The 288358-nt window shown below is 41.6% G+C and overlaps 2 protein-coding genes across 2 annotated transcripts; both read left to right on the top strand.

Annotated features, from left to right (window-relative positions):
• Positions 1 to 51576: 51576 nt before the first annotated feature.
• On the top strand, positions 51577 to 120056 carry LOC126456065 (venom carboxylesterase-6-like). Its single transcript, XM_050091819.1, has 10 exons — positions 51577 to 51657; positions 77055 to 77192; positions 84548 to 84679; positions 84815 to 84965; positions 89751 to 89936; positions 92621 to 92820; positions 98433 to 98598; positions 102032 to 102213; positions 106780 to 106912; positions 119716 to 120056. Exons 1-10 carry the CDS (start codon positions 51577 to 51579, stop codon positions 120054 to 120056), a joined length of 1710 nt encoding a protein of 569 aa, XP_049947776.1.
• Positions 120057 to 120129: 73 nt separating this feature from the next.
• On the top strand, positions 120130 to 198706 carry LOC126456064 (venom carboxylesterase-6-like). Its single transcript, XM_050091818.1, has 6 exons — positions 120130 to 120264; positions 170098 to 170235; positions 172152 to 172283; positions 172425 to 172575; positions 193950 to 194135; positions 198648 to 198706. Exons 1-6 carry the CDS (start codon positions 120130 to 120132, stop codon positions 198704 to 198706), a joined length of 801 nt encoding a protein of 266 aa, XP_049947775.1.
• The last annotated feature ends 89652 nt before the right edge of the window (positions 198707 to 288358 follow it).

Genomic DNA, 288358 nt, shown 5'->3' with positions numbered 1-288358 from the left:
TCGAACTGTCGGGTATACGGCCGTGTGCAGCGACAGTCGGCAATCTAACAGCGCATCGAGCAAGCTTCTCACTCCGTGACACCCGCGACGTTACAACCCGGCCGCACCACATTTAGAAGGCGCAATGCGTTATGCGCGGTGTTTGTGGTATCTGGCCCTGAAACTTTGAAGGGTTGTGGCTCTCAAACTAAAGGTGGTAGGAATGTAATTTAAATTGATGCATACACAGCTGGTGTTACTGATTCTAGTTCATGATAGAAACAACTATTGTTCCATTTAAATAATTGTGTCTTTTTGCTGTAACTTTTGGATAATAACACTATAAACTATGTTCATAGCTCCGCATACAGTAACTTTTCTTATGGTGACCTACCGCAGTAAATATTTCCGTGGCATATAACTTGGTAACTTACAGAGGCAAACACATTTATTGAAACACCATATATATATTGGACTAAATGTGTTTGTCTCTGTATATGTACAGGGTGGTCCATTGATCGTGACCTGGCCAAGTATCTCACGAAATAAGCGTCAAACGAAAAAACTACAAAGAACGAAACTTGTCTAGCTTGACGGGGGAAACCAGATGGGGCTGTGGTTGGCCAGCTAGATGGCGCTGCCATAGGTCAAACGGATATCAACTGCGTCTTTTTTAAAATAGGGACCTCCATTTTTATTACATATTCGTGCACTATGCAAAGAAATATGAATTTTTTACTCGGACCACATTTTTCGCTTTGTGATAGATGCCCCTGTAATAGTCACAAACATCTGGCTCACAATTTTAGACGAACTGTTGGTAACAGGTAGGTTTTTTAAATTAAAATACAGAAAGTAGGTACGTTTGAACATTATACTTCGGTTGTTCCAATGTGATACATGTACTTTTGTGAACTTATAATTTCTGAGAACGCATGCTGTTACAGCGTGATTACCTGTAAATACTACATTAATGCAATAAATGCTCAAAATGATGTCCGTCAGCCTCAATGCATTCGGCAATACGTGCAACAGCGAGTAGTTCGCCTTCCGTAATGTTCGCACATGCATTGACAATGCGCTGAAGCACGTTGTCAAGCGTTGTCGGTGGATCACGATAGCAAATATCCTTCAACTTTCCCCACAGAAAGAAATACGGGGACGTCAGATGCGGTGAACGTGCTGGCCATGGTATGGTTTTTCACCTGTCATGAAATATGCTATTCGATACCGCTTCAACCGCACGCGAGCTATGTGCCGGACATGCATCTTGTTGGAAGGACATCGCCATTCTGTCGTGCAGTGAAACATCTCGTAGTAACATCGGTAGAACATTACGTAGGAAATCAGCATACAGTGCACCATTTAGAATGCCATCGATAAAATGGCGGGCCAATTATCCTTCCTGCCATAATGCCGCATCATACATTAACCCGCCAAGGTCGCTGATGTTCCACTTGTCGCAGCCATCGCGGATTTTCCGTTGCCCAATAGTGCATATTATGCCGGTTTATGTAACCGCTGTTGGTGAATGGCTCTTCGTCCCTAAATAGAACGCGTGCAAAAAATCTGTCATCGTCCCGTAATTTCTCTTGTGCCCAGTGGCAGAACTGTACACGACGTTCAAAGTCGTCGCCATGGAATTCCTGGTGCATAGAAATAAGGTACGGGTGCAATCGATGTTGCTGTAGCATTCTCAACACCGACGTTTTTGAGATTCCCGATACTCGTGAAATTTGTCTGCTACTGATGTGCGGATTAGCCACGACAGCAGCTAAAACACCTACTTGGGCATCTTCATTTGTTGCTGGTCGTTGCTGACGTTTCACGTGTGGCTGAACACTTCCTGTTTCCTCAAATAACATAACTATCCGGCGAACGGTCCGGACACTTGGATGATGTTATTTTCAAATGTCTTCTATTGTTTGTTTCTATGTCTTTCGGCTGAAGAGCAGCGCATATGCTGCTTCCAGCCCGCCCCGATGGGGTATTGAAATACAATAAAGAAAACAAAAATCATGGTTGTCCGTTGGTATGTGATTACTCATTTCCTTGGGGATCTTGTTGTGGTGTCAAAAATTGCTGTGGGATTATTTTGTCTTCTGTTGTGGATTTTCAAAAAAAAAAAAAAAAAATTCTCACTTTCATTGAAAAATTATACAGATGTGATGTCATACGTCTCGATATTGATCTCCCTAGTTATTCTGGCTTCTGGAACATACGAAGCTGAGTACGCCTTGTTTCTGTAGGGAGCATTCTCTTACTGTGTAATGCCAGCAGTGCCACAGCGGTAGTGGTCACGCGTCGTCTTGGTGTGTGCAGAGGAGTCAGTGATGGGCCTCCGCACGGTGGGGCCGCGTGCAGCTGAGAAGCTGTATACGTATTTAACAACTTAATAAACGAATTACATTACCGAGTATGAATAACTGGGGTGACACTGTACTAATTATAGCCACAATGCTGTCATAAAAAGAGCACTAAGTTAATTAATACAATGTTATGAATGTGATATCCAGTTGGTAGAAATCACGTTTCAGTTGCGTGTTCGTGTCAGTTTATTAATTTTGCATTATTTCCCCAACATTATTCATTTAGTTAAGTACACAGCGATCAAAACGTATCACTTCGTGCCTATATATTACAGTGAATGAAGCGTTTATTAGTGTTTCATGTATGTAGTGTGCACTTGCTGCCGTCAGTCTTGGACAAGAAAACATGGTTTCTGTACACTCTTTAGTATTTCATCAGGCCTTTGAAGGGCCATACCTGGATTCCACAGAGTTCCTGGACAGCGCAGCAAAATTATTCGAACAATCCAACGCTGTCGTGAGACCTGAATACTGACGTAATGCTTCGTATTGGTGACCTGAAGCCAATAACTCCTACTGATGACTGCCACTTACAAATTATTGCTCGTCGGTACCCTGATGAGTATGGAACACAATTGCACGTTGCCCTTCTGGCGGCAATCGTTTCTGTATGACCATATTGACCTTCAGGTGGCCATTCTGAAGATTAGTTCCAGCTCTCCAGCCTCGTGGTGCACTAAAGGTGGATAAGGGAGCACCAGGATATAAACTGCCTAAATGGTTCATAGTCTTTTCACCAACTAGTGCAGCATTTCTACGTATGCCAGACGCTATGCACCATTCTCGAACGTATTTCAGAGACTATCCAGTACTGTGGCAGAATCCAGCATTCCAGTGTATATGCCTACAGTCAACATTTCGGCAACAGGTTCGTCTTTCAAGACGAAAATGCACTAGCAGACTGTACCAACTTGTGAAAACCTAAATTCTAAGAGCAGGAATCAACACGTAGAATCTTCTGACATGAAACCTACGGATCTTAAAACTGCCAATGCGACGCCTCAGGGGTCCTTCTCAGACCTCGGATGACATACGCAGAGCCATCGTCGAAGTGGAGGGCAGGCTGGTGCAGCAGCGTCTCGACCAGCTCATGGACACCGTGTTATGAGCCTCAACATGGATAACATGAGTCAACCACCAACAGATTCTGATGAGCATTTCCGAACAGAATGATTTTATATTGTTATTTTCCTTTCTTTTATAAAGTACAATAAACATTTTATAATTCATCAGTCTTTCTCTTTCATTTCCCACTTCCAGTCTAAGCCACTACTCATTCGCGGGTGTTCAGGTGGTGTAAGAACATAATTTGTGTGTGTGTGCGTGTGTGTGTGGCCGAGTGGTTCTAGGCGCTACAGTCTGGAACCGCGCGACCGCTACGGTCGCAGGTTCGAATCCTGCCTCGGGCATGGATGTGTGTGATGTCCTTAGTCCTTAGGTTAGTTAGGTTTAAGTAGTTCTAAGTCTAGGGGACTGATGATCTCAGACGTTAAGTCCCATAGTGCTCAGAGCCGTTTGAACCATTTGTGTGTGTGTGTGTGTGTGTGTGTGTGTACGCGCGCGCCTAAAGGCGGGTAATGGAGCACCAGGATATAAAGTGCCTGAATGTTTCATGTTCTTTTCACCAATGAGACAGGTGTTAGATACGGCTTTCAAGAAAAATTTCAGCCAAATTTGTGTGCATATGACAATTATTCTGAAAACTATACTCATGCATAAATCATCTGTAACATCCTTAATGAAATAGTGTGGATGTAAAGGATCTGACGTATAAAAATAATGGTAAATAAATTCTATTTACAATAAATAAGTAAATATTGTTGCTAGGTTGAATGGTGAAAGTTCTGGTGACATTTAACATGTGTATATGGAAGTCAGGATGTGGGAAGTTCATACAGCTAAACATGTGCCTGGAATATTTTATATGATTTGCATCACACAGCAAGTAGATTTTGATTATTAGAGAAAAGGTGGTTTGGGTTTCACACACCCCTAGTGATTGTAAGGATACTGTGAGGTTGGGAGGACAGAAGGAGTGACATGTAAGTATAAAAAAGGGATATATGGAGAAATCACAAAAAAACGTTGTACATGAAAACAATAAATATGAGAATAAGCAGTAGCTATTAACATATAGGAGAAGAGGTGAGAATAGATAGGGGGGGGGGGTTGTGTAAGGAAATGATGTGAGTAAGTTCCACTAACGCTACGAGTTTACTGTCTGGAACAAAATATTGTATACTATAGATTTAAGTGTCAGGAAAAGTATTTGTATAGAGTGTAGCCATGAATGGAAGTGAAACTTGGTCGATAAATAGTTTGGACAAGAAGAGAATAGAAGCTTTCGAAATGTGGTGCTACAGAAGAATGCTGAAGATTAGATGGGCAGATCACATAACTAATGAGGAGGTATTGAATAGAATTGGAGAGAAGAGAAATTTGTGGCATAACTTGACTAGAAGAAGGGATCGGTTGGTGGGGCATATTCTGAGGCATCTGGCTATCGCCAATTTAGTATTGGAGGGCAGCGTGGAGGGTAAAAATCGTAGAGGAAGACCAAGAGATGAATTCACTAAACAGATTCAGAAGGATGTAGGTTGCAATTGTTACTGGGAGATGAAGAAGCTTGCACAGGATAGAGTAGCATGGAGAGCTGCATCAAACCTGTCTCTGGACTGAAGACCACAACAACAACAACAACACTTAGAATACATACATATATATATATATATATATATATATATATATATATATATATATATATATATAGCACACAGAGACGCACCATCATGGGTGATGATAATGTGAAGCAAGAAATAAATTTAAACTTTCGATATTAATACACTCCTGAACACATTGACGTCGGTGTGTCAGACCCACCATACTTGCTCCGGACACTGCGAGAGGGCTGTACAAGCAATGATCACACGCACGGCACAGCGGACACACCAGGAACCGCGGTGTTGGCCGTCGAATGGCGCTAGCTGCGCAGCATTTGTGCACCGCCGCCGTCAGTGTCAGCCAGTTTGCCGTGGCATACGGAGCTCCATCGCAGTCTTTAACACTGGTAGCATGCCGCGACAGCGTGGACGTGAACCGTATGTGCAGTTGACGGACTTTGAGCGAGGGCGTATAGTGGGCATGCGGGAGGCCGGGTGGACGTACCGCCGAATTGCTCAACACGTGGGGCGTGAGGTCTCCACAGTACATCGATGTTGTCGCCAGTGGTCGGCGGAAGGTGCACGTGCCCGTCGACCTGGGACCGGACCGCAGCGACGCACGGATGCACGCCAAGACCGTAGGATCCTACGCAGTGCCGTAAGGGACCGCACCGCCACGTCCCAGCAAATTAGGGACACTGATGCTCCTGGGGTATCGGCGAGGACCATTCGCAACCGTCTCCATGGAGCTGGGCTACGGTCCCGCACACCGTTAGGCCGTCTTCCGCTCACGCTCCAACATCGTGCAGCCCGCCTCCAGTGGTGTTGCGACAGGCGTGAATGGAGGGACGAATGGAGACGTGTCGCCTTCAGCGATGAGAGTCGCTTCTGCCTTGGTGCCAATGATGGTCGTATGCGTGTTTGGCGCCGTGCAGGTGAGCGCCACAATCAGGACTGCATACTACCGAGGCACACAGGGCCAACACCCGGCATCATGGTGTGGGGAGCGATCTCCTACACTGGCCGTACACCACTGGTGATCGTCGAGGGGACACTGAATAGTGCACGGTACATCCAAACCGTCATCGAACCCATCGTTCTACCATTCCTAGACCGGCAAGGGAACTTGCTGTTCCAACAGGACAATGCACGTCCGCATGTATCCCGTGCCACCCAACGTGCTCTAGAAGGTGTAAGTCAACTACCCTGGCCAGCAAGATCTCCGGATCTGTCCCCCATTGAGCATGTTTGGGACTGGATGAAGCGTCGCCTCACGCGGTCTGCACGTCCAGCACGAACGCTGGTCCAACTGAGGCGCCAGGTGGAAATGGCATGGCAAGCCGTTCCACAGGACTACATCCAGCATCTCTACGATCGTCTCCATGGGAGAATAGCAGCCTGCATTGCTGCGAAAGGTGGATATACACTGTACTAGTGCCGACATTGTGCATGCTCTGTTGCCTGTGTCTATGTGCCTGTGGTTCTGTCAGTGTGATCATGTGATGTATCTGACCCCAGGAATGTGACAATAAAGTTTCCCCTTTCTGGGACAATGAATTCACGGTGTTCTTATTTCAATTTCCAGGAGTGTATCTAAACGAAAGTTCTCGTGTTCACTAAGATGATTATTGACTGTCCAGATAAAATTTAGGACCTCGTTTAGTCAAAGAGAGTGAATAAAAATCTTTACGATCCTAATGCAAATGTCTAGAAGTGAACTTAATTCTATAGACAATTTTTAGGAGACGAAAATGTGCAAGAAACCTTTTCTCCAAGGTTTTATGTTCTGAGAAAATAATTTTAATATTTGACTTCATTTCAGATTCCCCACCAATTGCAAGTAATGTTACAGACGCGCGGTCAGACATCCTGCTGCTGTGCTGCTAGTTAGCTGTTTATTACATCCACATTTCCATGGAGTGTGTGTGAAGTAGACATGGGCTCTGAGGCGATGAATACCGTGACCTGCCATTTGTCAGGCACTCTCTCGTTCAGTCCATGTAGCCGTACGATTATTCTAGGCTCTGCCCTCTGGGCAGATTTCTCACGTCTTACGACCACCTCCACTGTATTCTGGACGTTGCTCCTGATCACCCACTCATTACCTGAACTCCTAACAGACCGTACTCAACTGCCTGCTCGTCTTTCCACTCTCTGCATCACCATGTATGCGAGTTTGTTTCGGTCTTTCGAGTAGGAGAGAAAAATAGCGCCAAGTACGTTTATACCTGTGCAGCTGCTCACTGCTTAACATGGATTCAGAGTTCCTGAAAGTGTGGCAGCAGCAGGTGAACAGCAACCGTAAATATTATACGACAAACGATTACGACATGAAAGCAGGATATATTGCAGCAGCAGCAGCAGCAAAAATGGCAACCAGGAAGAGATGGTTCAGTTCCTGTAGCAGCACTAGCATCACTGACGACGACAACTTAGAAGAGTAGCAGTCTCGCCTCTTCATCAAGCAAGAGCTTGCTTCAAGCCAGTTAAAGTTATTTCGATTTTTTTCTCGCTTTATCAAGTGAAAAAAGCTTACAAGCTGTCTTCATACACTGGTTGTAACAACTGCTCTGTAACTTCGTGTCAGTTATGACATACCAGATTCAATAGCGTAGCAATTCAACTCTCGTTGTTACAAGAATTATAGACAAAAGGAAAAGACACCTTGGTTCGTAGTCAGCTGGAATATTCGATTTCCTGCTGCTGGTACCAATATTGCAGCTGTAGCGCACGAGACAAAACTCTCAGTGCCTGTAGGATAATCCTTGTAGGATAGAAAACTAGTCACGGATTTAATTACATTATTTAAGCTGCTACACATATGTACCTGCTAGCGATGGAGTAGACCACTTCTACTGTAGATCAAAACTACTCACTGTTTATTACAAGTCTTACTCTATTACTTTATTTCAGAGGAATGACATTTCTAGCTAATTTCTTAATGAATATTATAACATTACTTTTGCGTCCTCGGTCGCTGTACTGTAGCAGGTAGCGAAGGTATTCACGAGGTATAACACTTAGTATTCCCAGCGCCTTTCACCATACCAGACGCAGTTTTTGACGTGTCTTCATCCTAATCTTCTGTGAGGCCTGTGTTCATTAATACAGTTAGTTTTTAATGGTGTCTTCATACTGTAACGCTCATATACGGGTTAAGCAATTGTGTCTTACGTCTAAAGTGTTGGATCTAAATTTCATGCCATTCTCTCATTAAACACAAAGCTATTTCTTCCTTTTATCTTGTTTCCTTTGATCCAATACCCTCAACACTTCCTCATAAAATCATATTACTCGTCCTTAGTCTTGATTAGTTAATTTAATATGGTCATTCCAAATATTATGATAAGATATTCCGCAGTAATGGTCTTCCATGGACCGTTAAATCTCTGTAGAATGAACCTCTGCACTTTCGGTAGGGCTGGTTTAGGTTTACCTTGTTGTGTCCATTGCGCCCTCTCACTTGGAGCGTAGCCTGCGAATGCCTGCAAATGAGGCAAGTACAGCATAGTGATACAGCCTGAGAGTTTCTAGCTTTAGACGGAACTAATTTGGACACTCTTGCAATTTTTGTTTATGAACACTCTGAATATGAGAACTATGCTTTTTGTCGACGTGGAATCCAAAGAAACTGGTTACTGGACATCTATATTGCAGGAAGCCGGTGTTTTACAACTAATCATCCGCTATACGAGTGCTTCCCGGTAACGTTTTCTTTCTCCTGGCATGCCAGATCAAGTGCTGCAGCAAACTGTCAGGTTTCTTACTGTCAGGTTTCTTCTCCATGACAGTTTACATATAAAGACCACGTAGACTGTTTTATTTACAGCTGTTCTCAGTTTGTCGTCTGACCATAAGTGTCAACCAGTGTCATATCATATCGACTTTCTCTTGTATCTCTGAGCTAGTTTTCATTGTAACTACTATTCTCAAGTCCTCAGCATCTTCAATGTATCCCTACGCTTAATGTCAATGTCGTCGTTATTGTAGTCTTCAGTCCAAAGACTGATGTGTTGCAGTTCTCCATGCTACTCTATCCCATGCAAGCCACTTCACCTCCGAATAACTACTGGAACCTACATCCTTGTGAATCTGATGACTGTATCACATCCTGGTCTCCCTCTACGATTTTTACTCCCCATACGTTTCTCAAGTACAATATAAGTCCTCTCTTGATGTCTCAGAAAGTGTCTTATCAACCGATCCTTTCTTTTAGTCAGGTTGTGGACAAATTTCTTGTCTCCTCAATTCTCTTCAGTATCTCCTGATTTTGTTACGTGATCTACCCACACAAACTTCAGCATTCTTCTGTAGCACCGCATTTCAAAAGCTTCAGTTCACTTCTTGCGCAACCTGTTTCACTACCATACATTGCCACACTTCAGGCAAATACCTTAAGAAAAGACTTCCTAAAATTAAGTCTATATTCGATGATAACAAATTTCTCTTCTTCAAAAAGGCTTTTCCTGCGATTGTTAATCTATATTTTATACCCTCTTTATTTCGGCTATCATGAATTACATTTATATTCAAATAGCAAAATTCATCTACTTCTTCAGTGTCCAGTTTCCCCATGTAATTCCCTCAGAATTACTTGATGTAATTCTACTTCATTCCATTATCCTTGTTTGCTTTGGTTGATGTGCATCTTATATCTCCTTTCAGGACACTGACCATTTCGTTCAAATGCTCTGGCAAGTCTTTTGCCTTCTCTGACAGAAGTACAATGTCGTCGGCGAATCTCAAGGTTTATATTTCTTCTCCCTGAACTTTAATTTCCAGTCCCAATTTTTCTTTCCGTTTCCTTTGCAGCTTGATCAGGGTACAAACTGAATAGCATCGGGGATAGGCTATACCCCTGACTCACACCCTGCTCATCACAGCGTCCATTTCATGCCTCTCAATACTTTTTACTCCTCTCTGGTTTCTATCCAAGCTGTAAATACACTCTTGCGCCTTCTGCTACCTTCAGAATTTCAAAGAGGGTATTCCAGTCAACATTATCAAGACCGTTCTCTAAGTTTACAAATGGTCTAAGACTTCTAAGGTAAGTTATAGGGTACTGCCTCGCGTGTTTCTACTGTTCTTCAGACTTCAAGCTCATCTTCTCCGAGATTGGTTTCTCCCAGTTTTTCTATTCTTCTGTATTCTATGTTAGTATTTTGCACCTGAGTACTCGGTAATTTCCTCACGAGTCACACCTGTTTCTTTGGAAATGAAGTTCTTACGTTCTTGTTGAAATCAGAGTATTTCACCTGTTTCACATATTTTGCACACCAGATGGAAGAATTTTGTCATGGCTGACTCTGCCAACGCTATCAGCGGTTGCCGGCTGGAGTGACCGTGTGGTTCTATGCGCTACAGTCTGGAACCGAACGATCTTTAAGGTCGCAGGATCGAATCCTGCCTCGCGCGTGGATGTGTGTGGTGTCTTTAGGTTAATTAGGTTTAATTAGTTCTAAGCGACTGATGACCTCAGACGTTAAGTCGCATAGTGCTCAGAGCCATTTTTTATCAGTAGTTCTGGCGGAATGTCGTCTATTTATATTTCCCATCTCATCTTCACCTTGATTTAGTTCTGCAGTTTTCCGGAATAGAGTCTCTAAACTAATATCCGAGATCTCTGGTCCAAATAAAAAACTCTGAGCGCATCGTAAAGTAACGTAATTTTATCTCCTGGGACAAGTCAATTTGGATTTCCTATCTTTGCCTCAATAATAATAATGAAACAGATAAATTTTATTCCTTCACGTCTGTGGTTACCAATTTTTATGTCATCAGACTACAGGTTTCTGTCTATAATGACCAACTTTAGATCTGTTTTATAAAAATTTGTCCTAACATAAAACAGAAATGAGGATGGTCATTATAGACCGAAGCCGATAGTCTGATGACATAAAAATTTGTGACCATAGAAGTGAAATATTCTATTTCGGGTGACTGCACAATTCGCGACCATGTCGTAGCTTGTGAAAAAACAGAAAAAAAACAGATGTGTTACCATAAGTTATTGAAAGCTCTGTCTATGTAAAAAAGTGGTTCAAATGGTTCTGAGCACTATTTGACTTAACATCTGAGGACATCAGTCCCCTAGAGCTTAGAACTACTTAAACCTAACTAACCTAAGGACATCATACACATCAATTCCCGAAGCAGGATTCGAACCTGCGACCGTTGCGGTAGCTTGCTTCCAGACTGAAGCGCCTAGAACCGCTCGGTCACACCGGCCGGCCTCTCTATGTATATAACTAAGCTAGTAAACAGCGCAAACGGATACTGTACCTATTTTTGTGTCATCTGGCCGATAATGATGAGGTAGGAGACGGCAGTGGCGATAGCAGAGGTGAGCAGCCCCCTGTCGATGGTGAGGAAGCCGGCGGCGGTGAAGGGCTGTGCGGGCAGCGCGGTCACCTGCTGCTGGAAGGTGCGCAGCTCCGGCGGGGCCGCGGCTGGGGCCAGGAGGGCAGCGGCGCGGGCCAACACCACCTGCGTGCGTCGCGCCTCCCCAGCTGCCAGCCCGCACGACAGCGACAGCACAGCCAGCCGCATTGTGTGCAGCACCAGCCACACGGCCGCCAGCGTGCTCGACCTGGGGCACAACACCCAGCATACCTAGCAACACTCCACACATACAAACAAATGAACCTTCCAAACAACTAGGTTATTAATAACAACAGCAGCTAAAACGAATCCATTAACATTCATTACCACACCATCCGACTGATATATATGTGCGTGTGGTGACGACCTTTGCATAATAGCGTGTTAGTCCACCTGTATAGTGAAATATAGCAGTGATCCTGCATGGCATGGATGCGACAGGTCCTTGGCACTTTTTTGGAGGTTTATCGCAAACATGCGATGTGATTCCCATATAATACAGACCATTTAACGTGGGTGCAGACATATTGCTCGAAAACGTGAGTAAACTCTTAGTCTCCTTAAACCACTGGAGCACGATTCTTACCATGTGACATTGACAGTTATCATGCTGAAGGATTCCATCTATGTCTGTGAAGCATGAACAGATGAACGTAACCTCAATAATATTCACACAGTCTCTAGCTGTAATGGTGCCTTCTACACACATCGGTTCCGAGAGTTCCGGAACCTGTACAGAAAATTGGAATAGAAATCAACATAAATATCTTTTCCGCCCTTTTTATTGCTCGTGTAAACCACACATTGCATGTTGTACCACTATACAGCGAGACCTTCAGAGATGGTGGCCCAGACTGCTGTACACACCGGTACCTCTAATACCCAATAGCACTTGTGGATACATGCCTGCATTCGTTGTGGCATACTGTCCACAAGTCCATCAAGGCACTGTTGGTCCAGATTGTCCCACTCCTCAACGGCGATTCGAGCTAGATCCCTCACAGTGGTTGGTGGATCACGTCGCCCATAAACAGCCCTTTTCACACTATCCCAGGCTAGTTCGATAGGGTTCATGTCTGGAGAACGTGCTGGGTTGACTAGTCGAGCAATGTCGTTATCCTGAAGGAAGTCATTCACAAGACGTGCACGATGGGGGCGCGAATTGTCGTGCATGAAGACGAAAGCCTCCCCAATATGCTGTCGATATGGTTGCACTACCGGTCGGAGGACGGCATTCCCGTATCGTACAGCCGTTACAGCGTCTTCCATGACTACCAGCGGCGTACGTCGGCCCCACATGATGCCACTACAAAACAGCAGGGAACCTCCACCTTGCTGCCCTCACTAGACAGTGTGTCTAAGGCGTTCAGCCTAACCGGGTTGCCCCCAAACACGTCTCCGACGACTGTTTGGTTCAAGGCATATGTGACACTCATCGGTGAAGAGAACGTGATGGCAATTCTGAGCGGTCCATTGGGCATGTTGGTGGGCCTATCTGTACCGCGCTGCATGGTGTCGTGGTTGCAAAGATAGACCTCACCATTGACGTCGGGAGTGAAGTTTCGCATCATGCAGCCTGTTGCGCACAGTTTGAGTCTTAGCATGACGTATTGCGGATGCACGAAAAGCATTATTCAACATTGTAGCGTTCCTGTCAGGTTTCCTCCGAGCCAGGTTTCCTCCGTAGGTAGCGGCAATCCACTGCAGTAGTAGCCCTTGGACAGCCTGAGCAGGGCATATAATCGACAGTTACGGTCTCTCTCTATCTCCTCCATGTCCGAACAAAGTTGCTTGGGTTCACTCCAAGACGCCTGGACACTTCCCTTGTCGAGAGCCCTTCCTGGCACGAAGTAACAATACGGACGCGGTAAAACCGCGGTATTGACCGTACAGGCATGGCTGAACAACAGACAACACGAGCTGTGTACCTCCTTCATGGTGGAATGACTGTAACTGATCGGCTGTCGGACCGCCTCCGTCCAATACGCGGTGCTCATGCATGGTTGTTTACATCTTTGGGCGGGTTTAGTCACATCTCTGAACAGTCAAACGGACTGTGTCTGTGATACAATATCCACAGTCAACGTCCATGTTAAGCAGCTCTATAACAGGGGTGCTGCAAAACATTTTTTTGATATGTGTATTACTACTACTGGTCACATTGCAGTCCAAGTGAATGTCCTACCTGTCATAATACTGACCTGATTTGCTTGGCTATCTGGTACAGAGCATGTTTGGGGCAGAAGTTCACTTTGGTGACGGCATAAATCACGAAGTGCCGTGATGGATTTGATCAGCTGACATGCTTGCATTGATGAATCGTTTGATCTTAATGATCCAATGCCATTCTCGTTAGGTAAGCGTGGGGACTTATAATGCGGCTCAGTGCTTTGCGCCCTGGATTCGCATTTGAGAGGATGACGGTTCAAACCTGTATTCGGCCCTCCTGATTTAGGTTTTTCGTGATTTCCATAACCTGCTTCATGCAAATTCTGGGTTGATTCGTGTGAAAAGGAACGGCCGACTTCTCTTTTCCCCATCCTTCCCTAATCCGATGGGACCGAGGACGCCACTGTTTTATCTCCTCCTCTGAATCATCCAGTCAACCAACCATACTGGATAAGGACATAAAAGGAGCGTCATCGATTGGAAGAGATGTAACTATGGTCTCCGGTAGTCCATCAAGAACAGTGGGACAGCCACTGGACATGAAGTATCTTAATAATGACAATTGAAACCAACAGCTGTATTGCTATCCAACGTCGTTTATGCAAAAGATGCTACCAGTTTCGACACCAAGAAGCATCATCTTAAGGTTCCAAGCGTAATCTGCCACTAATGAACGAATATCAATGACAGAGACCAATGGAGTCTTCAAATGGAAGCACTACAACTTAAGCATGATACGTCAGCATGTCCAGCCAACAAAGTCGAGTGCAGAGGCGCCAATGTCAGCTGGATACCCTTGTGATTATTGGTGAGGTTGCTACTGGAATTTACGGAAACCAGTTCATTTGGACCCCGCTGCAATCGACGTTATTGGTTGCACATGCTGACATAACATGCTTAAGAAGTTGTATTGCTTCCATTTGAAAATCCATTGGTCACTGTTATTGTAGTTCGTACGTTAATGGCACATTACGGTTGGGACCTTAGATGATACGTTTTGGTGTCGAAGCAGGCAGCGTGTTTTGAATAAACGACGTTGGACAGCAATACAGCAGTTGGTTTCAATTATCATTATTCAAATAATAAACATTGGTGATCAACTGTTAGTATTTGCCGATGGTATTATAGTTACAGCGGAGGAGGAAGACGAACTATTAAAACAACTTAAGTAGTACTAGAGGAGGCACAGTAGTTGGTTCTGAGGATGAGTCAAGATTAAATAAGGTGTATGGTATGTAGTAAGAAACAATGAAGAGTAAACGGAGTTAACACTGCCAATAGAAAGAAATCTGGGGAAGACTAGGTCTTTTAGAGGTCAAAGAAGTCTTTTAGTGCGAACAACATTGGATTTGTGTGGGGGGGGGGTATGGGGGGGGGGGAGACAGAGAGAAAGAGAGAGAGAGAGAGAGAGAGAGAGAAAGAGAGAGAGAGAGAGAAAGTTAACAGGATAAAATCTGCAGAAAGGTGTCTACTCTTAATGGGCAAACTACTCAGTACCAAAATACAAACGAGAACAACAAATATCAGCATATATGAGACAACTTTGCGTCTGGTGTTAATGCATGGGGATAGACATGGACTCTGAGCAAGGAGCTAGAGAGAAACCAAGGTGACAAGAATTAAGTTTTTAGAAGAGACAACACAGAAATCTACACTGATTAATGAATCAATAAATAACAAAAGAATTGAATGACAGGGACAAGTATTGAGTAGAGAAGAAAGGATAATGAAGGTAGTGCTAGAAACCACAAGACACGAGACCCCTTGGGAGGAGGAACCTGAAGTGAATGGATGGAGTCTTATAAGCTAGCCTGTGCAGCGACAAAGAAAAATGGAAGACAGTGAATACTGAACCAATGAACCGAATTATGATCTTGTGGCCGACTAAGGACGTAGAGGTTTCAGTTCTGAACAGTGTTTTGCACCTGATTCTCATATTCAGAGATTTCTGTCAGCAGTTAAAGCCCTGTTTATATCCTTACAGGGAGAGCAATTAACTCTTTGAATGTGCTAAACTGCTCCCTATGTACTCCCTGCTTCAGGTGTCACACACTATTTTGCTCAAAAAGAAGCAGAAATGATTCATTTCGAAAGTTATGTTGTCCTGAGATTCGGTATTAAGTTTATCTCTAATCTCATTTGATTTGCTTTTGAACATTTTCGTCTTCCTTTGGCGTACATCCACATTACTCCAGTACACTTGTCACTTCAAATGCAACACCGAACCATGATATCACTGACATCAAACGGAAGTACGAGTGTGGGTTATTTACCCGCGGGGGGGGGGGGTAACAATAATGTTACAATTCCAGACGGCAGTAAGCAAGTCCCCTTTTTATCAATGATGCCATAATTCCGTGGGTAGACAGATGCTCATCCTCCATTCCCCTCTCCTAACACTCCAATCCTCTCTCCCCAATCAAAGTGTCATGTGGTCAGGTCGAGGATATTCTGCGCATGGAGGCAGGGCGTTTGGGTTGTCCTCAACAATTCATCATTGGTCAGGAAAATAGCGAGACTGGGCTATGATAAGATTGGGAATTAGTATGGGCACTGATTACCGCGTCGTTGGGTGCTCCACAAACCAATCATCATCATCATCGTCGTCGTCGTCATTAGCCTCAAAGTGTAGTATTTCACCTGCCCATAGTTTTTGTAACCATCAAAATGCAACAGTGAATCCAGTTATCTGGGCCACCCTCAGAAGTATCGAACGATCTGAATCTTTTATCATCATGTTCATTAGTATTTATCCAAGAAACTTGCGTAAAGAGTGTATCTTGGAGCATTTTTGAACATCAAAATTTAGATTATTGTACCACACTTAGTTTAAGGCACAACATACACAGATATTAAATATTTTTCATATCTAAATTGATCTGTGATGTTTTACAAGGGCCACAATGTTCTTTCCATATCTAAAATGTCTGAAAAAATACATAATCAGTAGAAGAAAGTACAATGTTTACATCAAGTGTCCAAATGTGTTTAGCACACAAACACACACACACACACACACACACACACACACACACACACACACACACATACACATACACATATCCTCCACACTACTGTCTACAACATGACTTTGAGCTCTCAACCTAACTACCTCAAAGCTGTGTTCATGCTTAAATAGTTACAAAACGCATGTGGCTAAGAGAAATGGTAACGGACAGTTAGCATTTCATTAGCATTTCATATTAGGCCTAACTGAGGCACTGTAACAGCACTTAACTGACTAGTCTTATAACTGCAGGAAAAAATTTTGGCTAACGTACTGCATAAGTGGGCAAACAAACAAGCAACCACACAAATAAACTGCCAGATGCTGTAAGAACATTGTTAGTTCCCCTTTAGGCCTTCACTTACTGTAAGGCACCATGGACACTAAAGTTAAATATTTCCACATCTAAATTGTTCTATGATGCTTTTCAAGTTTTATCGTCGTATCTTCAATTCTAAAGTATTTAAAGGGTGTCGGAGTTTAAATCTGATGCTATGCTATTGGTGGTTTACAGAACGGACTCTCATGACCTGACGATTTTTGAGAAATGTTTCAGTGATATCGATTGTCAGTTACAGGTTTCCTAGTACAAATGATTCAGGCTTACTCAAGATTCAGCACGAAGACAATTTTTGAACTTTTGAGAAAGGCTGTAGTATTTATCTATTGGAGCTGTGGTGCCTCATCTCTCTAAGACTTTTAAAGACTGTATTTCCCACAATAAGGTACTTAATATACCAAAATCCAATGAGAATTCGCAATGTAAAAACAAATAAGACAACCAAAAGACAAACAAAGTTACCAAAAACCTTTTTACGAAGGAAAGCAGAAGGAGTTCCTTACAGGAATGTGACACTTAAGAATTGTGTAGTAGAATAACATGCAAGAATAATTTCATGATACAAAATATTTTTATTCTACACAACACAACTAAAACATAGATGAAAGAAGACAGAGATGAGATATGGACAAAGATAATGGTGGAACAAGACAGACATGAAAGGTCTATCTATGTCTGTAAAACGCTATAGTTGCTACCAAAATAAAATTATTTATCGTGATAAGTAACGATGTGGGTACAAAATACACACACACACACACAAACACACACACACACACACACACACACAGACACACAGCCTGTTTACTGTAATACACAAGCATAATTAAAAATCTTTTATTAAGCACAAATATTCGAAGATTTTCCCAAAATAAAATTGTGTTGTTTTTCACTGTATGTATGATTTCGAGCACGAAACAAATGTGACGCTGTTGTTACAATTTAATTGTTTCATAGGAAAAAGCAGTACATGTATGGCTTCAATATTTGCATTGTCAATAAAATTGTAGGTGAAAAACCACTCATTGTTGACCAAAGCTAGATTGTTCCATCACATTTTTCAAGATTAATGGACGTTACAATTAAGTATCTCCATTTCTAAATTGTCTGTATTTCTTCTTAAAATACACTTGGCTTGCTTATTTTCACTGTGGAATTAATAGATGAGTGTAGTTTGATCTTGTACCACATGTTATTTTCATGTAAATACATATGAATGACTCTGAGCAGTATGGGACTTAACTTCTGAGGTCATCAGTCCCATAGAACTTAGAACTAGTTAAACCTAACTAACCTAAGGACATCACACACACCCATGCCCGAGGCAGGATTCGAACCTGCGCCTGCAGCAGTCGTGCGGTTCCAGACTGTATCGCCCCGAACCGCTCGGCCATCCCGGCCGGCGTAAATACACAAAGATTTGTTTTATGACATTGCAAACCTCCAGTGTATGATCCAAAATGATTGTAAACCAAAATGATTATGATCCAAGTCATACACGTATACCACTTGATATGCTCTCACAAAAGGTGTTTAGCGTTTTGTGAGGGTACAATGTGCGACATTGGGGTAACCCTCGCTACTCACCACACGAGTAAGAAGGCTCTCACAATCAATGTATACAGCAAAGTGTACTCACTCTTTGCAGTGAGAATTCTTAAACTTCAAGAATTTATTCGCCTCATTGGGCAACTGTACGTGTACTGGATTCTGTGCAGAGCTATGCTCCAGATGTTCTGTTAATCAGTCAATCATAATAAACGAGTTCAGACACCTAGAACAAAAATGCTTTTACAATAACATTCACATGACTCAGAGAAAAGAAAGAGGGGCCGGTTTCTGATCAAGCATTAGTGTTGTTTCTCTTCCTGAGAGATTAACAACAAATGTGAATGTTAATGACGTTTCATGTATTTGGTGAAGTGAAGGGGCCAGACGACTTTATGTGTTGTATCACTATTATCTGACTTGATTTCTTTCAAGTCATATGTGTGAATAGATATATGGGGACTCTGCTTCTCAAACTGTTGATACCTGAAGGCTCATAGGGAATTCAGTACCATGAGGTTTATGGTACTTATGAACATCAACACAGTATTTACGTGAACGCTGCACATGGTGCTCATAATTTCTGCATCCGGAGGTGTACCCTGGAAAACCCTGTGTGGCAGTTTGTGGCAGCATTCCTGATTATTTATATCTTCACTATCATATAGAACAGAGAGGCTGCAGGAGGCTGGTAGACGATTGTTACTAGAACTACGAAGATCAAATGCAGATGATACAAATATGAGTGGAGGTGCCATGGTTCTATTGTCAGTGAGGGTGCTGCTGCTCGTGATGATCCAGTATAGGTGATGCTGTCGGTGCTGGCCACTGTAGTCACTGCTGTGCTGTGTTGTTGCCACTGATGCTGCACGCATGGATGCTGTTGTTGTGGACTCATGTCATTTTACAAATCTGGTACTGCAGTTGTTGGTGACACAGTCAGAGCTACTTTCTGCCAAGGTTCAGGTGCAGGTTCAGGTGATAGGTATGACACCAAATTCGTCCATCATTTCTGAAACAGCACAAGGATCTATATGTATCAGTAAAAAAAATATGTATGCATCCACTTATATTCTAGTAGACACTAGTAGTTAGTTATATAAAAACGCTGCCTTGGCCAAATCACTCTATTTTGTCTGTGATGCGTAGCCCTCAATTGCTTTCAGAGCTATGTTCAGAAGTTCACCATGGATGGTAAGGCTCTGGGTTGATATATACCAATCATCATCAGGCTGATGAGTTGGCATGAATTTGGAAATTAGTCGTAATGTTAGCAGTTTGAGCTGCCATCGTAAAATGGTTTAAATATGATACTTCACCTTTAATTCATACAAGGCTCTTGTATGTGAGGACTAGTTAATGATGTGGTGATGTAATATTAATGCAAATACTCATGTGTTCGCTGAGAAGTTTTGACAGGCTTTCAATACAATACAGATGTGTATTAGACAAGACTTCAGACTTTTATTCTGTTTCGAGCTATCTGAAACGACAATTGTAAAAATCTATTATCTATCACATATCTTCTGTCTGGTTCACTAGCAATAGATGAACATCTCTTATTAAATTTAGACGAAATGAAGACAGGACTCAAAATGTGCATACATATGGAGGTAGAAGTTTATGTATTATATACCACCATCTCACCATTGGTGTGGCCAACATTTCTGTGCTGGGACTGATATTAGGACACAAGCCTTCTAACCCTGCTTAAGCTGGGAATGAAGTGGGTGGCACAACAGTAACATTAATTGATCCTAAAACAGTAATGACACTGTATACATAAACTGAGAAATATACAGACACTCACATTCACATTCATACATGTTGCTCAACCTGGGATGGCATGGCCAATATCTCTTTAGAACCATTAATAATTGGACGCCATTCGTCTGACAAAGCTGAGAATGGAGTGAGTGGCATAACATCAATCCTTAAACAATAGTGTCACTGTACAAGTAAAATGCGAAAATACACACACTACCACATAAATGCATTTATGTCACTCATCTTGAGGTGGTGTGGCCGACATTTCTATGCATGGATTGATGTTAGGATGCAAGCCCTTTGGTGCTGCTGAATCTGAATGTAGTGGATGGCATAACATTCACATGAATCAATCCTAGAAAAAAATCAAGCATTACATATACACATATACCAACATATATATAAAGAGAGATATGTACTGTTGTCATCATCAACAGGGTACTGAGATGATGTAGTGAAATAAACTATGGCTACAGTGATTGCTCTCAAATCGTCATCATTCAGAAATTTTGAAACGTCAACAGACTGCAAGTATCGAAAATTTATAGACATACACATACTTATAGAAAATAATTGGTACTTACATGTAACATCGTCATCCATAACATGAAGGCATGCAATTATCCCCAGCAACCGTGAAAGGAGTGTACTTGCTCTCATTGTTGCTCCCACTGCTGGTGCTGCCAGATCACTTCACAAAGCTGCTGCTGACGATGCAAATGACGCGAATGTTACTATTACTGTTATTATAGACAATAATTAAGGGCTGGCAGCAAAGTCTTATATATCCATCCAGTGATGTGGGTACAATTCAGCCAAAAGCTGTGCAACTTTCACCAGGGATGAGCATATAACAATGTAGCACCTGGATCAGTGAGACTACTCAGGGCATGTTTCTGTAATTATAAGATGTGTGGGATTTTTTTAAACGGAACGTAGTAAATGATAAATATTTAAAATAAAATTCATTTATTTGTCAACCAATTTAATAGTTGTTTTACATTATCTAATACACACACAAAACAATTTTTCGTGTTCTATTTTGGTCTAATAAGGTGTAAGATAAGACACTCATATGTTTGCAGATTTCTAACAGTGGCGTTCTTGTAAATACCGCATATCCATAACAATTGTCATTACCTTTTACATAAATGGTCGAGTTTGTCAAAATTTAGTCCCTCATCAACCTAGTTACCTATATGATAATTTAGATCTATCAGTTTAACATACTTTAAAGAGTTTCTCAAAGGGACTGTTGTAGAGGATGTCATGCTAACTTGTCCATCATTCTGGAAAGTGATGAGGGTAACATCGTTAAATATGAAGTGTCCATAGTAATAGTGGATGGTGGGAAATCAATCATAACATTAGAAGTTTGAGCTGCCATCGTAAAATTGTTTGGATATGATACTTCACCTATTAATTTATACAAGTCTCTGATAAGTGGAGACTAGTTGATGCTGTGATGATGTAGTTGTAATGCAAATGCTGATGTGTTTGCTGGGAAGTTTTAACATTCTTTGAATTCGACGTAGACATCTATGAGACCAGCCTTCACACTTTCATTCTGTTTTGAGCTATCTGTAACGATAATTGGAGTAAATCTCTTAAATTCCTCTGGAGCGAGCAGACAAGCCTCATTCTCTCCACTCTCATACTTTATTAGACCAATTTTGGTTTAAGCGAATCTCTGAATTAAGTAAAATTTTGCATTTGTTTAATTAAAATTGTTGAATTTACTCGAATCGCATTGCAGATTGATTTTATGTTGTTTTAAAATGCAAGTATGGTAAATGGTGGTGTTTCAAGCTTAAACGATGTTTTAATAGTTCATATTTGTTGGGATGAGCTTAGAATAAGAGGACATTGAAGCAGCTCTTACGATCTGAAATTTAAAGGCAACTGAATGCCAGAGATAAATATTTTTAAAAATTTTAAGAGCTTGTCTTCAATTGCAGAGATATGAGGTGTTTTCCAAATTAATTTCTCTACTTTGATCTCCTCAGAATTTTTACCACCTCTTTGGATATATGCATATCTGTCCTTCCCACTTCCTACTAAAATAATTTCCTTCTTAACATTAATTACAATGTGCTTCATATTTTCATCTTGAGGTCTATGTGTACACTAAATATATTTTTTTCCTACATTGGGCTTGGTTCCTCGTAAAACTATGCAGAATTTTATAAACCACTGTAGTCTGATTTTTACACAGAAATTCATCTTTTTATATTTGACAGAATTCCTCCATTATGGGTGTGGTCAATTTAAACTCTGTTCAGCTTGTATCTTATTTCCTCAAACTTAAAAATGAATACATTAGGCTTAAGATGGGTTGCTGCAGGAGAAACTCTATCCATTTACACAGATTTCCATTCCAAATACAGGAAACAAATGGTTCATATGGGCTCTGAGCACTACGGGACTTAACATCTGAGGTCATCAGTCCCCTAGAACTCAGAACTACTTAAACCTAACTAACCTAAGAAAATCACAGACATCCATGCCCGAGGCAGAATAAGAACCTGCGACCGTAGCGGTTCCAGACTGAAGCGCCTACAACCGCTCGGCCACACCAGCCGGTATAAACGAAACTGTTGCTTGGAATGATTGAAGTATCTAGGTGCTAGACAACTATGTGCATACCTTCGCTGTTCTCATATGTCACTGTAGCAAAAGGTTTGTGTGAGAAATATTCCCGTCTACTGATTTGTTCATTATATCCAAGTAGAGCTGTTACGTTGAGCGACGGCATTTTTCTTGCATTGTTTCCGGCCTAACAGTTTCATAAATTGATGGTTCTTTGGTGGTAAGACGTCATCTTTCAGTTGCAAAGTTACATGTTGTTGACTGCGTGTGCTGGTATTATTCGTTACACCAATTCTGCTCGAAATGTAAGCAAATTACGATTTACTCACCGCGAAATATAATCGTCAACTCGAGATGATCTAATGTCTGAACAGTCATTGGTAGCTAAACGGCATTGGTTGACATCTTTAGGATTTTATATCCTATGCCGATTGTAGCGAAGAATCTGTAAATCTATGAGTCAATTTGTCATTGAGAAATGCATTTTTCGCAATGTCGCATTCGCCTCAAATTGTGTCAACTAGTAGTTTATCCACAGAATGAGTTGACTCGTATACTTTATCCTGAGCCTCCTGCAGAATTTTGTCCTTTATCAAACCTAGTAGAGATGCTACCGACTTTTTTTTTGCAATGTGTTTTATCTCTCAGGTCATTCTTATTTCCGTTTCAAGCAGGTTAATGTTCACGTGTAGCTTAATACCTGGTGCTGTTTCGTTTAAATGTAAGTTTCAGTCATCAGTGTTGTATAACCGTGGAGTATCTGCACAGCTTTACCAATTTCTACGTCTTACACTTTGATGCTGTGGAATTAAGAATAGCGTTGTACAGTGCTAGCCCTGTTGATGCAGTACTCAAAACCTTCTTTGCTTAATTCTATTGGTGGAACGTTATCCACACGTAATACTGAATATCGATCTTACACGTCAAATTGTATGACATCGCTCCTGAAGCCCAACTGAACATCTGGTGTGTTTGATTATTTCTTTTTATGTTTAATTCTTCTTTATAGCTTTCCGGATGAACAAGAGACACGGGTGTCTTAAATTTTGATGGCGTTGGTAATTGTAGAATACGTAATTATCGGTAAAGTGGTGGCGTAATTCTTCTGGCAACACTACAGTGCCGAAAGAATCAAAGTAGTAGGGGCGCCATTTAAGGATTCTTCTTGTGACATGTGCCACTCAGGGAGTTAGACATGCTCCCTTAATGTTTAAATTTACAATTTAACTTTCATTATTGGTGTATTTCGCTTCAGCACTATATGACGTCTTGGAATAGACAAAGTGTTGATGAATTTAAAAAGATCGATATTTATAAACGAATTATTGGCCGTTGTAACTTGCTTCTTTAACGAACAATTCAATCCTTTTACTGTGAGTTTTTAAATCTAATCCTTTCCCAATAGCCACAAATTCTATGAACGTACTATGTCTTGTCAGTTATTTAAAATGCTGTCCTGCGTTGCCACATTTTATAAATGTTCTGGCGATAGCTGCAGGAGCAATCGCTGAAAGTCCCACCAGGGCTGAAATCGTGAAGAGAAGGATTCCACATGATGTGATAAGCAGTGGTAGCATCCTAGGTAATTAGTTCTCATTTTCAGCCTGTTTTAGCTGCCGCCAATTTTTAAACACCCTGATGTGGCCATCTTCTTCGTCTTCTTATTGTTTGTGTTCAGTGGCTGATGAGCTGAATTCATAGCTCGACTGAAATTTAATCCCATACCAACTCTATGTTTTGAGTCCATTCCTGGATCTACAGCAGGTTAGGCAAAAAACCTGCCAGAAGTACCTGTATCCCTTCTTCCGTATGTTTCCTTAGCTCTGTGAGCTAAAATTCTATCTGTCATATGATATCATGGTCCTGTATCACAGTCTTTATGGCTAGGTATAAGAATTGTTTATTGATAGGCATGCTGAAAAAAGTGTGGGTGTGTGATATACCATCTGCCGAACACTTCATTGCCAATTGCACAGTAATCATTTGGATGATGGTCGAAGTAGAGAAGATATAAAATGTAGACTGGCAATGGCAAGGAAAGCGTTTATGAAGAAGAGGAATTTGTTAACATCGAGTATAGATTTAAGTGTCAGGATGTCGTTTCTGTAAGTATTTGTAAGGAGTGTACCCATGTATGGAAGTGAAACATGGACGATAAATAGCTTGGACAAGAAGAGAATAGAAGCTTTCGAAATGTGGTGCTACAGAAGAATCTGAAGATTAGATGGGCAGATCATATAACTAATGATGAAGTATTGAATAGAATTGGGGAGAAGAGGAGTTTGTGGCACAACTTGACAAAAAGAAGGGACCGGTTAGTAGGACATGTTCTGAGGCATCAAGGGATCACAAATTTAGTATTGGAGGGCAGCGTGGAGGGTAAAAATCGTAGAGGGAGACCAAGAGATGAATACACTAAGCAGATTCAGAAGGATGTAGGTTGCAGTGAGTACTGGGAGATGAAGAAGCTTGCACAGGATAGGATAGCATGGAGAGCTGCATCAAACCAGTCTCAGGTCCGAAGACCACAACAACAACATTTGGATATAGATCTTTACCATCACTGCCATATGTTCTCTTATGATTGATGTTGTATGATTATGTTTACCTCGTTTAACCCAGTAACGCGTCCAGTGCTGGAGAACTTGAAAGAACAAGTACATTAAGACTCATACACTCAATCTACAACAGGAATACTGGCCATTTTTACCCTAGTGATATTGGTATTTGGCAAATTAAAAGCCATTTCAACTTTTATTCATGTAAGTTGATGTAATTTCTGTTTAGTAAAGCATACTGACAGTTGAAAATGCTTTTCTGTTTTATTTACGTAATTTGGGGTGTGTTCAGTGCACGAAGTTCCTCTGGTCAACTGATTGTGTTATTTAGTATTATCAATATGGTAACTGATTTTCAAGCTGGGTGTATAAATGAATTTACTATACTGACATATTAAGAGCCATTTCTACTATCATTTTATGTGTAAAGTTCAATATGTCTTCTCAGTTGTGAAACACCTTTTTATCACTTTGATATTGTTGTATTCACATAAAGTCACGAAATTAAGATGTATTTCATACGTCATCTAGATTTCTATTGCTTCTTTTATGGTTACCTTCTATTATAACTAGGAATTATTAATTAACCTATGATATGGACGTTGGATTCCATTTATGTGTGAAGAAATAAGTTGAACTTTAAGAAAAGTTTGAGGCAGCGCTATTACTAGTAGCACAACTTCTGTACTTTTCTTCCCCACGGGCACAGAATGATGGAAGGCGACAATATATCCCACTTTCATAGCTTTTGGTGTGCAATTTGTGATACAGCCGGTTGACAGCAGCTAAATGCTTTTAAGTTTTTCTTATCACTGCTATTTGATCGCCACAAGAAAAGGTAAAGGAAAATGCTCGTGTTTTCCTTCATTTCTTTACCCAATGCATTTCGTCTTCCTCCCTTCCCTTCTTTCCTGTATGAGAGCGAACGGAATAATCAAGTTTGGTACTATGCATGAAATATGTTTCACCTGAGTCTGAGAGAAGCTTAGTGCTGCAGGCTTGGGGTGACAAATTAATTTCTTTCAAAGAGGTTCAGAGAAGTTGCTTTGAGACAGAGGATGGTTACCTAACTTCTTGTAAAGCGCAGTTAATGTCAAACACTGATTCCCCTCACACTCCCCTTCGCTCATTGGCTCTGGGCTCCTTAGGACACAAAGTGAAGGGAGGCTCTGGTTTCAGGGACTTGGTGAGTAATGCATAGTTTTGGCATGCTCTGCTATGTACTGTTGAGCAAAGCGTTTGTAAATCGGAATCAGGTTCATTATATTACTAATTAGAATTAGTTGTGGTAAAATGAAGTGTGCATGTGTCACATTAATATATTTAATCAATGTTATTGTAAATTTCAAGTGAGACTGCGATTTTCCTCTTGGATTTGTTCATGCCGGGCTTTACACTAGTTCAGGTGGTCCTATGATTAACATTTCTGCTGTTAATTCAGCTCTGTTTAATAGCCGTGTTGCAACCAATTTCTCCACGTATTTAATCCAGACTGTAATGTTATTTTTTTTTTTTTGTGGACCAGTGGTAGTTTGCCCCCGTCCACCACACGGTTTTATAATCTGGGTTAAGTAATTTTTAGCCAAAGTGTAAACTAAGTTCCTTATTCACTAAGTATACTGATAGACCGCAAACTTGTAAATACTGTGAAATTAATGTCCATTCGTTATTTTGTTCAAGACTAGCATTCTAGCACTATGTGTTTTTAGATTTAAGGCATATTCATTTTATCCTAGATAATTACGTGTCTATTTTTGCTCTAATTCCAATGATACCACATGGGGCTGTGCAGATAAAATACTGAGGGTCTTGTAAGCTTTCGAATGATAAAATGTTTGGCACACATCCACCAGGTTCTCCACTGCATGCACATGCCGTTCGACAGCGTGATCGGCGTTTACATAAGCATCGGTGGTAACCGGGGTGATGGTGAATAGATGATATATTTTCGCGTAATAAATCAATCCGCTATTAATACATAATATATATGTATATCTCCTCCTTTATATGTATAATGATGAACACATGTTACAGCCACATGGAAACCCTCTTTCGTACTGGCTAATCTCTCAGGACCTCCTCAATGTACAATTTGTATTAGTAAACCAGAAATAACTGAGTAGGTGCAGGTTTCTTTGCAGCACTTGCGTGAAGGGGACTGAATGTATGCCCTTTTCAGCCCTCTCCCCCCCCCCTCCGCCCCACTCCAGGTGCGAAAGACTGCCTTACATAAATTTACAAATCAATTTTCCCTCGAAGGTGTACAGAACAATATTAATAAAACATCTTTTGACATGGAAATTTTTTATGGTAAGAAGCTTATAATGAATCTCCAGGAATTATAATACATCAGCTATAGAGATGAAAGTTTTTGTTATAATTCATACACCCACTAATCCATCGCCTACTCCCAACTCCATCTTGAATACCAAACCAGGAGAAGTTTTAATTATGAAGATCTTGAGATCTCATAGTTACAGGAAAAGTCTAGTCCCTTTGTCAGCTATTACTGACATTTTTGCACAGCTCCTTATACTAATTTGGAGGTTAGCTTGTGTGCCAAGCACAAGAAACGAGCATTGTAAAAGCGTTATTATTTTGATTGATTAATTCTTGGACCGTAACTGATGTATTGGTATTTGAGTAGCCAAACGGCATATGGACAGCCATATAGAGTATTCACGAGCTGGCCATTCTGTCAGAGGTGGTCACTACTACAAACGATGGTCATTGAGATTAATCGCACATTAATTCAAAAGTTTAATGACAATTAATAAATACCATCACGGTGATAGACAGATGAGGAGTAGCTTTTCAGCAGTAGAGGGGAAAACGTTTTTATCTTAACCACTAGTAGCAGCAAGGCTTAAATGCATTGAAGATATGAATATTGTGAGAGAATGCTTGTTGGATGAGGCACTTGGACCAGCTCGCGCAGTGCAGTATTGATGTGCTCGAAAGATACGGGGATGGGCGGTCATTATACGTCACTTGCAGCCATCACGATATAGGGCTGTTCAGTCAGACGGTGACAGATAACCACAGACTCCATGCAGCATGACTAGAGTGATGTCATGCACCAGTGGTGCTGTAGCAGTGCGTTTTATAACTCCATTCAATTGCAAACGGCGTGCTGCCTGATAAGGGAGTCCATGGTGGGAGCATGGCCGTGGTACTCTGGTAGTTTGACCACAAATCTCTCTACAAGCACATAGTCCCAATGCTGGGCCGGCTCAGTATGGACCGGCAAGGGTCCTCTTAGGGTGGATTTACTTCCATTTACACATAGGATAAGATTCCAGACTAAGAGGACATGAAATCTGACAAATATGCAGGCAGGACCACAATCTACCAGATTCCCAATCTTAGATTATGACATCACATTCTTGGGGAAATCCGACATCCTTGCAAAGTGGGATTGTATCCAGCAGGTCCACCATCTTTGATTCTATACTTAACACAAGTAACCTACCTGGATCTAAGCCAATATGACTAGTGTCCGCTTTTGAATTTTTGCCTACTTACAATTAGGATTACTGTGCTAGGGCCATCTTCTTGGACTACACCATTTTACGCTTATTACAATTGAGGAATTTGACATTTTCCACCACTTTTTAATTTCCCACCACTTTACACAAAGGACAACTGGCCTGTCTCTGATGTTTGGGGAAAGGGGAGGTTGGAGAAATCTGGCAACAATGTATGGTGAAATCACTGATGACATTATCAGAATTCTAGTAGCAATGCAAAGCGGGATAAATCTGGGACAGGTATATGAACTGAGGTTTCCTTTCATGTTGCAATACACCTGTAAAACGTTTCCCCATGTCACAGTGAAAATGTAATAATTTGTCCACCGTGTTGCATTAAAAATGTAACAAATTGCCCCATATTCAACAAAACTGCAATACCTTGCCTTCCATGTTACTTTAAAACTGTAAAAAGTTGTATCGTGTTACAGAGAAACTAACATGATGCCCTACCTGTCACAGCAAAACTGTAACATGTTGATCCATGTTACAGTCAAACTGTAATAATTTGCTCCATGTTACAGCCAGACAGAAACAACTTGCTTTCTACAAAATAGCAAAAATGTAACAAGTTGTCGGATCTGACAGTGAAACTGTGGCCTCCCAAGTTTGAGCAAACTGGTAACAACTTGTCCCATGTTATAGTATTATCTGTTGTAACTATTTCCTATTGTAGCCATTGTTCGTGTTTTGCTGATGTGTATTAGATCTGGAGACACTACAAGATAAACCCTTTAGCAATCCTTTAGAGAAATACTTTTATAGATGACAGAAAACATTTCACATCATTGGGATACTTTTGAGCATAGCCATGATCGATATTCCTGGGCTACATTCCATTCCATTTCAGTGATGGCTAAAATACTAGGTGGTTAAAATACTACACCATGCTTGGAGGAGAGGAGAGTATAGAAGGAGGGAAGGGAGAGGGAGGGCGTGGCTTACCAAGTGATAATGATGATGTTATTGATAAGGGATTGATGCTCACCACTATCTGGGATTATGACATATTTACAGTTGCTTGTAGGCAACCGTCACTATTACCTGCATTTGATGTGAGTGATATCGCAAGATTCAATAACGCATTTAAGTCCAAAGTATCCTATAGCTGGCATAGATATAGTACATGGATGTAGACTGTGATAGTTTCACAGAGATGAAGTGGCTTGCACTGGATACACTATCGTTAAGAGCTGCACGAAAATAATCTTGAAACTGAAGATCAAAACAGCAAAGTTGAGTTAAGCATTAATTATTTGATCTCTACTCTAGATTAATGTGGCGCATGATGTGAGCTGCCAAGAGAGCCAAGTACCTATTGACTTAACCTATATGTCTACATCTGTGTTCCAAAAGATACCTTATGGTGTATGGCGAAGGGTATTTCTTGTCTTGCTCAGCATGCCTGACGTGGGAGAAGCTAGATTTGCCCAATGTGTTACATAGCTTTAGCGGTACATACTGCTATGTTATAGAGAAGTAAATTTGTATTGTTGTGCTGTTATGAAGGCGCATAAACAAAATCCTTCCACGCCCCAAAAGGGCACATTCTGAGTCTTACTTCACGTGTTTCCATTGCCCCTGGAAATGGCTTCTGTGTCCAAGGGACTGAAAAGCTAGGATATGATGGCGTGTGAGTGAGGCTCCACAACCAAATCAACCATATGAGGCTGCCACTACATGTTGTATCCTTTGGGACGAAGTTTGTGCGTTAACACTCTGGAATTCGGGATTTTGTGATCCATCGTGATCAACGAGGGTACTTTCTCAGTACAGAAAGTCTTAGGACATTCGAATGGTGTTTCTGTGTAGGGACGTGCTATGTTACTAAGGCGTTTTCCAGTTTTATTACTGCGCACCTAATCCCTAGACAGAGCCATTTACCAGATCCTGGAGCCAGTAGCTAATTGGGATGTGGTGTTGGATCAAGTAAAGGGCTTGGTGAGGTTGAAAAGGAACAAGTAAACTTCATTTGCTAGGGGTGCACTTAAAGCTACTTTTCCGTGTGAATATCTCTCTCCATTAAGACTGATATGACAGCTTGACGTGATTAGTGGCCGTAAATTTAATGAAAATTATGTTGGAAAAACTGCTGACCATTAAAACGGTAGTACTATGAACAAACTGTAAATGGTCAATTGTATGGCAGGATGGCGGCCTATCAGGACTGAGGTTAAACACTTATTATAGTGCTGGTCGCGTTGATCGGGATGCCATGATTGCCATGCGAATATGGAATCTGTGAGTTCACGAAGGCCGTACTCAACGTCACGGGGGATCTTTGCAGCCCCCAATGCTAGCGCCTCTGAGGAGATACATAATGTTCACTCGGATATGCATTATCGTATGAACACTTAACATATTTCAAGTCAGAAAATGAAACTAGATGAGCATCCAGAAGGTCAGAGTGACAGTTTCTGGAGCTCAAAGGGCTGTCAGCATAGCAAAATTATTTGTGGCTTCTCTCCAAATAGCAGCAGAGAAAAATGCGCCGATAGCCTGTACACGACGACAATACTGAATACATGATCAGAACCCCGTAGTCTTCTCACACCAGTCCCGATGGATGTACGTGCGTTTAGAGTCTCCGAGAGTAATGAACGTTTCCATCGCAGTACGTGCTGTGGAAGCAGTCTCCTGCCAGCCACCTGCATAATTGTGCAATCGACCACTTCAGCACAGCTAGCGTAGCCTTCTGCAACTCCGGCCGAGCGGTTCTAGGCGCTACAATCTGGAACCACGTGACCGCAACGGTCGCAGGTTCGAATCCTGCCTCGGGCATGGATATGTGTGATGTCCTTAGGTTAGTTAGGTTTAAGAAGTTCTAAGTTTTAGGGGACTGATGACCTCAGAAGTCAAGTCCCATAGTGCTCAGAGCCATTTGAACCTTCTGCAACACAAATGGTTCAAATGGCTCTAAGCACTACGGAACTTAACATCTGAGGTCATCAGTCACCTAGACTTAGAACTACTTAAACCTAACTAACCTAAGGACATCACACACAGCCATGCCCGAGGCAGGATTTGAACCTGCAACCGTAGCAGCAACGCGGTTCCGGACTGAAGCGCCTAGAACCGCTCGGCTACAAGGGCCGGCTATGCAACACAGTGATCTATCGTAGCTGTGGGCTGGATTGTTGCAGGCTGTATCATAAAACAACGTTGTATGACAAGGTACATGATGGGAAACGAGCTTCACAAAAAACAACAAACAAATCCTGTGAAAGTACATACGTCTCCAGTCTAGCAGGTGACTTTGTTCCCTTGGCCTCTCATTGCATGTCATCACCTGACACTCCAGCTAAATTTGTCACCTGTTAAGGTTGGTGGCTCTGACCTACCGATTAAACCACTCTGACGGTATTTTTGTACACATCAACACAAGACCACATGTTGCCAATGGTACCATTGCATGCATGGCTAGAGACAGTATTTTGACTGTTGCCGTGGACAGCATATTCTCCAAATTCCTCAGCCATTGAAACATCTATTCATGGATTGCTGAGAAACTGGGAGGCCATCACGTGCCATAAACCAAAGTTGGTGGACCCTGGAGCATTGTTGATGCAGTAGGGAAGGTCGTACCCGTATGTATCATCCACATTCAAGATCAATTCGACTCAATGCCTGGCCGCTTTAGTGCTGTTGATGTGGTACCTCTGTGTATAAATGTCGCACCTTAAAAACTCTCAAGCGATCTACATTGGCGCACTGTCGGCTTGGATACTCGTCTTGCTATGAATAAGCCCATTTCCTGACATAATGATACCGTAGGACACCGCTCGACCAAAATAACATTTCAGTCCTCTCGGGCACTAGTCGTCTGGCCTACAAATCGAATCTAGTAGCCTTCCTGCAAAACTGTATACCTATAGTAAGCTAAATTTAGTTATTTCCTGCCTGTCTGTTGTTGAAATTGCATATTCTAACAAAGAAGTACTCTGGCACTGCCAGGACGCACCTGTTTTGGAGCACCTTCGTGGCGTTGGAGGGCCTCACCAGCAATAGCAGCACCAACTCGTGGCAGCTGTAGACGGCGCCGAAGAAGGCACCAGCCACCTCCAGGAGCGCTGCAGAACCCGTGTGGGCCTGCAGCAGCTCCGTGGCCCTCTGGAGGGACAGGTGCGCCATTCGCAGCCTCCGCGTCGCCAGCTCCGGGTCTTCCCTTGCTCCACCCCACGCGAGTACCAACCGACCACCAGTCTCCAATTGTGCCAGCACTGCGCTCCTTATGCGTTCGTTCAAAATTTTGTGCCTCACCCACAGCTCCAGAATCAGACAGATCAGGAGCGAAGATATGCTCAGGTCTAAGAACGTAAACAACAGATACTCAATTTGTTTCATCATTCTTAGATGGTCAGGGTACAACTCGAAATGACCCATCGCTACCGCTACAAAGAACGCCGCAGCTAGTAGAATCAGCCAGACTGTAGTCAGGATCGCGCTAAGTAGTTTCTTACCATCTGTGTGTGTCGGACATAAGTAATTATCTACATGACTTACAGCTTTCGCAAACGCCCGTAGGTGGATGTACTTCTCAATGAAACCTATCGCATACAGATAGACTATTTCAAACCACGTAATGTACTTCGCTAAAACATCTGCAACATATGTGACGGTGAATTCTGGATAAACTATACTGCGTACATAGACGTTCGTCACAAATATTATGATTGATACGAGCAAACAAAATGATGGCCAAGTTGTCATCAGAAACTTCTTTCTTGTGCTCGTATCTTTCTTAACATTCATCGGAGAGTAGAACGGAACCAGCCCTAAAATCTCCCACAGCTTGTGCAGTGGTGTGATAGTTACATAGAAATTTACATCTTCCATGAATTCTGTTGAAGTTCCACAGCTGAGTAATATTTCCATCAGATCGGACCTCTGCACGGTATCCATCGTGCTGAGTACTCCACGCGCTTGGAGAGAGCTTCAGTTGCGGTTTCAAATTCTGTTTCGTAGCATGTAATCACGCTAAGTACTAAAACTGTTATGAGATTAGGAATTTCAGAGTTAATTATCAAAGCCGCTGGTCGCTACGAAGAGAAGAGGTAAACAGAGTTGTTTAATTTTTCAAGACTGCTTAACACGTTGACTGCCGCAAGGCCACCATCGACCAGAGCACAGCCGTAAGTTATTCTCTCACGGGACGTGGATGAGTGGCTGCAGACACCACAGCGTAGAATTCCATGTCCCACTATGTTGCGAGGCATCAAATGAAGTATCTGGCTTGTCAGATTCTTACCTAGTCGACAGGAACTTGGTCAATGAGATATGGCGTCTGTTTTACACTGTCACAAAAGTCATGGGACAACGGTTGCACGTATAAGTACATAGATGGCGGTAGTATCACGTACAAAAAGTATAAAAGGGCAGTGCATTGGCGGAGATCTCATTTGTACTCAGGTCATTGACGTGGAAAGGTTTCCGACGTCTTTATGGCTGCACAACGGGAACTTACGGACTTTGAACGAGGAATGGTATTTGATCTAGATTCATTGGCCATTCAGTTTAGGAAATCGTTAGGTAATTCAATATTCCGAGATCTATAGCGTCAAGAGTGTGCCGAGAATACCAGATTAGAGATACAGGTAGGTGTTATAGCAGTTATAAGAGTCGAGGGGCATGAATGGGAAGCAGTGGTTGGGAAGAGAGTGAAACAGGGTTGTAGCCTATCCCCGGTGTTATTCTATTTGTGTACTGAGCAAGCAGTAAAGAAAACAAAAGAAAACTTCGGAGTAGGAATTAAAATCCATGGAGAAGGAATAAAAACTTTGAGGTTCGCCGATGACATTGTAATTCTGTCAGAGACAGCAAAGGACCTGGATGAGCAGCTGAACGGAATGGACAGTATCTTGAAAGGAGGATATAAGATGAACATCAACAAAAGCAGAACGAGGATAATGGAATGTAGTCGAATTAAGTCGGGTGATGCTGAGGGTACTGGATTAGGAAATGAGACGCTTAAAGTAGTAAATGAGTTTTGCTATTTGGGGAGCGAAATAACTGATGATGGTTGAAGTAGAGATGATGTAAAATGTGGACTGGCAATGACAAGGAAACCGTTTCTGAAGAAGAGAAATTTGTTAACATCGAGTATAGATTTAAGTGTCAGGAAGTCGTTTCTGAAAGTATTTGTATCGAGAGTGGCCATGTATGGAAGTGAAACATGGACGATAAATAGTTTGGACAAGAAGAGAATTGAAGCTTTCGAAATGTGGTGCTACAGAGGAATGCTGAAGATTAGATGGGTAGATCACATAACTAATGAGGAGGTATTGAACAGAATTAGGGAGAAGAGAAATTTGTGACACACCTTGACTAGAAGAAGGGATCGGTTGGTAGGATATGTTCTGAGGCATGAAGGGTTCACCAATTTAGTACTGGAGGGCAGCGTGGAGGGTAAAATTCGTAGAGGGAGACCAGGAGATGAATACACTAAGCAGATTCAGAAGGATGTAGGTTGCAGTAGGTACTGGGAGATGAAGAAGCTTGCACAGGATAGAGTAGCATGGAGAGCTGCAACAAACCAGTCTCTGGACTGAAGAACGCAACAACAACAACCGCTCACCACGGACAAAGCGGTGGCAGATAACCTCCACTTAGCGACTGAGAGCAGCAGTATTTGCGTAGAGTTTTCAGTGCTAACAGACAAGCAACACTGCGTGAAATAGACGCAGACATAATTATGGGACGTATGAAGAACGTGCCCATTAGGACAGTGCGTCTAAATTTGGCGTTAATGGGCTATGACAGCAAACGACCGTCGGGAGTGCATTTGTTAACAACACGACGTCGCCTGCAGCGCATCCCCTGGGTTCGAGACCATATCGATAGGGCCCTAGACGACTGGAAAACGGTAACCTGGTCAGATGAGTCCCGATTTCAGGTGGTAAGAGCTGATGGAAGGATTCCAGTGTGGCTAAGATCCCAATAAGCCATGGACGCAAGATGTCAACAAGGTACTGTTCAAGGTAGTGGTGGCTTGATAGTAGTGTGGGCTGCGTTTACATGGGATAGACTGGGTCCTCTGCATGTTTGGCTACTTGGAGACCAGTTGTAACCATTCACGGAAGTCATATTCCCAAACAACAATGGAATTTTTATGGATGACAGGGTATCATGTCAGCCAGCCGCGATTGGTTTGAAGAACATTCCAGACAGTTCGAGTTAGTGGTTTGGCCATCCAGATCGCCCGACGTGAATCACACTGAACATTTATGGGAAAGAACTGAGATGTCTGTTCGTGCATAAAATCCTGCAATTATGAACGCTATAGAGGCAGCAATGCCCAACATTTCCGCAGGTGACTTCCAACTACGTTTTGACGCCATGCCACGTCAACTTGATGCACTACGAAGATACGACACGATACTGGAAGGTATCCCATGGCTTTTGTCAATTCAATGTATGCCAGAAGCAGACCTTTTGTGATGTCGTATGGAGTTAAACTGAGTATTTCGTGTTTCTTTTTACTATAGGATATATGGTATAAATATAAACTGTTTCAAAGCACGAGCACATTGAGGGTCACTCGATAATGCGTCTAGTTTAAACACACAAATGTTTTACTAGTTAGTAAGCTGTTGGTCCGCATTGATTGGTAAACAGAACCTGGTATGGTTGAGTCATTGAGTAAGATACTGTATAGAACTGTCATCAGTTTCTGTTCACCATTCTCTGATCTCATGCTGCAAGTATTCGCCTACGTTTTGGATCACATTGCAAGCCGTGTCATTTTTTTTTTTTTTTTTTTTTTTTTGAGTTATCAGTCTTCTGACTAATTTTATGTGTCCTGCCACGAATTCCTCTCCTGTTCCAACCTCTTCACCTTGCCTTGTAAAGTATTTTCAGATCTTTAACGACCTCTTGTGTATGTTCAAACGATACGTTCGTTGTTTGGTTAGCAACACGTTACAGATTCGGGTTTACATTAGTCTATCCAAATACAAGGACATCCTTATCTAAATAAAGCGCTTGTGGTGATATATTCTAGCATTTATTCCCTGCGCCGATGTTGTGTGTATCATGGTGGCCATAATTATGCATCAGATGCCGTTATATTTTCTTAACCAAATATTCCGAGGTTTTTATAGTAAACGTTGCCGCTGCCTTAAACTCTGTACAACTAATACAACTAAGTATCCAGTTTTCTGTCAGCGATCCACGTAATGTCGTAGGTTTCTTATCTTCAGCAGAAACACCAATTTTACTTGAACATAAGTTCCTCAAAACAGTAGTACGTAACACGGTTCGTGTATTTCTTGTATGTTTTACATGCTATAAGGTAAGTCATCAGTTGGAGTAGCAGACAGAAAGGGAGAGAACTGGGAAATCATGATTTTATATGCGGCGTGATTGCTTTGTGTCTTTGAATTTCATATTAGTGAATGGAACAGCTAGACCAACACCACAGTGTGTGTTATTCATACCATGCATAAGCTCATCATAAAATTATACAGTCAAATGGGTGTGGGTATGAATTCGTAATGGACCAAACTGCTTAGGTCATCGGTCCCTAGACTTACACAATACATAAACTAACTTATGCTAAGAACAACACACACACCCATGCCCGAGGGAGGACTCGAACCTCCGGCGGGAGTGGCCGCGCAGTCCGTGACATGATGTTATAGAGTCCTCATTGCAATCTGAGCATTGTCGATGTTCGACGTCGACCACTCACAGACTACAGGTAGCTGCACTAGCAGTGGAGGGTGTACAAAAGGCGTCTGCGGGACACCGAAAACAGTGCAGTCGTTGTCGTTATGGGGAAACGGAGTGATGTGTCTGACGGCCAAAGGGACACAGCCTTTGGCTTGCTGGCCAAGGGTGGAAGCATTTCCCAAACGGCTTTGTTTGGAAATTATTCTCGTGTTTTGGTGGTTAAAGTATACCGTGCACAGGTAAATGGCACTATCAAAAACGGGTACCTTTGCAGCTGTGGTGTACCATCGATCGGCGAAGATGACAATGGTGAACGACAACCGCAGAAATGTGTACGGGCGAATAGACGCACAACTGTTGAACAGCTGCTGCCCGAATGAACCAAGGGGCTACCAGCACTGTCTTCTGAAAGACCGTTCAGCGAACGTTGCCGCCAAAGAGACTCTGCAGAAGGTAGCTGATTCATGAAGCCATGCTGACGGCCTTTTCAGATGAATCACCTTCTATGGTCCATCGGACATATCACTGTTGGCGCAAATATTATACGGCGTGAAACATTTGGAAGTGAACGCCATGCATCCAGGAGGGAACCTTATGGTCTAGGGGACGTTTTAGTGACATTCTCTGGGTGATCTCGTCGATTTAGAGAAATACAATGGATCAATACAAGTATGTATCTCTCCTACGGGACCCTGTACATCTCTACATGCATTTTGTATCTGCTCGACACGATGGCATCTACCAGCAGGACAATGCAACGTATCATACAGCTTGCATTGTGGATGCATAATTCAAGTTGCACCAGGATGAGTTTGGCCATACTCCTCTGACCACCAAACCCTCCTGGTTAAAACCCCAATCGAAAATCTGTAGGGACACTGAGATCGGGCTGTTCGCACCGTGGATCCTCAACCGAGAAACGGCTCCACGTAGCTGTTGGTATCTTCCAGAGCCTCTCTGACTGCACGCTCTCGCTACAAAAGGTGGATATTAGCGCTTTACAGGTGGTCACACTAATGTAATGGGTAGTGTAGTACGTTGGTAGAATTCGGTTGGGTGTTTACTTTTACCCATTATTACTAAGTTGTGCAAATCACGCTATTCCTATTCCTCTCTTATTCTGTTCCTCTGAGAAATTCCAGTCTGGTAGTGTTATTCATTTTGTGAGCCTGATATTTACAAGAAAGATATGATTTTAATCAGGTAATTTTTCAAGTTACGTTTTCACATGTGATATGGATTAAAAAAGAAGTTGGGTAACTTACAACAAGTTGCGACTTTGGTCTCATGCATCCATAACCAACTAAGGGATATGCGGACCAGCCACATTCGTAATTTGGAGCGGGGTACACCAGATATGCTGGCATACCGTTCTGTAACACAGTGATCTACTGTATCTGTGGGCTGGGTTATACGTGCTCTTTCATTTTGGGAAGTTCAGCAGCCGGATATTGATAGTAACCGAGCTCCTGTCACAACACACTCAACCGGAGGAAGTACACATGCCCCCAGTTCAGCCGAGAGCTTCATTACATCCACCTAGGGCAAGGTCCCAGCGACTAAACCTCCGGCCAGACTCCGAAAGTCCTAAGTTCGGCTCGGGGTGCCTGTAAGCTCTTGCCATCGATCTTGGGCTGTGTACGCAGTACGACATTAAAGCTAAATGTTTTCTGTCGCAGTTCAGCAACCCGTCTTGATCTCAGTATAGTTCCCACCAGCCACTGTACGTTGTCTCAGCGTTCTCCTGCCACAGCAAATTCAGTCGCTGCCACTATCCATGGAAAGCACCTACTCTGCGGCCGTCGGCATACTGTATGATAACCTTCGAATAGTAACGAGTGTTTTAATGAGCCTTCATTCCATCCCAGAGACATACACATCCCGCTTTCAACTTGGCCGTGCTTCTCTGTTAGCCCGGCAGGCAAGCTGCAGCACGTTATCAGCAGAATGTGCTGGCTGCTCTACTCCGAACGAAGCCAAGCTGTGCCCAACCAGAGTAGGCTACTTTTCGACGTATTTTACGGCTGTTTATTTACTTCGATATGAACGGTTCTCCCTGCAACTTCACCCTCTATCGACCAGTATTGGCAATTCTCAATTCGAAGCATCATCGGGTCACTACTGATATACACTGAAAAGTAAAATAAACTAGTACATTTGCCTAATATCGTGTAGGGTCCCCGCGAACATGCAGAAGAGTCGCAACACCACGTGGCATGCACTCGACTAATGTCTGAGGTAGTTCTGGGGGGAATTGACACCATGAAGCATGCTGGGTTGTTCACAAATCTGTACAAGTACGAAGGGGTTGAGATCTCTTCTGAACAGCATTTTGCAAGGCATCCCAGATATGCACAATAATGTTCATGTCTTGGTAGTTTGGTGGCCAGCGGATGTGTTTAAATTCAAAAGAATGTTCATGGAGCCACTCAGTAGCAATTCTGGGCGTGTGGGGTGTCGCATTTTTCTGCTGGAAGTGCCCAAGTCCATCGGAATGCACAATTTGCACGTAATCAGACAGGATGCTTTACATATGTCACCTACCAGAGTCGTTTCTAGACGTATCAGGGGTCCCAATTTCACTCCATGTTCACACGCCCCACCAGCCTGGACAGTGCCATGCTGACATGCAGGGTCTATGGATTCATGAGGTTGTCTACATATCCGTACAAGTCCATCCGCTCGATACAATTTGAAACGAGTTTCGTCCGAGCAGGCAACATGTTTCCAATCATCAACAGCACAGGCGCAGACTAAGCATGAAGGTCTTTGTCGTGCAGTCATGAAGGGTACACGAGTGGGCCTTCGATTCCGAAACCGATATCGATGATATTTCGTTGATTTATTGGCCCGATGACCCTCGTTGATGGTCCAGCATTGAAATCTGCAGCAATCTGTTGAAGGGTTGCACTTCTGTCACGCTGAACGATTCTCTTCAGTCGTCGTTGGTCCCATTCTTGCAGGATCTCTTTCCGGCCTCAGCGATGTCGGAGATTTTACGTTTTACCGTATTGCTGATAATTGCGGTACACTCTTGAAATGGTCGTTATTATGGATGAACTAAGACACAAGTTGTCCATGAAAGTCCCATAGAACCAGAGTATGTTTGTCAGTATTCTTAAGACTTTTTCTATAGACTATATGAAGCAGACTTTCGGTGTTGTCCGGAAGTATATTACTCCACACACAAGAAGGATACGAGCAAAACCGCTATGGTCCGCAAACCATGGGGTCACAAAGGAATCGTGGTATGGATAGCAGGATAGGTAGAGGCCGTGGCGAATATATTGGACAGACCCCCTTAAACGGCCGAGTAAACTAAACACTACTGACAAGTGAAATATCAAATCCGACTTGTCGAAAATTGCCCTGAAATTTTCTGTGCATAAATCATACACCGAAAGAAATAAAATATCGAAATATTAGCTGCTAAGACACAATACAAATATTTTAAGAGTTGTACAAATTTGCGGAAGTCGTAACCCGCCAGGCGATTGGAGAAATATATACCCCTACCGTAGGTGTAGCAAATAGCGCATGCACTACACGTTGGGCACATACTCTTTGCCGACGGCTCATTGGTAAACACATAACACGACATAACGCCATCGTAATTTGTAAAGCGTATTTCAGCTTACGCTGATATTTTCCCTGTTAACTGTTTACAGTTACTGTTCGCTCGAATTTGAAACTCATTTCATATCCATAATAATTAGCATTTGCTTGTACGGTGTCGCTGAGTGTTAAAAACCATGTTGTGCTAATTGATGTCTCGAGGAAAAATAGAATACCTTCCAAGCCCAAAGAAATAATGTACATTAATTGATTACAGAGACAAAGAAAAGGATGTAAATGATTTCGTTAAACGAAGAAGGAAGAAATCGCTTAAGAGGAGTTAGAACGGAAAATTTTATTCTCACGTTTTCGGACTTTTATCTCATAAAATTTGGAATTTTCCGAATAAAATTATATACATATCACTTCTAAACTCACATGGAAAGTATTTTATTTTATTTTTTTAAATATAATCTACACCCGTTGAAAATGTTAAAATTTTTACGTGCATTACTTCAAAATCTAATAAAATCGGTAATTTTTTATATAGAAGGCTGTGGAGTGCAGTGTTATAAAGGTTAAATTAGGTGTTTGTGTTGTTCATGTCCAGAAGAGGGTGGGCACCAGGCTGAAGAAGTTGAAACAAAGTGTGAGAGACAAGAAACTTTCTGATGGTAAAACCATAAGAGACAGGCTGACAGACAAAATGACTGACGAACTACAGCAGTATTATGGGCAGTTAGAAATAATACTAAGGATCTGTTGAAAATGAAGCTGGCAGTATGGGCTACCTTCTTCCACAAACTGTCAACTGATGAAAAACCAGCACACCACCATCGCCCTATTGGACCTGATTCATGGTACAATTACCGCAATGAACAGTACTCAAAGAGTTCTTACAGCCATAAACATTTTATCCCTGCAGCATTCATGGATATCAATAAACCTATTTACAGAGACCGGGCAAATCCTGAATTACTGAAGAAGTGTGTGCATGGTCAGATTCCAAATCCCAATGAGTCATTCAGTCATCTTATATGGACTCGCTTACCAAAAAATGTTTTTATTGGAATGAAGGCACTAAAGTGTGGGGGGGTCAGTCATGCTGTTATTGCTTTTAATGATGGCAGCATTGGTAGGGTGAAAGTGCTGCAACATATGGGACTTAATCCTGGAGCAAATTGCATCAGAGAACTTGATCGGATGGGCAAGGTTCGCATTGAGAAAGTAGGGTATGCAGCACAGTCGGCCACTAAGGAGTCCAGAAAGAAGAAAAGATGGAAGAACTTGGAAAAAGGTCAAGAGGATGATATACGGTACGGTGCAGGGAGCTTCTGAGTGACTAAAAATAAAAAATTAAGCAAATATTTAGTGAGTTACAGTCTTTTGAAACCTTAGAAGCCGTTCCTGAAAATTTACTTTTTCTGTTGCATTTTTCCTCAAATCTCAGGAACCACTTCGAGTGCAGTATTCAAATTTTCAGGGAATAATAACGTACATATCCTGAGTCTACTGAACAAAAAGAAGGACATAATGTTATGTATAATTAAAATTATTTAAGATATCGTACAAAAAAGTACACAAAATTTTAACCGTGTAATTAAGAAATTGTATTTCCGAAAGCAGTGGATGAAATGCAATTATTGTAGTTCAGTAGACTCAGAACATGTCAATGGCTACAGTGGTTCCTGAAATACAGGGAAGCCAAGTCACTAAATTTAACATTGTCGGGATAGGGAGTTCCAACTCCCCTTCAGTTAAGCAGTGCGCAAAGCTCGTTTCGTAAGAACTGAACATGAACCGTATAAATAAATGGAAGAAATATTTAAGCAAAGTACGAAATACACGCCAAAACCAACTTCGCTCAAGTGTGAAACAAAAACTATTCGAAACATTTAGAACTGTTCGTTACCGAGAAGGATCTGTGAAACTGGGCTCTCAGAATTTCAAACTAGTTGATCGTTACTGATTTCCAGATTTCTTCAACCTAGTTATCAGTTTCAGAATAGTATACGGGAAAACAAATCGCAAAATTTCGAAGTTAGCTCATCGTACAACAATGTCAGTGATAAGTTTCAGTGGATTCCTGTTTGCACAGCTTTATGTGTGTCTTCAGGAACATCAGGGTGATTTAGTACCAAAAAAAGACAGTTCACTTGCGAATTCTTATAATGGAAGTAGCAAAATCTGGCAAAATTGGAAAGAGTAATTTGTAACGTTACATCGGGAACCTTTAACCAGACGCAGAACATAATTCGTTTGTTTTGTTGGACTCTCTTGGCCTGCAGACACAAAAAAAGCAGTGTAAAGCATTTTTCAGGTAATTGTTGTCGGACAATATAATTTCCGGTAACTCATTCTCATTTCAGGTTTATCACCGAAACAGTATTGTTAAACTTCAGGCATTTCTACATAGTCAGTGTGCAATACCAAATTCTACGAATTTCAGGAAGCATGCGGAAAAACCATTTCCCTCTTCATTTATTGTCTGTCTAAATAGTAATTACTCTGCAGTGCCTCAATGTAGGGATTTTTCTTTTATCAGGTGTAATGAAAATGTTTGGTTTCGTCATCCAGTAAACACTTCGCATTTTTCTGACGACTACACGGAATAAAAACTGTTCCATTGTTAGCAAAATATACATTATTCACAAATCATAACAAGAGCTGTACTACAGGAACTTCTATAACACATTTAATATCAACTAACTGAGTCCTGATTGATGTAATTCGATTGAAGTATAACATCATACACTGCTTGATTTTCTTTCCTCTGGTAATAACTTGTGGAACAATTACAACTACATCAGTTTAGCTGCCGATATGTACTGCAAGTTATTCTAAAAATTAATGACTTGAGACATTCTTGGTACGGTTAAGGGCTTAAAATTCGCGTGTGAGCACTTTTAACTTCGAGTTACGTGACGCTATGTCCTCTTGTCACTGCTATCTCTAGCTATTCGCCGATTCGGCGCCAGACAGAAAGAGCTGTACAAATTGCTGTTATAAGCTGTTCTTCGAGCGACAAAAATGGGTAACCTTAACATAAAATTTAAAAAATGCAAAGGGCATTAGCACCTACAGTTTTGACAGTGCATTTCTTTCGGAGTAGACCTATTCTTCCTGTGTGAAGAATTGCAGAGTAGGTTTCGACATATTGTACGGGACCATTCCCTTGGGAGTCGACCTGAAGCGGGATGGAACAAGTGAATCTAAGGGGAACATCATCCCAGGTTGAATATTTTATACAGGAATAGGTTATCCAGTCAAATAATAGAGGATCGGTAGAAGCTACCACAACCAAAGTCCCATGTGGGAGCAAGTACATTTTAGCAAATTATGTGAATTTTAGGCCGAAAGGATGAAGGTTGGATAGACAGGATTTGGTGGATACAAGAGTTACCAACGATGTGTAAAATTCCGGAAATTATGAATGCAGCAATGACTTGCTAAGGTCTACATTAGATTAAGTGATAGCGATCGAAATTCATACATTATAAAGGACAAGAATGTAGGTAATACTTACGTAAACAGGCACATTAGATTAAGTGATAGCGATCGAAATTCATACATTATAAAGGACAAGAATGTAGGTAACACGTAAACAGGCAAGAACAGGAAATCTTTGACATAGGAGAATGGTTACTAGAGTACGAGGAAGAGAAGGAGAAATATTCAGGAACAGATACGAGAGGGAGAGAGACTGCTCAGAGTACGATTCAGAAGACGAAGAGTATCATAGTGTTATGGAGTGGTGCGTTATCTTCTGTGCAAATGGATGAGAGTCACGACCGAAAGTTGGGGAGGAAACAGTGGAGTGGAAACTGTAGTTGGCTGGGCGTGCTTGTTGCCTGCAGCAGGAAGTTTCTTTAACAGTCTTACAAACCTCGATACAGAGGAAGAGAAGTTCCAGCTCACTATTAAGAGTGCGCATTTTGGATGTCGTGATATTTTACGATGGAGAAATAAATATAATAGTCCTGATACTTAATGAGTACAGAGACAAATACGAATCCTGGTGGCCGTGTTGTAAGGCTTTTACACCCGCGTCGGAGAAGTGGGTTGCCTACAAGCTGCAGCAGTGTCATCAAACGGAAAGTTTGCAACTTGTTGGAAAAATAGGAAAGAAAATTTGATCACTATGGTTTGAGGCAGCAGAGCTTGCAATAAAGCAAAGTCAGGCTACACGGGGCATTAGAGGTTTCCACTTGGCATACTCCTTGGTGATATCTGATTCAAATAGCCTTAAGCTGCAGAACAGCCATTACATGTCTTATAAGTTTGTTGGTTGTGACTTGTCAACTTGAGCTCTGTGACGTTTTCTCCAATATGATAACACAAGACCAGATGTTGCCCAACGCTGTATTTATGAGGTACATTCTCAAAATCTTAAACATCTATTCATTATTTGCTGAGAGTCTGTCACTGCCCACTGTTGATGGTCTCTGAGATAGATCTTAAGCAGTACGTGGCAGTTATAAGAGTCGAGGGACATGAAAGGGACGCAGCGGTTGGGAAGGGAGTGAGACAGGCTTGTAGCCTCTCCCCGATGTTATTCAATATGTGTATTGAGCAAGCAGTAAAAGAAAGAAAACAAAAATTCGGAGTAGGTATTAAAATCCATGGAGAAGAAATAAAAACTTTGAGGTTCACCAATGACATTGTAATACTGTCAGAGACAGCAAAGTACATGGAAGAGCAGTTAAACGGAATGGACAGTGTCTTGAAAGGAGGATGTAAGATGAACATCAACAAAAGCAGAACGAGGGTAATGGAATGTAGTCGAATTAAGTCCGGTGATGCTGAGGGAATTAGATTAGGAAATGAGACACTTAAAGTAGTAAATGAGTTTTGCTATTTGGGGAGCAAAATAACAGATGATGGTCGAAGTAGAGAGGATATAAAATGTAGACTGGCAATAGCACGGAAAGCTTTTGTGAAGAAGAGAAATTTGTTAACATCGAGTGCATATTTAAGTGTCAGGAAGTCGTTTCTGAAAGTATTTGTATGGAGTGTAGCCATGTATGGAAGTGAAACATGGACGATAAATAGTTTGGACAAGAAGAGAATAGAAGCTTTCGAAATGTGGTGCTACAGAAGAATGCTGAAGATTAGATGGGTAGATCACATAACTAATGAGGAGGTATTGAACAGAATTGGGGAGAAGAGGAGTTTGTGGCACAACTTTACTAGAAGAAGGGACCGGTTGGTAGGACATGTTCTGAGGCATCAAGGGATCACAAATTTAGCATTGGAGGGCAGCGTGGAGGGTAAAAATCGTAGAGGGAGACCAAGAGATGAATACACTAAGTAGATTCAGAAGGATGTAGGTTGCAGTAAGTACTGGGAGATGAAGAAGCTTGCACAGGATAGAGTAGCTAGGGGAGCTGCATCAAACCAGTCTCAGGACTGATGACCACAACAACTACAACAAAACGGAATGACATATACATATCTGTCATCGAAATTCAGTTAGACTGAATGCGAGGTTGCTTTACAGCCACTGTTAATTACAGATGTTGCAACTATACGTACTATACGTTGAACACTATACATCCTTTCCTTGACCCAAACCGTCCCGTTGTAGGCCAGGATACTTGTCTTTCCACAAAAAAGCTCATTTCCTGATATTAAGGCGTCGCATGATACTGTATCATCCAAATAATGGTATTTCGGTCGTCTCGGGCGCTAGTCGTGTGACGTACAAGCTGACTCCTGTATTCTTTCTACGGTAGTGTGTACATATATTACGTAAAATTACGTTGTTTACAGCCTACGTGTTACTGCAATTTCATATTCGACCAAAGCAGTATTACGCTGCTATTGGCACTGACCTGTTGAATAGCATCTGCGACCCATTGGAAGGCTGCACCAGCAGCTGTAGCACCAGCTCGTAGCTGCTGTACAAGGCTCCAAAGAAGGCGCCAGCCACCTCCAGCAGTGCTGTGACCCCCGTGTGGGCCTGCAGCAGCTCCGTGGCCCTGTGCAGCGACAGGTGCGCCATCCGCAGTCGCCGCGTCGTCAGCTCCCGGTCCTTGCTCGCCTCACTCCACGCGAGCAAGTGCCTACCCTCCATCTCCTCCAGTTGGGCCAACACGGTGTTCCTTAATCGCACGTTCAGAATTTTGTACCTCACCCACAGCTCGAGGGCTAGACAGGTTAGGAGTGAAGATATGCTCAGCTCTAACAGCACATAAGTGAAATACACAATATGCTTTGCTGTTATTAGGTAGCCAGGGTACAACTGGAAATAACCCATCACTATCGCTGAAATGTACACCCCACTCAACAGGACGAACAAGATTACAGTCAGGATCGCGCTTAACACTTTCCTTCCTTCCGTACGCGCCAGATTTAAGTAATTATCCGCATGTCTTAGTGCTTCCATAAACGCTTGTAGCTGTGTGTACTTATCAAAGAAAACTTTTCCGTACAGACAGAATATTTTGATCTTCGAAACGTATTTCGCTAAAATATCTGTTACAAATGTAACTGTGAATTCTGGATAAACTGCGTGGTGCATAAAGATGTTTAGTGCAAATAAAATGACTGACAGGACCAAACACAGTGGAGGCCAAGTTTCCATTAGAATCTTTTTCCTTGCGCTCGTGTTTTCTGGAATATTGTTGGTAAAGTAGAACGGGACCAAGCCTACAATCTGCCACAGTTTGTACAGTGGTTTAACAGTTACGTAGAATTTTGCATCTGTTACCAGTTTTGTTGGTGTTCCTGACCTAAATAATAAATCTTTCAGTTCGGATCTCTCCATGGTGTCCATCGTGCCGTGTACCGTGCGCACTAGGGAAGAATTCAATGTGCTTTCAGCTTTTCTCTTCTATGCCTAGTAATTCCACTAAGTACACAGTGTTTCTCAAAAAGTTACATCAGAATTGATTATCAAAGCGGGTGGTAACTACGCGCAAGAGAAGTAAACAGAGTTCATTAATTTCGTGACCTCTTGTCCAAACGCGATCGATTCTCTAAGCTATTCTTTTCTTTAGGCTCCCAGTTCCCACTGTATATCTTACACAGATGATACTAAGCGATAGGGCCAAAAGATAGTTTTCGTATCGTTAACTGTTGCCTGTATATTTTATTTCGACAGCTTGAGTGACGTATAAAAATCGGGATCAGAAGTATAAGTAGCGTGCAGTTTAAAAGTTCAGTCGAACCAAATCAAGTAACTAACTGTACTTAATTTTACTTTACTTCATTAAAACACCGATTCAGAAATTCTCAAACGAATCTTTTTCATTAATGCGGCATACTGAATATTGTGTTGCTGAAATAAGATAATATAGTAAAGGAAACAAAACAAAATTTCGGAGTAGGTATTAAAATCCATGGCGAAGAAATAAAAACTTTGAGGTTCGCCGATGACATTGTAATTCTGTCAGAGACAAGGACTTGGAAGAGCTGTTGAACGGAATGGACAGTGTCTTGAAAGGAGGATATAATATGAACATCAACAAAAGCAAAACGAGGATAACGGAATGTAGTCGAATTAAATCGGGCGATGCTGAGGGAATTAGATTAGGAAATGAGACACTTAAAGTAGTAAGGGAGTTTTGCTATATGGGAAGGAAAACAACTGATGATGATTGAAGTAGAGAAGATATAAAATGTAGACTGGCAATGGCAAGGAAAGCGTTTCGCCGGCCAGTGTGGCCGAGCGGTTCTAGGCGCTTCAGTCTGGAACCGCGCGACCACTACGGTCGCAGGTTCGAATCCTGCCTCGGGCATGGATGTGTGTGACGTCCTTAGGTTAGTTAGGTTTAAGTAGTTCTACGTTCTAGGGGACTGATGACCTCAGAAGTTAAGTCCCATAGTGCTCAGAGCCATTTGAACCATTTGAAAGCGTTTCTGAAGATGGGAAATTTGTTAACAACGAGTGTAGATTTAAGTGTCAGGAAGTTGTTTCTGAAGGGTATTTGTATGGAGTGTAGCCATGTATAGAAGTGAAAAATGGACGATATATAGTTTGGACAAGAAGAGAATAGAAGCTTTCGAAATGTGGTGCTACAGAAGAATGCTGAAGATTAGATGGGTAGATCACCTTACTAATAAGGAGGTATTGAACACAATTAGGGAGAAGAGGAGTTTGTGACACAATTTGACTAGAAGAAGGGATCGCTTGCTAGGGCATATTCTGAAGCATCAAGGGATCACCAATTTAGTATTGGAGGGCACCGTGGAGGATAAAAATCGTAGAGGGAGACCAAGAGATGAGTACACTAAGCAGATTCAGTAGGATGTAGGTTGCAGTAGGTACTGGGAGATGAAAAAGCTTGCACAGGTTAGAGTAGTATGGAGTGCTGCATCAAACCAGTCTCTGGACTGAAGAACACAACAACAACAACAACAGTAATTCTACCTCACAATTACGATGGCTTAATGCTGTAGGCAAAGGAATAAAAAATACTGTCGAAAGGTGTATTGCAATTAATTTTACTTTTTCGTATGAAAAGTCATGTCTCTTAATCGAAATGAATGTGTCCCCATAGGGGGAGTTGGAGAGGGGAGAGGTGCGCAAGACCGTAGTAAATACTCCGAAGTGAGAGTAAGTCTTAATTATACTCAGCAAATAACATTAAATATTCAGCAATACTATGTAAAGCAAGCAGCAACTTTACAAACACGACTGACACGGAAAGTTCATCAGACTGGAAACCGAGTGCCTCTTGCTTATAGAACGTATAATAAGACTCCATCGTTGCATGAGACATGGTTTCGGCGCTGGCGTATCGAGCGGTGGACAAGTAGTATATTGCGTTACGGTAGTTGCTCATATGCAACTCTCGTCACTGTTATCGATGGACCGTGCTAACTATTAAGATCTTTGTACGCCAATGTGCGAAGTTAAGGTATTGTGGACCACAACCCGAGTGGAATGTAGTTACGTATACGAAATTCTTGCAACCGTAAATAAACTGTTAACGAGTGTTTAATTTTTACTACTAATTCTATGCGAGGTGTGAGAAGACAAGAGTGATTAAAAGTAGGGATGGGTGGATTTGCATCAATTTTGGTGATTAATCTTCCTTTTCATTAAGATATTAGAACTTTTCACTGATCATGTGTTAAACAATTTATTAAACAATCTATTATACAATAAAAAGGACAGTTTCAACATTGGTTCTTTTATAATATTTTACCAAAACCTGATACACTATACGCTACAAGATACAACAAAATAAAGCACAGCTAAACAAATAATTATTAGCTTTATGCAAGGAAACGATAAACAATCCACTGGTGCAGGTTCTGTATACAGAAATGTTCCGGCCTGGTACCCACTGACTGGGGCACCCATTCACAGTAATTATCCTTCAGTTATTAGTAAACGACGCTCCTCACACGAGCAATTAAATAAGAATAATTTTGAAAATAATATTGTTATTATTATTATTATTATTATTATTATTATTATTATTACTAACTTAGCGCCCACTGCTGTCTTCACGTAGACTGTATACCCTGCATGCAATACATTCTTATTTTTGTTTATCTTTAATCAAATTTTTAAGTTTTCACAAATTGCAGCACCTGCTGAACGTTTCCGCCAAAAAGGTCATAGAAGCTTGGTCATTTACGAATGTTCTTCTCGCCAATATGCGATTCTACTAGATGGGGGCCAAAGTTTCTGTTAATCATTTCTTTTGCGTTCTTATGGGAATATTGCCATAGAAACGTTCCTCCCCTAACACAACAGGAAATTATGAAGGACGTACCCAAAATGATCGGACGCCAGACTTGGAGCAAAACGTGATTAACTATATTATTTCGTAGGTCTTGGACTCGTTTACTTTCTACTTTCGAGCTTCACATACTAGAAAAACAAGCAGAGTCTGCCAAGTAATTTAACAAGTGCCTGAGGAGCCTTCCCACAATGTTAGTGAGATATTCATGATTAAATTGAGCTTCTAGAGAGCTTCGAGTTTCAATATGTTAGACGAATTTGTATTGGAGGTACTTCTCAGTCAACAAGAGTAGTTCATCATGACTAACAATTTATACATTTCCAAACAACGACCCATACCCCTTTCTCACAACATGATAAATTGCCCACACTAACTGGGCGCAAACTAACATGCGCTCTTATAAGCCCACAGAATACTGTCTGAGTTTACTTGATGTAAAATGCGCATAAAAACTGCATTGCACATCATTTAGATAAACAACTCGCTGTTCCAGCTGCCAGTAAAAGGAGGAAAAAAAAAACAGATGGAAATCAATCGACTCACCTTAATATGCTCTTGCTGTTGTAAGTCGCTGCTGTCAATCCTGTCCTCAATCCAGGTGTTGGAGCTGCCTAAACTACTTGTGTCACCTACTGTAGAGGCTGCAGCAGTGTCTGCTTTGCACCTCTTGCTAGCACGCAATCTTCACGACCGGTGACCATTGTCCAGGGCCTCGGTTGTTGACACGTGAAAGTAATAGGCGTGGCAGTAGCGATGCAAGAAGGGCGCTTCTGGCAGAGCAGGTCGTTGACATGCGACGACCAGTACCCAGAATGCGGCCCTCTGGCTACGGCAGTAAGTGATGACTGTGATTTATCCTGTTATAACGTTATTAATAAGGTTTTTCTGTACTTAATTCGAAGCGTCGTCCAGCCCATCTTGATGTGGTTGTTGGAACTGTTTTATTGTAAGGATATAAAATTCCTGCTTTCTAAACTGTTAACATATTGCTGCATTTTTCAAGTATGTCATTTAAAGGAAACGCTGCAGGCTCTGACATTAACTTTCCACACTTTATTATCACGTACAGTATACTTCTTCTCAACAATTAACTGAATGTCGTGAGATGGAATTTACTAGTCCTACACAACCTGTACAACATAATAACTCTTCTTCCCCCCCCCCCCCCCCAAAAAAAAAAAATAGTTTCGAAGGTATTACATTCTAAAGCTATTCCAGTGATTTCAATGTAAACATTTGAAAAACAAGGTTTTCAAACAGAAACTCATTTTCAAATTATTGTCTTAATACTTTTCAATAGACTACATTAATACTATTAATAATTGCCAATGTAACAAAATATGCAAATAAGTGCAAATTATGCAGGGTGTTACAAAACGTACGGCCAAACTTTCAGGAAACATTCCTCACACACAAATAAAGAAAAGATGTTATGTGAACATGTGTCCGGAAACCCTTAATTCCCATGTTAGAGCTAATTTTTTAGTTTTGTCAGTATGTACTGTACTTCCTCGATTCACCGCCATGATTTCATATGGGATACTCTACCTTTGCTTCTAGAACATGTGCCTTTACAAGTATGACACAACATGTGGTTCATGCACGATGGAGCTCCTGCACATTTCAGTCGAAGTGCTCGTACGCTTCTCAACAACAGATTCGGTGACCGATGGATTGATAGAGGCGGACCAATCCCATGGCCTCCACGCTCTCCTGACCTCAACCCACTTGACTTGCATTTATGGGGGCATTTGAAAGCTCTTGTCTACGCAACCCCGGTACCAAATGTAGAGACTCTTCGTGCTCGTATTGTGGACGGCTGTGATACAATACGCCATTCTCCAGGGCTGCATCAGCGCAGCAGGCATTCCATGCGACGGAGGGGGGGATGTATGTATCCTCGCTAACGGAGGGCATTTTGAGCATTTCCTGTAAGAAAGTGTTTGAAGTCACGCTGGTACGTTCTGTTGCTGTGTGTTCCCATTCCATTATTAATGTGATTTGAAGAGACGTAATAAAATGAGCTCTAACATGGAAAGTAAGCATTTCCGGACACATGTCCACATAACATATTTTCTTTCTTTGTGTGTGAGGAATGTTTCCTGAAAGTTTGGCCGTACCTTTTTGTAACACCCTATATATGACACTTTTGAAATAATATTTGAGTGAAAGTATATTTTATATATGCATTTTACCTTCATACATATGTGAAAGTTGCATAAATACTATCAATATTATGCCTATAAACGTAAAAAAGAATTAATTTTTTGGAAATTTTATTGGGTCATGTTGTTTACATCTTGTGTATCATTTTCTACACGGGGGAAGTAGAGTACATAGGTGAAAAGTTTCTTTACAACAAACACCAAATAAGTTTGGATGCATCAAATGAGAGAAAAATTTTGATATAAGTGTGAAGAAACTACACAGTTTTTAATTGGGGAGAAATGATAATAGTTGTTTTCAAACACAAAATATGCTTTCAAATGTGTACGTTTTATGATTCAATAAATCAAATGTGGTAATATCAAATGATACAAGTAGTGAAATGTCTCATCTGTTACATACTATTGAGAATGAAAATTACATATATTTATTGATCTTTTTACGACATTACACTGATTTAACGAAACTTGAACTGGGTTTTATGTAAATGTGAATCTGGCCACTCATTTGTAGTGTACAGACGAAAATTTTGGTAAACTTACTTGTTCCAAGTTACATTTTCCTCCACACTTTAAATGTACATGGCCATATTTCATCACCATCCAGTTTGTTTCATCTCTTGCTACATTAGTGTATATTACCTGTATACATTCCCATATCAGCCATTTCATTCTTCAACCAGTCCTACAAAAGTATAATTAAATTACTTTTCACAGTTGTAATCATTTATAGAAAATATAGGACTCTGCATATGATGTTTGGTTGTAACTGCAACTAAAGCACATTCTTTACCGATTCTGCACTTATATGTTATAACAAGTAATATAACTTAAGATAGCAAAAGCAAAATGTCAACATATCAGATGTTCAAAACACAAACATATATACACCACTTCATCAATTCAACTGCAAAAATTATTCCAACAGAGGCAATGTAGATCACATCAGGTTAAACTCAATACTAAGAATACTCCTTAGTAAATCACTTAAATAAACAATGATGTAATGTAAACATGTATTAACAACCCAACATCACAATGAGAGTTTTCATTGGCACATACAGTTTCAGTGAGCATGTAACTGTGTGCTTTGTAAGTGTGCAATAAGTGTTGTACACATGTAGTAGTTGTACACATGTACTCAGTATGTTTTAGCTTAACTGTTATGTTAGTGATACTACATTAGGTTCTTGTCATAAACTGTAATCTGTATTTGTTCACAAATTTTACATACTTTCATAATACTGTTCTCCTAAAAACCTTCGAAATTAACAACTTCTCAATAAACTTCTAGATTCTTTCCCTTCCATAGTTAATAACGCCCTCACTACTTCACTATCATCATTCTCAGAACAACATCATATCCTAAATCAAAATATCACTCTCATTACAGTGAATACTTCTAAGGTACCACAAAATATTCATGAGTAACTACATAATACACCATCACTACTTGATAGTCCACCACTCATTCACTTTGTGGTAACCACATTGAACGAAGCATTCCCTTGTTAAGAAAAAATCATCTTTTCAAACCATTCACTTTCTCATTTTAATTGACAACTTTTTACAGATAATATTAAATGTGTGCCAAATCTGTTTTTATGTGTACCAACAAGCAAAGTAATGAATATGTTTTCATATATCTGCCTGAAAAACTTTGTGTAGCTTTCCTTTACAACCAAGCTCCTGTTTCCATTGCAAACTGCATTATGAGAGTAGATCTTAAAAGAGGACCTAAATAGACATATGTGTACGAGGAATAATGATCACTTATGCAAGAATGAACAGTCTCCATGTATCCTCATTGTCTAATTCAATAATAATTTCAAAAGAAACCACAGAAGTACTCACATCATGCCTAACTATAACTAATAGTTCATAGATTCCTACAACTACAGTACTTGTATGAATGTACATGAGATTAAAGATCACACCTAAGAAAAACAGGTAGTTCATAGACTCCTAAGACTATGGTCCTTGTAAGAATGAACATGAGATGAAAGATAAATTGTTGAAACACATGTTAAAATGAAATTGGTAAAATATATTCAACTTAAAAATCAACATTCATAATTATCGTAGATAACTGCAACAATAGTATTAAAAATATCTTACAATAACTGTTAATGGTCCCAAATGAAGAAAATGAAGCAAAATCATGTTGTAAAACAATGTCAACAAACTCAAGTTTGACAAAAGTATGAAAGCTATTCATGACAGTAAAAGTTCTCTACATTATTCCAGTAATGCTGACGCACAATACCTTTACTTAATTTCTCTACACGTTTAAATTTTTATCTGTCAAAACTTGTATCTACTGTATCATCAGATGCTACTTCAGTACAGACACTTTCAATATTTCTTCATTAATTACTCATTTAATTGTCATTGCTTCATTGCCTCACAGAGTTATTCTTGTTATTAGATGATTATTTTAAACTTTGCATTACTGCTCGTCTTCATTCACAAAACCAAACAGATCTACAAAGAACACATTACCTTTCATGTTGTCAATCGTCAAATTAATAATTATTCTTATACTTTATTTATATTTCTCCACAAATACATTTCTATTGACCCAATGAATGCCATCTACTACATTTCATAGCTTTTAATTCCCAACCGAAACTTTCATATCTTAGTCCTCACAGTGTTTCAGTAATACTCAAGTTCATTCCTAACAAAACATAATCACATTCATAATCGTCATCACTAATAATACACAAACAGCCCTAACAAACCATTATAATCAAAACTCTAATCCCCTTGATGGTAAGGCTCAGCACTAGAGCGAGCACATTCCTTCATGTTATGGGGGCTGGCATATTGTGTATTACTATACACACACTCTACCTAAGGTGTCAGTGCCATTGATAGTGGGAGCTACTGTAAAGTCATTTCCCTTTTACAGTCGCTTCCATCAGCCACTGCACCAAATGACAAATTATTTTGCATGTATAGTATGTACACATTGATGATAAGTGGCTATGGCTTTTAATCATTTATTGCATTTATTACTTTACACCATACAGCGATAACAAGTTACATTTTAGCTTATGGTAACAATAGTTTCATACATGTTATAAATGCTAATTTGTTACAGTGGAATAATTCGTTTGCAAATTAACTGCCTTCAGCCTCTGTGAAGGTACGCAGTATTTTCCATAGGTAAGTGTTGTTTGAGAATAATTTTTGCAACGAAAACTCTTACAAGCGTTACATCTTATTGTTGTGGAGCCAATATTTTCCCTTACACAAATGCCACATCTAGCTTTTCTTGTATATGAACTCTGTAATGACAAATATACCTGCTAACATCAGCTGGTAAGGTTGGTAAGGCATATTTTTCGATGAGATGTGATTTCATGAGTTGAAGCTAAAGATTATTTAGAAAAATGTGGATTTCTCGTGTTCTTTCCATTTCCTTGGAAAAATACCTGAGCATTGATACCAGCCACGTTGAACAACGTGTATTATGTAGCCATCGTCTACCTCCTTATCATCTGGGTTACTGTATACAGGGTGTTCCAGTTATCTTGTCCACCCAAAATATCTCTAGAACAAGAACAGCTATTGGAAAACGACTTTAACCGGTACCAATGTAGGGCTGGGGCCGATGAATGTACATATTTGAAAATATTCTAAAAAAAAAGCATATGTGTTTTTTAACATAAACTTATGTTTTTTCAAATGGACCTCCTATATTTTTTCTTCAGCAATCCATAGCATGACAAAGCACATACACAATGGCGTTGATTGCATCGCAATATTCCCATTACATCCCGAGATATTGAGACGCGAATTTGACGCTTGAAACACCCGACATGCGCTGCTAGCGCACGTCCTGAGGTTCAGGCGTGAACCCCATGCTGCCGGTAATCGCGATGTGATTGACATGTGTAATCACATCTCCATACTTATCAAGAGGTCCGAAACGAATAATACGGTCTACTGCCATCAACTCTCATAAGCACATAATGGTTTCCCTCTTGCACGTTTTACGTATCTACGTACACAATATGAACCAATACCGATCAGTGTACACTCATCAGGTTGTCTTATTTATCCTGCACACCCAAAATAAGGTTTATCTAATGTGTTACATGACCCATTGTGCCTGTCGCGCAGGGCCTGGCTCTACCTAGTCAAGTGTCCAACGTAGTTCCCACTACTGCCACAGTTACCACTTCGTCTTGTTTATGATTTGCGAGCCATACAAACTGCTGTACTTCACCACCCTCCTAGCATCCCATTGTTGTTGCTTTGGCGTGCAGTACACCGCTTGCCAGTGTAGTCGTGCATCAGAGTAATCTAGTGACGGCACGGAGGTAGTACACATTGGGAATAAACGTTGTGTTGTGGGACTTGTACTGTACAGTATAATGTACACACATGAAAATATGGTAGAAATGCTGTTGATCTATGGAGAATGTACGTTGACGGGAAATACGTTATGAGATTGCTTGTTTGTTGATAGTACTGTTAGCGAACATTATGATTATTAAGTTAATATGTCTGTTTTCTACCCTTCTCTACATACCTGTACTGTACCCTGTTGTAGGTGGACGAAATGCTGTTCAGGCAGAACGACTGTACAGAAGACGATTCCCTGACAAGCCATCGCCTTCGCGCCGGATGTTTGGTCGTCTCACATCTCGTCTACGTGAAACGGGAAGCTTAAATCCAAGACCTCGACATCGTCCTAGAACACGCACAGATGAACGTGCCGAAGTTGCTGTGCTCGCTACCATAGCTGTGAATCCTCAAATCAGCACACGTCAAATTGAACGTGAAGTTGGTGTGTCGAAATCAAGTGCACAGCGTATTCTTAAACGTCATAAATTTCATCCTTACCATGTTCATTTACACCAGGATCTTCATGGAAATGACTTCCGCAATAGGGTAACATGTTGTCGGTGGGCTCAGCAAAAACTTCTGACTAATCCAAATTTTTTTGCAGATGTTCTCTTTACCGACGAGGCATCATTCTCCAACAAAGGAATTGTCAATATGAGGAATATGCATTATTGGTCCGCAGACAATCCAAAATGGCTCCGTCAGGTAGAACATCAACGTCCGTGGAAAGTTAATGTTTGGTGTGGGATTATTGGAGATACCATTATCGGACCTTTCTTTATAAATGGCATCCAAAATGGCAGGAACCTTAAGTTCCCTGGTAGGTGGATTGGACGAGGTGGCCCAGTTAGGTGGCCTGCCCGATCTCCGGACCTTACACCGTTGGATTATTTTCTTTGGGGAGCAGTGAAGGAAGCTGTTTACCAACATGAACCAACAACGCCAGAGGACATGAAGCAACGCATTGTTGATGCTTGTACAGCCATCAAAGAGGAAACAGTAGCACGAAGTAGGGAATCCTTCATCCGCAGAGTGACCCTATGTATGCAAGCCAATGGGCATCACTTTGAGCATGAGATGTGAACGCTATGTTTAGTATGTAGTGCTGGTATCACACTGGAAGTTTCTACAAAGGGCCATTTTACCCAGTGATGATAAGAAACATTTGTTTGCAACAATTTGTCATTTAACACAATAGATAAACATAACATTGATAATTATGTGATAATAAAACTAATTGGTTAAACATGTTTTCATTCATCTTCTATGTTCTACCTGAACTTCCCAAATCAAAACATTTTTACCTAAACAACGGTAAAACCTTTAGTCCACTTGCTTGTTTCACTAAAACCATCAACATGAATTTTACTATTACGAGTGAATGATTAACTGTCACTTGCGCTAGATCTACAGTAAAGTAAAGTATTAACGTTGAACGGCATTACCTTTTTAGGAACGGATTAACGATAAGCGAAGTTGACTTTGTGACTAACGTTGCGGTACACAGATATGTTACAGAACCGCATCACCCCCAGCCTATGGGATAAATACCTGCTGGAATGTGCGACGTTAATGCAGGATGGCAGCAGACCGTATTATTCGTTTCGGACCTCTTGATAAGTATGGAAGTGTGATTACGCATGTCAATCACATTGCGATTACGGGCAGCATGGGGTTCACGCCTGAGCCTCAGGACGTGCGCTAGCAGCGCATGTCGGGTGTTTTAAGCGTCAACTTCGCGTCTTAACATCTCGGGATGTAATGGGAATATTGCGATGCAATCAGCGCCATTGTGTATGTGCTTTTGTCATGCTATGGACTGCTGAAGGAAAAATATAGGAGGTCCATTTAAAAAAACATAAGTTTGTGTTAAAAAACACATATGCTTTCGTTTTAGAATATTTCCAAACATGTACATTCATGGGCCCCAGCCCTACATTGATACCGGTTAAAGTCGTTTTCCAATAGCTGTAATTGTTCCAGAGATATTTTGGGTGGACAAGATAGCTGGGACACCCTGTATATATTGAAAATTGATACAAGGGTATCACCCCCACACTTAATGTAATCCAGTATAGTGTTAGGTTTCTTAGTGTTCTCATCTGCTGTTCCTTCATTCTGTATTGAGGAAAAGAGTACAACCTATTTGTAACTTTTAGGTACATACGAAACCATTGTAACGTCTATCTGATATCCAGAAACGGCCAAACCGATTTCTGTGTTCTCTTAAGGCAAATGCTCAGGTGGGATTTCTTTTCTATGCATTCTTAGGGTTTCTGCAATAATGATATTGTTTTTCAACAGATAGAAAGTATATCTGTTATCCATTCTCACATTTCTGCTTGTGCCTTGTATTGGCTAAGTTAATCTGCACACAAAATTACATGGTTCATTATAATCACAAAGTGGTTTGCTGTTTACCACACCATACTTCCAACAAAGAGGTGTAGATTGACTTACAATCGCACAGAGCGAATATTTTATGACATATTTGGAGTTTATTGTCAGAAACAGCAACGATCACCGAAAGCATCTAATTTCTCATCAGATCTAACAAATTCTCGAGGACATTCCTAATATATGGTAACCTATCGGTTTTACTTCTTATATCCCTAGTTTGTTTATCATCACATCTAATACACTTGAGAAACAATAAAGATTTCTTGTAACTTGTGTGAGATCACAAAACATTCCTGTTCTGTCATTTGACTTAAGTTCCGGTGCATTTGTGTGGTTTTCGTCTCTGAGGTCAATCAAGTAAAGATTGCCTAATACTTCAAAAATTTCATTTTGATCTGCCAACTAAGCACCCCTATCTCTAGAGTGGTATTCTTCTAGCCTTTTTCTGTGAATGTATACATTTTTAAAACCCACAATTTCATTTCTCAGATCAATACTAATGATTTTATGGAACGATTCAGTTTTCTCTTCAACACTTTGTTTTGCCATTTTAGAATCTGGAAAAGGTCTCGATAACACTTTTTGCTGGTACACACTATGTGTTTATGCATATCAGTTTACATCGATTTTGATTTTTTGTCACTCTGAGCAGTGGTTGTCTTCCTGCAGCGTTTTCAAATTGAAATTTGAATTATGGACGTCCTGTGGGTGGCACGACCAGCACCAATTTCCAGTCACTAACACGCTTCGTTAAAGTGGTGGGTGATAGTGAACTAAAGCTAGGAGACGGGACAGTCCATTGCTCATTCTACAGAAAATCTAACGGACGCACTATGAGACCCATATACCTTACACCCATCCAGTGTTTTGTGGTTGATTTCTACCGAGAGGTCAAATTTCGCAACTATTTCGTGCTGGAACTTACGAATTTGCTTTGTGATATTTAGATGTGAAGCTGTCTCAGAAGACAAAGTTTTGTATTTGGCCTTAATTTTATCATATCACGTTTCGGTGTCGTTGTAGACGATGAGCATTTGGAAAAACGACTTTCAACCATTAACTAATTTGACATTGGACCAAGACGAATGCCATTGACAGTTGAGTAGTTAATACCTTGACTTTGTATTTATTGGGTGATTGTCACATCGCTGTTGTTAAATTCGTTTCGAGTTCGTTCAACTTTTAATTTGTAGCGAAGTGTTCGGCATCTTTTGGATCTGCTATGCAGTCCTAATTTTGCAGTTCCTTCTTAATACTGATACTAAACTATGGCTGTTATTTCCCATCGCCCATTATCTTGCTTAGCGCCAGTTTACAGATGGGGAAATAGGAATAAATTTTCGATACCTTACAGACTAGCTGCTAATAGACCCTAGCAAAATTTTACTGTTAGCAAGTGCGTATCATATCGCTTACAAATGTACCCATCACAGTAGCACGTTTGTATAGCAGAAAACTAATTGTCAATTGTGAAACTGCTTCGACTCCACATCCTTCCTCATCAGGAACGTATCTCGCAATAGGGCAGACAGACTAGACTGTGTTTTGCGTGGGTGATTTGCAGTAGGTAAGGAACTTGTATATCAGCTTATTTTATAGTTGCCGCTACAAATCGTTCTGCTACAGCATTTTCATTCCTCCATCCAACATCATGTCACTGGCGTCACAAATTATACACTTCAGGTCTGTGTAATCCAGGGCAGAGATTGTTCTTAACATTTTCAAGAAGGATGATTGTGTCTTATTTAGCTTAAATTACCTGACATACTATCTCTCTCAAGTGAAACTACAACAGACAACAAATATTTCTTGACAGTCAGCTATTCCTATTTTCCTGAACAAATTTTAGTTTTCGTTGTGGTCTAACTTCTTAGCTATTATACTGATTAGAATTTTTGTTATGCTAAAGAGGAACAAGAACGCGAATTACTCTGCGGTGAACACTTTGTTGACCATGGATCTTACCTAATTTGCCAACTGCAGACTGTCACGCTAAACTGACAGTCCTTCTATAAACATAACATACGCTTTTGTCTTATAAGAGAATACAGGTGTCATGGATGAAGCAGAGCAGTGACATGTGACACAAAATCGTTGTCTAAGCCCGCCACAAGCACTTGCATTTGCAAAGGAATCGCCTTGAACGAAATTTCTGAAATTGTTTTCCGTTATCCAGATGGAATACCCCGACACTCCTAAGAGAGTTTTCTTTAATTTGTCGATTAACAGCAGTCGCCTGCTGCTTGAAAAAACTGACTCTTAACAGCAGAATTCTTTTAATCACCTAATGCACCGTCCAGGCGCAATGCTGCATCGATCGACCTCTTCGTGATACTGTTTTACGCAACGAGTAACAGGCAGATCTAAAAAGATAACATTCTAAATACATTCTTTCAAGCGTTACAAGGTGAAGCGAAAAGTTCACCCTACTACACAATGAACTGTTGTTCAAACAATAAAAAAAAGACGCCTGATAGACAGAGTGTCCCAGAAAGAATGACCCGATTTTAAACAGAATTATTTATTGGGAAGAAGGGATTGCACCAACATATTGCATACTAAATTACTCAGAAAATGCAGAAGTTTATAAAAATCGATCATAAATGTTCAATATGTCTTTCACTGGCTGCACATATGACATCAAGCTGATAGCCAAATTCATCCCAAACTGAGTGTAAGGTGTCTTCTGTCACTGAAGCTACAGAAGCTGATATTCTGGTTTTTAGTTCATCAATGTCACGAGGTAAGAGAGGAACGTAAACACATTGTTTAACATATCCCCACAGGAAGAAATCACATGGTGTTACATGAGGGGACCTAGGAGATCAAAAGTGTAAAGCCTCGTCTCGCAGACCTGTACGCCCTATCCAACACTGAGGCATGTTGACATTGAGGAAACTGCGCACATTGTTGTGCCAATGCGGTGATGGTCCATCTTACTGACAGATGAAATTGTCAGAGTCAAGTTGTGGGAATAACCAGTTCGGTAGCATTGCAAGATATGATTGTCCTGTTACGGTTTCTTCCTCAAAAAATAGGGTCCATAAACCTTGCTTTGCGAAGCAGCACAAAAAAATTCACTTTTGGTGAATCACGTTCGTGTTCAATTGTTTCATGAGGATTTTCGAGCCCCCATATAGGCATATTACGATGGTGAACCTTACAGCTAATATGGAAAGTTGCCTCATTGTTGAATATTAACCGTGACATAAAAGTGTTATCTTCCATGTCCTCTTGAACAGCATTACCAAAGTCGACTCGCTTCACTTTGTCAGTATCTGGAAGAGCTTGTACCGGCTGTAATCGGTATAGTTTGAGGGCTAAAGGACGCACTAACACACGCCACACTGTCATGCGCGGTAACGCAAGTTCTCGGCTAGCACGACGCGTAGACTTGCGGGGGCTCCGCTCAAAGGCTCGTCGGATTTGTTCCACTGTTTGTTCAGGAACGCGTGGCCGGCCAGGACTTTTACCTTTACAGAGGCACCCTATTTCTTCAAACTGTTTATGCCAGCGTCGAATGTTCTTTGGTGGTGGTGGTTTAGCACGAAATCTAATATAAATCGCCCGCTGAACTGCTATCACTAATTGAGTACGACTAAATTCAATAACACAATACGCCTTCTGTTGCGCGGACACCATATTGCGCTAGACTGTCTGCACGCTCCAGTCAGCACTCGTAGCGACATCTAGCAGATTTTTTCTGAAACTCTAGACCATGCCGATTACATCTAGTGCCGTTACAGCTACCTAGTGACATTTGTCTCGATATTATTATAAGTTAAATTCGGGTCATTCTTTTTGGGATACCCTGTATAATGGCTGTACTTGAAAAATGAGGGGTCAGTTAAAAACCATAGATATACACCAAAAGATTGGATACTGTGGCTCAGAAATTTTGTTTCTGTCTATTGATACCAATTTGATAATGAATTGTACCTACGATTGTAACTTCCGATAGACGATTCAGCGATTCAAAGAGCAAGACAGTATTTTTCAAATCTCATTTCAAGTTAATTTCTGTATCTTTCAGAAGTAGTATTAGGCTATCAAAATGGTTCAAATGGCTCTGAGCACTATGGGACTTCACATCTATGGTCATCAGTCCCCAAGAACTTAGAACTACTTAACCCTAACTAACCTAAGGACAGCACACAACACCCAGTCATCATGAGGCAGAGAAAACCCCTGACCCCGCCGGGAATCGAACCCGGGAACCCGGGCGCTGTAAGCGAGAACGCTACCGCACGACCACGAGCTGCGGATTATTAGGCTATACAATGAGAGCGTAAAGTAAAGAGGAATGTCATGAATGGCTGCGAGACCCCGAATGGCCGGTTCAGTCACCTAATTCGAACTATTTTTCCTATCTTCCCTGCTGTAGACACCTTTCCTTCGCGAAGTATAAGAGCTTTGTACGTGAGGTTGACTGTTAAGTCTAGGTGACGTGACGGGTGTGTGTAATGCAGTGTCATGTTCGTGTTGTAGATTATGTGAGAATGACAGGATGAAACCCGGTACTGACACACAGCCTTCTCCTCTCGAAGAGCACGAAAAGGACCGCCAAGCTTAACGTCCTAACCGACGGACCGATCGCCATCAGCAGCGTCTGGCATGGCCACACTTCACGAGACACTGTGGAGACGGCGCTTAAGTTCTGTGGTCTGACGGGAACTGATGTATCAGCCTCCATACAGCCGTTGAAAAACAATGAGATAAAACTACTTATGAGACCACTGAAAGGTGGCTCTAGAAGTGGGACCATTACGGAATACGGGGAGTAGCTCACAACTGGTTCTCCTCTTACTTCAGCAACAGGCAGCAAAAGGTCATTATTCACAGTGTTGATAATGGCTGTGATGTGGAGTCTGAGTGGGGTACTGTCAAGTGGGGGCGGGGGAGGGTGCCCCAGGGATCATTGTTAGGGCCATTCCTGTTATTAATATAAATGATATGCCCTCTAGTATTACGGGCAACTCTAAAATATTTCTGTTTGCTGATGACACTAGCTTGGTAGTAAAGGATGTTTTGTGCAGCATTGGCTCAGTTTCAAATAGTTCAGCACATGACCTCAGTTCATGGGTTGTAGAAAATAAACTAACGCTAAATCACAGTAAGACTCCGTTTTTACAGTTTCTTACACACAATTCAATAAAATCTGACATTTTAATTTCACAGAACGGGCATATGATTAGTGAAACTGAACAGTTCAAATTTCTAGGTGTTCAGATAGATAGTAAGCTGTCGTGGGAAGCCCACGTTCAGGATCTTGTTCAAAGACTTAATACTGCCATTTTTGCTATTCGAACAGTATCTGAAGTGAGTGATCGTTCAACACGAAAATTAGTCTACTTTGCTTATTTTCATTCGCTGTTGTCGTATGGTATTATATTTTGGGATAACTCTTCCCATTCTGAAAGGATATTTTTGGCTCAGAAACGGGCGGTTCGGGCAATAAGTGGTGTTAGTTCACGAACCTCTTGTCGACCTCTGTTCATGAGTCTGGGTATCTTGACATTGGTCGCTCTCGATACGTATATTCCTTATTGTCGTTTCATGTTACCAATATTAGTTTATTCCCAAGAATAAGCAACTTCCACTCGGGTAATACTCGGCAGAAATCAAACCTGCATTTGGATCGGACTTCCTTAACTCTTGTGCAAAAAGGTGTGCAGTTTACTGCTGCATCCATTTTCAATAAGCTGCCACTCGAATTCAAAAATCTTAGCATTAATCCACGCGCTTTCAAATCGAAACTGAAGAGTTTCCTCGTGGGTCACTCCTTCTATTCTATCGAGGAGTTCCTTGGAAAAAAGAAAAAAAAAAGCCACTGAAAATCTATCGAAGGGTGTTATCGAAGAATCAACTCTTCAGTCTCTCGTTTCGTACAAAGTTATGTCCCACCATTGAATACTAAAGAATTCTGCTAAACGAGACATTCTGCCCACTTGTTTTTCGTGCACGTTCATTTGTGTTCCCAGCTCATAAGTAGGTTTGTCACGCGGCTCACCGTGGTGACTCGGTTCCAAGAGTTTTGGGACGGCCGTCGGTGCAGAATAAGAACCAGCTGTCAGTGGGGTAGGGAGTGGGCTGAGATGGGACGGGGACAGCAAGCCAGCCGACACACAAAGGCAACTAGGTGACCGCGCGTTTCAACTTAGTGTTCCCCGAGTCCAGCGGAACGCAACAGCACACTAATTATGCTGTGCGTCAGAGGCAGCCAAGGCGTGCCGCACATCACGTGTGCAGGCTGTGCGGCTTGCTTGCGGGCCTAGGCCTGGCCTGTCTCGACTTTACTCTTCGAAATAGCGTGACATTTCATTGAGTACGGCAGTGTGGCATCTCTCGGTCGTCGCAACTCTTTTCAGTTCGGTACAATCTTGATGTCAGCGGTGTATACCCTTCGCTGTTTGTTCGTGATATGAAACAAGTTCACAGACACGTGGATGCTTGCACAGAAAGAGGCAGTCCAAAAATCTGTTGTCGGGAACCATAAAAATGAGTGAAAATGACAGAAGAGAAGGGTGAGAATTCTCTATGTACACCGATTAGGCAAAACATTATGACTACTGCGCACCGCGTGGATGAATGCCTCCCGGTGGTGTTGCAGGCACGTGAAGGAGTAAGAAAAAAATGTAAGCGGCAGAGACGCGAATGAGCAGTAATAATACGGAAGATATGGGTCGTATATTCGTAAAACCACTGATGTAAACAGTTTTGACGAATGACAAGTTGTTGTGGCGCTACGACTGGAAACGAGAATCTCTGAAACGGCGAAGCTGGGCGCATATTGGAGTACCACTATCGTGAACACCCATGGAAAGTGGGGAACGACAGAAAAAAAAGAGTAGGCCGTCTGGTACTGGACGTCCATGTCTCGTCACAAAACGCAGAGGTCGGAGTATCCCCCACTGTTTCATGCTGGATAGGCAGTGATCTGTGGCAGGTCTGATAACAGAGTGCAACGCTGGTGCAGTGACAAGTATTTCGGAGCGCACCGTTCAAATATCATTGTAGAATATGGTCTCCACATCACAAGTTCCTGTGTTCATCGAACGACATAGCCAGTTACGATTGTAGTGGGCACAGCATCACTGACGTTTCGCCGTGGATCAGTAGAAACTTGTCATTTGTCGAATGAATCGTATTTCGTGTTACACCAGGTCGACGGTTGGGTCCTTACAGGCGGTCATCCAGACGAATGCTTCAAATGGTTCCAATGGCTCTAAGCACTATGGGACTTAACATGTGAGGTCATTAATCCCCTAGAACTTAGAACTACTTAAACCTAACTAACCTAAGGACATCACACACATCCATGCCCCAGGCAGGATTCAAACCTGCGACCGTAGCAGCCACGTGGTTCCGGACTGAAGCACCTAGAAGCGCTCGGCCACAGCGGCCGGCCCCAGACGAATGGCTGCACGAAACGTGCACTGTGCCACAGATGTAAGCCAGTGAGGGCAGAACTATGCTATGGAGTACATTGAGTTGTTCTTCCATGGGATCTGTGGTGGCAATCGAAGGCATCATGACAGCAGTCAACTGCCTGAACATTACTGTGGTCCACCTTCATCGCTTCATGCATGTTCACCCTACGACGATGACATTTTCCATCAGAACTACTTTCCAAGTCAGAATAGTTTGAGGGGCATTATAGCGAACTCACACTGATGTATTGACCACAAAATATGCCTGATTTGGACCCAATGGAACACATATCGGGCACCAGCTGCGCGTTCATGAACCACCATCCTGTAATTTGCTGGAAATACTTGACCTGTGCGTACACATCTGCTACCAAATACTTCTGGAAGCTTGTCAAGGACTTCATACCAAGCAGAATCTCTGCTGTAGTGGATTTGAAAAGAGGAATAAGACGCTATTAAACAGACAGTTACAATGTTCTGGATCATCGGTGTGTATTATGCAGTCGCATGAGCGACGGATCCAGAAAATTTGCTATGAAGCGACATAACTACATCATGCAGAGATAATTTAAAGATTTAGAAGAAAGAGAAAAAACTTACAAAGACTGGTAGACGGGATTCTTTGTTCTATACATCAAGAGGAACTTTGTGCTAAATATGCAGGTATGGAGAAATTGAAGAAACTGGTGGCACGAATAGTAAGTTATCTGAAGTCGCAAACATCATTCCACTGTTAGCTAAATAGGTTTCGATGGAAGTGAACGAAGAGGTTGGAAACTTTAAACATTAGTGCAAAGTACGTTTGTAACGTCAAAGAGCAGGCCTGCAACGATTTTTCGATTTAAATTTCGCTGTTGTTGGATTTATGAAGGAAAAAGGAGTGCAGGAACTAAAATTAGAACATCGGTAATGGATTGCAGATCTCCCATTTTAAGTAGCTTTGATGCACACTGTCCATAGTAAGAGAATGAAAGGTGAGAAATAACTTTCTAATCTGGTGAGGATGTGTTTAAAAAGAAAATCGCGTTATAAAAGGGACACGGTGTGACAGACACAGTCCAGTTTCCTAAGCTCACAGGCATTAAAGAAAACGTGAAGTTCGAAGAACTCTTTGTCGCCTTGAATGAATTATAAGAATGATTTCCTAAGCAGTTTTTAAGAGACTGCCCATATTACATGTTTTCGAGCTGTTTTTGACACCGTTTGCCGTTTCAGTTGAAAGCACCCCTGTACATGTACATATACAGCCAATTGATCTAAGAGGTAATTCCCATTTTAAAGTCAAATCCCTTCAACGTCAAAAAGTGCCTATGACGTCTACACAGCTTTCCTCACGTAGAGTTTCCACGTCTTCATGATGAGGTTGCAAAGGTGTTAGAATATTTCGACCAACACATACGTGTGGAAGACAATTTTTCAGTTACGAAACTAAGTCACAATTTCGCGGCAACCTGAGTGTGAAAATCAGTGAAATTGTCTGCATCTGTCTGTACGCCGATAGGCTCTACCGGATAACAGCTGTAATATGTCTTCAGCGTGCCGAAAGTAATTAAATGATACCGAAAATTGCTTTCTTTTTTATCTATGTCTTAGGGAAATTTGACATATGAAACCAAGTTTTATGCTATGTGACTGCATAGCCATTTAAATGTGGCGCGTTCTCTGTTTCCCCCTCTTCCACCTCCACGTGCTCAGGCAACGAGGCGTCGCGGTAGTGGAAATATGCCAGCCATGTTGACCGCTATGGCACTCAACCATTGCATGGCTCACGAGTCAACTTCTTGGTCACCCCTGTTGTACACCGTGAGTGACGGAAAGCCAGCGCTATCCACTACTTATACCTATGGTGGTTACCAAGTGCAGTGGAAAATTGTTTATCCAGGCTGGATGGAACAGCGAGTCGTCCAGATTGTTAGAAATACTGATAATACGAAAATTCACATTAAAAAAATTAATCAATCAGATGCAATAAACATACGTTAGTTTTTCACCTAAACACACAGATTACACAGGACGGTGCAAAATAAACGCATGAATTTGAGATGCGAAGTAGCAGAGTAGCAGCCAGCTACTCTGTTGATTAGAGCATCCACTTTCAGTAACAGTGGCGTAGTGAGTCGTTAAGCATCGTGTTTTTACTTGTGAACATTATTTGAAAATTAATGAATGTGTTATCACTGTTAACCGGCTTTTCTCTACCCAATTCAATATTGTGCGTAATGTTTCGGTACCTGACAGCAACACGATGCTTCGTTGGGTTAACTCTTTTTGCACAACTGGGTCAGTTATGAAGGTCTAGAAAATGTCGACAGAATAAGAGCGTCTGCTCTTCGCATACTCGATAAAGCAGCGTGCTCCGAATTAGGGGCATGTCTCGTCACCCGCTGAACTGTGAGTTACAACTCCATCATTATAAAATTATGATGTACAGAAATTTCACGGGCGTAATTTTAATGAACAGCTGCTGTTTTGTAAGAGAATACTTGATGTTTTTTCTACTAATGATGTTTTGTTAATGATGAGCGATGAAGTTCACTGTCACTTGAACGGTTTTGTAAATAAGCAAAACAGTCACTATTTTTTATTTTTATTTTATTTTTTTATTTTTTTAAGAAGGCGGCCTGGCTATAACTGTTAACTTAGAATGTGATGTTATAATGCTACTCAACTTTTTGCAGCCGCAACTTGAGGCTTTAGGGATCAATATGGCAGAAACGTGGTTCGAACAACATGGAGCCACAGCCCACACGGCTAACGCTTCCATAGCAGTTATTCGAGAAATGTTTCCCCAGTACCGGATCGGCATTTCGGCAATTTCCATTATCCTGCACACTCTGCAGATCTGTCGATTTACTACTTCTTCTTTACCAATTCTTCTTTACTTCTTCTTCTTTAATACTTCTCCTTTTTTATTCAAGACAACCGGTTCCAACGGTCTTAGCTCTCATCTTCAGCTCTTAAACATATTTTATAGTAGAACATGTTCATTTTATTCTGCACCTCATGCACAAGATGTCAAATGGATGAAACTCAGCACATTATAAATATTTGTCATCGCTAAAATATTTAAAATATGTAGCGATGCCAAACGTTTATAACGTGCCGAGTTTTATCAACTTGACATTTTGTGCATGGGGTTTAGGGTAAAATGAACATATTTTACTACAAAAAATGTTGGCGATCTGAAGATAACAGCTAAGACTGTTGAAACCGGTTGTCTGTAATTTTAAAAAAATCTTGTGCTATCTTGGTTTTTCAATGGTTTTTAACAATTAAAACAGATCGCCTCTCAATACTCTCATAATGAGAAAACTGAATGATATATGCGTCGTAAAAATTCGCAGGAGCTACAGGTGGTGACATGTTCGTCTTCCTGTTCTGCAAACTTCTAAATGTGCATTCTATTACTATCCTATAAGCAGCTGCCTGTTTCTCTTGCAGTAAAAGGACTCAATTACCCGATGTCAAGAAGGAAACACAGCGTAATAACTAGGCTATTCTAGGACAATCTATTCTTCAGAATCTTTGTTTCACAATGTCGCTACTGTTTGTTACATGTGCCATGAATCTACTAGCGTCTATATTAAGTATATTCAAAAGTACACGATGCAGTTCTTGTTACAATGAGAAGAGTAACACATGACATTTAGGATTATGGTAATTGACGCACGTATGATAAACCAACTATGTTACTACGCAACGTATGCCAACTTGTGCCACGATCTCATTTGATATCCAACTGTAGCGAAACTGATCCAAAAAATTATTCGCAAAGTCTGCTTCATTAATTATGACAGGTATTTTGTTATTTGTCAAGCGTATCGAGAATATTGCAAGTCATGCTGTGTTAAAATTATGGTACCCAAATTACGTGGCCTGTACACAAAATCTTAAAAATCCAAAGGAATAAATACGTTTGGTGCACCTCTCGTATGAAAAAAATGAGTTTACGTTTGATATAACTGTCACTGAAATACGTCTACCCTTAGTTCGCTTTAAAGCCACGTAAAGTCTTTAGCAGGAGAGCCACAAGCCGTCTGTCAGGGCAATGGCGGCTTAAATTGCGTTAAAAAAATTTTAATTTCTGTGGAAGCAGTTAAGGAGCTAGTGGGCGCAATGCTGATGCGACAGCATGTTTCCTATTCGTATAGACCTGCACCGGCTCACGGTCCTGTGGTACAGATTTGCCTTCCTCTGTCCTTCGGACTCTCTTACTCAGCCAGATACAGGGAGTTCTGGGGTTTAGAGTAGCCTTTGAACCACGACGATCTTCGTTATTTCTCACTTTCACAAACGTCTTAAGAAGTGAGACAAATAATAACTGAGCGATAAAAATAGTACGACTGCATAGTAGCAAGCTATAACAGGAATTTTCTGTTTTTCTTTTTCCTTTTTCTGTTCCTACGCTTCAAATTACCTCTAAGTTCGTAGCTTCTGTCTTAAGATTTGTCTTCTTAATTCTGTGTTCTACATACCTATTTTCCGTGGACTTTTCTCCGAGCAATATTTGCTCATTTGTTTTCAAGTCACCAATACCTGTTATATTTCAGGATTTAGGGCCATCGCATTCAGATACAAAAAGCTCTTCTTAGAACAGTTGAGAATCAGCAGTGGGGTGATGATTTATAGCCCTCCTACCGCTCCGGCTAATTAGGCTTTTCTATATGTGCGTGTACCTAAAGTCCCTCATCTGTGGGGAAAAGGCATCTACTCCGAAGAATAATGCAAAACAGAGAGAAGTAGATGAAGTTAAGATAACCGAATCGCTACTGCTCAGTATTTTGGCTATGACGATCAGAAGCAAAGTTCGGTTAATGTATATATTTTTAATTACGTAAACTAGTTTATTAATTAATAGTAGTTAGTGGAAAATTTGGAAGAAAGGTTTTCAAAGTATGTCATTGATGAAATAACCAACGGTCGCCAATTCCTCACTGGAACAAGAATAATTAAAGTGAAATTGAACTTTATACTCGTAAGCAATCTTATGTAGTTATTGGCGTCATGACGTAGGAACAGTACGTAACGCACACTGTCAAGTACTTCGCACCACACATGTCACAGTAGTCAGGTAATAATCAAATAACAAACACGTACAACATATATTAATTTTCAAAGATCAATTAAGGTAAGATTGTTTACCGGCTGTGGGCAGAAACGTTTTGTTACGTTACTCACCATAATACTGACTGTCATAATTGTAGCATGCAAAAAGATTGTTTGAATTTAGCAGTTACTTTGGTATTTCTTTGTCCAAAAGTTGGAAAAATTATGTTTTGATAATCTAATGAATTAATGTTCACTTCATTTTCAGTTGATTTTCTGATTATCTTGGTTCATCCAAAGGGATAGGATGTATAATACTTGGATGTAAGACTTAGGAAAATTATTTATGTGACAATATTCACGAAAAAAATGTTATTCAAGGAATAAAATTTCAACTACGCTGGTCAGTCTATTACACTTCTAGTTACAAAAAGTCTAGATCTTACTTCACTTCATGATGCCGTTGGCTTGTCGAGTGGCTTAAATTAGATGTAAAATAGGGTACAGGTTGATCTTGCCATACTGTAGTCAATAACAAGGGCCCACACTACTCTTGATGTTATGTGAATTACTCTTGCTGCATTTGTACTGCGCCCAATAAAAGCCATGGCTTGCCTATATTAATCATCCACCAAACAATCAGTTCAATTTTCACTGCTCCGCACTTCGGAAACAGACATTTTGTCACCGCACATTTGCATAGCCACACCGACGAATACACCAACCAACGACACCAATCCTCTCCTCGCGACTCCCAACTGCTACTACCTTTGGCACGGCCGCACGCCTAGCAATAATGCATTTACAGTTTGTTACACTCTTTGACAATAGCTTTTCCCTGTCTAGGGCAGCGAGTCTCTTACTTACAAAATGTTAATATTCCATGCATATACTGTTTTGTAAATAATAAATAGCATTTGTAACTTGACAACATACACTATTGGCCATTAAAATTGCTACACCAAGAAGAAATGCAGATGATAAACGGGTATTCATTGCACAAATATATTATACTAGAACTGACATGTGATTACATTATCACGCAATTTGGGAGCATATATCCTGAGAAATCAGTACACAGAACAACCACCTCTGGCCGTAAAAACAGCCTTGATACGCCTGGGCAATGAGTCAAACAGAGCTTGGATGGCGTGTACAGGTACAGCTACCTATGCACCTTCAACGCGATACCACATTTCATCAACAGTAGTGACTGGCTTATTGTGACGAGCCAGTTGCTCGGCCACCATTGACCAGACGTTTTCAATTGTTGAGAGATCTGGAGAATGTGCTGGCCAGGGCAGCAGGATCTGCAACATGCGGTCGTGCATTATCCAGCTCAAATGTAGGGTTTCGCAGTGATCGATTGAAAGGTAGAGCCACGGGTCATCACACATTTGAAATGTAACGTCCACTGTTCAAAGTGCCGTCAATGCGAACAAGAGGTGACCGAGACAGGTAATCAATGGCACCCCATACCACCACGCCGGGTGATACACCAGTATGGCGATGATGAATACCTGCTTCCAATGTGCGTTCACCGCGATGACGCCAAACACGGATGCGACCATCATGATGCTGTAAACAGAACCTGGGCTCTTGCGTAAAAATGACGTTTTGCCATTCGTACACCCAGGTTCGTCGTTGAGTACACCATCGCAGGCGCTCCTGTCTGTGATGCAGCGTCAAGGGTAACCGCAGCCATGGTCTCCGAGCTGATAGTCCATGCTGCTGCAAACTTCGTCGAACTGTTCGTGCAGATGGTTGTTGTCTTGCAAACGTCCCCATCTGTTGTCTCAGGGATCGAGTCGTGGCTGCACAATCCGTTACAGACACGCGCATAAGATGGCTGTCATCTCGACTGCTAGTGATACGAGGCCGTTGGGATCCAGCACGGCGTTCCGTATTGCCCTCCTGAACCCACCGATTCCATATTTTGCTAACAGTCATTGAGTCTCGACCAACGCGAACAGCAATGTCGCGATACTACAAACCGCAATCGCGATCGGCTACAGTACGACTTTTATCAAAGTCGGGAACGTGATGGTACGCGTTTCTCCTCCTTACACGAGGCATCACAACAACGTTTCACCAGGCAACGCCGGTCAACTGCTGTTTGTGTATGAGAAATCGCTTGGAAACTTTCCTCATGTCAGCACGTTGTAGGTGTCACCACCAGCGCCACCCTTGTGGGAATGCTCTGAAAAGCTAATCATTTGCATATCGCAGCATCTTCTTCCTGTCGGTTAAATTTCGCGTCTGTAGAACGTCATCTTCGTGGTGTAGCAATTTTAATGGTCAGTAGTGTATTTACAAGAATCATATTCAGGAAAACTAATAAAGCAAACTTTGCAAAACACATAGAAATTGTATGATTATCCACGGAGTTGTAGTGTTACACACTTAATGTGGTGCCAGGTACCAGTGACAGACGCGTATCGTAAGAAAGGCCGTCTAAATTGTGGTTCATCTCCTCGATTGACTGCTGTATTCGGAAGTAACCACCAAAATGATTATCTTCCGTTATACATATTAGAAGAACTAAACGATGAATTTACTTGAATTTAGTATAAAAGCACCTCTCAACAGTAGGCAAAGCACCTCGGAGATCTTCGGGTTGCGCGGGCGTGCTGGGTCGGCTATGAGACCTGAGCTCGATTGGCAGTTGTTGTCTGCCGCGATCGCTACTGTTGTACTTAATAACGAACTTCTAGTTTTTGGACATGCAAGTGAGAGGTAGTTTCACAGTAATTACCGAATCACGCAGTTCAATGTTTTGTTTATTCTTTGTGCGAGTATGAAGAATGGAAATTATTTGTGGTTCGTAAATTGGACTATAATTGTGATGTTTCTCGTATTTTGTTAGTAAAAAGCGAGTTATATCCCGTTTAAACAAACCAATTCAAAATTTAGATATTATTTTATACACTACCAGCTCCTCTCTAACTGTTGGTTATGGTCTCAAGACAACGGATTCACGACGTATGTGCTGTTTCCTGCTCAGGAAACAGCAACTAGCAAGACTGCAGGTTGCTGAATGTTATTCAGAGCTTACGCATTACACTGAGGGCAGTGGAAGTAACTAGCGTCTTAGTACAAGTGCGATCAGTGACACGTCATCTGTGGTAACACAGAGGAGGTATGAAGCAAGGAAATTTGTGAAGGATGGGTTTATCAAATGTTCTAAGGTGTGTAGATTCCATGGGGGGACCAAACTGCTGAGGTGATCGATCGCTAGACTTACACACTACTTAAACTAACTTATGCTAAGAACAGTATACACAGCCATGCCCATCTCCGGGAGAGGACTGGAACCTCCGGCAGGAGGGGCCGACCAATCCGTGACATGGCGCCTCTAACCGCACAGCCACTCCGCTCGGCGTTTATCATACGTAAGTCACACTCACGAAATTCTCTCTATCTCTCTCTCTCTCTCTCTCTCTCTCTCTCTCTCTCTGTCACTTTCCGCATCTCTACACAAACATGATATAGCCTTACAGTATCTGAAACACTTGACAGGAAAATCCATCACAAATGTGATGTTAAAAACTGCTCTTAAGTGTTTTCCGGACGTTACTATCTCAACTTGATTTTTAATCGGACAGTTAAATTCGAAACGGAGTGCTAGGTATCTTTGGTTGTGTTGTTGACTGCGGCGTAACTGATAAGACTGCTTAATTCTAAGAGACAGATACTTAGTTGGTGCTTGTTCTTTCACAGGGCCAGTAACTACAGAACGACATGGACTTCAGGGCTTTGATTCTTTCCGCCATAAGTGTGCATTTATGTTTGGTACCTGCTTCCGTATATGTAAGTTCATTAACGCACGTTCTATATTTCCTTAGACAACGCTGTTTATAATCTGCATTTACGACTGTTCAGATGACGTCAGTTAACTTACTTACTGTTGTATTCGTACTGCAGTGTTCAGGAAAATGGAACTGATATTCCTCGTACAGTTAGAGTTTAGCTAAGTATGTAGGTAGTTAAGCAAAATCTATATATTCCTTGGTTTTCGATACACAAAGCTCCTATTTCCTGGTAATCGGACGGCAGTTATGCAGTTTTCTTCTTAGAGGCTGGTCATATAATATTTCGATTCCATGCAAAAGGCGTGTATCATGTAGATTAGACAAAAATTTAATGTATCTAAAGACTGGTATTATACTGCGGCTGAGGTAGAACACCTTGAAAGAGTAAGTTTTGAGCGCAGCAGTTCATCGAGGAGGTGGGCGAACGGCGGAAAAACAGGACTATAATGGAATGGTGGGAGCTGAAGTGTGGTTATATAGAATAATGCTAAAAATAAACTAGATTGTGGAGTGCATAGACATAAAAATTAAATCGAAACATATACAAAAAAAGGAAGGAATTCATTTAACAGAAATGACCATACATCTAACGGCTAGCTTAGTCAAAGCGAAAACTTCATTCAGAAGAACACTTACAATTTGAAGAAAATTTTTGATAGACGAAGACAGTATCTGTGGTATGACATAGGTTAATCTTCATTTAACAAGTTCTTTGAAATATTATTTTACACGTTAACAATTTGACTATATTAGTGAGTAGGAATATTACGTCTGTGTAGAGTACACCTCAATATGCGTCGGCCATGATAGATTGTTAGAGAGCTGTGATGGCAACCCATGATGATTCGTCACACACATTTTCATTAGCTGCATATAATTCACTTTTATTGTTCACAGGTGATCCTATGAAGTGGTAATTAACGATTAACCGTTTCATTCGTTCTTATTACCAATCCTTAGTCCAGATAACCAGACCAGCTTCCTGCTCCATTTCTGAAGTTTTTCTTTTTTCGTTACAGGCACAGGAATACGTAACGGTGAACATACAAGAGGGTACCTTGAGAGGTGAACTGTCTCAAACATACACCGGCAACCCCATATATCGGTTTCAGGGGATCCCGTATGCGGAGCCTCCTGTTGGCGACCTCAGATTTCAGGCAAGTACCGATTTTTTTTGTTGTTATTGTGCCTCTCATTATGGAAATTAGTGGTTTTCAAAAAAAGTGTATCACGGTGTGTTATATTTAGAGAAGACGTCAGACGTCAGCACCAGTCCTGTATGACTGTTTTCAAAAGCACTGGATGCGTAACAGGAACCGCTGCATAGGAGGCCTGTAGATTTCAGTTTTGGCAACTCTCGGCGGACTATGTCGTTTCTGTTAGAAAAGGAGGTCAACATTGTTTTATCACTGATGCTCTTTTCGAGAGGACCGTCGTTTTCAGGAGTGGTTTAGGTCACATACATCCACAAAATTTCGTACTATTTCCTTTGTTGTTTGTTCTACTTGTCAGTTAATATCTTTTGCACTAATGGGGAACAGATCTTCTGAATATCGAACCTTTTTTGAATGACAGTGTTAAGACTATTCCTGTTGATCCTCAATTCCTCTGATACTCGTCTCAGAGCAGTAATTTATTCTGGAACAGGATTTGTCGCGCTCGTCCCATGTTGTCTGTTGCTATGCTTCTTAATGGTAGACCTGAACGTTATCTATCTTTAGTGATATCATTTCGGCCTCGAAAACATTTGAGTCACTCATCACATTTTATGTCACGGTTTCTGAAGTCGTAATTAGTACTAGTGCTTCGTGAACATTTCTGGAACACACTAAGCAATGATAGTTCTTGGACGGGTTATTCTCTCACAATATCCATCAATCCATGATGCTCAGGAAAGTCCTGAACGCAGTCAATCCATGATGCTCAGGAAAGTCCTGAACGCAGAGTTTTTTTTTTTTTTTTTTTTTAATGTTGCTGCCGTAGCCCGATGTTGCTATAGACTTTAGAAGCATACGCTCAGATCAGATATGAAGCGGAATTTTCGGTCATCCGTTTCTTGGTAAGCGAGCAGCTGCGTACAGGAGTCAAACAGCGCGATATTTCAGACGTTACAGAATGTCTTGGACAGTTGGCTAAGAATGTAGATACTGAGATGATAGGAGAAATGAGACTCTGGGTTGCCTTACTGGTCTGCCTTTTTTTCTCTTATTCTCTTATGAGAACATAGGTGAGGATTAGTAGACGTCCCATGTCCCAGTTAATTAGCAGAATAAATGGCGATCCAGGCCTACAACATAGTTACTAAAAAGAACAAGGGAGGACTGGGTACAACGTCCGGTCGACTCGGAGGTCATTAGAGACGGAGCACAAGCTCGGATTGTGTCAAGGATGGGAAAGGAAACCGGCGGGCGTCCCCTTCAAAGGAACCATCCCGGCATTTGCCTAGAGCGATTTAGGGAAATCACGAAAAACCTAAATATCAATGGCCGTATGCGGGTTTGAACCGTCATCCTCCCGAATGCGAGTCCAGTGCGTCACCTATCTCGGTCTTAGTTAAAAAGTCGGGTTTACACAGCAAGTACTACAGACCACGAACCGTGGAGGTTCCAGATGCTATTGTTGTACTCGAAGCCTTTAGTTTCGATTACGTCACAACGAAGGTGACATACGGACACGGATATATGTAGACAAACGCAGGATCGAAGCCAACATTCCTAGCCTAGAGGTACGTGCAGGCAAGTTTTGAAAATCCTCCTTAGTTGACAAAGTTAATTGAGTCTCTCTGCTCACTTTCATAGTATTTGCTGTAGGCTCGTACACCCGACGTAGCTGTCGCTGGATCTCTCGAACTTCCCAGAACTTTGTATCTGAGGGCTTCCATATACAGCGTTTGAAGCTGTTTGCTCATAAACGATACGCAACTGGGTCGCCTCTTACCTCCAATTCGTAATCGGTGCGCAAGACATCAGCTGTTTCTCCATGCGTATGGCTTCTTATTGGACTGGCGAAAACGGCTTTCACTGTGAGCCTCCACCTAAGATACAGGACTTACAGCTAATATTCATACTTGGGTAATATTTTCTTTTTTCCGGCAACCTTTCATGATTCGGTCATTACACCACATTTCAGTAATAATCTTCTTCAAACTAACCATAAAGCTAACAGATAATGTTCAACAGCACAAAACAAGACTTGAAAAATACTCTTGAATCTTTGAGCTCTATGAAGGCTGATTCATGTCTGGGGCATATTTAAAAAGTGCGATAATGACTTTCCTGAGCATAACTGAGTGACGATCAGTAAATGATCGCATTCGTGTGTAGGCACTTTTTGTATTTATTTCGAAATGTAGAAGACTTGTTCAAGACAAATGTATCAAGTACCTCCATTCCAACGGAACAGGTACTTGTTGCTCCCATCTGATACCAAATAAGCATTTATCAAAGCGTCGTTATTACCTGCAACTTATTTAGCATTTGTTGTGTTGGACAATCACCAATATATTAAAAAATGCAAATGAAGAACACTAATGGGCCAGCACATCGGGACTGCCTTCTTAAAATCATTTGGTAAACATTTGGAACGCAACACACAGTGACTCTGAGTGACGGATTCGATAACTCCGTGGCAGATTTCGGGAGGTACGTAGCACCATATATGTACGTAAAGGGCACGCCGCTCGCGAGAATTACGGACCGATGGTTTTTGGGATAGGAGCTAGCACCCGATAGCGTCTCCGACGTGTTCAGACAAGGTGCAGTCCGTGGACAGGACATTACTGTGAGTTGACTATCAAGTTCTCCAAACCACTGTAGCACGATTCGGGCCTTGCGCCACGGACAGTTATCTAACCAGAATATCCTATCATCATCGGGGACTGCAGGACTGCAGGTGATCCGTAATATAGTTCGTGTAGTCCACAGCTGCCAAGCTGCCTTCGACTACTACCACAGGTCCCACAGAAGCCCAGGTGAGTCTCTCTCATAGCATAATACTGCCTCCATTGGCCTGCGTTCGTGGCGCAGTTCATGTTTCGAGAAGCCGGTCTGGATGCCTGTGTATCCGAAAACGACGATCGACCTGGTGTAACGATAAGCGTGATTCATCCCACCAGGCGACACGTTTCCATTGATTATCGTCCAGTATCGATGATTCCGTGCACACTGAACTCGTAACTGACAATGTTGTAGATCAACTTGGGAAACGTAGGAGTCATCTGCTGGAGAATCTCATTCCAGACCATGTGCGCTGAACGAAATGCTGTGAAACACTTGCGCCTGTACCAGCATTGTTCACTGTCGTTAGATCTGCTTCAGATCAAGACCTATTCTCCTTTACAGAGCGGGAAAGCTTCTGACCACCATGTTGTGTGATGTGGCTAACACTTTGGTGGCACCGGCTTTCAACCACATGTATCTCTCACGTTGCGGACCGTTTCGTTGTTTATATAACTTCCTGACCACTTCATGGGCCTGTAACGCTACCAGGTGGCATTCAGTGTGGCGGCAGGGATGGTCTAAACCGACCGTTTAAAATCTATACCGATATTTTAATTTTGAATAACCGATATTTTTTGGTGTTTGTTTGGCCTCGATTATAACAGGATATTTTCCGATTTTTACTAATAACCCGGTAAAAGGACCGGTATGTCACTATGCCACAGAAATAGTGTTAAAATTTTTCGTTTCTAAACCATTTTTTTTAAAAAACAAGTTACATTTATTCCTAAAATTTCCATTGCTTTGAAATCTTGAATTATTGTAGAAACTGGGAAACTCGATCAGCATTGTTCTAATAACAAGCCTACAGTTAGAAACTGGAAACAGACACGTGACGTAAGTATCGGTACAGCATTGCAGAGACAATAACGTACCTAATATGTAGCAAGCAGTCGCCAAATCATGTTTTATTTATTCACGTTTGTAAATCGATTTCAACTGATTAACAGCCGTCATCGGTGCTTTCAACCAATATGTGCCCTAAGTAGTAATACTGTCTTAAGCAGAGGTCAAACATAAAGTCGCTGCACGACTTGGGAAAGACATGGAGCCCACCATTCATAAATAACGTACCTGTTGTTGTGTTGCGTGGACTATTAGGCGGTGCGCATGCAAGTGCAGTATGCAGCAAAACTTACCTCACCTGGTCTATGGGATAGTTTCTCGTTGTTGTCCTCGGACTTCAGTTTCATAGAGAAATGGTAAGGTCCTTTTTTAAAAGTATTTCACAAAGTGCAGTGGCAGTGAAGCACGATACTCTGTTTGCTTTAAAAGAGTAAGACAGGAAGACGCACAACAAACTTGCAACATAACGTTAGGAGAAAACGTCCATACTGTTCCTTATAAGATAAGGTTAATTTTATTAATGTACCTATACTGTTATTGACGTGCAGTAAACTCTGGGTAATAACTGAACCCTTAATTTGGTGGTTCTTTCAGGGTGGAAAATTGCTAGCATCCAAAAGCAACATAGCAAGGAAGCCATCAACTTGAGAGCTTTCGCTGTCGCTGCCACCGCACCCGTCTCCTTTACAATCCTCGTCGGAGACGATGAGACCGACTTTTGCGGCAGGCTCAGCCTGATATCGATCGTCATCTTCTACTCCTTCGCCTTCATTAGAACTTTTCCATTCTTTACTCGAAGTCGACGTTCATTACTAGAGGTAATAACAATTTTAAAAAAAGGCGATTTTAACACTCAGATTATACTGAAGACGAAGTGTACCTATTTAAGCGAAAAGCTGTTGTTTCAGAGATAGCAGCCATCACTATGCCTCTTTAGGTATTGGAAATAACATTTCTGGCTCATCAATGTATGGACAACAAGTAAAATAAGGAAAACGAGAAATTATCAGTTTTCAGGTTTCGAAGTCACTTGATTACTTCAGCTCCTGCCAGATGCAGTTCTTCCAAGGATGCGTTGAAAGCACGCACGAGGAGGCCCACTATGATATTAGGCATAGTCTAAATTCACAGTTTCAAGAGCCTCGTCATACACAGCTATGGAAAGCAGAAGCTGATCTTCAACGTGTATAGTGTCTGACTTGTGGGAGGTGGCACGAGATTTATTGGAACCCGCGGATTTGAAAGCCTAGTTGTGATCACAAGAAATCTTGTTTGGGTGAAGATGACCACTCCCATTCCCAGTGAAGCTTTTGATTGAAAGCGTTTGATGACATGCTCACGGCGATTTTCCAGGCTGGTTCACGAGATTTCAGCAAGATTATACACTGAAGAGAGGAAGAAAATGGTACACCTGCCTAATATCGTGTAGATTCCCCGCGAGCACGTAGAAGTGCCGCAACACGTCGCGGCATGGACTCGACTAATGTCTGAAGTAATGATGGAGGGAACTGACACCACGAATCCTGCATGGCTGTCCATAAATATGTAAAAATGTGAGGGGCGGAGATCTCTTGTGAACAGCACGTTGCAAGGCATCTCAGGTATCCTCAACAATGTTCTTGTCTGGGGAGTTTGGTGGCCAGCGGAAGTGTTTAAACTCAGAAGAATCTTCCTGGAGCATCTATGTAGCAATTCTGGACGTGTGGGATGTGGCACTGTCCTGTTGAAATTGCCCAAGTCCGTCGGAATGCTCAATTGACATGAATGTATGTAGGTGATCCAGACAGGATGCTTACATACGTATCACCTGTCAGAGTCGCATCTAGACGTGTTATGGGTCCCACATCATTCCAACTGCACGCGCCCGAACCATTACGGAGCCTCCACCAGCTTGAAGAGTCCCCTGCTGACCTGCAGGGTCCATGGATTCACCAGGTTGTTTCCATGCCCATACACATCCATCGTGTCGATACAGTTTGAAACGAGAATCGTCCGATCAAGCAACATGTTTCCATTCATCAACAGTCCAATGTCGATGTTGATGGGCCCAGCCGAGGCGTAAATGCGTCGTGCAGTCATCAAATGTACACGAGTGGGGCTTAGGCTTCGAAAGCCCATATCGATGATGTTTCGTTGAACGGTTCGCATGCTGCCACTTGTTGATGGCCCAGCATTGAAATCTGCAACAAGTTACAGAAGGGTTGCGCTTCTGTAACATTGCACGATTATTTTCAGTTGTCGTTGGTCCCGTTCTTGTAGGATCTTTTTCCAGTCGCAGAGATGTTCTACCGGATTCCTGATATTCACGGTACGCTCTTGAAGTGGTCGTTCGGGAAAATCCCCACTTCATCGCCTTCTAGGAGATGCTGTGTCCAGTCGCTCGTGCGCTGTCTATAGCACCACTTTCATACTCACTTAAATTTTGATTACCTGCTGTTGTTGCAGTGGTAACCGATCTGACAACTTCGCCGTATTATGCCTCCTTACATATATCTGTATTTGAATACATACGGCTATACCAGCCTCTTTGGCCCTTCAGTAGAACCTCACTCACTGTCAGAATGCTCAGTCTCAACGTAGCACTGGGTGGTGATAATAGAGCAACAGTGAACAGCGGTAGCCATCCTAATCTTCGTGTCCTCACGACCATGGCAATCGAAGTTTTTGAGATATTTCTTGCATGTCGTCGAAAGAGAAATACGAACAAAGGCTCGGATTGTGACACCTGAGCCCTTAAGAGGATGCACTCACTTTCTGAAGGGACACAATTCAAATACATGGAATTAGAAGGGCACACCAGAGCACATAATAAGGCAATGCCCTCTGTATGCGGCAACAACTGACATACTTGGATATGTCAAATGTGAAGCATGTCCTGTAGCATGATTCAGTCTGACAGACTCTTGACAAAACTTCTGACACAACGTCCAGAATTGCCGGAGAGGCACATTATTGTCTATACTGACATGCTCCCACTTCTCCACAGGAAAAGCTGTGAAACTGTATTACAGGTGACGCGTTGCGTCATGCAGCGAAATTAGATTCTGAAGATGATAATGGGCCCTAGAAGGAGGGGAATGTCTCGAACATCTTGGGTCCAAAGGTGGAAAATGTGTACACAAAGGCTGGCTCTAAACTGAAATAGAGCTTCTGTGCCCCTGGCCGACAGTGGACCTACGGACCGACTGCTTCTGAGCGGCTGGAGGAATCTCCGTTGTAAAAACTGTAAACAGACGGGAAGTTTTCTGTACTGATATATCATAGCAGTAGCAGAGATAATAATGGTGGTGACATACATATGTAGTAGCGCCAATATTCATAATTATGGTGATTTCTCCTAGTTCCAAATGGAAAGTCGTCGTTCGCCTACTTGAAATGAATGCAGAAATAAAATTATAGGCAGAAAATATAACATATTGTAGAGTAGTAGGTAAAAGGTTATATTTTAAATAAATAAATGAATGAAATAGTCCTTCTCAGGATTCACAGTATAAGACACGTTTTTACCAACGATACGTGTACTACACTGCCAGTCGATTAAACTACCGTCACTTGCACGTTATTTTGCATTTCACTTCATCATCCTACGTTGAGTGATTTACACAAGTCTCCATGTGCTTTGAAGATTGTGGAAGTTACAGGAGACGCAAACCATTGTGTGTCCACAGCCGCCCGTCACAAAGGCAGCCTGGTCCGGAGAGCGAGACGCCCTGAAGGCGTCTTCGCAGTGCCCGCAGTTCAGAAGCAACGCGTTGTCCGGCAACGAGGACTGCCTCTACCTCAACGTCTACGGTCCAGGGGTGGGTAAAGCAACGAGTTCTCCATTAGTCGCATCCATTAGTCAGACTAGAACCTGTATTTTGTTTTTTAGTATATGGTTAAACATTAATTACATGTAAGTGACGTTATTGTTGCTGTTGCGTGCATTTGTTTAGACTCCGGCGCCGACCGACTCGCCGAAAAGCGTTATTGTTTGGTTCCATGGCGGATGTTTCACACGAGGAATTGGCAGCTCCGTAACACCAGACTATTTTGTTGACAATGATATCATATTCGTCGGCACCAACTACCGGCTGGGAGTGCTAGGTAAGAATTACAACTAATGCTCTACTAGTTTCATACTATGTGATTGCAAGTAACAAACCGAGGCTGTTCCCATCTAAATCGGGAAGCCAGTAGGAACCTGTATTTACTCCACTTTCTGTTTGTTCCAATATACCTATTTCTAACCTAAAACGTTCCTACAGAGTGCTGAAAACTCGAAACATATATGTAGTCAGTAGTGATATGAAGTATTCTGTAAACATTGACGGGCGTAGAATCTGCAGTATTAGTGGAGAAAACAGCACGAAGCTAAATAATAGAGGGGATAAAGAGACGTCGCGGATAGCAGCAGACACCACATTAGGATTAGGACGTCGAGGATGAACTTCCTAACTGCGGTTGCGTTTCTCAAACCGGTGAAGTAGCTTTACGTAAATGCTAGAAATACTGCACTTGTAATACATCTAGATATGCTATGTTCTTTAGCATGGACCACTGTTTGAAATTATATGCAGCTTTATACGAAGAAAAGTTCGAGAACGGAGCCATCGAAATGACGATGAAATGCTAAATTGCACTGATACTCCTATTCCTGAGTATTGCTATGAAAACAACTGCTATTTTGTTCAGAATCAACAGGAGCGTGGTAGATTTATAAAATTCACAGATCAGAACCATTTACAAAGATGCTATTTACGGTGAAACGGTGAAGAGTACATAACGATCAAATCTGGTTTGGTGTTCACGCTAGTGTTCAAAAGCACTGGGGCAAGTAAGGAAATTCACAGATATTATAAAAATGGATGTATCTGTTGTACTTGCGTGTGTGTGTGTGTGTGTGTGTGTGTGTGTGTGTGTGTGTTCCTCATGTCCTCCTAAACTACAGAGCTGATTTCAACCAAACATCATACACCTATCTCTTTCTGTCAGACAACAATTACTCTGTGGGTAAGAACCATCTAGCTATGATAGTTCAGCAGATATGAAATCACAAACGATGAGATGTGCGAAGAACTGACATTTAAATTTATTACTTCTGTGGTGCTATTTTCACTCACGATAAGTTTCACAGACAGTACACACATATGCCGCTATGTGCACCTACAAAATTATATCATAGTACCACATATTGTTCAGGAAATATGACGTCAGAAACACTGAAATACGTAAATAAGCGTCGCCTCATGCAGGACATTTTCAAAATGGCATCTATAGATGATTTGGCAACGGCCTTGCCGTAGTGGATACACCGGTTCCCGTGAGATCACCGAATTTAAGCGCCGTCGGGCGTGGCCAGCACTTGGATGGGTGACCATCCAGCCGCCATGCGCTGTTGCCATTTTTCGGGGTGCACTCAGCCTCGTGATGCCAATTGAGGGGCTACTCGACCGAATAGTAGCGGCTACGGTCAAAGAAAACCATCATAACGACCGGGAGAGCGGTGTGCTGACCACACGCCCCTCCTATCCGCATCCTCAACTGAGGATGACACGGCGGTCGGATGGTCCCGGTGGGCCACTTGTTGCCTGAAGACGGAGTGCTTTAATCTGTAGATGATTTACATGACAAGCAACGTGCCGTAATTGAATTTTTAAATGCATCGAAAGAAACTGTTGGGAATACTCACAAACTATTGTGCAAAGCCTATGGAGCATCTGCTGTCAACAGCAAGTACAGTTACGTCCTGGGCACGGAGGGTGAGGTCATTAGAAGATGGTTCGGAGGAGCTCCACGATTTGCAGCGGTCGGGGAGACCATCCACAGCTGTCACATCAGTCACACCTGACTTAGCCCCCTCGGACTTCCACTACTTTCGTGACAAATAAAAACACCTACAGCCGTCCTTATGATTTTATTTTATTTTGCCGCTACCATTTTCAACGCTTCAGTGCGTCATCTTCAGGCCTGTATGCATAGAACATTGAAGATAGCATTATTAACTTATCAATCAAGTTACATAGAAACAAATTAAAACAGAATGAGAAACAAATGCAAGACTCTGCAAATGAATTTGCACCAAACATTTGACAGAAAGAAGAGATACATCCACTGTCACATATCTAAAATGATACATCCACTGCCAAATATCTAAAATATACAATCACGAATTTCCACTCAATACATAGTACAGTTATACTATATATTAAAACCTCTTTAAATACTATTCATGATTTTTATTGGACAGTCGGACACACATTATCTGCACAACCCTGAAATAACTTACGGTAAGACGAAATAACTGTAAAAGGTGATGAGTGGAAGGAAACAATAGCTCACAAACAAGTAAAAATATGGAACATGACCTAAGTGCCGTGTCAAAGTATAAAATACTTATATGTACACAGATGAGGAGCATACACTATGTCATACCTATAAAATGAACGTCCAAAACGTGTTATAAACCGAATGTAGGACCCACATATATAGAACGTATGAAAGACGCCCACAAGGAAACTGTTCATGATGCAAACATTCATATTCGAAATCATCACATATCGTGTACTGCCATGAAATAATCACACAAAGGGATAGTAAGTAGCCCACAATGATGCAGTGTATCATGAAGGATAACTCAATAATATGTACATACATGAAAAAACCAGAAAAGCTTACTGAGTAGCACACCGCTCAAAAAGTACTCTTGTGTGTTAAACCTAAGTGATCACGAAGAAATTCCACTACTTTGGACCATTAAATGATGCCATTTGAGGAAGACAGTTTGAGGACGATGATTAAGTGTTTCACACAATGATGCGCTTGCTACGCCACCACGACAAGGATTGGTACCGACACTGCATACACGCCTTTGTTTCGCGCTGAAGGAAGGCCGTAGAATGGGATGGAGATTCCATGGAAAAATAGGGTGTGTAGATAAGACACCATTCTTTCGAGTGTGTAATTCTCATTATGTAGAACAAAGAATTGTTGAAGAAAAAAATCCTGTGTCTTACTCTCTGGACAACCCTCATACTAAGACACTCCTACAGTTGTGTCAATTTAAGGAAATCTGGCAGCTTTCAACAATGTTGTGAAACGACAGTAGCCATTCGCCTATACGAGGTGCATTCAAGTTCTAAGGCATCCGATTTTTTTTCTCCGGACTGGAAAGAGATAGAAACATGCGCATTGTTTTAAAATGAGGCCACGTTCATTGTCAATACGTCCCAGAGATGGCAGCACCGTACGGCAGATGGAATTTTACCACCAGCGGCGAGAATGAGAACTGTTTTAAATACTTAAAATGGCGACGTTTTCCTTACTTGAACAGCGTGCAATCATTCGTTTTCTGAATTTGCGTGGTGTGAAACCAATTGAAATTCATCGGCAGTTGAAGGAGACATGTGGTGAAGGAGTTATGGATGTGTCGAAAGTGCGTTCATGGGTGCGACAGTTTAATGAAGGCAGAACATCGTGTGACAACAAACCGAAACAACCTTGGGTTCGCACAAGCCGGTCTGACGACATGATCGAGAAAGTCGAGAGAATTGTTTTGGGGGATCGCCGAATGACTGTTGAACAGATCGCCTCCAGAGTTGGCATTTCTGTGAGTTCTGTGCACACAATCCTGCATGACGACCTGAAAATGCGAAAAGTGTCATCCAGGTGGGTGCCACGAATGCTGACGGACGACCACACAGCTGCCCGTGTGACATGTTGCCAAGCAATGTTGACGCGCAACGACAGCATGAATGGGACTTTCTTTTCGTCGGTTGTGACAATGGATGAGACGTGGATGCCATTTTTCAATCCAGAAACAATGGGCCATTCAGCTCAATGGAAGCACACAGATTCACCACCACCAAAAAAATTTCGGGTAACCGCCAGTGCTGAAAAAATGATGGTGCCCATGTTCTGGGACAGCGAGGGCGTAATCCTTACCCATTGCGTTCCAAAGGGCACTACAGTAACAGGTGCATCCTACGAAAACGTTTTGAAGAACAAATTCCTACCTGCACAGCAACAAAAACGTCCGGGAAAGGCTGCGCGTGTGATGTTTCACCAAGACAACGCACCCGCACATCGAGTTAACGTTACGCAACAGTTTCTTCGTGATAACAACTTTGAAGTGATTCCTCATGCTCCCTATGCACCTGACCTGGCTCCTAGTGACTTTTGGCTTTTTCCAACAATGAAAGACACTCTCCGTGGCCGCACATTCACCAGCCGTGCTGCTATTGCCTCAGCGATTTTTCAGTGGTCAAAACAGACTCCTAGAGAACCCTTCGCCGCTGCCATGGAATCATGGAGTCAGCGTTGTGAAAAATGTGTACGTCTGCAGGGCGATTACGTCGAGAAGTAACGTCAGTTTCATCGATTTCGGGTGAGTAGTTAATTAGAAAAAAAATCGGAGGCCTTAGAACTTGAATGCACCTCGTAGAGCAATGAAGAGGAGATGCGATAGAGACGTTCACAAAACAGCGTTGCAGACACGCGAAGCAGCGGCGTCCGGTGAACAGCCGGCGAACGCACAAGGTTTCGTTTCTTATAGAAAAATGACAAAATGAATACCTGGGAAATTCCGGGTTATAAGCTTGTTTCGTCAGAGATGTTTATGAAAGTATTATAAAGAGGCTTCATTTGGACATCGTTTTGCAAGTAGAATAAAGATGCACCTTGAAACAGAACAATGTCGAATTTGAGGCGAAGTATCACTTGCAACGTATATCAGTGGTTTCGTCGTTCAGGGAATGTTCATTGTAGGCCAGCGCAAGGTCGAGCAACAGTAGTAAACACTCTAGTCAACAGAAGCCTGAGATCCTAGTATGTATCACTCAGTTGTGTGCATAGTTCTTTTATTGCTGCGTTCACAGTGAAAACTTCTCGTAGGTTTCATAAGCACTGGAGACGAGGTGGTGCCCGGGAACATGGGCCTCAAGGATCAAGCGGAGGCCCTGCGCTGGGTCAAGAGGAACATTGCGGCCTTCGGCGGAGACCCGAACCGGGTCACGCTTCTGGGCCAGAGTGCGGGAAGCGCCTCCGTCCACTACCACGTGCTCTCGCCGATGAGCGCAGGTAACCCAGCCTCCGTGCGTTCACTAAGGCGACTATTTAGTCAGTAATTTTCCATTGATCTTTACTTTCTATATCGTGGTTTCAAATGTGTTTGCTAGAGGTTTCTTGTTTCAGCTCAGGACAGGCTTTTCCAGCTTAACATTGTGTAAATGTAAATTAATATAAGTTTGTTTTCTTAGAGGTCCTGCATTTCTAAATGAAATACCGCGAGTCATTTCTTGCAAATCTCTTGATCTGCGCTGGCATAAAAGTCAAATAAATTTCAACAAACTAATAAATTACACAAATTAAAATGAAAGAAAATGTGACTTATGGCCCGTTATGGTGTATCGGCGTTGAATTAAGATTAACGCATAACGGGACGGAAGTCACATTTTTTTCATTTTAATTTGTGTAATTTATTAGTTTGTTGAACTCTATTTGTTCAATCCCAAACAATCATAGGACATTGTTGAAAATTTAAATATACAGTCTCTGTGGGAAAAAGCTGAGTTGTGTACACGTTCAGATTTCACCTTAAGCCGAAGATCTCTTCTCTAACCCTTGTAAGTTCAATCCCGAAGTGGTCCTACGATAACGTTTCAGGCTTAATGTTCCATTGTTTACGTGGAAAAACCCAAGTTGAATCCAAGTTCACATTTCACGTTGCTCAGAAGACCTCGCCATAACTGTATGAATAACCTGTTCACAAGAAATACCATGCATAGTAAAAAACTGAGTTACTCGAATTACCCATCACGTGGCCGGGCACTTTTTTTATAAATGACACAAAATGATCTGGAAACCAGGTCTAGGCAAAGGTATCCCCAAAAGCTCATCCACATGCTATTTGCAAAACATATGTTTTCTGATCCATTGGGCCGTGTTCCTCTGAACTTCTCCTGGTGTTACAATTATTTTTAAAACAGCTGCAGTGGATTGTATCCTACATTTTAGTTATGGCAGACGGTGACAGGCTCATATATCGAAAAACAAATATGCAATGTTTACCAAAGCCGTTTAACAAATAAGTGAGTAACACACCATCGATATACCTCTGTTAAACTGACCAATCAATGTAATTTCATCAGAGACACACATTTGCTATAAAAATGTAATTGTCATTCAAATGCTCGTACGCTACATGAGAGTGTAGTTAAGTATTAAATGCTTATGTACATTCATCAAAGTGTGCTCCTATAGCTTCGTCATGCATAACATATGAAAATTTCCCTGGGAATCTCATACAACTTCGTCCCACGTGGCCATATGTACGTATCACCAGCTGTACAGTCTATACAGCAGTTCCCACAAGATGGTGATGGTACACAGCAGGAAATCGTCATAAAGTAGCTTCTCATGGTCGAGGTTCACTGCCACGTACAATTTTTTAAGGACATTATACTCGCAGTTGACTGTATAAACTATTTATTTCACAACTACAATTTCGGCCTTTGGGCCAGTATCAAGTGGTACTGCAAAATATTTTGTTTCAAAACATGTCGGACTTCGAAATCTTCCGGCATGTGCTGAAGCAAAATGTTTTGCAGTATCACTTGTGAATGGCCCAAAGGCCGGAACTGCAACTGGGAAGTAAATATTTGAATGTGTTGACGGCCAAAATGATGTCCCTTAAAAATTACTAAATGGTTTTGGTTTGCTTTACTAAAAAGGCATCGTAACTGGTTTAGAATATGTACATTCGACTTCCTCCACCTTACGTGCGTTAATCAAAAGATATGGACATTGTTTTAAAGATGAACTGCGCAGAAATGAAACTATAAACACTTATTTTTGTTGTCTTTCTTGAACGAATTGCACTTATTTTGTTCTGTAGGTTTACACATACACTCATTGCGATTTTCGTTACTGTTGAAGAATATTTCGACTCACCACGTGGTTTGGCTTATATCGGATAAAAACCACTCTATTGTCATCTGGCGTAAACTAAAGCAAATTAGTTTTGGTGCATTATAAGCAACAATTATAGTTAATCTCATCTTTGTTGCTGAACTTTTGTCTCTGTGCATACCACAGCGCCCCAGGACCTATATTCATTGTATTGTTATTTTACTAGACCGTGGCCTAATAACCAAACAGATGGGTCCAAATGAAATAAACGTTCTGTACTAAATAGAAAAGAGATAGGAGTATAACACTGTAATTATTGCAGTATGATCTACTTCCTATAGTGAAGCAGACTGGAGAGAGGCGTTCTTGAATGATGCTACTCGACACATCAACAGGACAGTGTCTTACCTTCAACTGACATTTTCTTCTTAGCGGGACGTTATAGTTATCGACTTAAACAATTGTTATTGTTGATGTAACTAACGTTACGTATGTGGTATCAAGTTGGAAAGATAATACTGAAATAGAAAGAATTTTTTGATGTCCATGTTACTTCAAATAAAGGAACTCACCTTGACTAGAAATATGCCGATTTAAAAGTGCAAATAAGGGCTAATGTCTAGTTTTGTCATATGTAGCATCTGATGTGATTACTTTCTAGTTTTCATCCGTCTGCTACTATTTGCTAATAGGTACTAACCTGAGTTATCAGCATAAGGTCTTTTTAAAATTTTGTTTGTAGGTAAGCTCCAATTTAAATATATTTATATTAATGTATTTTATAGGAAACTTAGGTATTCGTTAGAGTCTGATATGATTTGTGTAGCTAATCGACAACTTTTCATAATCGTCAGGTCTATTTAAGAACGCCATAGGAATGAGCGGAACCACTTTAAGTCCTTGGGCATTCTCCAAAAACGCGACGGACAGGACAATACGGTTTGCCAAATATTTGGGATACACCGGGTCCACTTCAACGGAGCTCCTAGCCTTCATGAAAACTATCGACTGGACCAGACTAGTTGTGGACGCCAACAACGCTCTGTCGGAAGAGGTATGTATTGATGTCTTAAGAGTTCTTTCCCACGCGACCAGCGACGTGTCCTTTATCACTACGCACGACCGTTTACAGGAATTAAATCTAAAAATGGCTACACAGCAAAACGAGGACAGGCGACCTCTCAGTCTGTTTAAACGTTTCATAATAAGTATGGGAGACCGTCGGAGTCGAAGATGATATAAGGCGGAGTGTGATTTGTTGTAATTGTATGCCTTAACGAATCGTGCATTCTGCCTTGATCCTGGTTTGAGTTCTGGTGACGCACAACTTTGCCGTGTCACAGTGATCACTACTGAAGTAGCTGTAATACTAAAACATTACACCCTCTCTCACTGCAGTTTTTCTTAACGTATGATTGACTTCGAAGCGCTTTCTGGTCATCATCGTCTCAGTATACGTCTTGTCACAATAGTAATCTAATGAGCATTGTTCACTTTTCTTAAAATGTTTTGATCGTCATTGAAAAGTTTACTTACTTTTGCGGTCAAATGAATGCTTTATTGTTGAAAGAGGGCGTAATAGAAGATTCATTAAAGAATTTCAGGTTATAATAACTAAATTGCTGATTTCAGAAGATTTTCTAAAGTACAGTGTGTTTCCAATTAAAGGTTTGATCATTAGTTTGCTATAGCTGCAGTGTCGTTTCATTGCAGAAACTCAGTCCACTAACCTCCAGTTTTAAACATTTCTCCTTTATGGGATGATGGCTCACGATAGGTGATAGTAGTTTCCGCTAGTCTCTCGAACTACACGGACACTAGTTTACCACACTGTGCTGTGTTTGGTACTAGCACTGATATTAGGTACAGTCGATAACGGAGTAAACGTAGTTTCTTGTATGATCACCGTATGGCATGATTGACTGGGAGACTTCAAGGGTTAGGTCTGTGGTACTTTTCCTCCACGAAGTGTGAGGGTTGTGTCTTAAGAGAATCTGTTGCATTTAGGTGACTGAAATGAGTGTTTATCTGTATACTGTGGTGATACGTTTATGTGTGTGACGGTAAGAGTAGAAACAGGGTCCAATACTGTGCCGGGACCTAGCCTCCTCCTCTCCAATCGCAACAAGGGGGTCGCCGGGATTAACGTACCCGTCTGACAAACGAATCACCATCAACAGTCTCACATGCCATCAATTTATGACAGACAGCGGAGACGTTTGTAATTTCATCCAGGGCATCCAGTCTGGTGATCAAGAACTTTACGGCACCACCTCCTCTTACCGGCCAAACACTGGCCGTCAAAGTTTCTTCCACAAGCAGGATTCGAACCGGCTTAATTCTCAGTCGAGTGCCACCGTACGGGCCCGAGTTAGTGACACTCGCTACCGAGGCGGGTAATAAAGTACATTATAAGCGGTAATGTAATCAACATGATAATCTATACAAGGTGTAAACGTTAATTTCTTACAACGTACCAACGTAGAGGAAGTCGAGAGGAGGAATTTGACAGAGGACTATAGTTGTCCATCAAGTCGGGAAACTACCACAAATTGGTGTAAGAAAACCACCTTAGTTGTTGAGCTGAATAAATTGAAAACTGCGACCTCTAGTGAAAACGTATCCCTGTAAAAACTACAATAAATTACCTACAAAAAAAGCTTAAATAATTTTTTTCTTCTGGAAGACATAGTCTGAGGGCAGAGAGTGAGAGAATATCGAAAATCTCGCGCACGGTGCATGCACTGTAACCTAGCCGGTTTTTGAAGACCACTTTGTGTAGTTTCCCGAACTGATGAATTACAAGGATCCAGTGTCAAAGTTTTCATCTCGACTTCCTCTCTATCACTGCGCTATGCTGTAAAGAATTATGGTTTACAGCGCAGCGTGTTTCGTAAAAACAATGTGAATTTGTAGGACAGGCATTCTCGAACCCCGTATCTGATTCGCAAGGCAGATACACTGGAGGCAAATGTAATTTACATGGCTTGCAAGATTAATTTACCCGAAAATCTGGCTGTAAGTACACTAGTGAAGAAACCTTGACAGAGATGATTTAGTAACACTTCCTAAACACGTAACACTGGCAGACAGCAATGAAAGCCAAAACTGAAGTCCCTTGTAGTGTGGATGAAGAAAAACCAAGGCCAGAACATGAAAAGTCAGTGCCCATAACAGCTATGTTTACCTTGCTGCAGGTGCGTTCTTCTGTTGACATTTTCGCTCAACGCTAGCAAATATTATGACATTACCGGGACCACGTCGAATAGCACAATTAGTTCGATGGCCTCAGTTATAACGTGGCCATATTCTAGTCCTATGAGAGGCTGGATGATATGCCAGAAGAAATGCTCGATACCAACTTCTCCAGGTATCAGTGGCCCGCAAATTCACGCTTGGACCACTGCTTCAGCAGATCACAAGTTTGCCTCGGCATCAACTGGGACTAAGCCAGTATCAGAAGTCAAATTATGAGCAAATCTGTATCCAAAGTGACAGTCCTGAACATGAAGAAACTTATCACAGTACAGCCCAACTCCAGTGGAGCAACAAAATCCACTACTAAATTTTGTAAATTAGCAAGAGTAGACTCTGACTTTGCGTAGTTGACCAGCAGAGTCATAACACGACTAGCTTTTATCAGGCATCGACAGGCCAGAATATGCCTGATGTGGAGAGTCACAGTCTACGACGACAGTACTACTCTAATGCTTCCGGACACTGGCAGTACATCCAGAAGGTTCTATCAGCACTATTGCCCAAACTGTCTCCTAATGGCATAAACTGCAGACTGTGGGACGGTATTTTATTCAGTCTAGCCGGCCGGAGTGCCCGAGCGATTGTAGGCGGTACAGTCTGGAACCGCGCGACCGCTACGGCCGTAGGTTCGAATCCAGCCTCGGGCATGGATGTGTGTGATGTCCTTAGGTTAGTTAGGTTTAAATTGTTCTAAGTTCTAGGGGACTGATGACCTCAGCAGTTTTAAGTTCCATAGTGCTCAGAGCCATTTGAACCATATTCAGTCTACATTCCAGGCACTATCCCTCGAACCGCTGCGACAACAGACAGAAGTAACGTAGAACACTTTCTCCCTAGATAAGGTTGTACACTTCTAATTTTATCTCTGTTCTCGACTGTAGGAACTGTTTCACGTATAAAGACAGTTACATACGACTGAGAAACTGTTGTAGCAGACAATCTGTTCCAGCTGTATGACCGTATGATTATGATCAAATACGAGTATATACCTTATATCCTGTGAAATATGTGAAAGAAGCAGCATTCATGCTTTAACATTGCTTCACGATGGCAAATATTCGTTACACACAAATCAATCCGTAGGCTCTATGCTCTTTCAGAGACATGGTTGATGTAAGTTAGTGTAAAGAGACTTTTGTCCGCATAGCACACTTGACTTTTGACCATGCTGACTGGAATAAACTCTTTAAAATGTTGTCGGCTGCAGGAAAAAATATCAGAGCGAAAAGTTATTAAAAACTGCTTTAACAACCGCACTAGTGTTATAAGAATTGAATAAATTGAAGGTGAACCAGTAATTGAGAAGGGAGTAAGACAGGATTGTAGCCTATTATCCATGTTATTCCATCTGTAGACTGAACAAGCGTTAAAGGAAATCAAGGGGAAATTTCACACCATCGTACACGAACTACTTTTCTTTCAGTGCAGTCTTAAAGGAAAACAACATCCTTGGTGTTTTCGGAGAGAAAGTCCTCGAATATACCGGCAATTCTACTGGTAACAGTTATAATTATTCAGTACATTTAATCGTAGAGATAGAATGAAACGAACAAAAAAGTCCAGACTTTCACAAGAAAACCCTTCTGAGTGACCATGTTTTTGAATGCAATGGAGATTTCCACACACCCACTGATGTTTGTTGTCGTCACTAAACACTGCTTCCCTAGTAAAAGTAGCCTCATCCATAGATTCCCAGACATGTGAGTGACTTTTTAAGTAACAGAACCCAGTACGTTGTCCTCAACGGCGAGTATTCATGAGAGACCACAAGGAAACGTGATAGACCACTTTTATTTTCTGTATGTTTCATCTGAAGGGGAAAGTCAGCAGTAAATTACGAATGTTTGCTGATGACGATGTGTTGTACAGGAAGGTGCAGTCGTTGAGTGACTGTAGGAGTATACAAGATGGCTTACGTAGAATTTATAGTTGTGGTGGTTATAGCAGCTTGCTCTAAATGTAGAAAATTGTAAGTCTGGATAGTATACACATTCCTGTAACGTTCGAGTACACCGTTAGTACGATGCTGCTTGACAGAGTCACATCGATTAATTATCTAGCATAATGTTTCCAAAGCCAGAGTGCCCGAGCGGTTCTAGGCGCTACAGCCGGGAACCGCGCGACCGCTACGGTCGCAGGTTCGAATCCTGCCTCGGGCATGGATGTGTGTGATGTCCTTAGGTTAGTTAGGTTTAAGTAGTTCTAAGTTCTAGGGGACTGATGACCACAGCAGTTAAGTCCCATAGTGCTCAGAGCCATTTGGACCAATGTTTCCAAAGTAATATAGAATTAAATGAGCGTGTCAGGTTGGCAGTAGGTAAGGCGAACGCTCGAATTCGTTTTATTGGAACAATCCTCAGAAAGGGCAACCTATGAATGAAAGAGATGGCCTACAGAATGCTAGTGCGATCCATTCTTGAGTATTGCTCAAGTGTTCTGGATCCCCACCGGATCTGGTTAAAGCAAGAAACCGAAGCAATTCAGAGGAGAACTAGATTTCTTACAGGTAGCTTCGATCAACACACAAGTATGACGGAGGTGCTTCGGGAAGTGAGATGGGATTCCCTGGAGGGAAGGCGACGTTATTTCCGAGAAACACTATTGATTTAGAGCACCAACATTTGAAGCTGCATGTAGAATGATCCTAGGGCCGCCAACGTAGTTTTCGCGTAAGGACCACGAACGTAAGATAAGAGAAATTACTGCTCGTACTGAGCCATATTGACAATCGTTTTGTCTCGCTCTTCTTGGGAGGCAAACAAGAAGGGAAATGATTAGTAGTGATACAACATACCCTCCACTTTGCACCTACGGTGGCTTGCGAGCACGTATGTAGATTTAGATCCATAAACAGAGAGGAGTAGGAAAAATCTACATTGGTGGGATACTGTCCAACCTTAATGTCGATACACAAATCTTTCTTTCCTCTTTGATAACCTTTTCTTCCAAAGCTTGAATCGTTTGCGCACGGTAAGGATGTGAACCGTTTTCCTTGACGTCCCAACGTAGCCGATGTGCAACCTCGAACTTGTGAGCTGCTGCAGATCGTGCAGATCGAAAGCATTGTTTCGAATCAATGGAGTACGTGATGCATTTCCCACCTAGATTTTTTGGGAAATTCGAGGTTCCTTGTCCTGGTTTGACGTTATCAGACAGTTTTTCTCCACTACGCATACTATTCCTATGTGGTGCATCGCAACAGCCCTGCCGGAACGCCTTTTGGTATGTCGGACACTTGTTTTAGTGTATGGCAATGCATCGACACTAGAACCTCTGACAAAATGCGTGCTTTCACAACGTATAAGCATGTCACTATGTATTAATGCTTTTTATAGTTAGGCATAAGATGTAATAAATATCTGCGGAAGCTCCTTGGGTAGGAACACCGGATTTGTCTCCCTGTCCTAGGACAGCACGAGTCTGTTCACCTGCGTGTGGGTGCCCAGCGCTGAACCGCAGCACGACGGGGCGTTCCTGACGGAGCAGCCTGCTACCCTGGTGGCTGAGGGCCGCTACAACCTGGTACCCTACATGGCGGGCGTCACAGATCTCGAGCTGCTATCACAGACCCATAGTGAGTCCACTAATTCTTCTCTTTTGTAGCACAACTGCTTCTCAAATGTGGTTAGCTTCGATAGATCTTCCTTTCTCTTGTTTTGCAGAAAACATCTGTAGCTAAATGGTGAACATTGGTCTCCATATCTGATTCCTTTACGAAGCTAAAATTTAGTGGTATTTTAAGCTCTTAAATTAACATAGCTGGCGGCTCTGTTTATGTCTTTCAATAAAAGTTGTCACTTGAATATTTAATATCACTTTTTAGCGAAATATTGTTGTCAGTTTGCCTTTAAGGGGAGCCAGAACGATCCATCTTCTCCATGTTAATTTTAGCAAGTAGAAGGAACATTTTTTCTAAAACCAATAAACATATTGCTCTGAAATTTAGACTACATGTTCAGTGAGTATTTCTCTACAATGTTATAATGCCATGTAAAAAGGAATTATTGTTTTTTTTAATCTGATGCTTTTTTTTCTCTAAAATTTTGAACATTTTCTTCTATTACTCAAACAATATTGTGTATAAATTTCATTGATATATTGTTAGCAGTTTTTGAGAAAATGTTCCTCAAAGATGAAAACTTTAAAGTTACAGGAAATGGCTTCCTAAGTGTTTTATTACACTCCTGCCCCATATCATGGATTATCAGCACCCTCTTCTTTTTCCAGTGTTAGTTTCTTTTTCACTGGTCTTTTCTTCCCTTTTGCTGCATGTTGTAGGCTTTTGTCTCTTCTTTCTGGACCTCTTAGTCTTTCTTCATCAATTAGGCGCATTGTGGAAATGGTGTTGTGTCCTGATTGGAAACCTAAACGTTGCAGCACATTACATTTTATAATGTTTCCTTCATAGTATGTTGCCACTGCATCATACTCTCCAAAATGTAATGTTTTTATCTGTACTAACACTCTTTTGGGAATCCTAATCTAGATTAAATTATTTACAGTTTCATTTGGATTTTGTGTTTTCCCATGTAAACACTTTTCCAATAAACTTGGCTGTGATAAATCTCTGAATATGGGCTTAATTACAACAATTACAGCATTTGGCAAACTGTTTTGATAGGCATATTCCTTTCCTGAATGGTACATACACCACGAGTCATCACCTATGGGGCACAGTGCATGTTGTGGGTAGTCATTCGTTGATATAGTATGAAAAAGTAATGCCGATACTGATCTCCACATATGCTCAATGCTTCTCGTATTTTGTCTAATTGCACACCCATAATACCCCTGCAATCTATCAATTGCTTCATCTGTCAATCTTCCTCTTCATCCAAGGGTCTTACCATCACTAAGCTTCTGAGATCCTAATGTCTGCTTTAGTTTGCGCAAGCGAGCCCCCATACACTTATGCGCATGTCCAATGCACTCCTGTTTTTTAATGTGTATTTCATTGCCATAAGGTTTGAGTTTCTCTAAAACATTATACCCCTTAGAATCACCATCTCCTAGATAGTGTACCGTACAATAAACCACTCCTGTGATCTGGAAAAAAATGCTTTCACTCCCTCTACTTCCATCGCTCCACTCGTTCCGTGAAAATTTGCTTCACAACTTTCACTATGTTCGTCCTTGGTATTGCTCTTACATCTACAATGTTTTGAGAGAATAGCAACATCAATTACTTTGGAACTGTCTTCACTTCTAGCTGTCACAACTCCATGTAGAGATTTATGACCTCTACGTTGCCATGATCCATCTAAAGCAACAGTTACGTCTCTACAATTCCCCATATCTGTCATAGCTTCTGCAACTGCTTTCTTCATTGTTGCTTGAGCAATATCTTCAGCAGAAGATCCCACTAATTCATTATAAAATCCTAACTTGGTTGGCGGTTTTGGCAAGTTCATAATTCCACATAACATTGTCCCTGCAGCACTGCCCTTGCCAATGCAACGCAAGCCATACACCAGCCTAACATTTATATCATACATCTTCTTTCCACTATTGCGACTACGAGGAATACTGTTGGCACTAGAAAACGTAATTTCTGCAGCACATTTGTTACACTTCAATAACATTTTGCATGCCAAACCAATGTGTGAGGTTGTTTTCAATTCCAGTCTTCTTTCTTTGCAAATTTAGCATAATATGTTATGTTTCAGAATATTAGAGAGCAAGGAAATGTTAATTATTTCATTCACATCATTACTGTCACTTTCATAGTTTTCAAATTATTCTTTGCTGTCTCAAAGTTTCTTGCTGGAAGAAGTTCTATCACATTCATTTGGAGTAGTCGGTGAAGCAGTGTGAGCAGCATCTCCCTTCGAAACAACAAAACGTTTCTTCTTCCACGCATTGTGCCTTTTCTTAAACACTCGATTGCTGAAACGGGGCATATTGATATCCACAAACAAAATACGTAAAACAGGTGCGAGCAAAGTTCGTCGAATACGCAAAATTGAACAGCTTAACAACACAAAGCAAACTCCATGAGTCATCAAACACGGTATAGCGTTTATATTTAATCATATTAACAGTCACTTGTCACAGAGATAAAGCCATAGAACGTTGGAAAACAGAACACTGTCTAATTCCGCAAAGATACCCTGCTTTCAGCCAGCGAGCGGCGCCGTCAGAGGTGACACACCAAGTCGCCACAACCGTTTACGCGGCGTGTCAACTTTGCAGCGACAAGAAACACACTTAGAATTCACTTAGAAGAGTTAAACTTGATTTGTTTTATTCAGAAAACTCCAAATAATTTTATAATGAAAAAACCTTAATTTTGTAATTTTCATCGTTCTTTTCTAGAAAAGGTATTTAAGACAATTTTCATACTGCGTAGCATAGAGGTAACAACTTTAAATTATTTTTTTTTAATTCCAGAAACGTTCGTAATTTAGAATGCTCATAGTTTTTGCCAGATTGTTGTTTCGAAATCGATGAACGTTTAACCCTAACGGTCCCTCCTTAAGGCATTCTGGTGAACTCTAGGATTCTCGCTCCCCGCTTCTGTATACTCACAATCCTGAGCACGTCAAAATATTACTGATCTCTAGAGTACCTATTACTCTCTTAGCTTTTGATTGATGCGCTATTCCATCTTGAATTAGTTACAAAATGAGATAATTTTTTAACATTTTAAATTTTCACTAAGAGTGGAGTGGTGGAACGGTGTGGGGGGAACTGCGCTAGAAGCTACATTTGTAAGAAAATAATGAATACTGCCTAATTACGTCCCTTCCGTGCCAAGGTAATCATATTGACCCACACGAATAAATAACACAATATGGTAGGAGTTATCAAAGTGTTTATTGACTCATCATCCCTCAACGATGGCTCCATTGCTGTATGCTTCCCATTCTCTAGAAAAAAGCTCAGATTTAGGTACTGTGGCGAACTATTTTGCGGCAGAGATTGAAGTGCTTTGTTTACTTTGGTCGCTTTTGTTTTTGTAAATGCAGACTTAACCTGATTTTGATTTTATTTTTGTTTTTCGACAGGTGGTGGGATACTTTCTACAGAGGAACAAATAAATAACTTGAACCAAAACTTCGACGAAATTGTCGCTTGTGACATACGACTTCCAACGAGACAGGAGCAGCTGAATGGGGCTCATTCCGTCAAGCAGTTTTACTACAACGGAAGTGACATTACGGTGCAGGACAGTTACACTACGACACTGGTAAGCAGAGGACAGGGCAAGACATCTAAACAATATTTTTTAGACATCTATCGGAATCCAATAGCAACTCTTACATCAGTTCTTAACTTAGAAAAATACGAAGGACGAATACGAAGAAACTAAGAAATATGGTTACCCTATGTGTCTAGGTCAAGCATAAACAACAAATAAGAGCATATTTCTTGAATAATATGTCTAAAGGGCTACACATTAGCTAAAACATAGAAGCAAGACAAAATTAAACAACTTGCGGCAAATTCTCTATCAAGATAATAAAACACTTGATATCAGAGGTGGTTGTAATTAGTACCGGCACGTCATGCTGTCAGAGAGATTCTGAACCACCTCAATCACTAATCGACGCAAACCTTGGAAATAAGCTAGGCCCAGGTCTGTAAGAACTCTTAGTTCACGTTTATTGGCTACAGATGGTCGCCTCAATGCGCACCATACATACTCAGATGTGGAGACCTCAGTTGTCAATCCATGCGACAAGTTGACAATGAGAGCGTCTCGGTTCGGAATAGCAATATTGTCTATAAAAATGATCTCTGTTGACACTGCGACTCTGAAAAGTTGCACATCTGATTGGCGTGTCTCATCTCTGTTGTTATGAATGTTAACAGAACTCTTCCACTCAACAATTAAGACGTAAAGTTCTGCCCGTGTATCTTAACAAAAGGGCACGGCTACAAGCAACAAGTCCTTTTATTATTATTATTTGCCTGTGGAGGGTAGGATTTACGATACGATTGTACGACGAGCATCATTCTGCAAAATGGACTGCCATTTATCTTTGAAGAGAACATTCCTCAATTCCCTCTCAGTCACATCTGGATGCTGTTGATTTCCATAAACAGTTCTGATACAACAATGACGAGAGCGGAATAAACACTGCCTAATGTCTTGTATACAGACCAAACCTCTGTGCCTCCCGTATAATTAAGTTTGGAAACTGCATCTTACTAGACAGTTATAATTTCTACAGGTAACTATTTTGAAGGATTCCTCACGGGGACGTCATACCGAACCAATTTTGGACTGTGAGCCCAACTTATTCTGGTCAAGAGTAAACGTTTTGTGTCTGTGAGAAAAATCACTGAAGCAGTGAATTGTCACACTGTTGTTCGTTTGAAGATAATTAGACGCTTGTATCACCTAATTTAAGGCATCTAAGTGTTTTCTGAACAGGGTTCCAATAGAGTTTTTGTGTCTTTGTGCAGTAAATTTCAGCAAGTGACTACCTCCTGGTAACAACAAAAGTGCAGGCGCATTATCTCTGAAAAACATCTCTGTTAGAAGTACCTAGCACTTAATACCTGCGCAGTTAGCACAAGTTCAGTTTGTGAAGAAATTTTGATGACTGTTTGTAGTAATTCTTCATCTTCTGCATTTCCAATTTTTCCAAATTATTCTTAAACATTGGACACTAATGTATAAGGTTTACTGTGCAAAGCTTTGCAGTTTCTTTTTATGCATTTTACTACATAAATAGTAAATGTTAAAGGAACACCATAACGTTTGTTAATGATTTAGGGAACTTCAGTCAAATTATCTGAAATTAATATTGTTTTTCATAATTCTGTTACACAAGAAAATGACAACAGTCTTACGATGGACACATTGCGGTACCTAAATCCCTAGATCTTTTAGCTTATTGATTTGTACTTTAACATAGCAAATTATTTAAGGCACCAGATACGCTGGCGCTCTGAATTCACCATCTAATTTACTGAACAGAAGCTGAATAACGACCCATGTTCAACCGTTTCCCCATTATCGAGGTTCACTGCTCCACTGTGAAGAATCATTGGTTTTATACAAGCATTTCCCTAGTTTTTAACACGTATTTATTAGGTCGCTTTATCTCTGTCTCTTTCCGTTTAGTACAGTCTGATACTATCATTCTGCCCCTTCTTCTTGTCACTGGTGCACACATGTCTTCCATCGCAAATTTCTTCACAGTCTGTTTTTCTACATCATGCTACAGTACCACATTGCAAACGTCTCAGTTGTCTTCTTCCCCGGCGGCTTATGGTAGGATATTCTGACGCAACACGTCATTTTTTGCTCATAAGCGTGCAATAAGCGGTATGTTGTGTCCAGTCTAGAATCGTTTGTAGACAGCTCTTTAAACAGTTGCAAATATCGATAGCGTCCTTGCTGTACATATTATACACTACCCTATGACGTGTCTTGTCAACAATCAACCAGGTTTGAAAACAACATTAACATCCATTAATATTATATTAGAAGGAGAAATGATTTTAGAAGTATGGCATGTGTGTGTACAAAAGACAGACATTTAAAACTTAAGAAATCATGTAAATGATCAGCACATTGACATATTTTCTATCATTGCCGGAGGTTATAATAATTATCCACAGAAAATGAAAATACCTAACTAACCAACCTACTAAACAACTCCAGATCTGCTCTAAATTCATAGTCCACAACGGGTGATTGGCAACAACCATATGCATATTCTGATGGGAATAAGAGAAGGCGTGACCATGTTAGTTGTGGTAGGTGTCTCGCAGACAACGGTCAGATCACTTATCAAAATCCGGGAATGACTAAAGCCACTAGCAAGACATACTTGTGAAAGTTTAGGGTCAACCTAGCTCTTGTGAGGGCAAAAACAATTTAAGAAATTAAAAGCACTAAGCACGGTCGACCACTGCTGTTTATCTGCAGTCAGGTGCACAGTACAAGTTAAACCGAATCCTATGTGTTAAAGTGCTGCTGCAGCTCCTCTCATGATTACAAATAGACGCAAATGCTCCTAAATTGTCTCACAGGCGATTTGGCTGACACTTTGTTTTATTCGACGCATCTATACACGGTGTTACAAAAAGGTACGGCCAAACTTTCAGGAAACATTCCTCAAACACAAAGAAAGAAAATATGTTATGTGGACATGTGTCCGGAAACGCTTACTTTCCATGTTAGAGCTCATTTTATTACTTCTCTTCAAATCACATTAATCATGGAATGGAAACACACAGCAACAGAACGTACCAGCGTGACTTCAAACATTTTGTTACAGGAAATGTTCAAAATGTCCTCCGTTAGCGAGGATACATGCATCCACCCTCCGCCGCATGGAATCCCTGATGCGCAGACGCAGCCCTGGAGAATGGCGTATTGTATCACAGTCTTCCACAATACGACCACGAAGAGTCCCTACATTTGGTACCGAGGTTGCGTAGACAAGAGCTTTCAAATGCCCCCATAAATGAAAGTGAAGAGGGTTTAGGTCAGGAGAGCATGGAGGCCATGGAATTGGTCCGCCTCTACCAATCCATCGGTCACTGAATCTGTTGTTGTAAAGCGTACGAACACTTCGACTGAAACGTGCAGGAGCTCCATCGTGCATGAACCACATGTTGTGTCATGCTTGTAAAGGCACACGTTCAAGCAGCACAGGTAGAGTATCCCGTATGAAATCATGATAACGTGCTCCATTGAGCGTAGGTGGAAGAACATGGGGCCCAATTAAGACATCACCAACAGTGCCTGCCCAAACCTTCACAGAAAATCTGTGTTGATGACGTGATTGCACAATTGCGTGCGGGTTCTCGTCAGCCCACACATGTTGATTCTGAAAATTTACAATTTGATCACGCTGGAATGAAGCCTCATCCGTGAAGAGAACATTTGCACTGAAATGAGGATTGACACATTGTTGGATGAACCATTCGCAGAAGTGTACCCGTGGAGGCCAATCAGCTGCTGATAGTGCCTGCACACGCTGTACATAGTACGGAAACAACTGGTTCTCCCGTAGCACTCTCCATACAGTGACGTGGTCAACGTTACCTTGTACAGCAGCAACTTCTCTGACGCCGACATTAGGGTTATCGTCAACTGCACGAAGAATTGCCTCGTCCATTGCAGCTGTCCTCGTCGTTCTAGGTCTTCCCCAGTCACGAGTCATGGGCTGGAATGTTCCGTGCTCCCTAAGACGCCGATCAATTGCTTCGAACGTCTTCCTGTCGGGACACCTTCGTTCTGGAAATCTGTCTTGATACAAACGTACCGCGCCACAGCTATTGCCCTGTGCTATTCCATACATCAAATGGGCATCTGCCAACTCCGCATTTGTAAACATTGCACTGACTGCAAAACCACGTTCGTGATGAACACTAACCTGTTGATGCTACGTACTGATGTGCTTGAAGCTAGTACTGCAGAGCAATGAGTCGCATGTCAACACAAGCACCGAAGTCAACATTACCTTCCTTCAATTGGGCCAACTGGCGGTGAATCGAGGAAGTACAGTACATACTGACGAAACTAAAATGAGCTCTTACATGGAAATCAAGCGTTTCCGGACACATGTCCACATAACATCTTCTTTATTTGTGTGTGAGGAATGTTTCCTGGAAGTTTGGGCGTACCTTTTCGTAACACCCTGTACATACTCGCGCTCAACATCATTGTCTCAAGCGGTTTATGGCGTCCAGAGTAATTGCTATTTTTGTGATATTTTTTAATACTTTATGGTTAGCAATTTATATCTTTTCATTTCTTTACTGAAGTAACGTTATCTTGATTCTACAGATGACTTCTCACCTGTACTTCACGGAAGGTGTCGACACTGTCATTAGAAGCATGTCCCGCTTCTCCTCACAGCCGGTGTTCCAGTACGAGTTTACATTCGTCGGCCCTCTCAACGCATATCCAAGTGGTCCAGGTATGAGCATTAGTGAAAATGACTTCTTTCTTTTAGGTTAAGTGCTCCTCAGGCAAAATGACTTGGAAAAAGTTGAAATGTTAGTAGAGATCACTTAACGAATGAAATTAATATAAACTTCAGTTCTTGTCAAAAGAAACAGAGAATAAGAGAAAATACTACATGTAACGACACCAAGTCTTATTCTGAATGAAAGCCCATTGTTCCTCTATTTTTATAAACCTTTCGTTTGTATCGACTAAGGTTTTGGTCTGTAATATCATCTTCCGCCAATAAACTGTTACAGTGTGGTTGTTCGTGAAAAGTGCTGTTGGACGTAGCAACGAATCTACAGATACAGAAAATATTTTTATATTATACATAAAAATATGAATATCAACCCGTGTAATATTGAAGACATTTTAGTTATTGAAAGTCACATCAACATTCGCACAACAGCATTTGGGAACGAAATGTGCGACAGGCCTCCCGAAATTAAGCTACACACTTTCGTCCGACACTAAGACCGTTGCGCAACAATAGTGCGACGTTGTCAGAAGAGCGCACATCTTCTGGGTTTTCTCCACAACTATGCTATGGTACAGATAGTAAGCGCAATCACAAGGGGGGGGGGGGGGGGGGGAAGTGGAAGACGCCGCAGATGTAAATATGGAAACGTAATCCATCGTTGAAGTTCACGTAACTGTACGTTTCTTTTGGACAAAAATCTAAATTCCACGCAGATTCACAGTGAAATCCTGGTGATATACAAATCAAAGTCAACATAACACTCCACCATAGATAAATAGTGCCAACAATATGACCAAGACCATGCAGACGTTGGTGAAAACGATAGGGAAGCATGGCAGTCGGCATCTACTGCAGACGACAACGTCCAGGCAATTGAGGAATTGATACGCAGCAAGAGGATGATGTCCACACAGCTGTTCTCGAATATCGCGAAGTTCAAGTAGTGGATTTTAATCTTCGACGAACTGAATGATTGGTACAGCATTCGGACCGATAGAAAGTCGTGGATATTATGGTAAAATATAGCGTCGTGTATCTGCGTTTTTTCAAATGTAGTGCAGCATTCAAATATATGTTACGATGTCGTTCAAATTTTGTACTGGAGAAAAAGAGAACGTATACAAATAGGGAAGGATATACTATCAATCAATAAACGTCGGACGGCCCATGCTGTGCTGACCAACTTGACAGTCTCTGCTTCCGTATGGATAATTTCAAAATATTCGTCGTAAGAAAATCCTGAATAATTGCACAAACCAAGTGCTTATTGATTTAGTACTGCTTCCAAGTTATATACATGACAGTAACACCAACTATCTCGGATATAGGCAGATAGGTTAAACCTTGAGAGAGATTGAAACGTGATAACTTGTAAACTCTTATTTTCTGCTCTAAATAGAACCCCAATATTTATGCTGAGTATTGACACTCGTATCTATGAAAATAGTATACAGAAATAAACTTGAACGATACACTCTAATTATGACCGAGAACAACATAGCTGGTGAACAGTCCAGAGAATATCAGAATCCACTGGAGAAAGAATACAAACAAACAACATTTAAGTAGATTCACATGCGGGCATCTTTGCGAAAACGATCAGAATGTTACAAAAAAATAAGAAAGTTAACAAATGTATAATTTGTGACTTCCTCATCACGACCTACAGTTGACTTAGACAAAGGATAAGAGGAATAGCACAATTTGAAGACTATAATCCAATGAGTCACATGAGTCATCAGTGAGGGAGTAGGCAACGAGAACAATTAACACAGAAATTAAAAATTCGGCATGACAGTGTCAAACTTGACAATAAAGAAAAAAATTCAGTGAGTGTACTGATGATAGGAGGGTGTTCTAAATAGCAATTAATTTTCTCTAAACATATATTACATTAGGGAAGATCTGTTCCCGGTATTGATTATAATGTATGTGACCGATAGGAAGTAGATTATAAAATAATAAATACTTGATATTCGAGAAAATAAGACAAAACTCGTGTCAGTAACTTTAAAGAAGTGGAATAAAGAAAATATGCGTCGCAAATGCACAACAATGTACGAACTGCTTAAAAATTTGAAAATAAAGTCATGGTATAACTGACAAAAACCCTAAAATCCATTAAGAAAAGGGATTGGCCAAGTTTATGCTGTAAAAATGTGCAATTGTAGTGTACATGTCAGGATCGTAGCAGGTGGGCATTCGGGGTGCTTTACCTACGCGCAAAATGATAAATGCCAGGGTTCAGGAAAAAAAGTGGGTTCTATTCCCAAGAACTACCACCGAGGGATACAATGTTCGTAAAAACTGGTTACCGCCGGAGAGTGAACCGCACATGGTACGGAAAGAGCATTTCGCCCTCAATAGGATGGACTGGTGGACACGTCCTGAGGGTAAGGAAGCTGGCAGGCAAGAGAGCGACCCGCTATTGAGGACCGCTATAACTCGCCGACCCTCTTGCGTACCTCACGTGACGACACCCGGTCCTCTCATTGGCGGGTTTGTTGCAAGAGGCTGGCGTGTCTCGCTCAGCAATACCGTTGTGGCCTAGCTCAGCGTAATAACGAGGGAGCCAGCCAAAAGTACTGCGGAGAAGTTCACGTAATTCTTCACGCCACTGCCTGAGGCTAAGTCAAAGGCATGGAAGTAAGATACAATAAAATTTTGTACCATTTTTACCCCTTACCACGTACAGTAGTAATAAATAAGGGCGGGGATTTTCCTACGTTTAAGGTTTAGTGCAACTGTTCAATAATTGTTGAAGTAGTGCAGTACATCTCAAAACAGCAAAAATTAAATAGTGATATTTAATATTTAAGGAAGTTGAAAGAATAACGGTGTGGCAGTTAGAAGAGACTAAGTCATCTGGATTGTGTCTATAGCATAGGTGAAATAACACTTAATCAAAGATTAAAATACATAATGGGACAGCTGATTAGTAAAGAATAAATGGGTTTTAGGAAAAGCTGTTCAATAACCTACAGAGTATTTAGAATCCTACACTGAAAGCCATAAACGAAAAATATTAGAGGGGAAGAAACAAGCGATCATTAACACCCTCGTCATTTAACGAAACTGGGAAAATAAATCACACGAAGCAATCCACCTGACAGCAGCACTATGAACAGCACACTATCGAAAGCATATAATGCGGGTTTATTGTCTTACAACTAACCCAGATTTGCAGCAGGTATTCACACACTAAGTACATGAAGAACAAAAATAAAGTTTCTTCTAAGAAAATGAAATAGACCTTAATGAGACAGGAGCCAAGAACAACCAAGTTTGTAGTCGGCAACGAAGTATTAGAACAAGTATGAAGTTTAATGTACATCGGAATCGGAGTAGATTTTAACAGAAATCATAAAACTTGAGAATGGAAGCTGAGAGAGCGAGAGAGATTAATTATGACCTGTAAGTCAGCGGCTGCCATCACGTTCACATGAGTGACGTATTACTGGATCGTTAACAACAAGCAGAGAAGTAGCGTATTGGCATGAGAAACGAGATCATTTGTTGAAAGCTGTATAAAAGCAAACAGGATTTTAAGTGAATAAAAAGATAGAAACAACGTTAGGAGCTGAAGAGTTTCGTAGACCACGACGTTACATCCCGGAAGGTTTACCAGAAGATATGTCATCCGGTCGTGAAAGCCTTCATACTAAAATACAGGATGTTTGTTTTAATTCGAGACAACTAAATACCTCGAAAACGATGCATCGTATGAAAAAAATTGTATGAAAAAAATGTGGAAAATTAATTTTAGTACACAACTGGCCATCTCATAAACATTCCTCCTACATGGGCGGGGTCAGGTTTTTATTTTCAAATTGGAATCCCCCATTTTCCTTGTATATTCGGATTTTACAGCAAAAGTACGCACTGTTTATTCACACCTTTGTTTTCCATTCGTGATAGATGGCGCAGTAATCGACAAAAGTAAAGTGTTCCTGTTTTTTGCCATTAACAACCGTCGCATTTAATTCTACATTTCATTTACGGTGTAAATGTAAACCATTGTGTTTTAACGGTTGATATGATGTTCAAACGTTACCTGAGTACTGTACAAATAAACACTGACTTAACTGCATGGCGACGCAGTTTTGTGTACCCTACGGGATTCATTGTAGTAAGTCCACACACCATCTGAATGTTTGATTTCGTTGCCCGCCCTCGAACACCGCCATCAGGGTGAAAGTTTTCGGTGAGTGTTTCCACCCAACCGTCGTAACTCACGCGCTGTCCGGTGCAGGAGAAATGGAAACCACTATGATTGTAGTTAAGGTAAAATGTCCATATTGTGATAGGGAAAGCCGTACATGCCCTGGATTACTCGGCGAAGTCAATGGTGTGAAACAAGGATTCACCGAAATCGAGCACCTCACATCAGTGGTGCGAGACAAGAGAACTCGCAGGGATCGAGAAGCCTGACGAGAACAGAAAACTATTACATTCACGTCGTTGTTCCTGGATCACGCTAAGCACAGTTTCCTACCAGACACTGAAACGGCTAACCATATTGTACGTTACAGTCACATTCACACCACTAAAGTAAATTTCAAACTTAAATATCAACAGTCAGAACAGAAAGGTTTACATTTACAACGTTAACGAAATGTAGAATTAGATGTGTCGGTTCTTAATTGGAAAAACAGGCACAGTTGATATAATTTGTCGATTACAGTTCCATCTACCATGAATAGAAAATAATGGTTGAAAATACAAAGTTGACTCCTCTCATGCAGGAGTGGTTAGCAGATGGCCAGTTATAGCACAGACGATGTCCGCATTGTCTTTATTACCCCTTCACTGAAACATTCTTTTCGTACCATACGCCATTTTCGAAATATTTAGATAAGTTAAAGCAAACACCCTCTACAAAGCCTCAAACAAACAATCACCTGGTGTGGAATGAGCGTCTGGAAGGGATGGATGGAGGCAGGCTATCCTCAGAAAGCAAAAGATTAATAATGCACAGGCAGAAGAAAAATGACAAAGCCACACAACCGTAACGATCTATAATGAAGTGAACGAGAAGATATATTAAAACGAAAAATTAGTACTATAAAGAAAGAAAGTTTCAAATCTCATTAAAATGTTAGAGTTTCTATTTATGTAGTGCGCATGAGTGGGCTCGATCTGGAGGAATTTAGAGGTACAATGTAAATAAACAGAACCACTTCATAAATAACGATACTGTATGTTTTTCATCTACAGGGGCAGCTCACGCTGACGACGCGAGTTACTTATTCTTTTCATCAGACCTCGACCCTACATCAGACGGCGCAATCATTAGAGATCAAATGACAGCAATGTGGGCCAACTTCGCTAAATACGAGTAAGTAATATTTTTGTAACATAACTATATTTGTTTTTGAAAAAGCTCTTGCTAAAAAAGCCCATATTATTTGTGTATAAGTAACATTAAAAAATAAATGCAGGGTCCAGAAATTGATACATTGTTCTTTTGACAGAACACCTTAACAACAAAGATCACACTGCTGCAATAGTAAGCTGTAATTGAATAAGTCATAAAATAGTAAGCAGTGGCAGAGCTCATCATTAGCAGTCACTAATGACACGAATATTTTACAAGTAATGGAATCTATCGCCACAATTCTGTAACACAGACAACATCATCAACACAATGAACTGGCTCTTCAGCACATAGGTGTCTAGCATCACATCACTATACATGTTCCGTAACTCATCTTTGTACATACATAGTTGACATACTTCGTACCTAAGCTGAGTAGATAGTTCCCTACGGCACATCAGTGCGGTGTAGTTTAACTTAAGAAGGGGCGTCCAGTACTGATCTTCTGTCCAAGACTATTCACGTAGCGGTATGTATGACTGTGGTGCTAAGGCCTCCACAATGGCGGCCAAGAGGAGGCTCATGCCCCCTCCTGAAATCAGTCTGTATAGACTGTATGGATTACAAAGTTCACTCGCATTGGTACCAATAAATGTCTGCGACTATACTAAATCGTCGATTTAGCGTTGTCGATCCGATATTCTTACGTTAATTCTGTTTCTCCACTTTCAGCACTACTAATTTAGGATTTGTCTTAATTATTTATGTGACTGTTTAACGGTATTTTCTCAGTTATTTTGGCTACTTCTTACTTTAAAATTTTTACTTTCAGTCAGAGTCTAACATTAGGTGGTTCTGAAATAAAATATTTCTTATGAGACCCCTGCTGATTACTCCAGGAACTACCAAAACGAAGATGTAATTTCAGATCGTTTGAATGAAATGGTATCATTCATATTCAGATTCATATAATACTATAAAAATATGTACCAGTGGAATACGATTACCATTTCGTTGTCGTAGCAGTCTTCATTTAGGTACTGAGTGAATACCTATGAGTCGTTTGAGATGCAAACAGATCTTGTTCATTTCCTTTCAGATTTAGGTTTTTGGGTACTATCCGTTCTCAAACTCACAGAACCAATATACGAGGGTTCTGCAGAAAGTAAGTTCCGATCGGTCGCGAAATGGAGACCACTGGGGAAAAGCTTTGCACACATGTGTTGGGCAGTGTCTCTAGTATGCCCGTCGATCGTGTCGCATCGCTCTTTTCAATTCTGAGTGAACAGTGAGCACGTAAATATACGTAGGGGATAGCGTCTCCCGCCAAGTACGAGGGCCTGGTTAGAGATTTCGCCTGTGTCATGCAGCCCACATAACACAAGTGTCGAGTAGTTCCTTCTTCATGCCAATTCTCGGCTGCACACTGCAGGGGCAATGAAAGACGCTCCTGCAGCGTTTCCGATGAGAAGTGTTCGATCAGTCCATAATTGGCTCCCCCTGAGTCTCATCTCTGCTCACAAGAACAGCTGGCTATGAAAACAAAATGTTGCCACAGACAACGAGCTGCAGACCAGTGCAGATAACTAGCCGAAAGCACAGGCGGCTGCTTTCAATGACGAGGATATTGGGAAGTTGATAAAACACTACGACAAAACTCGGAAGTTGGAGCGGCGACTATGTAGAGAAGTAGGTAGAAAGTGTACCTAACTGTTGTGAATAAAATGTTTCTGGTTTTCACTGTGGTTTCCATTTCGCGAGCGATCGGAACTTACTTTCTGGACAACACACGTGTATATAAAATTAAAATTTTATAATCTTGCATGCTCTTGGAAAATTTTCCACAGTTGCCCGGGCAATGGTGCCATACTCGAATATGTTTATAATTCACTGGTGTGAAAGGTAACGCAAATCGTGAAGCCCCAACTTTCAGTCAGGTGACGAGCATTTTTACTAAATTCATTTGTACTTTAAACATCGATCGTTTCAAAATTTAAATGTTAATCCAGATTATGGCGTGCAAACGAATGATCTTTAGTTATTCTGCAGTAACATCAAATTAAAAGACTACAACCACTGTGAAGGGATGCTAGTGACTTCTGAGGTTCAGTTCTTTTACAAATATTCCTTCAGATACCAACAAATGAAATGAGTGAAGCGCATTGTGATACACAAGGGGCAATCATAACAGATAAAACAACATACATATTCGCTCAGCATCCGTAGTTAAATGTAATGGCTCATTGTATAGAAATGGATAGAAGGTGAAACGGGGCCAATATTGAGTATAAAAGTGATAGGAATGATAAACCCGCTTGATTTGTAAGTACTGAACCAGATGATGAAGTAACAGACTCAAAAACTAGTAGCTCTAACGAAACATCATTTCCAGCTGAAGCGGATTTTTCAATCATATCAACATGATCCTCAGGTGTGTTTTTAACCGTATCAGTCTTTACGCACCGACTGTAAAGGGTAGATTCTTCAAGTCCACAATCATTGTGAGATCGATGGATCTTCAACGAAATTAATTAAATTTCTACTTGAGTTTTGTGCATTGGTGAATCATAGGAGGCAAATAAACATTTCTGTACGTGCATATCTAAGACTGCACTGGATTCTCTGAATTTGCAAAGTGGACGCTCTCGTCCTGGTTGGTTAAGTTTGTCTTTCAACAGAAATTTCAAGTCCCTTTGATCATAGTATTCTTAAGCCACTGGAGACACAGCGAAAGCTGTCGTAATGAATTTAAATTCAACGGAAATACATAGATTAGCCACCACAGATTTATTCGGCTAAGAATGAAGGGTGTGTAGCATGTTCAGTTCACCGTGCTTGTACAGAAGTATGCTTTCTCCTGCGTTATATTTACCGCATCAGCGGCAATGAATATATAGTGCGAATGAATTTTGAGGTGACTTCTGTAATGCTTCACATTTCTGACAATTTTGTGTCTTTATAACTCTTGTAATTTTATCACCAGAAAACGGCATATGGTACTGTGGTGACAACAGGTAACTCCACAAATTTCCACTGAAGGCCTACTACTAAAATCATTGTGTGACATCTGTTTGGTATTAAAACTCTGGCTTTTCTATTCATCCTTATGCTAGGAAAATACAAATTCAACACGTTCTTTAGCGATAACTGCCAACTTTTATGTCTTTCTTAATTTTGTCTGAAATTAACACTTATAAATGGGAAAACCGGGGACTGCTGTTTAGTGTTGTAAAATATTACGTAAGTCATATTAGGTGCATTAATTAAGTCTCCCATCAATCAAAATTTGCTCTACAAAATCTAATGCATGAATCAATGTTGCGCATCAAACTTACTATACATTTCTTTTATCGACATTTAATTCTAAAATGTCCCGGCAAAGGACATGCCAAAAGGCATCAAGACCTATTCTACAAGGACTGCTGAAAAATAATGCATCCGAAATTTTGTGTGAAAACTCTTAAAGCTTGTTAAATAAAACAAGCATTATTAACATACTACATATGCCTTCTTCATGTCCACATAGTTGCATCCGTCTGCCGATAGAGAGCTACGAATTGTAGCTTCTAACATGGAGGTGTGGAACCTAACTATGTCGTCGCGTTAGAAAGAGCGTCCTGTAATCGAGTTTAGAATTTGAAGAGTTCGTTTGGCAAATGTCCTATCCTTCAGCATGACAATCCCAGACCACATGCGAGCTCTGCAACATCTAAAATAATCCGGCGCCTTGGCTACACTGTCATCGATCATCATCCATACAGTGTCAACTTTACCCCACGCGATTTTCATCTGTTACCAAAACTTAAAGACTTCACTTTGACAGTGATGTACCGGTGTAAGCAGAGGAGACGCTGTGGCTCCTTCAACAAAGACAAACATTCTGCAACGACGGTACCATCAAACAGTTCTCTCGTTGGGAGGATTGTGTTCGTCGGCAGAGTGATTATGTTGAGAAATGAATATCTAGGTATGCGGAATGAATATGGGAACTGTTAATAACATTTGTTATATTTTAAAAGCTTTAAATGTATTCACACAAATTTGGATGCATTACTTTTCAGCATGTCCTATCGCGTTTTTATCTCCGGTCAGCTGTCTTCTTCGGGACTGAACCACTATTAGGCTGTTCAAACGATTGTTAGTTGAAAAGTAATTCTTCCAACGCTCAATGGATGAGAGTTCAAGATGCCTTGTACTTTCCTGTAGAGTACATAATTACTGTGGTTGGAGTAGTCTTGCAGCGCTGCTGTAGACGTTTTTAACGCTTTCAACATTAATTCCCTCGAATCAGTATTTGCAATCAGCGTCGATATCACCACTGGACAATCTCTCTCCGTGTGAGAAAACATCAGCCTGTGACTCATGTAAACGTTGTTTCGTGTGTTACTGTTTCAACTGCTTCTGTATCCTGTCTTCAGAGACAGAGACTGGAAACCATCGCGTCATTTACCTAAGCGAGAGTGGAAACGTGGCAATATCACAATCAAAGAGTCTAGTGTGCCAGATCCACCACGTAGATTCGATACGAGTTAGGCTACTTCCTTACATCCCAAATCAGAACGTCGTCCATTAAGCTATAAGAACAAGACACTCCGTACACCTCCGCTAATGACCTTAATTCACACGTGCACGTAGTGGTAATGGTTCAGATATAAGCAAACATAATGCAGATTTCTCCAATTTCTGAAATTCACAGTTATAATATCTGTATTCACCTTCATGGTATACTGACACTTTATTAGGGATATTCTATAATTGCAGTTTTTTTACATTATGGAATAGTTCTTTGCTTCCAAATATCTTGAGATGCTATCTTAGTGTCTGTGCTGAGCGATGACGTTTTTCTCACCGAAAAAACAATTGTTTCAGCAATCCAACGCCGGAACAGACGTCACTTCTCACAGAGACGTGGAACGAGTACGACGAATCCTCGAAGAATTTTCTGGAAATAACAGCACCACTGAAAAGCAGAACTAACTTGTTTGGCCCATACATGGACTTTTGGCACAGCCTATTGCCACAAAAATAAGTTTGGATCATCTACTGACTAAATATCTGTAAGCAAACAGTCAATTTAACATTATCGGTGTACATGAACTATAGAGAAATGGATGACGACAATGATTTACATCCCAGAGAAAATATGTGTATCATCAAAACGAACAATATTAATAAAAATTCCCTCACAGAACGCACAACTGCTTCACAAAAATGAATTGTTACGCATTTTTTCATTATTTACCTCCCATACAACATTATAGGGACATTTAGTACTAGTTATTCGTCGTATAAATTTGAGTTTGTAAAATAATGACAATTCTTGTAGTTATGTATTTTCAGTGCGGTAGTGTTGAGAACCTAAAAATTGTATTTCTCTTGTTACAACTCGTTGTGGGTAATGCATGCTACAATGAATAGACGTGCCCAGATAGCTAAATGAACTGCAGAACTTAATTACACGCACCTTAAGCAAGTACAACAGAAAACAGCTTCTGAAATATTGTCGCTAAAGATTGTCTTGGTCTGATTACAGGTGGAATCAAACATAATGGCAGTTTCTTGAATGTACGAGCCACACCATTGCGCTAATGACGCCACTGAGTTAAGTATGGTGTCCATTCTGAATTCTGTATCATTGAGCAAGCCGGGATTCTTCTGTATGTGGCCGTAGTCTGTGTTTAAAGCAGTCTCATAGACTCGATGTTTGGACAGCTGGCGACAACAGCGCTGTTTCCGGTGTATGTGTTGCCACCAGATTCTGCAACGGCTGCTGCAGGCATGATAAGCTGGGGGTGAGTTTCAGCTACTGTGGCAGAGAGTCTACTTGCAGCACTCTGCTGTGTTGTTGGTGGCTGGATCCACAGGTGTCAGCCACAGTTACTACATCCCTCTTCTCTACAGAGGAGGTGGCGGAGGCATCTCGCTGTGTAGTCGATGGCTGTGACGTAAGCAGCTGCTGGGATACTGCAACCCCCATCCCCATGTGGAGATGGTGGCACCATCGGCAAGAAGCGAACCTAAGAAAATAGTAGCATGTAAGGTCGTCGTGAAAAGGGCGACATGCCACTGATTGTGTCTGACCAGACGTGGAGCCAGGTAAGTCCAACTGAAGTCAAATGGAAAGAAGAGCCAGGAACTCACTAAGAGTAATAGGTGCTGGAGGTCACAAAAGATAAACACGACCAGAGACGTCTGGGGTCAGGAAACAGGGCAGACTAGGGCACATACTAAAATGTAGACTTTCACGGCCGGAAATATCATGTCCATTATAATTATCTGGGCTGTTATGCCGTGGTCGGCTGATGAATTCTGTGTCGATTCCCAACGTTTCGTCTTCGACTGCGGGAGACATCTTCAAGGGGGTCCGTAGCTCGATGGAAGGTCCAACACACCCACTGGCTCGCTACTGACTGCCGCTAAATTCCGTGTCTGTGCGCTCCCACGCCGCGGCGTGACGTCACGTGTTTTGAAAACGTCAGTGCAATTGGCCGCTGTCCGTCGCCGTCGATCACCGTTGCCATCACCCAGTAGTGGACGGGTAGTACACATCTTCTTTAACACCGGCATCCATATACCGTTTAATTTCACGCCCTCCTCCTTTCGGTTGAAATTATTTGGGTGTTTAGCGATTTCGATTGCCTCCCTGTAGAGCCTTTCGTAATATCCGCTTGTGACCGCTAGAACTTGCGTCTCCTTGAAACGAATATTGTGGTTCCCTGGCTGGAAAGCATGCTCCGCAACAGCTGATCGTTCCGTTTCTCCTCGTCTACAATTTCCCTTGTGCTCTTCCAAACGTTTAGAAACCGTTCTTTTAGTGGTACCCACATAAACATCACCACAGCAGCATGGGAACCATTGCAAAAAGCTGGAGTGTATAGGATCCCATGCAGCATGGGTGATGTTTATGTGGGTACCACTAAAAGAACGGTTTCTAAACGTTTAGAAGAGCACATGGGAAATTGTAGAAGAGGAGAAACGGAACGATCAGCTGTTGCGGAGCATGCTTTCCAGCCAGGGAACCACAATATTCGTTTCGAGGAGACGCAAGTACTAGCGGCCACAAGCGGATATTACGAAAGGCTCTACAGGGAGGCAATCGAAATCGCTAAACACCCAAATAATTTCAACCGAAAGGAGGAGGGCGTGAAATTAAACGGTATATGGATGCCGGTGTTAAAGAAGATGTGTACCACCCGTCCACTACTGGGTGATGGCAACGGCGATCGACGCCGACGGACAGCGGCCAATTGCACTGACGTTTTCAAAACACGTGACGTCGCGCCGCGGCGTGGGAGCGCGCTGACACGGAATTTAGCGGCAGTCAGTAGCGAGCCAGTGGGTGTGTTGGACCTTCCATCGAGCTACGGAACCCCTTGAAGATGTCTCCCGCAGTCGGAGACGAAACGTTGGGAATCGACACAGAATTCATCAGCCGACCACGGCATAACAGCCCGGATAATTATAATGGACAGACTAGGGCAGAGCACAGTCGAGGATAAGGTGTATCGCGTGCTGCGAAGGTGCCTATTAGAGGAGAAAGCAAGCCTGGGAGAGAAAGCGGGGCTCTCAGGATGTGGGTCAATTATCAGCAACTGGCAGAACGGATGGCTCAACCAACGGCCATGTGTTCAGAAGGGACAGGGTGTGGTCACTTGTGCCGACATAGGATGGAATGACATTCTGAGCAGACAGAGAAAGGGTGGCCAGCGGAGGCACAAGAGTGGGTATGATGGAGGAAGGTATGGAGGGGGCTGGTGGTTGGAGGGCCAGTGGTGCTGGAACCTGAAGAAGCGCCAGAGCCAGTGGCGAGGTCTCTGATGGCTCTGGAGCCAGAGGAGACGCTGATATCGGTGGAGACGCCGGAGCTTGTCGAAGTACCAGGCCGATGTAGATGCCAGGGCCTGTGGAGGCGCTGGGGTCTGTGCAGTCACAGGACCTGTGCATGTACCAGGGCCTCTGGAGGTGCCAGGGCTTTTGGAGGTGTTGGGCCAAGGAGGCTGTCCATGATACTCAGCTGCTGGAGGAGGTCAGAAGGCAATCAGCAGGAAACGCAGATGCCTAGAGGAAGTGTAACAGCTGCTCTAGTAAGGCAGGCAACGAATCGAAGGTGCCATCATTCTCCGTAGGTGTAGTCCACGTCGTCCATGCCGGGTCCGATCAACACCGACTCAAAGGAAGGCCTCGGCGCTTGTTCGTGGCGCCACGTCAGCTAGGCACGGCGAACTCCAGGTGTGTTGCCGGCATACTCATAATGGTGATGTCTCCCTCTCTGACACAGGAAAATGTAACACTATTGGCGGTAGTTGACAAACACACGTTTTTCTGAGAGATTTCTGCAATCAACTAATTGTGCAATTCATTACACTTCTTAACAAATAGTGTACTCCTGAACTTAAATTTCCACCTGTTTCAAGGATGGACATACAAAAACAACATCATGGTCCAGCAGCAACAGAACTCGTACTTGTTTACCTTATTTGTAAATCTGAGGAAGTTACGTTCGTACTGGGTTGCTTTTACAAGAAACTGTGAACATAATGGTGCTCTTCTTTAGGTATCTTGGTTGACTATGAGGTGAGGAGCACTGAATGTCAATTAAATATCTTGCGATTGTACACGTTAGGGGAGGGGGTGTGGGACAGAACAAGAGGCAAAAGAGAGATACTTGTGTTACCAAATAAATTATTTTTATCTTATAAAGTTTCTCCTTTCAGTTGAAAGAGGGGAATATTTATCTTTTCTAATGTGCATGTTCAAAAAAGTTTAATCTCAGCAGTATTTTCGATGTATGAAGCTATTTTGTTTCCTGTTTAGAATTCCTTTCGTTGAAAACGACTGGAATCTAATGACTGGCAACAGTTGGACATTTACACATGTAAATTAGTTCACATTTCCAGTGACGATGTCAAACGAAAATAAATAAATAAATAAAAGAAACGAGTTAATTTTCAGGGGATTGGGGTAAGTTTCGATAGCAAAATGGATCAAGTAAATATTGTTACTTGAATGTAAAATTTCCGAAGCTTGCAATGGGGCAAAGCATCTTCTCATATTGATCTACGTTTGTTTCGACAGGATTCAGTAATACAGAACTATGATCTTCATTTGTAGCTATACGATAGTAAGAAAATCTTTCATCTAAACAATACTGCAGAATCCAAAACAATACCAAACATTTTGTCCAAAAATAAGAGATTTCTAGTGATAAGCACGCCCAGGCGTTTCTGCCTGCAACAGACCTGGCGTTCGCCGTGCCTAGCTGACGTGACGTCACCAACAAGCGCCGAGGCCTTCCTTTGAGTCGGTGTTGGTTCGATGCAGCACTGGGACCAGCGAGCTGCCAGAAGCGAAGCTCGGAGGTATGCTGTAATAGCCGACCTGGAGGCTGGATCTGTGACGAAAGGTGTCACACATGAAGTGTCACTGCCACCGAACACTGAATCAAATGAGTAAATGTATGGAGCTTCTTCTGTAGCAGCCTCCGTCCCCACCTCTTCACCCCCAGTGACTGCGCCGGCCGGGGTGGCCGAGTGGTTCTAGGCGCTACAGTCTGGAACCGCGAGACCGCTACGGTCGCAGGTTCGAATCGTGCCTCGGGCATGGATGTGTGTGATGACCTTAGGTTAGTTAGGTTTAAGTAGTTCTAAGTTCTAGGGGACTGATGACCTTAGAAGTTAAGTCCCATACTGCTCAGAGCCATTTGAACCCAGTGACTGCAGAATCTACATCAGCGACAGGTTCAACGCTGAATCAGCTACGACAAATGAGCAAATGATAACTGGACAGACCGGGTCATCTGCACGACTAATAAGTCACGGCATGACCGAGAACTAGTATGGTACTGAAAGCCATTGCAGTTTAACTGTCGACACAAATTCATAATTCTCAGAGTCAACTAACGTCGTACTATCGACAGTACCAGTTACTATCTCACTTGACATTATTTCGCCATAGACAGCGACCTCCAAAACACAAAGAATGACGAACAGAAAACATGTTAATCCATGTCCACGCAGCCTACTAATATCCAAAATTTCTATATGGAGCCTCAAGTCGTCCGTCGCACGAAAGGGTTCCCAGTATTTACAGTGAAGCAAGAATAGGAGTGTGATGTGCACTGTCAATAGCGCAAGCATATCACTAAGCAAAACACCATAACTAGTGAAGAAATGTGCGATATCTATAGACAAAAACAAGGCAAAATAAGTAATAGCTGATACATAACTACATAACGTGTGAGACTAAAATTGGGCACACATAAATGACGATTCGAGCACTATTGTCTAACAGTTAATAGTAAATAACAGGAAATGCTCACAACATGAAAGATGCAATGACCACGAGTAACTAAGAAGCAACAGATAGTGAAACTAACTAGCGAAAACGCTGCAGAAAGTAAGGAGGGGACACACAAATGTAGGTAAGCCAAAGGTAACAGCCACCAACAACTTATATACGTCTGAAATTGGAACGGAAGAACAAAACGTAACCACGTGGGCGACACATGAACACAGAGAGGAAGGCTACACAACTGAACACAAAGACACAGGGAAAGATGTCACAGAACAAATAATTTCGTCAGTAAAAAGTATACACTCGTCACCTTTGTTGGGATGAGAGAGTTATAGAAAACAAGCTATTACCTCGTCTCCACAGTTCAATCCCCTAGTGGGAGGTACATGCTACAATTTATAGATATGCCCAGATAGCCGTAAGAACAATAGAACTTTATTACACAGTACCTGAAGCAAGTACAACAGAAAATAGCTTCCGACGTAATACCCTGTAAGACGGTCCTGATCTGATAACGGATGACACCAAATACAATGACAGTTTCTTCAATGTACGGGTCGTACCGTTAACCTAATGTAGCCACTGAGTTAAGTAAGCTGCCGCTTCTAAATACGGTCGCGTTGAGATAGCCAGAAAACGTCTGTACGTGGATGCAGTCAGTGATTGAAAGCATTCACGGAGATACAACAGCTTTGACACGGTATGCGAGACTTTAGACTCCGGCTAGCGTGTGCTGAGCTCCGACGATTGGAATTGTGATTGGGAGACCGCTTGCGCGGTCGGATCCTTGCCCTGTGAACTGTAGCTGTGAACTTCAGATGTCGACGGATTGGCGAGCCGCTGGGCGGTGTCTCATAAAGCCGCCCGACTGAAGGATACCAAGATATCGTGATAATGGCACTTGGGTCGCGGATGCGAGCTAGTGTCAGCAACAGCAGCGCTATATCCGGTAAACGTGGCGCCACCAAACGTCGCAACGGCTGCTGCAGGTGGGAATTCTGCTGTTGAATTGCAGGCGCCTTACCACGGCGGCTACCCGTGGCACAAAGCTGTGTGCCTGGTAGTAAGAGTGTTAGGCGTCAGCTACATTTCCTGCACATCTTCGTAGATTTTTAGCCCATTCTGATATCTTCAACATGTTATGTACATCAAGATGCAAGTTTTAGCCTTATTGCACTTTTGCTGTTTTTTGTTTCTTTCTTATTTTGATTTGTAATTTTGTTACTTACATTTAACACAACAAAAATGGAAGGGAAAGAGTAAAAGGAAAAAAGAGAAAAAGGAAAAATGCAACGCCATATGAAATTCTGTTTAGTGTTATTTGGAGAATACTACTGAACGTTTCGCACAAAATCGCAGAGAGAGACGTTTTATAAAATGGAATCATTGCCCTTTACAGAAAGTGATAGTTTATTAAATATAAAAATAGTTATCGGATAAAATGTTGACTTACGGATATTGTCATACAGCTTAAAAAACTGCGACCATAGCGTCGTACTTCTTTAAGTCATCAGTTTTGCATCTCTGTGTAACTGCTATAACCAAATTGTTCCATCCGGATTGCATACAGTAGTATCTGGCTGGCCTACTCTCTCGTACTTTATCAGAAAGTTACATACGTAATCAAAGAGGATCATCGACAAACACTAGAAAAAATTTGACTTCCTAAAAAATTACTGTAAGTAATTAAAGTTTTATGTGAGTTGGAGAAAAGGCATACTGCACATAGCTCGGTTCCTTTGTAGTAAATGTCCAGCTATTTCGAAGCGGATTAATACATATCCATTTTAACTGGAACATAATCGAAATTCAAATTCACTCGTGTAAACAGCAAAACTAAAATGGCGTTACAAAGACAGGTACTGTAAAAATGTGATGAGATATTGCGCTAGATTTTTACTTCTTATCACGTATGGTGAATGGAGTGTCGGTCTCAGGGAGTTTACTCTCACTTGATCGTACATAGTGCAAAATGTCAAACGTTATTATAATCGGACCTCTACTATGTCCCATTATGCCAAGAAAAAAAGTTGAAAATGGGATAACACTATTATCTCTACCATTTGTCGAACGCTGCTTAAATCCATTTTGCATTCACATTTCGAATGAAATGGATTTCAAGGAGAAAGCGAATATTCGATGTTTCCATTATCACTGATGGTATGTGAACGCATAAGCATTTCTCTTAACCACACAAATTTACACTCGCTGTTCGTTTCTGACACAATATATCCCCCTGTATTAATACCTAACACACTCGGCATCTTCTTGATATGATGAATAAAATTTCTAATCCCGGGCCATGAAATCAGCATAAACATATATCTTTCCTTCAAAACCTGAGCCACTCTTTTTGTCCTTACCCATATCTATGCTCCCATCCACTTCCTCTTTCTGCGCACCACTGTGTGAAATCCTTCATTATAGTACTTTATGTTCTTCATCAAAATCTGTAGTCATTACACCTAACATCAAAACCCAAAGCATTGTATCACACTCTACTATCTCATTCAACCAGGAAACCATCCATCTCATAATTTATCCTTTACTTCCCTTCTGCTCTATAAAGTGTAGCACTTCTTTTAACTGCTCAGCACCTCAGCATAGCTATATTTAGAAACCACAAAAGCCTTTGGGTAATTTAAACTCAGCAACGCACAAATGTTAAACTGCACTAAAAGTTTCAGGCTTTTGAAATATACACCTCAAAATTCGTAATTCAGAATCATCTTGGCTGAAACATGGAATGCTGGATGGCCCCATGGCGCCAACTGCGTCAGCCTGTAGGGCTGGGAGTGAAACGATAATAAGGAAACAGCCCAATGAGGATACAAAATACTTGAGTTACATGTCGATATAACAGTAAGGATAAAAAGACGTATTTTACTGTTCATTAGAAGAAATACTTTCTGGGTAGGTACTGCCAATACAGTCTTTCTTATTACCGTTACGATGAAATGATAGGTATTTGAAGCAAGTAATCACATAATGGGACGATCTGAGACTGAGAAGCTGCTAAATAGACATAGTGTGTAATGATCACAGGGCATGCTGGCTAGCACACACCTCAGAATACACCAAAATAACTGATATGATCGAATATGCGACTGCAGACAACTCATATTCAGAAGAGATGGGGTGCTGACTCCCATAATGCCATCGGCATTTTTTTTTGTAGGTTCACTAAACTGTTCAAGCCTAAAAGGCTGGTCGAAACGGTAGGTGGGTTTCTCTCCCCACTTCACTACACTCCTGATTTAACAGTGTTCACAATCACGTGAAATACTGCAGCTGTAGCAAACCAGGAATATTTGCTGAGTTAATCATTCTGTTCACGAGAAATTATGCGGATTTCTCGGCGCGGCTGCGATTTCTGCGCTGATCTACAGTCAAAATGAATCGATTAGTTGGAAGATGGGTCATGACCACCTTTTCTTCAAATTATGTTTCCCGAAGTTAACTGATTTTTATATCTGCACACATTATTTAGTACAATAGATGGTCATATCGCAATAACCTAAGGGCTCGCTAGAAGGATACTGAATTGAAGAAGAAACTATGTTCATATAAACAAGCTTATAGTGGACCTGTTCGGATGAGAAAGAAGGAACTGGATGATCTAAAGAAAGTTTTTCAATGCCTACTTGACGAGCACAAACCATTTTATAACGGCATCTGTAAGTGGACAGCGAAGGATGGACATAATAAAAATGAAGCATACCCACCAACGTCTGCTTTGAGTATTTGGTTGTGGTCATATTTTAGGAAGTTTATGTATAAACCTGTATGCTCATAACAAAGTCTTTTACTGCTATAATGAATAATACAAACGTGTATAAACATTGTCTTTCCTCTGCTAACAGAACGCTAGTTGCCTCATGAACATCATCATGTTCGAAGAAGCTGTTATCTCCAGTACTTACAAACTCAATTATTGACCACAGTCAATGGATTGATATTGTAATGGTGTATATTATTTCCCCCTGCACCACCAGCTGCATGGTAACTCCATGACGCCATGCTTAAACCCGCTTTGTAGTAAACCAGTTATGTGGACAAGACCTCTTTGCCAGATCACCTGTTCAAATAGATATTAATCTTCACAGGAAAGTACCAATAAAGTCTTCAATCTTGCTGAATCACTTTCTCGTTCAGCCCTCTCCAAGCTGCACAATGGAGCCAGTATAACGAACATCCTGGGGCATGGATTCCGTTGCCGGTTTCCAACACATAAACATAGCAGCAATGTAGATGTCAGTGGATCAGTCCCCAACTGGCACAAGGACGCCCGTTCTTCTTGATGCACAGCGGAGGAACAGCAAAATTTTTCCATTTGTCTGACTCTGCATTCGATTTAACACGACAGAGCTATTGTAGTACACGGCCAAGCTATACCTGTATTGTAGGTGTGTAAATCTTTACTTAGTCCCAAATATAGCAGTTGAAAAAAATAATACCATTTTCTGCTCTAGAGGAAAGGGGGAAAATTAATGAAATTTTAAGGTCGAAAAAATGTGATTTCCCGGGCTCGGACCTTCTCAAAGTCCATGGGTGTAACACAGAACCATATGCAATCACAGAGACACGAATTCCGCATCCCAGTTGACATGCAGCACAGTAATGTGACAAACTGGAGAGCGAGGATTCCTAGGCTCCTAAAAACCGATTCCACTAGCTAGTTTGATGATGATTTTGGAAGATTTCCCACATTCAAGTAGTCGTATATTGGCCCTGAAGGGAAAAAAAAATCGGATCTATGCAAAAACATTTTGTTGAACATTTGCGCCGGCCTGAGTGGCCGAGCGGTTCTAGGCGCTACTGTCTGGAACCGCGCGACCGTTACGGTCGCAGGTTCGAATCCTGCCTCGGGCATGGATGTGTGTGATGTCCTTAGGTTAGTTAGGTTTAAGTAGTTCTAAGTTCTAGGAGACTGATGACCACAGAAGTTAAGTCCCATAGTGCTCAGAGCCATTTGAACCATTTGAATATTTGCTTCGGCAGTCGACACCAAAACATGAGAAATGAGATAAGTGATGCAATAAATCAATTAACGTGCTGTGAAGTTTTATAAACAGACAAAGTGTTAGAGACGGCATTATAGCTGAACAAGCGTTTCTGATGTTTATTCCTTGTTCCCAACTGCAATGGGTGTTAATGTGACATTTTTGTTGACATCCAGCAGTTATTTTATCCACCATTCTAACATTTTTCGTATTTCATGTCTTCAAATTTCAGTTTGAACTGAGCACAACCGGAGACCGAGAAATTACTTTTGTGTAATTTTTCCAGTTTTATTTCGTAACTCGTAAACTCTGGATTTAATCATATGAGGACGTGATTTCAGATCGCTGAATAAAAAGCTGACATCCATACTCATATTAATAACATAAATAGATAAGCATGGAGACCCAATAGTTCGGCACGTCTGAGGACGCACTAATTCACGGAATAATGTACGTACAGAGGGAAAACTTCACACACGTTCCTGAAATGACAGGGTGTTTTATTGAAACGAAAAGTGATTGGAAAAATCGGCCAACAGATGACACTAGAGAGCAACACATAAGTGACGCCGTATGCGAACACCCATGTGCAGATAATAATTTTAGAATAGGTCCTTAAAATTCGTAAATCACAGTCGCTTGCGAAATTTGTCTGTCTCTTTGTTTGGTCCTTTCTGATTTTGTGTAGGTATATACAAAGTTGTTTAGGGTATTACCACTGGCTTTGATGCTCAGTGTTACCAAATTGTTTTCTAGACAACTGATGATGGGTTTCGTTTGCAGATTGTGTTGAGCATTAACTGATTTTTCGAAGTGGTTGAGCTTGAAAGCTTTTACGTGTTCCTGAAATTATGAAGTTATTCCCTGCATATGTTAATTTTTCAATAATTTGATCTATGTCACTGTGAAGAACTTAAACTTTGATGACACCATCTAAAAAAATCCTGTGAAGTGTTTACAAAAAATGTGTAAACAAATATGCCTCTTGAGTAAAGTGTTTACAAATATGTGTAAACAAATGTGAATATTGAGTGAAATGATATGCACGAACAGGATGAAGAAACTTAAGTATGATGGTGTTAAAAAGTTAAAAGCTCTTTTATTGGATCTTATGGTAAGTTTACACTGTGTATTTTTCCGCTGTTCCGCACGTCTTTTCCGCATTTGACGTAACGAAACTCATAATCTAGCATCAAACCCTTTCATGACAGGAACATGCATTTCACCTCGTTCAAGAGCAAAAATAAATCACGTATTAAGACCATTTACACTTGATGATGGTCCCACAGGATCCGAAATGCATCGAGAATTTAATAAAATACGAAAATTTGTGACTGAATCCAGTTTTCAATTCGTTCTTCCAGGAGAGACATTGCTTGTGAAATGTGATGGATATCCAACAGGTATTGTAATCATGCAAGTACATATGCCAATCAAAGATTCAATGACGACGAAATAGAAGATATCTCCGATATCCTTATTTATCTAGAACAATACGTGAAGGGAACAATATTTTCATCTTAGTGGGAGCCAGAAATGCAGTCGTTGGTGAGGGTAAAAAATAGCAAATAACGGGAGAGTTTCGTTTCCGAAAGCGAAATGAGGGGGCAGATAGATTAACAGAATGCTTTACAGAGTAAATGTTATCCACAGCGAGACTTCTTAAAATAGATCGGCATTCCATACTAGCTGTTAACCGTGGCAGAGTGGCAGTGCTCTTGTGTCAGTAGCTTTTTTGTGATGAGTGATGGTGAGTATGTAAACTATACTGTGTACAGCAACGTCAGCTGCCCTCATTTGTCTGCTACTTATGGTAAGCCCACCCCTCCAAACTGCCCAAGACATGACACAGCGACACACTCAACATAATACCCAAGCAGTCCACACGGGTGGGTATGGATAAGAGCGTGCATCTATGCATTGTGATATTGAAGCAACTATATATTAGACAATATTTATGTTGTGCAACAAATTTAATAATTTTTAACATGATTTATGTTCACTGATGTAAGAAAGAATGTTACTTTCCCTCCTTCACCTTCTTACGGGACGATTTCTTTTTCTTTACTTTCTAAAGTAACCTAAGTTATTTCACAGCGTTCAAGCTAGCGCATAGCGGGATCGGGCTTAGCGTCGAGTTTGTCACCATCCCATGCATTGCGTATGCTGATGATATATGCGTAACTGTGTCATCACCGCAACAACTTCTGTTAGCGGAAACTCTTCACGTTTCTTTCATGAGCAATACTAAAAAGAACTAAAACCACAGCTTTGCAGATCGGAGGCGGTATCGGATACATATCCCATGTTACCTGGTGCCAGGTCAAGGATTATCACACAACCCTCGGTATTATCTTTGAGGCCAAACCAGACAAATTCCTGACGAAATACTGGTCACACATGCTTAATAAATTACGTGCTGCTTTGATACCTCACTCCGACCGTGATTTGAACATACTACAGAAAGTGAAGACCATCTAGATCGCCATTACGAGCACGATGAATTATTTGGCGCAAATTCTTCCAATCTCCGACCATCTAGCCAAGAGTATACAACAAGCGTTATGTTGGTTTCTTCTTAGGGGGCACATTTTCAAAGTTCAATTCGATACCTTAACCTTACGTTCGTCCAAAGGTGGCCTTAACTTCATTAAGGTACACAAAAAATGTGTCACCCTGCTCCTAAATCGCATCAAAAAGGAGTTTCGTACCGGGAGGACCAGTATCATCACAAACCTCATTCAGCGGTGGAAGCCTCATAGCCTTGACCCACCCGTTAATATCGCAGGCATTCCACTTTCTTACCGACATGTGCGACTGTACTACAAGGAAATGAGCTACATTCGACACAACATTGTCGATAACGGAAGCCTGATGAAAAGGAAGGTTTATGATCTTCTCATGACAACAAACCACAGGAATCGTCTAGAAGAAAAACATCCACATACACATTGGAGTATAGTATGGCGGAATGTGCACAGCAACATGTTACCATCACGCGTCATAGCCGACTGGTATCTAACAGTCAACGATAAAGTAGCAACGAATGAAAAGCTACATAAAATAGGCTTTCATCCAACACCCAACTGTGACGCGTGCGGAAGAGTCGATACGCTTATTCATAGGCTCAGGTGCGGACATGCAGAAGAAATTACAACATTTCTTCGTCAACGATTGTCGGTGATAGACCGTACGACGCCCAGTGGTCTAGACTTTTTAGAGATCATTCAGCCACAAAAACAGAGATATCCACGAGCAAAAAACAACGCTGCAACGTGGATCATGGGCCACACATCATCGTTTATTATGCAGAATAGGCATGCTGCTTTCCTAGACTATTATACTTACATAGAAATTGAACACTTTAAAATGAGCCAACATTGTGACTACAGGAGGATATTTGGAAATATGCTGCAAATCATAATTAGCTGTTAAATGCTTCAAACACAATATTTCGGATAGCAGAGGTTGCCAGTTATCTGTATGTATGAACCCTGTTTGCTTCCTGGGACTTTAGTTCTTGTCGGAATTTTAAGATACTGTCCAGACGCTCACCAATGCTGAAGGCATTTTTTCTTTCCCATTTTCGTTTTAACATTTTCCTTCTCTAGTAGAGCAGCGGAGTAACTTTCCTTCAACAATGAAGTAATAGTCCTTTGTGCACCATAAAATTTTCTGTTTGCTACTTGGCAAAAAATAAATAAAAATAAAAAATAAAAAAAACCCTCAAGAAGACATTTCATTTCTTATTCTGCGCAACGGCAGCCTAGAACTGTTATATACTTTGTTCATTCTATTCTCATTACAAATTGGAGCAAATGTTTATTTTCCCTTCCTTATAAGAAAAAAGTGGTTAAGGCGAAAAAAAAAAGTGGTCAGCGCGACAGACTGTCAATCCTAAGGGCCCAGGTTCGATTCTCGGCTGGGTCGGAGATTTTCACCGCTCAGGGACTGGGTGTTGTGTTGTCCTAATCATCATCATTTCATCCCCATCGACGAACAAGTCGCCCAAGTGGTGTCAAATCGAAAGACCTGCACCAGGCGAGCGGTCAACCCGACGGGAGGCCCTCGTCACACGCCATTGTTATTATTATAGTATTCATGGTAAGGGGGTTAGATTAATTCTGTACAGTAATACTTTGCGGGGCAAAGGTCTGTGAGTAATACAAGCTACCAATAAAACTATACCTACACTGACTGGCGAAAATTTGTGGATTATAAAGAAATTCATGGTCCGTTTTCAACAAGTGGAATGAAGTAGTTGGTGGGTATATCTCGTAGAGGGTAGTTAAAAGGTTTCTTGCTCCCAGAGGGCTGCAGGGCGTGGTTGTTATTTCTGGAAGTATAGCTGCTTCGTAAGAAAGACATTTGAGATCGACAGGGAATTGGCTAACTAATTTCAAGAGCGGAAAGACAACAACACCCTGAGTTGTGTTTCTGTGTGTGGGAACATAATCTATGAGGCACCTACTATGGAGCTTGGTAAGCGAAGTAGTGGTGGTGTGTGAGGTGTATCATGTAGTGAGAATCAGTTGCTTTTGTTTGTCGCCTCGAAAACTGAACTAACAGACTGGTTCAAAGAATGTAAACCATCTGCAGAAAGGTGTTAGCATAGGTAATATTGCTGTGATTAGCTACAGTGTGACGGGGTTGTGGTGTGTTTGGGATACAAAGATGTTTATGGCGTTCACACACTACTGAACAGTCCTTTCAACAGCAGAAATTGATTTTTAGTTATAATATGGCTGATAAGGAGCGTGTCTAGAGTGTTTTGGCAGCCTCATTAAGTGAATTGGCACCACGTGGATAGTGTCCACACATTCATGCATTTTCTGCCCATCCATAGAATGTCATTCTTATCCCTACATGTTGCTGAGGGTTGCATATGTAAACATCACTCTAGGATACTTTTCTAAATTTCTTTATATTTAAAGACCTGCTGTTATTGAGCCGTTCGTTAGAATGAGGGATAAGTTATTTTATTATTTACGTTTAATGGACTAGGCTAGTCTAACAATTTACTCCTCGATAACTGCAGCATGAATATTCTCATAACATAGAGACTAAATCAACAGTAGATTAGTGACAGCTATGACAGGAAAGGCCATAAAATTAACTTCCTCTTCCTTTAATTGAGTTGTTTCGATTGGCTTATACATATTTACTTATACGCGTCATATTTCAGGCATGTGTAAAGTTGACAGCTGTTTCTGCTGCGTATCGGAAGCACAAGTTGTACTCCTGGATGGTTACTGCACTCAGGATACATATCAGCTGTGGAAACGTATTATTGCATGCTCCGATGATGATTGGGGCTTAGAAACACTATAGAATTGCTATGGCAACCGTGTGACAGTCGAGTTACTGTCAGGAGTGACAGAGAAGTATCCTGCTGAATTCAAATAATATTTTCTCGGTATTTCAATTAAATATTCTGAAAGATTTTCACTTGTAGTCTGTCATCTGCTACCAAGTGTACGTTTCGTCTTTTCATTGCACATTATCTGTCTTAGCCATCTGTAGAACGCTGAGGGAGTACTGATTGCCACCATTTCTCGCTTGGTCTGTGGGGACGTCGTCGTAATGTAAAGCCAAGGCTGCGCTGGTGCTAGGTTCCAGTCTCTGGGAAGAACAGCGTCTTATCTCTTAGGTATAGAGCTACAGCTGTTGGGCTTCCTGAATGTGGCGATGATTTGTGTCAAAACTATCTTACATTAAGAGAGGTAACTAGTTTCTGACGTTCCGTCTTCACGTGAGGTGAGATAACGATCTTATCACGTGATTTCCTCGATAGCACCGCCTCATACACAGCACAAATGTTCAAGTTTCCTCCATTTCCTTCTCCACTCTGTTAAATCTAAAGAAAACAAAATGCCACAAATACACTACTGGCCATTAAAATTGCCACACCACGAAGATGCCGTGCTACAAACGCGAAGTTTAACCGACAGGAAGAAGATGCTGTGATATGCAAATGATTAGCTTCTCAGAGCATTCACACAAGGTTGGTGCCGGTGGCGACACCTACAACGCGCTGACATCAGCAAAGTTTCCAACCGATTTCTCGTACACGAACAGCACTTGACCGGCGTTGCCTGGTGAAACGTTGTTGTGATGCCTCGTGTAAGGAAGAGAAATGCGTACCATCACCTTTCCGACTTTGAATAAGGTCGGATTGTAGCCTATCGCGATTGCGGTTTATCGTATCGCGACATTGCTGCTCGCGTTGGTCGAGAGCCAATGACTGTTAGAAGAATATGGAATCGGTGGGTTCAGGAGGGTAACGGCCTCGTATCACTAGCAGGGACATGACAGGCGTCTTATTCACATGGCTGTAACGGATCGTGCAGCCACATCTCGATCCCTGAGTCAACAAAAGAGGCGTTTGCAAGAGAACAACCATCTGCACGAACAGTTCGACGACCTTCGCAGCAGCATGGACTAACAGCCCGGAGACCATGGCTGCGGTTACCCTTCACGCTGCATCACAGACAGGAGCGCCTGCGATGGTGTACTCAGCGACGAACCAGGGTGCACAAATTGGAAAACGTTATTTTTTCGGATGAATCCAGGCTCTGTTTACAGCATCATGATGGTCGCATCCGTGTTTGGCGACATCGCGGTGAACGCACATTGGAAGCGTGTATTCGTCTTCGCCATACTGGCGTATCACCCGGCGTGATGGTATGGGGTGTCATCGGTTACACATGTCGGTCACCTCTTGTTCGCATTGACGGAACTTTGAACAGTGGACGGTACATTTCAGATGTGTAACGACCCGTGGCTCTACCTTTCATTCGATCCCCGCGAAGCCCTACATTTCAGCAGGATAATGCACGACCGCATGTTGCAGGTCCTGTACGGGCCTTTCTGGATACAGAAAATGTTCGACTGCTGCCCCGGCCACCACATACTCCAGATCTCTCAACAATTGAAAACGTCTGGTCAATGTTGGCCGAACAACCGGCTCGTCACAATACGCCAGTCACCACTCTTGATGAACTGCGATATCGCGTTGAAGCTGCATGGGCAGCTGTACCTGTACACGCTATCCAAGCTCTGTTTCACTCTATGCCCACGCGTATCAAGGCAGTTGTTACGGCCAGAGGTAGTTGTTCTGGGTACTGATTTCTCAGGATCTATGCACCCAAATTGCGTGAAAATGTAATCACATGTCAGTTCTAGTATAATATATTTGTCCAATGAATACCGGTTTATCATCTGCATTTCTTCTTGGTGTAGCAATTTTAATGGCCAGTAGTATTTTAAACATTTTTCCGTTTAACGCTCCGTTTTCTAGCCCATAAACCACTCTACCCATAACCTTCAAAAAAGCAGACAGAGGAGGTGTGGTTATAAAATTACAATAGAATCGGGTTCAGTAACTCAGCTTTTCTTTTGCACAGTGCGACGTTTACCACAAACAGATAATGCAGCAAAGCAGCTGAAGTTGATGGCAGTGTGGCAGTTTGTGTTATGCGATTTTATTTCAGTGGTTACAAAATCAAGTCGAGTGTAGTATTGTGATTCCAAGGCAGGTGGTTAATGGCGATTCGTCAGAACAAAGAAATTAGGTATTGAACAGGCTGTAAACCATTCCAGGGAGTCAGAATTCTCATCCAGTGTGGCACACGTGCTTCGCGACGAATTCATGACCCTTCCACATGTGGAGTTCGGTAGTCTGGTGGACTGATCCTAGGTTTCTATAGCTATGGCCTGGGTTCGATTCCCACTTTAGCCACTTGTCTTTAATAGACACAAATAAATCCAGTTCAAACCTGGTTGCGTCAAGTGAGGACCGTAATGTATGATTTCACTGTGGTACGAAGTTCCTGTATCACTATATGCCTTCGCTACCAACTAGAGATGAGGTTGGGCCACAAGAGAGGTAGAAATGGAGGTATGTAGAGAGTCTCTCACCACTTACCTTTATCACACTACTAATTTTATTTTAGCTAACGAACCATACGCCTTGTACGGTAATGAGGCACTTTTTTATCTTTCATTTGACTTTGAGATGTTGAAAACTTCTGGACTGTGATTTGACCTCGGATCTTTGTATTTGCGGGATTTGATCCGTTCGTGACGATACAGTTCCATCAATTCGTTGTTTGCTCAAGATTCCAAACTCATCATGGCCTCTGCGTAACGCGTGTGTCTTGGTTCGAAATCTGGTCAAACACAAACTTTTCCTTATATCTGTTTAAGTTCTAGCATGATCATACGTAGCTGCTGGGAGTCGAACTGCTCAATGCCGCTGGGTATGAGGCGGCGGTGGAGTGAGTGGATTCTGTAGTCTTTTATGGGGTTGTGTACTACTGAGGGCTACTGCGGGGACGAAGCTTCTCCGTCGTTTCTAGGTCCCGAGTTCCATACAATACAATACAATACAAAATCAGACTCATGTTATTAACTGATAATATCTATAATTGGAGTATATAACGTCTCTTTAGGCCTGTGTTCGAGTCTCGGTATGAAACGAAAGCTTTGCTTAGTTAACATTGCCTATGGGTACAGTGCCTAAGAAAACAGTTGGCCATGTCGTTCAAAGTTCAGTTTAGCTTCTCATGAATAATGTAGATTTTTAATGTTACTTAGTGTTAGATGACAGGGGTATTAGGTGACTTTTAGAACCGCACATAGCTCCACGTACCATTCTGTGAGATTACTAGTGATACGTTGTCGATGGTGATGACAGACCGCTTGACTCTGCTAATCATGGTTTTCCTAGCTGGTTAGTTCCTTAACCACCTTATATAAAACCACTCGAGAAACGAATGACCGTTAATAGGGGTTTAGAAAATGTTACTGAGAGCAGTGGCTCTTCGAATTATCATATGCTTTTTATTCAGACGATCTTGAAAAATGTTTTATTCGCAAATGAATTTAGTTTTGAGTGGATTTATTTATTTGGTGGAGCTACGGCATTTAGTTGTCGCAGATACTAATGAGAGCGATAATATTTTATAAATGCCATTTACTGGAAAAATTTTAGTTCACATGCGTTGAGAAACGTCTCAACTCTAACAAAGTGTTTCCTGGTATTTCTACTATCGACATATTTGTTTATTCAGGAGTTATTGCATACAGAGCATTGTTCTCTAGTAATCACTTATGCCATCGTTTTATATACCAAAATCATTATTGAAAAGTGATTAAATGAACTGCAAGACAGTTATGTCATGCGGGCTGCATGCAGCTAAGCGCAACGCAGTTAAAGCCGTTGAGATACATTTTAGTATGATACCTCAATATAAATAATGCCAGTTCAATGCCATCCGAAATTAATTATGACTGGTTCTTGACTAATATAACTGATAAGCTGTAAAGAGCAAGTTTCTGTCTATACAAACAACCCCCAAATCTTGTAGCAAATGAAACCACAGTAATAAATTTTGACTCCTATGACAATCCCTGTTTCGAGTGTCCTATTGTAACCTGATTGTATACTGTAAATCAGAATGCACAATGTGAGTCTAACTATTTTTCATATGCAAACAAATTAAAATTTGTCAACATACAATTTTCTACACAGCTGAACTACGTTCAGTTATCGGAAAACAACGAAAACGATTCTGCGAGTGTCTAAGGCACCCAGTGTTCTGATTATGAATGGTTGGTAATAGAGGACAAACGAGATGATGAAAATTTGAAGTTTTACCACTATGTATCACAAAGCACCATCTCGACGGACATGATAAAGTGTTGACGCTGGAGGATGATAATACACATAAACATCATTTTTATTGTGTAAAAGTTCTTTCAAGGCTAGCACATAATAGCATTACTAAATATCAGCATTCGATTACGGCATGTTGTCGGTGCTATTTTCATTCTAAAAAACTTTACGTTAGCTTTACATTACTGTTGAAAAAAAAATCCCTTTGCAGCACCATACATGATCATTAACTACAGTTCAGACTGAAACCAATAATCAGTAACAAATAGATGTGATATAGCCAACGTTAGCTTATTTATTATCAAGAACAACTTCATTCACATTTAACTGACCGTTCACAGTTTAAACCAGTTAACAGTTGCTAAGTGCTGACACATGGAAAGTTTTCCTAACACATGAAATTAATTCTACATCTACATCTACATTTATACTCCGCAAGCCACCCAACGGTGTGTGGCGGAGGGCACTTTACGTGCCACTGTCAATACCTCCCTTTTCCGTTCCAGTCGCGTATGGTTCGCGGGAAGAACGACTGTCTGAAAGCCTCCGTTCGCGCTCTAATCTCTCTAATTTTACATTCGTGATCTCCTCGGGAGGTATAAGTAGGGGGAAGCAATATATTCGATACCTCATCCAGAAACGCACCCTCTCCAAACCTGGCGAGCAAGCTACACCGTGATGCAGAGCCCCTCTCTTGCAGAGTCTGCCACTTGAGTTTATTAAACATCTCCGTAACGCTATCACGGTTACCAAATAACCCTGTGACGAAACGCGCCGCTCTTCTTTGGATCTTCTCTATCTGCTCCGTCAACCCGATCTGGTACGGATCCCACACTGATGGGCAATACTCAAGTATAGGTCGAACGAGGGTTTTGTAAGCCACCTCCTTTGTTGATGGACTACATTTTCTAAGCACTCTCCCAAGGAATCTCAACCCGGTACCCGCCTTACCAACAATTAATTTTATATGATCATTCCACTTCAAATCGTTCCGCACGCATACTCCCAGATATTTTACAGAAGTAACTGCTACCAGTGTTTGTTCCGCTATCATATAATCATAAAATAAAGGATCCTTCTTTCTATGTATTCGCAATACATTACATTTGTCTATGTTAAGGGAAAGTTGCCACTCCCTGCGCCAATTGCCTATCCGCTGCAGATCTTCCTGCATTTTGCTACAATTTTCTAATGCTGCAACTTCTCTGTATACTACAGCATCATCCGCGAAAAGCCGCATGGAACTTCCGACACTATCTACTAGGTCATTTATATATATTGTGAAAAGCAATGGTCCCATAACACACCCCTGTGGCACGCCAGAGGTTACTTTAACGTCTGTAGACGTCTCTCCATTGATAACAACATGCTGTGTTCTGTTTGCTAAAAACTCTTCAATCCAGCCACACAGCTGGTCTGAGATTCCGTAGGCTCTTACTTTGTTTATCAGGCGACAGTGCGGAACTGTATCGAGCGCCTTCCGGAAGTCAAGAAAAATAGCATCTACCTGGGAGCCTGTATCTAATATTTTCTGGGTCTCATGAACAAATAAAGCGAGTTGGGTCTCACACGGTCGCTGTTTTCGGAATCCACGTTGATTCCTACATAGTAGATTCTGGGTTTCCAAAAACGACATGATACTCGAGCAAAAAACATGTTCTAAAATTCTACAACAGATCGACGTCAGAGATATAGGTCTATAGTTTTGCGCATCTGCTCAACGACCCTTCTTGAAGACTGGGACTACCTGTGCTCTTTTCCAATCATTTGGAACACTCCGTTCCTCTAGAGACTTGCGGTACACGGCTGTTAGAAGGGGGGCAAGTTATTTAGCGTACTCTGTGTAGAATCGAATTGGTATCCCGTCAGGTCCAGGGACTTTCCTCTGTTGGGTGATTCCAGTTGCTTTTCTATTCCTTGGACACTTATTTCGATGTCAGCCATTTTTTCGTTTAAGCGAGGATTTAGAGAAGGAACTGCAGTGCGGTCTTCCTCTGTGAAACAGCTTCGGAAAAAGGTGTTTAATATTTCAGCTTTACGCGTGTCATCCTCTGTTTCAATGCCATCATCATCCCGGAGTGTCTGGATATGCTGTTTCGAGCCACTTACTGATTTAACGTAAGACCAGAACTTCCTAGGATTTTCTGTCAAGTCGGTACATAGAATTTCACTTTCGAATTCACTGAACGCTTCACGCATAGCCCTCCTTACGCTAACTTTGACATCGTTTAGCTTCTGTTTGTCTGAGAGGTTTTGGCTGCGTTTAAACTTAGAGTGAAGCTCTCTTTGCTTTCGCAGTAGTTTCCTAACTTTGTTGTTGTACCACGGTGGGTTTTTCCCGTCCCTCACAGTTTTACTCGGCACGTACCTGTCTAAAACGCATTTTACGATTGCCTTGAACTTTTTCCATAAACACTCAACATTGTCAGTGTTGGAACAGAAATTTTCGTTTTGATCTGTTAGGTAGTCTGAAATCTGCCTTCTATTACTCTTGCTAAACAGATAAACCTTCCTCCCTTTTTTTATATTCCTGTTAACTTCCATACTCAGGGCTGCTGCAACGGCCTTATGATCACTGATTCCCTGTTCTGCACATACAGAGTCGAAAAGTTCGGGTCTGTTTGTTATCAGTAGGTCCAAGATGTTATCTCCACGAGTCGGTTCTCTGTTTAATTGCTCGAGGTAATTTTCGGATAGTGCACTCAGTATAATGTCACTCGATGCTCTGTCCCTACCACCCGTCCTAAACATCTGAGTGTCCCAGTCAATATCTGGTAAATTGAAATCTCCACCTAAGACTATAACATGCTGAGAAAATTTATGTGAAATGTATTCCAAATTTTCTCTCAGTTGTTCTGCCACTAAAGCTGCTGAGTCGGGAGGTCGGTAAAAGGAGCCAATTATTAACCTAGCTCGGTTGTTGAGTGTAACCTCCACCCATAATAATTCACAGGAACTATCCACTTGTACTTCACTACAGGATAAGCCACTACTGACAGCGACAAACACTCCACCACCGGTTGCATGCGATCTATCCTTTCTAAACACCGTCTGTACCTTTGTAAAAATTTTGGCAGAATTGATCTCTGGCTTCAGCCAGCTTTCTGTACCTATAACGATTTCAGCTTCGGTGCTTTCTATCAGCGCTTGAAGTTCCGGTACTTTACCAACGCAGCTTCGACAGTTGACAATTACAATACCGATTGCTGCTTGGTCCCCGCATGCCCTGACTTTGCCCCTCACCCGTTGAGGCTGTTGCCCTTTCTGTACTTGCCCAAGGCCATCTAACCTAAAACAACCGCCCAGCCCACGCCACACAACCCCTGCTACCCGTGTAGCCGCTTGTTGCGTGTAGTGGACTCTTGACCTATCCAGCGGAACCCGAAACCCCACCACCCTATAGCGCAAGTCGAGGAATCTGCAGCCCATATGGTCGCAGAAACGTCTCAGCCTCTGATTCAGACCCGCCACTCGGCTCTGTACCAAAGGTCCGCTGTCAGTCCTGTCGACGATGCTGCAGATGGTGAGCTCTGCTTTCATCCCGCTAGCGAGACTGGCAGTCTTCACCAAATCAGATAGCCGCCGGAAGCCAGAGAGGATTTCCTCCGATCCATAGCGACACACATCATTGGTGCCGACATGAGCGACCACCTGCAGATGGGTGCACCCTGTACCCTTCATGGCATCCGGAAGGACCCTTTCCACATCTGGAATGACTCCCCCCGGTATGCACACGGAGTGCACATTGGTTTTCTTCCCCTCTCTTGCTGCCATTTCCCTAAGGGGCCCCATTACGCGCCCGACGTTGGAGCTCCCAACTACCAGTAAGCCCACCCTCTGCGACCGCCCGGATCTTGCAGACTGAGGGGCAACCTCTGGAACAGGACAAGCAGCCATGTCAGGCAGAAGATCAGTATCAGCCTGAGACAGAGCCTGAAACCGGTTCGTCAGACAAACTGGAGAGGCCTTCCGTTCAGATCTCTGGAATGTCTTTCGCCCCCTGCCACATCTTGAGACGACCTCCCATTCTACCACAGGTGAGGGATCACCCTCAATGCGGGCAGTATCCCGGGCAACCACAGTCGTAGTCCGATCGGGGGATGCGTGGGGCGAGCTGGCCGTCCCCGACAAACCCCCATCCGGACGCCCACAGTGATGCCCACTGGCAAAAGCCTCAAGCTGTGTGACCGAAGCCAACACTGCCTGAAGCTGGGAGCGAAGGGATGCCAACTCAGCCTGCATCCGAACACAGCAGTTGCAGTCCCTATCCATGCTAAAAACTGTTGTGCAAAGAACGTCTGAACTAATCTACAGAGAGCGCAAACAAATCGAGAAAATTTAAACGGTTATTAAAATACAAGATTGCCTAGTTAATGCAGTAATGCTGCTACTTGCGCACTGCTGACACACTGCTCGGCGGCGGAAGGAGACTACGCGTATTTACACTATTCAGGTACTAAAACGCGATGCTACAACTCTCAAATACTATAATACGCCCAAAATTTATGAATTAAACAATGAAAGTACCAAAAACACGCAAAGAAATTAAGAATTAAAGTATGTAACAAATGAGTGAGCTGGGAGTATACGACCTGCTGCTGCAGCTGCTTATCCAACGGCGGCAGGGAGCACACTGACTGTAACCAACCGACACTGGCCGTTCAAAACAAAAGCAGAAGACAAACTACTACGCGAATTTACACTATTCAGGTACTAAAACGCGATGCTACAACTCTCAAATACTATAATACACCCGAAATTTATGAATTAAACAATGCAAGTACCAAAAACACGCAAAGAAATTAAGAATTAAACTATGTAACAAATGAGTGAGCTAGGAGTATACGACTTGCTGCTGCAGCTGCTTATCCAACGGCGGTAGGGCCACGCATTTAAGACTTAAACTAAGAGTTAAATGTACACTGTTTAGTTGGATAACACTAAATTATAATTGCCTGAGCTGCAGATCCTAAAGTGGCGATTTTACAAATAATTTTGGGGTATGGTGTGTAACAGCAGCAGTGTGTCGTTTAAATAGGTTGATTTATTCGCTAAAAACATCAATCACATGCATGATACACGAGAAAATATTCAATGAGGTACAAACACAAATTCTAGACATCTAATCAGTGGCTTTATTTTGATTAGTAATTTTAGTCGGTTGAACGAGAAAGTAAGCAGTGCTGACGATTGTATCGATCAAAAAGTGAATCCAAAATTTTGTAAATTCTACACAAAGAGCAGTGATCGTAGACCAGGTGACTAATTTCAAAACGGAGACATTCAGCACAGCGAGGCTGAATTTGAAACACGTTCTGATACAGAAATGCAAGTGCGATCCAAGAGCGTACTGATACCCACACGCTGCCATTTATGTAATGTTACACAACCGCCGTGATGAACGCCGCTGTCGAGTGACAGGCTCTCGACTGAAGACGAGGTTACATTTTCTACTGACGTAACTCTGTTTCCAGCTCTTCTGCTAAGATGCGCTGATCTCCATCTCCCAGCGACTGACATGCTCAAGATGCGCACAGCTCCATGTCCATAATAAATCAAGATCTGCACTGCTTACGTCTCTGCATGAAAACGAAAATGAAAAAAAAAAACTTTTACCTCCGAACACTACCGCGTATTTGGGAGAGACTTACGCTCCGCATTCCTACACGTCTTCGAGGAATAGCCCCCCTAAATATGAATGCTTAACCTCGAACTATTCCACGTCTCCAGACGCTCCGCCTCTCAGAGTTTTCAGAAGAAGTCATAAGCTTCACATTCCTCCACGTCTTCAGAAGAGGTCATAAGCCCGCGATCCTCCACATTTCTTCACTTCTCGACATCCTTAGAAGAAGTCCTAAGTTCCACACTCCTCCATGTCTTCAGAAGGAATCATAAAATCCGCACTTCTTCACATCTTCAGAAGAAATCGTAAGGTCCATGCTCCCCCATGTCTTCAGAAGAATTCCTAAGATCCACATCCCTACAAGTCCTTACAAGAAGTCCAAAGTCCCACAGTCCTCCGCGCCTTCAGAAGAAGTTATAAACTCTGCACTCCACCACATCTTCAGAAGAAGTTCAAGACATTTTGCTGGATTCTAACGTCCAGCTCTTTTTTCCCACCGAACCACACCTGCTCACCTATAGCGCAAAATGCACAAAACTGTGGTCCAATGGAGGGCTCTTCTATGCACAGAATACCGCCAAAAATAACGTCGCGATTTCACGCCAATCGCAAAACAAAGCTCCTCCTTCTACTTCAGCTGGATCTGTGGACTTCGCTGACTGAAGTACCATGGGATGTTTTTGTGACCAATAACTAGCCTTGCAGTAGAGACCCTAAGAAATTCTGCGAGCAGCACATGAGGCTAGGCCCTCATCTCTGCAGGACGTGTTATATTCAACAAGGCGTCAGATGGCTCTCTACCAAGGCCCTCTGGGGAACCTTAAGGAGCTGCGCTCTCCTGCTGCTCACTGGCCCAACTTTGGTGGCTGGGCAAGGCAAGGCAGGAGATACACAATAGTCGCTACTCTGCGCTGCGCTGCGCTCTGGCATCCTCGCTTCCGTGAGGTGAACACCTGAGCCACCAGCCCACTCTCTCCTGACAGACCCTTTTTTTCCCAATAGTCCCCGTCTGGCCTGTATCACATACAATGTCTACGCCTTCTTACACACACAAAAATCATCCACAAACAAGTAAGACCAGGAACTCATTAAATGAAAAAGGAAATGATGTTATTAGAGCCCAGAATTTAGAGTCAGTTGATTGGTTCAAATGGCTCTGAGCACTATGGGACTTAACATCTGTGGTCATCAGTCCCCCAGAACTTAGAACTACGTAAACCTAACTAACTTAAGGACATCACACACATCCATGCCCGAGGCAGGATTCGAACCTGCGACCACAGTGCTCACGCGGTTCCAGAATGAAGCGCCTAGAACCGCACGGCCACACCGGCCGGCTTAGAGTCAGTGTGTTTCTATATATGTCAATATAAGCTTCACAGCGTCATGCCTGACATTGTGATCAATCAAGTTCAGCAACAAACAGAAGCTGTCATTTGTAGTATCTGGTAATCTGGAAAGTGCGTTAGAATCAGTTTCTTCATGGAGTCATAACAGAGACACTGGTTCATATTCTGATAAGGTAATGTTCATTGTTGGGTCAGAATAGCTTAGTTCATACAGTGCAGATATGATTAGGGATATTCTTAGTTTAAATGGTGCTCAGGGAGTCACTACATGAAGCAGTTAGTGACAAGCCGTATGTAATTACTGATCATGTATATAATTTTTCGTTGCAAAATAAAAAAAGACGGAAATGAGAGCCAAAGAAAGCTTAGAATTTTTTACGGCACTAGTCTGCCATATATGCATGGAACAATGACATGAATGGTACCACAATCATGTCATTGGCGCTTCTTAAGGTGCAGGACTTGCCAGCTGCAACGTGAACTCCAGGCATAACTATACAGTGCCAGTCATATCCCAAAATTTGAGCACCTACAGCGCCGATTTTTTGTTCACTAATATTTGTGAATAAAAGACAACAAAAGTTGACTAAGAAATTAAATTACATCTGGGTCACACTACTATTCTACCATCTAACACGGAAAGAAATAAATGTGGAAAAATGGAAAAGTATTGTACAAGTCAAACTCTTGATTTATTTCAATGATGATATAAAAAAAACTATAATAAATTTTATGCCTAGAGTATTTCGTTTGCTTTTTTTTTCCTCGCTTTCCCTGTACAGTACACTTTAACATGAGAAAACGACGCACCATGAAGGAATTACCCGAATGGGACAGAATTCGATAGATGTGATGTACATGTATAGACAAATAAATGATTACAATTTCAGAAAAACCGGATGATTTGCTCATGAGAAAGAGTTTCACAAATTATGCAAGCAAAAACCCATTGTTCCACATCTGGCATTTATGCAAGTAGTTATTGAGCTGGAAATTGATTGACACAGTTGTTGGATGTCTCTCCTGTCCAATTGGCGCGTTAGATCGTCGAAATCCCCATGTAGCAGGATGGCCCTGCCCGCAGTGCTCTATAGGTTCCCGTTGGGGAAAGATCCGGCGACATTGGTGAGCAAGGTAGGTTTTGGCAAGCAGGAAGACAACCAGTAGAAAATCTCGCCGTGTGCAGTCGGGTATTACCTTGCTGAAATTTAAGGCGAGGATGCGGGTTGACTTCCGGCATAAGAAGTCACCCTCATTCTGCCAACGGCCTTGTCAAAGAGGGGGGAAGAGTGGACAGAGGTTCAGGGCACTCTCTTGTCCTTGGGCTGGGAAACTGCCCGGAATGCGGAAGAACCAGCAATGATCAACGGCATGACGATGCAGAAGGCAATGGAAACCACTGTATTAAGGGCATTTGGTCTGTATTTGGAAAGGTGTCACAATGATCTCTCCATTGGCAAAAGATTCCGAAATAGTCCCCCATTCGAATCTCCGGGAGGGGACTGCCAAAGGGGAGGTGACCATGAGAAAAAGATTGAATAACCAACAAAAGGATAACGTTCTACGAGTTGGAGCGTGAAATGTCAGGAGATTGAAGGTGGTAGGAAAGCTAGAAAATCTGAAAAGGAAAATGCAAAGGCTCAATCCAGATACAGCAGGGTTCAATGAAGTGAAATGGAAAGAAGACAAGGTCATATGAGTATAGGGTAATTTCAACAGCAGCAGAAAATGGTATGATGGGAGCAGGATCCGTTATGAATAAGAAGGTAGTGCAAGAGTGTGTTACTGTGAACAGTTCAGTGATAGGGTTGTTCTTATCAGAACTGACAGCAAACCAACACCGACAACAATAGTTCAGGTTGTAAGTAGGCTGTTTATGTTTTCTCTATGTAAGTAGGCTGTTTATGTTTTCTTGTTGGCAACGTTACGTAGCGCTCAATATGAAAATCACTGGCTGTGCTGTGTGCAGTCTGTGGCTGCTTTGCATTGTTGTAATACTCGCCATTGTAGTGTTAGGCAGCTGGCTGTGAACAGCGCGTAGCGTTGCGCAGTTGGAGGTGAGCCGCCAGCAGTGGTGGATGTGGGGAGAGAGATGGCGGAGTTTTGAAATTTGTCATGAACTGCTATATTTATATATGATGATATCAAGGTAAATACATTGTTTGTTCTCTATTAATATCTTTCATTTGCTAACTATCCCTATCAGTAGTTAGTGCCTTCCGTAGTTTGAATCTTTTATTTAGCTGGCAGTAGTGGCACTCGCTGTATTGCAGTAGCTTGAGCAGCGAAGATTTTTGTGAGGTAAGTGATTTGTGAAAAGTATAGTTTAATGTTAGTCAGGGACATTCTTTTGTAGGGAATTTTGAAAGTCAGATTGCGTTGCGCTAAAAAATATTGTGTGTCAGGTTAAGCACAGTCTTGTATAATTGTTCAAAGGGGACGTTTCATATGTCGACCCTTAGCCGAGGATACCTCACTGGAATCTTCTGATTTTTCTTGTAGTTTGTGTAATTGGTGTAGATTTTGTTTATTGCTAGCGCGTAACTGTAGAGAGAATCTCCTTTGTAGTTGCAGTCTTTCATTGTTGTACATTAAAACAGTTGTGGCATGCATGTAGATTTGCACCAAGTATTTCGCAGCTGCAATTAACTATATATTATTTTCAGTGTTATGGTAATGTGTTCTCTTATTTTTGCTCTTCAAATTGTGTTTTTCTGTGTTGTCGTGTGAAATACTGTGACAATAATGGCGTGTGAAAAACGTAATACTAGGCTCCAAAGTAAACTGAGAAATGACAGTGAAAATGAAAGCAGTGTGTTAGCGCCACCGAGTAATGAATTAACTGATGTTCAAAGTAGTAATTTGGTAATTGTGCATAGGGAAATGGAGCGGGCGGCAAACAATGGCGTGGACAGTGGAACAATTAGTGAAGAGGGAAGCATTATCGATCGATCGGTCGGCAACAGCTCGCCTCAGGAAGCCGAAATGACACGACACGATCTCGCAAATACTGTAGATTCAGGTTTTGGATCCTCACCGTTTTCTCAAATAAGTCAAAACACATTTTCTGCTTGTCAAAATGTGAATGTTTCTGGTGTAAATTCACTGCCGAAAAGCACTGAGGAACATGTTTCAGACACCAATGCATTGTTATTACAATTAATACAACAAATGGGACAAACACAGCAAAAGCTTCAAAAGTTAGACACAATGGAACAAAATCAGAGACAAACACAGCAAAAGCTTCAAAAGTTAGACACAATGGAACAAAATCTTAAAAAGTTAGACTCATTGGAGCAAACTCTTGAACGAACACGTGAGGATTTAACTGCTGAGTTACATCACATTGAATCGAAATGTCAAAAAGTCTGTAATGACGTAAAAACACAAATTTGTGAGCATTTCCAACCTATTTTTTCGCGTCATGAAAATGCACTACAGAATCACGAAGCAGCCATAAAAGAACTGCAAACTATTGTTCATGAAAATCATGAGACCTTGCAAGCAAAATTTGACTCAGTTGCATCTACCGATTCGGTTACGCAACTTGCAAAAACTCAGGAAAACTTTAAGGACACAGTGGACACTCTGAAACTTGGTTCAGAAAAACATAGAGAGGAAATGATTTCACTATCAGATAAAGTAGCCGAACTTTCAGATCAGTTCACTAACTTATCTACAAAGGTAGATGATGATCTGAATGACACAACACCTGTAGCCTTCATGGACACTGAAGAGTATGAACAAATTAGAAAATTCAAACAAAATCAAAATCAAATCAATACACAGTACAAAAGAGAAATCGGGGAAGTGCAAGATCAGTTGGCACAAGTAGTACAAGAATTACATATTTCAGAGGACACTCGCGCCCCAATACGGGAAGAGGGACATACAAATACGGAACAGACACAAAATAACAACACAGGGCACTTCGGAAATTGTGAAAGAAGTTGGCAAGGTACGCCGAATTTTGAGATGGAACCGCCGAAACGACGTAACAATGACCGACATGCGACTTGCCGACATGATGATTTTGACTATAAGCTGTTCATTACTACACGTAAATTCAAAACATTTAAGAATTCTGGCAACGACATTCATCCACAAGCATGGCTCCATCAATTCTCTCATTGTTTTCCTCCCAACTGGTCGTTAGAACACAGATTAGAATTTATGTGTGGCTACTTAGAGAATGAACCAGCTGTAAGAATGCGGTCGGTCATTCACGATTGCCACAGTGAAGGAGAGTTTTACCATGCCTTCCTCTCAGCATATTGGTCTCAGGCCACACAAGACCGAGTAAAACAAAGCATCATAATGATGAAACGTTTCGAACAATCTGAATTTTCCAGTCTTATGAAATATTTTGAAGACATGTTGCACAAGAATCAGTACCTGTCAAACCCATACAGCCCCTCAGAACTTATCCGCATTTGCTTAATCAAATTGCCTGAACATTTACGACACATTATTTTGGCAGGACGTTGCAAGGACGACATTGAAGCTTTTCAGGGACTGTTACAAGAACTGGAAAGTGACACTGACAATCGCGGAACGCGAAAACAAGGACACAACAATTACAGGTCACATCCGTCACAATTCCGTGACGACAGAAACAATAACCAGACACGACTGGTCTATTCTTACAACGCAAATCGTGACCAAAATAGACACCACCCGTACGACAACCGTTGGCAGAGTAATAATAGTTACAGAGAAAGATCGCATTTCTGTAGTAATGACTATCACAGAGACAATCAGAGAAACAGACAATATGGAAACCAAAACAAGTATTATCAAGGGAGGCAGAATAACTTCAGACGCAACAGTTCGGCGCAGAGTTACGATTCAGGAGAAATTCTCCACCACATGACCGACAAACAAGAAACTATGTAAACTACCGACAAAACGACAGACGTGAATTTCATCAGAACTGGCGGGATTCTAATAAAGCTGGGCCCTCTCGGCAAGGCGAATTTGTAGAAGTTAGGTCTCCTAATCCCAATAACAACGCGCGCCAACAAAGAGACAGACAATGACTCACGCCGCAGGCACCCACGTGCGCCGGCTGGCTCAGAGAAAAATAACATAGACGCTAACCTTGAGAAAAATTCCAGTATTCTTTGCCGACGTATACCGCATGACAATTGCATTCAAGTTCAAACTCTGAGTACTATGAAGAGTAAAGGTTTACACCAGGTTTCACATGTAAAACCGTTTATTGAAAGATAATCTGCTTTTAACTTTGTCATTGCCATAAAACTTTTCACTTTACATTACTAGTATGCTTGTCAGACTTAGAATCTGTTAACATGCAACAATCTTTGAAGTTAAATATCCAGTCAAGAACCAAGAGAACTTATTGAAACAGAAATTACGAATGCATTGTTATAGTGAACAGACGACACAGTGTTGTATTTGTACATTCTTGCTTGTTAGTTGCACGATTACGTAACGACTATCAGGCTTACATACTTAGGACAGATACTGGTACTGCTAATGAGATTTTTATGCAACATTTTGGTTTACTTGAAAATACATTTGGGACTTAAAGTACTTTCTGTGAGATTAAAGATGACTTAGTATTTGGTTTCTTTGACAGCTGCACGGTTATATTACGACACTACTAATGTGTGACATAATTTACATTGCTGCTTTTGCGGTGTATTTGTTTTATATCTGCTCAGTTTTCTGTTTTATTCTGGAAAGTAAAACAGGTTTTAGTAGTAACTTTTGTGGTATAGCTACAATGAGACTGCCTTTTCCGTAGCACAACAATACGTTACAGCACAGTACTTTCCTCATCACGGCAATAAGCGTAATAACTAAGACATTTATACGCAAAGCATTTCACTTTTGTGTATTATGAGGTAAGTACATTGACTTCTGCAAAACTTAGCTTTCGGAGGACGATAAGTACGACACTTCCACAGAATTATCTTACAGCAAGACGCACATTTAGCGCTACAGGACACGCATTTGAGTGATTAATTTTGTACGTAAAACATTTATTTTTAAAGATATTTGAAGTACAATGATACGAAGTTTTTCCATGATACATTTCATTCCATTGCTGTAATTTGTAACACCTGGGAGTATAATTACATTTATCCTCAGGGGGGTATACGCTTACTTGGTGTACCATGTGTTTGGCAAACACAAGGAGCCCTAGCTAATATGGTATTTGCTTATACAACTTTACACATCGGTACCATATTTCTCCAACACAAATTACACAACTATCTGATCATTTAACTGAGAGATAAACATTTTTTTACTACATCAGTGTCACATGTTTACGCAATACACAGTTGGGTAACTTCACACTTATGAAATTGTATTTTGTCTGTACTTTGTAAACTGTTCATATTTTTTCGGAACCATTGTGATACTATGAGAGCTTTGAATGATGTATTTGATAAGGGAGCATGATTTTTAAAGTACGTTTGAGGTAGATGACACTATTGAAATGAGCAGAGAATTTTTTTTAGGTTTTGAAATTATTGGAGGAAGCTACGACGATTTTGAGAATTGACTGAGATGTTATGATATTATTTTTACGATGATGTGTACTATGCTGTTGAGATATGTTTATGATCAATAAGATGTTGCTACCGTATATGAGGAATAAGAAGTATGTTGGCTACCAAGAATCGTACTTTAAGAGTTTTGAAGTGTGTGTATATGCGTGGCTGTATCACAATACTGACGAATATTTTATTTGGACACTTATATTTTTAGGATTTTCTTTCTACAGATTTGCAACGCTAATTCTTGACCTGTGAAATATTTTTATATGAGACTGTCACTGTAGCGGAAACTGGTGTCGTAAATATTTCGGTAAGAAAATTAAGTGACCACTTGCACGTAATGCGTCGTGGGCACCCAGCTGTGTCAGATGCCTGGAGAAAAAGCCATTAGCGCGTGCCTTTCAGAGCACAGGAAAAAAAAAGGGGAGGCCATTATCCTGGTCATTGTCATTCCTTTAGAGAAAGCATCGCAAATCCGACACGCTGATTACTTGGAAACATATCATACTTTCTGATATTTACTGAAATGCCTAATGAAATGACAAGAAATAGTTTGTCTACACACCTGACTATGACTACTGTCTTTCTAGATGAGAGATTTTTTTACTACTTATGAAATGCCACATGACTATTGAACGATGTTCTTATGCTTTGCTTTGTACATAGTTGCTTATTTCATTTGATATCTAGTTTCTAGCTGCACTGCAGCATTGGTTAAAATAAAATTTTATAGATGTACTAATATAAATATTTTCTGTCTACAGATCGAGTAAATAATAATTTTTTTAAAAAAATGAGGGAGCACAAAATGACATTTACCTTCACAGGAACTGCATTCATAATTTTCTTTTCAAGTAATTGGTAACATTTTGGTAGAATAACTTCTTGTGGTGCACCACTTTAATTACTTAGACATTAAGATGTGATTATACATTTCCCTTATCTGCATTGTTATCTTTAGAGTACTATTTTTTCTGCTTGAGCTATGTCATGTTTAGATATAAGCTGCTGTTTGCCAGGCATAGTGCTACTGAATTTTAATTTGTGTTACTCTGCTAAGCCAGATTTATTTTTTTGTTGCTGCACATTGTCTCATATTAGTTGTAATGTTGCATTGCTTGGTAATTTAGATTTACTGTAGCTTGCTTTGCAATTTTCCAATTTTTTGGTCATTGCTGTTTGTGTTACTTATTTTGTGCTGCTGCATTGCCTCGTCCCTTAGTTTAGCATCTGAGCTCAGTAGATTTAAGTTAGCTTAAGAGGGGGTAGCCTCTAAGAGAATGAGTTGCGATGAATTGGAAGAAATGCATTGAGAAAACAGGTTTAGGTAGGATTTTCTTGGAAATAAATGTTGAGGTAAGAAATGTGTGAACATATAAATACAGAAAGCATGCTTAGATAGAATTTTTTTTGGTGGAAACAAAGGATGAAATAAGAGGAAAGATATATGAAGTTTTGGGTTGGACTGCAGTACCACATGTTACACTGACAACGAACCCTGTCCTTTCCTATTGGTGTTATCCCACTATGCGTTTGTGTACCCTTGTGTATTTGTTTTCTTCCTGTCTCTGTGTAATTTCATAGAATTTTTTTCTTCTTTTAATATTAAGCTACATTCACTATGATGAGGAATACTGTTATCCTCGAATATAGTTGGCGTTAATAATATGTTATTTACTTTGTAATGATGTTAGATATTATTAATTCTGTTCTGTTTAATGCTCATGTGTGAAGTTGATGTTTCGAAAGTTACTCTGATCTTTTATGTATGTACTCATGTCATAATTCCTGTAACACTGATGTATATGTTATTACGATTCTTTTGTAAAGCCCATATTACTACAAATGTTATCTGTACTATTATGTTTTTTAATGATGTATTCTGTACCTTTGTTATTGTATTCTTATGTTATAAAATTGTAATTGTCACCAGTTCATGATAGTATTAACTTGTAAGTTACATTTCACTGCACACGTTTCTGTTGGTCATAGTATATGGACAATATGTGAGAAGTAGGGACTGTTAGTGTTTGCACGTGTGTTACTAATTCAGCAAGGGACTGGATAACAGCATTGCTGGTTCTAAGGACATTTCAAAAATTTTTTTTTGTGAGTACACAAGTGGTGGTTTATGGACTTGCTATATTGTCCGCAAGACTCTTCAGTGGTGATTGTGCACCTGCACAGTCACAACAGATGGCTGCTGGCCATCTCTACAAGGACTGCAGTGGGTCTGCACCTCTGGTGGCCCACCAGTACCGTAATTTCTACCAGGACTACAGTGGGTCTGCATCTTTGATGGCCCACCAATTGCTACGAGGACTACAGTGGGTCTACATCTTTGATGATCCATCAATACCATTATTTCTACTAGGACTACAGTGGGTCTACACCTTTGATGACTCACCAGTACCATTATTTCTACAAGGAATGCAGTGGGTCTGCACCTCTGGTGGCCCACCAATACCGTAATCTCTACCAGGACTACAGTGGGTCTGCTCTGTGATGACCTACCTACCAATATTCTTCAAAATTTCGACTGACTCCACTGTGGGTTTGCTCTGTTGTGGCCCATTACCTGTCTGCATGTCAAGAGTCAGCACTGTCTTTCCGTTGGAAGGACCACACTACTTCTTCAAGACTGCATGGAAATCCACTACTTCCGTGTGCATTTTCTTCTACTGCTCAGACTTTGAGAAAAACACCACTATTTTACCGTAATGAACGATCAGGACTGTCTTTATGGACTGTGAGAAAATTTGAGCTTTTGACCAACATTGTATCAATAAGTGTGTGCATTTGATTTCTTTGTTATTGTAATTATGAAAAATTTTATCAAATCATTATTGGCCACTGCCCAAAAAAAATTTGTAAAATTTTTTGTGGGGAGCATGGGGGCTATGTAAGTAGGCTGTTTATGTTTTCTCTATGTAAGTAGGCTGTTTATGTTTTCTTGTTGGCAACGTTACGTAGCGCTCAATATGAAAATCACTGGCTGTGCTGTGTGCAGTCTGTGGCTGCTTTGCATTGTTGTAATACTCGCCATTGTAGTGTTAGGCAGCTGGCTGTGAACAGCGCGTAGCGTTGCGCAGTTGGAGGTGAGCCGCCAGCAGTGGTGGATGTGGGGAGAGAGATGGCGGAGTTTTGAAATTTGTCATGAACTGCTATATTTATATATGATGATATCAAGGTAAATACATTGTTTGTTCTCTATTAATATCTTTCATTTGCTAACTATCCCTATCAGTAGTTAGTGCCTTCCGTAGTTTGAATCTTTTATTTAGCTGGCAGTAGTGGCACTCGCTGTATTGCAGTAGCTTGAGCAGCGAAGATTTTTGTGAGGTAAGTGATTTATGAAAAGTATAGTTTAATGTTAGTCAGGGACATTCTTTTGTAGGGAATTTTGAAAGTCAGATTGCGTTGCGCTAAAAAATATTGTGTGTCAGGTTAAGCACAGTCTTGTATAATTGTTCAAAGGGGACGTTTCAAGGTATACATGCCGACGTCGCAGTTTGACGATAAAGAGATAGAGGAATTGTATGAGGATATCGAAAGGGTAATACAGAACGTAATGAGAGATGGGAATCTAATACTCATGGGGGACTGGAATGCAGTTGTAGGGGAAGAAGCAGATGAACAAGTTACCAGAGAATACGGACTTGGGACAAGTAATGGTGGAGAAGAAGGACTAATTCAGTTCTGCAATAAATTTCAGTTAGGAAAAGCGAATGCTCTGTTCAAAAATCACAAGATCAGGAGGTATACTAGGAAAAGGCTGGGTGTTACGGCAATATTTCAGTTAGATTACATCATGGTCAGACAGAGATTCCGAAACCATATAGTAGTTTGTAAGGCTTAACCAAGATCAGATATAGACTCAGATCACAGTGTAGTAACAACGAACAGTATGTTGAAGATTAACAGGTAAGAAACAATACGCAAAAAAGTAAGATACGGAAATACTAAGGAATGACGAGATACACTTGAAGTTCCCTAAAGCTATGATACAGCAATAAGGAATAGTTCAGTAACCAGTATAGTTGAAGAGGAATGGCTATCTCTAAAAAGAGCAATCACGGAAGTTGGAAAGAAAATCGTAGATACAAAGAAGGTAACTTCACAGAAACCATGGTTGACAGGAGAAATACTTCAGTTGATTGATGAAAAAAGGAAGTACACATTCAGGAATACAGAAACACAAGCCGCTGAGGAATGAAATAAATAGGAAGCACAGGGAAGCTAAGACGAAATGGCTGCCTGAAATATAAATCGTAAAAGATTTCACTGTCGGAAGGACTGACTCAGCAAATGGCTCTGAGCACTATGGGACCTAACATCTGAGGTCATCAGTCCCCTAGAACTTAGAACTACTTAAACCTAACAAACCTAAGGACTTCACACACATCCATGCCCGAGGCAGGATTCGAACCTGCGACCGTAGCGGTCGCGCGGTTCCAGACTAAAGCGCCTAGAACAGCTCGCTCACAACGGCCGGCTGGACTCAGCAAATAGGAACGTCAAAATAACCTTCGGTGAAATTAAGACCAAGGGTGGTAACATTAAGAGAGTAACGAGAATTCCACTGTTAAATGCAGAGGAGAGAGCGGGTAGGTGGAAAGAGTGGTGTGTTTACATATTGCGGCGTGCAGTTACAGCTGTAGCAGTTATAAAGCTAAGTACTGCCAAAGTTATTTGTACACTGGTATAAAATTATTAAATTTAATAGTATTCAGTGATGATTCTTGCTGTTTGTGGCTAAATAACGATTTAATAGCCTTTTAAAAACGTTCGCGCGCTGTGTTTCTTAGAGCTTCCTGTGCGTTGAAGTCGTTTACTAAATTTGGTGGTTTAGTTTTTAGCTGAAGTTTCTTGTTGTTTCTAGCGAAATTATACAGTAAAATTTTCGTTCAGTGTTTTAACTTCGTTGAATGTTCCAGTGGCCGTTTGAAGTTTTGGTTTTAGCTAACAATTTTGCGAAGTTCTGTTGGTATTAGTATTAGCTGTGGTGTATTAGTATTAATACAAGTAGTTGCTTTCTTACTAAACAGAGAATTTCGAGACCGCTGTTGTTACTATAAATAGTTCTACTGCTGTGACTGAACTTGGGTAATGTAGACGTATAGTTTTTTTCAGTAACTGTAAAATTTTACCTTGAGTGAGAAGTGTGGCCTCTGTCGTAGGTTTGTGTGGTAGTGGGTTACAGTGTGCGATTTGTTCAAAGTGGGGAATGCAGTGGGAAAGCCAGTGGGCATTCTAGCGAGATCCTCTCCTGATAATGCAGAATCTGTAGTAGAAATAAGTTGATAGAGGAGCAGAAGCGTAAGATCTATGTCCTTCAGGTGCAGTCACAACGCGCAAAGGAGGAACTAGATAGGGTGAGGAGGGTGAAGGGTGGAGGGAAATGGGAACGAATGGAAACTGGCAGTTCGCAAGAAGGCAGCTAGGAGGAGGAGGTATTCAGACAGTTATACTTCGCGTATATGTAATAGATCTGACCAGCTGTCAGAGTTGAGTGGAGAGGAGCCTCTTGTCGCTGAAGACGTAGAGAACGTGCAACAGTCCTCAGCAGTTAGGAGGCCTAGGTTAGTTGCAAAGTCTAGCGGTAAGAAGAAGGTTCTGCTGCTAGGTAGTTTGCAAGGTAGAGGTGTGGGTCAGCAGTTGCAGGAAGTGTTGGGGAGTGAGTACCAGGTCACCAGCATTGTGAAACCTAGTGCAAGGTTGGCTCAGGTGACTGACAGCATAGGGGAGCTATGTAGGAATTTTACATAGGAGGATTAGGTAGTGATAGTGGGTGGAGCAGGGAACAGTCTTGATAGGGACGGGGAATATGGTGTAGGTGGTGACCTGGTAAAGATAGCTACTCAAACTGGTGGCACTAATGTGCATTTCGTGTAGCTGTTTCAGCGGCATGATCGGCCTAATCTTAATGCGGCTGTTATGCGTGTTAACATGCGCTGGAGAGGACGCTGATGGCAGAGGGCAGAGGGCCACATTTCAATGGCGCCAGTTGGGTCTATCAGTAGATCGGATCTCACTAGACATGGCCTGCACCTCAGTAGGTATGGGAAGGGGAGGCTGGCAAAGCTTATTGTAGGTGATGGTAGGATCACTCATGGAAAAATTCCTGTAGTAACTGGTGTTAGAACTGTACCTTTTTTAGACGGAAGTCAGCTGATAGGTATACCTGCTTAAAGGAAGTCCCTCTAACTAAGGGTTCAACTTCAGAGGATGTCATGTTTCCAAATAGACAAGGATTTACCATATTTCATCAGAATATAAGAGGTATCAGAGATAAAGTTAGTGAACTGCTTATAGATGTTGACCCTGAAATTATTGGTATGTTGAAGCATCACTTAAATAATTTGACAGTTCAGAGGCTTCCTTTTCCAGGATACAGATTAGCTGGTTGTTTTTCAAAGAGTTCCTTGTGTGTGTGTGGGGGGGGGGGGGGGCGGGGGGCTGGAGTGGCTATGTACATAAAAAACAGTATTCCATTTTAGTCCATAGACGTATCATTGCACTGCACTGAACAGATAGTTGAATGTTGTGCAGGGGCAGTTGAATTAAGTGAAACTAAACTTCTAATTGTTGTGGTTTATAGGTCCCCTAACTCTGACTTCAGAGCATTTCTGCTCAAGCTAGAGAGAATTCTTGATTCACTTTGTATGAAGTACCAGATATTAGTTATATGTGGTGACTGCAACTTAAATTTTGTATATGATGGTAGAAGAAAAAGAGTGTTGGTAAACCGCCTAAATTCATATGATCTGATGCAGACTGTGTTTCTTCCAACGAGGGTACAGGGGAACAGTAGCACAGCCATAGACAATATTTTTATTCATTCTTCATTACTAGATGGGCATTCTGTTAGTAAAAGGGTGAATGGCCTTTCATAACATGATCCACAAATTTTAATACTAAAAGGCTTTTGTACTCAAACAAATGTCACATTTAATTACAAACTATGTAGGAAAGTTCATCCAAGAGCAATAGAGAGTTTTTTAAACCTTGCCAATGAACAGGAGTGGCAGAATGTTTATAGTGCCGATAACATTGATGATGAATATAATGCTTTCCTTAACACATTTCTGATGCTCTTTGAAAGTTGCTTTCCTCTAGAACGTTCTAAACGAGGTACTAGCAATAATAGGCAACCTGGATGGCTGACTAGTGGGATAAGGATATCATGTAGAACAAAGTGGGAATTATATAAAAGTGTTAGAGGTAGTCACAATCAAGCTACAGTAGCCCATTACAAGCAGTATTATAAAGTGCTTAAAATGTTAATAGGAAGGCAAAGAGTATGTGGTATGCAAATAGAATAGCTAATTTACAGGATAAAATTAAAACCATATCGTCAGTTGTGCAGGAAGTGTCTGGCCAGCAGCACAAGGCCGACAATATAAAGTCAGTTCGTAGTGAAAATATTTCTGTTAATGATAAGTCAGATATATGTACAGTATCTAACAATCATTTTCTGAGCATTGTTGGTGAATTAAAGACAAATTTAGTTTCTACAAGGAATCACATAACTTACTTGTCAAATGACTTTCCGAGATTGAAGTGTGAAATACTCCTCTGTGATACTGACAAGGGGGAGATTGATTCAATAATTAAATCATTGAAGTCTAAGGACTCTCTTGGCTATGATAGAGCGCCTAGAAGAATATTAAAGTACTGTGCTGCACATGTTAGCCCTGTATTTAGCCACATTTGTAACTTTTCCTTTAGTAATGGTAGGTTTTCTTGACGACTGAAGTACTCAGTAGTAAGGCCGCTATATAAGAAGGGAGAAAGGGATAATGTAGACAATTTTAGACTTATTTCTGTGCCATCAGTGTTTGCCAAAGTTATTGAAAAGGCTGTGTATGTACAGATAATTGACCATTTTATGTCACACGATTTGCTATCAAATGTACAGTTCAGCCTTAGAAGTCGTTTAACAATTGAAAATGCTATATTCTCTTTTCTCTGTGAGGTAATGGATGGGTTAAATAAAAAGTTCCGAACGCTAGGCATGTTTTCTGATTTAACTAAGAGGTTTGACTGTGAGGGTCACCAGATATTGCTCCAGAAGTTGGCCCATTACAGAATACAGAGAGTAGCTCACCATTGGTTTACCTCTTAATTTAGCAACAGAGAGCAAAAGGTCGTTATTCTCAGAGTTGAGAATGGCTGTGACGTGGCGTCTGAGTGGGGTACAGTCAAGTGAGTGGTGAGGGGTGTCCCAGGGATCAGTGTTGGGGCTACTCCTGTTCCTTATTCATGTAAATGACATTCCCTCTAGTATTATGGGTAACTCTAAAATATTTCTGTTTGCTGATGACACAAGCTTGGTAGTGAAGGATGTTGTCTGCAACATTGGTTCGGTTTCAAACAGTGCAGTGCATGACCTTGTAGAAAATAAACCAACGCTAAATCACAGTAAGACTCTGTTTTTACAGTTTCTAACACACAATTCAATAAAACCTGGCGTTTTAATTTCACAGAGTGGGCATATGATTAGTAAAACTGAACAATTCAAATTTCTAGGTGTTCAGATAGAGAGTAAACTGTCGTGGAAAGCCCACGTTCAGGATCTTGTTCGAAGACTTAATGCTGCCATTTTTACTATTCGAACGGTACCTGAAGTGTGTGATCGTTCGACACGAAAATTACTCTACTTAGCTTATTTTCATTCGCTTATGTCGAATGGTATTATATTTTGGGGTCACTCTTCCCATTCTAAAAGGATACTTCTGGCTCAGAAACTGGCGGTTCAAGCAATAAGTGGTGTAAGTTTACAAACCTCCTGTCGACCCCAGTTCACGAGTCTGGGTATTTTGACGTAGGCCTCTCAATATATATGTTCTTCACTGTTATTAATTGTTAATAATAATAGCTTCTTCCCAAGAATAAGCAGCTCGGCAGAAACCAAACCTGCATTTGGATAGGACTTCCTTAACTTTTGTACAGAAAGGTGTGCAATATACTGCTGCATCCATTTTCAATAAGCTACCACTCGTTCAAAAATCTTAGCAGTAATCCACGAGCTTTCAAATCGAAACTGAAGAGTTTCCTCCTTCTATTCTGTCGAGGAGTTCCTTGAAAAATTAAGCTGCTTCTTGTTGTATTGTTGATTGCTTTTACTTAAACATTTCGACTGACTATTTTCAGGTTCATAAACATTTTATTTTTATCTGTTATTACTTTTATGTTGTAATTTCATGTACTGGCACGTTCCATGGCCTCAATTTGGTCCCACGGAACTTGAAGTGTAAAGAAATAAATAAATAAAACTATATTGAAGGTCTCTATGAGGGGGAAGATTTGTCTGATTGACAGAAGAAGAAACTGGAGTCGATTTAGAAGAGATAGAGCATCCAAAGTGAGAATCAGAATTTAAGAGAGCTTTGGAGGACTTAAGTTCAAATAAGGCAGAAGGGATGGATAACAGTCCATCAGAATTTCTATAATCATTGGTGGAAGTGGCAACAAAACGGCTATTCACCTTGGTGTGTAGAATGTATGAGTCTGGCGACATTCCACCAGACTCTCGGAAAAATATCATCCACACAATTCCGAAGACTGCAAGAGCTGTCAAGTGCGAGAATAAGTGCACAATTAGCTTAACAACTCATGCATCCAAGTTTCTGACAAGAATAATATACAGAAGAGTGGGAAAGAAATTTGAGGATGTGTTAGGTGACGATCAGTTTCACTTCAGGAAAGATAAACGCACCAGAGAGGCATTTCTGACATTGCGGTTGATAATGGAAGCAAGACTAAAGAAAAATGAAGACACGTTCACAGGCTCTGAATACTTGGTGAAGCGTTCGATAATGTAAAATTTTGCAAGATATTCGAAATTCCGCCCGACTGGCGCGTGCATGTTGCTAATGACGAAGATTGTCTATTTATACTTTCTTGAATATGACACAAAAATTCCAGGTCGATTAGTCATTTCAAAATGGTACAAAATTCAAGTCTGTGTGTGTGTGTGTGTGTGTGTGTGTGTGTGTGTGTGTGTGAGAGAGAGAGAGAGAGAGAGAGAGAGAGAGAGAGAGAGAGAGAGAGGGAGAGTGGGAGAGAGAGAGTGAGAGATAAGAGAGAGGAGATGAGTGTGTGTGGATGGAGGGGGGTGAGAGAGAGAGACAGACAGAGACAAAGACAGAAAGAGGGGGGGCGGGGGAGGCCGTGGAGGGAAAGATGTGAGATGATAGTTACAGTGGCTGTTGACTGTCATTGCCCTATTCAGTGGTAAATGGGGTAACGGCAGTCACCTTGTCAATAGACCGTCAGTGAAATTCACAGGCAAATATTTTTGAACACGATGCTATTTCATGCAATGATTCAAGTTAAATTTATTCAGTCTGAAAGCTACGTTGCGAGTGTTTCATTATGACGCCTGCTAAAATACTACACGGTTACTGGCTGAAGAGGGGAGGGGATAGGAAAAGGGGAGGAGAGAAGGAGCGGCAAGATCACGTCACTGTGTGTCATGTCACGTGAGGTTGATGACATCATTGATAAATAGGGTCAATGATTGCAGTACTACTGTATTTAGGTACCAATTGCGCTGGAAATAAAGGTGACTGCCTGCCTGGTAAAATAAGGGGAAGCATCAAGAAAGGGACGATGGAACGAAATGAAACGTCATCCGTTGAGGTGGCAACCACTTATCCGATTGGGAAGAAAATCATAAAGATGTTCTTATTCCCTCCTGAAGAAAGCTGGCTCTCAGTGTTGTAACTGGTCCTCGATACCTTCGATACTGGTGGTGGGATGAAGCTGACATCCAACATGATCCTGAGACCTACATTGGGGACAGATTAGTGGACCTTGCTGGTCGTGGAAGTACCCTGACATCACACGGATGTTTTATAGAGACGTGAGCCATATCTGGACGAGCAGTGACCTTTTAAAAGCTCCCTTTGACTTGCGCAATCAGGGTTCCCTCACTCACAACCAGACATTACCTGAAATCACACATGATGCCTGCGGCCCTCCACGAATTCTTCTCCTGAGCCAACTTCATAAGCTCAGAGTAGCAGTTGCGAACTACGTCCTCAATCTTCCAGCCTTGTATACCTCCTCCTCCTCCTGTGATTCGTGAACAGAGTATTCGCTATTAGTAGCTGAAGTTTGCTGTACAAGTAAAACTTGCTCCTCTCTCATTCCTACTACCAAAGCCATATTCTCCTTTAGCCCTTTCATCAACTCTTTCCCCTAAACCGGAGTTCCAGTCCTCCATTACCATTAGAATTTCAACTCCCTTTACGTGTGAGCTCTTGTAACAGCACTAAATATGAACATCGCAAAAGAATTATCGTGATCCCTTTATCTGTCACAGAAAATTCTAACTCTGATCATTTACATACCCACCGATGGTGTTACATTGTTATGCGATCATGCCTTTCTGTTGCATCACTTTCTTCGTCGGACAGTGTATACACTCCTGGAAATGGAAAAAATAACACATTGACACCGGTGTGTCAGACCCACCATACTTGCTCCGGACACTGCGAGAGGGCTGTACAAGCAATGATCACACGCGCAGCACAGCGGACACACGAGGAACCGCGGTGTTGGCCGTCGAATGGCGCTAGCTGCGCAGCATTTGTGCACCGCCGCCGTCAGTGTCAGCCCGTTTGCCGTGGCATACGGAGCTACATCGCAGTCTTTAACACTGGTAGCATGCCGCGACAGCGTGGACGTGAACCGTATGTGCAGTTGACGGACTTTGAGCGAGGGCGTATAGTGGGCATGCGGGAGGCCGGGTGGACGTACCGCCGAATTGCTCAACACGTGGGGCGTGAGGTCTCCACAGTACATCGATGTTGTCGCCAGTGGTCGGCGGAAGGTGCACGTGCCCGTCGACCTGGGATCGGACCGCAGCGACGCACGGATGCACGCCAAGACCGTAGGATCCTACGCAGTGCCATAGGGGACCACACCGCCACTTCCCAGCAAATTAGGGACACTGTTCCTCCTGGGGTATCGGCGAGGACCATTCGCAACTGTCTCCATGAAGCTGGGCTACGGTCCCACACACCGTTAGGCCGTCTTCCGCTCACGCCCCAACATCGTGCAGCCCGCCTCCAGTGGTGTCGCGACAGGCGTGAATGGAGGGACGAATGGAGACGTGTCGTCTTCAGCGATGAGAGTCGCTTGTGCCTTGGTGCCAATGATGGTCGTATGCGTGTTTGGCGCCGCGCAGGTGAGCGCCACAATCAGGACTGCATACGACCGAGGCACACAGGGCCAACACCCGGCATCATGGTGTGGGGAGCGATCTCCTACACTGGCCGTACACCAATGGTGATCGTCGAGGGGACACTGAATAGTGCACGGTACATCCAAACCGTCATCGAACCCATCGTTCTACCATTCCTAGACCGGCAAGGGAACTTGCTGTTCCAACAGGACAATGCACGTCCGCATGTATCCCGTGCCACCCAACGTGCTCTAGAAGGTGTAAGTCAACTACCCTGGCCAGCAAGATCTCCGGATCTGCCCCCCTTTAACATGTTTAGGACTGGATGAAGCGTCGTCTCACGAGGTCTGCACGTCCAGCACGAACGCTGGTCCAACTGAGGCGCCAGGTGGAAATGGCATGGCAAGCCGTTCCACAGGACTACATCCAGCATCTCTACGATCGTCTCCATGGGAGAATAGCAGCCTGCATTGCTGCGAAAGGTGGATATACACTGTACTAGTGCCGACATTGTGCATGCTCTGTTGCCTGTGTCTATGTGCCTGTGGTTCTGTCAGTGTGATCATGTGATGTATCTGACCCCAGGAATGTGTCAATAAAGTTTCCCCTTCCTGGGACAATGAATTCACGGTGTTCTTATTTCAATTTCCAGGAGTGTATTTGTGTTCTTATGTGACTCAGATATTTGGTTTGAATTCTGAGCAATCTGAATTTTTGGCAGCTGCATTATTGTACGCGATCTTATTTAAACGGTGTAACCTCATTTCAGTTATTTATTTATTAGATAATTTGTTATTTCTCGTTAATATGTCTATGATAGGAAAAAGTTTATGACTCTTGTATTAGGATTTGGGCTTTAAAGCGATGGTGCACGGATACACTCTATAGACTACACGTAGCCGTACTTAAGTCTAAGGCCATGCATTGCCTACATTAGCCATCATATTTCGAGCCGGTATAATTAAGTCAACTCCCTCTGGCATCTGAATTGTGCAATCGCAGTGCAGTAGGCTTCTCACGGAACGTGACAGAGAGTAGCGTTGCATCTTATGCGCTGACTATCTGAATCATATAATCGACCCATCAAATTTGTGACATGGAAAGTACTCCCAGCTAATTACCTCATCAGACCATTATCTGCCATGGATCGATTTTTTATCATAAGGCTTTATCGCAAGTAAAATGTTAAGTACAGACTAAAGCACATTTCTTGAGTTTGTTAAGGATGTCAATCGTGATAAGATATTTTATCGGTGAGAACTCTGATGTACATAATTTGACCAATTTTCTTAATGGACTGTGAACGCTGCTAACTCTGAAAGAACATGAGATTCGATACCCAAGCTTACTTCGTGGTAACAGCAAATCTGTGTTTGTTGGCAGTGTGTATATCGGTAAGTTCATTTATTTGTGTAACTCGCGGCATAATTTATTTCGAAATAAAAAAAAATGTATGGTGTATCAGTGCTTGCAGGTTAGTATTTTAGTATAGTAGACACAGAGAATTGGGATAATGTGTAGTATTGAGATTGAAATGTGCATTGATGATTTTAATCTACTGTTGATGGTAAATTTCGAACGGAGAATTTCAGTGTTGTCAAAGATTTCGTTGACAGAGATCCAACTTCTTAGACAACTACAGTTTTCGACGTTATGGGAATGTATTTAGCGATTAATGATTAGGACAGCTTGTAAAATATTTTACTAAAAATCCTCCTATGTTCTGTAGTGTCCTTATATACAGCCCACAAAGTAAATTAAAAACACATAATTACTCTAGCTGACGACATAGAGAAGGCAATTTATGGCTTTCGCAGTTATAACATGTGGTACGTAAGGGTACAGAAACTTATCTGTGAAACAGGAGTAAACGTAGTCACGCATAAGAATTGTAGACGATACAACTTCAACATTAATTTCGAATATGTCTGAATTTATTGTGACCATACTCCATGTCATTTGTGTTTTCCTTTTTTTTGATGTTGTTTACATCAGTCAAGTCTCTGTAGGTAATATCGTATGTTGGGTGATTAAGTTTTTTATATCATTTGTGAAGGCATGTGTGAAAGCAGCTGTTACGTTGTTCCTATGATCATCTACGATTTATTTGTATTGGCTTTCTAGTAATTCCTTACAGAACAGCGTCGTTAATACATGTTTCTGTCACATCAATGTGACCACCTGTCAAAACCTCGAACAACCATCTTCCGCAGAGCGGAGGCTCAAGAAGAGAGTCAATGAAGTCCTCCAAGGTAAAGACTCCAGTTCCGTGGCCAGCTACGCCAATTTTCTCGGTTGAGGATCCATGGCGCGAACAAACCGACCGACCAGGTCCCAAAATTTATCGATGGGGCTTAAAGTCGGTGTCTTTTGTGGCCATGGGAGTACGATAAACATACCCTGGCGCTTGTTGGAACACGCACGTACACTGTGAGCTGTGTGACGCGTTGCATTGTCCTTGTGGTAGATGCCATCGTGCCGAGGAGAAAACAAACTGCGTGTCGGGATGGACGTGGTCCAAACGATAGACGCGTATTTGTGGTGAGCCATTGTTCCTTCCAGAATGAAGAAATTACGCCGGAAATGCCACGGAAACATTTCCCAGGCCATAAACTCTCCATCCTCCTGCCTGGATTCTTGTGACCATTGTTGCAGGTTGTTTGTTTTCGGTCCGACGCTTAGCGCCATAGGCGCAAACAGCCATCTGCCCCATGGAGCCAAAGAAGTGATTCACCTGTAAAGGCCATCAGTTGCCACCCAGCGGACGTCCATTTGCGATACGGGCGTGCAAATTGCAGCCCTGGTCGCCGATGAGCGCAGACAGCAGGGGTTTATGAACCAGGCGCTGCTGCGGACGCCTGTACGTAGCAACGTTCACTGGACGCGCGTTGAGCACACTCTTTCGTCAACAGTTGCGCGTCTGCTCCCCGTAGACATCTCCACAGCAGTCGTTCACCGCTGACATCTATGACCCGTGGCACACCACAGTTGCCTCGACGCGTTTTGGATAGCTCCATTTGCCATGTGCAGCATACGTTAACCACGGCGGAACGCGATCAGTTTACAATCTTAGCCGTTTCGGAGATGCTTCCACCCTTGGCTAGAAAGCTGATGATCGTGCCCTTCTTGACGTCAGGTAAATCGCTCCGTTTCCCCTTGCTCCGAAACGCTAGGGTTTCCACTTGGCGCCTGTGAATGGTTATCGAATGTTGATATCGAACATAGGCGGCATCCCATTCATATGACCGGAGCGTGTGATATTATTACGTAGTATTACTTCAGTTTTGGAAATACGAACGTTCTAAAAGTGTATCTTAACTGTAAGATGTGGTCTCCTCTCTCCTGGGTACGCGAACTCTTTAAAATCTTAACGTTACTCTCAACTGAATAGTTTCTATATATTCCGTTTCCACCTTTCATAAGTGCCTCATAATGCTAAATGATCGCGTTCCATATGAGACCGACTGTAGCTTTCCCTCGATTAAATAGTCCCTTTAAGGTTATTCCAAGCTGTTCTGTAATACAAGGTATACCTAATTTTTCGTTGCCTTCACTTATTTTCACGGAAATACACTCAAGGACTATGTAAGCAGATTAATGAATAAAAAACGCTGTTTCATGGTCATAGTAGACAGACAAAACCGTTGCGGTACCGAAGTTAAAATCGTGACAGACACAACAGTTCAATATGATAACGCCTACAGATAAATCAAATATCTGTATGCCGAGAAGTCTTCGGTGTAAACATTTTGACTGAAAATTTTGTCATGTAGTACATAATATTCGAGCATTAGGAAAGTAGTCTGGGGAGCAGACACGTGTACACTTACTTATTCATGGTAGTGAAAGTGGCATATTTGAGACTGCCCACAATCGACACCCTTATCCCCATTGCACGACTGTGGACTAGGTTTCAGGAGGAAAAACTTCAGTAGCTGCACATACAAGTTCGACAACATGATACAAGCCAGCTCCAGGATCCTTATCGCCCCTTAATTGTTCCATGACATCAAACCAGCACAGCATCTGCCCCTTAACTGGAGACCTCGCATCAGCTTCTCCGTAGAACATTATAGTGAACACAATGGTCTGAGAAGTTTGAGAGCGAAGGTAAGAAGCAAAAGTGGATAAAACCAAAAGCGTTGTAGGATATATCGTACACCAGTAAGTGCTGAGAAAGGTCGTGAAGGATGGTAAAGATCCACAGTTCCGCGGCCTTCATGCAGGAAGATGCTTTTGAAGAAAAGAGACCTTCATTACAGATTTAAGTAATGTCAAAGGCTATATTACAAGCAAAAGCTGAACAAAGGCAAAAAGAAAGTAACGATGTTTATGCGATAAGTGTTCGATGAATTCGAAAGTAAAATATTGCCAACTTATCTGACAAAAACGCTTAATAAGGTCTGGTCTGAGAAAATCAATAAGTAAATCGAAATCACCTTTCCTGTCGGTGAGTCACTGCACTGGCGCTGAAATAGATTATGACGTAGAGATAATGGAAGCACTGCATTGGGTCTTACGAAATTATTTCACTGCGAAAGATCCCCCATTAATCATCACACGGAATGCGAAATGGCAGATGTTGTGATAAGTTTTCGTAGAACAGAAATTCGTCAAAACTCTGGACCGCATGAGAAATCCATAGGACAGCTTGCTTCTCACCTAGCGGCACTTTAACGTGGCTGGAGCGACGAAGGGCAGCAACTACTTGAAAAAAAAGAGCAGGTCATTCTTGTTTCGGAGAAAGATCTTTAGGCAGATTCACATAATTTCAGGGCCAAAACGCCGCCTTTAGTCGCATTGAACATCCTCTATGCCCTTGAATTACATAGTTTTTTGAATACAGTGGCCATCGCTATTAAAACTAACATGGATTCCGCAAACAGAGATCATATGAAACTCAAATGACTTTCTCCATTTATAAGTGTCAGGGCATCATAGACAATAGCGCTCCGGCTGTTGGTGTGTTCTTTGACTTCCGTAAGGCAAACGTCCTGCAACAGTGTTTTCTTTTGTGGTCTAATATTACAGGGTGATAATGAATTTTTTTATTAATGGTAAAGAGGGTTTCTAGCACATTTTTAGCTGTAAATCTCAAATAAAGTACTTTAAATCCACAGTCACATGCAGTTTAGGTACCAATTGAAAATCTCTGTCAAGTATTCAAATTATAGCTATTTGATCACTATAATAATGGCAGTATTGTGATTTTTGTGATGCAATCTGCTACTCTCCGTGCTGCCCGGTCGCTGGTGGTACAGCGCGTCCTATACTCGGCCATCGCAACGTTCGGGGTCAGAGCGCAAAGATGTCACACTTGATGACGGGCATTTAAGAGCCCCAAACCGATCATGATTTAAGCATTGGAAAGTAAAATTGATTTTACAAATGAAGCAGTATTTTCAACCTCTTTGTATTTTGCCTTTTGCAGGGTGCCTGGAATGTAACTAGATATGAACGAGACGAATAGACACATTTACGACACTAATTTATTGAAATTAGGACGAATACATTTTTATACATGGATGTGGATGGATACTTTAAAATTCAATGTAGGCGCCTGTGACTTCGACCAATCGTCTCAAACTGTAGGACATGGAATACACAGTCGTCTGGAGTAAGTGGCATAGTGTAATGCTGATAACGTCCCGAAACCGGGCTTCCATTTCTTCTAGTACGCGTGGTTGCATCCGCTACACTTCATATTTTGCCCAGCCCCATAAAAAGAAGTAACATGGCGTCAGGTCTGGACTTATTGCAAGCCACTCATGACGTCCGTGTATTCCTAGGCAACATCCAAGAAACTTCTCAGCCAACCACGGACAAACGACATTTTTAAACTGAGGGGGTGCGCCATATTGCGTAAAAGCAATGTCCTATATGTTACCGCATGAACATACTGCGGGCAAAACATAATTATTAAGCACCTGAAGGAAGTGTTCCGTATTCATTGTGTCGCGCAGGATAAATGGCCCAGTAATCTTTGTGACAGTCATTGCACATCACACAGTCACTTTTGCACGAGCCTGCATATGGTCGACGGTAACTCCAGGATTGTCTTTCGCAAACGTGTCGATTCATACAATCTCCCACATAGAATACGGCCTCGTCAGTACAGAGTATATAATTAAAGAATTGAGGACATCCTTCGTGCCGCCCCAGCGTCGATTCCCCTTACTCCATTCTGCTATCACCGTCTTCTGGAGTCAGCTGTTGCATAATATGAGGTTGCCACGTTCGATAATTCAGTTCTTTATCCAGGATGTGACATAGCACCTACCTCGTGAGTTCGCTTTGATGTGTTGCCTGCCGTGATGATTTCTAACAGCTGCGTACGAATATTTCCTGCACATACGCCACTTTATAATCAGATCGAGACGTGGATGAACGAACTGTTTTTATTGCTTCTTTTTGCGAGCCTGTGACAATTCTTTACTGTCTGTGGACGAATTGTGACTTTAATCTCATTTACAGTGTGCCACCATATCGCCACCAGGACGACGGAACATCCTTTACAGTTAATAGCGTGCAACAATCTGTGCTCGTTGTAGAACAGTAAGGCTATCGTTCATCTTTTCCGTTGCTATGTGTAGTTTCTCTCACGGCAACCGTCTGTATTGTAGAAAATGTAAAAACAAGCGCTCGCCAACTGGTGAGGTAGCAAGGAAGAGGGAACAAATTCCGAATGTGGAGCGCAAGTCTGTCCAGTTAGCCAGATGTTTACAGCTGTATCGATGCCAGTACGGCAATATGACAGTGGAGCCACCTGACGCATGTACACACTGTAATTGCTGAAATCCAAACCTTATTTCACGATTTATATGTACACACTGTTTTCATTATGATATCATCAATATCCAAAGTTCTATAGTCATTTTGTTATACCTAGTTAATTTCCAGACACCCTAGTTAGACAAATGCCATTTATTTCGGACCAAAATACTTGCAGAAGAAATCTTATGTGCCCCTTTTTTTTCGAACTTCTCTGTAAAAATGTCCGTAAATACATGATACGTTACATTTATGTTATTGAATTTTATTGACTCTTCGTTTTGTATGGTAGTTCATGTTGAGAATATTACAAGCTGGTCTCTCCAATGCTTAAAATAGTTTTTCACCTCTCTGTTTTCTTTCGTTTCGCCATATGTTCCCATCTATTTCTCGTTTTTCTTCTATTTTGTTACAGGCCAGAGAACATGTAACAGTGGAGACACAAGAAGGCCCATTGAGGGGTGAGCTGTTAGAAACATACACTGGAAATCCTATGTTCAGGTTTCTAGGTATTCCACATGCAGAACCACCTGTTGGAGATCTCCGATTTCAGGCAAGTTACTCTATCTCTCTAGTTTTTTCCTTTAAGCAACGTAATTACTAAAACTGCGGTTTAAATTCTCGTACAACCTGTTACATTTTGCATACGCGAGGTCTCTCTAAATCAGTTAAAGTAAATGCTAGAGTGGTTCCCTTGAGAAATATACCGCCGTCTTCCCTTTCTATCTTCCTTTAATCCAACCTTGTTCCCCATGTCTAATGACCTGGTCTTCGACGGGGCATTAAACGCTAATCTTCCTTCCGTCGATCTGCTGGAAGAAAGGTTATTTGTATATTTCGTAGGCATTAGGTGAGACGTAGGACTTGCAAGACGATGAAGGGAGCTTGTTTTCTGAAAGTAATTACTAACAGTGCAATTTCGTTGTTCATTAGCTCCAGCGCCTTGTAGATGTTACTGTGGGTTTCTGGGGTGAGGCCAATTGTCGCTGAGAGACACATGGAACGAATTGCTCTGAGAAAAATTGAGCCCTTTCATATGGTTCCAAGCTGCCGCCGTCTCGGACTGCACCACACGACCGACTGCAGTACATAAAAGTTTCAGCCATTATACCTCTCGGCGCATATTAACGAATAATGCACCAACATTCATAATTAACTGTACTGTCATAATACATTTGCTCCAGTATTCACTTCCATACTAACGGTACCCGATCCTTCTACTACCTAAAAAAGGCACGACATTCCCAGTACAGCCGTAAGATAACTTGGTAGCAACAGCAATACGCTACGTAAGTGAAATGTCACTGACATGCAGTACTACATTTCGAGGTACAATAAGGAGATTGTGGATGACACCACGTCATCTCGAACTGTCCAAAATGCGCTTCTCCTTTAATTTAATAAGAAAGAGTATGTTCTTACTACCATGTACGTTGTTGTTGTTGTTGTCTTCAGTCCTGAGACTGGTTTAATGCAGCTCTCCATGCTACTCTATCCTGTGCAAGCTTCTTCATCTCCCAGTACTTACTGCAACCTACATCCTTCTGAATCTGCTTAGTGTATTCATCTCTTGGTCTCCCTCTACGATTTTTACCCTCCACGTTGCCCTCCAATGCTAAATTTGTGATCCCGTGATGCCTCAGACCATGTCCTACCAACCGGTCCCTTCTTCTTGTCAAGTTTTGCCACAAACTCCTCTTCTCCCCAATTCTATTCACTACCTCCTCAGTAGTTATATGATCTACCCATCTAATCTTCAGCATTCTTCTGTAGCATCACATTTCGAAAGCTTCTATTCTCTTCTTGTCCAAACTATTTATCGTCCATGTTTCACTTCCATACATGGCTACACTCCATAGAAATACTTTCAGAAACGACTTCCTGACACTTAAATCTATACTCGATGTCAACAAATTTCTCTTCTTCAGAAACGTTTTCCTTTCCATTGCCAGTCTACATTTTATATCCTGTCTACTTCGACCATCATCAGTTATTTTGCTCCCCAAATAGCAAAACTCCTGTACTACTTTAAGTGTCTCATTTCCTAATCTAATTCCCTCAGCATCACCCGACTTAATTCGACTACATTCCATTATCCTCGGACGGAGAAAGTTTTAATGTGTGCACGATTTACGATGTAGGTAAATTTTAAGGAAACAGTGGATTACATAAAATTTCAGGTATGTCGTGAAATACTGTGGCTGTTATGATGAACGACTGGCTTTCTACTTCTTGACAGATGCTTTTTGAAAGCAATGTCAGTGAATGACGTTGGGTAACGAAAAGATCATTACGCGAAGGGTCGACTATTCGCAACACTCGGTGAAGCGTGAAGTTACTGCTTTTAATTGTTGTTACTCAGTATCTCATCTCATTAAAATGAACTATTTCCAGCAATGCCCAGAAGCGAAACTCTACATATTGTAACAAATCTAGTAAGTTATATGAAATAGATGTAACTTGTTATAGCCGCCCGTGAAGAAAGCTGCGTGGTCTGAGGTCCGGGATGCCCTCAGTATGGCGTCTCATTGTCCGCAGCGCAAAAGTGGTTTACCATCTGGTGACGAAGACTGCCTCTATCTGAACGTATATGGCCCTGGAGTATGTATAATATGATAACACACAAAAATATAATCCCAGAATCACGGTAAATTCTAGACCTAAATAAACTGAATGGTATAACTTTCGTGTGTATTCTTGCATTTATGTTCTATACTGTCATTATTCTGCATCCGTTCGCAGACACCATCGCAGAGTGCTACAAAGAAGGCTGTTATGGTGTGGATTCATGGTGGATGTTTCACAGAAGGTAGTGGCGAGTCCGCGAAACCGAACTACTTTGTGGACAACGATGTAATAGTGGTCAGCATAAACTATCGTCTGGGACTGCTTGGTAATAGTTTTGAATATAATTACAGCTCTAAGCTTCCTTACATCATATTTATTATAATACTTCGACATAGTTGGCGGTTTCCAGAATCAGGTACCACTCGCTTCATCTTTGTATGCCGGCTGCAAATTCTTACTAATACAGACTAATTTAAACTAGAATAAAATGGACTAGATTACCAACAGCTTTACCTTGCAATCTTTTCATATTCTCCATGCTTAGCTCTCTATTGCCCCATAACTTAATTTCATGTGTCGTAGACCGAGCAAGGGAGCGCAATATTTGTGTTACAAGATTACCATTCCGATACAGAGAGGATCAAGCCCGTAATTTTTATTTGCCACTGGCATCACAACTTCATACATGTCCACTTTTAACGCTTTCAGGCCCTCTGGCTACAATTGTATACATTAACATTTACTGTGTCTTGCCTGCAACACAAATATTTTCCCACTGGAAACATGAGGTAAACGTTTGGGAACTCAACTTTTCATCATGTGTGAGTGCTGCCAAGTGTTGGGAATCACTATGAAAATATCAGCAAGTACTTTACAGGAGACAGTTTTTCAACATCATGATTCGAAACAGCTAGTTCCATCTCAAGAGGCACCGAACTAAAGTGGTTTAGTGACTTCGTTTGCGTAATCTGTAATACACTTTACACAACTGCATAAAAACTGGCGTTAGGCCTACCAAGCCAGTAGAAAAGTCTTCATATATTGCTTTCAAAACACAGAGGAGCCTCGGAACGAACCACTCAGTATTTGACCCCACTGCTTCTGCAAGTACTGATGCAAATGTGGGAGACCTAATGATATTCATCAGTACAAGAAGATGAAACCAACTGGACTAAAAAATAACCTAAGTATTGGCACCCTTAATATATTAACCCTCAATGGAAAAATGGAAGAAATGACAGCTGTACTAACAGAGAGAAAGTTGGATATATTGGGATTAAGCGAAACAGTGTAAGGGAAAAGGTGAGAAGAATTTGAGAGGAGGAGGAAAACCGTACTGGAGTGGGAATAACAGGTTTGGAAGAAATGGTGTGGCAGTGATGGCGAATAAGAATGTGGGAAGTTGTGCTAAAAGTGTGAGATATATGCTATACAGGATCATAATTCTTAAACCTGAGATTTCAAAAAGCAACACTAAAAGTAATCTAGATTTATGTACCTCAAGTGGGATGTAGCGAAGAAGAGAAGATCGACTTTGAAAATGAGTTGGAAAACCATGTAGAGAGTGCTAATACAGTGATGGGAGATTTTAATGCATATGTAGGCAAAGACAGAAAGGTATCTGGACAAGTGTTGGGATGTTTTGGATATGGAGGCAGAAATGAAGAAGGGGAAAGACTCCTGGATTTGTGCCAGAGGAATGGAATGAAAATAGCAAACAGCTGGTTTATGAAGAGAGAAAGTCATGTTATCACCAGATACAGTTGGGATGGGAAAAACAAGAGTGTAATTGATTATATTCTAGTAGATAGGGAATGGGGAGAGAAAGTAACAAATGTGAAGCTAATTCCAAGTGTTAGTGCAGATGAAGACCATAGATTACTGGTGGGGACAATGGAAAATGAATCAGTGTGTGAAAAATGGAAAACAGAAGAAAGTGATGAGGATACAGGTTTGGAAACTGAAGGAGAGTGAAAGTGCTGAGAAGTACAGAGAATTAATCACACACAAAAATTCCCAAAAGAAGTTTTCTGCGATGTAGAAAAAGAATGGACTTTATTCAAAGACAGTTTAGTCGAAGCAGCACAAAAACTATGTTTTAGAACATCTGGAAAGGAAAAAGTGAGACCGACAACTTGTTGGGATGATACCACAGTGCAAGCAGTTAGAAGAAAAAATGGAGCATGGAGAAAGTGGTGGAAAACTAAAAATGACGAAAACCATAAAGATATATAGAGGAAAAGAAGAAGTGCAAAGAAATTGTGAAAACAGCAAAGAAAAAGGCGCAGGAAGAGCTTACAAAAAATATTGAAGAAGATGTGAAGAGCAATAAGAAAATGTTTTATAAAATGATGAAAAATAAAAGGAAGGCTTCTGAAGTACCAGTAAAGACGGAAACAGAGGACGGTACTGTGATTGAAGATCCAGGGAATATAAAAGATCTCTGAAAGAACATGTTAAGAAACTGTTAAACGCTGAGGAGCAGGTACACGAAGAAACAACAAATAATTGAGAAATTGAGAGAAGTTGGGAAGCAGAATTAGGTCAAATTACACTGGAAGAAACGAAAATAGCTGTGAAGAAGATGAATCGCGGCGAAAGGCCCAGGACCTGATGAAGTTTCAGTGGACATGATAAGAGCAGCAGGTCCAGTGGGAATGCGGTGGCTGTAAAGAGTACTGTCAAGTATGTGGAGAAATAGTACAATACCTGATAATTGGAGAAGAGGAGATATTGTTCCCATCTTCAAAAAAGTTAATCAAAGACTTTTTAAAAACTACAGAGGAATAACCCTTATGAGTCATAGAGCCTAGATTTTTGAAAGAATTTTACTAAATCGAGTAAGTGAAAAGGTAGAAGAGGAGCTGAGTGAAGAATAGCATGGGTTTAGGAAAGGAAGAAGCACTATCGACCTGATATTTTCTATCCGTCAACTGATGGATAAAAGTTGGGAGTATAGTAAAAGGGTGAAATTGGTTTTTATAAACATAGAAAAGGCACATGACTCAGTTAACAGGGAAAGACTCTGGGAAGAAATGAAGAAGATAGATATAGAAGATGGATACATTAATGTAATAAAGACAATGTACAGGGGACACAGCTGTAGAATTAGAACACCATTGGGGAACTCTGAATACTTCGAAATAAGACAAGGACTTGAGCAAGGAAGTATTCTATTTCCTGCACTTGTTAATGTTATGATGGAGGGATGTTATCGTATTTGGAAGAGAGAAAGGGATCAACGGAAATATTACCTTGAATGGAGAACCCCTCAAAGTGGTAGAAAGTTTCACTTATTTAGGGAGTGAAATATCTAGTGATGGAAGAATAACTAACGAAATTAACAGGAGGTTACAGAAGGGAGGCAATTTCTACCAAACAATAAAGCATCTGATTTGGAATAAGGAAGTTTCAGAAAAAGCAAAACTCCTTATGTATAAGAATTATTACTTCCCTATTGTCACCTATGGTGGAGAAACACGCACAGTGACAGAAAGGGACTGGAGCAGACTGCAAGCAGGGAAATGAAATTTCTCAGAGCAGTTGAGGGAAAAACAAGAATGGACAGTATAAGGAATGTAGAGATTAGAAAGGACCTTAAACAATAAAGTATGAGAGAAGAAATTGAAAAAAGGAGATTATGATGGTATGGGCATGTTGATATGATGCATGGGCAGAGACTCCCCAAATTCATGGAAGAACTAAAGATGGTTGGGAAAAGACCTAGAGGGCTCCCAAGAACACGGTGGAAAATGGGAGTGAGAATATCTGTGGAAAGGAGAGATGTGACCTGACAGCAAGTGGAGGAAGAAAAGTGGTGGGAGGACTGAGACAAATGGAGAGGACTCGTCAGCACCCAGACTTGGCAGTAGCTGGAGCGGGATCCGTATATAGATAGACAGATAAAAACTGAGAATTTCACAATATCATCTATATTTACATTGTTGCGTGCTGTGAAGCTCATGAATGTGAAAAAAAAATGGTTCAAATGGCTCTGAGCACTATGGGACTTAACATCTGTGGTCATCAGTCCCCTAGAACTTAGAACTAATTAAACCTAACTAACCTATGGACATCACACACATCCATGCCCGAGGCAGGATTCGAACCTGCGACCGTAGCGGTCACGCGGTTCCAGACTGAAGCGCCTTTAACCGCACGGCCACACCGGCCGGCTCATGAATGTGAGCTTTGTATCTAATTCCCATACAAATATTCTTTGTTTTAGAAATGTAACTAATAAGGTACTGTTACAAAAGTAAATAAAGTAATACTATTACTGTCTTACTGGTTTCTGTTGAGATTTTGGGAGATACATTTGCTCACGCTAACTTGCATGAAACAATGTTAACAGTTTTAACACACGAGCCTTACTATTCCACCATTGCCTCCAGTAGGTCTTCTCTGGTGGACTAGCAAACTCAAAATACCCTCCAGCGTCAATCCCAACTACTATTTCTCTCGAACCAATTGATGCTTGCGACATTTTGGCTTCTAAGATACCTCTAAAAGTAGTCACTCTGTAAAGTTAATCCAGGTTTTTCGTTCCAGTGATTAATTTCAGAAAGAGTGTGATGAATTTTTTCTACTGCGTTTTGTATGTGAGCCGCTAACTAGAAGAAAACCACAGCGAAAAGAACTGAAATTTACTCTATAGTCATGCTCTAGCCATTACTGTGACTATTATGGACGTCCCACGTCATATATTTACACGACCACGGGTCTTGAATCCACTGAATTCTTAAGGGAACAATAAAATTATTTGCAAAGTGGAGAAAGTATCCGAATGTCTAAACTGTGTAAGACCACTGCCAGGTTATTATTGTGCTTTTTCGTCCTTAGTTCCTGCATTTGACCCTTTATTGCTTGCTGCAGTACATATGTTTCCCTTTTCTGACAGCATATCCCCCTGTTCGTGACTTGAAATATTTGTCATAACTGAAAATTGTCATATTGCCGCCTTGAGCTGCTGGTAACATAACTTATTTACACAACGAGTTTCAGTCATCTGACCATCAGGTTCATAAAAGTATTCACAGAGGTATGTTAGGCAAAACACAAAATCGTTATCGTCAGGTGATAAAACCATGAATAGTGCAGTGTTATCATACCATAATACAAATTAAGTCCCCAATATTAATGCCGATTACAGTCTTAACATTACTGTACAATCCCTACCAAAGTTCGTATAGACTGCCAACGTAATTTATAACATCATGTGATAACACCTAACGATAACCATTTTATATTTCACCTAACAAAATATTGTGAATACCATTATGAGACTGAAAATGGTCAGGCGACTGAAACTCGTTGTATAAATAAGTTTTGTTACCAGCAGCACAAGATCGTATAAGTGAAGTATTTTAACAGGAACGTTTTTCAAGTATATAAGGACTGTGGGGCACCACCTTCTAAAATGGTAAATACTACAACTGCCAATCTCTCAGCCTCCATTCTCTTCCCCACCTCTTTCGTTTCCTTCTGACATTTCTTATACACTGTCTACCTGAATCTTTCCCAGTGTCCTCCGTTATGATGGTCTACGTCTAGACGACTTGTTCACAATTTGTAGCCGCGCGCGATAGCCGTGCGGTCTCGGGCACCTTGCCACGGTTCGCGCGACTCCTCCCGTCGGAAGTTCGAGTCCTCCCTCGGGCATGGGTGTGTGTGTGTTGTCCTTAGCGTAAGTTAGTTTAAGTCAGATTAAGTAGGAAGTAGGCCTAGGGACCGATGACCTCAGCGGTTTGGTCCCATAGGAACTTACCACAAATTTCCAATAATTTGTAGTGATACACACAAACCTTCCTCATGATACTGTCTACCTAGTAGCAGTAACTGTATCTAAATATCTGTAGTACTTCTTGAGATTATTCTCCACATACGGCTAGAAATGTCTAAACTGTGTAAGACCACTAGCAGGTTATTATTGTGCTTTTTCGTCCTTAGTTCCCGCATTTGACCCTTTATTGCCTGCTACAGTCCATATGTTTCCTTTTCTGACAGCATATCCCTCTGATCTTGACTTGAAATGTTTATCATAACTTATATCATGCTACTCACTGCTTCTCCCGCCATATACCGACCCTTCGCTTGCTGAACAGCTCGTACCAACCCATCGTTGTCAAGAACTGTTACTCCTAACTCCAGTTCAATTGGAACAGATAACAATACATACACTCATCATTACTATTAATAATAAGTTGTATATATATTCCTTGCTTGTTAATTTGTTTATCTATTAGTGAAAACCATTTAAAAATCTATATATTACTTCCTGAGATTAACTATAAGATATTAACAGAAAGCACAGTGGAGGTCTTCTGTTTTTATGAAGGTGGATGTATCTGGAATGTTCCAGTGAACACACAATTCGGGTTTGTTATTAGAGTTTTGCATGACCGAGCAAGCCAGCACAAACCCAAAGATGGGTCGAGCACAGCCTAACTGGAAACGCTACCCGCACCAGCTGTTGTAGTCGAACATAACATCCATGACCGAATCGTTGGTGATGTTTGACTTCGAAAACGTTAAACGTGTTTTTATTCGTGCGCGATACACCCACACACGCGGCTCACTCGTGTTGTGAGTGTAGTGATGCAGCATGAGGAAGCCAGTGAAGTAAGAAGTAAAACTGAAAGCAATGAGTACACATTGAAACAACAAAAATTCTAATAAAGGTATGGAAAAAATGTCTGTTTCTTTCAAAAGAAAACAGAAAGTATACTTGGGTACTTTTCGTGCATTTAATGCATTATCGTGTTTCATCTAAGGAAACACAGTTGTAAGAAATCCTGCTTCAGGAATACCGACAGCACTAAAAAGCACTATAAAAGGAAAGTTTGTTCCAGTGCGTGCTAAAGACATGCGACCGTTTAATGCTATTTCTCGTGAAGGTTGGAAAGAACTAGGGCCAGTATTTAATTCATCCGGGTGCACATTATCGAGAGGTCAGCGTTTCAGTTCGAACAATAAACATATAATTCGACACTTACAGCACATCATATAAACGCAGATTGATCTCTTGTGAATAATATTTTATTTGCAACCCAAGCCGCGGACGTTATCAAGGCGATAGGAAATACACACATCTTAAAAAGTGTTGCATCACTTCGGTTTCTAGAGTTCCGGAACCTGCACAGAAAATTGGAATAGGTATCAACATAAATATCATTACCGCCCTTTTTATTGCTCATGAAAATCACACATTGCGTGGTGGTGGTGTGTTGGGGCTTATGGGCGCTCTACATCGAGGTCATCAGCGCCGTGACACACATTAAAAGGAACGAATGTGGACAGACCTAAGAAAACTAAAGTACACACTCAAAGAAAGCAGGAAAAGAAGGAAAATGCTACATAAGAAAGTAAAAGCTAAGGAACGGGGAAACATAGCAACAAGAATGTCACAGGAAATTGTTATTGGCTGGCCACTTACATAAAATATGGGTGAGCTTGTCACACAGTGAGCAAATTAAAATCCTCTCCCTAAAATCTTTGTAAAAACATTTGACAGGGCACAGAACTTTAAGACTTTAACCACATTCGTCCGAGTGTTGCCTAAAAGAGATGGCAGGTCTCCTGACAAGTGAGCCGCGACCCGCTGGTCAGAAAATAAAACGCAATCCAATAAAACGTGGCGCACAGTGACCTGGACGCCGCAAGCACCACAAATTGGAGGGTCCTCTTGCCGGAGCAGGAAGCCGTGCGTCATAGGGCTGTGGCCTATTCGAAGCCGAGTGAGGAGAACCTCGTCCCGTCAATGGGGCTGAAAGGAAGTACACCACACACGCGTTGTGGGCTTGACTATACGGAGCTTATTGTCAGTCACTTCCAGCCACTCATCCTCCCACCGACACATGACCCGTGAGCTCAACAGCGAGGTGAGTGCGTGCAAGGGGATAGCACACTGAGATACTTGTGGGGCGAGACACGCCTCCTTGGCTGCGAGATCTGCCCTTTCATTCCCAGCAATGCCAACATGCCCCGGAACCCAGCAGAAAGCAACAACCTTCCCCAGTCGCTATAGTCGGAGGAGGGCATCCTGGATAGTCTGGACAATTTTGTCTGCCGGATACAAACGTTGCAATCAGTGAAGGGCACTGAGTGAATCGGAACAGACAAGAAATTTAGGAGAGGAAGAATGTCTCATGTGCTCCATTGCCCGCAAGATCGCAAACAATTCTGCATCAAAGACAGTAAAAGTCTGAGGCAGTCGGACCTTGAGGACACGAAATGGAAAAACAACTGAGCAACCAACAGAATCTCCTTGTTTCGACCCATCCGTAAAAGCAGCTACATAGTCGTGGTGCTCAGATAAAATGGCAGAAAATGCTGCATTAAAAACGGTGGCAGGAGTGCAATCTCTCTTGTACTGCAATAAATCTAAAATCACTCCGGGCCTCTTCAGTAGCCAGGGTGGCAGGCGGTTAAAACCTTGGATTTGCGGTTGTACAGACTCCACACCGAGGGACTCTAGTACACGTTGCACACGGATCCCAAACGGCAACGTAGCCCGGGGACGGCGGGTAAAAAGGCGGTCCAGAGGTGGATGGGCAACAAGATGGTGAGCAGGCGATCTGGGAGCTGCAAGAAACTTACAAGCCTGGCGCACCAGCAGGAGCTGCAGCCGGATGGTAAGTGGCGGTTCGTCAGACTCAGCACAGAGGCTGGGTACGGGACTGGTCCGATAAGCGCCCGTGGCCAGTCGGATACCAGCATGGTGAACAGCGTCAAGGATACGCAAATAAGATGGCCTCGCTGACCCATATACTGTGCACCCATAGTCCAGCCGTGAACGCACAAAAGCTCCATAAAACTGTAGGAGACGCGCCCTGTCCGCGCCCCAAGACCTGTGGCTGAGGCACTTGAGGATGTTCAGTGCCTTCAGCGTTCTGGCTTTTAAGTCACGTAGGTGTGGCAGCCATGACAACCTGGAGTCAAAAATTAGGCCCAGAAACCGCACTGTGTCTCTAAAATGTAGGACAGTATCCCCCACATGCAAGGCAGGCAAAGTAAAAAGATGACGAGAACGATTAAAATGAACACAAACACACTTATCGGCAGAAAACCGAAAACCCGTCTTTGCAGCCCACTCCTCTAACCGCCGCACTCTTAACTGCAACTGACGGCTCACGGTTGCAACACTGGAGGAGGAACAGAAAACAGCAAAGTCGTCCACAAATAAGGAGCACTGTACTGGACTCCTCACTGTAGACGTTATACTGTTGATGGCTATGGCAAAGAGGGTAACGCTTAAAACACTGCCCTGGGGGACACCGTTCTCTTGCTCAAAGCGATCAGACAGTGTGTTACCAACGCGGGTCCGAAAAAACCGCTGAGACAGGAAAGACCGAAAGAAAATCGGGAGGCGGCCACGAAAGCCCCATTGATGCATTTGTGCAAGAATACAGTGTCTCCAAGTAGTATGATATGCCTTACTGATATCAAAGAAGATACCGATACAGTGATGCCTGCTGAATAACCGCCTCTAGGAGGGTCAGGTTGTCGACCGTGGACCGAAATTTTCGGAATCCACACTGAAAGCGGCTAAGGAGCTGTCTGGTCTCTAACAGCCAGACCAGACGCCGGTTAACCATCCGTTCCAGGGTCTTTCCGACACAGCTTGTCAAGGCGATACTACGATAACTACCGGGACATGTGCGGTCCTTTCCTGGTTTGAGGAGAGGGATCAGAATTGCCTCCCTCCACACGGTGGGGAACACTCCTGTCTGCCATATGAGATTAAAACATTCGAGGAGGATTTCCTTTGACGCCGCTGGCAGATGTCGAAGCATGGAGTACCGGATGCGGTCGTAACCTGGTGCAGTGTCAGAAGTCTCAGTAAGTGCCGATTCAAGTTGCCACATGTAGAAAGGGGAATTGTATGCCTCAGAACTGTTCGACCGAAAGTCCAAGGTCGCTCTTTCGACAGTCGCACGGTAGCGACGAAACGCTGGATCCTGATTTGCAGTGGCACTACTTCGTGCAAAATGCTCTGCTAGCGTCTGAGCAATGGCTCTGGGTGTCGTTTGGAGGCATCCCTGGTTCAGGACAGCAGCTATTGGTAAACGGCTATGTTTACCGTAAATCCTCCGGATGGCTTTCCATACTCTTGTGGAACAAGTGGAACGGTTGATGGAGTCCAGGAACTCCTGCCATGACCTTTTCTTGCTCTCTTTAATGACACGGCGTGCCCTGGCTCTCGCGATTCGAAAGGCGGTAAGATTGACCGCTGTTGGGCGGCATTTAAATCAGCGAAGAGCCGCACGCCTGTCCCGGATGGTTGAACGGCACTCTTCTGTCCACCAAGGCACAAGGCGCCGCTTAAGAGTGCCAGAAGACTGTGGTATGGACAGGTCGGCAGCATGATGGACCACAAGCGTGATGTGACCCACCCATTCCTGTACGTTATTGTGGCGGTCAAAGACAGCCAACCGAGTGAACAGTGGCCAGTTAGCCCTGCCAATCATCCATGATGGTGGCCGCTGCTCCAGAAATACACCATTTAGGAGATGAATGCGGATAGGGAAGTGATCGCTGGAATTAAGGTCGTCAATGACCTCCCAGTGAACAGAGTCGGTGAGGGTTGGAGAGCAGAAAGATAGGTGAATGGCTGAGAATGACCCTGTAGCAGTAGAGAAATGAGTCGGAGTACCTGTGTTGAGGATGCACAACACTTGAGATGTTAGGAGGCTCTCCAAAATTCGACATCGAGCGCAAAGAGAAGTGGAGCCCCACAGGACATGATGGGCATTGAAGTCTCCCAGGAGGAGAAATGGGCGGGGGAGTTGGTCGATAAGATCTGTGAGAGCGTCTAAGGTCATTGCATCCAGAGGGGGTAAATAAAGGGAGCAAACGGTAAGCTTCCGAGGTGAATGAATTTCAACTGCAACTGCTTGCACGTCAGTATCCAGGGGGAGAGCAGAGGAGTGGTGGTCATTATTGACAAACACAGCGTCTCCGCCTTTGGCCCTTTCTCCAGTCAGGTCATCTTTGCGATATGACGTATAGCCCCTTAGTACAGGAGCATCAGATGGTTTTAAATGCGTTTCCTGTAAACACAAGCACAGGGGGCGTTGCCGTGCTAGGAGGTTCAGTTCCTCCACATGTGCCCGGAATCCATTCATGTTCCACTCTATAACGGGAGCCATCTATCAGGGTGGGAGTACCTTCATTCTCACTTTCTGTCGGGGAGGAGAGCCAACAACAGGTGGAGGCTCAGTTTTGGGGCGAGATGATTGCCCCAGTCTGACATCAACCTCCATCGCCTCAGAAGAGGAGTCGAGAGAGACGTCAGAGAGAATGACATCCACATCAGGAGACTGTATAACTGCAGTCTCCTTTAGTGGGCGAGTCTTCACCTTTGTCTTTGGCTTCGATGTTCTGGCCTGAGGTGGCATTGGAGCCAAAACCTCAGAAGCAGTAGGGGGTGTAGCAGCACTGGGCAGTGCACAAGACTGGACTCGGGAAGGGGCAGGAAGTTCCATGATGTCAGCTACCACTGCCTGGTCAGAAGGCCGGGGGAGCGCAGCAGGCTTCACAGGAACGGTAGAAGCACACGTACATTGACAAGCACAGGTGCTAGTGCTGATAGTAGCAACCTCCGTTTGTGTAGCGGCATCGGTTTTCAAGACTGGTTGTTTGAGAACAGAAGAAAAGGAAGCAGCGAACGTGGGCGGCTGCATGGACTTGTAGATTTTCTTCGCCTCACCATGCGGGATGCGTGTTGTAGTTTTTAGTTCCTGGATCTTCCGTTCCTCAAGGAAAACTCTGCATTCCCTACTCCACACAGGGTGATCCCCACAGCAGTTGACACACTTGGGAGGAGAGGAGCAACCAACTCCCTCATGGGCGGCTTTACCACAATTCCCGCAAGTGGCTTCCCCTCTACAGCCGAGAGTAGTGTGTCCAAAGTGTTGGCATTTAAAACACCGCATGGAGTTGGGGTAATAAGGCCGTACACTGAGACGTAGGAAACCTGCCTTCACATGCTCTGGCAATTTGGTGCTGTTAAATGTAAGGATAAATGAGTCAGTCTTCATGAGAGCACCATCCACCAGTTTCATAATGTGTTGCACGTCGACAATTCCTTCCCGGGACCATTCACTCTTCAGTTCGTCTTGGGGAATGTCAACGAGATCTCTGCAAGTCACAACACCTTTGCTGTAGTTCTAGGTGTTGTGAAATTCAGTCTCTATCGCAAACTCCCCAAGAAATTGTGCCTTCTGAAGGTTCTGGACATGCTGGAAGCTAGATGTTTCAACCAACAAGGTGCCATTTCGCAAACGCTTTACAGATTTTAATGTGCCAGCAATACCTTCTAAGCCCTTCTGTGTATAAAATGGCGAAACTTTTTCAAAACTCCCATCCTTTCTTTTAATTATGAAAAACACATTCTGCGAAGCAGCATGCGTTCTGTTACTACTACCTGAATCAGGAGGACTGGCTACACGAGCCCTCTTGTTGGATTGGGTGTTAGAACCCACCAGCGGTCCACCCTTTCCGCTGGCAGGAGAAGAATAAAAGTTCGAGGGTTCCATCTCGGTCCCACGAGCAGCTAGGGAACTAGAAGTCCACCTAGACAGAGCCCCGCGTGCCTAGGTAAGCCTTATACAACTGGGGTGCGGCAGGTGCCCCAGAGGTTGCCCGCTTGCGACTGTTCCACCCCAGCCATACATCTTATAGGCGCGCAGCACACCGTAAGATTGAGGGGTTTTTATAGAGGTTTACCTTCCTCGCAATCCAGGCGGTCAAGCCAAGATTACCATTCCCCGCAGCACACAACATTCCACCGCCGCGCCATGCGGTGGTCGCTGAAGCATGTCCGGGGGTTACGGTGACAGGAGACTGGCGGCGCAGACCAGTCCCCAGCTCAGGACCCCGGGGTCGCCAAGCCCGTACTCAGCAAATGAATGCTGAGTCCCTGGGGGGTCACACATTGCGTATTGTTCCACCATACAGTGAGGTCTTCAGAGGTGGTGGTCCAGATTGCTATACACACCGGTACCTCTTATCTCCAGTAGCACGTCCTCTTGCACTGATGCATACCTGTATTCGTCGTGGCATACTATCCACAAGTACATCAAGGCACTGTTGATCCAGATTCTCCAACATCTCAACGGCGATTCGGCGTAGAACCCTCAGAGTGGTTGGTGGGTCACGTCATCGATAAACAGCCCGTTTCAATCTATCGCAGGCATGTTCGATAGGGTTCAAGTCTGGAGAACATGGTGACCACTCTAGTCGATCGATGTAGTTACCCTGAAAGAAGTCATTCACAAGACGTGCAAGATGGGGGTGCGAATTGTCGTCCATTAAGAGGAATGCCTCGCCAATATTCTGCCGATATGGTTGCACTATCGGTCGCAGGATGGCATTCACGTACAGTACAGCCGTTACGACGCCTTCCATGACCACTAGCGGCGTACGTCTGTCACACATAGCGCCACCCGAAAACAGCAGGGAACCTCCACGTTGCTGCACTCGCTGGACAGTGTGTCTAAGGCGTTCAGTCTGATCTGGTGGCCTTCAAACACGTCTCCACCGACTGTCTTGTTGAAGGCGCAAGTGACACTTGTCGGTGAAGAGAACGTGATGCCAATCCTGAGCGGTCCATGTGGTATGTTGTTGGCCCCATCTGTACCGCGCTACATGGTGTCGTGGTTGCGAAGATGGACCTCGCCATGGACGTCGGGAGTGAAGTTGCACATCATGCAGCCTCTTGCGCACAGTTTGAGTCGTAACACGTCGTCTTGTGGCTGGCCGAAAGGCATTATTCAACATGTTGGCGTTGCTGTTCCTCCGAGCCATAATCCGTAGTTAGTGGTCATCCACTGCAGTAGTAGCCCTTGGAAGGCCTGAGCGAGGCATGTCATCGACAGTTGTCTCTCTGTATCTCCTCCATGTCCGAACAACAAAGATTTGGTTCACTCTGTGGCGCCTCGACATTTACCTTGTTGAGTGCCCTTCCTGGCGCGAAGTAACAATGCGGACGCGATAGAACCGCGGTATTGACTGTCTAGGTATGGTTGAACTACAGACAGAACGAGCCGTGTACCTAGTTCCTGGTGGAATGTCTGGAAGTGATCGGCTGACAGACATCCTCCGTCTAATATGCGCTGCTCACGCATAGTTGTTTACATCTTTGGGCGGGTTTAGTGATACCTCTGAACAACCAAAGGGGCTGTGTCTGTAATAGAGTATCCACAATCAACGTCAGTCTTCAGGAGTTCTGGGAACCGGGGTGATGCAAAACTTTTTTTTATGTGTGTATTATGATGAAACTCCACCACTGCCGGTCCCAAGTCCGGGGCCTCATTTCGCAAGTGATGAGGAAGGAGGAGGGGGAGGAGTAACACCTCGTTAAAAAAAACCTGGGTCCATCTGGCTCCGGATGGTAGCACCCTGTAAGGGCCCCTGCCTAGGGTTACTAGGTGAAACCTGGTCAACGGTCTCAAAGGCGGAAGAGGAAGTTCAGATTCCCAACGGCGGAGAGAGCGGAAGAACTACCTCCAGGACTCACAATCTTGGTTGTACGTTTTGTGGCCTTTGGGCCACACCCAAAATAACTTTCATCAATCATGGAAGTGTGTGATGCAAACTATTTTACCCCAGGTGGACGATCCACCGTACGCCAGTACGTCAGCAGACATTCGGATTCTGGGGAGTCTGCAACATTGCACAAAGACAAGTCGGAGTGTCTTGGAATCTCATCCAAATTTCAATATAGGCAATCAACGTACCTAGCAACTTTCAATGCAAACTCATTGTTGAAAACCGGAAAACTAAAACATCTAACAGATACGCTAAAGAACCACAACATACTCATAACAGCCATTCAAGAGACACGATACATGGATACAGATACCTTCGATTCCGAAGGTTTTAGGATATACAAAGGGAAAGTGGGACCGAGAGTAATGAAAAATGTACCACATCTTGGTACAGCCTTTATAATCAACAAACAAATATTGAACTCAATAGTTGGCTTTGATTCCCAATCAGAAAGAATCTCAAGTCTTACATTCACAAGCACATACAAAATCTACACAATTATCAATGCACATGCCCCTATAAACGAGGATAACAGGAAAAACAAAGAAAAAGTGGAGGCCTTTTGGAATCATCTAGATGACATTATTCAGAAAATTCCAGATAAAAACATCATCATTCTTCTTGGAGATTTTAATGCACAGATTGGTAAAGAAAAAAGATATAAGAAAATAGTTGGAAACTATCCTGCACACAAGAGAACAAACAGAAATGGTGTGAGACTAATAGAACTTTGCCAAGCACACAATTTAATTCTTAAATCCACAGCTTTCAAAAAACTACCACGATGACAAAAAACATGGGTATCCCCAAATCCTAGCCTTGGGGAATTTCAACTTGATCATGTCGCAATTAAGAAGATTTCTAGCAAAGAAATCATGAACGTTAGGGTACTCAGGGGTGCAAACTTGGATTCAGACCATTGCCTTTCTAAAATTAAGTTCAAAGTCATCCCAAACAGGAAACGCAGCATGAAACAAATTAAGAGTCGGAAGTATAGCACAGAAAAGATATTAAAATCAGATGAATTTACAAAAGCAACAGAAACCATTCAGACACAAAGCTGGGGGGATATCAAGGAAAATCTCATTACTACAGCTGAAAATCACAGAAAACAGAAGAAAGTAGACTGAATTTCATTACAGTTAGAAAACTGGTAGATAAAGATATAAAAAGGATTAAGAAGACACATGAAAACAAAACTCTCCTCCAAATTGATGAAGAATTTGCTAAAAACAACACAAGGAGCTTTTACAGAACTTTCAAACAAAGGTTATCAAGATACAAAGCACCCACCCTCCAATTTCGAGATGTAAATGGGACCATCGCTCACAACAACACGGAAAACTGCAAAATACTAGCAGGCTACTTTGAGAAACTCTTGAATTGTGAACCCATCCTTGAAAAATTTGAATCCATTCCAAACAACCGTGAGAAGCCGGATTCAGAACCACCGACGATTGAAGAACTACAGAAGGTCATCTCAGAACTTAAAAACAACAAGGCGTCCGGAGAAAATCAAATAGTGGCCGAACTACGGAAAAAGGCTGACAAAAATGCAGTTACATCCCTAAAATGTGTTTTCGATCAAATCTGGAAAGAAGAAGAGATCCCCGCGGAGTGGAGAACAGCTCTCATCCACCCTATCCATAAGAAAGGTTTGAAGACAGACCCCAACAATTACAGAGGAATATCACTGCTGGATATAACGTACAAGATTCTTTCTAAAGTCCTTTTGAACAGGGCAGAGCCGCAATTGGATCCGCAAATCAGGGAATACCAGGGAGGTTTTAGAAAGGGTAGATCATGTTCGGAACAAATACTAAACCTCAAAAACATCATGGCTTACCAAAAATCAAGGGCAAAGACATACGTAATCTCCTTCATTGATTTCAAAAAAGCATATGACTCGATTGATAGAGAATCTCTGTTATCAGTCCTGGAAGAAATGGGTTTTGATAAGAAAACAACTAATATTATAAAAGCGACCCTTACGAATACATTTTCGAAAGTTAAATTTATGGGCGAACTATCGGAACCCTTTGAAATAAAAACGGGAGTGCGACAGGGCGATGGGCTCTCACCGTTGCTGTTCAATTGTGCTCTTGAGAAAGTAGTCAGAGAATGGAACACAAATATTAAGAGTGGTATAAGACTGGGTTGCAAAAAGAAGAACCTTAAAGTAAATTGCATTGCTTTTGCAGATGATATGGCCCTGTTTGCTGAAACAATGGAAGAAGCACGGGAGCAAATCCTTGAACTAAAGAAACAAGCAGCTAAAATTGGTCTTCACATCTCCTCTGAAAAAACTAAGATACTGACAAACATCAAGCACTCATGTAAATACCTCAAAGTTCAAGAACAGAAGATTGAAATAGTAAAAGAATTCAAATATCTCGGAGAATGGATTACTTGGAATGCTGGGGAAAGCAAAGCAATGGAATCCAGAAAAAATAAACTTGAATTGGCCTTCCAACTAACAAAAAATACATACAACAAAAAATCCCTTTCATGGGGGTCCAAAATTACACATTACAAGACAGTGATTAAGCCAGAAGCACTGTATGCAGCAGAAACACTTAACATGAATTTCAAAGGCCAAATGGAGAAACTTGAGATAAAGGAAAGAAAAATTTTAAGAAAAATCATTGGGCCAAAATTTCAAGACAATAAGATTATATACATTAAAAATGAAACTCTCTACAAGAAAATTGAAAAACTTTCAGATTCTATGCGAAAAAGGAGAATAAATTTTTATGGTCATCTTCTCAGAATGAATTCCAACAGATTAATTAAACAAATCTTTGACTTCTTCCGTAACCGAAAAACGAAGCCCAACTGGTTTAAAGAAACTGAGAAAGACCTAGTGGAATTAAATATTTTAGAAAATTCACTTATTGATCGAACTGCTAAATTAATTACTAAAGATGAAAACATAAGGTTCCAAGACAAATCCACACAAAAGTCCAAATCCTTCATTTCGGAAGAAGAGAGGAGAAGAAGATCAGAAAGAATGAAGAAATACTGGGCCCTAAGAAAAGAACAACGCACAAAGAAATGATTGATCCAGCGTACCCCAAAGAGGGTGAAACGAAAGAAGAAGAAGAAGAAAGAAGGATATAGAAGAGAGGACGACTAATGGGAACATTTCGGCGGAAATGTTGCATAATTTTGTTTTATTTCCAACCATGGTGCCAATAAATCGAAAGCCTAGAAAATCACAGACGGATTCATTGTGCTGCTCCTTCTATAACAGCACTTAGCTACACTTTCGATGAAGATAGTTTCTTGTTAAACCATTCCGCGAACATCGGTTAACAACAAATACTGTATGATGCATTGTTCATTATATGAAAGAAAGTGGCCTCTGCTCATCTTTTAAATCGTCTTCTAACCCAGCTGTAACAGCTCGTACACTAAGCTGGATTGCTTGCTCAGTATACTGAAGTTGCTGCCTTACTGAAGGAAATGTATTACTCTTACAGATTACAGGGATATGACTTTGAACTTGGAGGAAGAACTGTAGATTTAACAGAAATTATTTAGAAAGAGCACAGATGAATTAGAAGGAAAAGAGAATCTACAACCTCGTTAGCTATTTTTTGGCTTCATAAACATCAACAAACGTGCATTGTCAAAGAGAATGATTGTGAGGTCATTTTAATTACTGTAGCTATAGATACTGTACCGTTATGACGCGAGGGGAGGATAGACTTGTAATTAACTAGAGTAAGTGATGTATATTGGCAGATGTGTGTTTCTTATCATGAAGTACAAGAATTAAAAATCGAGCTCTAATTTTTCTTCGTCTGATGGTTGTAATTACTTCCAAACGTAAAATTGCTACGTTCATCTGTCTTTCCGGGATCTCAGTATGTTTGATATGAATGAAAAACAGGAAATTCCTAGCAGTGAGCGACAAATGAGTGCAAGCTGTTCAAGTACAAGATGCAGATATTAATGTAATCGTTTTTGTATAGTTAGTGCATAGTGTCTTACAGCGAAACAGATGTATTATAATTCATGTAATATGTCATCGATGTAAAACAGACATTTATTCAGGCAGGCTTTCATGATTTCAACATCAGTTTTGTATTACTTCCCCCCCCCCCTCTCTCTCTCTCTCTCTCTCTGTCTATCTCTCGCACTATCTCTCTCAATCTCTCTCTGTCACTCTCTTTTGTTCATTAAATAGAGCTTTCATCACTTGCAGTGTCACCGCCAGCCAGAAAGAGAGATCTTTCAATGACTGGAAGAAAACGAGTCCAACCGCAGCAGATGAAATAGATGTCTGTATATTAATGCACCTCAGCTATGAGGGGGTGGAGCAGAAGTGAAAAGGATCTACCAGGCAAGGCACCTGTCACAAGACGTATTTTATGTATCCTAGCAACAAGCGCATCTAGCGAACGGTGCTTTAGTAATGCTGAAATGTTATTAAAAAATCGCCACAGACAGTTAAACCCAGAACGAGTTACTGATCTATTGGTGATCAACAGTAAATATGAAGATTCTTCTCCTGCAAACAAACATAAAGTTACAGCTGTAAATATACAATTTTTTCGTATGTATTCTTTGTAAGGACCATCCTCTCCTATACTTGAGCGAAAGTATTTATTGAATGCGTCCGTAGTTCACTATTAATAGCACGCAGAATAAAACTTCTATTTGGAGTCTTATTTTTTTCCAGGTTTGTACTGAAATATCAAATAATTTTCCATATGCTGTATCAATTTAGCTGTGGAATATAAGCGTTCTTGAAAACATTACATAAACTTAAAATAAATTAATTAAATTAAAAAAGAAATGCAGAGGGAGTAAAAAAGAAAAGAAGTAAGTGAGAGAGAAGCAGTGGATTTGTGCAGTGCAGCGAGTCTAGGCGAGCCGAAACGATGCATCAGCCTCGTAAGACCGGTCCTGCTCGCATGTCCAGAGTCCAGACGTCAGACGTGGAGCGAGTATGTGACCAAGCCGACTCATGGTGGGCGGGATACGAGCGGGCCGGTCCCCCACGTAGCATCCTGACCATAACCGCATTTTGTTTGGCATTCCAATAATTCTTATTTCTACCCTCTTAAAAGTGCCCATTACAACAATTCCGCGATACAAAGATATCAATATGTCATTTAAGAGGAACTTGACAAAATGTAATGTTGCATCTCACCTCTGAGGCTAGAGTTCTTATTTCTCATTCTCACAACCAGTCGATATCACATACAGTAGTAGCTACAGAATTCAATTTATATACAACTGGCAAGTAATTTATTTGCCCTTCAACTGTACCTCACCTTCCACACCCACAGAAAATTCCAATTGCTTTGTGTCACTGACAGAAGCATAGGTGCCTATCACCCACCTGCATACAATTTTTCTGGGAGCATATGCTAAAGGAGCAACAGTATAACACCTGAAGAGTATATCATCGGTGTATCAGAACACCACCTACAACTGTGTGAGAACCATGACCGACAACACAGAACACATGCAACGCGAGGATGTCGGCGAGGAATACACTGTTATCTACAGTTCCTGAATGAAGGCTTGCACACTCGTCGAAATTGGGTGTTATCCTGCTTATAAAATTGGACACGGAAATTTATCATGAGAACGCAGTACCTAGAGCTATAAAGAGCCCTCGAAGAACCAATGTCTGACGGTATTAACTTCATACATACTACTTGGGTTATGTGCACTATTCAGCGGCATCAGAAAACCATCATGCCTTTCGTTTTACCGCTGTGCTAGTTAGTAATACACAGCGCCAACCTGCTGTCACTACAACGGCGTCCTACATCTTGTGCGCCCATCACGGTAAGACAGACGAAAGAGCAACTAGTGCGAAAAATTTACGTTTCGTCATTCGACGCCAAAGTGATCATTGTCATGTGCTTGTTAGCGACCGAGTAACTCGTGGCTGCTGGAAAACGGAAGCTGACGCAATGACACAATATGTCACCAGTACAGCCGGGAGAGGAGGGTAGAGAGCTCTCGATGACAGCATATCTAGATCCACTGTACTTTCATGTACGTTTCATCTGAGAACTCTGTACTAGCTGAGCGCCGAAAATTGTTTGATGTATGCCATACCTCTGCAATAGTCCAGCACATAACGTTGGCACGCTGTTCTGAAAACTCTATTCGTGTAGACGCACTTTGGTCACCTTTTCTGGGTGTTCTAATATTTGTGTATCAGTGTATGTTCACTCGAGACTTAAGTTCTGACTGCTTCAGCAACGAATTTTCCATTACCATTTTGGAATGCCCAGCTAGTCTAGTTAAAGGTAACAGGATATCACCGTCCATAATAATCAAGAATGAGATCATCCTTACACCGTACAGGGGAATCTGCTCAAAAGGAACTCCTTTGAAAGGTAACGAAAGAGTAGACACAGAAAGCACGGTTACAATAGTCAGACAAAGATGGGAATTGTGCTTGAAAAGTATGAAAAAGTATTAACTTACTGTATGCCTGTGAATTATGTCAAGTGTCTCTAAACGTCTGAAGACAGGTCGGTGCTTACAGAAAGATAATGGGTTAGTGCAGCATGGTCATAATTCTGAGTAAGTCCTAGCTCATTTCTTGCCGAAAGTTCAGCTGGTTACCTGATGTGAAAGTCCACTGGAGAGACGTTACATATTTATTCTGCAAGCTTCTTTAAAGCTGTTAGTTTATTTCTATTAGGTCCTTGGTGATTAAACGTACAGAAATAAATATTTTTAGCAATCATTTAGTACCTCACGTTTGGTCCCGCCACAAATAAGTCCATGTTTACTTAATTCACATGAAACGTTAAGGTCAAAACGCAGAAAACATGTCACAACTTCGATATTTGAATTTGGTACAATCAGAATAACATCAGCCTCAGCTGTTTCTGTTTAACATCAGATACTGGTGTGAGGAATACCATTACACTGCAGGATCTCTGGATTCTTCTTGGGAATGTTGTCAGTATAGTGAGTAAGATACTGTCTGTTGTCACACGGACAGGAGATTAGGATATTGTATTTATAGCATAACCTTATTAAAATGATAATGCTATAAACAGAATTGTGTACCTAGTAATGCAAGGTATGGTTTTGTTCGATAAAAACTTGTAGCCAGTTAGTGTTATTCTAAGTTTGTTGTTAACTGTAAGAAATATCTTGTAGGTTTCTTAAGCACCGGTGATGGAGTGGTTCCTGGGAACATGGGCCTTAAGGACCAGACAGAGGCCCTTCGCTGGGTGCAGAGGAACATAGCGGCGTTTGGTGGTGACCCAGACAAAGTCACTATCTTCGGCCAGAGTGCTGGAGGAGCGTCTGTTCATTACCACGTCCTGTCCTCTTCGAGCAAAGGTATTTAAACAAAATGTTTCAATACTCTATTTTGAAAGCGTTCTTAACAGAAAGAATAAGAAAAGGAGCCATGGCTTGGAAATAATGACAATCATTTCATGGCGACTACAAGATTGATTGGATCGGTGAGTTGTAATAGGGGTCATGTCCACTTTTTATCCAATTACATCTACCAGAGGTATCTGACCTTTATCGTTTGTTATAACAAGGGGTCATGTCTCGTTAGATGGGACTGAGTTAGAGAAGGTACCATATCTAGAGGTGACTAAAGAGGAGTATGAATCTTTGATACGATCATCAACTCAGAAGTAGAGCTTTACGTCATAAACATGGGAAAAGAAGATAGTCTGAACTTTAAGAGCTTGTGGCCTAACCACTACATAAGGGATAGCATTTATACAACGAATAACCAGTACTGAATATCCCTACAATGTTCTAAAGGAGGTAAATATAGCGATAGTATTTTTGTGACTAAATGCAGTCCTTGGCGAGCATTATGTGCTCTCGTAGATAGCTGGCTATTTGTCAAACATAATGGATGGAAAACCAAGTCAATTCTACATTTTTATGAGATTAATTAATTTCGGGCCATGCTCTATGGTACTATTTCATTTGCTCATACTGCAAAATATTGTACATCACAAATGCATTATTAATTAGTTATACTTTAAATGATCTTAGTATTTTGTTGCACCCCCTTGGCCCTTACAATAGCCTACACTCTGTCAGGCATAGAGTCGACCGATTTTCTAATGCTCCTGACGTCAATTCGATGATGCCACACATTCCCATTCACCTCCAACAGTTTCTGTTTTGTTATTGGTTGTTTCTTCCGGACCCTTTTCACAACTAGTTGCCACAAAGACATCGGTTGGCAAATTTACCGGCCACGTACATTCTCTGGTGCCCAATTCAGTCATGACACAACGAATTTGAAACAATAGATTTGGACGATGTGTAACAGCAGTAAGCTTTCTTGATGTGTGGCATGTAACCAGGTCCTGATGGAAAATCAACTGGGCACATGGGAAAGCATCATGTCCTATAAACATCAGTGAACATCAGTGAGCATCACTTTGCATTGTTCCCTGAACGAAGTACAACCTTCCTGCACCTTGATATGTCGTTGCTTCCATACCATTACCGATTGAGCATGTTTCACAGTTCGCACAAGGCGATCAGGATCCATCCTTTCATTGGGTTCACACCTGATGAGCTTCAGTTTGTCACTCATCATGAAAATTCGGCTTACAGCTGAGAATACTACGGTTCTCCACGGCTCTTTTGTCCAGTTTAAGTGCAGTATGGGCCATGTCAGCCTTCAAAAGTAGAACTGTTCATCCACTTATGTACTGCAAATGAAAGAAGTGATTTTCCTTTATCATAGTAGCTTCTATCATAGTGGCTTCGTCAAATTGGTGGGCGATAGCAAAATATATTTTTCCCAATCATATGAAGTCATATTATTAGGTGTTAGTGGAACATGTATTTTAGCATACTTAGGAAGACTTTATTGGCTGTAACAGATTAGGGCTGGACAAAAATAAATTGAGAGCTGGATTTGTTTAATAAATTAAGGCATCACACATTTGATAATGATCTTCAGTACTGTTGTCGATAACCTGGAGAGTGTAAGCGTGAATATATATTTTACATAATATTAGTGATAGAAAGATATCTTCTCTCAAAATAGTGAACACCATAACTATCACTAACTGTAACTTTTTTACTTATCAGGTCTGTTCAAGAACGCTATAGCAAAGAGTGGATCAGCCTTAAACCCTTAGGCCTTTTCCAAAAACGCCACAGACAGGGCAATACGCTATGCAAAGACTTTGGGATATACAGGGAAAAGTTCCAATGATCTTGTAGATTTTCTGACAACTGTAGATTTTGGTTCGCTACTGAGTGATGAAACAATTGCTCTATCCGATGAGGTATGTATGACTCTTTTTCCTTGAGATTTGGTCGCAGCACTGGAACTGCTTGTAAAGATTGAGGTAATTCATCTGTAACGCAACGCAAATCGTTATGAACTCTTTAATTGAAAAAGTAGTTTGTGTAGTCAGTAATGCTGGCTAAGCAATTTATTTGTTACTGATAATGGACTACTAAAATGAATTTCAAGTTCTCTCAAATTACGATATTCTTGTCCAAGTGTACAGCAACTTCAGACAACTCGTTTTGCAGCCATGTGTCATTGCTGAGCTCCTTTCAGAGAAATTCCTGATGTTTGTTACTTAGCAATAATTATTTTCATTCAGTGTATTATTTATAGCTTTATAGATATTGCTGAAAATCCTGTGTAGTATTTAGTGTGTAATTATTGCAAAGGATAACAATCAAACATAATTTAATTAAGTTTTTATTCAACTATATTGATATTTGTGGCAAGGGTAAGAAGTAACGCACTTTCCTTTGTACGTTTAGACTGTATTCGTGAACTGGAATACACGGTGAGTAACATATATGTAGTTATATGAATAACCATAAAAACCTGCTTTCCTAAGACAAAGACGCGACACCACGAGGATTTTACTGAATCTCATACATCGAATGGTTCGTGTACATTAAAGGGGACACAGGGCTTTCGAAATCATATATCTTATTTCACCCGAGTAAGATCCAGGAAGTGTGCACTAAGATATCTTTCTAATAGATAAGAAATGTTTACGTGCATTTATATTCAACTGCCTTGGGTTAATTTTTGGAGCTTAAACAAGTGTCACCTCTGGTGAGAGTAGGCCAACACTGCGAAGAGTAGAAACATGTCTCTTCCAGAAAATAGCAGGCTATCGCTAATGAAAAATAAAAAAATTTACTCCGCTAGTTACGTAAAGTAGAAGCACCATGTTCGCTTAGTGTTCTGACAAAAGGCTTAATCGAATACAAGAGTTCAAAAGAACTTCCAATGTGGATTGGGTAGAATTCACCATCAAGACCGTCGATATACCATTGGTGCTGTAATTTCCTGCAGGCAGGCAGCAAGAATGGAAAACGTCATTTGCAGGGCCAAAGACAAGAGAAGCTGACACAGACGTAACTTTCCAGCGTTCACCACACCAGTGTACAGCGAATAGTGCATGGCCTTCCCATGGAACGTTAATAGTCGTATCCAAACAGCTTACAAAACTTGCGAGTTTGGAAATCTGGTGATTAGGGTTAGGACTTTTTCGACATGGCATACATTTTTCGGTTAGACTGAAATGTTCTTTAAATACATACATATGCTTGTTATGGAAAAAAGTAAAGAAATTGCTGTAAATTGTTAAGTAATAATCTCATGTACGGCAGTTTCTGTCTCATAGAGCAAATTGTAGTAAGTAAATGGTCGTATTCGTTTTATTTTCATTCTTTCAAGAACTAAAGAACTTTTGCCAATCAATTTCTTTCTTTTCTGTTACATTTCTGAAAACTGCACATCTCATTTTCTATTCTGGAAAATGGCAAATTTCTACCTTCGTCGACCATTTCGCGTGAATCCATAATACGGCCTTCATTCTTGCGCAATAATTGGTTTGTATAGCCTATTGTTACTTCGTGCTTTAGCCATTCTGGACTCCGGACTGCAGCCAAGTGTATCGTTGTGTTATTCAATCCTTTTGAAGTTCAAGTAACTGCACAACAGTTCAGAAAAAAAATACCGAAAAGGAAGCAAAGTACTCAAGTAAAATTACAAAAGTAAGTGTCTCAACTGAAGTACAGATTAAAACCGGAAAAACACTGCAATAAATATTCCTAGGGGAATTACGTCAATCTTATTCACTATTGTGCGGCAAACTTTGTGCAGGTTTTCTTTGTACTGACACTCCAGAAGCAAATTCGACCATCGAACATTACAAGAATTCTTAGAAAGATTCACAGACAAATCTCTATTTCATTCTTCTACATAAGGAAGGACTACGCCAGTCGAAGCTACGACAAAAACAATGCAACAAAGCACACAAGCTGAAACTAAAAGAATATGACAAATCACAGAATCTATGGGAAGATTTATTGACAAACTTAGTTGGTACGTCAAAAGGTATTTTCGAAAGCCTCTTCACGGGTTGCAACACTTAAATTGTTAGCTTCAGACCTTTCCTTACCACCATCTATCTTGAGTGGACTGTTGTATATATGTCTGTAACTATTACTGCCAGAACTTCAACGTTGTGAAAAGCAGAATTGATTCAGTCGACAGCAGTGAAGTCCCTTCGATTCAGCTAGCTCGAGAATTAATCAAAATTTAGATTTTATTCCTACTACCATAATTGCTTTGGGGCAATCAGAAGCAATCACCTAGTGAAGTGGACACAATAAGTATAAAAATTGTTGAATAAATTAGAAAATTTCTGGTAATATGAGAAAAAGTGTGTCAAAGAAACTGAAGAAGCTTTTAGAATAAAGCGAAGTGTACCGTACTCTATGTTCCAGGCCAATGATTGTCGCTGAGTGAAAAGCTCTCTCTTAATCGCTTCGATTTGGATTCAAACGATATTGCTTATTTTTAATACGATCCTCTTATTTCAGGTGAAGGAGAAATGGGTTTTTCGGAGTACATGGCTTTGTTGGTTGATAACAGGAAGTAATTCTTCTTTGAAAATTTGTGCAAGTTACTGATTGTATTTTGCAACTCAGAGGTCATAAAATGAAGTAAAATTAAAGATATAAAAAAACATCGCACATTGATTATGTTAATGTTAATAAAAGCGTTCTACAATATCAAATTCCAAGGTTTAGTTTCCTTCTCATGACCATTTTATTCGTAACTAAACAATTCATTATCAAAGAGTGACAATGATTTACTTTTAGCAGAAATTTTGCATCACTTCCATACTGTTAGGTCATAATTTTTAAGTCATTGTGCATATTTTTGTAAATTTGCGGTCATAACTACATATTTTTGTGCATATTATGGTGACTTTTTGGTACTACAAATGTTAGCAATCGCCGCAACGAATGTAGTTCGTTTGTGGAAATTGATGAGTGTCTGAGTGAGAATAACGACTCTCCAAACAAAGCATCATTTTATATTTCAGCACCAGTTACTGGTTAAGAAGTTGGCATAGAAAGTAATCTAATTGGTACTGACATAAAATTGTTAGTTTTAACCCAACACCAAAAGCAAAGAGTAATTTAACCCTGCTACTACTAAACATTAAGTCTGCAGTTTTTAACTTGTTGTCATAGTTTGCCACAATAACAATAATTTTATTTTGTAATAATAATATGAATTCGTCCTGGATTTTCCATTGTTCTAAATTAGTTTCTATAGGCACATACTTTAATTTAGCCCATTGTTGTGCAGTAGTTTTATTTTGTTGAAGTCTGACGATGAAATATTAGTAATACAGTCTGCGATAAGGGATGTCTATTCTTGGATGCGGAATCCTATTGTTTTCGTGTTGAAAGCTTGTCTTGATATGCCGTCCACATCCGAAGGCACGGTTTCAGGAGCGTGTAACTAGTGTGCTTTGCTTTACGTGTATCATGGCAGAGAACCTTAGCTGAGTGCGTCATTCTCATGATGGCGAAGTCAGTGTAAATTCTGGACGTGATATTCTTGGGAAGATAACTATACTGAATAAGGGGCCCAGAATTCTATTGATTTTAGAGTTACGAATACCCGATTCTCGGCACCAACTGCTAATGTACAGAGCTACTACCAATGTACCGTACTTGTAATCACGTTAGATAATTCGTCGAAAATTAAAATGAGCACAATACTTTGCCTATTATTTACTCGTGATGCTCGTGCCCTTCTTGCACACTCGAAATAAATTTTAGACCCGTTTAATTTTGTATATCCTGCGCACACATCCCGACCGTGGCCACATTCTACAGAAGGTAGCCTCTCTCTCTCTGTCTCTCTCTCTCTCTCTCTCTCTCTCTGTCTATCCATCAATCTATCTATCTATCTATCTATCTACCCATTTCTCTTTTGTTTCTGTGTGAGCGTCGCCATCTTCAGTCACGCACGACGACGTCCCATTAACATGATGTCTGCACCTGTCTGTCACAATGATCATTTGAACACCACGCAAAAGTTGACTGTAGCAAACATGCGTTTCTCACGTGACAAGCTGACGACCTCAAGACTTTTCTGACCAGTTTCTTTGATCACAGTACTTTCCTAACCAAAAACATAAATCAAAAGGGCACTGAGCCCGAAATCTAATTGAGATATAAATTTGCATTCTAAAAATCGAAAAAAGTATTGTGTTATTAAAAAAAAGTGTGGTGACATCTTAGTTGTCCGAGGATTTTACAGTTTTGCAACGAGTCCAGATCGTCCGTATACAGTTTGGTTACCAAACATACTACTTGCCTCAGGGACGTAGCCGATTCCATACTGCAAGCCTGAAATGAATGAGTAGCACTGTTTGACGATTTTTTCGTTATGTTAGACCATTCTCCTTTTTTATCAGTTATGTTGATTTGCTGTAAAATTATGTCGTACCACAGTTTTCTGACCGTCAACGAATGTTGCTTTCTTACAAAAGTAGTGCTCTAGCATATGGCGCCAACACTGTGGGAGATACCCTTGACGAGGCGTTTCCTTCTAAAACTCCCGGTCGGCAGGTGTGATCCTAATCCGTAGACTCTCTAACTCGCTGACGTTATGCCCTTGGATTTTTTTGTGTGCGAATTCGCCGGAGATCAAGTTTTTCGAACAGCTGTAACTACATCAATGATCTGGACACCCGATTAACTATTCCATAACCTTAGTTGAGACAGATGAGTTGCACTGAGCGTGGATAGATTGGACTATGTGTTGCTAGGCCTGCGCGTGATAAAAGCAGTAAATATTGGAGAAGCCAACTGAAGAACGCTAAACCAAACTTTTTGAGACAGTTAATCACGTAATTCAATAAGTGTTCGTATATATTACTTAGTCCTGATCTTATAATACAATGGTGTTGTGAGCACCTTCCCATACATTCTGTGAACTAAAGATAAACTGTATCATTGTAAATGTGGTGTACACTTAAAACTCATACACATTTTCATAAAAGAGGCTTAATAAAGTCCAAGAAGATGAGGACCTTTCGTAAGAGTACATATTGTAGTCATATTGGTCGAGGGGTCGGAAAACATTTAAATTTCCTACACATATTAACTCACTAAAACTTCAGAGCAAATAATTATTTGGTGAGGTTACCGCCGAGAATTGATGAAGATTGTCACAAAATTGCGCTAAGTGGGGGGTAATGGAATATTACGTAACTGCGAGCAGAAACTGCCAAATAGTAAACGTTTGGTTTTGTTGTATATTAGGCTACTAAAATATGTATCACATCTCTCTGTACTAGCAATATTTGTAATTAATCAGCATGTAACTGTGTGAAAGACTTTCTATTTTATTGTGACAGGACAGTAAGAGTTTGTTCACTTGCGTCTGGGTACCCAGTGCAGAACCTGAGCACGAGTCTGCATTTCTTACCGAAGAACCGTGGACTCTAGTCGCGGAAGGACGCTTCACGTATGTCCCTTATATGTCTGGTGTCACTGACCTGGAACAGCTCGCACAAGTCATGAGTAAGAGAACAATACATCTCCAGTGTTTCTTGGCAAACACATAATCACCATCTAAAATATTATTTGAAGGATGTAGTTAATTCATAACCTCTTCCTGGGGACTCAGAAACAGATATAATATTTCGATGAATTTGTTCATAATTAATTTTCTGAAAGACAACGTTAACACTTAGTATGTGTAAAATAGGCTTATGTCAATATAGTGTGTATGAACGATGGTTCACGAGGAAGCAGAGTGATGGATGATATGTCTAATCACTACAAGTAACTGTTGGAATATCTAACGGCCATGTATGATGCTAAAGGAATTTTTTGCAACTTTATACACGGTCCAGTCACGTTAACGTAACCACCCCCTATGTTCGACGTCACTGTGCAATAGCCACTCACAGATGGCAGCTGGCAGATCGAGCAGCGAAGGGTACGTAATGCGTGGGAGGGGGCGGGGGGTAACGATGCAGTCGTTATGAACTTAAGGTTTTGGCGGCGAAAAGACTATTCCATCTAGTTTCGGGTGTGCAGTCGCAAGAATTCTCCTTCTTCTAATATTTCGGCTTTATAACGTTCAGCCATCTTCAGAGTGAGCCGCAAGAGTGCCGCTCCAGTGTTCGCTTAGTCCCTTTATACTTATGTGCCGCGCAACTGCGCATGCGGCCACAGATGCAAATGCGCCAGAGACGTTTCTCGGCAGCAGAGACGTGCACAATGCGCGAGTTACACCTATGACTCCGCAGGAGTAATAAACTCACAAAGACGTCGTCACAGTGCAGCTCACAATGATATATCGACATCCCAACGTAGATCGACTGCGGAGTCACAAATGTAATTCGCGCATTGTGCACGTCTCTGCAGCTGACAAACGTCTCTGGCGCATTTGCATCTGTGGCCGCATGCCCAGGTGCGCGGTACACGTGTATAAAGGGAGGCAGCGAGCACTGGAGTGGCAGTCTTGCGGCTCACTCTGAAGGTGGCTGAACGATATACAGACGAAATACTAGAAGAAGAAGGAGAATTTTCGCGGCTGCACACCCGAAACTTGACGGAAAAGTGCAGTCGTTGTTAAAATGCGGAAACGGAGCGATTTATTTGGAGTCTTCAAGGGCATGAACATTGGCTTTCGGGCCAAGGATAGAATCATTTCGGAAATGGCTAACTTTGTAAACTGTTCGTGAGTCGCCGTGGTTAAAATATACCATACAAGGCAAAATGACGCTATCCAGACCTGGCGCGGAGGCAACTATGGTGCACCATATATCATAGATGACAGGAGTGTACAACGTATGCCGAGATATGTAGTGGTGAATAGACGTGCAACTATTGATCAGCTGATTGCCCACATGAACCAAGAGGCTACCAACAGAGTCTCCTCAACGACCATTTAGCGAACGTTGCTGTCTATAGGCCTCTGCAGCAGGAGCCTGGTTCAACACTCATACTGACAGCTGTCCATCGCCGACGTAGGCTGGAATTAACACCCCAGTAACACAACTAGACGTGGCGATAGGTGCCCTTTTGAGATGAATCACACTTTATGCTCCATCGGACAGATGGCCGTTGGTGTGTACGACGTAACGTCTGAAAACAGACACCCTGCAACAATTGTCGAAAGGATCCAGGTAGGAGGCAGGAGCGTTATTAGAATGAGATTTTCACTCTGCAGCGGAGTGTACGCTGATATGAAACTTCCTGGGACCGAGACTCGAACTCGGGCGGGACCTTTGCCTTTCGCGGGCAAGTGCTCTACCAACTGAGCTACCCAAGCACGACTCACGACAAGTCCTCACAGCTTTACTTCTGCCAGTACCTCGTCTCCTAACTTCCAAACTTTACAGAAGCCCTTCTCAGATGGTAGAGCACGTGCCCGCGAAAGGCAAAGTCCCGAGTTCGAGTCTCTGTCCGGCACACAGTTTAAATCTGCCAGGAAGTTTCATATCAGCGCACACTCCGCTGCAGAGTGAAAATCTAATTCTGAAAACATCCCCCAGGCTGTGGCTAAGCCATGTCTCCGCAATATCCTTTCTTTCAGGAGCGCTAGTTCTGCAAGGTTTGCAGGAGAGCTTCTGTAAAGTTTGGAAGGTAGGAGGCGAGGTACTGGCAGAAGTAAAGCTGTGAGGACGGGGCGTGAGTCGTGCTTGGGTAGCTCAGTTGGTAGAGCACTTGCCCGCGAAAGGCAAAGGTCCCGAGTTCGAGTCTCTGTCCGGCATACAGTTTTAACCTGCCAGGATTTTCAGGAGCGTTATTGTCTGCGGCATATTTTCGTGGCATTAACTGGTGATTTCATCATTCTGGAAGGCCAATGGATCAACACAAGTACGCCTCTATTCTTGGGGACCTTTTCCTTCTCTACGTGCAGTTTGTTTTTACTACGCATGCTGGCTTCTTGCAGGAGGAATATGCAACGTGCCACACAATTCACAGTGTACGTACATGGCTTGAAAAGCACCAGGACAAAGTTACCGTACCACCAACCTCCACGAATTTAAACCGAATTCAGAATCTGTTCAAACTTGTTTGAAATCTTATGGAACTGCTAATGTCATCAGTCCCTAAGCTTACACACTACTTAACCTAAACTATCCTAAGGATAAACACATACATCCATGCCCGAAGGAGGATTCGAACCTCCGCCGGGATCAGCCGCTCAGTCCATGACTGTAGCGCCTTTGACCGCTCGGCTAATCCCGCGGGCCGAATTCAGAATCTGTGGGCCCATCTCGATCGGGCTTTTAGCGCCATGAATCCTCAAATGAGAAACTTAGCACAGGTGGCCACGGCGCTGGAGTCGGATCCCTGTCGGTACCTTCCTGAACGCCGCTGACGCTCTTGCTTCATGTCGCGCAACCGTCCACACAGCAAAATGTGGTTATTCAAGCTTTTGATACGTGGTCTCGTTAATGTTACTGGACAATGTATGTTGAAGATGTAGGCTAACCTCACAAGTAACCACAGATATCTGAATCCCATTCCATTACGGTCTACTAGACAAGTAAAAAGTATTGAGAGCAGAGACTGTGCTCTAGTTGAATCTCCTAAGTGTAATACTTTTCTGTAATCAGGTGCGTGCCTACTTTACCGTAATATTTTTGAATACAGGTCACGGGGCGCTATCTTTAGATTCACGAGTGAGAAACTTGGACGAGAATTTTGACGAGATTGTGGGTTGTGATCTAAGACTGCCCACGAGGAAAGAACGCTTGGATGGGGCGCTTTCTGTGAAACAGTTTTACTATAACGGCAGCGAGATCACTATGAAAGAAAACTACACTACAGCTCTGGTAAGTCACTGCCTCCCCGTACATAGCAGCTACCGCAATTGTGCAGTGATGCTATGATCGCTCGAGAAAGTCAGTAGATCAGTGAGTAAAAGCAAACATATAAGGTAGGATATCAAATGCAACTCAGAGAAATTAATGAATTTCTTCTGGATACAGAAATGTCTTTACGGTCACTGAATTAAATTCTGGGAAGCATGAGGAATACCTCGCACTCTGCTAATGTACGAAGAAAGTGCTGCTAAAACGACAAAAATCAACAACGGATACTTAACATAATAGCATCAAAGTTCTAACGTATTATTTTAAATCTGACCTGGTGACCGCTACTTCCGTTGTACTGGAAAGAGAAAGATTACGAACTGATTTCTTTCTAAAGTGATCGCCTGAGAGCTGCCCTGTAATGCTTCAAGTTTCGATGGCAGAATTTAGATATTCGATTCTATTTTAGTCCCATGATGGCCTTGTAATAACAGTTAGTGACCACAATGTAAGTTTTATGTTATTTGCCTTGTTCTTATTACTTCTCCTCTTACGAGACATCTTTGTTCCTTGTTACAGTTCGATTCCCACCTCTTTTTCGTGGAAGGAGTTGATGCCGTCATCAGGAGCACGGCTCGATATTCCTCAGAGCCTGTGTTCTACTACGAGTTCTCGTTCAACGGTCCTCTCAGTTCATTCCCTGGTGGAATGGGTAAGCAAAATAATACCACTAAAACACATACGTAATGAAGTGTCACTATAACTGCCATCATAATAGCTGTGTTATGTACTATAACACTTTGACAACCACAATAAAAAAGAAAAGAAAAGAAAAGGCGTGAATGAATCTGAAGTTGAAGGTTGTTTAAACCAGTGCACCAATTATGATGAATTACGGCCGCAACATGTCACATTGCGTCATTAAGTCACTTTTGATTAGCTACATGGGCATAACGAGATATGTTCAGCTGTTTAGCTTACAATATGGTCCGTTAATAGGGTTAGCTCTAATAGAAAACTCAAAATGAGATGTGTCCTAAGGTAAAGTACTGTATCAGTCTGCTGTTGCTAAAATCTAGGTTTTGAAAGTTCCATTTGTGGTGAAAATAGTGCTACGTCCATTTTATTGTGCTTGTAAACCAGGATGCACTGGGTTAATTGTGAACAAACAGCATTTTTCGTTGCGACAAACTCGGTGATATAATTTTCTTGCTAATTGAAGAGGTGAAAATGTATTGAATGTAAGGATCTTGTGCTGCGGCTGCGGGCATTGAATGCACACCACTCGGAAATACGCCCTACCTTTGCGTAGTTGACACTGCTCTCGAAAGAAACCTGTGAGTGAAGAGAATCGTTCGATGTGACAGAAGTGCAATCCTTCCGAAAAGTGCTGTAGTTTTCAATGCTAGGCCATGAACAATTGTCAACGCGCGAACCATTCAACGAAACATTATCGATAAGGGCTTCCGGAACCGAAGGCCTACTCATGTACCATTGATGTCTGCACGACACAAAGCTTTACGCCTCGCCTGGGCCCTCAACACCGATACTGGACTGTTGATGACTGGAAACATGTTGCCTGGTAGGACGAGTCTCGTTTAAAATTGTATCCAGCGGGTGGACGTGTACGAGTATGGAGGCAACCTCATGAGTCCATAGATCATGCATGTCAGCAGGGGACTATTCAATCTGTTGGATGCTCTGTCATGGTGTGGGGCGAGTGCAGTTGGGAGTGATATGGGACCCCTGATACGTCTATATACGACTGGCGGATGACCCGTACATAAGCATCCTGTCTGATCACCTGCATCCATTCATGTTCATTTTGCATTCCGACGGATTTGGGCAATTACAGCAGGACAATGCGACACCCCACTCGTATAGGATTGCTGTAGAATGGCTCCAGGAACACTCTCCCGAGTTTAAACACTTCTGCTGTCCACCAAACTCTTCAGACATGAACATTATTGAGCGTATCTGGGATGCCTTGCATCGTGCTGTTCAGAAGAGATATCCACCTTCTCGTGCTCTTATGTATTTATGGAAGCCCTGCATGATTCACGGTGTCAATTCCCCACAGCACCACTTCAGACTTAAGTCGAGTCCATGACACGTCGTGTTGCGACACTTCTGCATTCTCGCTAGGACTTTACATGATATTAGGCAGGCCTACCAGTTTCTTTTGCTCTTTTCCAATTTTCTCCACATAGAGGCCTGTATAGTTTCCAGTAGTGTCAACGGGCCTTCCAGCAAGACCAAGATAATAATTTTGTTGAGAGTGTATTATTTACTATCATCGTGACTCTTCTGTCAGTTGGAGTCTGCGTAAAACAAATGGGACAGTGGATCCCCACTGGTGACAGACAGTTTTGGTTTAATTCTCCAAACTAGTTTCAGCCACATACCGCCGTCATCAGTGGGTTTCTTTACTCTAACACACACAGGAAACTAGCACCGTTACAAAACATTACCTATTATTAAATTTGTACTGTTTGATTCCAGGTACAGTGTTGTGTGAACAGGTTTATAATACGTTTCAACTTTAAAGTCCTGGAATGATTACTATGTTTGTTGCCAGTTTTACAGCATGTTATCTTAATGGCACGAGCGGCCGTTGTTAACAAATACCGATATGTGGTCTTACAAGCGTCAGTGTTATTACTATTGGAATTTGCCGTAGTGTTGTGAATATAATGTTGTTGGCTGTTAAGTTGTAATGTAACCATTACATGTACCCACGTTAGTTGGTCGTCTTTTTGGTTCTCTAAAACACAGAAAACCATAACACACTGCCTGAGCCGTAGTTCAAAACATTACACCATCCATGCACACAAACGCATGTCCCATCTCACAGAAAGACATAAGTAAGAAACAAATGTCGACAGAGCTCCTGCTACAGCCTCAAAACGTTCTCGCAATGTGCGATACATCTCGCGACGTTTGTCAACAGCGAGATGGAGTAATGTTTTGCATTACAGCCAAGGCGAAAAGTTATGTTTCTGTCTGTTTTTAGAGCAACAAAAAGCCGACCAACTAAAAAGAGTACATCACATGAGTAGGTTACAGCCTAACAACTACCAAAATTGTATGAGATATATGCAACACTACAGCAAATTCCAATAGTAATAACACGGACGTTTGCAAGCTCACATTTTCGTGTTTGTTAAAAACGACCGCTCATGCCTTTCAGATAATACGGTGCATACCGAAGAAACGGGAACATACACTCCTGGAAATTAAAATAAGAACACCGTGAATACATTAACCCAGGAAGGGGAAACTTTATTGACACATTCCTGGGGTCAGATACATCACATGATCATACTGACAGAACCACAGGCACATAGACACAGGCAACAGACCATGCACAATGTCGGCACTAGTACAGTGTATATCCACCTTTCGCAGCAATGCAGGCTGCTATTCTCCCATGGAGACGATCGTAGAGATGCTGGATGTAGTCCTGTGGAACGGCTTGCCATGCCATTTCCACCTGGCGCCTCACTTGGACCAGCGTTAGTGCTGGACGTGCAGACCGCGTGAGACGACGCTTCATCCAGTCCCAAACATGCTCAATGGGGGACAGATCCGGAGATCTTGCTGGCCAGGGTAGTTGATTTACACCTTCTAGAGCACGTTGGGTGGCACGGGATACATGCGGACGTGCATTGTCCTGTTGGAACAGCAAGTTCCCTTGCCGGCCTAGGAATGGTAGAACGATGGGTTCGATGACGGTTTGGATGTACCGTGCACTATTCAGTGTCCCCTCGACGATCACCAGTGGTGTACGGCCAGTGTAGGAGATCGCTCCCCACACCTTGATGCCGGGTGTTGGCCCTGTGTACCTCGGTCGTATGCATTCCTGATTGTGGCGCTCACCTGCACGGCGCCAAACACGCATACGACCATCATTGGCGCCAAGGCAGAAGCGACTCTCATCGCTGACGACGACACGTCTCCATTCGTCCCTCCATTCACGCCTGTCACGACACCACTGGAGGCGGGCTGCACGATGCTGGGGCATCAGCGGAAGACGGCCTAACGGTGTGCGGGACCGTAGCCCAGCTTCATGGAGACGGTTGCGAATGCTCCCCGCCGATACCCCAGGAGCAACAGTGTCCCTAATTTGCTGGGAAGTGGCGGTGCGGTCCCCTACGGCACTGCGTAGGATCCTACGGTCTTGGCGTGCATCCGTGCGTCGCTGCGGTCCGGTCCCAGGTCGACGGGCACGTGCACCTTCCGCCGACCACCGGCGACAACATCGATGTACTGTGGAGACCTCACGCCCCACGTGTTGAGCAATTCGGCGGTACGTCCACCCGGCCTCCCGCATGCCCACTATACGCCCTCGCTCAAAGTCCGTCAACTGCACATACGGTTCACGTCCACGCTGTCGCGGCATGCTACCAGTGTTAAAGACTGCGATGGAGCTCCGTATGCCACGGCAAACTGGCTGACACTGACGGCGGCGGTGCACAAATGCTGCGCAGCTAGCGCCATTCGACGGCCAACACCGCGGTTCCTGGTGTGTCCGCTGTGCCGTGCATGTGATCATTGCTTGTACAGCCCTCTCGCAGTGTCCGGAGCAAGTATGGTGTGTCTGACACACCGGTGTCAATATGTTGTTTTTTCCATTTCCAGGAGTGTGCATAGAAATCATTGAAGGACTCTAAAGTAAAAATGTATTACCAAACTGTTCACTCAGTACAGTAACTGGAACGAAAGACTACTCATGTATAGACGTTTTTCGTACTTTTCGCATGTTTTATAATAAATAAACTTACTGCTAGCGGCTGTATTTCACCAAAACTAGGTTGGGGAAGAAAATAAACAAAAGTGGTTTGGCTGAAGGTGGACCCACGATTCCACATTGTATTGTTTACTGGTGAGGATGCATTCACAAATCACAGGGAAGTATATCTGAGAAGAATGCACTAGTTCTCATCATGAAACTCACACTGGCTTCGTCAGAAGTTCAACCAAAGACAGTGGAGTATGAACGTACGGTATCGCATAATCGGACAGCACGTGATCGGTCCGTTTTCAACTGATGTTGCTTTAAATGGGAAAAAGTGCACACTCTTTCTGATATCTACTTTACCGTTGTTGTTAGAAAATGTGCCCATGATTCTTCACTAGCAAAACATGCATTAATTTGTTTTATTTCCAAAAAATGTCGGAAGAGGCGTTCCTATTTACCGGTGTCCATCACGATCGCCTTACCAGTAGGTTATCTTCCGCTGTGGTCTTGTAATGTATGTGGTGGACATGAGATGGGGACTTCTGCAGGTGTGAAGTGATGACTTTGGATATTTGACATAAGTGATTTAACCAGTGCTACAGAGTGTACGAAAGTGTCTCGATGCGAATGGTTCTCAGTTTAAACCTATTCTTTATAAAAATCACAAACAGTAATATTACGGCACGGAATATTGTCTTCATTGCTTTTTTTTCACAATATTGGTTTTACCTTATGTCATGTATCATTTTAATGTACAGTTTTTCCACTGTGCAAGTACAGCATATGCAAAACAAATGGGAGGAATAATTTAAATTTTACTTAAAAAATAAATTTTATGCAGGAAGTTCCAGTAAGTTTGTGACTAAATACAGTCCTTGGAGAACATTATGTGATCTCATTGATATCTGGCTACTTGTCAAACATAATGGAAAGAATATCAAGTTAATTCTCTCATCTTTTTCTGAGATGAATTATTTTCGGGGCATGCTTTTAAATCTATGTAAAGTTAAACGCAAAAGCGTGACATTGTCTTAAGCCGATAATGCAAATTTCCTTGGAGAGTGGAAAACACTTTCGGGTGATGAGCCATTCACCGACCGAAACCAAAACAAAAAATCCCTACATTTAACGTATTTTTACGCTGTGGTCTCCTGTTAGATCTATGGCCAAAAGTAATATAGCTCCATAAACAAAAAACGTGATTCCTGTATCTCGGTTATTATTGTTCAGAATCTACGGATTAACGGTTACATTTTATTGATCAAATAACATTAGCAGAACTTTGCTGATATAACTTTATGTATGTCTAGGGGCAGCCCATGCTGACGACATACATTATCTTTTCGCAACATCGACTCTTGATCCAGATTCGGACGGGGGTATTGTCCGGGCTCAGATGACAGCTATGTGGACTAACTTTGCTAAATACGAGTGAGTACTATTATTATCACCTTTCTATACCAATTTTCAATTGGTTGTAATTTAAAGTGAGAGTGGCCACTTATTTCAGGCGTCACCACGATCAGAACATAATAATCTGCACAAGGGCATCGATAGGAGTGTTCTATGAGTGATATGCAGTAAATGCTACAGAATACAATTCCAGTGATCAAGAGCTTTTTGATTTCATCATATTAGGCGTCTCATTTTTCAGCTGCATTTTTGTGACAAAAGTCAAAATCGTCATTTAACATACTGAAAATATTAACAGCGCGTCTAACTACAGCAGTAATAACATATCAAGCCGTTACCTGATAGAAGACTGAAATACATAGAAAGTTGCCATAAGAGAAGAATGAATTGTTGTTAGAAGTGTGACGTATTATATCCGAGCCTTGTGAGGATTAACATACAGAGGAACACACCCTTAGCACCATATTTTTACTCGGAGACTGGTTATACATACGTTACGAGGGACACAAGAGAGAACGATAAAACTGTCATCGAGGGACGGATGGATGATTAGAGTTTCAACGTCCCCTTGACGTTGGGTGACTATAGGCGTTGCTGAAGGAGAAAGAAATCGGCCGTTTACTTTCATTGGAGCCATCCCGGCAGTGGTCTTGATCGAGTAAGAAAAATATGACTGGAAAATGCTATTCTTGTTATCAAAACCATCAGTTTTCAAGAGGAAGTAAAGTCGGGTGTGCCGCCTGACGAGAAAAGGTATCCTCTCAGCATTCGTATATTACGTGCTTGTCTATTTGGTTTATGGGACAGAGACGTGAAAGGAGTTCGGCATATGCCTAAACAAGGACGGGAAATTCACATCAATGCAGACCGATGTACAACCGCAATTCGGTGTAGCGTGTATTTAGTCGCGACACACTGAAGTACTAACGTGCTTTGATTCTTACATTTTTATGGTGTGCGGTATTCAGCGCGTATTTCTGTTTTCCATTAAATTATTTTCGGTCGAGCACATCTATTCGTATCACTGTGTCTACGAAACAGATGTAAGGAATGGATTCAAATACATTGATTTAATTCCAGTTATCAGAATAAGACTTTTCTCTCTTCATCTTTTGCACAAATCGTGAGCGAATTACGGACAGAGATACAGAAACACTTATTTCCAGTGTTTTTAAAGCACGACACTTCAGCTGATGACAGCATGAAACAACGTGATCTGACGGAAAGTAACTGGTATGGCGTCATCTATCATGGTTCCATGTGCTTACGACATGCAAAGAACGTAGCCTACGTTTTCTGAATATAACGAGAACGCAAATGACAATCTCAACTCTAGAGACGCAAAGAACCTGTGGCCACCGTAACAATGCTCATAAAAGCTGTGCCGTAGTATATTAGAAAATACTGTATACCGTTTCATGAAAAATCCTACAGAACGCACTAAATTCTACAATGACTCCCTCACGGTGCCCGAGACAGCTGAGTGCTGCTCAGTCCAGGGCATCAGTGTGGGACGATAAGCGGCCGTTGATATCCACTACTGCAATGTCGGGTAGTCACTTGACCTTCAGGTTGCTCGATGTTCACAAGTCTACGCGCAAGTCGTTATTCTTTTGCAATTGTAAGTACGGATGGAAGGCTCTGGTAGCTCTCACGAACTTTGTTCTGCCATCAATAAAAATATTACTCCTTTGTGCATACCCGTTCTCAATAACTTTCAACATACTCAGCAAACGTGTCCAAAACTTTGTTCCATTAGAACATCAAGATTTCGAAGTGTGCAAAGATATTATTACAGATAGTTAGCATATGATCTCTGAAGCCACAGTTTAATGACGAACAGAAAGTGCATATCGGTGAACAGCCTCATAATCAAGTGATTCTTCGGTTGCATCAAGGAAGGTAAAAAACTAGTTACCCATCGGAAAAGTAAATCATAGCGCTATTTCTGCATGGAGAAGCTGAACCACCCTCCCTAAGGATCCAAAGCTCATGCAAAGGATTCCCATCTCTTTTCATCTCTGCAGGTACACATGTGCAGTAGATTGTTCACTACTTACACACAACTTGTGGCTCCGTCAGAAAATCACTTCATGGTTTTCATCCATATATCTTATCAAATGTTTTTACACAAATGGAGAATTTATTGGTTACCTTGCTGAGAATTTAAAACCTCACGAGAGCTGACACGCGGAATTTTGCCATCAAGTACAAGAGCTACTGGTAGTGATACTTCGTTGGTAACATCCTAACGTATAATATCTGATCTCTGGCAGTAACGATAATTTTACTGAAGCCTTTCGATACTACTGACAAAAAGGGACAAACACTTAACGCATTTCAAGATTTCTTCACACGCAGATGTCATATTAACGAATCAATCATTAACAAAACTCAAAGGTAGTTAGAAATGAATAACGTTATAGTAATGAAAATGTTTTATGAGCAATGCACTATAAGCTTTAATATACTTTGAAACAAAACTAATCTGTACACTCAGTGGTTCCACTGTATCTCACTCGAAGTCTAATGAAATGTCTTCTATTTCTGTGATTGTTTACTGTTGGCAATGACATAAATTGCCGGATGGAGCGCTTAGTAAGCCACAGCAAAAATCAAGGAAAGTAAATTTAAATGTACCTTTAAGCCTCCATCTCTTGTCATGGGTATGAAAACAGTTATATTACTGTATCCAAACGATAAGTATTATATTACAGTTTTTACAGGTTAAATATTTTTGATATTTTACGTATTTAATTAAGGAACCAACGACAAGGGCAGGTTACCATAGAATAATTGAATGTTTCCTGACAAATCACAAAAAGCTGACAGTAGGTCAGATGAGTTCCCAATCTTGAATATTTGCTACTTCATGTCCATTTATGGCGTTATATGGTCCCTCGTAAATGTTTAATTTTTTTGTTATTGTTTGTTGTTGTTATGCATATAAACTGGTTTCCTGTTCTTTAACTTGCGTGTGTGTCTGTGTTGTAATGTGAGCCTGAACAATACGAGCAGTTTGCTTCCGTAAACGCTGTCTGCTGAAACGAGTCGCCAAATTGGATCGCGGAGGACACGGCTTGTGATTTTGGGGGGATATAACTCGGCCTCGCTTTACCAGGAGCTCATTTCGTCTACGCATCTGACGATGCCGACTCTTCTGATCGACGTAACATTCAAAGTGCTCGTTGGACACTATGGACCGGCAGTACACCCGTGGACTGTTCGATAACAGAACATGCATTACGGTATACAACTGAATAAGCCGTATAACACGAAAGACAATTGTTGCAACAAGAGGAGTAATATGTATGATGGGATATATATTGCTTAAGCAGATATAACCAATTCTCTGATAAAAATTTATTACAAGCACAAAATTTTGCACAGTAATAGCCCACAAGGTTTTAAAGTGAAGCTGCATATGCAGTGTAATTATGGCAGTAGCAATGAGCAAAAAAAATATTCCTAACACTTGTAAAGGTAAAATTTGTCAAATGTTACAAAACAAGTGACAAAAGATAATAAAGATAAATGTCATAATTTTCCACGTTAGTAATGAGTGGCAAAGAAAAAGTAAAAAGTAATGTTATCTGTGTGCACACAACTACGAAATTTCACTGCTTTACCGGACTACACACAGAATACAGACCATTACTAACCTACAACAAACGTATGTAATATAACAAATTAACTACAAACACATTTCAGCACAGGAAAGAACCGTGACTGAACTAACTAAACAAAACGATACTGAATGCATTCAGAAAATTAGCTGCAAGAAATAAATCAGGGTAGAAAGGAATTAGTAACTTGTCTGTCAGAAGAATCATCCTTGAAATATCATCTTACGTTAACAAAGAAAATGGAAAAGACATAAATACTTAAATGGTACCCCAAAGTAAACTTAACTTTCTGATTAAATAATGCTGTAAATGACGAGTTTTTGCTTCATCTTCAGCATTTTAGTTTGAATGAACCAGGAATAAATGATGGAAAAATGGTGTGGTTAAAACTAAGTAACCAACGCTAGGTCTCAGTGTACTGAACCCGTATGAATTCTTATTTCGTTCCTCAGTCTTTATCACATTTCTTATAATTATAAACTTATTATTATCATATTACCTTTTAACACCATTTCTTCATATACTTTTACATTCATGCTCATATTTCAACCACTACGAATCAAATTCTCTGTTTCAATATCACATTTCTCCTGTGTCAACATCCCACAGTACCACACATAATTTGTCAACCGCCACACATTTCATCTTACCTATTCAAAACCAGCAACATTACAAACACAGCCAGAAAACCTAAATACAAGCTAAACCATAATACACAAAAAAAAAATTAAATTCCTGTGGCACACTAAGCAGAAGGAAAACTCATCTTCATCTAATCTGATCATTCTCCAGCCTTAAAGCTTCACTTTGCCACATAATTTTTAGCGAGGTGGCCCAGTGGTTAGCACACTGGAGTCACATTCGGGAGGACAACGGTTCAAATCCGCATCCGACCATCCTGGTTTAGGTTTTCTGTGATTTCGTTTGAAACAGCAAGGCCGATGTCCTTTCCTATCCTTCCCTCACGCGATGGGACTGATTAACTCAAATCAACCAACCACCCAAGCACATTACTTTGCTTACCTAGATTCATTGGACTCCTGAATTATATTTTCATCAAAATTTGCTGATTCCTAAAAGGAAAAGTTATATAACTCGAAAAGAATGTTTTCACAAGTAAATTTACACACATAATGTCGTCTTACAACATTTAAAGACAAACTACAAAGTCATGGCAGGAAAATCAGATTTAAAAGTAATGCTTATACTACAAGAAGAAAAGCGAACAGGACTCTGTAAATCCTTCTTTTCTTTCTTAATAGCCCACGCAAGTTTTACAAATTTTTCATCATTTACTTCTATCAGCTGAGTAACAATTAATCCCTTCTGTGGTAGACATAAATCCCTTAAACAAATAAAAAGATATTCAGATACATGGCAAAGTACTCTCTACCAAATACCATATATTCTTTAGATTACAATGCAATATACGGAACTGAAAGGGCAACAATAAAAATTACAGCAATACATATTCCATAATCAACTGACAGTCAACTGGTCCAAGAAGTTAGCTATGTACAAACATACTACATGAAAAATGTTCATTAAGTATTCACAGCTTTTCTTCTTTTCTATTATTTCGAAACACAATAAATTTTCTAACCGTCAGGAAACATTTGTAATTGAAGCCGTCGGCCATCTTGCCTTATTCTCTAGAATGTTCACCAACACAACACAAGTTTCATTGTTCATCAGATATCCGAATGATAATGTCAAAAATCACTAACATCGCCTCGTCCAGTAAGTTTTCTTTCGATTCCTGTGAGCTGACCGCGCATGGTATTTACGTCCCGTTTCTGTTGTTGATTGTTTTCATTTGAGCAACTTTAAATTGTTTATCCAAACCCCTTCTTCATTGGAAGACAAATTTGTGATTTTCGCAGTAAGTTCGTCAACTTTGTCAGAAATAGTACCCCGTTGATCCTTCTGTATTTCCGATTGTAATTTCAGTACTTCGATTTGTTCACCTGTTTCGCGAATAGTAACATCGAGTCACTCCTTCTGTTCCTTTACTTGAGTGATCCGGGCATTCTGCACTACACTATTTACTTCGCCTAATATTTCTTCACATGTTTCTCTCGACGGGACATCCACAACATTGGTTCATTGTCGATGATAAAATCCGCTACAGTTGTAAAAATTATTGATTTCTAAAAAGAAAAACTCTGCCCGATTTCAGGACATACGTCCCATATCAGGTTCATCTGAAAAATTTGAAATGGATAATAATAACTATCCACATGATTAATATAAACAGAAGCAACGGAAATTCTTAGAAAGAACGTAAAGCATATTTATTAAAATGTGGGTCTACAGAGGATGCGTAAATAAGGTTAAAATAGTTTAAATTATGTTAAAATAGTACATCTATGGTACGTAGGCTATTTTAACACATTTTAATCTACTGGGTGATCAAAAAGTCAGTATAAATTTGAAAACTGAATAAATCATGGAATAATGTAGATAGAGGGGTACAAATTGACACACATGCTTGGAATGACATGGGGTTTTATTAAAACCAAAAAAAGTACAAACGTTCAAAAAAGCCCGACAGATGGAGCTTCATCTGATCAGAATATCAATAATTAGCATAACAAAGTAAGACAAAGCAAAGATGATGTTCTTTACAGCAAATGCTCAATATGTCCACCATCATACCTCAACAATAGCTGTAGTCGAGGAATAAAGCTGTGAACAGCACTGTAAAGCATGTCCGGAGATATGGTGAGGCATTGGCGTCGGATGTTGTCTTTCAGCATCCCTAGAGATGTCGGTCGATCACGGTACACTTGCGACTTCAGGTAACTCCAAAGCCAATAATCACACGGAATGAGGTCTGGGGACCTGGGAGGCCAAGCATGACGAAAGTGGCGGCTGAGCACACGATCATCACCAAACGACGCGCGCAAGACATCTTTCACGCGTCTGGCAATACATGGTCGTCTTTTTTGTTCTAATAAAACCCCATGTCATTCCAAGCTTGTGTGTCAATTTGCACCCCTCTATCTACATTATTATGTGGTTTATTAAGTTTTCAAATGTATACTGACTTTTTGATCACCCAGTATTTTAACCTTTGTTATGCAACCTTTATGGACTCAAATTTTAATGCACGTGCAGTGAGAATTTCTGTTGGTCCTGTTTAGCTTTGATTATCTTAATTATGTGGATACTTAGTATTATTCATTTACAATTTAGCAGATGCACCTGCAGGTGAGACATGTATCCTGCAATAGGGTAGTGGTTCCGTTTTCAGAAATAAACAATTTTTACAATTGAAACGGATTTTATCATTAATAAGAATTCTTCTTTACTTCAGTGTTGATTGTTTTCAACATCTGAAATCATCTCATCTACCCTTTTTTCTCTTTCTGAAAGTGTTTCGTTCTGCTGACGCTCGTCTCATTATTATGGAACCTGGTGTCAATAATATTCATTATCGTTTGGAATTCATCATCATTGATCTCTTTCCTAATTAGAGTTGTTGAATTCTCTTGATCTCTTTCCTAATTAGAGTTGTTGAATTCTCTTTCTGTGATTTTACCTCTTCCTGTGACCTAGTTTATTCTTCGTTTTACTTTTTTATCTATTCTAGTTTCTCTTCTGGTTTTCTAGTGTTTTCTTCCTGTGGCCTAATCATCTCTTCCTGTTTCTCTTTCAGTGACCTAATACTTTCTTCCTGTTTCCTGGCACTTTCCTGAATATATGCTATCGTCTCATTTTGTGGATTTTTTATCTGTAGCAACAATTCTGCAATACTGACCTTACCAGAGTCCACAGTAATGTCAACAGAAGGCGACGCAACACTGACTGGACACGAAAACGTAACTTGTCCCAGATAGTAAATTAGTAAAAATCCTGCATATATATGAAATCTAGTAAAATATCCACTACAATGACCTTAACCTGCACAATTAATTTCCATCAAATCGCAAAAATAACGGTCAAATCAAACAAAAACAAATTCCTTAAGTTGTTACAGGAACGTATGTACAACCACTTAGATTGCACAAAATTTTGTCAGTTGACCACGGTTTCGACTGCACTAGGGCAATGTTCAACAGAATAAAAAGTTACGTGGAATACATGTAATCACACCATGGTTAAAAACGTCTGAGCAAAAATGTTGTCGTCAAACAGAAATCCCGAACACTAAATGACATACAAGCGAACGAGTAACACTGCACTATAAGAATAAGATCGGCTGACAAAGTATGTCAAATCTGAACTAACCTTACTTAAACTGACCCTGATAATAATTTTTTAATTCAGGGCGTAACGGTGAATGATTTTAGACGCTCAAAAGTGATGAATATTAAAATACAGTGGCGCAGAAAACTAACTAAGAAAAAAAAGAAGAAAAAAGATACTTACCGAGTGCAGTGCTGTGAAAAGCAGCTATGCTATGCACATCATGCTTTATTTTGAACGACTGTGATTCACTCATTACACTGCAGCAACACCCAATTACCAAATTAAATTTTCCTGAGTGAACGGTGGGAAGAACTAAGCTTACTAAATGATGACAAGAACGAAACATTCAAAAATTATGTATTGAATTATGAAACTCATTTCTTAACAATTACAACAGTCTTTACAAAATTCATTTCCAATTAAAAAATATTACTGTGCCATTTAATACGTTACTGAAATGGTAAAGGAACGCAGAATCTAAACTCTGAATGAAAGACGTATGAGCAAATAATTTTGCTTCATCTCGCCTCGACAATCAAGCTAACTGACGGGAATCAACTAGAAAAATCACGGTAAAAATTAGCCTCGTTCAAAGTCATCAAAAACTACGCATGTGAGAGTCCTGTAGCGACATTATCTGAATATCTTCATACTTTTCTAATGAATCTTTAGGAAACTGTATTTCCAAAAAGCAACGTCCTCCGCGTTTGCGTCTCTGTGTCCAGCAAGTTATTTCCAGACCGCTCAGCAACGTGACCAACACCCGACTCTCTCGCTTAGTTGGCACTGAATACTCACTGGCAATGTCAATCCCACGGACCTCTCACGGAATACCGGAAATAAGCTAGAAACCTTACACTCTGCAAAAACTATAATACTGAGTGAACCTGAGCTGCACTCATAAAACGATGATGGCTGGGGGCTAGTTACAGAATAACTCAATTTCGTTTGGTTTTTGACCACAATTTACTTCTGTGTCTGTATTGTATTGAAAATTTCTGTACAAAAGTCCAAATTTTGACTGCATATAACGCTGAAAATTAGTATATGTGGTTTCTATATGACAGGGGTAATAGATACAGTAGAAAACGGATGGATAGCTTTAAGAGATCAAGTAGTAAAGCCAGTAAAGGATCAAGCAGGTAAAATGACACGACCGAGTATGAGTCCTTGGACAACGAAAGAAGTACAGAATGTAACTGATGAAAGGAGAAAATATATAGGAAAAAGGGAATAAAAACGTTTAAAACATCAAATTGACAGTCAGTGCAAAATGGCTAAGGAGGAATGGCTAGTCTACAAATGTAAGGATTTAGAAGCATATGTCATTAGGGGAAAGATAGATAACGCCTAAAGGAATATTAAGGAGGCCTTTGGGGTAAAGAGGAGCAGCTGCTTGAATACAAAGAGCTCAGAAAGAGCTCAGATTGGAAAGCAGTCTCAAGAAAGCTGAAAGATTGAAGGAGTATACAGAGTGTCTACTCAAGAGAGATAAACTTGAAGGCAATATTACAGAAAGGGATGTGGACGTAGATGAACATGACATGGAATGTACGATATTGCGACAGGAAACTGACAGAGTTCTGAAATATCTAAGTCGAAACAAGACCTCGGCAGTAGACGATATTTCGTCAGAACTACCGATAGCCCTGGGATAGGCAGCCATGATAAAACCTTTACATCTGGTATGCAAGACGTTTGAGGCATGCGAAATATCCTCAAACTTCAAAAATGATATAAAAATTGCACTTCCAAAGAAAACAGTGGCTGAGACGTGTGAAAATTACCGAATGATCAGTTTAATCAATCATCGTAGGAAAATATTAACACGAATTCTTTGCAGAAGAAAGAAAAAACTGCTAGAAGCCGAACTCGGGGAGGATGAGTTTGGTTTCAGGAGAAATCTAGAAGCACGCGAGGCAATACTGACCCTCCGACGTATCTTAGACGATAGATTAAAGAAAGGCAAACCTACATTTACAGAATTCGTGGACTTAGAGAAAGCCTTTGACAGTGTTGAAGGTAGTAGAGTAAAATTCAGGGACTGAAAGGCTATTTACAGCTTGTACAGAAACCAGACGGTAGTAATTAGAGTTGAGGGGTATGAAAGGGAAGCAGTGGTTGAGAATGGCATGAGACAGGGTTGTAGACTATCCCCGATGTGATTCAACCTATGCACTGAAGAAGCAGTAAAGGAAACCAAAGAAATATTTAGAGTGCGAATTAAAGTTCGGCGAAAAGAAATAAAAACTTTCACGTTTGCCAATGACGTTGTAATTCTCTCAGAGACAGCAAAGGAGTTGGAAGAGCAGTTGAACGGGATGGACATTGTCTTGAAAAGGGGACGTAAGATGAACACCAATAAAAGCAAAACAAGGATAATGGAATTTAGTCGAATTAAATTAGGTGATGCTGAGGGAATTTGCTTAGCAATCGAAGCGCTTAAAGTAGTGGTTGAGTTTTGCTATTAGGGCTTCAAAATAACCGATGATGTTCGAAGCAGAAATGATATAAAATGTTGATTGGCAATGGCAAGAAAAGCAGAGAAATACGATAACATCGAATATAGTTTTGTGTGGTAGGAAGTCTTCTCTGAAAGAATTTGTCTGGAGTGGAGCTATGTGTGGAGGTGAAACATAGACAACAATCAGTTTAGACAAAAAAAGAATAGAAGCATTCGAAATGTGGTGCTACAGAAGAGTGCTGAAGATTAGATAGTTCGAGGAGGTACTAAACAGAAGTTTGTGACACAACTTGATCAAAAGAATGGATCGATTGAGAGGACACATCCTGAGACATCAAGGGATCACCAGTTTGGTATTGGAGGGAAGTGAGGGGAGGCAAAAATCGCACAAGACCAAGAGATGAATACAGTAAGCAGTTCCAGAAGGATGTTGGTTGCGAAGTTATTCGCAAATGAAAAGGCTCGCATAGAATGGAGCAGCATGGAGAACTGCATCAAACCAGTCTTCGGACTGTCGACCGCAACAACCATATAACGGTACGTCTGCACAAATTGCACTCTATGTAAGGAACCACAGTTTGAACAACACTGGATTCGTCGAGGTGGTCCTACTTCACGCCCATATCCGTCATAAGGTATGTCAACAATGAACTTCAACTTTCGCGGGACTATGAAGACCCAAGTTTACGAGACTCCTGTCGCTACTGACATGGAGACGGATTATCACAGCCGCGGAAAAAGTAGGGCAAACTCCTGGGTTTTTGGAGACGATAAGACAACTCATGGTGTACGAGGTGCGGCTAGAAAAAACCGGACTGATGCTGGAAAAAACATTTATTTACAATTATTTACAATTTCATGTTATCTCCTTCAATGTACTCTCCTCCTCGGTCTCTACACCGCTCCATACGAATTCTCCACTGTTCATAGCAATGCTGCAGATCATTTTCGGTAAGTCCTTACATTACTTCCGTCGCTTTTTCTTTTACTGCTTCAACAGTCTCAAATCTAGTTCCTTTCAAAGCTGACTTGACTTTAGGAAAAAGAAAAAAGTCACAGGGGGCCAAATCAGGTGAGTAGGGTGGATGATCTAAGATGGGAATGTTGTGTTTTGCCAAAAACGTCTTCACTGACAACGCACTGTGAGCTGCGGCATTGTCTTGGTGAAGGATCCATGACTTTTTTCTCCACAAATCGTTCCGTTTTCTCCGTACTCGCTCACGTAGGGTAGCCAGGACGCTAATGTAGTAATGCTGATTCACTGTTTGTCCCTCTGGTACCCAATCAATGTGCACAATCCCTTTGATGTCAAAAAAAAAAAAAAATCATCATTGCCTTGAATTTCGATTTTCACATTCGTGCTTTTTTTTTTTTTTTGTCGTGGAGAACCAGGAGTTTTCCAATGCATCGATTGGCGTTTAGTTTCGGGATCGTAAGTAAAAAACCACGATTCATCGCAAGTAATAACATTTTGTAATAGGGTGGGATCACTTTCAATGTTTTCCAGGATGTCAGAACAAATCATTCTTCGGCGTTCCTTCTGTTCAATTGTGAGACACTTTGGAACCATTTTTGAACACACTTTGTTCATGTTGAAACTTTCATGAAGAATCTGCCTAACACTTTCCTTGTCAACTCCTGTTAACTCAGACACTGCTCTGATTGTTAAACGGCGATCTTGTCGAACAAGTTTACCGATTTTTTCAATGTTTGCATCAGCTTTTGCTGACAATGGTCTGCCAGTGCGAGTGTCATCACTGGTGTCTTCGCGGCCATCTTTAAATCGTTTAAACCACTCAAACACTTGTGTTCGCGATAAACAATCATCGCCGTACACTTGTTGTAACATTACAAACGTTTCACTTGCAGATTTTCCTAGTTTGAAACAAAATTTGATGTTAACATGCTGTTCTTTCTGTACACTCAACATTTTCCGACGCACAGACAAAACGTCAACTACTTAAAACAGACGCCACGGGCAGACTGAGTGCAGAAGGCAGATGAAACTCGAGCAGTAGGCGGAGCGAGAGTCACGTGACAGGCCACGCGACTTTCAGCCTTATTGCATTCGTTTTATTGTTTCACCAGTACTAGTCCGGTTTTTTTCTAGTCACACCTCGTATATCGTTGTACACTCCGCCGTTACCATGGTGGTCGTTATTTTCAACATTACGTCCAAGCGAACAGACCCGCATTTGTTAGTACTGCACTGTACACTGGGAGAACAGACTTAACACGCTGTCACATAAGTGTAAGAGTTTCTTTTCAGTGTTGTGGCATTACTTTGTGTTTTTGCTGAGCATTTTGGTGATTACATGCGGATAAATCATAATTACGTTATCATTCGGTATCTAGGCAGCAAGGAACCGCAAGTCCCTTTTACTAAAATAGTCATAAGATACTCCTGGATGACCTCTGTTATTCTGTAGGTGGAGTTTTGCTGTATCCCGTATACGTGTGACGACCGAGTGGTCCGCTGCGAGGGGCGCGTCGACAGAGATGTTACCACACAATAACACCGTATGCAGAAGTGGCACCGCGTCATATCAGACAAATTCCGGTTCTGCGTACAGCATCGTGTTAGATGTGTCTGTATGTTGTCTGGCACAGGGGAACGAACGTTGCCATATTCCAATTTTAATTGTAACATGGGCCTGGCGTATAGTTGAAACATACGGAATGACATACTGACATGTTTCATCAAAGTTCAATTCAATTCAACGGCAAACTGTATTGTCTTAGAATCATTGTTTCTGCGAGAGGTCGCAGCTTAATGTAGAAAATTTCGCACTCACTATCCCACCATCTCATCGACAGATTTAATAATGTAGTCCTCCTGCTATACTGTACATGCACTGCCATCATTAGATAAAAATAGAACTTGAAGCATAGCCACAATGTTTCACGTCAAAACTCTGCCATACGATATAGGGAATCTGACACATCAGTACACTTCTTAACGGTATACAATATATTCGGGTTCTGTTTTGATCTCCAGATGGGTATGGTCCAAATGTACCATAAGGAATCTCTACTTATTGTGATCTAGACAGATTCTGAGTGTAAGAAATTAAATGTTACGTTGGTGAAGGGACGCTGGGTAATAAACCGCAACGTTTGTATTCTTGTTTCAGCAACCCAACACCGGAAGGAAACTCGCTTCTGACAGAAGTCTGGAACGAGTATGACGAATCGTCTCCGACATACCTCGAGATAACATCTCCTCTTAAAACAGCGAAGAGTTTGTTTGGTCCAGATATGAATTTCTGGCACGATCTGCTGCCGTAAACACAAATTTCCTTATGCGGTTTAAGCTAAGTTGGGTCATTTATTACGAAGTACTCGTACTAAAACCGTAAATATCAGTCAGTGACTTCATCATAAAGCGAAATGGAAATAAGATGACAGTCCTCTTCATTATAAAATATGTACTAATTGCTTCTAAGTGAACGAATAAAAATATGTTATATATGTAAATGCTTCAATAAACTTTCGTTTTCCAACATATTTTGCTTTGTAGTACCACCTACTTTCACTTATTTTTAAGTAATACTCCAACAGTCCGAAACTATTTTGCATAAATGTACTAAACTCTGACACACAGTGTGCAATATATTCTGAGTTTCTTTACGACACCGTTTCTTCAATGGATGGTATATAGGGGTATGTACAAATCATCACCCTGCTTCTTTGATAACACTCCGCAATAACTTCTTGTTGTGTTTACAAAACAGTTGATACAATGATCGCAGACTGACATAGACAGGTATGTTCGATTGATTGAGAGAGAGAGATTCATGTTCACATATGAGAACGAATGACCAAATAACAATATTCATTAAATCTATTGTACAACTCTGTCGGAAAATTATCCAAGAAATATGGAAGCTTCTCGCTTTACATCATTTAAGTATCCGCCTGAAGAAAATTTTTCACCGTCGGAATGCAAAGAATAGTGTTGTCAATTAACAATAGCAAAATAAAATACAATTCAGTGATGCACACACACCTCTCATTTAGAAACAGAGCAAGCATGAGTAACATTACATTTCAACCGCAATTATGAATATTTTTTCAGTGATGTTGTTCTGCTTGAGTAAAACAAGTCATTAGTGAAGAAATGTGAAACATATCAGACAGTAGTGAGTCTACCTACTGCCTGTCGCACTACTACCACCAAACGTCTGCTGAATGTTATCATGTACGTGTCATGTGTCACGCACCACTGACGTCACAAGCCTCACCGCCTTTTCCACAGTGTCATCATCAGGTGACAAGCCACGCCTCTTTTCGATGATATCATCCTGTCCATCGCTCCAACCCCCACCCCATCTACTTCTCAGTCCTCCAGTTAGAACCTGGTGTTTTATCTGGCATTAAGACGAAATAACCAGTCACAACACAGTATTTTCGCTGCCGTCAAAATAAAACAGCCCATCAAAATGTAGCCCCACAGCAGCCATAGTGGCTATCCTCGAAGATGTCCAAAGCACATGAATTTTTTGCATTATATTCTAAAGCCATTTGTAGACTTAGAGAAAGCTTTTGACAATGTTGATTGGAATACTCTCTTTCAAATTCTGAAGGTGGCACGGGTAAAATACAGGGAGCGAAAGGCTACTGACAATGTGTACAGAAACCAGATGGCAGTTATAAGAGTTGAGGGACATGAAAGGGAAGCAGTGGTTGGTAAGGGAGTGAGACAATGTTGTAGCTTATCCCCGATGTTATTCAATCTGTATATTGAGCAAGCAATAAAGGAAACAAACGAAAAGTTCGGAGTAGGTATTAAAATCCATGGAGAAGAAATAAAAACTTTGAGGTTCGCCGATGGCATTGTAATTCTGTCAGAGACAGCAAAAGAACTTGGAAGAGTAGTTGAACGGAATGGACAGTGTCTTGAAAGGGGGATATAAGATGAACATCAACAAAAGCAAAACGAGGATAATGGAATGTAGTCGAATTAAGTCGGGTGATGCTGAGGGAATTAGATTAGGAAATGAGACACTTAAAGTAGAAAAGGAGTTTTGCTATTTGAGGAGCTAAATAACTGATGATGGTCGAGGTAGAGCGGATACAAAATGTAGACTGGCAATGGCAAGGAAAGCGTTTCTGAAGAAGAAAAATTTGTTAACATTGAGTATAGATTTAAATGTAAGGAAGTCGTTTCTGAAAGTATTTGTACGGAGTGCAGCCATGTATGGAAGTGAAACGTGGACGATAAATAGTTTAGAGAAGAAGAGTATAGAAGCTTTCGAAATGTGGTGCTACAGAAGAATGCTGAAGATTAGATGGGTAGATCAAATAACTAATGAGGAGGTATTGAATAGAATTGGGGAGAAGAGGGGCTTGTGGCACAACTTGACTAGAAGAAGGGATAGGTTGGTAGAACATGTCCTGAGACATCGAGGGATCACCAATCTAGTATTGGAGGGCAGCGTGGAGAGTAAAAATCGTAGAGGAAGGCCAAGAGATGAATACTCTAAGCAGATTCAGAAGGATGTAGGCTGCAGTAGGTACTTGGAGATGAAGAACCTTGCGCAGGATAGAGTACCATGGAGAGCTGCATCAAACCAGTCCCTGGACTGAAGACCACAACAACAACAACATTCAAAAGCATTTCTCCAAAAAAATTAGGTAAGTTGAAACGTACAGCATTTCCACCTCAAAATACATCAGAAACACACACACATTTGTATTTCATCTCCGTCAGCTTTCACATATCAAATATTGTACGCCTAAGAAACGTAGCCTCTCTCTCTCTCTCTCTCTCACTCTCTCTCTCTGTCCCTCTTTCTCTCTCTCCGTCCGTGCAAGGCACAATAGCATGAAACAAGACGATATAATATATTACAGAGGGTATTTTTCCACATATTCACTTTCTGAGCAAATGCGACGGACATTTTTTAATCTCAAAGAAACTAAGTTACATAAATTTTCATCAAAGAGTATGCATGGTTTTTGATAAAAGACAAATTCGATGACATATTTTCCTGGCGATTGACTGTTTAATCTGGGCAATGAGAAAGTGCTATTTCCATATGCATATGTGAGTTAATGTCACATTTAAGGTCTACAATTTACATTTTTCACACACAGACACACAGCCGCGCGCGACCGCTCGTACGAGTGCGCACAATGACATTTTATATATGTTTACATTTTTCAGATATTTCCATTATTTACATTTTTTAGGTGTTCACAATAAAATCAAGTATCATCATCGTATTAATTTTTCATGTAGCAGTGACCCTTACCTGGGAGAATAAAACTTTTATCAGCCTATGCAGATTAACCTAGCTTCTGTTGTATAACAGTAGAAAGTGCACTATGTGATCAAAAGTATCCGGACACCCCCAAAAACATACGTTTTTCATATTAGGTGCATTTTGCTGACACATACTGCCAGGTACTCCATATCAGCTACCTCTTTAGTCATTAAACATCGCTAGAGAGCAGAATGGGGCGCTGCGTGGAACTCACGGACTTCGAACATGGTCACGTGATTAAGTGTCACTTTTGTCATACATCTGTATGTGAGATTTCCACACTCCTAAACATCCCTTGGTCCACTGTTTCCGGTATGATATTGAAGTGGAATCGTGAAGGGACACGTACAGCATAAACGAGTACAGGTCGACCTCGCCTGCTGACTGACAGAGACCGCCGACAGTTGAAGAGGATCGTAATGTGTAATAGGCAGACATCTATCCAGACCGTCACACAGAAATTCCAAACTGCATCACAATTCACTACAAGTACTATGACAGTTAGGCGGGAGGTGAGAAACTTGGATTTCATGGTCGAGTGGCTGCTCATAAGCCACACATCAACCCGGTAAATGCCAAACGACGCCTCGCTTGGTGCAAAGAGTGTCAACATTGGCCGACTGAATAGCGAAAAAACGTTGTGTGGAGTGACGAATGACGGTACACAATGTGGCGATCCGATGGCAGGGTGTGGGTATGGCGAATGCGGGGTGAACGTCATCTGCCAGCGTGTGTAGTGCCAACAGTAAAATTCGGAGGCAGTGGTGTTTTGGTGTGGTCGTGTTTTTCATGGAGGGGGCATGCACCCATTGTTGTTTTGCGTGGTGCTATCACAGCATAGACCTACATTGATGTTTTGAGGACCTTCTTGCTTCCCACTGTTGAAGAGCAATTCGGAGATAGCGATTGCATCTTTCAACACGATCGAGCACCTGTTCATAATGCACGACCTATGGCGGAGGTGTTACACGACAGTAACATCACTGTAATGCACTGACCTGCACAGAGGCCTGACCTGAATCCTGTAGAACACCTTTGGGATGTTGTGGAACGCCGACTTCTTACCAGGCCTCACCGACCGACATCGATATCTCTCCTCAGTGCAGCACTCCGTGAAGGATGGGCTGCCATTCCCCAAGAAACCTTCCAGCGCCTGATTGAACTTTGCCTGCTAGAGTGGAGGCTGTCATCAAGGCTAAGGGTGGGCTGGCACCATATTGAATTCCAGCAGTACCGATGGAGGGCGCCACGAACTTGTAAGTCATCGGCCAGGTGTCCGGATACTTTTGATCACGTGGTGTACATGGTGCTTCTGTTGAAACACATGTTGCACAGTTGTTTAAGCTCCGAGTCCAACACATATTACCCGTAGTCATCGGTGGTACTCCATTACCAAATGACTCTTTTATATTCTTTGCTCTGCACATTATACGCCCAGACTCTCCTCTTGACGCTTTGTGCATTAATCTCGATGTATAGCATCATCCAAACAGCTTGCATAAATGATAAAGTTTGTTGAATCTTTTTTAAAACCAACATGTGTTGCAAACAGTTTTGAATGTGGCTGTCTCTCACCAACCGCATATAAGTTTAAATGGAGAAATAACACAGCCAACCGTTTGCAAATAATTTTCTAATACATTGTACTAGATTTCGACACCTCTAAGGAGTCTTCACCAGAATGAAATTTTAGCAACCGTGAAGTTACATTGCGAGCAGGTATTAGTCAAAATTACGACCACACAAGATGAAGTCAAAAATTAAAAATTAAAAAGTTCTAGAGTTTGGTACGTATGTCTTATAAAGAACTTCAGCAGGCTCGTCTAGAATCTGCCATCCTCGATGAAGAATTATTGCCTGTGGCCTTTTCAGATCACTTCGCATACATTTGCACGGTCTCCCTAGATCATCAACGGGTGTGGAGGAGTAGCGGTGTTGGAAAATTGAATACAGCGCACCTCAGGGAAAATGAAGGCCGACGCGTAATCGAAGGCGCTTGGCGCGAATGTGAACGACGCCTCCCGACATATCCGACGACGTTAGAATGGTGGCTGCAATCCGTAGGACCTGCGATGCACCGAGCCTTGAACGCATACGGAAGGGAGCAGATGATGCGGAGGCGCCACAGGATGGAATTTTATCTCACGATGCTTTGCAAACTTTCTGTACAAGCGCCCTCACAGGATCAGAGTACTGCAATAAAACGAGCGCATTCCGACATAAATTCTACAATGCGACGAAGTCTGGAGGGGTCGCAATCCGCGCAAGACGCTTTCAACGATTCCGTGGAGAATCGCAGTGGATGTATCACGTTATCGGAAAAAATAACGCAACCGCAGAGCCTTAATACAGACGGTCGTACTGCCGGATGGTCGCCGTACGACATCGCAAAAAAAATTGCCAATGCCCTTGTGCAACAATACGGTCACTCCATGACGAAGTGGAAGGCGGTGAGGCAGCCTTCCACGACGTTCCACGAAAGCTACCCGCGTGCCTCAACGCGACGGCCGAACGAGGGTGCTTTACCGAACACTTAAAGACCTCATGATCTCGCGATGGACTGCCATGTACCGGAATTGATGTCCCCCGATGTGCCTCTTCCACCCGGTTTCGTTAAAGGAATGATCATCCCTATTCACTAGCCATCCGTTTGCACAGGTATACTGGCCAACCAGCCACTGAACCTTCATAATTGCGACTACAAGATCTACACCAGGATACTTGCAGGAGGTTTGAAACGTGTACTTCGCCAAGTGATATCTCTCGACCAAATCCAGCTAGGAAGGGTAGCAATATACAAACGGCACTCTGCGACTACCGTGGTGTGATCGCAGTGGCAACAACATGTCGTCTCCGGGGTGTACTGGCGACGATAGATTTTGATCGCGCCTTTGACAGGGTGAGCCATGCCTGTCCCGTGGGAGTGGTGACAAAAATGAAGTTTCCACGGAGTTTTGTCTCTGTGGTGTTGTTACGACCCCACGGCGCCTCATCCTGATTGGTTATCAGTGGACGCGTGGTGGGGCCTATCACCATCTCACGATCGGTCAGACTAGGGTGCCCGCTGTCGACGGTAATTAGTGCCATCGCTCTAGCGCAGCTACTCTGCGGGCTCCGGAACCGACAAGAAAGAATGACGATAAGGCACCACTAATTTATAAGCAGATTATGCGCGGATGACCTAGTGTTTCTAGCACAGTCGGGTGACGAGGCAAGAGCGGCGTTGCACTGGATTAATTTGTAGGGTATGGCTTCGGGAAGCCACATGAAAATCGGGAGAGGACTCGCAACGGGAAGTGTGGCACTATTACAGCCGATAGACAAGATGAAATGCTAGGGAATTACCTTCACTACAGACGATCGGCTCACGGTTGCAGTCAACTACAGACATCTTCTGCATACAATTCGTGCGATTATTCGAATTCACTGGTTAAGGGTTCTAGATATGACACAACGGGTCACCTTTGGGAGTATACATCTAGCTTCTCGCATCTCCCATCTATCCCAGGATCTTCCTATGTCGGTTGTGTTGGCGCACCGATTTCTGGTGGCATTAGGTTATTCCGTGAGCAAAGGCAAGCTTTTTAAGGTCCTTCACCCTCCCTAGCAGTCGTAAAGGCCTTGGACTAATCCACGTCCACGACCGAGCAGTGGCGATTTACGTAAGTAAGCACGATGATCAAGATGTAGACTCGACACCAGACAAGTCTGACGGGCACCTTGATAGACGAAGTGGCACCATCATCTCGTCTTGCACCGGTGGCAGTGGGTCACGTCTCACCATCGCTTCCCCACATACGAAACCTTTCTGTGGGACACAGTTATGTACGTATGGAACTACCAACTACCAGGACGGCAACGACACTTCATATATATCGTATCGCGACTCGAGCTCGGCCGAGTAATGCCATAGAGAGGCTGCAATCAATGGCGTACTGTGCACCACCTATACCTTGATACGGAGACACGTGCACTGTGGAATCAGGTAGTAAATGAGAAATATGTCACTCGTTCCAGCTTACACAAATTCATATGACGTATACGCCAACCTATCCACAGTCCATTTTTATGGACACAGATTAACATCGCCTCATATGCGTACCTACGGCGGCACTGTGGTGTTTGGTCCAAAAAATGATCGTCTTCCTTCTTCGGGTGGTGCCGCAAGCAACAACACCACAGATACTACGTCTCCCAGATACGAGATGTTTTCCCCGAAAAGAGACCATTGCAGTAACTTAGATTTACGGTCTGACTGTACTTTACCTTCTCCGAGAGGGCAGTAAGAGTGTGCAAGACTTTCTGGTTTTAGTACAAGAACGTCACTCATTGATTATGCAAAATTCTACATATTGGACATATTACGCTAGTAGTTTTAGAGAGTGCCTTGCTTGATCCACCACCCAGTTGGGGTGTACCACGTAGGAGAATGTAATTAAAGCAAATATAGTATACATTTCATTTTATAAAGAACAACATTGTCACACAACAGAAATTTTTATTTGCCTTATCATTTTACCTGCAACATTTTACTCATGTGGTAGGCTTTAATAAAAAAAAGAAAGGAAAGGAATGCGCAGTGGTTAACGCACCTGCACAGTAAATAAATAGACACAGTTTCTTATAAAAAGTGATCTGGTGGATTGATTATAGTTTCTTTACTTAGGAAGTATGGGTTCGATTCCCACTTTCGGCATCTTTTTTTAAACTCACTCGAACAGATCTCCTTCACCTACAGTAATGCCAAGAAAATTTCAAAAAAAAGTGGCACGAAGATGACGTGTTAGCTTCTGAAGTGAGGGTTGCTTTGGGCCAGCGTTCCAGTATCGCTGAAGGCAAGATTTTTTAGCCGTTTCGTAACAGAGCTACAGGCAGTCACATTCAAAGTTAATAAATTGTAACTATCATATGCCAAATCTGCATGCTGTTTCAGTTTGACATAGGACAACAAATACACACAGACCGTTTCCAAGTCCAGGTTGAGTAATATCTTATTCATTCGTGCTGTTATAGGCACATTCGTGCTATAGTACTTCGTGTTTTATTAAAATAGACTTTCGTCGTAAGGTTACCAGGGTTAAGCTGAATCACGGTTTTTAGTTGTTGGCAACAAATACCAGCTGCGATAGACAAGATAATGGGCAGGGTTTCGTAGTGCACAACACCCTTATTGAGCCTCCAGCTGCTAAAACATTATGTTCACACTGCCCTTTGCTTGTGGAGATGTCTTTCCTTACAGCGCAGCCATCGATTTCCTATCAAGAAGTTAACCTAAAGACGTCATAACTAGATAGATACAAATAACAATACTGCACAAGAATTCCCAATGAGTGAAATGATGAAGTGCAAGCTAAATTTTAGTAATAGTCACCTTTTTGATTTTTGTTGCTTGCAATTAGATCCTCTTGTACTCCTACATCCTATTTCTGAAACTTTACTATTGAATGTAGGTGGAGTTATACGGTTAAATGGTTACGGTTCATCAAATATGGCAGTTACCGATACTTCCCGAATGTAGAAAATGAATCATGACAGAACGAACGACGTTTCCTGAAACCGTAAAATGTCCAAAATGCATGGTTTCCATGCTAGAGACCATTTATTCAATCATACATTGTTACAGAAACAGCAGACTAATACGCGCTGAACTCTGCAGCCACAGCTAGACTATGTTCTGAAAATGGTTTCAATCTGCCTTAAGACATGTGTGTACGCGTCGTAGGATGTTCAGTCTCGCACGTTCATATCGGCCAGGTGGCATCCGAAGAGTGCCAAAGGTAGCACGAATATGCTGCTCCAGTGTCTCCACATCTGGAATGGGCTCTGCATATACGATACTTTTGAGATGGCCCAATAAGCGAAACAGCACGAGATGATATCCGGTGAACGAGCAGGTCATAAAACTGGACGACCAGGGGAGACACCATTGAGATGCGTCCACACGTTAACAGCGAATTTGGCTGGAGCACCATCATGTAGCAGCCACACAACCCTTCGAATATCAACGGCGCTTCTCCCAGCAGAAGAGCCAAAGTCTGCAGCAACAAACGCCGATAGTTCCTGCTTGTTAGACGACGTGGAAGGAAAACTGATCCTAAAATACGGTCGCCAATTATCCCGGCCCACACATACCGATGCTGATGATTCACCCACAGATGACTGTTATGAAAAGTGAGGCTACGTAAGGTGGCCTCATTTGTGAATAGGATGGATAACACAAATCCCAGAATCGTGATTGTCTGGTGAAGAAACCAGTGACAAAACTGCTCCCGATGTGGAAAGTCTATCGCTAGTATGCCCTGCACAGCCCGTAACTGATAACGGTAGTAACAATTGTCAGGGAGAGTGATCCACACGGTCGTCTGGTGTACGCTGTACTGGCAGGCCAACTGCCTACTGCCTGGTACTGAAACGGCGGTCACCTTCCACAGTGTTAGTCACATGGTGTCCGAACATTTCGGGTACGTCCTTCATGATTTCCTGCTCCTGAAACGACACTGTCTCAGACAAAACGTGAAACAGTCTTGCAAACATTGAATGCTGTTGTTGTTTTTGGCGGGGAAGATCTCCCAATGCAACGTCGCAGCTCGCCGCCCGTTGTCATTTTCTACGTCGGCAAGCTCTCGATTCGAATACGGAACCATCGAGTACAACGCTGTATCACATCTACTACTAGGTGAGTCAGCAAGAAAAGTGAATCGGACAGAACATAATCAATTACTACGGCAGGAAAGGGCGCTAGGGCATGATGTATGAGGAGCAATACCACTTTCTAGGAGGGTACCATGTATACTGTACCTGTGACTGAAAGGAACATCGCATAATAGACTACGGTCTCTGTAACAAACTATGATTCAATAAAAAGGTCTCTAGCATAGAAACCATGAGTTTTCGAACATAACTTCATTAGACCTTTTTCATTCTGTATCCTCTCATCGATCAGTCCCTAGAGTTAGTACACGGTGGAAGACCGCTCGGCTAATCCCGCGCGGCTATAACAGGATGTACTTCATTAAACTGTGATCAGTTTAAGTGTTTGGTATTTCGACAAATCACTCATTTCTTGATGACTTCTTGTAACCTTCGTCCAATCTTACGCAAACAACATATGACATTATTGTCTGAGCACACTTAGTTACACCGTCGTGACCCCACGAATTATGAGTGTACCTGACAGTACTGTATACATATGCTTTAGGTAAACAATCGCACCACCTAACAGACCTTGTCGTTCGAATGTAAAACAAAACTCCATTATGTAACTTATAGTGTGTTGCCAGGTCCGCATCGTCAGTAATGTGTTGCCTTACCTTGCTCAATCGAGCAACTCTTGAAGCTGACTCATGTCACATAATGGGGCCTCTAAGAACCATAATACGTGAGTGAAATCGGAAAGTCGGATGTTTTTCTAAAAATCTGTGTATTCATGTAATCGTTATGAAAATCCGCCAGGATAGCCGAGCACGCTAACGCGCTGCTTCCTGGACTCGGGTAGGCGCGCCGGCCCCGAATCGAATCTGCCCGGCAGATTAACGACGAGGGCCGGTGTGCCAGCCCGCCTAGATGTGGTTTTTAGGCGGTTTACCACATCCGTCTAGGTGAATACTGCGCTGGTCCCCACGTTACACCTCAGTTACACGAATCGCAGACATTGAAACACGTCCACACTATTTCACCATTTACACTAGTCACAGACAGTGAGGTACACTAATTCTATCCTGCAGGGTACGGGGTGGCGGCAGAAAGGGCATGCGGCCATCCCTAACACTAACATCACCAAATTCGTTGTAACCACGCCGACCCAGTGATTGCTGCGGGACTATGGCGAAAGAGAAAGAAAGAAAGAAATGTAATCGTTATGAAAGTCTAGATAGGACATTTGCCAAAATATTCTGTTCATCTTTGATATAAATTACCTCAAAATCGAGCTTCAGGATAAAAAGTTACCATGTGGCTAAACTTTTATGCAATAGTTTACATGTCAGTGACACTGAAAGTGTTTAATTATCAGAATATACTATGGTGTGATATCCCCATAGGATGCGCTGAAATTTGGAGAAGGCCCACACTACTGTGAGCACAAGATCGGTTATGGAATAAGATCTTTCGCATTTTGTCGGTGTGCGACAAGCAAATCTGGTTATATTTACATATTTACTTTCATCCTATTGCTTCATCGAAACAATATTGCCCCCCCCGACCCTGGAATGACGCATCAGTATTGATGCAAACTGTGTTATATTGGGCTGTCAGAATTTACCAAAGCTTGTTTTATGGCGTGAAAGTGCTTTTGCACTTTTCTCTCCTTAGTCATGTGTGGATTTTTCTCAAAAAACCGAGAAGTGCGTCACTGTTTAGTAGCTGGTAAGGCACATACTTACGGAAGAATGAGGCTGACCTCATGAATGCTTTTAATGTTTTTAACTTTGTAGAAAAGCGTTTGATGGTGTCTAGTTTGTGCGGATCAGGCTGAAACTTATTCTCTTTTCTGGCAAATTCTGTGACTTCATAAATGGAAAATTTGTCTAACACGCTTCTTAATATGTACAAATACTCATCCCATTCAGTTGTAGCAATAAGTAAATCATCCACACAGACTGTAAGTTGACTCAATAATTTGGGACCTAGCATCTTATCAAAAGGTGTAATAAATGTTCCTCGACTTACAGCAAGTTTGAATAGTAAAACGCGAAATGGGTTTTTTGGTTTGATTCTGCTATGATGTTAATTAGCCATGCAACCAAAACAAGTCGTACATTTCCATTCAGTTCGGCTACATCATGTATGAGGCTACAATATGGTGAGTGGTATGGTTCAATAACATTCTAGTTAATCATATGTTTGATCTCCTTTATTACTGCATCTTTTTTTTTGTCCAATGATGTACAACAGAAAGTTTCGTGAAGTCTACACTTCCGTATGGCAGACATATCCCTTAATTACTCCTGGTTTCTTTTCAGAAACAGACAAATATTGCGAAAACGATGTACTTAGTTCTCGTTTCTCTATGACTGTTAAAGTATTCATTTCTCCTACGTTACCCTGAACGCCGTATAAAACTATCGTTTCTGCTTTGATCTGTTCATTACATTGCTCATTCACATAAAAGACTTCTGGGTACGTCAGATGGATACTCACTTTTTCTGCTAACTGGTTAATCACACAAGACTTCGTTTTTATTAAATCAACTGAATTTGCGTTATCGCCTTTGTGAAGATAACATTTGCCATTATCTAGGTCAATTTTCACTTGATACTCCCCGAAAAAAATCCATTCCTAGGAAATAGTTAGCTTTTAGTCTTTTTGCCACTAGTTATGTACAAGTGATTGTAGTACCAGGGAATGTTATTTCCTATTGCTGTTAAAATATGGCAATACTGCAGAGGTCAAAATAGATAGGTTTAGTTTCCTTTTTATTTCATTCGACACACTGTATGAAACAAAGTTTGTAGCCGCTCCTTTGTCTAGTGTCACTTGTACAGCTGTTGTTCCTGTTTTCGCACTAACCATCGTCTGCAGTTCATCGTTTATTTCTTCCATATCATTTATGTCATGTGTATATAGATTATCTCGCATGTAGATTTTTTTTCATATGTTAAGGAATAATTATTTATCACCGTCATGCACCCACTCCCGTTTTCAGTCTGCGGGGTAGAGGGGGTGGAGTCACTTCTACAATGTTTACAACGTGATCGGTATTTCGCCATGCTCTATTCCGCTCATAACTGGGGGCGGCATTCCACTGATTTTGCTCATGCCGCTCCCACAGCCGTTGTTTACGTAATTGTTATTTATGCATGGGAGTGGAGGAGGGGGAGGACATTAGTGTTTCACGTCCAGTTGTCATCTAGGTCATTAGAAAGCTCAGATTATGTAAAGATGGGGGAGGAAATTTGCCATGCCCTTTCAAAGGAACCATCCTGGCATTTGCCTGTAGCTGTTTAGAGAAATTAGGATGGTTGGACCCGGGTTTGGACCGTCGTCCTCCCGAATGCGAGTCCTTTATGTTAAGCATTGCGCCACCATCGCTCCGTGTGGGTGTTCATTGCCATTACTATACCCTAGTTGTCTATTATCGCCCGGACCGCACCAGTTATTAGAACCATTACGGTTGTTTCTTGGTGGTAAGCCACAGTACCCTGAACTGTAATTTCAACCATTTGTCTTCTGGAAATTTGTGGTAAGGTCTTATGGGGCCAAACTAGTGAGGTCATTGGTTCCTACGCTTACGCACTACTTAATCTAACTTAAACTAACTTACGCTAAGGACAACACACATACCCATGCCCGAGGAAGGACTCAAACCTTAGACGGACGAGCGGCATGGACCTTGACAAGGCTGGTGTGGGCGTCACAGCAACGGCAACCGTCATGATCATGATTCACATCAGCCTATGGACGTTAATGCCATTTATTCAAAGCCTTCTGCTTCACGTGCGTCAACAGCTCGTCGTGTGGATCAAGTTTTGCCAGACACTTCCTCTCGCATTCAGCGCGATGCGAGAAAACTTTTTGTGACATGGCACATTTGTGGACGTTCTGTTCGCCTGCAGCTGGACACTGGTGCGTCAGTTTCTTTACTGAACAAATCAACGTATGACTTGCTTGGTTCGCCCCCGCTTCGTCGTTCGCATTCCACTCTGCCTGCATTTACTAGACACGAAATCCCGGTGCTTGACGTGTGTAGTTTGCAAGCCACGTATGGTGCAACGACCCGTACAGTGTCTTTCCACGTGCCATTCTCTAGTGATACTACTAACATTTTTGGCATGGACGCATTTGAAATTTTTGGCCTCGCAATTCAGGACAATGTAGTTTGCATCAACGCTAGTGACCGTGCAGACAGTGTTGCCGCACTAATTGATGATTTTGCTGGACTCTTTTCTGATGGCCTTGGTTGTGCCACAGACTTTGCAGCGCATGTTGTAGTTAAAGACAATGCCATGCCTATTTTCCGGCGCGCACGCCCGGTACCGCACGCACTGCGCGGCGCCGTAGTTGCTGACCTTACGCATTTGCAAGACAGTGGTGTGATTGAACCTGTTTCTGCTACGCCATGGGCTTCGCCTATAGTGTGTGTGATGAACCCAAACGGTCTTCTCCGTATTTGTTCAAAATGGTTCAAATGGCTCTGAGCACTATGGGACTTAACAACTGAGGCCATCAGTCACCTAGAACTTAGATCTACTTACACCTAACTAACCTAACGACATCACGCACATCCATGCCCGGGAATTCGAAACTGCGAACCTAGCAGTCGCGGGGTTCCAGACTGTATGTCCATATTTGTGCTGACTTTCAGTCTACAGTAAATTCCCAGACTGTGCAGTGCTATTTTGTGATGAACACGACCTTGGATTGTTGAAATTCGCCGCCTTCCGTTCGGTTGTGCTTCGGCTCCTGCTATTTTTCAGTCATACTTCCAGCAGTCGTGTGCCACTGTCTCTGGTTCTTTCAACTATCTGGACGACACAGTTGTATCAGTTCGCACCCGTGACGAACATTTGCAGAATTTTCGTGCCTTATTTACTGTACTTTTGCAGGCAGGACAAGAGTTTAACAGAGACAAGTGCAATTTTTTTTCAAACTGAGATTCAGTATTTAGGACATATGATTACCGGACAGGGTATCCACCCCTCACCGTCACATCTCAGTGCAATTAGAGACTTGCTAGCACCCAGGAACTTGAAAGAACTTCAGTCGTTGTGGGGAAAATTACATATTATATTCAAAATGGTTCAAATGGCTCTGAGCACTATGGGACTCAACTGCTGAGGTCATTAGTCCCCTAGAACTTAGAGCTAGTTAAACCTAACTAACCTAAGGACATCACAAACATTCATGCCCGAGGCAGGATTCGAACCTGCGATCGTAGCGGTCTTGCGGTTCCTGACTGCAGCGCCTTTAACCGCACGGCCACTTCGGCCGGCCATATTCGATTTACACCAAATACAGCACTGATTGCAGTGCCTTTGCATCGCCTTCGGCGGAAGAACGTTCCTTTTGTTTAGTCTTCGGAATGTGACGCTGCTTTCCACTAGCTCAGATCTGCTTTGTTGAGTAATCGTTGTTTTGATTCCTTTAGATCCCTCCAAACCAGTTGTTTTGGATGTCGGTGCATCCTCTCACGGCATCGGAGCGGTTCTCTTGCAACGCATTAATTCTGTGGATCGCTCGATCTCTTTTGCGTCTGCCGGTCGGAGTGGCCGTTCGGTTCTAGGCGCTGCAGTTTGGAGCCGAGCGACCGCTACGGTCGCAGTTTCGAACCCTGCCTCGGGCATGGATGTGTATGATGTCCTTAGGTTAGTTAGGTTTAATTAGGTCTAAGTTCTAGGCGACTGATGACCTCAGAAGTTAAGTCGCATAGTGCTGAGAGCTATTTGAAGCATTTCTTTTGCGTCTAAGTTGTTCATTTCTGCCTAGCAAAACTATTCTCAAATCGAGACGGAAGCTTTAGCTATTGTCTATGGAGTCACTAAGTTTCATGATTTTGTGTACGGTCGCAAGTTCTATTTGGTCACCGGCCATAAGCCTTTGACGTCGTTGTTCCACCCGTCAGAGCCAGTTCGGGCCCGTACCGCATTAAAGTTGCAACGTTGGTCTTTGTTTTTGTCTAACTACAGTTACGAAACCTTGTTTCGGCCTATGGTCCAGCATGGCCATGCTGATGCTTTTCTCGGCTGCCTATCGGTCCTCACGAGGTGTTTGATTCTTCCGAACTGTCCTGCATGTTGATTGATTCACAAGATAAGGAATTAGCTGATGGTTTTCCGGTGGATTTTCGTCGCATTGCTGCCGCGACAGCTGCGGATGTTTCTTTCCCGATTCTTTTGCAGTATATTTGTAGTCAATGACCTCCATCTGCTACGCAGATTCGTAATACACTTTGCGCAACGTCACAACTTGTCTGTACACCACGGCGTTATCTTGATACGTACTGACAATGATCAGTCTCGGGTGGTTGTACCTCGTTCGTTGCAGTCGGAAATCCTCAGATTGCTGCACGCTGGTCATTGGGGTATAGTGTGGACGAAGCAATTAGCGCGTCGTCACTGCACTTGGGTCGGCATTAATAAACAGACTGAGAATTTAATTGCTTGCTAACTTTCGCTCTTGAGCGGAACAGCAATCCGCTCTCCGTCAGCGCTTCTTTGCATGACTCACTCCTACTGTGACTTGGCAGCACGTTCATGTTGATTTTACGGGTCCTTTCTGGGACGCCATGTATTGATAGTGTAAGAGGTCCATGATTAAGAAATTTGTTGCTAGCGCACTCGAGCAGATGTAATTTCGATGGATTGCTCACGCGCTGCCTGCGATATGTAAGGTATAAGAGAATCTCAGACCAGAGAGCCATGTTGTATGCAGTAGGAACTGTGTAGCAGTAGTTGCTAGCGAGCTGTCTGGTGTATCGTGTTTGCTGGGCCGGTCTTGGGTACCGATGGCGGAACCTGAGCATTGTAGTATAAGGTAAAAGCAGCCTCGCGCATATGTAGTATTGTTATATCAAGAACCACGTTAATGTTTTTAAAAAAAATCTCTTAATAATAATCTTTCTCATAAAAAGTAACTTTTGACAGTCATTCATTTCATTTTAAAGAATTTACTAATTTCTCCAGTCCATGGTCATCCCGATTATTGTAAAGAAAAATTCAGTTGTTCTTTTTATACATGAGAAATCTATCGGCCAGCATTGCACTGGGTTGTGCCAAAAGAATTTCATATAGGAACAGATATATATGCGTTATCCGGCGACTTCATTGAGGTAAGATTTTTCAATTTATTCAGAATGATCTTTCGGGGCCATGACGTAGCACTGCTGACGTCTAAAATTTACCAGTTTAAATTCACACAGTCAATTATTGAAAGGTTATCTATGAGTCGCTTTTTTTTATTAGGAGATTAGTCACATTTTATTGTTCCAAGGTTACGGAATTTATCTGTGGGAAGTTATGCTGAATGTGAATTAAATGCCGGCCGCGGTGGTCTAGCGGTTCAGGCGCTCAGTCCGAAACCGCAGGACCGCTACGGTCGCAGGTTCGAATCCTGCCTCGGGCATGGATGTGTGTGTTGTCCTTAGGTTAGTTAGGTTTAAGTAGTTCTAAGTTCTAGGGGACTGATGACCACAGATGTTAAGTCCCATAGTGCTCAGAGCCATTTGATTTTTGTGAATTAAATAATTATATTTTTACTGTTGGGAGGTTTCGAAACTTTTCTGTTGGGAGGTTACACTTGTCGACAACCGGCCAGGATCGTATTTTCTTTGTGAATTTCTGAGAAGTAGTCATATATCTGCTCTTATTTACCTCATATTAAACGTAGTTTGCATCTGGCGCAACGCATTTACTAACTTGTCACTCTTTCTTTCACAGATCATGCGGAATTTATTGCTCTTTGTTGTAATTGTATTTGTTCCAATTTTGCTTTGTCTTTGTTTGATTTTGTGCTTAACTTTGATTTGTGAAAATGCCGCAAAAAACTGCTAACAGTACATCGCGATGTGCAATGAGTGAAAAAGCCGACTCAAATAATTTGACCGATAATACTACCTACACTCATTGTAATAGTGATAATCCCCTAATTACAGATAATCAGTGAGTGCCGATCACTAGTAATAATGTTGCTCCCAATGATGAGCAGTCAAATTCAATTATGTCCACCGTAAATGTAACAACTGATGACGGGTCACGTTTCGTTACAATGAACGCTTTCCAGTTTGATTTGCAAAATTTACGTAGCGAAGAGATAATTGTTTCTAACGAAGGTGAACAATGTACTCAAAATATGTCAGATTTATTTGATTCCGGTGTAGTGACCAACAGTGCACATCCGATTGGGAAACCTTTTCAAGAATCAGAGAATGACCAAATGGTTACACAAAACGTGACAAATGCCGATACCCAATCGCACAGCACAGAGAATAGAGTAGGTAATATTGGCATGGATCAAATTATGGCATTATTGTCACAACTTCATGAATCGAACAAACAACTTAATGAAAATCTCAAACAACAAATTAATGAAAATAATGAAAATCTCAAACAACAACTTAATGAATCGAACAAACAACTTAATGAAAATCTCAAACAGTCGAATGAAAAACAAGACAACAATTACAAACAACTTAATGAAAATCTCAAACAGATTAATGAAAAACTTGACACCTCTAGTGAACAGCTTACTGAACAGATTACAGCCGTTGCCGAGCAATGTAACGAAACTAAAAAACAGTTACGTGAGAAAATTAAGGCCAGTGCTAGGAATAGTAGTGGAGAAATTAGATCCGTTGCACAAGAAATATCTCATACACATGCAGCCACAACAAAATTACTTAGAGATGAAATTAGTGCAGTTGCTAACCAATGTTCAGAAAACGCAACACAGTTACGCGACGAGTTTAAATTAATGTCAACAGAACTTTCACGCACACTAGATGCGAAAGTAGACAAGAAATTCGAACAACAGAACAGCCAAATTGACGAACGTTTTAATCACCACCTACAAAACAGTGAAACGCGTTACCGTAAATTTATACACGAACAGAATAAAGTAAAGAAACAAGTCATGGAAACAATTACGCCACAGAGACAAGAAGATAAGCGAAAGTTGTTTACGAAAGCAAAAATATACGTAGACAACAACATTGCTACAATATCAGACGAAATCAAACAGTTGAACACCGAATTGCACGATGAAATCTCTGATCTCAAAACAAAAACAAACACACACACAGTAGACGTTCAGACAGTGACCAGCAGACTTGAACAATTGCAATTAATACAGGATTCCGATGCCATTAAAGCAGACGTTAAGAAATTGAACAAAACCACCCGTAAAATTAATGTCTGTGACACTAAAAATTACGAACAGGTAAAAGCACTGACTGAAAAAATCGATGAATTGGCCAGTCGTATTGATGTTATCGAAAATAACAATGACACCAAATCAGACGATACCTCACCAATTTCGTTCAATCAAACACCCGAATTCCAAAACTTACAGCAGACAATCAGTGACATAGGTTCGTCCAGTAATACATTACGTAGAAAATTGTCATCTTTACAGCGAGAAGTGACAGAGATGAAAAATGTTTCAATCACACAGCCAGTGTAACTTAGGTAATCTACAGAGAGTATGTGACTTCGATTCTGGGCAGACACAATCAAACGGATTATCATACAATCCTGAACCAGTTCACACATTCAGAGACGATAATTTTGATTATAAGCACTTTCTATCCGTGAGAAAATTTAAGGTATTTAAAAATGACAGAACACAGATTCACCCCTTGGATTGGATACAACAATTTACCTTTGCTTTTCCACCAACTTGGCCCGTAACACACAAGCTTGAATTTATTTGCACTTTTTTGGAAGGCGAACTGGCAACTCGTATGAGACCGATCGCGAGACAATGCTACTCAGTAGAAGAATTTCAGAATGCTTTTCTGTCAGCGTATTGTTGGTCGAAGACGACACAGCGTGGAATCACGGATCAATTAATTAGCTTACCGGATTATGAGAACTCAAATTTTTCAATTGTCACGCAATTTTTTGAACACATGATACAACAAAACCAATACTTAAGTGAGCCATACAGTGAATCAGCACTTATCCAATTATGTATTTCTAAATTACCACGATCGTTAAGAGTATCACTTTTAACAGGACAGCAGAAAGAAAATATTTCGGCATTCAGAGATCTGTTACAGTTTTTGGAAGTTCAGCAATCAGACTATTCCTTCATTAACAAAAATTTTTCACATTATAACCAAGGCCAACAAGCGTACGGAAATTACGATCAGCCACGCTATTTGAATAGCAAAGGTGATAGACGGTCCAGGAATGACAACCACCAGAACTTTAATAACAGACAAAATTTTAATTATCTGTATCCTCATAGTTATCAGCAACAGCAAAGACAGTTTGGCAACAATTGAGGCTTTTCCCCACAACATCAACAAAACCAGTCGGATAGCATACCTAACCAACAATGTAGTCTGCAATGTCAACCACGCTTTAATGTTTGGCCGCCTACACGTATAGCGTCGGCTCCACCAAATAGTAACGCACACCAACAAGGAAATCACTACGTACTGAAAACACACCATTTCAACTCATATCGCAATGTGCCGTATAGCAACGATTATTATGACAGACGTAAAAGTAAAGAGCACAGTTTTCAGCGTACGTTTAATAACAGTCGGTCTTACCAGCAGCATAATCAACCAGAACAGATTGTCATGAATGAACCAGACAGTCGGTATCATCCCGAACCTAATACGTCAGGAAGAAATAACAGAACAGTACAAACAGTCGAGATGCCACAGCATCCTCCTGCAAATAACAGCACGTCAGAAAGAATCTTCCAGCAACGTAAGCACTACTTTTGACACACAGAATCTTGTTCACGAAAATGTTATTACTTTTGACGACATCCGGGACACTCTTTTACATGAAAAACCAGTTATACAAAAAACCATTTCCCACCATGTCATTGAAGTAAAGATTGGATCATCCACATTTTCAGCAGTAATTGATTCTGGATCACCTATGTCAGTTATAAATGAAGAAACTTTCAACGAATGTAACAAAGAGAATACCTCTCCTACGTTACCATTAGGCAAAACTAAAGTAAAAGGAGCAGTATCTGGTAAAGGAGTAGATGTAAAATTACAGACACACTTATCGTTTTGTATTGCAGGTCATACGTTTCACTCAAATTTTTGGATTGTTCCCTTACTGACAACAGACGTTATTTTAGGCACGAATTTTCTGGTACAACATGACGCAATTATTGACTTTCAAAATTCCTGTTTAATGTTAAAGGATGAGAATGTACAACTGGCATTAGCATTTCAGCACGCTTTATCTGCAGATGAACAGGCAATTAACCGAACACAGGTTTTTCTACATCGCGTAACACGGACTGTCATTCCACATTGTTCACAGATACGTACGTACACAACTATAATACACCAGACGAAGCCGACTATGACGTTATGCAAATGATTTCTGATAAAGTAAAACAAAGCAGTGCAAATACAGACTACGAACTTACTCAACTACACAATATTCTTTTACAGCAAGCTCCAGTTTTGACAACGTCCCTGGTACTATGTCCGGTTTTATGTATAAATTTCAGGTTAAACAGCACGACACATTTAAAGCAAAACATTATCCCATTCCTTATATCCACAGAGAACAAGTTAAGAAAGAATTGCAAGCTATGCTAGACCAAGGAATTATTGAACGGGCAGTTAGTCCGTACATAAACCCGCTCCATATTGTTAAGAAGAAGGATGTTTCACTTCGACTCGTGCTTGATTCGCGTAATGTCAACGACATTATTATTATTGAAACACATCGCCCATAGACACTAGAAGAACTTATACAGAAATTTCATGGTACTGCTATTTATTCCACATTAGATTTGAAATCGGGATATTGGCAAATCCATCTCCATCCGAACTGCAGAAAGTACACAGCTTTTCTCTGTTTTGGTGATTGTTATCAATTTTGCAAATTACCGTTCGGTCTAACAATTTCTTCAGCTGCATTTATTCGCGGTTTGAATACTATACTTCCGACAGAACTTAAAGACCGAATCACAACGTATGTAGACGACACTCTTATTGCAGAAGCTAACTGGCCTGAACATAATCTGATTCTGGAACAACTGTTGCAAACTTTTCATGCACAAGGACTCACGGTTAATCGCACTTTGGGAAAACTTCCATAAAATTTCTTGGACATGTAATTTCAGAAGAAGGCATTGCGCCTGACCCGGAAAAACTTCAAGCTTCACGTGACATTGCTGTTCCAACGACAAAGAAACTATTACGCAGCTTTCTGGGATTAATTAACTTTTCCTGCAATTTATTCATTACTCTGCTTTAGACACCCCTAGATTATGCTAATTGACGGGTAAAAACGCTATTTGGTCCTGGGATAGCCAAGCACAGTCTGAGTTTGTTAATCTGAAACAAGCTTTGTTGAACGCACCACTTTTATCACACCTAGATCCTACCAGAAATTTTTCCATTGCCACCGACAGTTCTAACACCGCTTTAGGCGTACACATTTTTCAGGAAATTGAAGAAAATGGCACTACAGTAATTAAAAACATTGCCTTTGAAAGTCGCATTCTGTCACCTGCTGAATGCAATTATTCTGTTACAGAACTTGAAACATTATGTGTTGTATGGGCATTTACCAGATTTAGGCATTTTCTTTATGGAAGACATACTACCGTTTACACAGACCATAGAGCTATACAGTTTTTACTTTCCGCTAAATTTACACATGACAGATTAAGCAGATGGAAACTTTATTTATAGGAATTTAATTTTACAGTTGTTCACATTCCCGGTACACAAAATATTGTAGCAGACGCACTATCCCGTTCTCTCAGCAACAATCAGTAAGACATCGCAACAAACTTCTGCCAAGCAAATTCTAGCGTCACGTATATTCAACAAGTCGCATTCGAAAATTTCATTTCGTCATCATTACGAGACATAGCACAAGAGCAGAGCAAAGACAAAAGAAATTAAACATCTTTGGCAAGATAGGAATAACGTTACCATTGGAAACCATTATACTGTACGCAAGAACATTCTGTTTCGCCGCTCTCACCCTGACAGCAACAACTGGTTATTATGTATTCCTGACGAACTTGTTAACAAATTAATTTGGTATACTCATTTAAGTTACGCACATTATGGAGACAGAAAATGTTTTCTTATACTGAGACAGAACTGTTATTTTGCGAACATGGAGAAACTTATTCGACGAGTTTTAGCGTCATGTAAAATCTGCCAGAAAGCTAAATCAGACACGACTTCATATATTCCTCCGTTACATCCCATTGTACCCGTTAAATTGAGACACATGGCCGCTGTAGACATTTTTGGTCAGATTCCCAGCTGTTACAGCTTTGTCGCTGTTGAACTCACTTCGAAATTTGTTACCTTCACTCCGTTACGCAAAGCTACTGCTAAATCTGTTTCGAATGCATTTGTAAAACATTTTTTATTCCATGTAGGACATGTATTGACCACATATTTCGATCTGCGATATGGACCTGTATGTTACGAGCTAGAAACATTTCTCCGATTTGTATATCCAGGTATCACGCTTCTTCGAACCCTTGTGAACGACTGATGAAAGAAATTGGTGAACTATGTAGAATATACTCCCATAAAAAACATATTGATTGGGACACACACATACACTCATTCCAGGATGTAATTAACTCCATACCAAATGAATCTACTATGCTAACCCCGACTGTTATATTGAAAAATGTTGAACCACCTAACAAAATTAAAGAATTAGTATCTTTTCCTACATGTCGTCGACTACGTCACCATGAAATAATTGACATTGCGCTCAACAACATCAAACGCGCCGCAGAGCGCTGGAGACGACAGCAGAAACAGGTTTGCACACGCCGTGACTTTCACATTGGACAGAAGATATTAGTATGCACGCATTATTTATCCAACAGAGGAAAGAGTAGATGCAGTAAATTTGAGCTTCTATACGCAGATCCATATAGAATACGAAGCATTCCTCACCCCAATGTAGTACATGCCGAAACTTTGAGAACCAGGAAAAGCAAGGGCAATCACCATGTCTCCAATATTAAACCCTTTATTGAATGAACATACTTTATGATTTATCACACTGTAATGCCATTTCCTGATATTTATATGACCACTTACTGATGATGATTGTATTTTTTCTTGGCAAGCGCCCGGCAAGGTAAGGTTAACAGGTCGCTTTTCTTGTCGTCAGACATCATACCGTGCACATTTTCCATTTTTTGTGTATGTGTGATTGTTTTCCTATCGAAAGTAGAATTTTTGTCTCTATGCACTATGTAATCTTTAAGATATAAAAAAGACCAATTGACTTTGACATTTTGCCTCATGGCATCTCAATATCTTGACTATTCTACATTTTTGCTACTACATTATGATACTGTGTGTACATTTTTGCACTTGAGAATTGTCAATGTTTTTGACATAATACGTTTTCTGTCATACTATGCTGTATGCCTAGGTATATCACTATAAACAAGTTTTTATTTAATGAGTATATGATTTAAAAGCAAGATATTAATCCTTATTCATCGTTTTCAGAAAGCAATACTGTGCAAAAGAAATAAATTAAACAACCACAGTGGTTTACTCTGAAATGGAAATTTTACCATCAGAATGAAGGAAAGAAAATGCAGTATCTTGTCATGACGAGTAAATGGATCAGAATTAACAAGCATTGACAATAATATACTATACACGTCGTATGACAGCAGTCTTGACTAATTATTTTCTTTCAGAATACGAGGCGATTGATGCAGGCTGTCAGACAGAACTACAGATGTTAATTTTAGTGATGATATATCCTAGAAGTAAGAAACTCTATACTATATGAAGTAATGAATGACAATGAATAGTTGTATGAAGTAAATGGTAATATTAATATGAATAATGAAGTGTCTATTTTTTTGCAGATGATAATAAATGATGATGGTAATATGAATAATGAAGTATTTCTTTGCAGATGAGAATAAGGGTTAAGTTTATATATTTACTATTAGTTAAGAGATCCTATGTAGTTATTTAAGTATTTGTTGCAGTTCCTTTTGACAGTATGTCTTATGTCGCATAGTATAATGATTGAATGTTTTGGGAAAGACAGCTAGAGTACATACATATTAAGTACATGTTTCATTACCTGTTAATTCTAAGTTTACTACTTTTCAGCATAATATACATTTTATCTTTCAGGGCAATAATCCGTTTTGTATTTTTTCCAGGAGAAGCTTTTCATGATATTAATATGCTATAAGCATTTAGTTATTAAACCTGTTCTAGTACTTGCATTTTCTTTACCCAGTTGTGTATCATTCATGAATGTGATCACATATACTCTACTTGTTTGATATCCTTCATACAGCTGACTCATGACAAATGACGTTAGTAATCCTTGTTTCCAGCAATAAGTCAAAAGCAAATATTTTCATGCCCCAGCAATTAATTATCGATCCCAACGCAATGCATTGCTAGCAAAACAATTTTTTATTACCAGTCCCAGCTATTACCAGAATATAACTAAATAATGCTACCAGTGTAAGATGTATTTCTAGTCCTAAATATAATACAAATTTCTCTGTTGTATTGAATCCATTATATCTACGTATTATTGGACTACAGACCTTGAGTAATAGTTACAATGTGTTACATTTTAAATATGTCTTATGTCATTTGCATGATATCATATATAAACACTAACAATTTGATGCTACATTCAATAACACCTTTTTAGAATGATGACTTCTGGATAATGCATAATAAATGCCTTGTCACTGGCCAATGAATGCCAGTAATTACTGTAATGAGATGTCTTATGATACTAATGATTACTGTAATGAGATGACTTATGCATAAATGCAATGCCAGTGATTACTGTAAACTGTAATGAGATGACATGATGCCAATAATTACTGTAATGAGATGAGTTATGAATATGCTATGCCATAAATTTCATGTTGATTTTACGGGTCCCCTCTGGGACGCCGTGTATTGATAGTGTAAGAGGTCCATGATTAAGAAATTTGTTGCTAGCGCACTCGAGCAGATGTAATTTCGATGGATTGCTCACGCGCTGCCTGCGATATGTAAGGTATAAGAGAATCTCCGACCAGAGAGCCGTGTTGTATGCAGTAGGAACTGTGTAGTAGTAGTTGCTAGCGAGCTGTCTGGTGTATCGTGTCGGCTGGGGACAGTCTTGGGTACCGATGGCGGAACCTGAGCATTGTAGTATAAGGTAAAAGCAGCCTCGCGCATATGTAGTATTGTTATATCAAGAACCACGTTAATGTTTTTAAAAAAATCTCTTAATAATAATCTTTCTCATAAAAAGTAACTTTGGCACTCAGTCATTTCATTTTAAAGAATTTACTAATTTCTCCAGTCCATGGTCATCCCGATTATTGTAAAGAAAAATTCGGATATTCTTTTTATACTATATGAGAAATCTATCGGCCAGCATTGCACAGGGCTGTGCCAAAAAAATTTCATATAGGAACAGATATATATGCGTTATCCGGCGACTTCATTGAGGTAAGATTTTTCAATTTATTCAGAATGATCTCTCAGGGCCATGACGTAGCACTGCTGACGTCTAAAATTTACCAGTTTAAATTCACACAGTCAATTATTGAAAGGTTATCTATGAGTCACATTTTTTTATTCGGAGATTAGTCACATTTTATTGTTCCAAAGTTACGGAATTTATCTGTGGGAAGTTACGCTGAATATGAATTAAATAATTATATTTTTACTGTTGGGAGGTTTCGGAACTTTTCTGTTGGGAGGTTACAATAGTTATTGATGAGTACAGCAACTTTCGTTTTCTTGTACATATCTCTTCCATTACATCTGCCAGTACTATCCGGGCTTTTGACGTTTATTTTCTTTTTTGCATTGAGGGCTTTCTTGAAGTTATTGTCTCAGACAATGGTCCCCAATTTGTGTCCTCTGTTTGAAGCGTTCTGTGCTGCTAATGGCATTCGCCATCTGACTTCAGCCCCGTTCCACACTCAAGTCGAACGGCGAGGCTGAATGCTTCGTGCGTACATTCATGTAGCAGATGAGCAAGTTGCGCGTTACGCACTCTCGCGAGCGGGCGCTCTGGACTTTCCTTGCTTCCTATCGCTCCCAGGCGCGTGGAACCCGTTCCCCAGCGGAATTGTTACATGGCCGCGCCCATCGGTCGCTCTTGAAGCAATTGAACCCGCCGCCGCGCGCTCCCGCGGTTCGCCTTGCTCTGGCTTGGCGCCGCATGCTTTGTTGTTCTACCGCGTTTTCTCACGCAGGCAGCGCTGGGAGCAGGGACGCATTCTTCGCCAGCTTGGCCGCACCTTATTTGTCATTTCTGGTCACTCCGGCACTGTCAAATTCAAATGGCTCTGAGCACTACGGGACTTAACATCTATGGTCATCTAGTCCCCTAGAACTTAGAACTACTTAAACCTAACTAACCTAAGGACAGCACACAACACCCAGCCATCACGAGGCAGAGAAAATCCCTGACCCCGCCGGGAATCGAACCCGGGAACCCGGGCGCGCGAAGCGAGAACGCTACCGCACGACCACGAGATGCGGGCTCCGGCACTGTCAAGCGACACCAGAACCAGATGCGTTTATGCCGTCCTCGGATTTCTGCCGCTGCGTGTTTTCCAGCAGAATTGAAAGCTTCGCGGCTTCCGCCGGCTCAGCCCATGACTCCACCGACGGCGCCTGCACCGCCCCGCCTCCGCCGCGGGCGCGCCTGCCGTCGTCGCCGCTGCCGGTCCGGTCATCTGCACCGGACAGGCGCCTATTGCCGGCGCCACGACCCCATCTCCGGCCACCGTCGCCGCCGCCGTGTTCCTCCGCAGTGCCGGAACCGATGGACGCTGAGGCTGCCGTGACATAGCCGCCGCCGTCGCCCATGGAGGTCGTTGCTCCGCTTCCTCATCCGAGCATACCCCGTGGCGGTGCGCGGCCTGGGTAGTTTTTCCACGGGGCGTTTTCCTCGCCCCCTCGGAAGCATTTTGGGGTCGCGGGTGGACAACGCGCCCCGGCAGTTCCACTGTCCGCCCCCTCAGCTTCGCCGCCCCTGAGTTCCTCCACACGCCGTCGGAAGCCAAACTCAACGACGGTGCCTCGTTTCAGGGGGGTAGGGATTTGGTATGGATGTCTACAATGCCACAGCGTAGATGAAAGTTTTTTAAGTTGGCACTACGACAGACACCGACGACAGCGCCCTCTCGCTGGCGTTGTGGAGCTCTACGGGCTCCCCTCCAGATTCAGTCCATTTAATCAAGAGCATACGGCTGGGACACTTTGCTTCAGCTCCGCTTTACTTACGAAAGGTCTAAGGCTTCGCACCTCAGTGCAAAGCTATGTATTCATCTTCTTGCGAAAGTAAAGGTGATTTTAATTCACACTGCTGTACCAAGAGATGGTCACCTTTTCCTGCTCCTACTCGCTTTCGTCACTCGGCCTACCGAATCAGTTTACGGGAGCAGACCAACGCGCCGCCTTCCAAGCGGGATACAGAAAAGGCATTTCCAGACTCTGTAAAGGATTTTGCATTACAACAGCGGTATGTGGGCGATCGTTATCCTGCTGGAAAACACTCCCTAGAATACTGTTCATGAATGGCAGCACAACAGGTCAAATCAAAAGAGTAACTTAGAGATTTGCAGTCAGAGGGCATGGGATAATCATGAGAATGCTCTAGCTGTCATGCGAAATCGCACCCCAGAATATAACCCCGAGTGTAGTAGGTCCAGTGCATCTAACACGCAGACAGGCCTCCTTCTAACCAACTGGCACCAAGGCTGAACCATCTTTCAACAGAAAACACAAAGGTCTCTACCCTGCCCTCAAACCAACTCGGGCTTGACACCAATAATTCGTCAACGGCAGTGGTTTGGGGACAGTACAATGACAGAAGCTACATTCCTCCCCAATCTTTCTGCAATATCGCAGAAGTAACACCCAGCTACTCATAGCCCTATTACACTATCTTGTTCAAACTCAGTGACGTGTTGATAACAGCGTCTTCGCCGTCTTAAAGGCTTCCTTGACTAACATCAGATCACCACGTCAAATCTCTCAAGGTAACTAACGCTCAACGTGAATTTAAAGGAAATCTGATTTGCATCCTCATGGTGCTTCTACTAGCGCCACTGTCATGTGACCGGCGGGAAATTTGAACCAACACCATGTTCTCAGTGTTACGAGTATGTTGGACAACTCATTCTTGGTGTTGTGATTTTTTTCCGTCAATGTAACTTACAATCAAACTTGCACTAATGTTCATTTTAAATAGCACAAGGTTTCCATTTCACTATCTCTGTCGAGTCATGTCTACTGAACAAACCTGAAATGTTGTAAACTACAACATATTGGTAAGAGGGGGCACAGTGATCTGTAATGCTATTGTAAATATAATACTGCAATTAATCTGGATATTTTAAAATTTTTCGTTCCATAATAATTTTGAAAACTTAAGAAAATACTATATCGAGAATAAGCTTTTGTTAAGTGTAGTTTATCTATTTAAAATAACCTCTTTGACGTAGGTGGAATAAACGTATTAAAACATATTTTGTAAATAATTATGTAATATTTCAAGTACAACTGTAATTAATTATGTCAATTTTATAAGTATATGCTGTCATGCAATTGTAGATGGTTAATACTTAGGTTTTTTGTAAGCAGAAGCGTAAATTGAAAAGGAGTAGAGATCATGGGTAGAACGGAACTCCGTTCTGTGGTGGAATGGAAAAGGTGGTGTGGGGCGCGAGTGAGATTTGGCGCTTAAGTTGCTCACACAGTCGGTAGCTGCCCAGCAAGTAGTGAACACGCATTACGTTGGTTAAGTACTAGAGGCTCGGAATTTGCCTGTAAGACCGGGTTTTTGGCCTCGGACGTGTTCTACATCATTGGCGCAGTACCGCAATAAATTAATAGCTCAGAAATTTGTAATTTTATCGCCGCCACCAAGAGGAAGACAGAGCTATGTACATAAAGAGCCTTACCTGCGAAATGTTACTACGCAGCACCGCCTCACACCACCTCCAACATCAGTAACAAGCAAAGTACTTTATTTAGAAGTGTATCACAGTATGAACCATCGATCTTCAATCAGTGGAATATAAGTGTTAAATGTACCTTTGTGTTTAACCGTGATTTTCCTATGTCATGTACCTCAGTAGAGTCCTTATCTAAACGAATTTATTCCGAGTATCCTGATGTTTATTGAAGCTTAAATAATTGTAAATAACTGGCAAGAGTAATGTTTTGGTAGTAAATTCTGAAAATCATTATTAAATACTATAGTTTTCACGTATCAGTTTAAGGGCCACCGCTTTGCGTGACCATGAGAATAAGTTTTGAATAGCATTTCAGAAAGTAAAGTAACATAATTGTTTAATTGCAACAATCTTAACAGTAATTGTTCGTGTTGCTTCTCCATGTCAAAGAAAGCCAGACAAATAGTGGTGTTAGTAAAACGTTAACAAATAACAGTCCTAGAGAAATGCAATTTAGTCGTGTTAAATAGTAGTTTTGGTGATATGAATGATAGCTGTAAGTTTAATATTATTTTGTATCCTTGTTGTAAAATATGTGTGTCTTCTTTAAATAATTACTGAAGTATAGTGATAAATTCCTTTAAGTAACAGAAAGAGGGATTAAGAGTACCTACTGCCAAGTGACCGTAGTAAGTGAAAGTAGTTATTTATTCAGTGTCGAAAACTGACTTCATCTCATTGTTTAGACACAGTGCCCGATTTAGGCTGGCGGCCGCTTTATTAAGCGAAATAGTTTATTGTTATAACAGGCTTTGGCTGATAAAAGGTTTCCAAAAGTAATTATTCTCACTGCTTTTCCCCCAAACTGTACGATTCGGAGAAAAATAGTTCGATGCTTTACCATTGGGTTGAACACGGCTAAAATCTCTCTCCGAGAGTCGATGGTTTGGAGTGTTAGTGCTGCGTGATTTTGTGGTGGTAGTCCTGCCGCTACTTACTGCACAGTTCTGACATTCCGAATCGCGGATCTTCCGTCTTTACAGTGGTAGAACTTCAACGTTGTGGTACCGTACTGACGAGAACGCGAATGCAGAGTGCTAGCAGAGAGAGCCGTACTACAGCAACCAAATGAGGTGACCTGTTGAGCTCCATATTGTCTAAGAGCTGCTGACACGGTATAGTGGCCAGAGAAAACTGAACTAAATATACTCAGCTGGTCCGTCAGAGCTCAACTGTCTTATCTATAAATGACGCAGTGAAATACGTGCGAAATCACTTCATCACCAGTCCTACTTCAGATAGTAACTGACGTGATCGATTAAGTGTCTTGCTGATTACACGCTTCAAGAGGGTAGTATATGGTCTTAAGTAACCGACAGAAGCATATCTATCGGGGCTGTCATTTTGTTATCCTCTTCACAAACAGTAATTCGGTCTCGTTAAAAATACGATATCGTATGATGCTACTAGATGCCTTAAAAGAGGACTTTCCCAAATGTCCGTAAACGATCTTGATAAAACATGGCGGGTATGGAGAGGGCAGAAAATAGTACGATATATATTTCTTCGCTTGTGCCCAGTTTCACCTGTAAGAAGTGAAACAAACCCCGAAAGGTGATTTGGCATTTTAGGTACAGAGAGAATATGTTTGAAACGATGACACATAAAAAAATAATTTTTGTATATAAATCGATATGTAATTAATGTTCTTGAAAACTATGTAGTCAGTTCATGCAATAATTTGAAACTTCACGAAATACCACAACACCATTAGTTTTGTAACTTTTGTTACAACATAAATTAAAGAAGCTTTAAAGCCACATACTTACCTGTGTAACAAAGCAAGTTTCTGAAATACCGTATTTGGAAAATAAGCTGTACACAGTGTGCTGTCGAAGTATTTTAACGTACCTAATTAAAAGGATGACAAACACTTCGAGCCATCTAGTTTCTTAACTTATTTTTTTTAGCAACCAGTTTCAGCGTTTTACTGTGCTCTCTTCATGCCCCTGACCGACGTGTAGGGAGATTCTATCTCGGTTGTGATCAAAAGAGAGGCAGCAATACTGGTAACAGTAGATTTCTACTTGCTTTAGCGATCACTTCGACATCATCTGCTATAGTCGGCAGGCGAGTCCTGCGACCATTTCTAAAAAGATGGACAGGGCCGATATTACCGGTTAGTCAGTTATATTCGCTATAGTGTTCATTTATCGTGTAAAGTGTACAGAGTTATGAGTGTCCTCAGAACAGCGGTCAGCAGTTGGGCGTAAAAGTGTATTCCGCAAAGAAGTGCTGATGCCTTGTCACTGCATTATGAAGTCGCCCTGCAGGTCAGCAGGTCGGTGTGGTGAAAGCAGTAGGGTGGGGCGGGGGGGGGGGGGGGTGACAGGGGGGCACCACCGGCCAACGCAGGACACTTTGCGACACAATGCGGCTTCCACCTCAGGGCTCTGAAAGACAGCACTTGGTTTCAGTCTCCTGACTGCGGTCCAGGGTGTCGATAACGCAAAGACTACTGCCTGGTCATTCACCAAGCACTGCGGCAGATACTCACGAGTCATCCAGGAGGCAGCACAAATGCGCCATACCTAGTCCGAGTGGAGATGGCAGCTTCAAATCATCTGCGATGATCCGTAGTGTAGGAGAGCAGGTCGCATGCCAGTCTACTCTTTCGCGATGATCCAGTGACGTAGTAGGCAGCAACAACAGACCATGGCTGGGGTATGCATCAGGTTGCCAGGTCTGAATTCAGCATGCACATAACAGAAATCCCGTTGTAGATCAGATTATCGTGGTTTCACTGAAACATAACAGAATGGTTGATGTTCGAAAGGCACAGAACCGGCCGTGTTTTAATAAACAACAACTTTACCGGCTCTAAGTGGAGTTCTTCCTAACACGGTGGCTTTTAACAGCTGCAGTTGTGCGGAGTATGAAATAGCTTCTTAACAGATTGTCATTCTCTGTGCTTGTAGCAAAACGGACAGAATGGCAACGTGACTAAATGTGTCTCTGAGCTCGAAAGCCTCGTTATTTAAAGGGTTGAGGACGCATCTAGGACGCGGTGGCTCTGCGTGTATCAGTACATTTGTCGTCATTTGCCTGATCCATCAGCACAACTCTCCTCGCTGTCGTATTTGAATAATGATTCTGGATCACAGCGCTCCGTTATTTCTCCTTATTTTTGATTTTGGCGTGGTGCTCGAGTTTTTAAGTTATGTTGTGTGACCTCACTGTGTCATGTTAGGTAACGTGGCAAAGTTTGCTTTTCTGTTTGCCTCACTCCAATGTTGTGTGGCAATGCTGACTTCTTTCTCAGTCATCCGTTATATTGGCAGTATGCCTTGTAGACATGCCTTTTTGCCCAGGCCTAATCTTATCTCTGCTGAACTCGCCTGGCAGAACTCCGTTAAAACATTTAAGCACATAGAATAAAATAATTCCGCTGCGTTTGGTTATTATTTGCACTAATTCCCATAATTGCACACTGTGCTCATTGCGCAAACGCTCATGGATTGTCTGTTTGTTTACTAGTTCAATGTCGGTATTATATGTTTTTACAAATAATATTAATTTGATGTTTCTTGGTTTATGTCAGTTAACCACTAGACACGTATCTGATGTGTCAATAAATATGGCGAATCGATACTTCTACGTCTGTGAGAAAACTAAAATAGGCAAATTGTATCAAAACCACGTTAGACAATGGACATAAATGCTTATGGTTGTCATATTTCGGCGTCGGTTCTCTTCCCTTTTCTGAATATGTCACAACATTTCTCTCATGGAAATTTAGCCTTGTTGAGTTACTATCCGTGTATGTATTGAGCGTATAAGATTAGGATTCAGAGTGTTGTTAAACTACACAAGAATTTGCTTTGGCCGTGCTTTCAGTGGTGTCTGCGGCCTACACAATGCAGAATGAATTAGCTGGAATACGATCGTACCTGTGAGCATATATCAGTGGCGGAAGTTCGCTTTGGCTATCTCACAAGGCGTGCCGTTCACGAAGATATCACAAATGCATAACTCGAATAGAACCATGGCTTGGGGTTTTTTCATTTCGTTCTAATAGTACTTCATGATCAGTTTCTGATGCAAAAACCTGGGTATACTCAATGTGCTCCTACATACTGAAAATGAGGCTGTGGTGTCAATATTTGTTTCTAACATGTCGTTGCATTTGTTCTGCTCATAAAAAGTCGCACTTCACACGTCTCTGTATCAGTCTGCACTTCTCTGGATGCACAAGCGATGATATATTCCTTGAAACATTCTTCTAGGCCCCTTAGTGATGAAGAGCATGAGTTTCACCATGCTCAGAAGTTATTAACACGTCTTGTGAGTTTGCTTGTGCTCGTTTATCTGTTTCTATCTATGTTCTTGGATAAGAGTGATCCATATGTGACGTCCCCTCTCCGCCGCGTGCTGGTGTTGTCGACGCCGGGGAGCTGTTACTACTACAGATCGGTCGGTGGAGCCGAGACGCGCTGCCCGATGTTGGATGTCTCCGTCGGTTAACGAGAGACTAGATCTGGAAACCTCATAAAAAATCGTCCCTCGCGTAGTGATTAAAGTTTTATTGCGAGTCCGCAGAGTTCCCTTATTAATGCGAACTGCACACTCTGATTGTCTCTTATAGTTTGAATTATTATGTGCCCGGTTAAAACTTTAGTGCAGTAATTGATGAATCTTCCCTCATGCGCATCGTCCACATCATCAAAAGCGAGGAAAAAGTTCAATTGCAGATCGTATTAGTCGTTGTCTTTCGTTGCTAAGTAAAATTGTTCGCTCTATACGACGCGAGATCCACAGATACTCTTTAACAAAGTCTTAATTATCCTGCGTCGTAATGTTATGTATGTCCAAACCTTCCTTGTCAGAACTAACAGTCCACGAATTTACTTCCAAGTTAAATAGTCACAGTTCATTAACTTTTGAAGAGCAATTACCAAATATTCATAGAATAATGGAGGTGACACGTTGAATTCTACTTTTGATGAACAATTTTATTGTTCCTTTACGCTGAATACTTTATAAACATCACGCCACACTCATACACGGTTAATTAGCTCTGGTATTTTCGTTAGTTTCAAGTATCGTGGAAACTACGTCAGCTTTAAACTTCGGCGTAATTGTATCTCCTTCGTGTATTCGTATCACAGTCACCTACTCGAGACTAAACGTATATTATAGTCTTTTGAAACTGTTTCCATTCCTTTCTATAAGTTCACTTATATGAATGTTTAGTCCAATATTGCCTACTTCCGTTAATAAAGTCCAACAACTCGGTATACAGAGTCAGCATACTATCTCGGTTCAAGTCTCTACTCTAAATACCAGTTAACAAAATCCGTGCATCTACGTCACGCAACAACGGCTCTTGAAAGTAAAATCTCCACGCGCTCCGTTTGCTCAACCATGGCAAGAGCTCCTCTCGTATGACTTGATAGCACGATAGCTAGCAAGCGACTTACTTGTTCCGTTGCGTTTACAACTCTATTCCACATAAAACTTATCTCTTTGGACTTAATTTTCGTAGTATTAATTTCCAATTATTACTTAGATGTTTGGCAAATAACTAAAGATTACCATTCTTTCTTCTTCCTTTCTACTAAAACACACACTGTAGTGCCTAATGTTGGTATTTATTAAGATTTTCTGGTGTTATAACATTTGCAAAGTTGTCGCACCTGTCAGGATAACTTTTCCCTACTTTACGTTATAATAGTCTTCTCTAATTGGGTTTTGGGGTTCATTAGTGTGTTACACATACAACTTACATTCTGCGGTCTCATCCTCTTATTGGTAATGTGGCCTATACATACAATTTTAGCCTGTCTGTATTGACTTTTGCAGCTGCTGTGTGGTAAAATATTTCTATGTTCTTTTCCGACAACTGTGTCACGTGACGCAACTCTGCAGGAAATTATTTTAGAGCTAGCCTCAACCCTGCCAAGAATTGTTGTGGTGGCAGTAGTGCAGAATTAAGTTCTCTTTAGCAAGCAGTATAGGAAACAAAAGAAAAATTTGGAGTAGGATTTGAAATTCATAGAGATTAAATAAAAACTTTGAGGTTTGCCGATGACATTGTAATTTTGTCAAAGACAGTAAAGGACCTGGAAGAGCAGTTGAACGGAATTGACAGTGTCTTGAAAGGCGGATATAACATGAACATCAACAAAAGCAAAACGAGGATAATGGAATGTAGTCTAATTAAATCAGGTGATTCTAAGGGAATTAGATTAGGAAATGAGACACTTAAAGTAGTAGATAAGTTCTGCTATTACGGAGCAAAATAACTGATGATTGTCGAAGTAGAGAGGGCAAAAAATGTAGACTAGCGATGGCAAGAAAAGCCTTTGTAAAGAAGAGAAATTTGTTAACTTCGAGTGTAGATTTAAGTGTCAGGAAATCGTTTCTGAAAGTATTTGTACGGAGTGTAGTCATATACGGAAGTGAAACATGGACGATAAATAGTTTAGTCAAGAAGAGAATAGAAGCTTTCGAAACGTGGTGCTACACACAACCTATAGGCGGCTGCTGGAATTGTCTCCTACATCTTTTATATCGATAGGGAACTTAAGAGGGCCTATAACACTACCTCGGGAATCGCCTAAAATTGCTCCTATTTTACTCGATGACTTTCGTTCACTTACTACGAACTGTGACCACTGTGACAGGAAGTCACGAATCTAGTCGCATACCTAAGATAATACTCCATTAGTACGCAATTTAATTACAAGCCGCCTGCAAATTACGGTTTCAAAATCCTTCTGGAAACCTAGAAATACGGAATTAATCCGAAACCGGTTGTCGATACACTGTTCACTTCGTTTGAGTAAAGAGATAGTTATGTTTCAACAGAATGATGTTTTCTAAATCCATGTTGACTGTGGGTCGCCGGGCGACGTGGCCTAGCGGTTCTAGGCGCTACAGTCTGGAACCGCTCGACCGCTACGGTCGCAGGTTCAAATCCTGCCTCGGGCATGGATGTGTGTGATGTCCTTAGGTTAGTTATGTTTAAGTAGTTCTGAGTTGTAGGGGACTGATGACCTCAGAAGTCAAGTCCCATTGTGCTCAGAACCATTTGACTGTGCGTCAATAGACCGTTCTCTTCGAGGTAATTTATAATGTTCGGACACAATACATGTGCCAAAATTCGGCTGCATATTGACATTAATGATGTGGTCTGTAATTTATCCGATTAGTCCTATTGCGTTTCTTGAATATTGATGTGACCTGTGCAACTTTACATTCTTTGGGTACTTTCCATTCTTTGGGGACAGATCTCACGTCGAGCGAGCAGTTGTAAATGATTGTTAAGTATGGGGCTACTGCGTCAGCATACCCTAAAATGAACCTAATTGGTATACGTATTGGAGTGGAAGACTTGCTTTTATTGAGTGTTTTAGGTTGCTTCACTGCTCTCAGGATATCTGCTTCTAAGTTACTTATGTTGGCATATGTTCATTTTCCGAATTCTGGAATGTTTACTTCGACTTCTTTGGCGAAGGAGTTTCGAAAGGCTGTGGTTACTAATTTTGCTTTAGCAGCACTGTAATCGACAGCATTTCCAATGCTACTGCATAGCATGCAATTGTCGAATTTAGTGCAGGGCGTTCTGAATAGCACAAAACAGCACGAGAGTTAAGTATGATTTAGCGCAGTACACCCGCGGATACAATGAAAACGTTGAACAGTGGTTTAGAGGACGGTCAAAACAGACTAAGCCAACTGGCAACAGACTAACGTAGCCAGCATATTACGAATATTTGCAGACACAACGATACGGGAATTCGATAAAGTTCGTTGCTGAAAACAGTCTGTAGTTGTTGTGGCCTTCAGTATAGAGACTGGTTTAATTCAGCTCTCCATGCTACTCTATCCTTTGGAAGCTTCTTCATCTCCGAGTAACTACAGCAAACTACATCCTTCTGAATCTGCTTAGTGTATTCATCTGTTGGTCTCACTCTACTATTTTTGCCCTCCACGCTTCCGTCCATCACTAAATTGGTGATCCCTTGATGCCGCAGAACGTGTCCTACTAACCGATCCCCTCTTCTAGTCAAGTTGTGTCACAAATTCCTTTTCTCCCCGATTCTATTCAGTACCTCTTCATTAGTTATGTGATCTACCCATCTAATCTTCAGCATTCTTCTGTAGCATCACATCAGGAAAGCTTCTATTCTCGTCTTGACTATTCTATTTATCGTCCATGTTTCACTTCCGTATATGACTACGCTCCATACAAAAACTTTCAGAAACGACTTCCTGACACTTAAATCTATACTCGATGTTAACAAATTTCTCTTCTTTACAAAGACTTTTCTTGCTATCGCTAGTCTACATTTTGTGCCCTCTCTACTTCGACAATCATCAGTTATTTTGCTCCCCAAATAGCAGAACTCATCTACTACTTTAAGTGTCTCATTTCCTAATCTAATTCCCTTAGAATCATCTGATTTAATTAGACTACATTCCATTATCCTCGTTTTGCGTTTTTTGATGTTCATGTTATATCTGCCTTGCCTTACAAGACACTGTCAATTCCGTTCAACTGCTCTCCCACGTCCTTTGCTGTCTCTAACAAAATTACAATGTCATCGGCAAACCTCAGAGTTTTTATTTATTCTCCATGCAGTTTAATTCTAACTCCAATCTTTTTTGTTTCCTATACTGCTTGCTAAAGAGAACTTAGTTCTGCACTACTGCCAACACAACAATTCTTGACAGGGTTGCGGCTAGCAGTAAAATAATTTTCTGCAGAGCTGCGTCGTGTGACATAGTTATCGCAAAATAACATAGAAATATTTTACCACACAGCAGCTGCAAAAGTCAATACAAACAGACCAAAATTGTATGTATATGTCAGACGAACAATAGGAGGATGAGAACGCAGTACCCAAGTTGTATGTGTAACACCCTAATGAACCCCAAAACCCAATTGGGAAAGACCATGATGACGTAAAGTAGGGAAAAGTTATCCTGACAGGTACGACAACTGTGCCGATGATATAACACCAGAAAGTCTTGATAAACACCAACATTAAGCATTACAGAGTGTGTTTTGGTAGAAAGGAAGAAGAAAGAAAGGTCAACTTTAGTTATTTGGCAAACTTCTAAGTAATAATTGCAAATTAATACCATGAAAGTTAAGTCCAAAGAAATGTCGATCAGAGATAACTTTTATGTGGAAGAGAGTTGTAAACGCAACGAAGAAATTCAATGCGTCTACAATACTCATTCACGGAAATAGTAAGTCGCTTGATAGCTATCGTGCTATCAAGTTACACGAGAGCGGCTCACACCTTAGTTAAGCTAACGGAGTGCTACGAGATCGTTCTACTTTCAAGAGTCGTCGTTGCATGACGTAGACGCACGGATTTAGTGAACTGATATTCAGACTAGAGACTTGAACTGAGATAGTCTGCTGACTGTGTATACCGAGTTGATGGACTTTATTAATGGAAGTAGGCGATATTGGACTCAACATTCATATAAGTGAACTTATAGAAAGGAATGGAAACAGTTTCAAAAGACTATAATACACGTTTAGTCTCGAGTAGGTGACTTTGATACGAATACACGAAGGAGATACAATTACGCCGAAGTTTAAAGCTGTCGTAGTTGCCACGATACTTGAAACTAACAAAAATACCAGAGATAATTAACCGTGTATGCGTGTGGCGTGATGTTTATAAAGCATTCAGCGTAAAGGAACAATAAAATTGTTCATCAAAAGTAGAATTCAACGTGTCACCTCCATCATTCTATGAATATTTGGTAATTCCTCTTCAAAAGTTAATGAACAGTGACTATTTAACTTGGAAGTAAATTCGTGGACTGTTAGTTGTGACAAGGAAGGTTTGGACATACATAACATTACGACGCAGGATAATTAAGACTTTGTTAAAGAGTATCTGTGGATCTCGCGTCATATAGAGCGAACAATTTTACTTAGCAACGAAAGACAACGACCAATACGATCTGCAATTGAACTTTTTCCTCGCTTTTGGTGAGGTGGACGATGCGCATGAGGGAAGATTCATCAATTACTGCACTAAAGTTTTAACCGGTCACATAATAATTCAAACCATAAGAGACAATCGGAGTGCGCAGTTCGCATTAATAAGGAAACTCTGCGGACTCGCAATAAAACTTTAATCATTACGCGAGGAACGATTTCTCAAGAGCTTTTTCAGATCTAGTCTCTCGTTAACCGACGGAGACATCCATCATCGCGCATCGCGTCTCGACTCCACCTACCGAGCTGTAGCAGTAACAACTCCCCGGCGTCGACAACACCAGCACGCGGCGGAGAGGGGACGTACATCATTCTGGCGCCTACAACGACGGGCTCGACGACGCCAGCTGCCGTCTCATCTGGGAGACAAACGCAGCGCTTAACGTCGACAGTCGACACCTCATCGAGCAGACGACGCTAGCCGAATCATCCAGAATACGACCTGGTCTTCGTGGACAACAGCTATAGATTGTTTGTCTACAGAACGGAAATCAATGGCGCCGGACGCCACACCGTCCGACGCTTATCCTCAACTACGAGTGCTGAGACAACGTGGGGGGCTGACGCCTCCACAACACAGCCAACGCTTCACGACTTCGAGTGAGCTACACGCAGAACGACGCATCGCGTCGGAGAGCAGTCAACCGGCACAACACCAACGCCACGACAATCTTGAACACCAGAGAAAACGTAAGCAGTCCACAAAATAAGTGATCATTTGAGTATAGTAGAGTATATTATTTTCCACAATGGGAATATTCTACTTTCACTGTGCTTGTGTTACGTAGTAGTAATAATATTAGTGGGTGAAATAGTGTAATAACTGTGAGCTATACTAAACGGGTTACCATCATGTCTAAGAGGAACATTCGATTGCGTAGCGATATGGACAAGAGAATTCCCAAATCGGGAGAGTAGTTTAGTGATTTATCACAACAACAAGAAGGTACTACAACCATTGTCAGTGTAGGAGGTGAAACGTTTACCGAACCAGATCAAGTAGTGACACCAATTGTATCGGGTGTTAGAACAGAAAATAAAGTTGTAGAATTAGCAGATAACAATAATTCTAATGCTAAAGAGGAAGTAGAACGCGAATGTGGAATGACAGTCGCACAGACCAGCTCGGGAAGTGTGGACATACTCAGTGTCATATTGTCAAAATTAAATTTATTGGGTGATATGGATGATGCATTCAAGGAACAGCAAGCTACCTTAGACAAGAAACTTTCAGAACAGAAAGCATCCTTAGACAATAGATTTTTGGAACAGCAAACAGCAGTGAATAGTAAATTTTCTGAAGTAGCCGAACAGCAGGCCATACTAAATAATAAATTTTCAGAGCAACAAGCAATGTTAAATAGTAAACTAGCTAATATAGATGCTAAGATAGTGCAACGGCAAGCTATTATGGAAGCCAAATTCAGTGAACAATTATAGATTTTCGAAAATAGACTTGTCGAATAGCAGCTTAAAGTAGCTAACCAAACAGAGGATGCTGAAGCTAGACTTGTCGATCAGAAGGTTAAAGTAGATAATAAATTAGTGGATGTTGAGTCCAAGTTAAGTAAACAGGAAAAACAAGAAGTGAAACTTGTTGATCGTATAGATAAATTACAAGAAAATGTCGGTAATTTATCGGAAAAATGCGAAATGGTATCAGTAAGAATTAATTCCTTAACGGATAATAATAGCAATATTACAGATCGTCTGACTGAAATGAAAATAACTTAGCTAAAAAGATCGATAATTATCTTCTCGATTAGAGTAAAGAGCTTGAAGAGGATTTATCCGAGTGGATCGAGCAGAAGACTGTAGACATAGACGATAAAGTGCGATCTACGCTTGAGGCCGCACGCAGGTTAGTGACAGAGCAAGCACGTAAGGATAATGAGTTAACAAATTTAAAATAACGTAATTCGTGATTGTGACCATAGTTTAGCTTGAACATTCGGGCAACGGTTTTGCAATGATGCGAAGACAGAAAATGAATATGTATGTAGTCAATTAAAATCCAACTGCGAAACGAAAGTCAGGGTTTACAATCCATTACGTATGCTAGTGATCCTTCGAAAATAAACTCACAATTTGAATTGGATGATGATCCGTATATACAACGGAGTTGTGTTTCTTCCTTAAAGGTGGAACACAGCATCTTTAAGAGTAGGCAATTTCCAACCTTCTCTAGTGAGAAAAATAACATCAACCCGAAGGTATTTATAAACTCGTTTAAGAGAATATTTGCGCGCAGCTGGACTGAATTTGATAAGATACAATTTATCATGTCTAAGGTCATAGGAGAAGCTGCATTGCGGGCCGCGGAAATTAGTGAGACTTGTGATACGTGCTCAGAGTTCGAAAGGCTTTTCTTAGCGAAATATTGGTATTTAAGTCGTCAAGAACGTTTGCGGAAAGAGGTTTACCAACCTCAGTTTTACAACCCTAAGAAAGAGGCTTTAAGGCAATACTTTGAGCGTTATTTTAATAAGACTAGATACTGGACTGAACCCATTTCCAGTCGTGAAGTCATCAGGACATTGAAGGTCAGGTTGCCATTCAATATAAGGGAAAAGCTCATTTGCCTAATGGACAGTGATGTAGAACAATTTTTGTCTGTAATTCACTCAATTGATATGTTAATGGAGGACGCCAGTCAATGGCACAACAATGACAGCAATTATTATAGGAATAATGGAAATAATAGTCAGTGGAATCAAAATAGGCAGGATAATAATAAGAATTCTACCACCCTTACCCAGAATAATCAGAATTTAAAAAACGGTGGCGCACAAATAGATCGCGGGCCAAAGGATAATCAAAATTGGAACCCGAATTATAATCGTCTTAAAGGTGCCTTCGTACCGAACAATAATCAAATGCCAGGACACAGCGATTTCCAAAGAGTTAATGTACACTCCTGGAAATTGAAATAAGAACACCGTGAATTCATTGTCCCAGGAAGGGGAAACTTTATTGACACATTCCTGGGGTCAGATACATCACGTGATCACACTGACAGAACCACAGGCACATAGACACAGGCAACAGAGCATGCACAATGTCGGCACTAGTACAGTGTATATCCACCTTTCGCAGCAATGCAGGCTGCTATTCTCCCATGGAGACGATCGTAGAGATGCTGGATGTAGTCCTGTGGAACGGCTTGCCATGCCATTTCCACCTGGCGCCTCAGTTGGACCAGCGTTCGTGCTGGACGTGCAGACCGCGTGAGACGACGCTTCATCCAGTCCCAAACATGCTCAATGGGGGACAGATCCGGAGATCTTGCTGGCCAGGGTAGTTGACTTACACCTTCTAGAGCACGTTGGGTAGCACGGGATACATGCGGACGTGCATTGTCCTGTTGGAACAGCAAGTTCCCTTGCCGGTCTAGGAATGGTAGAACGATGGGTTCGATGACGGTTCGGATGTACCGTGCACTATTCAATGTCCCCTCGACGATCACCAGTGGTGTACGGCCAGTGTAGGAGATCGCTCCCCACACCATGATGCCGGGTGTTGGCCCTGTGTGCCTCGGTCGTATGCAGTCCTGATTGTGGCGCTCACCTGCACGGCGCCAAACACGCATACGACCATCATTGGCACCAAGGCAGAAGCGACTCTCAACGCTGAAGACGACACGTCTCCATTCGTCCCTCCATTCACGCCTGTCGCGACACCACTGGAGGCGGGCTGCACGATGTTGGGGCGTGAGCGGAAGACGGCCTAACGGTGTGCGGGACCGTAGCCCAGCTTCATGGAGACGGTTGCGAATGGTCCTCGCCGATACCCCAGGAGCAACAGTGTCCCTAATTTGCTGGGAAGTGGCGTTGCGGTCCCCTACGGCACTGCGTCGGATCCTACGGTCTTGGCATGCATCCGTGCGTCGCTGCGGGCCGGTCCCAGGTCGACGGGCACGTGCACCTTCCGCCGACCACTGGCGACAACATCGATGTACTGTGGAGACCTCACGCCCCACGTGTTGAGCAATTCGGCGGTACGTCCACCCGGCCTCCCGCATGCCCACTATACGCCCTCGCTCAAAGTCCGTCAACTGCACATACGGTTCACGTCCACGCTGTCGCGGCATGCTACCAGTGTTAAAGACTGCGATGGAGCTCCGTATGCCAGGGCAAACTGGCTGACACTGACGGCGGCGGTGCACAAATGCTGCGCAGCTAGCGCCATTCGACGGCCAACACCGCGGTTCCTGGTGTGTCCGCTGTGCCGTGCGTGTGATCATTGCTTGTACAGCCCTCTCGCAGTGTCCGGAGCAAGTATGATGGGTCTGACACACCGGTGTCAATGTGTTCTTTTTTCCATTTCCAGGAGTGTAGTATCACTGATTAGGAAGAGGAAGTATGGAGGGCGGCAATCGCCAAACCGCCAATGCTGTGGCGATGGCTGACAGAACAACTGTGCTCCTTTGGAGCCGCCTAACAAGTCCAGTTGGGGAACATGCCAAATGAACAATGTGGGTTGGACTAATACCAATGCTACCGGCAAGTCCTTTAACCCTAATCGACCTATACCACTACCTGATGGGAGAAACGTAATAGTAGACAAAAGTGAACGAGGTACATCAAGTCGAAATACACGAACCACCGAGAAACTTAAGTGACGGGCGGTCAAACGAGAGCCAGTCATTGTATGCCTTCCTCGGATGGCTGGTAATGAGTCCTTAAGTATCACAACGGCTTCGACTTCAGAGACGATTTAGTGAATGACCCAAGGGCTGAAGTTAATAAAGGGAGAATATAACTTACAGGCTATTGTGGTAGCGAAGATCAATAACATTCCAGTAAATATTCTGATTGACACAGGTGCAACGGTCAGTGTCATGACGATTAATTGATTAAATATGGTTAGTAGACAACAGAAGCTACTCACTTTGCCAGTGTCAGGATGCACGGCATCGGGGGCCTTTAGCGCGAAAGCAGAAAGGATAATTAAACAAGTACGGGTAGCAGTAGAGCTAGAAGAAGTTAAATTAGATTGTACTTTATTGATAGTATCTAAAATGACTACACTCTGCATATGGGGGATAGAGTTTTTATATGCATATAGTGCAATTCTTGAAATTAAGGTAGGTGTTTGTATGTTAACTGTTAATGATAAGCCATTAGAGATAATGCTAAGAAAGAAAAGACTGATTTTAGAGAAATACTGTCAACATTTAATTGCCAACTGTATTCCGCTGAATCCTTTGCATTACATAGATGATGACCGCGTTAAGTCAACCGATGCTGAAGCTGATATGTTGAGCATCGATGATAAAGTTAAAGAATCAAAATATTTATCGATACAGCAGCAGATAGAATTAAGAGAAGTGTTAAGGTTATATCTAACAGTATTTAATACAAAACCAGGGATAATAAAAAACTTCGAGTACAACATCCAAAGTTACCCACATAACACATTCTGTAAGACGTCATACTCAGTCCCATGGTCAAAGAGTGAAGTGGTAACGAAGGAAATAAAAAGGATGTTAGACTGGGGTATCATCGAAACTTCAACGTCAGAGTACTCCAGCCCTCTCATAGCCGTAACTAAGCCTAATGCAGATATACGTTTAGTCTTAGATGCGAGGAATATCAAGAAAATTATCAAACCAGTGAGGACTCGACCGAAAAATCTTGAAGAACTTGTGGAAACATTTCATGAAGTGAAGTTTTTGACCTCCCTAGACCGTAGAGCCTCATATTGGCAAACAAAAATCTCCAAGGATTCACGAAAATACACCACTTTTATATATTTGAGTAGAAGTTATCAATTTAAAGTAATGCCATTCAGGCTAAATATTAGTGGTGGTGTATTCGTAACCGCACTGGACACACTGCTTGGTCCAGATCTCTTAGTACGAGTTACAGTTTACGTTGACAATTCGTTAATTGGCACGGAAACGTGGGCAGAACATCTGGAATTACTAAATCGTGTGTTTGAAAAATTTTTGGAACATGGAGTAACAATTAACTTGGCATAATCAAAATTCAGGAGGAATTATCAAATTTCTGGGTCACATAGTCACACCTGAGGGAACAGTGCAAAATCCTAAGAAGTTAGACGCCATTAGAAACTGCCCATATCCTATAAACAGAAAGCAGTTAAAATCATTTTTGAGGTTAGCGTCCTGTTTCACGAAATTTATATCTCATCAGTTATTGAATAAGGAATGTCTATTACAATTGTTACGAAAAGATGTACCAGGGCACTGGACTAATGCTTGTAGTAAAGCATTCGATGAAATAGGTAGTGCTAAAATCAATGCTCCGCTGCTGCAGCATCCGCGTATGGAAAAGTATTTTTTCATCGCGACTGATGCATCACAGACGGGATTAGGGGCTACATTATTTCCAATGGATGACGAAACAAATGTACATGCCATAAAGACAATTGCTTTTGCCAGTCGAACACTAATTGTGAACGTTCATATTGTACGACTGAATTAGAGGTGTTAGCGATAATATGGGCGTTGAAAAAAAATCAGGTATTTCGTATATGCTAAGAAAATAGTTATATAGTGTGATCGCAAAGCTGTCACATTTCTTATGTCAAGTCGAATGTTGCATGGCCGACTTACACGTTGGGCCCTAGTGTTACAAGAGTACAACGTGGCAGTTAAACACCTCAAGGGTCACGACAATGACGTAGCAGACGAATTGTCGAGATTGCCAACACCTAAGCCTGACGAAATGGAAGCAGAACGTATAGTAGATTTTAAGATCATGATGTTTGAATCACTTTCATATACGAAAGAGGTAAGTGAGATGTGTTTACATATAGAGCAGATGCAAAAGATAGATTGTAAGTGGAAGGAAGTTATAAGTGATTTACGTACTGGTAAAAGTAATATAATTAAGAATCGTTATAGAATAAAAAAAATGATTTATTATTCTACCGGGAAAACGAAAGGGATAAGTGAAAGATCTGTATTACTTATACACTACTGGCCATTAAAAATGCTACACCACGAAGATGACGTGCTACAGACACAAAATTTAACCGACAGGAAGAAGATGCTGTGATATGCAAATGATTAGCTTTTCAGAACATTCACACAAGGTTGGCGCCGGTGGCGACACCTACAACGTGCTGACATGAGGAAAGTTTCCAACCGATTTCTCTTACACAAACAGCAGCTGAACGGCGTTGCCTGGTGAAACGTTGTTGTGATGCATCGTGTGAGGAGGAGAAATGCGTACCATCACGTTTCCGACTTTGAGAAACTTCGGATTGAAGCCCATCGCGATTGCGGTTTATCGTATCGCGACATTGCTGCTCGCGTTGGTCGATATCCAATGACTGTTAGCAGAATACGGAATCGGTGGGTTCAGGAGGGTAATACGGAACGCCGTGCTGGATGCCAACGGCCTCGTATCACTAGCAGTCGAGATGACATGCATCTTATCCGCATGGCTGTAACGGTTCGCGCTGCCACGTCTCGATCTCTGAGTCAACAGATGGGAACGATTGCAAGACAACAACCATCTGTACGAACAGTTCGACGACGTTTGCAGCAGCATGGACTATCGGCTTGGAGAGGATGGCTGCGGTTACCCTTGACGCTGCATCACAGACAGGAGCGCCTGCGATGGTGTACTCAACGACGGATGAATCCAGGTTCTGTTTACAGCATCATGATGGTCGCATCCGTGTTTGGCAACATCGCAATGAACGCACATTGGAAGCGTGTATTCGTCATCGCCGTACTGGCGTTTCACCCGGCGTGATGGTATGGGGTGCCATTGGTTACACGCCTCGGTTACCTCTTCTTCGCATTGACGGCACTTTGATCAGCGGACGTTACATTTCAGATGTGTTACGACCCGTGGCTCTACCCTCCATTCGATCCCTGCGAAACCCTACATTTCAGCAGGATAATGCACGACCGCATGTTGCAGGTCCCGTATGGGCATTTCTGGATATAGAAAATGTTCGACTGCTACCCTGGCCAGCACATTCTCCAGATCTCTCACCAATTGAAAACGTCTGCTCAATGGTGGCCTAGCAACTGGCTCGTCACAATACGCCAGTCACTACTCGTGATGAACTGTGGCATCGTGTTGAAGCTGCATGGGCACCTGTACACGCCTTCCAAGCTCTGCTTGACTCAATGCCCAGGCGTATCAAGGCCGTTATTACGGCCAGAGGTGGTTGTTCTTGGTACTAATTTCTCAGGATCTATGCACCCAAATTGCGTGAAAATGTAATCACATGTCAGTTCTAGTATAATATATTTGTCCAATGAATACCCGTTTATCATCTGCATTTCTTCTTGTTGTAGCAATTTTAATGGCCTATAGTGTAAGTATGTTGATCCTATTTTATGGTTTACTCATGTCCGTTGGGGTCATTTCGGAACTCAGATACGTGTTATGAAACTACAGCAACTGTGTTTTTGTCCGAACCTATTAAAGCAAGCTCGAAAAGTACTAAAATAGTGTAAGGTATGCCAAAAGGCAAAACCCGTTAACTATGAGATTTGAGGTGTGTTACATCCCATAGTTCCTAAGCAACCATTGAGCATTCCAACAGCCAAGGGGAATTTCTAATATGTGTTTGCTCTGTATAATTTTTTTCGAAACATGTAAAATTGTATCCGTTAAGATCCTTTAATGTCAAACTGATGTTGAGAAAAATCAAGGATGACTATTAAATTAACGTAGGTAAACCGACGAGGTTAATTTCACATAATGCCTCTTACTTTAGAAGTAACATGTGGCGTAAAGCAATAAAGATATGGGGCGTGCCTCGTGTGTTCACAGCCCGCTTCAGTCCGTTGGGGAACCCAATTGAAAGGATATTTCGAGAAATAAATAGATTTATAAGAACGTATGTGGGCAAACAACACCATCGATGGGCAGAGCTGATAGATAGTTTTGTAACCATGAACAATGAACTACCACACCTATCGACTGGTTATTCGCCAAATGAAATCTTATTCAATAAGCAGAGTAATGACACATGGCTTGGTACTTTATCATCTGTACATCAGAAGGAAAGAAATCACCAGGAAATGATATGTAAAGCCTACTTAGGATTAAAATATAAGTGTAAAATACGCAAGAACCAATCTGATAAGAGAATAGGTGCTGTAATCAGCTATAAAATAGGTGATTCATTATTATTAAGAAACTATCCAAAATTGTCAAGAAAAAAGAGACTGAATAAGAAATGGTGTAATCTATATTTGATATTTGTCTAAAAGACGAGGAAAATATAAAAATAAAAGGAGTTTATCCTCATCTTGAATTAAAAAGGTATTTTAGTCAGTCCAGAATAATTATTTTATGCATCAAGATATTTTGTGAAGTAAGAGAAGACTAAGAATGTTTATATTTTCTATTTAGATTAGTAGATTAGTAGGTAATAGATATAATTATTTTTTTAATTAAATTTAATTGAGTCATTCAAGTAAATAATAGGTTTTACAAGAAGAATTAATTAATTAATATAAGTTCCATTGAGTTATTGCTACAACCATCTTAAAAATGATTATGTGTTGGAATTTTAGTTAATTAATTAATTGCATGTTTATTCTAGATTAATGATAAATGTTTGTTTAGAATATTTGTTCACATGTTCTGTGATGAAAGAAGTACCACACACATGTATACACAAGCCCAATGAAAACTATAATCAGGATTAATGCGGACAGAAGCGAAATTTTAAAAGCGAGATAACTTATTTTGGGGAAAGCAAGCGAAGTCTGTATAGAAAGCGACCACGTAACCAATGAGGGTACCAGAGAGTGAGAAGTATTTTAAGAGACAAAACCAAAACGGTTAAGTGACGATAGCATGAACAGTCTACGATTAATAAACTAAAGAAACTTGTATAGAATGCCAAGATACTAATCAAACTACTGAATGACATTGTTGGACATGGGTAAAAAAACATAGTGTGGTTGGAAAACAGTAAATCATTAGTGGTGTGCGTGAAATAAGTGTTCCAGATTTCCGACTGTGGTGTTGCGGATAGCCAAGCTGCAGGCTGTACTGAGCTGTAGTGTAGTCTGTAACTGACATCACCACCTCGCAAGGGAGATCAACCCTCAACCGGCAACGATCGGATCGTAATCGCTGCTTTGTACGATCTGATACAGTAGCAGCTTCGTCAGAGGTTGGGAGCAGAAGAAGCAGGCCTCGAACTGGGACATGTCTGGCAGCCCACATGGCCCAGTGCTGTCGCAGCGTCAGTGCGACGATGCGATGACAACAGTGCAATGAAATGAATTATTTAAGTGATGGACCTTATGTTCATATGTTTGTAAAGATCGATGTATTATTTTATGTTTATGTATGTGTATGAATGGTGTTACATTTCAAATTTGTACGTGTATGTGTAAGAGTGTGAAAAAACCAACTCAGGGATCCGACATAAGTAGGGATTTCGAGGCGGGAATATAATACCACTTCATCGTCTGGGGAGCAAATTTAACACTCTAATGAACCCAAAAACCCACTTAGGAAAAACCATCATGACGTAAAGCAGGAAAAAGTTATCCTGACAGGTATGACAATTTTGCCGATGATATAAAACCAGAAAATCTTGATAAACACCAACATTAAGCATTACAGAGTGTGTTTTGGTAGAAAGGAAGAAGAAAGAAAGGTCATCTTTAGTTATTTGCCAAACATCTAAGTAATAATTGCAAATCAATACCATGAAAGTTAAGTCAAGAGAAATATCGATCAAATATAACTTTTATGTGGAAGAGAGTTGTAAACGCAACGAAGAAATTCAATGCGTCTACAATACACATTCACGGAAATAGAAAGTCGCTTGATAGCTATCGTGCTATCAAGTTACACGAGAGCGGCTCATACCTTAGTTAAGCTAATGGAGCGCTACGAGATCGTTCTACTTTCAAGAGTCGTCGTTGCATGACGTAGACGCACGGATTTAGTGAACTGATACTCAGACTAGAGACTTGAACTGAGATAGTCTGCTGACTGTGTATACCGAGTTGATGGACTTTATTAACGGAAGTAGGCGATATTGGACTCAACATTCATATAAGTGAACTTACAGAAAGGAATGGACAAAGTTTCAAAATACTACAACACACGTTTAGTCTCGAGTAGGAGGCATTGACTCGAATATATGAAGAAGATAAAATTACGCTGAGGGTTAAAGTTGTTGTAATTGTCACGATACATGAAACTAACAGAACTGCCAGTAGTAATTAACCGTTTATGCGTGTGATGTTTATAAAGTATTTAGAAAAAAGGAACAATAAAATTGCTCGAACAGTCCACGGGTATGCTGCCGGTTCTTAGTGTCCAACGGGCACAATATTTCGGCGATCAGACATGTCGGCATCATCAGGTGCGCTGACGAAATGAGCTCCAGAGAGTGGGCGGCGACAACAAAAAAATTGTTCATCAAACGTGAAATTCAATATGTCGTCTCCATCATTCTATGAATATTTGGTAATTGCTCTTCAAAAGTTAATGAAAAGTGACTATTTAAATTGAAAGTAAACTCGTTGACTGTTAGTTGTGACAGGGAAGGTTTGGACATACATAATATTACGACGCAGGATAATTAAGACTTTAACAGAGTATCTGTGGATCTCGCGTCATATAGAGCGAACAATTTTACTTACCAAAAAACAAACAACGACCAATACGATCTCCAATTGAACTTTTTCTTCGCTTTTGTTGATGTGGACGATGCGCATGAGGGAACATTCACCAATTACTGCACTAAAGTTTTATCCGGGCATATAATAGTTCAAACCATAAAAGACTATCAGAGTGCGCAGTTCGCATTAATAAGGAAACTCTGCGGACTCCCAATTCAACTTTAATCATTACGCAAGGGACGATTTCTTAGAAGCTTTTCCAGATCTAGTCTCTCGTTAACCGACGGAGACATCCAACATCGGGCAGCGCGTCTCGGCTCCACCGACCGATCTGTAGTAGTAACATATGGATCACTCTTATCCAAGAACATAGATAGAAACAGATAAACGAGCACAAGCAAACTCACAAGACGTGTTAATAACTTCTGAGCATGGTGAAACTCATGCTCTTCATCACTAAGGGGCCTAGAAGAAAGTTTCAAGGAATATATCATTGCTTGTGCATCCAGAGAAGTGCAGGCTGATACAGAGACGTGTGAAGTACGACTTTTTATGAGCAGAACAAATGCAACGACATGTTAGAAACAAATATTGACACCACAGCCTCATTTTCAGTATGTAGGAGCACATTGAGTATACCAAGGTTTTTGCACCAGAAACAGATCAAGAATTACTATTAGAACGAAATGAAGAAACCGCAAGCCATGGTTCTATTCGAGTTATGCATTTGTGATATCTTCGTGAACGGCACGCCTTGTGAGATAGCCAAAGGGAACTTCCGCCACTGATATATGCTCACAAGTACGATGGTATCCCAGCTAATTCATTCTGCATTGTGTAGGCCGCAGAAACCACTGAAAGTACTGCCAAAGCAAAATCTTGCGTAGTTTAACAACACCCTGAATCCTAATCTCATACGCTCAATACATACACGGATAGTAACTCAACAAGGCTAAATTTCCATGAGTGAAATGTTGCGACATATTCAGAAAAGGGAAGAGAACCGACGCCGAAATATGACAACCATAAGCATTTATGTCCATTGTCTAACGTGGTTTTGATACAATTTGCCCATTTTAGTTTTCTCACAGACGTAGAAGTATTGATTCGCCAATCTATTGACGCATCAGATACGTGTCTAGTGGTTAACTGACGTAAACCAAGAAACATACACTAACAAGAAATAAAATTAGTATTATTTGCAAAATCGGAAATAAGAGTAATGAAGCATAATTGTGAAAAATTTTCATCAAGCCACAACATCTATATATACAGGGTGTCCCAGCTATCTTGTCCACCCAAAATATCTCTGGAACAATAACAGCTATTGGAAAACGACTTTCACCGGTATCAATGTAGGGTTGTGGCCCATGAATGTACATATTTGCAAACATTCTAAAACGAAAGCATATGTGTTTTTGAACACAAACTTATGTTTTTTTTTAAATGGACCTCCTTTATTTTTTCTTCAGCAATCCATAGCATGACAAAGCACATACACAATGGTGTTGATTGGATCACAATATTCCCATTACATCCCGAGATATTAAGACGCGAAGTCGACACTTGAAACACCCGACATGCGCTGCTAGCGCTCGTCCTGAGGCTCAGGCGTGAACCCCATGCTGCCCGTAATCGCGATGTGATTGACATGTGTAATCAAACCTCCATGCTTATCAAGAGGTCCGAAACGAATAATACGGTCTGCTGCCATCAACTCTCATAAGCACATAATGGTTTCCCTCTTGCACGTTTTACGTATCTACGTACACAATATGAACCAGTACCGATCGGTGTACACCCATCAGGTTGTCTTATTTATCCTGCACATCCAAAATAAGGTTTATCTAATGCGTTATATGACCCATTGTGCTTGTCGCGCAGGGCCTGGCTCTACCTAGTCAAGTGTCCAACGTAATTCCCACTATTGCCACAGTTAGCACTTCGCCTTGTTTATGATTTGCGAGCCATGCAAACTCCTGTACTCCACCACCCTCCGAGCATCCCATTTGTTGTTGCTTTGCCGTGCAGTACACCGCTTGCCAGTGTAGTCGTGCATCAGAGTAATGTAGTGACGGCACGGAGGTAGTACACATTGTGAATAAACGTTGTGTTGTGGAACTTATACTGTACAGTATAATGTACACACCTGAAGATATGGTAGAAATGGTGCTGATCTATGGAAAATGTACGTTGACGGGAAAGACGTTATGAGATTGGTTGTTTGTTGATAGTACTGTTAGCGAACATTATGATTATTAAGTTAATATGTCTGTTTTCTACCCTACTCTACATACCTGTACTGTACCCTGTTGTAGGTGGACGAAATGCTGTTCAGGCAGAACGACTGTGCAGAAGACGATTCCCTGACAAGCCATCGCCTTCGCGCCGGATGTTTGGTCGTCTCACATCTCGTCTACGTGAAACGGGAAGCTTAAATCCAAGACCTCGACATCGTCCTAGAGCACGCACAGATGAATGTGCTGAAGTTGCTGTGCTCGCTACCATAGCTGTGAATCCTCAAATCATCACACGTCAAATGGAACGTGAAGTTGGTGAGTCGAAATCAAGTGCACAGCGTATTCTTAAACGTCATAAATTTCATCCTTATCATGTTCATTTACATCAGGATCTTCATGGAAATCACTTCCGCAATAGGGTAACATTTTGTCGGTGGGCTCAGCAAAAACTTCTGACTAATCGAAATTTTTTTGCAAATTTCTCTTTACCGACGAGGCATCATTCCCCAACAAAGGAATTGTCAATATGAGGAATATGCATTATTGGTCCGCAGACAATCCAAAATGTTTTTTATACAAATTATAAACCTTAAGCACGACAGCCATGTTTCTCAACATGTCAACTTTCGACAAAATAGCGCAATCCAAAATGGCTCCGTCAGCTAGAGCATCAACGTCCGTGGAAAGTTAATGTTTGGTGTGGGATTATTAGAGATACGATTATCGGACCTATCTTTGTAAATGGCATCCAAAATGGCAGACAATACTCCAGATTTATACGACACAATCTTCCTCTTCTCTTGGACACCGTACCTCTGAACCGGAGAATGGTTATGTGGTATCAACATGACGGATGCCCTGCACATAACGCCTTACGAGCACGACGACTTCTGAACCGTAAGTTCCCTGGTAGGTACTGTGGACGAGGTGATCCAGTTAGGTGGCCTGCCCGATCTCCGGACCTTACACCGCTGGATTATTTTCTTTGGGGAGCAGTGAAGGATGCTGTTTACCAACATGAACCAACAACACCAGAGGACATGAAGCAACGCATTATTGATGCTTGTACAGCCATCAAAGAGGAAACAGTAGCATGAAGTAGGGCATCCTTCATCCGCAGAGTGACCCTATGTATGCAAGCCAATGGGCATCACTTTGAGCATGAGATGTGAACGCTATGTTTAGTATGTAGTGCTGGTATCACAGTGGAAGTTTCTACAAAGGCCATTTTACCCAGTGATGTTAAGAAACATTTGTTTGCAACAATATGTCTTTTAACGCATTAGATAAACATAACATTGATAATTATGTGATAATCTAAACAACGGTAAAACTTTTAGTCCACTTGCTCGTTTCACTAAAACCATCAACATGAATTTTATTATTACGAGTGAATGATTAACTGTCACTTGCGCTAGATCTACAGTACAGTAAAGTTTTAACGTTGAACGGCATTACCTTTTTAGTAACGGATTAACGATAAGCGAAGTTAACTTTGTGACTAAAGTTGCGGTACACAGATATGTTACAGAACCGCATCACCCCTAGCCTATGGGATAAATACCTGCTGGAATGTACGACGTTAATGCAGGATGGCAGCAGACCGTATTATTCGTTTCGGAACTCTTGATAAGCGTGGAAGTGTGATTACGCATGTCAATCACATTGCGATTACGGGCAGCATGGGGTTCACGCCTGAGCCTCAGGACGTGCGCTAGCAGCGCATGTCGGGTGTTTCAAGCGTCAACTTCGTGTCTTAATATCTCGGGATGTAATGGGAATATTGCGATGGAATCAACGCCATTGTGTATGTGCTTTGTCATGCTATGGATTGCTGAAGAAAAAATTTAGGAGGTCCATTTAAAAACACATAAGTTTGTGTTAAAAAACACATATGCTTTCGTTTTAGAATGTTTACAAATATGTACATTCATGGGCCCCCGCCCTACATTGATACCGGTGAAAGCCGTTTTCCAATAGCTGTTCTTGTTCCAGAGATATTTTGGGTGGACAAGATAGCTGGGACACCCTGTATACCGACATTGAACTAGTAAGCAAACAGACAATCCATGCAAGTTTGTGCAATGAGTACAGAGTGCAATTATGGGAATTAGTGCAAATAATAACCAAACGTAGCGGAATTATTTTATTCTGCGTGCTTAAATGTTTTAACAGAGTTCTACCAGGCGAGTTCAGCAGAGATAAGATTATGCCTGGGCAAAAAGGCATGTCTACAAGGCATACTGCCAATATAACGGATGACTGGGAAAGAAATCAGCATTGCCACACAACATTGGAGTGAGGCAAACAGAAAAGCAAACTTTGACATGTTACCTAACATGACACTGTGAGGTCGCACAACGTAACTTAAAAACCCGAGCACCACGCCAAAATCAAAAATAAGGAGAAAGAACGGAGCGCTGTGATCCAGAATCATTATTCAAATACGACAGCGAGGAAAGTTGTGCTGATGGATCAGGCAAATGACGACAAATGTACTGATACACGCAGAAGCACTGCATCATAGATGCGTCCTCAACCCTTGAAATAACGAGGCTTTCGGACCTCAAAGACGCATTTAGTCATGCTGCCATTCTGTTTCTTTTGCTAGAAGCACAGAGAATGACATTCTGTTAACAAGCACGACCGCAGCTATTAAAAGGCATCATGTTTGGCATAACTCGGTTTAGAGCTGGAAAGTGGTTGATTAATAAAACATGGTCGATTCCGTGGCTTCCTAACAACAGACATTCTGTTTCAGCGAAACCACGATAAGCTGATCTACAACAGGCTTTCTGTAATGTGCATGCTGACTTCAGACCTGCCAACCCGATGCATACCACAGCCGTGGTCTGCTGTTGCTGCCTACTGCGTCACTGGATCATCGCGAAAGTGAAGCCTGACATGCGACCTGCTCTCCTACACTACGGATCGTTGCGGAAGATTTGAAGCTGCCATCTCCACTCTGACTAGGTATGGCGCATTTGTGCTGCCTCCTGGGTGACTCGTGAGTATCTGCTGCAGTGCATGGTGAATGACCAGGCCCCAGTCTTTGCGTTATCGACACCCTGGACCACAGTCAGCAGACTGAAACCAAGTGCTGTCTTCCAGAGCCCTGAGGTGGAAGCCACATTGTATCGGAAAGTGTCCTGCGTTGGCCGGTGATGCCCCCCTGTCCCCCCTCCCCACCCCCCCTGCCGCTGCCACCACACCGACCTACAGGGCGACTTCATAAGTCGGTGACAAGGCATCAGCACTTCTTTGCACTGAGCGAGGTGGCGCAGTGGTTAGCACACTGGACTCGCATTCGGGAGGACGACGGTTCAATCCCGTCTCCGGCCATCCTGATTTAGGTTTTCCGTGATTTCCCTAAATCGTTTCAGGCAAATGCCGGGATGGTTCCTTAGGAAGGCCACGGCCGATTTCCTTCCCCATCCTTCCCTAACCCGAGCTTGCGCTCCGTCTCTAATGACCTCGTTGTCGACGGGACGTTAAACACCACTAACCTAACATAACCACTTCTTTGCGGCATACACGTTTACACGCAGCCACTGACCGCAGTTCTCAGAACATTAGTAACTCTTTACACTTTACACGATAAACGAACACTATAGAAAATATTACTGTCCAACCGGTGGTCCTGGCCCTGTTCATATGTTTAGAAATGGTTGCAGGACTCATCTGCCGACTATAGCAGATGATGTGGAATGGTTATAGCAAGTAGAAATCTACTGTTGCTAGTATTAAAGGCCCCTGCTTTGATTACAACCGAGATAGAATCTCCCTACACGTCGGTCAGGGGCATGAAGATGGCGTAGTAAAATAAAATAAGAAACTAGATGGCTCGAGGTGTTTAATTTGACATCCTTTTAATTTGGTACGTTAAAATATTCGGACAGCACACTGTGTACAGCTTATTTTCCAAAAACGGTATTTCAGAAACTTGCCTTGTTTCATAGGTATGTGGCTTTAAAGCTTCTTTAATTTATGTTGTAACAAAAGTTACAAAACTAATGGTGTTGCGGTGTTTCGTGAAGTTTCAAATTATTGCATGAACTGACTACATAGTTTTCAAGAACATTAATTACATATCGATTTATATACCAAAAATTATTTTTTTAGGTGTCATCGTTTCAGACATATTCCCTCTGTACCTAAAATGCCAAATCACCTTTCGGAGTTTGTTTCACCCCTTACAGGTGAAACTGGGCACAAGCAAACAAATATGTATCGTATTATTTTCTGCCCTCTCCATACCCACCATGTTTTATCAAGATCGTTTACTGACGTTCGGGAAAACACTCTTTTAAGGCATCTCGTAACATCATATGATATAGTATTTTTAACGAAACCAAATTACTGTTTGTGAAGGGGATAATAAATGACAGCCCCGATAGATATGCCTCTGTCGGTTACTTAAAACCATATATTACCCTCTTGAAGTGTGTAGCCAGGAAGACATTTAGTCGGTCATATCAGTTACTATCTGAAGTAGGACTCGTGATGAAGTGATTTCACACGTATTTCACAGCGTCATTTATAGATAAGACAGTTGAGCTCTGACGGACCAGCTGAGTGTATTCAGTTCAGTTTTCTCTGGCCACTACACCGTGTCAGCGGGTCTCAGACAATATGGAGTTCAGCGAGTCACTTCTCTTGGTTGTTGTAGTACAGCTCTCTCTGCTAGCACTCTGCGTAACTGTAAGTTGATTACCGTGCCCCCTCTTACCAATGTGTTGCATTTTACAACGTTTCAGGTTTTTTCAGTAGACATGACTCGAAACAGATAGTGAAATGGAATCCTTGTGCTATTTAAAATGAATATTAGTGCAGGTTTGATTGTAAGATACATTGACGGAAAAAAATCGCAACACCAAGAATGAGTTGTCCAACATACTCGTAACACTGAAAACATGGTGTCTGTTCAAATTTCCCGTCGCTCACATGAGTGTGGCGCTAGTAGAAGCACTATGAGGATGCATATCAGGTTTCCTTTAAATACACGCTGAGCGTTAGTTACCTTGAGAGATTTGACGTGGTGGCCTGACGTTAGTCAAGAAAGCCTTTAAGACGACAAAGACGCTGTTATCAACACGTCACTGAGTTTGAACAAGTTCGTGTAATAGGGCTATGAATACTGCAGAAAGACTGGGCAGGAATGTAGCTACTGTAGATGACTGCTGGCAGCGGTGACTATGAGAATCAAAAAGACCCTGCTCCGGACGGCCACGTGGCAGTACTGAGAGGGACAACCATCGTGTTCGGAGTGTGGCTCTGGCGCACCCTACCCGGTTTCCAGCACCAGTTTGACCAGCTGTTGACACCACAGTGACACATCGAACTGTTGCAAATCGGTTGCCTCAAGGACAGTTCCGAGACAGAAGCCGTGTAATGCGCATTGTACTGACCCCAAACCACCGCCATTTGGGACATTAGTGATCTCAAGCGAGAGTTCATTTGAGGGTAGGGTAGAGATCTTTGAGTTTTCCGCTGAAAGATGGTTCATCCTTGGTGCCAGTTGGTTAGAAGGAAGCCTGTCTGCGTGTTAGACGCACTGGACATAAACTTGGGGTTATGGTCTAGAGTGCGATTTCGCATGACAGCGGGAGCTTTCTCATGATTGTACCACGCCCTCTGCAAAAGTATACGTCAGTCTTTTGATATGACCTGTTGTGCTGCCAGCCATGAACAGTATTCCAGGGAGTGTTTTCCATCAGGATAGTGCTCGTCCACATACCGTTGTTGTAACACAAAATCCTATACACAGTCTGGACATGTTGCCTTGGCCTGCTCGACCACCGGATCTGTCTCCGAACGACAATGCCAGCGTCATGTAGAAACAGCATTAATCGTTCCTGTATTGATCGACAAAGTGCAACAAGCATTGAATTCAGTCCTAAAAACTGCCGTCTACAATACAGTGCATGCCACTTTGCATGGTTACAATCAATATTCTGGCGGTTACACCAGTTATTAATATTCCAACATTTTACATTTGCAATGACTTACCTCATGCTCAAATTAACCTGTGATCGTCTACGTCTACGACAATGTGATTACTCTGCTACTCACATCAAAGTGCATGTCACAGGGTTCAATGAATTACCTTCATGCTGTCTCTGTAACATTCCAGTCTGGAACAGCGCGCGCGGGAAGAACGAGCCCTTAAATTTTTCTGTGCGAGCCCCGATTTCTCTTATTTTGTCGTGATGATCATTTCTTCCTATTTAGTTGGGTGCCTACGGAATGTTTTCGAAATCACAGGAGGAATCTGCAGTGTTAATCACTTCAGTAAGTTACCTATTCAGATATAGCCTCGAAACTTTGTGACTCTACGTTAATTACTTTTTCGACCTGCGTATTTTTTTCACTTCAATGTATTACGGTAACTACATTGACAATCAAACGTATCAGAACATTTCTAAAGACTTTCCACAGGTAAGATACAAATTTTTGAAAACGCGTAAATTTCTTCAAACAAAGTTTGTAATCGTGCTTCTCCTGGATGATGCATTACCATCTTACTGGGTGTCAACATGAACTTTATTTAAGTGGTTACACTAATCTTCTTTCTTGTGATATTTTCTAGTCGCAATACTGCATCCCAACCTTCTGTAAATGTTGGCTCAAGTAAGTGTAAATGCATGTTGACGGCCACAGGAGGTGATGTTACCATTTTCAGATTGAGTATGTGTTCTATATCTGAATGGCCTGTCCGGGAACCTCTCGTATCCCCCTGCTTACTTAATTTTTTTCAAATTAATCTTCTAGTCGTTTCAGAACTGACAGACGTATAACTTCGTATGTCAGTAATACTGTTCCGATCCATGGAGCAGGAGTAGCGTAGTGAATAGGAAGCCAATTATGGAGTGCGGGTGAGTGTTCCATGTTCACGTCCAGGGCTACCGCTTACACATTTATATTTGCAATATTGCTCATCTATCGTGTAAAGTGTACAGAGTAATATGTGTCTTCGGAACAGTCGTCGGTGGCCAGGCGTAAACGTGTATGCCGTAAAGAAGTGCCGATGCCTTGTCAGCGAGTCATGAGGTCGCCCTACAGGTCGGTGTGGTGGCAGCAGGGGGACGAGGAGGCATCACCTCCCCGTCGAGAGCATTTCGTGACACAGTGCGGCTTCCACCCCAGTGCTCTCGAAGACAGTATTTGGTTGCAGTCTGCCAACTATGGTCCAGGATGTCTATAACGCAAAGACTGGGGCCTGGTCATTCACCATGCATTGCAGCAGATACTCACGAGTCACCCAGGAGGCAGCACAAATACGCCATACCTAGTCAGAGTGGAGATGGCAGCTTCAAATCTTCCGCAACGATCCGTAGTGTAGGAGGGCAGGTCGCACACCACACTTCGCTTTCTCGATGATCCAGTGACGCAGTAGGCAGCAACGGCAGACCATGGCTGAGATATGCATCAGTTGGCAGGTCTGAAGTCAGAATTCAGGCAGCAGGGAGGCCGTCGTCGACCAGTTTATCGTGGTTTCACTGAAGCTTAGGCCGGCGGCGGTGGCCGAGCGGTTCTATGCGCTCGAGTCTGGAACCGTGCTGCTGCTACGGTCGCAGGTTCGAATCCTGCCTCGGGTATGGATGTGTGTAATGTCCTTCAGTTTAAGTAGTTTTAAGCCTAGGGGACTGATGACCTCAGATGTTGAGTCCCATAGTGCTCAGAGCCATTTGAACCATTTTTTTGAAACTTAACAGAATATCACAGACGAATGTTGAAAATTAGATTCGTAGGTCACATAACTAATGAGGAGGTAATGAACAGAATTGGGGAGAAGAGGAGTTACTGGCTCAACTTGGCAAGAAGAAGGGATCGGTTGGTAGGACATGTTCTGAGGCATCAAGGGATCACCAATTTAGTATTGGAGGGCAGCGTGGAGGGTAAAAATCGTAGAGAGAGACCAAGAGATGAATACACTAAGCAAATTCAGAAGGATGTAGGTCGCAGAAGGTACTCAGAGATGAAGAAGCTTCCATAGGGTAGAGTTGCATGGAGAGCTGCATCAAACCAGTCTCAGCACTGAAGACCACAACAACAACTGATTCTGGCAATACGGCAGAGTGGCAGCATGACTGAATGTGTTTCTGAGGCGCGAAAGCGTCATCATTTAAAGGTCTGAGCTCACTCATATGACGCTGTGGCTCTGGCCGTATCAGCGCATTTGCTCTTATTTATCATATCCGTGAGCACAACTTGCCTCGGTGCGGTAATTGAATATTTATTCTGGATTTCCGCGCTCATCTCTTTGTGCTTAAGTTTGATTTTGCCGTGGTGATCGTATTTTGGAGTTACGTTATGCTAACTCACAGCGTCTTGTTAGGTAACACGGCAACGTTTGTGTTCATGTTTGCCTCACTCCAAGGTTGTGTGTCAGTGCTCGCCTCTTTCCCAGTCATCTGTTATATTGACAATACGCGTCCGTGACTAGCTTTTTGGAGCAGGCCTAATCTTATCTGTGCTGAACTCACCTGGCAGAACTCTGTTAAAACATTTCAGCTCGTAAAATAAAATTATTCTGCTCTACAACACTCCTCTCGTTCAAAAACGTCCGTCCCGAATTCTGCATTTGATTACTATTTGCACTAATCTCATAGGTCTATTTCCATAATTGTGCATTGTGCCCATTGTACAAACTTACACCCATTGTCTGTTTGTTTACTGATTTTATGCCAGTATATATATGTATATATATATATATATATATATATATATATATATATATATATATATATATATATATATCAGCGCATTTGCTCTTATTTATTATATCCGTGAGCACAACTTGCCTCGGTGCAGTAATTAAATATTTATTCTGGATTACCGCGCTCCTTTCTTTGTGCTTAAGTTTGATTTTGCCGTGGTGATCGTATTTTGTTACCTCACAGCGTCTTGTTAGGTAACACGGCAACGTTTGTTATATATATATTTTTGGTTTGATGAACCTTTACAAATATATGACACAATATCCTTATTTCTGTTTTTATAAGTTATACTAATTTTATAGTTTTGTTAGTATAGGTTCCTTGGTTTACGTCAGTTAACCAGTGGACAGGTAATGCTCAACAGGTGTGGAGAATCGGTATTTCTACGTCTGAAACGAAAGTAAAATGCGCAAATTGCTATCAAAAGCACGGAAGACAATGGATATACTGCTTACGATTACTACATTTCGACGTTGGTTCTCTTCAAGTTCTGAATATGTCGCAACATCTGTCGCAAGCAAATTTAGTCTTGTTGAGTTTCTATTAGTGTGTCTAAGGAGTGTGTGAGATTAGGATGCTGGGTGTTGTTATGGTACGCTAGATTTTGCGTTGGCAGCTCTTCCAGTGTTTTCTCTACCCAATACAATGCAGAATGAGTTAGCTGGAATACAGGCATACTTGTGAGCGTAGATCGGTGGTGGAAGTTCGCCTTGGCTATCTCACAAGTCGAGACATTCACCTAGATATCAGCATTGCGTAAGTCGAGTACAACCATGGCTTGATGTTTCTCGTTCCAACAATAATTCATGATCACAGTTCCTGGTCCAATAGTTGAGTATACCCAGTACATTCCCACATACTGAAATGAGGTTGTGGTGCCAATGTTTCTTTCTGACATTCGTTGCTTTCGTTCTGTCCAGATATAGTTAGTGCATCAGTCTACATCTTTCTGGCTGCGCAACTGGTGCAATTCTCCTTCAAACAGTCTTTCAGATCTCTTAGTGACATAAGAGCATGAGTTTCTCCATGTTCGGAAATTATCAACACCTAACGCGTCTTTACTTGTACTCGTTTATCCGTCGCTGCCCATCTTCCTGGATAAGAGTGAATCATATAACATCGATACTGCGTTGTCATCCAACCATTGGTAGTCTGACCTATACATGCAGTTTTAGTCTGTCTGTATTTACTTCAACAGTTGCTATGTGGTAAAACATTTCTATGTTATTTTCCGACACCTTTGTCACGTGTCGCAACTCCGCAGAGAATTATTTTTCTGTTAGCCGTAATTCTATCAAGAATTGTTGTGGTGGAAATAATAAAGAATTCAGTCTATCGCATGAGAGACTGTTTCCTGTAACGACTCCAATCGAATTCTCGTATCGTTGAGTTTGCAAGTATTTGTTATACGATCGCCAATTAGCTCGGTGGTTTTTGTATTTCCCCCAAATCACTGTTTTCCTCGTACCCCATGTGCACTGTGCTAAATCGTTAGTTAAATCACGTGCTATTTGATGCTACTCAGAACGTCCTGCTCTAAATCCTACAGTAGCTATGCGACAG

Source organism: Schistocerca serialis, chromosome 2 (assembly GCF_023864345.2).
Source record: "Schistocerca serialis cubense isolate TAMUIC-IGC-003099 chromosome 2, iqSchSeri2.2, whole genome shotgun sequence".
Taxonomy (NCBI): Eukaryota; Metazoa; Arthropoda; class Insecta; order Orthoptera; family Acrididae; genus Schistocerca; species Schistocerca serialis.
Note: the sequence above shows the minus strand (reverse complement) of the source record. Positions and strands in the feature narration are given on the sequence as shown.

Coding starts and splice junctions, on each gene's coding strand:
- LOC126456064 (XM_050091818.1), top strand. CDS start 120,130: ATGCCAGGGCCTGTGGAGGCGCTGGGGTCTGTGCAGTCACAGGACCTG. Junction 120,265..170,097: donor ATACTCAGCTGCTGGAGGAG/GTCAGAAGGCAA, acceptor ATTTTGTTACAG/GCCAGAGAACATGTAACAGT. Junction 170,236..172,151: donor TTGGAGATCTCCGATTTCAG/GCAAGTTACTCT, acceptor AACTTGTTATAG/CCGCCCGTGAAGAAAGCTGC.
- LOC126456065 (XM_050091819.1), top strand. CDS start 51,577: ATGCAAGAAGGGCGCTTCTGGCAGAGCAGGTCGTTGACATGCGACGAC. Junction 89,937..92,620: donor GCTCTCGCCGATGAGCGCAG/GTAACCCAGCCT, acceptor CATAATCGTCAG/GTCTATTTAAGAACGCCATA. Junction 92,821..98,432: donor ACAACGCTCTGTCGGAAGAG/GTATGTATTGAT, acceptor TCCCTGTCCTAG/GACAGCACGAGTCTGTTCAC.